The sequence below is a fragment of the Taudactylus pleione genome, unplaced genomic scaffold (genome assembly GCF_031769625.1).
Source record: "Taudactylus pleione unplaced genomic scaffold, aTauple2 ptg000393l, whole genome shotgun sequence".
Taxonomy (NCBI): domain Eukaryota; kingdom Metazoa; phylum Chordata; class Amphibia; order Anura; family Myobatrachidae; genus Taudactylus; species Taudactylus pleione.
This window is the reverse complement of record NW_028284794.1, coordinates 12,312,821-12,601,178: the sequence shown is the minus strand read 5'-3', so window position 1 is coordinate 12,601,178 and position 288,358 is coordinate 12,312,821. Positions and strand designations below refer to the sequence as shown.

At 42.2% G+C, this 288,358-nt stretch overlaps 3 protein-coding genes across 3 annotated transcripts; all 3 read left to right on the top strand.

Moving 5' to 3' along the window:
• The first annotated feature begins 62,777 nt into the window (after window positions 1-62,777).
• LOC148507485 (uncharacterized) lies at window positions 62,778-95,046 on the top strand. Its single transcript, XM_088446120.1, is given in 9 exon segments — window positions 62,778-62,838; window positions 68,521-68,578; window positions 74,942-75,049; window positions 81,959-82,358; window positions 84,731-85,190; window positions 86,316-86,879; window positions 86,993-88,339; window positions 88,808-89,320; window positions 94,814-95,046. Coding segments are annotated over 9 exon segments (3,744 nt in total).
• Window positions 95,047-95,152: 106 nt separating this feature from the next.
• LOC148507484 (uncharacterized) lies at window positions 95,153-190,005 on the top strand. The gene is given in 29 exon segments (XM_088446119.1): window positions 95,153-95,521; window positions 95,599-95,934; window positions 96,144-96,640; window positions 96,756-96,972; window positions 97,359-97,639; window positions 97,796-98,638; window positions 99,862-100,033; window positions 100,072-100,625; window positions 100,709-100,847; window positions 100,965-102,001; window positions 102,161-102,506; window positions 123,553-126,695; window positions 128,250-128,986; window positions 129,077-131,782; window positions 132,689-133,705; window positions 134,108-135,461; window positions 136,521-138,037; window positions 138,698-139,514; window positions 139,680-139,911; window positions 141,178-141,466; window positions 145,025-145,129; window positions 148,137-148,255; window positions 152,158-152,219; window positions 154,019-154,158; window positions 154,589-154,645; window positions 158,042-158,210; window positions 160,514-160,681; window positions 162,486-162,738; window positions 189,931-190,005. Coding segments are annotated over 29 exon segments (17,721 nt in total). The 3' UTR covers window positions 189,976-190,005.
• Window positions 190,006-256,220: 66,215 nt separating this feature from the next.
• On the top strand, window positions 256,221-281,878 carry LOC148507483 (uncharacterized). The gene is made up of 26 exons (XM_088446118.1): window positions 256,221-256,278; window positions 266,720-267,072; window positions 267,126-267,138; window positions 267,545-267,652; window positions 267,710-267,996; window positions 268,480-268,642; window positions 268,706-268,840; window positions 269,228-269,316; window positions 269,857-270,127; window positions 271,301-271,461; window positions 272,203-272,277; window positions 272,730-272,808; window positions 272,852-273,031; window positions 273,113-273,157; window positions 273,254-273,342; window positions 274,000-274,114; window positions 274,205-274,345; window positions 274,376-274,728; window positions 274,987-275,269; window positions 277,274-277,513; window positions 278,132-278,305; window positions 278,462-278,640; window positions 279,122-279,131; window positions 279,254-279,480; window positions 280,204-280,398; window positions 281,855-281,878. Exons 1-26 carry the CDS (start codon window positions 256,221-256,223, stop codon window positions 281,876-281,878), a joined length of 4,047 nt encoding a protein of 1,348 aa, XP_088302244.1.
• The last annotated feature ends 6,480 nt before the right edge of the window (window positions 281,879-288,358 follow it).

The following is a 288,358-nucleotide window of genomic DNA, read 5'->3' as shown; positions in this document are numbered from 1 at the left end:
TGTCTAGATAAACACCAAATGTTAGACAGTCCATAGGTCGACACGAACAAAAGGTTGACACACTAAAGGTCGACATGTAAGAAAGTCAGCATGTGCAAATGGTCGACATGGTCAAAAGGTCGACACAAAAATGGTCGCCACATGATTTTTGTTTTTGTTTTTTAGGGTTAGGGTTAGGCACTTACCAGAGGGTTAGGGTTAGGCACTTACCGGAGGGTTAGGCACTAGAAGGGACGGTTAGGGTCAGGCACCTACCCCGATGGTCAGGGTTAGGCACCAGGAGGGAGGGTTAGGCACCAAGGGGAGGAATAGGCACAAGAAGCTAGGAAAAAAGCATGTGTCGACCATTTTTTGTGTCAACATTTTGACCATGTTGACCATTTGTACCTGTTGACCTTCTTACATGTTGATATTTAGGGGTAAATTTACTAAAGTGAGAGTTTTTAGAAGTGAGATTTAGAAGAAATGTTGCCCATAGCAAGCAATCATATTCTAGCTATTATCTTCTAGAAGGTGATTGTTAAAAGTTAAGTAGAATCTGATTGGTTGCTATGGGCAACATCTCTTTTAAAACTCACTTCTAAAAACTCTCACTTTAGTAAATTTACCCCTTAGTGTGTCAACCTTTTGTCCCTGTCGACCTTTTGTCCCTGTTGACCTATTGTCTATCTAACATCTGGTGTCTACCTAGACATTGTCTATCTCTTATTAATGTCTATCTCTTATACCACACCCACTATTAGCACATTCATACGGCTATGATTGATCTCATGCTGGACACTGATGTCGTCAGACTCACTAGCAGGAACACTGGTCATACAGGAAAACAAATTACTCAGCTGGGGCCACCAAGGAGAACCTTATCTCCCTCATGCAGTACTTTTAAATTAGAGCTTTTACCGACTCCTCTGCTAGTAGGGACAGGCTTCCCGGGAAGGATAGCTATTGAGAGCACGTATCACTTGAGGATTTCCCAAATGCTAAGTGTTCATGTGGCCTCTGCTGGTGGGTACTGCAGCATTAGATTGGTTGTGGGCTGGTAGCATAATAGGTAAGAAGCATTATGACCAGTGGCTTGAGAAGATCCATTGTAGTGTGCCAAGGATGTTAACACTTTAAAGCAGAATGGTCTATTTTCTAATAGTAATAGTGACTGCTTAAACATATTTTTTTTAATGGAATTAAACATGCAAAGGGCAATCAATGGTAAGGACACATGGGCATTTACATATTAAAATATCTTAAGTTTTTTTTTAACCTGTGGAAAAACGGATCCCAAGCAGGTTTGCCTATCATTATCGGGGGGCTCATCCCCAATATTCGCCACATTTATGTCGTTATATAGTGATAAAGGCATTTCTTGCACAATATGAAACATTAATATTGGCATTACAATATGATTGTTGGGTGCAATGTTGATGTTGGGCACAATCAAGCAATTTTTTTCTTCTGTGCATATGTCTACAGGACACTGGAGATGCATCCAGAGTCCGTGCACGGAATCGGTATGTAATGCTGACAGCGGAAGACCGACAGATCCAAATTCTGACTGGGGCTGGTAAGTACCCTAACCCTCCCCTCTCCCCCCCCAACCCTATCCCTCCCTTAGTGTTGCCTAACCCTAACCTCCCCCCTTAATGCCTAACCCTAACCTCCCCCCCATTGGTGCCTAAACCCCCCTTCCCACACCCTAAACCTAACCCTCCAGAGGGGGTGCCTAACCCTAACCTCTCCCTAGTGGTGACCCCTCCCCCACCCCCGCAGCTAGAACCTAAGACACCCGGCTTACCTTCGATCAGTATCCAGGGTGTCGGGATTTCGACGCCTATCTTTAGTCCCATTTTAGGCTTTTGGTGTCAGAATTTTGGCAGCTGGTATGCTGACTACATCTCCCATGCACACAGAGACAAAGTTGCCTGCCCCCCAGACCACTAGTGTCACAAGGGGGGTGAGGGGGGTGTGGGCCAACTCCTGGGTGTCACCAGCCGAGGGATGACCCCAAAGTGCTGGCTCCCCCTCAGTGACAAGAGCCTGGTGCTACATTACATGCAGCACTTGGCTCCTAGCACAGTGAGGGGGAGCCAGCACTTTACACAGGCTGGTCCCCGGGGGCAGTCTGTATTTCTGGCACCCCCAGTGAGAGAAAAAACAAGGGTTTGGGCTGCCCCACCTGCAAGGCCACGCCCCCTTATTTGCCGGCGCGCAGTACAAGGTTCCCGCTGTTCCCCGCACCGGGTGAAAAGAGAGGTAGGGACGCCACTGCACCAGACTTCCATGTTAACTAGTTAATAGGAGTCTGGGGGGTGGGAAGATACACCAGGGAGGCCGCTGATTGCTTTGTCCCTATGGATGCAGTTGTTGTACACAGGGCCGTAGCCAGGGGCTGGGAACTTTCAGCCTGGGGGGCAAACAAGGGCAAGTGGCCCAGCTTTTCTACCAGCAAATGCAATTTTAAAATGGGCGTGACAATAATGTTGGGGGTGTGGTTTGTGTAATGTGGCGCTGCAGAGCAGAAAATGTTGTATTTTTTTTGCAGGGGTCCTATCCTATATGTGATAGCTATTTATGGGATGGGGTGAAATATATTGCAGCTGTCCCGTGTGTTTGTTACTTATGTATCATGCACATTGACATTTATGTAGGGGGCAAATGTACTAAATATTTAGGTGAAATGCACATATGCAAGTACAACCTACATAAATATCAATGTGCATGATTTATAAGTAACAAAAACATGACACCTACACTATATATCATTCCATCGCCTAAATAATTACATATAGTATAGGAGGACCCCTGCAATATATCATAGTGAAGTGTCCTATGTGTCTGTTACTAATATAAAATATACCTATAACATTCTACTTCTCATTTATCTAGCACCTTCTAGAAGATAATACCTGGAATCTGATTGGTTGCTAAGGGCAACATCACTTCTTAATAGAAATCCCATCTTAGTAAATTTACCCCCAAGCCTTATGAAATAACTGTTTTATTGGGTCCAATTGTTTTTGGTCTCATACATGTAATTTTGCATTGCAAGTTATATTAAAAATTTCTGTGCATTGCTTAAATAAATTATATATATATATATAAAACCTTTGCAGCTACAGTTAGTGTTTCTGTGTTATCTGGATCCTCTCTGGTAGTATTGGGTCTGCACTGCAGCTCGGGCCACGCAACCGCCACTGTTCATACTAACCATGCACTGCTATTGCCCCCTAGTTCTATTCATGAAAAATGAGAGTGGCTGTAAACTACTTTAGGGTTCTATTTATTAACATTATTTTTACTAAATAAAGTGAAAAAGGGTGTTTTCACACCCTATTTACATTATTTAAGTTTCACCTAAATTTACTAGGGCAATTGGAGTAGAATTCGTAAAAATTCTACTCCAAGCGCATTTCCCATAATTGTAATGGGAAATGTGATCTGCCTGAGATTTACTAAAAATAAATAGTGAAAAAACATCGGGGGAACCCAGGAGATAATGACGCCACCTGGAGGTGGCGTTATCCAGGTTTCCCCCCCGGTTACCAGACTCCTGCTCCGCTCTAACAGGCAGAGCCAGGAGCTGGCCCCAGTGATCAGCTGTGTGGTCTAAACAGACCACAAGCTGATTACTGCTCCTGCAATGTGACCCTGGCCAGCTGCTGCTGGGTGGGAGACCAGCTGCCCGCTGCTCCGAAGGGAGGACATCATCGGAGCAGCGATGACCTGACCAGATGTAATTAAAAGTGAGAGAGGGTTGCGAGAGGGAGGGGTGGCCACAAGGGGGTGTCGCTGGGGTCACGCTGGGGGGGAGGGGTAGCGGCGGCTGGTCAGGGCATGCGCGGGACCTTGTCACTGTATTTTTTATGAAACATACAGTGATAAGGCTGCTGAGGGGATACGCAGGGACAGAGCTTTGTTTCAAGCTCTGTCCCTGCAAGGGATTTTTAATAAATCCCTGTAATATTACCTGAATTCGCCATGCGAATTCAGTCGAAAATATCACACTACAATCTGCATTCTAAATGCAGATTGTAGTAAATACAGCCCTTAGACATGTTACATTTGTTGACGCTTTATTATTCGATTCTTTCCACCATGTACTGTAATCAGACCTTCCTCCTATAGGCATTATTATATAGCCACATTTACTTTCTGTAAAATATGGGCTTTGTTGGTTAGAGCAGTTTACACATTTTAAACTGAACAATGTCCACAGCACAAGTTGGAAAAAAAGATGCGCGCTGTAAAAATTCCCAGACGGGAGCGATGATTAACACAAGACAAAACTTCATTTACTGTTTCTAGGATAGGAAGTATTTGTGATTTGTATTAGATCATCAGGTCTACCTGAGAGTTACCTCTACAAGTGTCCTGGAGGAACAAGGAGAAAGGAATATATACAGGAGACCGTCAGTTGGGATGCCAGCGGTCAAAAGACCGACAGCGGCATTCCGATGCTCAGAATTCTGACAGGGGCTCTGTAAGGATCCTAACCCTCCACCCATCACCTAATAACCCTAAGCCTCCCTTCCTACATCCTGACCCTAACCCCCTCCCACAGCCTAACCCTAACCCTCCCTTTAATGCCTAATCCTAACCCTCCCCCCATGGTGCCTAAACTTAACCCTCCCACTTACTGCCTAACCATAACCCCCCCTGATGGTGCTTAAACCTAACACCCCCTCTGCTCACAGCTTTACCCTCCCCCCCCACAGCTTAAACCTCACCCCCCCAACCTAACCTTCCCTCCAATGGCGTAAACCTAAACCGCCCTGCTATACTTATGTTTGGGATGCCGGCTGTCAGGATTCCAGCATCAGCACCCCTTCCCTTCCCTTTTAGAACCCAATTTAAGGTTCTCACGCTCACTTACAAAGCCCTCACCCAATTTTCTCCCATATACATCTCTGATCTCATCTCCCTTCACTCTCCTCTCCGCTCTCTTCGTTCAACTAATGCACGCCGCCTCTCATGCCAGCTGATTACTTCCTCCCACTCCCGCCTCCAAGATTTTGCCCGCACTGCTCCCCACCTCTGGAACCCTCTCCCACTCCCCATCAGACTCTCCACCTCTTTGCAATCCTTCAAACGGGCTCTTAAGACCCACTACTTCATCAAAACCTTCCAGCTATCATTCTAACTCCCTGCTACATTCTCCTTCCTCCCCATCTACCCATCTGTGTCACCCCTGTATGTCTTCCCCCACCTTTTAGAATGTAAGCTCTTACGAGTAGGGCGATCTACCCTTTTGTGCATTCTCCCTACTTTAGTTTCATCTACTTCTTACTCACCACTAGGGCACCTAACACTTGGCAGCTTATGCTCTGTTGCTTATCTGGGTGTTATGGTCGCTAATGTAGCAATATATATTATCCATGTCCTGGTCCCGTAGTGTATTGTTCTCTAAGTCGCTTGTCTACAACTTGTTTATGTACTGTGTAAGGCGCTACGGAACATTTGTGGCACCATATAAATAAATAAATAATAATAATAATAAGCGATGTTGGGATTCCAGCGCTGGTATTCTGTTTAGCTGATGTTAGTTCCTGCATTACAACTTCTGGCCTGCAGATGGCGATGCACAACCTTCTCATGACCTAGACCAGAACAATTCCTCCACATCTGTTCTGCAAGTGTGTCAGCTTATAATGTACAGATACTAAGAAGAACTTGTACAACCATAAAACTGAGATAACATCCCTTCCGCATAATGAAGGTATATGTAGGATTTGTTTATCACAGAATGTGAGGCAGCTATTGCTGTACATTCTTATATGCACTTTCTTTTGCTGGTACAGTATGCTGTGCTTTAATCAAAGTAAGACGACAATCAGCAAAGCTATTGATGTATCAGGTAATAATACCACTGGTTGTGTATCATCGCACACACTTTACTACTATTACTTACTACTAAGGTATTTATTTAGCATTTATACTATTTTACACACTGTGAGGATAGGGGGTTCTCCAATCACCCAGACACCGAGCAGATGAAACTGAAGTAATCAGAGAAAAAGCCATTACACGAGCCCAGGGACAGTTTGTGAATGCAGCCTGCGAATGAGGGCTCAGCCACTAAATTTCCCATAGAATTGTATGGGCTGAGCATTCATTGGTTGACAGAGGCGAGCCTTCGCCTCTCTCAGCCAATGAACCGTTCCCACCATTGACTTCAATGATGGGAACTGCTAGGTAACTTTTATCAACCTAGCGGTTCTCACTATTGAAGTCAATGGTGTAAACCGTTCATTGGCAGAGGCTTGTATCTCTCAACCAATGAACGCTCAGCCAAAGCATTTATATGTTAATTGCTGCAGCTGAGCAATCATTCATGAGGTACCGCCCTTAGAGAGGACCGGAATAAGGGGTAGAAGAGTATTACATTTTTTTTACAGGTTACGTAGATGGTACTGAACAAGAAGACTTGATTAACTACAGGGATTATAGGTGAGTATGCCTGAGTGTGAATGTGAATGTGCATGTATGCATTTTAATACTTCTTTTGCAGGTGAACTGGAGGTACCAATGGGCACTTAATGCCCCGCATGCTGGTACTTGCTGGTACTTGTGGTTCTTCAAGTACCATTATGTGGCGGAGGCTTGCTGGGACCTCTAGTTTTTCAGTAATAGACAATATTTGTCATTTTATTTTTTGTACACAATCAACCTGGTACCCACCACCCAGGGGTGATGAATATAGCCACAGGGTAACAGCCCAGTCCTGGGGTGCCCTGGAGTAGGAGAACCCCCTTTATTGGGCTGACTAATGGTCATGTGTCAATACTTTGGCTGGGGGACCCGGTGAAAGGGTCCCCCGGCTGTGGCATTACACCCTTGCTAGCAAGTTTCCGCTGCTGGTTCCAGAGAATATGGGGGACCCCTACTTATTTTGTCCTCTGTATTTCTCAACAAGGACCATCTTAATAGAGCCTGGTTCTGGTTCTTAAAATACAGGAGAACCCTACACATTTTTTTGCCCTGTATTTTAAGAACCAGGACCGGCTCAACAGAGCCCGGCGCTGGTTATGCTTTTGGAGGGGAACCCCGCGTCGTTTTTTAAAAATTTTTACATTTTCCTATTTTTTTTTTTACACATTGAAGCCTTTCACGGATCTCACTGATCTGTGATGGGTTCTGTATAACTTGGACCTTGTAATGAAAGTCGCATTACAAGGTCCGACTTTTCATAGGAGTAAACTCCCACACACTCACACAATGTAATAGCCTCAAACTCACACATTTGCAGGATATTACATTTGCCAAGTTGTGGGACAAACTCAGAACTCCCAATGTGCGAGAAGGTCCAAGATTGTCTCAAACAGAGAACTCGGACCTTATTATATCTCGTGCTTTGTATGATTTTCACTGGGACAAAATATAGTTTATAATTATATGTGTATACCTTTGTTTTGGTTCTCTATTTGTGCTTTATTTTCATGCTTCTTTCTACTTAAGGTAGAATGTCAGGGTAAAATCTATGCAAAGTTATCTTATAGGCCCTCATTCAGAGCCGCTCGTAAGCGGCTGCTTGTTCGTTATGAGCGATGTTTGCTCATCTGCGCATGCGTACGGATTTTAATACGCATGCGCGAACCAGTCAGCGAAGCCGAAAATCATTTGTTCGCAAAATAGAGAATGCCTGCTACTTTGAGTGACAGGATGAGGCGTATGTGGGTGGTAACAGGGGAAGGTGCTTGAAAACGGGGAGTGTAATTCAGAACGCAGGCGTGCCTAAAGGTCAAAACGGGCGTTTTAAGGGAGTGCATAATTAATCCAGCAGCGTCATTGACCACGTCACTTGGTTTTTTTAACTCAGAACTGCTCGCAAAAGAGCGGTTGAAAAAAACCAACCACAAGAATAGCGAGCAGTTCATACACTGTTCGATGTACTCGATTAATCTAATAAATAGCGGACATGACGTATGGTGTGAGCGGCCAGGGGGCGTATTTTTCAAAATTACGTTCGCATGTTTTGCTCGCTCGTTCAGACTTAGAGGCGTGAACAGACCGCAAAGTGCGAACGGTTCATTTGAATAGCCACCCCTTTTTAGAAAACGAACGACCGCAAATAGCGAGCGGCTCTGAATGAGGTCCATAGTTCCTATCTAAACATTTCAATTTAGGCAAATAGCGGTTTTCTTAATGCAGGGGGCAGAAACAAGCACACGGCAACAGCTTAAAGACAGGAACTAGATATATGAATAACTGTAAGAAAGGACCCATTAAGTAATCTGCATCCTGTATTTGGCTGGAAGTTAAATTTAGAAACCTAGATTTTATGAGCACATACCACTGCTTCTGAGCTCAATGTTTACAGCCATGAAATTCAATCAATACCCCCACACACGCACACACAGACAACACACACACATACATTCTACTTATCACTGATCATGTTATGCAATGCATTACACAGTAAAACATATCTTATATTTTCAATGACGTTGAAACCGACCTGAAAAGAAGGTTCTTTTACCTTATCTCAAGGGCTGTTAAAAGAAATCTGAAAAGCTCAGTAACAACACATTGTATAACGTCACTAATTAAGCAATAGATCTACAGTATATGATAAAAAATAAATCAACACGTTTGCCAACATAGACAAGGCTTATCTAATAACAAAAAAATGACAAAAGAGGTACAGTGACCAATACCAACAAATAAACACTGGTGCACATGTTGAATGGGGTGTAAGCCTGTTTGACTAGTGTAATAAATAACTGGACTGTGCACATCCCCGAAATAAGATGTATGTCCACGTTTGTATTCAGATTTAGTATGTACACCTCATGCTTGGAGAGCCTATTCTAGGAGAGGGAAGGAGAGTGGAGATGCAGACCTAGCATAGTAACTTTGTGCGATTGCAAACTGAACCCGACTTTGACAGATATGCGCATACTCTTGTCAGTAGCCATTACACTTGGTGTTGCCTGAGAGTTGGTGCAAAAACATAACATAGCATATGTGCCACACAGTACTGAGTTCTTGGGTTCAATTCCCACTATGGCCCCAACTGTGTGGAGTTTGTATATTCTCCCTGTGCTTGCGTGGGTTTCCTCCGGGTATTCCAGTTTCCTCCCACACTACAAAAATATACTGGTAGGTTAATTGGCCCCCAATAAAAATTTAACCCTAGTGTGTCTGTGTGTGTGGATGTGGTAGGGAATATAGAGTGTATGCTCCACTAGGGCAGGGACTGATGTGAATGGCCAGATGTTCCCTGTAAAGCGCTGTGGAATATGTGCGCACTATATAAATACCAGGTAATAAATAAGTAATATGTGAAAAGTGAGCATGTTAAAATGACACTGGGGATTTCCCAGCTCCACTGATGCGTTTTACCACCTCTTGTTTCACTCCCCTAAAAGCACCCTTTGAACAATAGCATATAGCTGCAGCACCAATTCACTACTGCTCTTCTATGCAACACAATACATGGGACCTAGGGCCTGATTCAGACCCGTTCGCTAGGCTGCATTCGCACGTAGTCAGCCGATGTTTGCAATCTGCGCATGCATATAAGACAGAGTGCACGTGCGTGAACCAGTCTATGTGATGGCAAAATGATCACCGCTTGTACACAGATGCCTCTCTAGGGGGTGGTTGATGGAAACAGGGGTGTGGTGGTGCAAACGCAGCCATGTCAGAATGTCTTAATGCCATTTCAGAGGCGTGCATAATTAAGACACAGCATCATAGTACACGTCACATGGCTGAATTACACTCTGAAGCACTCGCAGTGCTTGCTGTAGGGTATGGTCAGCCACAAGCTCTGCGTATGGGTCCGATGGTACTCGATGTTACCGATTGTTGCATACACTTCCTAGAGATGACGTCTATCACTAAGGGAAAGTGGGCATCTTAAGACAGGCTGGTGAGTGGCTAAATACACACCGCGATCGCATGCCAAGACATAGTGGGCATGCTAATGCCTTGCCGTGCGATCGCAGGATTTGCATACTTTGGCAGCTGACGGCTGCATGCGAACGCATCTAGAGAGCGGGTCTGAATCGGGCCCCTACCTACTATCCTGATCGATGCAAAGCTTTCTATCAAAACCATCCCTCAAATAGTGGACAATTGGGAGGTATGCAGTTGTTTAGAGGCAGAGCCGTAACTAGACTTTTTGGTGCCCTGTGCCAGAAAGAGCATTGGCGCCCCCGTCATTGTTTTTCCTGTAGGGGAGTTGGGTTCTATTGTCCACTTAGCAAGAAATGATCTGTTAAAAACTGAAGTTACAACCGTGGAAAATTTTAGGAAGATTGAGACTGCTCTTAAGCATTAAAATAAACAGATGTGATGGATGAAGAAGTACCATTGTCAGAAACACCAATGTGTGACTGAGAAATGGTGTGAAGAAGAGGAATTGTGATTTATAGAATACAGAATTTTCATTGGATGCTTGCAAGGACGTTGCAGGTTGAGAACCAACCTGCAACCAACCAACCAGTCTGGAGGGCACTGCTCCTGAGAGTTCACAGTCTATCTTGGACTGAAATCAGAACACTGATTTACAACTGGACATAAGTCTCTTTATGCCGCTTAAGTCATAACAAAATAACAGTTCATACGTAGAAGCTAAAATACTGGAGCGAATCGGAGAAGCACTAACAAAAGTCTAAAGACGCGTATCCACTAGACGATATGCTCCATGAATGATATCGTCTAGTGTTTGGCCTGCAGTTCCGGGCTCAATGCCGTTAACAACATTGAGGATCCACACTGAATGATATCATTAACTATCAGGGCCGTAGCTAGGGTAGTGCGGCCGGTGCCATCGCACAGGGCACCACAGGTCAGGGGGCACTGTTTGGGCCTGTCAAATTTCTGTTTATTATCATTCTTGCTTGTAGCTTCCTCTTATTTCATCCCCAGCATCTCCTGGCCTCTCCTATCTCTTCCTTGGCACTTCCCCATGAAGCCATGGCCCTTTTTTGGGTGCATTATGTTCCTTTGAAAAATGAGGGGGGCGCCAATGCTCTTTCTGCCACAGGGTACCAAAAAGTCTAGTTACGGCTCTGTTAACTATATCGTTCAGTGTCTGCACCCTCCATCATCCTTGTACTTGCAGGACCTGACGATATCGTCAGGTTGCCCTGCAAGTACAGGCGATGAAAGATATCGCCAAACACCAGTGGGAGCACGCATTGCTGATGATTGATGGCATAAACACTGAACGATATTGCGGACGATGAACGATAACGTTATCGTTCAAATCGTCCACTCTATCGTTTAGTGGATACGCGCCTTAAGAAGTATTGTGAACGAATGTAGCTTGACAAATAAAACCCCATAATTGATTGCAGTAATGACAAGATATAATTTGGCTATTGTGACTATACTGGAGTGATGGTGATATGTAACCTGTGACTGGACAAAGCTTTACCTGAATATATTTAATTTAGGAAGGATAGTGCAGGGAAGAATGGGAGGAGAACCAGCAATTTATGAAGACAAATTACAGTTCAGGTCACCCTAGTATCTGAGGTAAAGGTTATTCTTTGTACTGGGGTCATCGATACACAAAGAGGACATTTACAGAGAACCAGTGGAAGATGTCACAGAATTAGATTATAGCGAGGACGGGAGTATTTCATCTGCCAGTTCCACCAGAAATAGAGACATCCTGAGCTCCTAAGGAACCATCTCTCAAGCAGATGGCGAATGAGACCACTCACATAGAAGCAGTATTATGCTTAAAGATAGTAACATATTGGGGTCTATGTACTAAGCAGTGATAGGAGACAGAGTGAAAAGTGATAAGGTGCCAGCCAATCAGCTCCCAACTGTCATTTTTCAAACACAGCCTGTGAGATTACAGTTGGGAGCTGATTGGCTGGCACCTTATCACTTTTCACTCTGTCTCCTAACACTGCTTAGTAACTAGACCCCACAGTAGTATAGTATCTAAGTGAGGGTGGTCACCGAGGATAAATAAAAAAAAATCTATGGGGGTCATTCAGACCTGGTCGCAATCACCGATGTGCTCGCAACCGGGTCGATGGGTGGCCCTGCGAATGCGCAGCGGCTGCACTGTGCATGCGCAAGCCCTGGAGCGACAGAGAAACTCTCTTGCTCCGGAGCTCGCTACAAAAGGGGCGGCTGTCGATGTTGATCGACAGCTCGCCCCTTTTTGTAGGCGGGCCGGGGCGGTGGTTTCCAAAACGGAGGCATTTCTTATGGAACGCCTACCGTTTTGTGGGCAGCCGCACTGACATCATCAGTGATGTCAATGGGGAGCTTCCTGCTCGATCAGAGCAGAAAGCTCCCTGGGGCTTGCGAGTGACCAGACCCAACCTTAGGGTCTGGTCGTGGAGCCCCGATGGTCTCGATGGTGATGACCATCGTGACCATCACCCTGGTCGCTAGGTAAGCTGTGGGTGGTAACCCACAGCTTAGCTTGCGACCAGGAGACTGCACCAAAAAACTAGAAGCGGCCGCCCTCATTCAGAGAGAGCGATCGCTTCTTGCGATCGCCTCTGAATGAGGTCCTATATTCTTATCTTTATGTTTGCTAACAGAATTAGTAATACTATGAGTTCTAGTTGTGGAATGCTCCTGTTCAATAACGTGATCCATGACAACAGCAGTTAAGTCATGTCCTCAACTGTACCAGCAAAACCAAGATCCAAATGTAAATTCTCCTGTATTTGTTGTGTACACACAGGCTCTTAGGTTAGATATGCACCTAGCAGATATATCTGCAGATCACTCGATATCTGTAGATGATGGTCGTTCATATACACTGAACAACCATCATCTACCAGGTAGCTGCAGATCCTGCTGGCCGGGGGGCGGGGGCATATCCCCCGCCCTCCCCGTGGCTGCCGCTACATGTGTACGGACGGTCGGCAGACCGCCCATACACACTTGCTGATGGACAGATACCGTAGGTCTGCAGATATATCTGTCAATTGGCTGTGCAGCACAGAAATTGCGATATGTCTGTGAACTAAATCATTCACAGACATATCGCTGGTACACACAGGCCGACCGGCACCAGGTATATTGGCCGATAAATTGATCAGCAATATATCTGTCAGTGTGTACCCAGCTTTAGAGAACTCCTTTCTCTGGATCCTCTCCAGCCAAAGACACGACAATGGCCATCACAAGGTGGTAATGTCATATGTATTGGCTGTGGGGTTCTAGTCTCTGACATCACAGAAAAGTGACCTTTTACATATTTTTCACAGGTGGATGGAGAATTCCAAATCAACTCAAGTTACGGCTATTGCGTTGTACCAGGCTTCTGACAAAATAAACACTTTGACAGGGTATGAGGTCTTTAGGGATAACAAAGGTGAAGACTGTAAGTCAGTGGTTCTCATCCTTGGTTCTCAGGACCCCAAACAGGTCACATTTTCCAGGTCACCCAGCAAGTGCATAGGTGTATTCATTACTCACAGACACATTTTAAAAGAGCCACAGGCTGAGCTAATGATTTCACTTGTGATTCTGTGAGGAGACCTGGAAAACATGCACTGTTTGGGGTCGCGAGGATCAAGTTTGAGAACATGTGCTGTAAGTTATTGAATTAAATAAGGGTATTCATTGTGTGGGAGCCAGAGACATAAGTTCATGCCAGGTACCTGGAGGCAAAATAGATGGTGGTGCCCCCTATCCCCCAGTGACTCTGGCTTGCTCCAGTCCCCCAGTGTCTCTCTAGCTTCAGTCAGCACCCTTCTGTCTCTCCAGCCAGCCCCAGTGTCTCTCCAGTCAGCACCCCCAGTGTTTTTCCAGCCGGCTCCCAACTGGCTCTCCAGTCAGCACCCCATTGACTCTCCAGCCAGCCCACCTCTGTCTTTCCACCCTGTCCCCCTCTGTCTCACCAGATAGCCCCCACTGCCTCTGCAGTCAGTCCCAACTGTCTCTCCTGCCAGCACCCTCAATGTCTCCCCAGCCAGCACCCCATTGTCTGTCCAGCCGGCCCCGCTCTGTTTCTCCAGTCAACCCCCACTGTTTCGCCTGCCAGCCTTGCAATGTTTTTTTTCATTTACTGCCCCCGCATTCCTCCAGCTCCACTTATCTTCTCCTGGATATTCTGGCTGAGCCTGCCTGCACCTCTACATGCCACCTTTCTCTGACTGCCACGTCGCATATGTTGTTTTAAAAAAAAAACTTAACTGCACCAGCCGGCGCCAGAGGTGCCTGAAGACAAAACAGCGGCTACCCAGACCCCACAAATAGATCCATTTATAATTGTCATCTGCAAGGCTGGCAGCGGTTATATGTGGATTTATCTGTGTGCCTCTGGTGTGCCCCTTACAGCAGGCACCCAGAGGTCAGTGACTCTACTGCCTCTTGGAGTTCTGCCTCTGTTGGGAGATATTATTGCATGATAAAGTTACAAGAGCATTCTACCCTCTTCTATGATGGGGAACTAGCCTACCGGAATCTGTGGCTAATGTTTCATTGACCAAGCAGTCAAGACAAACCTAACAAGAATATAATTTTGTTTAAAAATGGGATTTGTCATATGAAACATGTCTGCATCCACAAATAGGATTAATGACATTCTGCTATACAGCTTAACCTATGCTCGTGTAATCTTAGCATGGTTTCCTGTCACTTGAGTGCTCATATATGTAAATCATTGTGCATTTGTTCTGCAGCCTATCTTATCAGTTTATAGGGTCAACTAGTTGTGGATCTCCAGGTAATTTCTATATTGTTAAGAATAACACCAGTGACCTTTGTACATATGACTGTGTTTCTCGCCTTCATGCATCTCTGCTCGCCCTGTGTCTCTTACATCAAGATCTAATGCTCCTGACTCTTTCATAAATGTACCCTGCTACTGACGGCAAGGCAGAAACATATTTCCAAGTAAAAGTGATATCGATGGTCCTGGGCGATGAGGATTATTATGTGGTCTTTGGCAGTCTTGCTGGTGATGTCCTGTCCAGCTTCTGGTAAGACCTCTTCGTGTTATAATAGCCAAGTCCAAGAGAATTCACAAAACTTACTGTACTGTACTTGTAATTACGCTGACACAGGGGATTCACAAAGGGAGTGACAGGTAGTCAGCTTTTGGGGGTGGTAATGGGGGATGGTTAGAAAAACACAGGTGTGTCTGATCATTTAAAAACATTAGGTCTGATAAAGCAAGGATCGCAACTGCTAAAGTGTACGCAGATGGCCGGTTTATCACTGCACATGCGTAAGCATCACAGTGCACGTGTGCGAAGCGATCGGGTCTGCGATCGCAGTGACTATGTAGACCCATCGCTGAATGATTGGATTTGACAGGAAGTACCATTTGAGGGTGGTGACGGGGGGGTGGTTGGAGACACTGGCGTGCCAGTGTGTTTGAACTAGAGATGTGCAGGTTCGGATTTACTTGGTTCTTTTTTCACCAAAATTGTCACAAGTTCGAATTAGTTCGGATTTATTTTATTGGCTATCCAAAACACGTGATAGCCGATAGCCAATAAAATGCAGTTTTTAAGGTCCGAACATATCCAAGTAAATCCGAATTCGGCACATCTCTAGTTTGAAGTTAACTAGGGAGTTGCACCGACCCCCGTGTTTTGGTTTTGGATCTGTATCTCCTTCAAGGTTTTGGATCTGGATTTGGTTTTGCAAACCACCCTCAAGTGTTTTGGTTTTGGATCTGGATTTTTTAAATAAAAAATAGATAAAAAGTTTTAAAAACAGCTAAAATCATGTAATTTATGCAATCCAAAACCCGGATTTCGGATTTAATATCCATATTTCGAACCGCAAAAAGATCACACCCGCGACCAGGATTTACCCAGATCTCCTCAGGAGATTAGAACTGCGACTAGGATTTACCCAGATTCACGAAATTCGGGTGGATTCGGATTTCTAGAGAACCGAACTGCACATCTCTAGTTTGCACGCTGTTGCAGGGAGGGGGGTACATCATTTAGGCACTGCGCTGGAATACGCAGCCCGAGCTCTCACTGCGTGCAAGAAAGTCAGCAAGTTACTTGTAGGGTCAGACCTACCGTAAATGTGCGAGTGGCTCCGATGTACTTCGATGTTTTGGCTGGATTGCAAGGCATTACGGATGCGCGAGAGGGGAAGTGGACGTCTAAATTTTGGCAATGAGAGAGCTTTGTGATTGCAATTATCAGCATACTTTCGCAGCAGAACTGCTCGCACGATTGCTACCGCGATAGCAATAGCGATCCTTGCTGCACACTGTTTTCTCGGCATGCATAAGTAAGCTACTGCGTCCTTGTTCTGCAACAGCTTAGACTTACGGGGAAGGCTAATGGCCACCAGATCTGCGTTCAATGATTCTGATTTTGTGTGTGAGCGGCGGATGTGAGATGCTTTCAGTGGGCGTCTTTAGGCACTGGACGGCTAGTGGCTCATTAAAATATTTTCACAATTGCGAATCCGCAGCGATGGCTTTTGGGTCCGCATCTGAATCATGCCCTATGTTTGTGCAATATTATATTATAGCTAAAATTTACAAACCAACCTTCAACAAATGGAAAAAAAAACAATCGGACCAGTAACGCCTTCTCTCTGAGTTTAGGGCCTGATTCAGAGCCGGACGCTATTTGCGCTCGCTCGTCCAGAAAAAGGGGCTGGCTATTTAAATGAACCGTTCGCTCTTTGCGGTCTGTTCACGCCTCTATGTCTGAACGAGCGAACAAAACATGCGAACGTACTTTTGAAAAAAACGCCCCCTGGCCGCTCGCATCATACGTCATGTCCGCTATTTATTAGATTAATCGAGTACATCGGACGGCGTATGAACTGCTCGCTATTCTTGTGGTTGGTTTTTCCTACCACAATCATACGAGCAGTTCTGACTATAAAACAACCAAGTGACGTGGTCAATGACGCTGCTTTAGTAATTATGCACACCCATAAAACACCCGTTTTGACCTTTAGGCACGCCTGTGTTCGGATCTCCACTCCCCGTTTTCAAGCACCTTCCCCTGTTACCACCCACAAATGCCTCATCCTGTCACTCAAATTAGCAGGCATTCGCTATTTTGCGAGCACACGATTTTCGGCTGCACTGACTGGTTCGTGCATGCGTATTAAAATACGTACGCATGCGCAGTTGTGCGAACATCGGTCGGAACGAACGAGCGGCCGCTTACAAGCGGCTCTGAATCAGGCCCTTAATCCATTCAGCATATGAGATATGTTAATGCTTGTACTGATTGTTTTACATATAATAAAGAAGTTCTGCAGCTTAGCCGTCAAACGCACGAGATACAGTGATGCAACAGCTTGATTCCTGCCGTCAGCTTGTTTTTGTCTTTGGACAAGGCACATTGTGCTTGTCTAGGGCACTAAAGATAGATACTAAGCTCTAGTAGACAGGAATATTGCACTGCTATATAATAATTATATAAGATAACACTACATAGGTTATATTCTTTTAAAAAAATGTTTATTTGATCTTCCTTTTGATCTTCGTCTTGGAAACTGCACTAGAAAGATCACATGTAGGGTCTGATTCTTTGGGCCGTATTCAATTAGAGGCAAAAAGCCATAATTGGCAAAAAAGGTTCGCGTATTGCCGCTTTTCGCCTGGTCGAAACTGATCTTCAAATTCAATTCCAGCTGGATTTCGCCTAAGCGGAAACTCAATGCAATGTAATAGGTGAAAAAGTTTCGCCAATGATAAGCAGGTAAAAAGAAGTACAAAATCTTTATTTTGGGGTGCAAACAGTGGCGTAACTATGGAGGGTGCAGGGGGTGCGGTTGCTATGGGGCCCGGCGGCTTAAGGGGCCCGCTGGCCCAGCGATCGCACCCCCTGCACTTTCCATATGCCGGGCGCCCGCTGAGATTGTGTTACCAGCGGACGCCCGACTCCTACTCAAACCCCCGGCGGCAGCCGGAGGACAGAGCGCACTCCGTCTTCCGGGTCCCGCAATGCACTATGGGAGTGACGTCATGATGTCACTCTCATAGTGCCGAGGAGCGGACGCCGGGGACGGAGCTCAGGAATGAGCTCCGTCTTCCGGGTCCCGCAGTGCACTATGGGAGTGACGTCCTGTCACTCTCATAGTGCCGAGGAGCGGGCGACGGGGCGGTCGGCGGCTTCACAGGAGTGGGGATAAGGTAAGTTTTTTTTTGTTTGTTTTGTGTGTGCGCACGCGCCCGCGCGCGTGGGGGGAAGTTACTGGGATCTCACTACTGGGGGCATTACAGGGGGCAGCTACTGGGGGCTCACTATTGGTGGAAGCTACAGGGGGTCACTACTGGGGGCAGCTACAGGGCTCACTACTGGGGCAGCTACTGGGGTCTCACTACTGGGGGCAGCTACAGGGGGTCACTACTGGGGGTCGCTACTGGGGGCTCACTACAGGGGGCTCGCTACTGGGGGCTCACTACAGGGGGCTCACTACTGGGGGAAGCTACAGGGGGTCACTACTGGGGGCAACTACAGGGCTTCACTACAGGGGGCTCACTACTGGGGCAGCTACTGGGGTCTCACTACTGGGAGCAGCTACAGGGGGTCACTACTGGGGGCAGCTACAGGGGGTCGCTACTGGGGTCTCACTACAGGGGGCTCGCTACTGGGGGCTCACTACAGGGGGCTCACTACTGGGGGAAGCTACAGGGGGTCACTACTGGGGGCTCATTACTGGGGGCAGCTACAGGGGGTCACTACAGGGGGCTCACTACTGGGGCAGTTACTGGGGTCTCACTACTGGGGGCAGCTACAGGGGGTCACTACTGGGAGCAGCTACAGGAGGTCATTACTGGGGGCAGCTACAGGGGGCTCACTACTGGGGGCAGCTACACAGGGCTCACTACTGGGGGCAGCTACAAGGGGCTCACTATTGGGGGCATTACAGGGGGCTCACTACTGGGGGCAATTACAAGGGGCTCACTACTGGGGGCATTACAGGGGGCTCACTACTGGGGGCATTACAGGGGGCTCATTACTGGGGGCAACTACAGGGGGCTCACTACTGGGGGCACTGCGTAAGGGGCACCATTACAGTGGGCATTGCATATGGGGCACCATTACAGTGGGCATTTAATGTTTTAGGGGAACTACTGTGGTTATTGTGTAAGACCTAAGTTAGGGGGGGCCCTTAAAAATGTTGCTATGGGGCCCAAAAAGTTCTAGTTATGCCCCTGGGTGCAAACATGGGGAAATGACCCAGAACCTTTGGGACGGTCCCCCAAAGGCCAAATCTGGCAAAAAAAAATAATAAAAAAACCCCTAAAAACACCTCAAAAAACTACTTTCATTTTTGGGGCGAAAAAGTAAAAAGCGGGGGGACTAGCATAAAAACTAGCGAAATAACCTTCTTGGGGGCCTGCTAGGATGAGTAAGGTGTTTTTGGGACTGCAGGTGCTTGCTACAGGTGCATTTTTGACATTTTTTAAAAATTCACTTTAGAGACATAAAAATATGCTAGCACCCATTTTCAAGTACCCTAAATTTGACTGGACTATTTATTTTCACCCAAAAATACTGCTTTATGCCATTCTTCACCACTTGTGCAAAGACGCTAATAAGAAGCTATTTAAACTACTTAAGTATCCCAAACACTTTTATTAGGGCTATTAGTACACATCTACATTACTATGTTAGTGCATCTTTTTTGGGGGTACAGACTGATTTCCCCACTTCCGACAGCACTTTCCGCCTGTTCCGCATTCGCCGTTTTCCGTTTTCGCATGTTCAGGATTGAATAGGGAGAAAATCGGGGATGCTCACGAAAAGTTCTCGCCTCTGAAACAGGCGAAGGAGGTGGAAAGTCAGACAGGCGAAACTTGCCCGACTTTTTCGCCTCTTATTGAACACGGACCTATGTCGGACTTCCATGTTTGCATCATTTGCCAGCCGGACATCTGTGACTTTATGCAAAGACCACTACAAGTCCTTCCCAGGTGTACATCCAGGCGTATGAAGGTGCTAGCACTGGGACACCCACTTTGTGCATCTTTGGATGCTGAATTATCGCTTGGTGCATCTGTAGACGCCACCATCGGTCCCACCATCGAAACAATGGTAGGTGCAGATTTTCTGTCTGAATTTGGCATCCAATGTGAGCAATTAAGCGTCTGTGTAAGCGACCACTTCAGCTACACACCTGTGACACTCCCACATCACACGCCCATAAGACGGACCATCCTCCCTGTCACCACCCAGTCACCTCCCAGAAACAGCCGGCGGCTTGGCAAATCCCAGCATCTGCGTACAAAGCTGCAGCATCGTTCACAGATCCTTTGATAATCAGACATAAGAGCAGCCCTACTGTCGCGCAGAATGGCCGCCTCTACTGAGACGCCAGAGACACATTCGCTGCGTACGGGATCACATCAGACACTGTGACAAAAACAGTAGCGACATACCTGCGTTCTCTGCCACCATTCCCCATTGCCTCCCCCAAAATGCTCCCTGCCTGTCAATGACACTGCGAGTAAATAGTCGCTGTGAGCAACTACGGTAATGTACCTTGATGCATGTGCAGATTACCGATAATTGCTGAGCTGCGTATACATTGGAACAGCGCACGTCACTGAATCAGGCCCTCTGCACGGACACAGGGCCCGATTAAGTGATCTACACTAACCCAATGGTTAGTGCACATTTCCGATGTTTCCTGGTCTGCAGAACGGGTTCTACTATTCCCCCAAAGCCTCTGCCTGATTGACAGGCAGAAACACTCAGGAGGCGGTGTGGGGGCAATCCTGTTCTCTGGGAGTCTTGAGGCCTGTGTCTGATGGATGCAGACTACCTGACCTCACAAGCAGCCAGGAGCTTACCCAGCTAGCCGATGCCGGGGAACAGACGCCTCCTGCAGAATTAGCATCTTAGATGGACGGACTTACACAGCCGCTTGGGTGCAGCTCTGCAATTCCGTCCACCTCTGAATTAGGCCGACAAACAGGATGCAAACGCGATGCGACTTAGACGCAATAAATCACTCGACTGCATACGACATCAACATATCGTGTGAAGCAAAATCAGGCCCCTGTACTATAATGTGTTAGATAGGCCGATTGCTAACAATGTTTAATAGCTATTGTCTTGTTATCATTCATGTTCATTATTTATTATATAATATTAATCACACTTCGATTTTTCTGACATGCAATATGTACAAACAGAAAAAAATAGACATGGCTTGTGAATACAGGTTTCTTAATATTTGTGGTCATGTTTATTATGGTTGTGCGAATACAAGTCATTTACAGTAGCATCGATGAATAAAAGAATGTAGGTTTTTTTTCTGGAACTTGGGGTTGCTAATTAACTGGTAAAGTTAATTATTTTAAATAGATTAGAAATTATTTTTTGGGGGGAGAATCTTCTTAAAGACAAGTGTTCAGTGCATGTAATCCTGTTAGATCACAGCCATATAATCAGAATCAGAATTATCTTTATTGGCCAGTATAGAGCTGTATACTGTACCTGGAATTTAGCTCCGGTTTGCTGTACGCCACGAGCTCACATAGAATGTCAATTTACAATACGGTCATAAAACATAAAACAATACATAAGCAACAGACAATAAAAGAAGAATTCTCTATTTAAAATGCTACCACATAAAAATTGTGCAAACCCTACCTTTAGTTATTCAACAAGGAAATAGCTATTTTAGTGTCTAGAAGTTTTTACAGGCAAAGCCCTATGACGCCTGCCTGACGGAAGCAGTTTAAACAAGGAACAACCCGTATGAGACTGGTCCCTCACAATATTTATTGCCTACTTCCTCACCCTAGTCAATTACAATTCCGGAACTGAAGGGAGATCTACCCCAATAATTCTTTTCGGCAGTTCTTACAACCCTTTTTTGCCTTGGCCTATCTTTTACAGTTGCTGAACCGAACCAAACTATAACAGAGAAACATAGCACCCGACTCGATTATAGCAGAGTAAAGAAAGATTCAGCAGCTCTCGGGGGGAGATTGAACTTTTTAAACTGCCGAAGAAAAAATTATCTTTGCTGAGATTTTTTTTGACAACAACATTAACATTAGGCCCCCACTTAAGGTCGCATGAAATTGAAGTCCCCAGAAACTTAAAAGAGTCCACAATAGATACAACATTGCCCTCTAAAAATGGTGTATTGAGTGTAGGGGCTTTTGTTGTTATGGGGCAAAGAGGGTAAGGGTGCCCGCCACCCAGCTGGCATCGACATCAGTGCCGCATGGCATGGTAACAAAAGGTAACAGTGTATTGAATACAGTAAGGGACAACAAACTATACTCCACAATACTAGTGTATTAATTACAGTTTATTGAATATATATACTCGGTTGTGGAGTATATATCATGCAGCAGATTCCACGTGGAGAGCACAAAGGGAAGCAGAGAGCAAATTAGTATTGTGGTTAAGTAGTAGACAACGTGAACTAGGGCACTGTGGAATTATGTGACCCAACGGTATATTGTGGCATAAACTGAACTGGGAGGCACTGTACGGCATAATGTATACTGGGAGGCACTGTGTGGCAAACGTGACCGAGTGGCACCACAGTGTCATAATCTCAACTAGGGGCATTGTGTAGCAAAATGTGAACTGGTGGCACTACCATGAGGCATAATGTGAACAGGGGCACTTTGTGGCATAATTTGAAGTAGAGCATCTTTATTAGGCATACCATGCACTAGGGCACTACTATGGGCCATAAAATGAACTAGAGTACTACTGCGGGGCATAATATTAACTACTATGGGGCATACATTGAACAACTGCTGCATCTATGAGCAGTCTTCAAATTGCTGCTACAGTATGGGGCACAGTTAGGCCCCTGATTTGCAGGTATGTCTCAGGGGTAAATATACTAACCGTCAGCTTTGGTTCTAAACCAAAACTGATGGTTATCAACGGACATCGACAGCATTTAGCTGTCTAAAAAATTACTATTTATCGTCCGTCGGGTTTAAGCTTCAAGTGAACCCCGAAGTTCATGTCAGTGATTTATTACAGCTCTAGTCTGTCTCTTTTGAACTTTCAGTTCAAAACCGAAAGGCAAATAGAAGATAAAAAAAAAAAAACAATGGTAAACGCACCCAAAAACAAGCACGCACAGATCACTGTGATCTGTGCAGGCTTCGTTAGGTGTAAAAACTAGAGATGTGTGAGCTCGGTTTCAGAACACCCAACCGAACTTCTTGGATCCGAGTTAATCAGAGCGGTGGCTTGGGTGTTCCCGCCTTGCTTGGATTCCAAATCGAGGCAAAACGTCATCATCCCTGTGTCAAATTCTCACGGGTTTTGGATTCTATATTAGTCCCTCCCTCTGTGATTCAGGCGCCATTTCACACTGAATCCTGGCAGTGCTGAGCTGTGCTGTGTGTTAATGTGTTCAGTGTCTGCTATGCTGTGTCCATCCTCTCCACCTCCAGTGGCTGCTGCTGTGCTGTGTCCATCCACTCCCTGTGTCCAGTGGCTGCTGCTGTGTCCATTCTCTCCCTTACTAGTCTAACTGCCATCAGTGGTGGTGCACTGTGACTCCGCAGGCCGTACCCCGCTGCAATCATATAAGCAGTATGACTCCGCAGTTGTAATTTGCAGGAAAAGTTAAAAAAAAATTATAAAAAGTTTTTCTTCAGCCTCCTCTTATTTGTTAGTATACGTACGATAGGCTGACTTGGGGTTAGCTGCTCTGCAGTGCAACTATAACATTTCTTGGGTTCTGTTTCAACCCTTGTGAGGGATCCTTGGCTACTGACAATGTAATCTTTTATGGCCTTAAATTTAAAAATATTCTAGAAAGGTGTGTTACCCAATTATGGGGGGTTAGCTGCAAGTTAGCTGCTCTGTAGTGCAACTATTAGGTTTCTTGGCTTCTCTTTCTTGTGAGGAATCCTTGGCTATCAACAATGTAATCTTTTATGGACTTAAATTTGGCTAAGAACGTGTGAGTAATCTTCTGATAAGCTGATGTGCCTATTTTGGAGGTGACAGAAATATACTTAAAACTGGAAGGTGAGGTTTGAGAAGATACAGAAGGTGAGTGCCCTTAATGGTCACTCACTTTTCCAGTGAGAATTGTAGTAGGACTAGTAGCAGGACCAGAACTAATTATAGTGTCCTCTCTTTGCCATATGTAGGTGTTGTACTACTACTGTAGATAAGAAATGTATCCCAATCATTATTCTTATCACTGTGTCATTTCCTACTGACTGATAAAGTAATAAGGAAAAATATCTTCAATTTCAACAATGGCATTTTGCTCAACACACAGGTATTGCTTAATGTGCAAAGGTTTTCAACTTGGTGTTAATAATCATGAATCAGTAATATTCAATTCTGATTCATCAAGTAATCTTAAACCTAAATGGCTTTTTTTTCACTCATTACTTAGATTATCATAAATTTTATTTTTGATAATGTTAATTTAGTGATATTATATCATTGTTACAATTAAACTCTCCAGGCTTTTGAACAAGTCTAAGGGCAGAATGTACTAAGAATTGCATCTGCGATGCCGTATGTTTTGCCAATTATTGGACACATACTGGTGATAATATCACTGGTTTGTACCTAGGAAATCGTGAGGGACAACTCTCCCGGTAAGAGCTGTCCTTTGCGATAGAGGGTCTTTCGGGTTTATGACCCAGAAATCCCTCTGGCGTCACTCTGTGCATGCGCAGAAGGACATTCGCGCCACGTGTGGTGCTGGGAGGGATCCCTCAGGTGGAGTTGTGAAGAGAAGACCGTGCAGTAGGCTTCTATTGGGTAACACCATCTAAAGATTCCAAGCTCCGGAATGTGTCGCATTCTAGAGCTTGGTACATAAGGAAATGCGTCCAAAACTCAGAAAACATAGTCAAATACACCAAGTTCTGTAACTAGCAAAGTCACCAGTGTCTGGAAGTACAATTATTTATCTTCATTGGTACCAATGCGACTGTACTAATTTTAATATTACACGACATTCCTCTGGTAGAGGAAATACAAACTTCTGACCTTCAACTCAAATATAGACCTATATTTCCCACTGAGTTATGTTTTTTATGGTAACTGACTCATTATATGACTGTTTGTACATTATTATAATAGTGTTATTTATATGTTACAGTTGCTTGCCGTTGCTTTGCAGGGCATTCCAGGTGCTGAAATATAACCCACACAATATGATGGCGGTGGGAGGGAGCGGTATGTACACATAACAGTGAGTCCAAAGCTCACAATATGCAGACAGCATGGGATGCTGATGTTTTGCCGTGATTTCACAATATCATCCGGAGATTATGAGTCAAGTGCGATTGCTGCCACAGTGCAGACAGCTCATCTCTATGCTTTAGTAATACAGTATTTGAACTTACAGTACGTATTGCCAATTCTAATTTCACCATATTTGCATAGAAACAGTTGAAGGTTGAATTCTATGGACTTTTAAAGCTCACCTATAAATGTAATTACATATGCAAATGCTTAACGATTCTTATCTACGAGTTGTTGATCAAGCTCTTTAATGTATCTCTGTATAGGTGTCACCATACAAGCCTACCCTCCTGGAAGTCACGGGAGGCTCACGATATTTCGGGTAGCCCCCCACATCCCCGGAAGAGTAGGCACCTCTCACTCATTCTGCCCACTTCCTAGTGAAGTGGGCAGAATGGAAAGATTACTACCAGGGATCGGCGGGTCAGTGCATTGGGGGTGGGGCCTAATGATGGGATTCTATGAGAATTGCATCATTTAGTCCCGCCCCAATTTAAAATTCTGCCGTTTGTGAGGAATTCCCATGAGGGGGTGGGGCTTAATTATGGGACCCGGCTGGCCCCGCCCCCAACTCCGCCTACCTGCTTCTCCTCCCAGGCTTCTTCCTGGGGGTGTGTGTGTACAGAGGACCTTCTTGGGGAGTTGGTGTGAGGAAGCCGCAGTCACACTAGGTGCGCATAAATCACTGACTTTCAAATGGAATTTCTTAAGTGTAACAAACAATTAATATTATTAAAACTTATTTATAGGTCCTACATATTGTGCAGTACTGTCATGTCCCACTATATATATATATGTTTCATATGCTGTTAGTTTCTGTCATGTTATTATTGCCAGGCTTTACATCTTGTTCATTTTGTCCTTCCTGGTTTTCTGTAGCTAGGGTCTGATGTCATCAGCCCTCACTTCTTCCTGTCTGTAGCTCAGTGTATGTCTGCCATTTTAGCTTGCAGCTCCACTTGTTGAGTTCTGGCAAATTATCATCTTTTCACCTACTATGTTATGCATAATTACAAGAATATCAGCTTCAAATAAACCCTCATCTGGATTCTTCATATGTGCTTTACTAGTTGAGTTGATATTGTCTGACAAAGGCCCTCATTCAGAGCCGCTCGCTAGCGGCCGTACGCTCGTTCCGAGCGATGTTCGCACATCTGCGCATGCGTACGGTTTTTAGTACGCATGCGCGAACCAGTCAGTGCGGCCAAAAATCATTTGTACGCTATATAGCGAGGGCCTGCTATTTTGAGTGACAAAATGAGGCGCATGTGGGTGGTAACAGGGGAAGGTGCTTGAAAACGGGGGAGTGGAATTCGAACGCAGGCGTACTTAAAGGTCAAAACGGGCGTTTTAAGGGAGTGCATAATTAATACAGCAGCATCATTGACCATGTCACTTGGTTTTTTTTAACTCAGAACTGCTTGCAAAATAGCGGTTGAAAAAACCAACCACAAGAATAGCGAGCAGTTCATACGCTGTACGATGTACTCGATTAATCTAATAAATAGCGGACATGACGTATGGTGCGAGCGGCCAGGGGGCGTTTTTATCAAATAAACGAGCGTATGTTTTGCTCGCTCGTTCAGACTTAGAGGTGTGAACAGACTGCAATTTGCGAACGGATCATTTGAATAGCCACCCCTTGTTTTTGAACGAACGACCGCAAATAGCGAACGGCTCTGAATCAGGCCCAAAGTCTATTGGTGTAAGTACTGGTTCAATACAAATGAACACAGAGGAATTATCTCAGGGGCCTTACACTTACTGCCTGGTTTTTGAGTCAGAACAGTGAAAAGATGGTTGATAAATACAGCTATATACACCAGTAAGCCAGTGGCAGCTTCTGCAGATACAAAGACATTTAACAAGCTTGCATACAGCGTAAGAAGAAATCATCAGTGTGTGCAGCTACACACTACAGCATAGATTCTACTAGCAAGCTACAAACTCAGTCCAGTATTATTCAGATCCATTCTACCTGTGTGATACCATGGCTGAAGGGAACATGGTGCAGCATGTTCAAGATGAACAATATCTACAATCAGAACAAGGAGAAGTTATGGATCTCAATTTGCAGTCTAAACGCCTTGCTAAGCCTTCGTGGAAGGTTAAAGAGAATCTTGAAGGCAGGAAACATGAACTTTCATCTGATATCCTAAACTTATGGCAAAAGTTGCTAAATTATATGTCTACCCTCTATCAACCTGTTTCTGACGTGTCACCACTAGAGGGAGCCCTAGGACAGCTTTGTTCAGTATATGAGCTTTACACAGTTAAAAGCCAGGAATATGTAAGCATCCTAAAAAAACTTAATACTCAGGATTCATTAGAAGAATTGCAAAACTTTAATCATCTTCATTTGGATCGAGACAGTTTATTACGTGAAGTTAAATCCAGGACAGCGGCAAGAATCGCACAATTATTGCAAACATCATCACATATTTCTGTGTCCGCCAGGCATTCGAAATGATCATCTAAGTAAAATTATTCCATGCTCAGCAAGCAACTTATAAAGGCATGTGCAGATGCAGAGACTACCAAAATAAAAGCCGACTTTGCACAAAACAAGGCAGAATTGGAAGCCAGAGCAGCGTGCGAAAAGGCAGAAATGGAAGCCAGAGCACCAGAAATGGAAGCCAGAGCAGCAGAAATAGAAGCTTTAGAGAAACAATGTGAGCACACCACAGCAATGGTATGGTTAAAGGTTTTGGAACAAGCTGCCAGTGGAAGTGAAAGGGACAGCATCAGTGTAAGTTAAGTGGATGCAGAGGATTCTCTTAAGCGCATAAGAGACTACGTCCTAAGCCAAAACAGTGAACCCCTGGTTGCGGCAGACTTTCCTAACAGTGCGGAACAAAGAGACTCAGATCCATATGCAACATGTCACATCCATGGTCAGTACAATGCACAACCACTTCGTCATCCTGACCCATTTTCACACACCACAGTGCACTAAGTCCCAACACCTCAACAAGCCCAATATACAAATGCCTGGTCACAAACCAATATGCCAGTAAGTCACCAGGTCCCTGGCAACCACACAGTTCCACATGCAGCGAGACCTATGGACTTTAAACCAGCTCTTAGGCTGAATGCCTATGCAGCCCCATACCTCCCTATGTTTCTTACCAAGAACATCACAAATAATATGAACAGCACTACTCAGCCAGCAATTCCTTGCCCAAAGTCAGAGAAAACAGATATGTCAGACTTTGCAAGATACATGGTTCGCCGTGAACTTACAAAGACTGGCCTCACTAGGTTTGACGACCAGCCTGAGAACTACAGAGGTAGGAAATGTGCTTTCAGAACCACAAGTGATCTTAGCATTACTCCTGCTGAAGAACTAAATCTGCTGATCACGTGGCTCGGCCCACAGTCTACAGAAAGTGTCTCAGATCTGTTCACATTAATAATCCTGCGGCAGGCCTTACTGCTGCTTGGGAAAGATTAGAACAAAGCTTTGGAAGTTCTGAAGCCATAGAGAATGCTCTGTTCAAACGGTTGCAAGATTTTCCAAAAGTATCTGGCAAGGGCAATGAGAAATTCCAAGAGCTCAGTGACAAACTCTTTGAGCTCCAGCTGGCCAAAATGGATATTCACTTACCTGGCCTCAGTTACCTGGACACTGGGCCAGATTCAGAGCCGGACGCTATTTGCGGACGCTCGTTCAGAAAAAGGAGCTGGATATATAAATTAAGCGCTCGCTCATTGCGGTCTGTTGACGCCTCTATGTCTGAATGAGCGAACGAAACATGCGCTCACTATTTTGGAAAAAACGCCCCCTGGCCGCTCGCATCATACGTCATCTCTGCTATTTATTTGATTAATCGAGTACATCGAAAGGCATATGAACAGCTCACAGTGCTTGTGGTAGCATTTTCCTACTGCAATCATGCGAGCAGTTCAGGCTAAAAGACAACCAAGTGACATGGTCGATGACGCTGCTTTGTTAATTATGCACACCCTTTAAACGCCCGTTTTGACCGTTTGGCACGCCTGCGTTCGGATCTCAACTCCCCGTTTTCAAGCACCTTCCCCTGTTACCACCCACAAACGCCTCATCCTGTCACTCAAAATAGCAGGCATTCGCTATTTTGCGAGCACACGATTTCTGACCAGTGGCGGAACTCCCGGAGACAATGGAGTCATTTGCCGCCAGGCGTCAGCCCTGAAGGGGCACCTAGCTCCATTGTCCCCGGGAGCTGCATGGAAAAGGAGCACCACTGATCGGCGCTCCACCGCCATTGGCGTAACTACGGAGGGTGCAAGGAGTGCGGTCGCACCCCTGCACCCTCCATTTGCCGGGCGCCCGCTGAGTGTGTTACCAGCGGGCGCCCGGCTCCTATCCTCCTGGCGGTAGCCGGAGGACGGAGCTCCCTCCGTCTTCTGGGTCCTGCAGTGTACTATGGGAGTGACGTCATAACGTCACTCCCATAGTGCCGAGGAGTGGATGCAGGGGACGGAGCTCAGGAGTGAGCTCCGTCTTCCGGGTCCCGCAGTGCATTATGGGAGTGACATAATGATGTCACTCCCATAGTGCCGAGGAGCAGACACCAGGGATGGACGGCAGCAGCACTGGAGCGGGGATAAAGGTAAGTTTTTGTTTGTCTTTTTTGTGTGTGTGCGCTCGGTGGGGGCCATCACTACTGGGGGCAACTACAGGGGCCTACTACTGGGGGCTACTACAGGGGCTCACTACTGGGGGCAACTACAGGGGCCTGCTACTGGGGGCAACTACAGGGGCCTACTACTGGGGGCAACTACAGGGGCCTACAACTGTGGGCAACTACAGGGGCCTACTACTGGGGGCAACTACAGGGGCCCGCTACTGGGGGCAACTACAGGGGCCTGCTACTGGGGGTAACTACAGGGGACTCACTACTGGGGGCAACTACAGGGTGCTCACTACTGGGCCAACTACAGGGGCCTCACTGCTGGGGGCAACTACAGGGGCCTCACTACTGGGGGCAACTACAGGGTGCTCACTACTGGGGGCAACTACAGGGGCCTCACTACTGGGGGCAACTACAGGGGGCTCACTACTGGGGGCAACTGCAAGGGGCCTCACTACTGGAGGCAACTACCGGGGGCTCACTACTGGGGGCAACTACAAGGGGCCTCACTACTGGGGGCAACTACCGGGGGCTCACTACTGGATGTACTGCATAGGGGGACCATTACTGGGGAGCACTACATAGGCGGACCACTACTGGGGGCATTATATAAAAGGAACTGCATAAGGGGGGCAGCTGAGGCTGGCATAGGTGCTGGGGGTGGTACATTTTAGTTTGGGGGGGCACCAACATTTATCTTGCCTCCGGGCACCTGGGATGAAGTTACGCCACTGTTTCCGACCGCACTGACTGGTTCGCGCATGCGTACTACAACCCATACACATGCGCAGATGTGCGAACATCGCTTGGAGCGAATGAGCGTCCGCTTAGGAGCGGCTCTGAATCAGGCCCACAGCTCATGGGGTAAACCCAATAGTTTCCAAGCTACCATACAGTATTCAATAAAAGTGGACCACACTCGGTTCAAGATACAAATGGGGAAATCTAGTCTCCTTTCCTCCCTTTTCCTATTTCTGTGAGTTTGTCAGGAACATTGCAGAATCCAAGAATGACCCAAGCTTCACCTACAGTGAGTCAAGTCATCCTGGTTCACCTACTCCCAAGTATGGCAGCCCATGCTCTAACTACAAGAACCACAGAGGTCCAGTGTCAGTAAAAAAGACTGAAATCCTTCACACTCCAACATCAGCTCCTGACAAGAGCAGCCAAGATGAAAGGATTGAAAACCCCAATCGCCTGTGTCCCATTCATAAGAAGCCTCATCTCCTCAAGAAATGCAAGAAATGCAAGTTCCCTGCATCTCCAGGAATGCAGGGAACTTCCATGGAAATTTGGGGTATGTTCGAGAAGTTGTGCCTCTACTGAACATTTTGCTAAGGACTGTAAAACCACTATTAAGTGCATAGAGTGCGGCTGTGAGGACCACGTGCAGGCACTTCACCCATCTCAATCCAATCCTACACTGTCTGCACATGGTGGGGAGAATACAGATCAAACAGCAAGTTCTACCATTGTATCTTCTTCATGCACTAAAGTCTATGGGGAAGATCTTTGTGACAAGTCTTTTGCAAAGATATGTCTAGTCAATGTATACCCCATGGGACAGCCAGAAAAGATTCTAAGGGTGAACACCATCTTGGATGACCAGAGCAACCGATCACTCACAAGACCAGAACTTTTTGATCTGTTAAACTTAAAGGGAGATGCTTACCCTTACACCTTGGGTAGCTGTAGTGGAATTACAGAGGTCTCTGGAAGAAGAGCCAGTGGCCTGGTTGTAGCTTCTCTCAAGGACAATCTTGAGATACCCTTACCCACACTTGTTGAGTGTAACCAGATACCATCCAACAAAGAGGAGATTCCTACACCAGAGGTTGCTCTTCTTCACACTCACCTAAGGCCTATATCCAATGAAATACCAGCCCTTGACAAAAATGCAGAGATCTTACTTCTGCTCAGTAGAGACATCCTCAGGGTACATAAAGTAAGCCAGCAGATCAATGGGCCAAATGATGCTCCATTTGCCCAATGTCTCGATCTAGGCTGGGTCATCATAGGCAATGTCTGTATAGACAAGATGAAGAAGCCTACCAGGATATTCTCATTTAAGACAAACATCTTGCCTAATGGTCGCAGCACTCATTTTCAGCCATGCCCACATCATTACTGGGTGAAAGAAAGGCTGGACAGCAGTAAATTGCAGCATGATGTCAAGATAACATGAACATAGTCCTGTCTTGGGATGACAGTCTTGGATCGGCAGTGTTTAATTCAATGAGTGAGGACAGCAAGTTAGCATCTGCAAGAGAAGATAAAGAATTTCTCAAGGTAATGGACAAATATTTCACGCAGGACGATACCAACAGTTGGGTAGCAACTTTACCCTTTCGCTCTCCAAGAGTGAAACTACCAAACAATCTACAGCAAGCAGTTGCTAGATTTTCCTCTTTAAAATGAACCCTAAAGAAGAAACCAGAGATGGAGAAACATTTTGTGGATTTCATGCAAAACATATTTGACAGAGATTATGCAGAACCTGCACCACCAGTAAAGGAAGAAGAAGAATGCTGGTACCTTCCACCTTTTGGAGTGTATCACCGGTGGAAACCTAACCAAATTAGACTAGTTTTTGATTCCAGTGCTCAGTATGAAGGTGTCTCCCTCAACAACCTGCTCCTTACTGGGCCAAACCTAAACAACAGCCTCATAGGAGTGCTAATTCATTTTAGACATGAACCTGTTGCAGTAGTAGCTGACATCCAGCAAATGTTCCATTGCTTCATAGTAATGGAAGACAATCGGAACTACCTGAGGTTCTTATGGCACAAGGACAACAATGAAGTCATAGATTATCGGATGTAGGTGCATGTATTTGGCAACAGCCCCTCTCCTACGGTAGCAATCTATGGACTCAGGAGAACAGCCCAGGACGGTGAGAAGGACTATGGATCTGACGCTCGTCATTTTGTTGAAAAAAACTTCTACATTGATGATGGACTAAAATCCTTACCCACAAGCAAAGAGGCAATTGATCTTCTCACCAGAACACAAGAAATGCTTTCTGTAACAAACCTCAGGCTCCACAAGATTATCTCCAACAGCCAAAGGGTTATGGTAGCATTTCCCTCTGATGATCATGCCACCAACTTGAAGGATCTTAATCTTGGTTCTGATGTTCCTCCCATACATCGCAGCCTAGGGTTACTCTGGGACATCAAACAGGACATATTTACATTCCAAGTATCAGCCTATGACAAACCTTTCACCAAACGAGGAGTTCTGTCATAAACAGTATTTATAATCCTCTTGAGTTTGTAGCACCAGTCACCATCCATGGCAAGATATTGCTGGACCATAGGTCATCTCCCACCCATGAAGTTTTAGTTACCTTTCTTACAGAAGTATCTGCTATAGTCAATGCAAGACCACTTGTCCCGGTATCCTCAGACCCTGATTCTCCAACCATTCTTACTCAAGACACTGTTCTTACCCAGAAGATTGGAGCTGCTTCAATTTCTCCTGAAATCTTAGACCACAGTGACATTTACAGGTGTCTGTGGAAACAGGTTCAACACCTGTCAAATGTGTTCTGGCACCACTCGGTAGCTAGGGTCTGATGTCATCAGCCCTCACTTCTTCCTGTCTGTAGCTCAGTGTATGTCTGCCATTTTAGCTTGCAGCTGCACTTGTTGAGTTCTGGCAAATTATCATCTTTTCACCTACTATGTTATGCATAACTACAAGAATATCAGCTTGAAATAAACCCTCATCTGAATTCTTCATATGTGCCTTACTAGTTGAGTTAACACCGTCTGTCAAAGTCTCTTGGTATAAGTACTGGTTCAATACAGATAAACACAAATGAATTATCTCAGGGGCCTTACACTTACAGCCTGGTCATTGAGTCAGAAGAAGTACTTTACAGAGAATATGTAATCATCCATATACAGTAAGTGAAGCTTACAATTTATTAGCCAGTGCTTAAAGTGGTCCTAGATAAGTGGTGGAACTCCTATCCCCCCCCTGTGCTTTTTCAATAAAGGGACAGCGTGCACCAAAAAGGGGTGTGGTCTCAAAAGAAAGCGGCGTGGTCACACAATAGTATTCAAATTACTCCACACGGTAGCATAATCTTATCCACATTACACCATACATAATGCCCATGATTCACATTACACCACATAGTAGTGTCCCTTATTAATGTTATGACACACAGCAGTGCCCCTTTTACACAATGCCCACAAGAGTGCCCCTAATACACAATGCACACAGTAGTAGTGCCCCTAATACACATAATGCCCACAGTAGTAGTGCTTCTTATATAATGCCTACAGCAGTAGTGCCCCTTATGCAATACCCACTGTAGTGGTATCCCTTATGCAATGCCCCCAGTAGTGGTGCCCCTTATGCAATGCCCCCAGTAGTGACAGTGCCCATCATGCAGTTCCCCCAGTAGTAGTGCCCCTCTTGCAGTGCCCACAGTGGTAGTGTCCCTTATATAGAGCCCACAGTAGTGGTACCCCTTATGCAGTGCCCCCAGTAGTGGTGCCCCTTATTCTGTGTCCCCAGGAGTGGTGCCCCTTATTCAGTGCCCACAGTGGTAGTGCCCCATACAGTATGCAGTGTCTCCAGTAGTAGTGCCCCTTATGCAGTGCCCACAGTGGTAATCCCCCAGTAGTAGTACCCCTTATGCAATGCCCCCTATGCAATGCCCCCACTAGTAGTTCCCCCAGTAGTAATGCCCCTGTAGTAATGCTCTCAATAGTAATGCCCCCTGTAGTAGTGTCACCAATAGTGATGCCTCCTGTAGTAGTGCACCCAATAGTAATGACACCAATAGTAATGCCTCCTGTAGTAGTGCCGCTGACACAAAACCCCCCACAATACTTACCTTAAGCCCTGCTCCTGCATCTGCAGGCCATCCAACTATGGGAGAGATGTCATGACGTTTCCCCATAGTGCACACTGCGGGAGCTGGAAGCCGGAGCTCTGGAGTGAACTCCAACCTCGGTTGTTGCTAGATACAAGTTGGAGAGTGGACTTCTGACATCACAACCACGTGACCACTGCAGCATGGTCGAACCATTACCAGTGTTACTATCCATATGGCCATAGAGGGGGAATATAAACCTGTGGCGAGTGAAGCTAGCCACCGTGCCCAAAGCATAGCAAGTAAAGCAAGCCCGTGAGCGGACACTGTTGGTCCCCATTCTGAACCTTGCTCCTCCCCATTTTGCCACAGGTCATGTGGCTGTGATGTCAGAGGTCCTTTACAGCACCTTGTTCTAGACCTGTCAGGTTGTGGCCTGGGATCGGCCATTACTCACCTCAGCACCGGATACCTCTGACCTCCCTTGCAGTCAGATGCCAGGTGCGGCAGCGAGTGACATGCTGAGGATTATTCCTGGGGTCTGCTAGGACATCCATGTGTTGCTCTGTGATTTGCTTCATGCGTTTACCATCATGGATGCAGCCATGACAGTCTACATCACCTGATTAGCCCTTTACCCAATGGTAGCATTGGTTGGTGTCAGCTGACACCATCCTCCAATGGATCGCTACCTTAAGGTATTTAGCCGGGCTCCAGGCAACAGGAAGTTGCCTGGAGCCCGGCTAAATACCTTAAGGTAGCGATCCATTGAACAACTTTGCTACTTCCAGTGATTACTTGCTATAGCAGTGTTGCAGGTTCCTCGTTCCTTCCTACTAGTGATATATTCCTAGTGTTATTCATCAGCATCAACATCAGTGTACTGACTCCTAGTGCCATTCTCCTGTACCAGTCCTGCATCTGGATCATCAGCGTGTGTACTCAGTACAGCATCCGTATACCGATTCCTTGTGCCATTCTCCTGTACCAGTCCTGCATCTGGATCACCAGCGTGTGTACTCAGTACAGCATCCAAGTGCTGACTCTTAGTGCCACTTGTCTATACCTGTCCTGCCCCTGAATCACCAGTGTGTGTACCAGGGGTGTCTTAAGAGAGGAGGGGGCCCCCTCCTCTCTCCCCGGTGGCCGGCAGCCAACTGACATGGCTGGCCAGCCAGCGGAGCATTAGTAGACTCTGGGCACTAGAGTGTGCCCGGAGTCTACTGCGCATGTGCAGAAAACCGGAAAAATCAGCGACAGCCATGTTCCAGCATTCTGTGCATGCGCAGTAGACTGTGGGCACTAGAGTGTGCCCTGAGTCTACTGTGCATGCACAGAACACCGGAAAAATGGCCGCAGTGGCCATTTTTCAGTGTTCTGAGCAGCTCTGACACCTGATGCAGGACCAAGGACAGGTGAGTTTAAAATAATATGGGTGCAGGGTGTGCGGTGCGGGGCCCCCCTGGACCAGGGGGCCCATGTGCCCCGCACACACTGCACCCATTATAGATACACCCTAGTGTGTACTCAGTACAACATCCGTGTGCCATTCACCTGTTCCATTCCTGTGTCTGGATCACCAGCGTGTGTACTCAGTACAACATCCGTGTACTGACTCCTAGTACCATTCTCCTGTACCTATCCCGTGTCTGGATCACCAGCATGTGTCCTTAGTATGGCATCTGTATACTGATTCCTGGAGCTATTCTCATATTCTCTTCCTGCGCTATCCCTGTGTTTGTGTTCTTCCATTCCTACTTGTGCCAGATACCTGGACAAAGGGCCAAGGCCTGCTTGCTGGGTGCAGCTTAAACCCAAATCGTGATGGGAGGGGTCACTGGTGAACACCTCCCAGTGGGTTAGACTACGCGCCTTTGGTCAGGTCTAGACAACATCCGGTACTAGTAGATGAGGAAGTCATATATCCAGGCCTCTTGTCTCTGGTTCTTTCCTCAACCTAAGACCCCGATGTCTAAACACCCTTTGGAAGATCTTCAGAGCCCAAACGTTACACTAACCCTCCTGCCTCTGGCTGCCACTGGCACTGTGGGGCGCACGCTGATAACAAAAATGTCAGCGGGTATCAGGCAAATGGAGCCTCTCTGCGGCGCCGGGATGAGGTGGGCCAGAGGGGGTGAACTGGTTCCGTCTCCAAATAGAAGTGACAGAATGCAGTTCCACCTCGTTCCAGCTCACTTTAACCCCTGCAAGTAACCTAAAGTATGTATCTTGAGTTTGGGAGGTAACTGGAGCACCGGAGGAAACGTATGCAAACCTGGGGAGTACGTACAAAGTCCTCACATACAAGGGCCCTGGTTGGAAATTACCCCATGACCCTAGCACTGTCATACTGCAATGCTGACCACAGTGCCTCCATGTGCCATGCTTAGTGTTATACACTTTTTTTTATTTGCTGGAATTGTTGATCTGGAGCTGATAAAATCATAATTGCCTAAGCTACTGGAATGACTTGGAGGATCCCGAAAATCGTTAGGCACTCCCGGACATCCAGAAAAGTGTGAAGTCTCCTGGCCACATATTTGCATACCCTTGGATCTCCCCCATTGCGCCCACACACACACACACCCACAGCGGGGAAGGAGAGTGCAATTTGTGCTGAATTGTACCATCATGGCCATGCCCCCTACTTCACAATGCCGGTAATCTCGGTATTGTGTAGTGGGAGGCAAAGCCATGATGACACCCCCCAGCTACACCCCCAGTATAGCATCATTTCCCACTTATTCCGCAACCCCCCCTCTCTGCTGACCTGGCTGCCCCCTCCTGTGATGTTTTGTAAACCTGCCTCCAACTTGGTGGTGCGATTGCCATGGTCACCTACCTCTGGAACTGCCTCTGACCTGCTCCTTCTGTCTCCATTACTCTGATACGTAAGCTGTCTCTCAGACCAAACCAGGACCTCCGTTTAATAAATAAAAAATTAGTAAGCTGGGCAGTAATAAACTGACTGTGTCAGATGGGCCTCCAAGGACTCACCTGTTGCATAACCGGTGATCAGGCCCTGGTTGCACCCCTGAAGTCCTCGTGCCCTAGGCTGCAGGCTAATCATCCTATGGGTTGATCAGGAGCAGGTAAAAACACTCATAGACCCTGCAATATCAAAGCCAACAAATGCATTTAAAATTTATATAATTCTGTTTCTATTGCCCTGTATTTCAATAAAAAAAAAAGTACATGTTAAGAGATACTTGTTAAATGATCATTCCACTATGCTGATGGGTGGTCTGGGGTGCCACTTGTGCATTAGTAATGGAGGGCGCCCACCACCTGTAGGCAGTCAAATGGGCAGAGTTGCTGGGCTGGAGCATCCTCGCTCGCATTAGGCCTTTCCTCTCCCAGAATGCTACCAAACTGATTATTCATTCATTAATCATTTCTCAGCTTGACTACTGCAACCTTCTCCTTACTGGCCTCCCACATTGTCATCTTGCCCCCCTCCAGTCTGTTCTCAATGCTGCAGCTAGACTTATCTTCCTCTCCTGCCGTTCCACTTCTGCTGCTCCCCTGTGCCCAAACCTTCACTGGCTCCCATTCCCCTAAAGAATCCTCTTCAAACTCCTCACCTTCACATACAAGGCCCTCTCTAACTCTACTGCTCCCTACATCTCCAACCTCATCTCCTTACACACTCCCTCCTGTTCACTCCGGTCTGCCAATGACTGTTACCTCTCCTCCATCCTGGTTACTTCATCTCATGCTCGTGTCCAAGATTTTGCCCGTGCAGCCCCCCTCCACTGGAATGAGCTTCCTCGCTCAGTCAGGCTCTCCCCGCCCTTGCAGAGCTGCAAATGTGCACTGAAAACCCACATGTTGACCAAAGCATACCCTTCCACCACATAACCATGTTACCAGGTCGCTGTCCCTCCTGCCTCAGCCATCTCTACCTTGCTTACTTCCTGCACTCAGGTCCCCCTCTACACACTCATGCCTCATGTCATCTGTCTGTCTCCCCTCTCCCCTAGATTGAAAGCTCCTAGAAGCAGGGTCCTCCTCCCCACTGTCTCACAGCTTTCTTCTCTAGCACTTCTATGACAGCTTTCACCTTCAGAGCTGTACTGTGTATGGAGAATTGTGTTACTAATTGTTATTTGTGTTCTGTTTATATTTTGGTTACTGTATTGTAATGTAATGTTCTGTGTACCCTTTACTGTATGTACGGTGCTGCTGACCACTTGTGGCGCCCTATAAATAAAATGTAATAATAATAATAATAATCCTCACTAATGACCTGCTTCTGCCCATGCACAGAAGCTACAAAGAGGCCAAACGCTGCGTGACACCCAGTTTATAAGTCAGCTCAGGGGGTGAAAGGCAGGGACTGTTGTAGCCCAGCTGGCTACTGAGGAGAGCACAGGGCCCGGCCCAGTGGGAACTGTCTCGTGCTTCTGGTGGTCCAATCCACCTCTGATTCCCCTACACATGTACAGTAGTACAAAAACATACAAGGTTATTCCCATTACTTCATAGAGGCGAAAGTCATTTATGAAATAATTTAACTTAACAGACTTTTCTCTGTAGTTGCCTGCCCAATATCACAGTGATTAAGCTGATAATAATAATAATGCAAATCCTCCAATCAGAATCCAGAGATTACTGTATACGTAGTTCCACACAGGAGATAAATCCCATACGTCAGTAATACGTACATAAACAGCCATAGATTATGTTTTTCAAGTGATAAAGTAATTATTGGCTGGTCATTATTCCTTAAGAAACATAACAGTTCTTAATACATTCTCTTAAATAGCAGTCACACCCTAGTACAAAGGATTATCAGTCATTACATTGGTTATATAGGTTGTTTCCAGAAAGACGCCTGCATCACCAATTATACATTAAACGAACATATAAATTTAAGCATAACTTTCTTGATATCTTAAAGACATGCAGCGGGAGTGATGTTTCTTCACGTTGTATCATGGAATAGAATGTATCTGTATTTATATTGATGTAACCTTGGTTTAGGGTTAAAGAAAAATAATTTAACTGTATACTTTGGACATATACATTTCATAGCATTTTGAAATTTAAGTCTGTAGTTGCTTAAATAAATAAGGTATATGTGTGTGGAGATGTTAAAGTACATTAAATTCCTACTGTACATGTTTATGTATATACAGTATTTAAGTAACTTGCATTATATGAGAAAGTGCCAGAACTGGCAGGCAGGAGCTGCAGTCAGGTAGCCCATGTTTAACAAGGGGCGGAAGGAAGTTCCCTGTGAAGTGGGCTCCCTCCCCTTCCATTCAGATCTCTCCGCCCATTCCCTGTGCTCCTGCTTGAGCTAAAGGCCTGATTCAGCTACGGACGGAATTGCAAAGCTGCTCGCTAGCAACTTAGCTATTCCGTCTGTGCTGTTATGGTAATGCAACAGGAGGCATCAAGCCCCCTGCTGCATTACATTGTCCAGCGCAGTATCGGATATTCTGTGGACCATTGGCCGGCTGTAGCAATGTTGCAGGTTCCTTGTTGCTTCCTACTAGTGATATATTCTTAGTGTTATTCATCAGCATGTGTACTCAGTACAACATCAGTGTACTGACTCCTAGTGCCATTCTCCTGTACCAGTCCTGCATCTGGATCACCAGCGTGTGTACTCAGTACAGCATCCGTATAATGATACCTTGTGCCATTCTCCTGTACCAGTACTGCATGTGGATCACCAGCGTGTGTACTCAGTACAGCATCCGTATACTGATACCTTGTGCCATTCTCCTGTGCCAGTCCTGCATCTGGATCATCAGCATGTGTACTCAGTACAGCATCCGTATACTGATACCTTGTGCCATTCTCCTGTGCCAGTCCTGCATCTGGATCACCAGCGTGTGTACTCGGTACAGCATCCGTATACTGATACCTTGTGCCATTCTCCTGTGCCAGTCCTGCATCTGGATCACCAGCGTGTGTACTCAGTACAGCATCCGTATACTGATACCTTGTGTCATTCTCCTGTGCCAGTCCTGCATCTGGATCATCAGCGTGTGTACTCAGTACAGCGTCCGTATACTGATACCTTGTGCCATTCTCCTGTGCCAGTCCTGCATCTGGATCACCAGCGTGTGTACTCAGTACAGCATCCGTATACTGATACCTTTTACCATTCTCCTGTACCAGTCCTGCATGTGGATCATCAGCGTGTGTACTCAGTACAGCATCCGTATACTGATACCTTATGCCATTCTCCTGTACCAGTCCTACATCTGGATCACCAGTGTGTGTACTCAGTACAGCATCCGAGTACTGACTCTTAGTGCCACTCGTCTATACTGTATGTACCAGGGGTGTCTTAAGAGAGGAGGGCCCCCCTCCTCTCTCCCCAGTGGCCGGCAGCCGACTGACCCAGCTGGCCAGCGACCGGAGCATTAGTAGACTCTGGGCACTAGAGTGTGACCGGAGTCTACTGCTCATGCACAGAACGCCGGCAAAATGGCAGTGGCGGCCATTTTCCGGTGTTCTGAGCAGCGCTGACACCCGATGTGGGACCACGGACAGGGGAGTTTAAAATAATATGGGTGCAGGGTGTGCGGTGTGGGGCCCTCCTGGCCCTGCACACACTGCACCCATTATAGATACGCCCCAGGGGTGTACTCAGTACAACATCCGTGTATTGACTCCTAGTGCCATTCTCCTGTTCCATTCCTGTGTCCAGCTTGGTGGTGCGATTGTGGTGGTCACCTACCTCTGGATCTGCTTCTAACCTGCTCCTTCTGTCTCCACTACTCTGATACGTAAGCTATCTCTCAGACCAAACCAGGACCTCAGTTTAATAAGTTAAAAATGAGTAAGCTGGGCAGTAGTAAATTGACTGTGTCAGATGGGCCTCCAAGGACTCACCTGTTGCATAACCAGTGATCAGTCCCTGGTTGCGCCCCTAAAGTCCCCGTGCCCTAGGCTGCAGGCTAATCATCCTATGGGTTGATCAGGAGCAGGTAAAAACACTCATAGACCCTGCAATATCAAAGCCAACAAATGCATTTCATTTATATAATTCTGTTCCTATTGCCCTGTATTTCAATAAAAAAAATATGAAATGTGATTTTAATTTTACATCCTAGAACTGAGAAATTGCAAACTCAAACATTAGGTAAAGATACTTTCCATATACAAAATCACACAAGTGATATCAACGTTAATTCCGTGGGTGACCACAGGATAGGACTATTTAAAGGGCAGCAAAACCTAAGAGCTGATCCAGCATGGAACGTCATGGTGTAACATTGACCAAAGCGTTATGTAACACCTACAAACATTTACAGGACACCAGTACATGTTAAGAGATACTTGTTAAATGATCATTCCACTATGCTGATGGGTAGTCTGGGGTGCCACTTGTATATTTGTAATGGAGGGCGTCCGCCACCTGTAGGCAGTCGAATGGGCAGAGATGCTGGGCTGGAGCATCCCTGATAATGACCCGCTCCTGCCCATGCAGAGAAACTTCATAGAGACCAAACGCTGCGTGGCACCCAGTTTATAAATCAGCCCAGAGGGCGAAAGACCAGGACTGTTGTAGCCTAGCCGGCTACTGAGGAGAGCACAGGCCCAGCCCAGTGGGAACTGTCTCATGCTTCCGGTGGTCCAAACCACCTCTGATTCCCCTACACATTTACAGTAGTACAAAAACATACAAGGTTATTTCCATAACTTCATAGAGGCGAAAGTCATTTAGGAAATAATTTTACTTAACAGACTTTTCTCTGTAGTTGCCTGCCCAATATCACAGTGATTAAGCTGATAATAATAATGCAAATCCTCCAATCAGAATCCAGAGATTACTGTATACGTAGTTCCACACAAGAGATAAATCCCATACGTCAGTAATACGTACATAAACAGCCATAGATTATGTTTTACAAGTGATAAAGTAATTATTGGCTGGTCATTATTCCTTAAGACACATAACAGTTCTAGATACATTCTCTTAAATAGCAGTCACACCCTAGTACAAAAGATTATCAGTCATTACATTGTTTATATAGGTTGTTTCCAGAAGGACGCCTGCATCACCAATTATACATTAAAAGAACATATTCAATTGAGCATAATTTGCTTGATATCTTGAAGACACGCAGTGGGAGTGATGTTTCTTCACGTTGAATCATGGAATAGAAAGTATCTGTATTTATATTGATGTAACCCTGGTTTATGATTAAACAAAAATCATTTAAATGTATACTTTTGACATATACATTTCATAGCATTCTGAGGTAATTTAAATATGTAATTGCTTAAATAAATAAGGTATATGTGTGTGGAGATGTTAAAGTACATTAAATTCCTACTGTAAATGTTTATGTATATGTTTAAGTAGTGTGCATTATATGAGAAAGTGCCAGAACTGGCAGACAGGAGCTGCTGTCAGGTAGCCCATGTTTAACATGAGGCGGAGTGATACATGTAGGAGTGAATCGGTCAGGCTTGCCGACATTTAGCTCCCTCCTTCCGGGAGGGAGCTGTCGGACTTACAGGGCTGGGGGCATGACGCGGCCAAAGGGGGCGGAGCCCGGTACCTGACGCAGTGTTGGGGGTGGAGCAAGAGCGTGACAGCGCGATCGCGTCATGGTTACTCCGCCCCCTCTTCACAATGCGTGAATCACGTCACCGGCCCCCCTGCTGCTGGGGCTTTTACTTAAAAGCGCGCGGGGGGTGTGGACACATCGCCAGGGCTGGGAGGATTGCCTGCCTTCCTGGGAGGTCGGGAGCGGTACCTGATTTTCGGGAGGCTCCCAACCAAATTGGGAGGGTAGGCAAGTATGGAATTGGTTCCTATCAGGAAAAGAGGGTCTGGTTAGAGGGAGGTGATATAACAGCTGTCAGCAGCAGCTGACAGTTAGTCTGGAGTTCCTCTCCTAGGGTGCCCACTTCCCTGTTGCCTGGGCAGTGGAGCTGTAGTAGACTGTCTCAGCACAGGGGGGTGCAGCAAGAGAGGAGGCATCGGTGACAGCTGTCAGCAGTGGAGGCTTGCCGCTAATAGCAGAAGGATCATCGCGGCATAGGTCCTGGCGATGTAGCATCGTGGCCAGCTAAAGAGGTTGCTGTCCTGGGTGGTAGAGATGCAGAGAGGAAACAGCGGTGGCCAGAGGCTGTGAGTGTGAGCATCCCGGTGGCTCTGCGATGCTGAGTGGCTGTCAGCTGAGGAGGTGGACACTTGTGGGTCACAGTGGGGGGGGGGGGCAGGTGGCTTGATGGTCTTTGCCTGTGTACAGCCAGCGCGCACTGTATGTGTAAGGAGGAGAGCCTAGTAGGACAGTAGTAAACTGTCAAATGGAGGTCGGCTCTATTCATCCATTCAACAACGGGTAACCATTCCGCTGGCTGCCTCTGTGTAAACCATCACCTGACAGTGGCTGTGGGTAGAGATGATACACTGCACAAACATGCAGTAGTTAAACTCTGAACAGACTAGTTCTTTCACAAGGTAAAGCATAGGAAATAAGGGGATTCACCGGACACTATATGTAATAAATTAAAGCCAGAGATAAATAGTTTAATGGATTTTTTCTCAAAGCCTTTGGCCTAATATAAGAGATAAGGAAAGAGTTGGGGGAGGATAAATAATTTTGGGTTCATCTGTCCCACAGGCATAGGACATATATCCAATCTATGGAATATAGCTGTAAAACAAGGTATTAATAATCTGAGCGCTTCACGTGTAAGAAGGAAATGCTTCAACAGGTTATAAAGATGTATACCCACAATACACCCAAGTTATAACAGAAAAATACACAGATAAACCTTGCGCAGAACCTTCAATAGGGGTAATTATTAAATGGTTTGTTATAATTAAACCACCATAGAAAATCACTTTATAAAAATTTCCCAAAACAAATGTTCTTGTAGCAATATGTTCAATATTAAACAATTTTCATGCTTCTAAATCCTCTTCTTAAGTGTGAATCGGTCTGCCCAAAAAGTCACAAATGTCACTCGCTGATTTCTTCATATACACTGTGGTATCTCTTTGTTCCTCATTAAAAAAATGGGAGACAAAAGAGGGCCACAATAGTGTAATACAATTTTTATTTGACAGTGTGTTTAAAATATATTGAGGCTGCTTACCAGATTATAGGGTGTATAATAACACCATCAAGCGTGTGTAGATAACAACAACAGGGTACCTCCTGGGTTCAAGAATCCACCCTCATCGCTTTCCAGTCTGGGATAGCTGGTCCTCAAGATAGTCACCAACGCGTTTCAGCTTACTGAAGAGCCTGTGTCAAGGTGTGTTTGGGCTACACCACAGATCTTCCTTATATCCCTCCCCATGTGTTATGATTGGTTAATACCCGTTTCTTACAGTCAATAAGGATATAATTTCATTAACAAGAAATACATCATAAAGGACATTTTATGTGTCCCCCCTTGACTATTTGGATGTCAATAACTGACGCACAATGTGTATAATCCGTTAAAATCCGTATGCGTTCCACCACGATTTCCGCGTGGAACGCTTACAGTTCCGGGGTCCCCCACCGGGGCTCTGCCTGTTGTGCGTTCCACCGATGCTTATGGGTGGAACGCATCAACTTCCGGCTTCCGCCGGAGGGATTGCTGTAATGTTCATCTGCCGGAAGTAGGTGGTGTCCACAGCGGTCCATCTCTTTGCCGCGTGGAACGCAGACACTTCCACTACCTCCCTGCTAAGTACAGCTATGTAGTCATAGCAATGAGGTATCCATTAGTCCAATTTCAGAACTATCACATACCATGCAACTTCAATTGATTGATGGATTTAGTATGGCCCATACCATCCAATAATCGGGGACACATAATTACAGTTATATTATAAAGTGCATAAGTGTATATAAATATATATATAAAAATACATAAATATATAATCTGGTACGCAGCCTCAATATATTTTAAACACACTGTCAAATAAAAATTGTATTACACTATTGTGGCCCTCTTTTGTCTCCCATTTTTTTTATTGAGGAACAAAGAGATACCACAGTGTATATGAAGAAATCAGCGAGTGACATTTGTGACTTTTTGGGCAGACCGATACACTCTTAAGAAGAGGATTTAGAAGCTTGAAAATTGTTTAATATTGAACATATTGCTACAAGAACATTTGTTTTGGGAAATTTTTATAAAGTGATTTTCTATGGTGGTTTAATTATAACAAACCATTTAATAATTACCCCTATTGAAGGTTCTGCGCAAGGTTTATCTGTGTATTTTTCTGTTATAACTTGGGTGTATTGTGGGTATACATCTTTATAACCTGTTGAAGCATTTCCTTCTTACACGTGAAGCGCTCAGATTATAAATACCTTGTTTTACATATTTTATTATTACCCTTATAATCTGTGCTGCATTATGTTGGGGTACCGTGACCAAAGAAGACTTCTTTTGAATTCAGTGTTTCAAGCTGGGGATATACATAGTAATTTAGAAAACTCATTATCAGAGGAGAATCTTGAATATAATATGAAAAAATTAGAATTCATTCTATACAAAGAAAGTAAATTATGGTGGGAAACTGCTACATTAGAAAAATATGTAGCAGAAGGAATGATACCTAAGGGTCTTATAATCAAAAAAACCCCAGCAGGGACTAATGAAAGTAGGGAATTTTACTTAAAATGGGACAAAATACTAGAAGACTGTTACTTTGCTCTTATTAACCTCATTTTGCAAGAAAGAAAGAAAAATCTAACAGAAATAGAGGAACAACTCACTAAACTTACAACACTGGTACAACCTCATAGAGAGAAGGAGGAATACCAGATATTAGAAAGGAACATGAAAGAAAGAATAGTGAAAAAAGAAAAATAAATTATTTTAAGAAAACAGAAAAGTTCCTAAGGGACAGAAACAATGAGGAGGATATTGAAAATTTTGAACATAATATTTCAATATCAGATAGTCTGTCGATTCATGAGGGCAGCATCAGTACTCCTTGCGATTGTACAGATGAAGAAAGATTTCCATTCAGAAGAAACAATCCAACTCCTTCTAGGTTTGGTTGGAAACATAAAGACAAAAAGAGGAGGGAAAGATTAACTCCATATAAATTTAAAAGAAATGACCCCAACAAATATCCTAACACAACCAGAAATAAAAGACCTTTGGAATCATGTAATCATGAAAGGTATCATAGAACACCCTTCACCAATGATCAATATATCATAAAAGATGAATGGTATTCAAATCAATATCGTCCAGACAAAGGAAGGTCAACCAACAGGTTTAAAATTCTCAAGGACAAGAATTTTTTAGACAGGAGTTGGAGGAGGAACAAAAAACCATAATCAGAGGTATAAAAAAGAAACATAAGAGGGGCTCTAGAGGGAAAGGGACTAACAAACACAGAAATAAAGAAACTCTAGAAAATAGAGAAATCCATATGGAAAACATCAACCAGGTAGAAACAAAAATCTACCATCTTAGCACACATACCCTTACCCAAGATGAAAACTCGGCCCTACAGAAGGGATTAAAATTTGCCCCAGCCTCAAAATTAAATAAGTTTGAGAGCTATATAGATCTTCAGAAATTCGTAAGAAAAATCTCCCTGAAAAAATACTTTATTAATCAACAAGGTATTGAAAGTAGCAGGAGAGAAATTTTCAAACCCAAATCAAACTTCAATCCCACGTTTAACCGTGGATGTTTCATTGAAAGCTTCCAAAAAGCCATCTGTGAGGATTTGGACAATATCAAACCAGCTTGGAATAATATAAAAAACAATTTAAATAAAAAAGAAAGAGAAGCTATAGAAAGTTTGGAAAAGAAGAGGCGATCACAATCAAACCGGCAGAAAAAGGGGGTAGTATTGTTCTAATGGACACAAACAAATATGAAAGAGAGATCCTCCGCCAACTACAAGACAACCACTTATAAACCACTTAAAACAAATCCCAGTGATCGCATTGAGAAAGAATTGGTGAGATTGGTAGATAGATATAAAGAGAACAATACTATCACGGATAATGAAGCTAAATACATTATCACTGATAATCCCTCTTTCCCAGTCTTCTACATACTCCCTAAAATTCACAAAAGCTTAACTGACCCTCCAGGAAGACCAATTGTAGCTGGTACAGAATCCTTGACGTCCAATCTATCACACTATACAGATTTCCATCTGCAACCTGAAGTTTCAAAATTAAAATCCTGTATTAAAGATACCACAGACATCCTCAATAAAATTAATAATCTGGAGTGGCAAGAGGACTACATCTTAGTAACGGCAGATGTGAGTAGTCTTTATACTATTATTGAACATACAAAAGGCATAGAAGCCACTAAGGCCCTCATTCAGACCACTCGCAAGCGGCTGTCCGCTCGCAAGTGGGTCGATGGTCTGCACTGCGCATGCGTACGATGGAGGGAGCTCCGTCGTGCGCATGCAGGAGACGCGCCGAGCGAAGGACTTTCCTTCGCTCGGAGTGTCTCATCAAAGGGGGCGTGCTGTCGATGTTGACTGACAGCACGCCCCCTTTGGTGGGCATGCCGGGGGCATGCCTGCCAGACGGAGGCATTCCCAAGGGAACGCCTACCGTCTGAAGCCGGCCCCACTGACATCACTAGTGATGTCAGTGGGAGTGATTTTGGCTCTGATCGAGCCAAAATCACTCCTTGCCTTGCGGTTGAAAAACTCAACCGCAGGCTTTTTCTCGCAGTTTCGATGGTCGCGATGGTCATGACCATTGTGACCATCATCCTGCACGCTCGTATATGCTGTGGGTGGTGACCCACAGCTATACGAGCGTCCAGGAGGACGCTCCATATTAATGGAGGTGGGCCCTGATTCAGAGCGAGCGCTCTGGTCAGAGCGTCCAGCTCTGAATCAGGGACAAAGTTCTTTTTAAGCAAAAGCGATATGAGTGAGAACAAAATCAATTTTATTCTAGAGAGTATTTATTTTATTTTAACAAACAATTTCTTTTGGCATAATGGGACTTTTTATGAACAGAAGAGGGGGACCGCTATGGGAACTCGTTTTGCCCCCTCTTCTGCCAATCTTTTTATGGGATTATGGGAAGAAGAAAACATATGGACTAATAATGCATTCATAGAAAATCTAATATTATGGTATAGATTCATAGATGACATTATATTTATCTGGAAAGGAAATGAAGAAAAACTAACAACCTTTTGCGATAAATTGAATCTGAATGTTTTTAATATTTGTCTTTAATTCAATCATAGTAAAACAGATATTATATTTTTAGACCTCAATATTTATATTAAGGATAATCACATACATACGAAGAACCATACGAAACCCACTGATAGTAATTCATATATAAACATAAAAATTAACCACCATCCAGTTTGGCTCAAAAACATACCGAAAGGACAAATTAGAAGAATAAGGCGAAACTGTACAGAAAAAGACGTTTTCTTGGAACAAGCAAGAGTTATGCAAAAGAAATTTTATGCCAAAGGTTACTCCAACAAAGAGTTAGAGAACCCGATCAGAGAAATGGAACAAATCAACAGAGAATCCAAATTGGTAAAGAGTGCGATCCCACTAAAAAGAACAAATAGGATTAAATCAAAATGATTTTACTGTTGTGGTATGTGCCAGATGTGTAAGCACCATCTAACACAAACTAACAACTTAGAACAATACTGTTCAAAAAATACTGGGATCATACTTGATATTTCTCAATTTATCACATGCAACAGTACCAATTGCATATACCTCATTGAGTGTAAGTGCGGTCTTCAATACATAGGCCGCACCACTCGTTCCCTGAAAGAAAGATGGTCTGAGCATGTGAGAAACATTAAAAAAGGGTTTGACAAACACTCAGTTTCCAGTCATTTCAAAGAATACCACAATAGCTCTATTTCCGGTATTAACAAGATAATGGGTATAAAAATAGTTGAAAAGCATTGGAGGAAAAAGAAAATAGATAATAGTTTAGCAAAAACAGAAATGAAAATGATCTATGAGATGGGAACGCTCCACCCTAAAGGATTAAATATGGATTATGAGCTGAAGTGGTTTTTATAGTGGTTTTAAAAGGTGATTTTTAAAGATGCATTTTTAATTGTTTCCTTTTATATGTATATTAATCCCTTTTATTGTTCCCATTTTTAATTTTTTCAGATTGGCATGAATTTTTATATATTTATGTATTTTTATATATATATTTATATACACTTATGCACTTTATAATATAACTGTAATTATGTGTCCCCGATTATTGGATGGTATGGGCCACACTAAATCCATCAATCAATTGAAGTTGCATGGTATGTGATGGTTCTGAAATTGGACTAATGGATACCGCGTTGCTATGACTACATAGCTGTACTTAGCAGGGAGGTAGTGGAAGTGTCTGCATTCCACGCGGCAAAGAGATGGAACGCTGTGGACACCACCTACTTCCGGCAGACGAACATTACAGCAATCCCTCCGGCGGAAGCCAGAAGTTGATGCGTTCCACCCATAAGCATCGGTGGAACGCACAACAGGCAGAGCCCCGGAAGGGGAACCCGGAACTGTAGGCATTCCACGCGGAAATCGTGGTGGAACGCATATGGATTTTAACGAATTATACACATTGTGCGGCAGTTATTGACATCCAAATAGTCAAGGGGGGACACATAAAACGTCCTTTATGATGTATTTCTTGTTAATGAAGTTATATCCCTATTGACTGTAAGAAACGGGTATTAACCAATCATAACACATGGGGAGGGATATAAGGAAGATCTGTGGTCTAGCCCAAACACACCTTGACAAAGGCTCTTCAGTACGGTGAAACGTGTTGGTGACTATCTTGAGGACCAGCTATCCCAGACTGGAAAGCGATGAGGGTGGATTCTTGAACCCAGGAGGTACCCTGTTGTTGTTATCTACACACGCTTGATGGTGTTATTATACACCCTATAATCTGGTAAGCAGCCTCAATATATTTTAAACACACTGTCAAATAAAAATTGTATTACACTATTGTGGCCCTCTTTTGTCTCCCATTTTTTTAATGAGGAACAAAGAGATACCACAGTGTATATGAAGAAATCAGCGAGTGACATTTGTGACTTTTTGGGCAGACCGATTCACACTTAAGAAGAGGATTTAGAAGCATGAAAATTATTTAATATTGAACATATTGCTACAAGAACATTTGTTTTGGGAAATTTTTATAAAGTGATTTCCTATGGTGGTTTAATTATAACAAACCATTTAATAATTACCCCTATTGAAGGTTCTGCGCAAGGTTTATCTGTGTATTTTTATGGAATATAGCTGCAGGACTGTGGGCCCAATTCAGACCCGGACGCTAAGCCGCGAATGCACGCTATGGGTGATTGTCGCCCATCTGTGCATGCGTATGCATCACATTGCATGTGTGCAAACCAGTCACTGCATTCGGGAATCGTGCGCTCGTAGCACAAAGACCGAGCGCTACTTTGAGTGACAGATAGCGCCGTTTGTGGGTGGTAACAGGGGAAGGTGCTTGTGAATGGGGGACTGGTCCTGTGAATGCAGGCGTGTCTGGGCATCAAAACATTTTAATGGTGTGCATAATTAGCATGGAAGCTTCACTGTACACGTCACTTGGATGTATTTCAGCCTGCAGTGATCGCAGTGCTTGTGGTGGGGTAGGGTCTACCTCAAGCGCTGCGTGCAGCTCCGATTGTTCACGATGGTTCTGATTAATCATTCACTTCCTGGAGATGATGTGTGTTCACTCTGCCATCGCTCTCTAAGACATAGCGGGCGTCCTTACATCGGACAGTGCGATCGCTGCATTTGCATACCCGGCCCCTGTTGGCAGCGAGAGAGCGCAGCTTAACGTTCGGGTCTGAATTGACCCCTGCTACAATATAGACCAGTATTACCTGGATTTCAGTCAAAACCTCAAACAGGAAGGGATTCAGCATAAGCTAAACGTAGATGCTAAAGCACTGGCTTCATTTCCTATAGAGACCTGTATGTAGAGGTTATTGTGAAGAATATACATGAATGTATATGTACAGATTTACTGGCAACACTAATGAGGGAGCAGGAGAGACAGCAATAGGAGAGCAATAGAGGAAATACTATGTTATGGTGCATACACACGGGACGATCAACAACGATAACTATATCGTTGTACGATCTCCCTGGTGCACCAGATGATCGATATCGATCATCCAGCATACCACCAACTCACCAACGATTATAACGACCCTATATTAACCTGGTTGATATTGACCAGTTTGGCCTGCATGCACAGTGGATGGATGATATTGATATCGTCCATACGTGTTCCCGTGCATTGCAGGTTGTTGGGCACCGGAAAATGCACAATCTGAACGATAATGGTATGGTCAATATCGTTATCGTTCATATCGTCCACATGTGTACGCACCTAACAGTGATTTTTCCAGGATTATTTTACGTGTTCCAGGGATTCATACTTTCATCACCAAGATTCAGTAGTAGGATAGTTCAGGAGAATTGGACTCATTGCAGGACATTTTCTTACTATTACAGACTATTGAAAACAAGTTTCTACCTCTATTACCCTTTATGTTTTTTAAATTCTTCTGGATGCAATGGCATAATGAATGTAATCTGTTATATGTACTGCTATCTTAAAGTTATGAACTGAGAAGTAGTGACATAATATTGTTATAATACATTGTACAATTGATTTCTAACTAAAGAAATAAGCAGCACATAAAACTGTATGTGTGAGTTGTACTTATCTTTAGGAGGCTGGAAGACATTGCTATCGGGATCTGTGGAAACAAACATAACCGATGGTTAGTTTATGTTGTACAATGTTCTTTGAATAAATATACAGTGTGCATAGAAAGTTTCTTTACACAGCAACCAACTGTTCACAATTTACACGGGATACAGTTAATATGGTTTTCCCAAGTAGGCCCTGACTGTCAACCAATACTTGGGTGGAGGCACCGATTTAGATTAACGTCGGGTTAAGGGTGGGTAAAAAAAAAAGTTACAAATAAAAAATCTGATATCTACAGTATAACAAGATACAGTAGACTGGGCTCTTTATGTAAACCAATAGTGAACCTAATACTTAAGTATTACAATTGAGTCCTTTCGGTGACACTTTCAAAAAATAGTGGCAGGTTTATCTCTTTAAAGGGCCCATTTGTCATTCTATATTTGCGGCTATGTCCCCGAAAACAATGAAAATATTCAGTATGCCTCAGATGTAATAAGGAGGGACGTATTATCTGCTGCGATCCCTCCATTCCTGCAGCCGCATCTCTCCCATAGGGGGATGCGATGCTGCCAGATTTACCAATAACCAGAAGGCGATGCATTCCCGACATTGGCCCCCGCAGCTGTTAGCCGCTGTAGCCTATGGGCTACACACCGCATAATTAGCCGGCGAAGGGCTTCCTCCGGAACCCTTCCCAGGCAATTGCCGCAGCAAATGTGCAGTCAGCGGGACTGCGCATGCGCGGCAGCCCCGGCAACTATCCGGCACATCGCAGGGACAGGCTCCTTTCGGAGCTATGATCGCATCTTGCAATGTGGTCATGGGTGGTACAGGTTGAGTATCCCATATCCAAATATTCCGAAATACGGAATATTCCGAAATACGGAATATTTTTAGCATGACTGAGATAGTGAAAACTTTGATTTTTGATGGTTCAATGTACACAAACTTTGTTTAAGGCACAAAATTATTAAAAATAAAGTATAAAATGACCTATAGGCTGTGTGTATAAGGTGTATATGACACATAAATAAATTTAATGTATGTACACAAACTTTGTTTGAGCCACAAAATGATTGAAAATATTGTATAAAATTACCTGCAGGCTGTGTGTATAAGGTGTATATAAATCATAAATGCATTATGTGCTTAGATTTGGGCCCTATACCTTAGACATTTTAATATAATATGCAATTATTCCAAAATACGGAATATTCCGATATCCAAAATACCCCTGGTCCCGAGCATTTTGGATATGGGAGACTCAACCTGTACTGGCATGCCCAGATCGCATTGCAAGTGCGATAATTAACAAATGGGGCCCAAGGGTCCAATTCATTAAGCTGAATGGGCCGGTTATACATGAGAAATTAATTGAACGCTTCCAGAGCTTGATTGTGGGAACTGCCATCATCTACAGTTAGCCCCGCAGCCTCACTGCTCCTTTTTGGAAGGGGGTTCCATGAGAAGTCGGCTCCCTCCACTTCCATTCAGATCTCTCTGCCCGTTCCCTGTGCTCCTACTTGAGCTAAGGGCCTGATTCAACTACGGACGGAATTGCAAAGCTGCTCGCAAGCAACTTTGCAATTCCATCTGTGCTGTTAAGGTAATGCAGCAGGAGGTATCACACCCCCTGCTGCATTACACAGTCCAACGCAGCATCGGATAATCTGCGGACCATTAGCCGGCTAAGGTGACCTATGAGGTCATGCAGCTGGCTACTGCAGCTGCGAGGAAGAGGCTAGGAAATCTCCGTCAGCCGATGGAGATCCTGGCCTCTTCCCTCCTCCCCAACGGCGGTGACATGCTTCCGTTTTGGGTAACGGAGGTCATCACCACCCCCTCCCCACCCACAAACATCAGCAGACTGTCAATCACTGACAGTCTGCTGACAGTTTGTGTACGGGATCGAAGACCTGTTCTGCACATGTGCAGAACGTGTCATGCCCCTGCGCGGATTCCTAAGTTCACACATGTGCAGTTACACTGTCTGTTAGTGTAAACGTTCACTATTAATTAGTAGAGATGCGCGCCGGACCATTTTTTTTTTTGGTTTTGGTTCTAATTTGTCATCTGGTTTTGCCAAAATATTGTGACCTTGTTTGGTTTGGATTTTTTCCAAAAATTGACAAAAAGAGCTAAAATCACATAAGTTTAGCTTTTTTTTGTTCCTTGTCATTAACCTCAATAACATTAATTTCCACTCATTTCCAGTCAATTTTGGCCACCTTACAGCTCACAGCATTGTTTTCATCCAGTTTAGACCAAAAGGTTGCATCGAGTAAGTTGTCTGACTAAGGGCCTGATTCAGACCCACTCGCGAGCGGCTGTCCGCTCGCAAGTGGGTCGAAGTTATGGACTGAGCATGCGCACGACGGAGGGAGCTCCGTCGTGCGCATGCGCCAGACAGGACGAGCGAAGGAAAGTCCTTCGCTCGTTGTGTCCGATCAAAGGGGGCGTGCTGTCAATGTTGATTGACAGCACGCCCCCTTTGGTGGGCGTGCCTCCCTGACGGGGGCGTTCCCACGGGATTGCCTCCCGTCAAAAGCCGGCCCACTTACATCACTAGTGATGTCAGTGGGAGTGATTTTGGCTCTGATAGAGCCAAAATCACTCCGGAGCTTGCGGTTGAAAACCTCAACCGCAGGCTCCGGCTCGCAAATTTGATGGTCGCGATGGTCTCGACCATCGCGACCATCACAATGCACGCTCGTATAGCCTGTGGGTGGTGACCCACAGCTATACGAGCGTCCAGGAGGACGCTCCATGAAAATGGAGCCCGGCCCTCATTCAGAGCGTGCGCTCTGCTCAGAGCGTATGGCTCTGAATGAGGGCCTAAGATACCTGGGGATCATGTTCACTTCTCTCTCATCCCTTGTTTGATATATTTAGACATGGGAAAGCAGAAGTTGTGTAATATACCCTTTTCCCTGGGCTTTCCTTAATTCTGTGACCCACTAACTTAGTTTGAAATTCTTGCTCTGAATATCAAGCGGGTACAATTACCATCAATCACACATTGCTTATTAGGCTCAGGACATATGGATAGCCCTATAGATACATACAGGAAAATATAAGTTTTTTCTTAGTAACAGGAATCCTGGTATTCTTTACACATTACTTTTGTGTGTGTGTGTATGTACTACATTCTGTATAAGCTCATATAGGTCATTTACATTTATACTAAAGGGTGCAATAATCATTCAGGTTATCTTATGTCTACCTATGATGTGCCATTTAGCCTGATGTACAGTATATCCAAACTGGTATACCCTTTGTTTGATATGACCAGTACAGTCACTTATTGATTTACCTATTTTACGACTCCTGTTACGCATTATGTGCAAAATGTTATTGAAAAGCAACTGCTTAAAAAGTGAAATTTCGGGTTTGATATTGTTTAGATAAATAAGGGTGTGATGCTCTTGGCTTATCCCCCTTTTTTTAGTTCTAACGTTATTAATTATGTGCCTAAATGATTAGCAACAATATATGACTGCTTTGACATTGATGTGTTTGAGTTAATATCTAATTTAAGAAATTAATCTCTGCATTTTACTAATCACACATCAAAATAAGGTGGGTATCTACTCTATTTCCCTACTAATAACCAACACAATGGTAAATGACTGAGTATAATAGGGAATCTGTTAGAGTGACACATTTTCGCCACAACAATTATTATAGAACCATCTCTATGTGATACATCCATAAATACAATAAGTAAATTAATTACAGTGATGTAAACAATTATTGTCATTTTTTGATCCTAGGTAACAAGGAGTGAATCTTTAATACTCTTTTTTTTAAAGGTTAATAAAGATTAAATCTTATATTTTCATTACTATACTCTATTTGACGGTTCATTATATACTTCTAAGAGTGCCCCAGAAAATACTTTTTTGTTCTTCCGCTTCTTTGCAATAATGATATGATTGCATCTTTCACAAATTTTGTCTTGTAACACAGCCAACAAAGTGTCTTACAAAATTATGGGGTCTAGTTACTAAGCAGTTTTAGGAGACAGAGTAAAAAGTGATAAGTTTGTGATAAGGTACCAGCCAATCAGCTCCCAACTGTCATTTTTCAAACACAGCCTGTGAGATGACAGTTGGGAGCTGATTGGCTGGCACCTTATCACTTTTCACTCTGTCGCCTTTCATTGCTTAGTACTTAGTAACTAGACCCCTATATTAGTTAAGACCAAGACGTTGGTTTGTCTGATTATTCATCTCTATTTCGCATAATTATTCTGTTTTACTAGTGCGGACTCCAGAAAACTTTTTTCTTATAAGATTAAATTTGCAAATATTGAATCCCTAATCAGTTAATAATGGTAATACGTAGTTAATATTTATGGTACATATATGGTTATTTATATAAAAAAAGAGATTTAATCACCTCATTAATTATATGCGACTGAGGTTACTACGTCATTAACAGTGAGTTTATTTTATGCTAATTGTCAATATATATTCACATGTTGTGGCCCATTCTTTATCACATTTGTATATACATATCAAGATAATGAAATCATTATGATCAGGTAGGATCATTGCTTGTATATAGTTATGATCTTAATCTTTATGGTACGTGTATCCTTCTTATGGGGCATACACATGGTCAGATTTGCCAGATGAACGATTTGAACGATTTTAGCAACGATTTTATGAACTACGAACGATTTTTGACAGTATTAAAATGAATGAAAATCGACCAAATCTGACTGCAAACACATCAGATATCACATATCGTTACTTGACAAACTGGAATGCGCATCGTTCATCGTTATAGGCACACGTGTCAGATTTTCTTTCAGATATGAACGATTGAACGATTTTTAAAATCACCATTACTTTGTGTTCATTTATGTTGTTCTCCCTGGATCAGCGTTACAATACTAAGGGCTTCCCCCGAGTATTAATATTATAACTGCATTAGTTAAGTTCTAAAGTGCTATATGAGTCTGTTTTCCTATATTAAGGTATTTCACAGGATGCAGTCCGGAAGCAGACGGTCGAAATGCCGACCGCCAGCTTCCCGATTGTCAAATCCCGGCAGGGTACTAAAGACAGGTGTTGAAATCCCGACGCCTGTCATTAGACCTACGCCAGGAGCCCAATGCCCGGCATACTGAACTAAGGTAAACCAAGCGGCGGGCGTGGACAGGGAGGGTAAGGTGTCAGGGATCCCGGGGGGAATTAGACACCCCCCCAGGAGGGTTAGGTTTAGGCTAGGGGAAGGGGGGGTTAGAGTTAGGCACCCCCACGGAGACTTAGGTTTAGGATGCAGGGACGGGGGGGTTAGGGTTAGGCACTAGGGGGGAGGTTAGGGGTAGGCACCCCTAAGGGTGGGTTAGGGTGGGGCACGGTTAGTAGTACTTACCAAAAACCCCTGTTGGGATCTTCACACCTGCCGGGCTTCTCGCATGTGGCCGGCGGTAATACTACATACCAATTCCGTATTTCACAGGGATGTAGTTTGGAAGCTGACGCTCTAAATCCCGACCGCCGGCTTCCAGACGTTCTAATCCCAGCGTGGTATTAATGACAGGCATCTAAATCTAGACGCCTGTTTTTAACCAGATGCTGGAAGACCGACACCAGGCATCCCGATCAAAGTAATGCTGGGCGCCGGGCCCGGACAGCTGCGGGGGGTCGAGGGTCAGGTTTAGGGCTCCCAGGGGGACTTAGGGTTAGGCAGCCCCCCAGGAGGTTAGAGTTAGGCTAGCCGAAGGCACCCCCCGGGGGACTTAGGTTTAGGCGGCGGGGAAGGGGGGGTTAAGTTTAGGCACTTAGAGGGGGGGTTAGGGTTAGGCACTTAGAGGGGGGATTAGGGTTAGGCACTTGGGAGGGAGGTTAGGGTTAGTCACCCATAAGGGAGGGATAGGGTTAGGGGGGGAATTCAGTTAGCAATACTTACCTTAGGGACAATCAGGATTTTCACCCTTGCCGGGCTGCCGCTGTCGGGATTTGAACCCCCGGACATGCATCCAGCGGTAATACCTACTATACCCATTTCACATAGTCCTGCTCAAGATTAATAAGGCTGTTTCCAATGTGGTTTTTACAACTCAGCTCTTATTCATAGCATTGCATAGATACAATGTTATGAAGTGAGGAGATTCAATAACATTAGAGTTTCTTTCACAATTACACATCCTGTTACAGGACAACTTAGCACAGTGTGATCATATTCAACATATTAGGTTCATATTACAGCATTTTAGAATTTAAAAACACACGATGCACAGAGCGGGCGTGCCGAGGCGCATTTTGCTGTTAGCTTTATCAAGGCACCCTTGCAAACAATTATACTTTGTGTCATTGGGCAGCACCCCCTAACCAACAAATAATTTGGGGTTCTTTATCTAATATAGATGTGTACAGATGTCCCTATCCTTTTGTGTTCTTATCATTATCCATTTTTCAATTTGCAGATCACTGTGTGGCTTATATATGCACGTGAACAAAGCACACTAGGGTAAAGCGCACCAAACAGTACAAACAATACAATGATTTTTTATTTTTTATTTTGCAGCTCTATTCAAACTGTGTTTTAGTCACTGGTCTTATATATGCATGTGAATATCTTTACTGATGGACACAGGACAGTCTATATACAGCAGAGTACAGCACAGCATACAGCAGTGTGCACCCCCTATACACATTGTCAATGTGTATAGGGTTTGCACGCTGCTGTATGCTGTGCAGTACTCTGCTGTATAGGCTGTGCTTTGCCCACACTCACAAGTGGCTGTGTTGCTTAGTCAATGTGATATTGACTAATCAGCACAACCACTTGTGAGTGTGGATAAAGCACAGCCTATACAGCAGAGTACTGCACAGCATACAGCAGCGTGCACCCTCCTATGCACATTGACTAAGCAGCACAGCCACTTGTGAGTGTGGACAAAGCACAGCCTATAAAGCAGAGTACAGCACAGCATACAGCAGCGTGCACTCCTTATACACATTAACTATGCAGCACAGCCACTTGTTAGTCTGGACACAGTACAGCCTTTACAGCAGAGTAAAGCACAGCACACAGCAGCGTGCCTGACAAGGAAATGGTGCCGAGTTCCATCTGATATAGAATTCAAAATCCATGAAAATCCAACAATGTGAGGACAACATTTAGCCTCGAAGTGGAATCCGAGTCAGACAGGGAGACCTGAGCAGCCGCTTGGATTTACTCAGATTCCTGATGTTCTGGCGGATTCGGATTTCATGGAATCCGAACCGTTCATCTCTATTTATTAGTGGCAATTAAGGATTGCAGGAAAGCTGCTTTTCGGAGCAGCTGTCCCAGGAACAGTGCAACAATAAATTACTTTGGTTCAGTAGTATTGCTATGAGTTTATAATGTCATTTATGTGTGGCCAATGCACTTCATAATAAATATACTCCTTTCAACCAATTAGCCTCTAATTGGCTGAAAGAAGTATATTACAACTCAAAATTGACATTTAGTAATGCAAATCTTCATTATACCCTTTACTGAAATCGGAATATTCATTCAGTTCATCTAGATATAAAAACAGTGTTATTATTAATACCAACCAAATGACCAAATGATATCAAAGAAGAGAAAAAGAAAGCATCTAAGAGAGTGCACTCTGAACCAACAAATATTAAAACTTCTACTTTTATTATTATCTGTTTAAAATAATACGGTAACAAAATATTGGTGAAATATTAAAATATAGAAGTGTAAAGATCAAGAAACAGTGTATTCAAATTATTATTTTAATAATAATATAGCAATTGATAAAAAAAAAAACTCAGATCCAAAAGCAAAACCAAAACAAGGGGGTTAGCGCACGTCTCTGTTTCTAATTTGGGGCGTATTTGCCAAGTGGCAAAGGGTGAACTGTATGGTGAAGCCCACACATAAATGTAATGATGTATGCAAATGACTTAACTATTCTTATCTCCTATTGTTGATCAAGCTCTTTAACATTTCTCGTTATAGGAATGACCTGTTTAAATGGTGGCACTTATGACGGTATAAAGTGTGTGTGTACAGAGGGCTTCACGGGGGCCTGGTGTGAGGAAGCTGCCATCAGACCAGGTGGGTATAAATAACTGACTTTACCTTAGATTATATCATTGTCCTGTTATAAATTATTTATACGTGGGTGGGAGATAACTGGAGCCACGGAGGAAGCCTATGCAGGCATGGGGAAAATGCAAGCAGCCAACCTTTAGATATATTCTCTTAGGTATACATTAAATATGGTAAACAAGAAATAAGAAAACCAGCGCCGTATGTGAATTAAAGGTAATTACCAAATGGACACTAAGGTCGTAATAATATTCAAATTTAATATAATAACCCTAAAAACACATAAAAAATAAGCATGCATATAATCTAGTAAAATATGAAAATAAATATATTAAAAAGCCACATATTTATGTGTATAGATCACATCTATTAAATCATTAGTGGATCCTCCTTCCGCAAGAGCACAGTCAAATAGGCTTATTAGCTAACGATACCTGTCATATAAGATACAGTATCAGCGATAGTAATGCTTATCCCAGAGGTGACCTGACTATTTTAAGGGTCACTAAAGTTAGAAAGAAACCTATAAGCATACTTGCCATTACCGACTTTGTACAAGTGCTCTCCGGGAGCAGCCCAGAGACTTGCTGCAGCAGGCTGGTATGGGGACGGGGCCGGACTGTTGTCATAATTAGAAGTTTCCAATTAGCTTAATTGGTCAGTATTCACTCACCGTCCGAAGTGGGGTCTTCTCCCTCCAGCATCGGTCTTCTGTAGCAGCGGTGTGTGTAAGTATGTATTTGAAAGTATGGGTCAGTGTGTCTCAGTATGTGTGAAAGTGTGTAAGTATGTGCGAGTGCGTGTGTAGTATGTGTGTATAGTATGTGTGAGTGTCTGTGTAGTGTGTGTGTATAGTATGTGTGAGTGTGTGTGTAGTATATGTAGTATGTGTGAGTATGTGTAGTATGTATGTGTAGTATGTGTGAGTGTGTGTAGTATGTGTGAGTGTGTGTGCAGTGCCCCCTGTAGTAGTTCCCCTTATGCAGTGTCCCCAGTAGTGGTCCCCCTATGCAGTGCCCCTTATATAGTGCCCCCAGTAGTAGACCCCCCTATGCAGTTCCCCTTATATAGTCCTCCAGTAGTGCCGCCCACATGCAGTGCCCTTTACATAGTGCCCCCTGTAATGCCCCCTATGCAGTGCCAGTGCCCCCAGTAATGGAAACCCTATGCAGTGCCAGTGCCACAAGTAATGGCCCCCCTATGAAGTTCCAGTGCCCCCTTACATATACAAAAAAAACAACACTTACCTGAATCCCCACTCCTGCCACAACCGCTGCTATCCGCTACTCCGGCTGGCAGTCTGTGGGAGAGATGTCATGAATTTAGACGTCATGACATCTCTCCCATCACCCACTGCGGGAGCCGGAAGGCAGAGCTCATGAGTGAGCTCCAGCTAGGCTCCCTCCGTGGGTGCAGCAGCCAATGAGAGTCTATGTGACTCTCATTGGCTGCCAAAACAAACACACTGCCCCCGCGGCGGTGTGTTTGTAATAACAACAAACACATCACCGCCGGCACCTAGCTGAATTGTGTTTGTTTTGTGTGTAGTGTAGACCGCACTACTGCGGTCCGTGCTACACTTACTTTGTGTGGTGGCCCAATATGTGTGGGGGTCCCAGGACAACCGTCCCGGACACCCCACCCATAATCCAGCCCTACCAACGCAGCATTGGATATTCTGTGGATCATTGGCCGGCTAAGGTGACCCATGGGTTCACACAGCCATCTGCCGCAGCTGTGAGGAAATGGCCAGGAAATCTCAGTCAGCAGATGGAGATCCTGGCTTCTTTCTTCCTCCCCAACGGCCGCGACACGCCTCCGTTTCAGGTAATGGAGTCCATCGCCGACCCCTCCCCACCCACAAACATCAGCAGACTGCACATGCGATCATTGGGAATCTGTGAATGAATCCCTAAATTCACACATGTGCACTTACACTGTCTGTCAGTGTAAACTTTCACTACCAATTAGTAGAGATGTGCGCCAGACCATTTTTGTTTGTTTTGTTTCTTCATGCCTGACAAGGAAATGGCGCCGAGTTCCATCTGATACAGAATACAAAACCCATGAGAATCCAACACCGCAAGGACAACATTTTGCCTCGAGGTGGAATCCGAGTCAGACGGGAAGACCCGAGCCACTGCTTGGATGACTCAGATTCCTGATGTTCGGTTGGGTTCAGATTCCAAGGAATCTGAACCGCTCATCTCTACTAACTAGCGGCAATTAGGGATCGCAGGAAAGCTGCTATTCGGATCAGCTGTCCCAGGAACAGTGCAACAATAAATATATTTCTTTCAAGTAATTAGCCCCTAACTGGTTGAAAGAAGTATTTTACAACTCAAAATTTACATTAAGTAATGTAAATCTTCATTATACCCTTTACTGAAAATGGAATATTCATTCAGTGCATCTAGATATAAAACAGTATTATTATTAATACCAACCAAATATGTCCTACTCTGAGACTCCCACAAGGACATCAAAAGGGTATATAGTTGTGATCCTGGCAGGTGAGTATGAGGGTTAGTGTTAGGCTTAGGGGTTAGGTACTAGGGGGAGGGTTAGGCTTAGGTTGTGGGAGGGGAGGGTTAGCATTAAGCTGTGGGGAGGGAAGGTTAGGCTGTGGGAGGCAAGGGTTAGTGTTAAGCTGCAGGGAGGGAGGGTTAGGCTGTGGGAAAAGAGGGTTAGGGATTCTGGCTGTCGGGATGCCGCTGTCCATTTTCCGACCGCTGGGCATCTGAACCACCAGGACCCAGTACCCAATCCATCAACAGAATAAACCTGGAGGTATAATTCCACTCCCACATCTGAAGTACCCATTTTTATTAAAAGGCCACATATATCAGGGGTGTAGATAAGTTTTGTGTAAATATTTAATATTACTAGAATTGTATGCACTACCGGGCTGTATGCTACAAGATGCCTGACATATTACAGATCTCAGAGCATTATACATCATTACTTTAGAAATTATGTTGACCTCCGACCTTAGAGAATATACTTTTCATATGAGTCCATTTAAATGACGGAAGGCTAAGTATACAACACATTTAGTTAATCTTACATATGATAAGACAGAAATTCTTATCTGATATAGGTGGGAACACAATTTCTTACGTGTCCACCAAAGAGTGGCAAATGCAGGGCCAATCAAGGTGACTCTTGATGCCGTGTGATATCTCAAACAGCAAAACGCGTGTAGCATTTACTGTGCTATTCCTATTTCTGATGGCTTTCTCTACTCTGACATTTAGGGGCCAATGTATTAACATTAGGGATGTGCGACAACCCTTGTGTTTTGGTTTTGGATCTATATCTCCTTCAAGGTTTTGGATCTGGATTTGGTTTTGCAAACCACCCTCAAGTGTTTTGGCTTGGTTTTGGATCTGGATTTTTTCAATAAAAAATAGATAAAAAGTTTTAAAAACAGGTAAAATCATGTAAATTATGCAATCCAAAACCCGAAATTTGGATTTAAAAATCTGAATTTCGAACCACAAAAAGATCAGAACCGTGACCCGGATTTACCCGGATCTCCTCAGGAGATTAGAACCGAGACTCGGATTTCCCTGAATTCACAAAATTCGTGTGGATTTGGATTTCTGGAGAACAGAACCACACCTCCATAATTAACGTGCCCTTTTTCTCAGTGCTAAGAAAAGCTCTGCAGGATGTTGAAGTGTATTAAAAGGAGAGGTGTTACGGTTACTCACCTCTCCGGTGTTCTCTGGCCTGCCTGTACATGGAATAGCCCCATGGTGGTCACATTGTATGTGCACAAGAATTTGATGAGCTGTCCATTGTGAATTAAATCTTGCAGTTTATGTGTGAGGATCATTCAGAAGCTGGTCTAGTAAGTAGCCATGGTAGTTCTAGTGGGCAAGCAATGGAAAGCTCTGCTTTTTGTCATTTAATAATTGTCTATAAAGCTTTGCCACCATTCACCATCCCATCCGTGCTGGCTATGATAGTGTGTCATTAACAGAAGCCCATTCTCTGATCTCTATGTACTGCCTTTCAATATATTTTGGAAAGCCGTAATAAACCCTTTCTTTGGCTAAAACACAGCTAAAAGGGGTTATTATATTACCACTTCATACATTTTCCTGCTAGTTGCCATTTAGGGATAGAGGTCATTATGTGTGGCTATTAGAGATGTGCGCCGACCCCCGTGTTTTGATTTTGGATTTGGAACTACCCTGGTTTTGGATCTGGATTGGTTTTGCCAAAACCTCACCTCCTTGTTTTGTTTTCGTATTTTGGTTTTGGATCTGGATTTTTTCTTAAAAAAATCATAAAAACAGCTAAAATCACATAAAATGGGCCTGGTTTTGTTCCTACAGTATAATTAATCTCAATAACATTTATTTCCAGAAATCTCCAATCAATTTTGACCACCTCACAATATTATTTACTTAATCTAGTTAAGGCCAAAAGGTTGCATCCAGCTAGCTGGCTGACTAAGCTAAGTGACATAGTAAGCGGCACTAACATGTGGCAGTTCATTTTCTAATTTCCAACATGAATACAGTGTGGGTTGGATACACCAATAGTGCACTTATTGTGACAGCAGTGTTGGAAGAGTGGGGTTGCTGATGGTGTCCTCAGTACATGGAATGGCAGTGCTGCAGTACTGGCAGTGTCTTCAGTGACGGGTACCGGTGATGTTGGCAGTGCGGGGGTGCCAGCGGTGTCTTTAGTACAGGTTTGCTGGCTGTGTCGGCAGTGTGGGGGTGCCAGCGGTGTCTTAGTGCAGGTTTGCTGGCTGTGTCGGCAGTGCGGGGGTGCCAGCGGTGTCTTCAGTGCAGGTTTGCTGACTGTGTCGGCAGTGCAGGGGTGTGCTCAAAGCAGGGTGTTGGCAGAGTGGGGGTATCAGCGATGTCCTCAGTGCAGGTTTGCTGACTGTGTTGGCAGTGCAGGGGTGCTGGTGGCATCCTCACTGTAGGAGTGTTGGCAGTGTCAGCAGTGTGGGGGTCACTGACGGTGTCCTCAGTACGTTGGGCAGCAGTGCAGGAGTGTCGGCAGTGGGGGATGCTGCCAGTGGGGGTGCCGGTGGTGTCAGGCAGCGGGTGGGATGGCAGGCGCCATCTTTTTTCCCTCCCTTGTAGTGTTTTCAATGGGCTTAACGCTGATTGGCTTAGAGCCGTGACAGACGGCTCTCTCAGCCAATCAGTGTTAAGCCTGCTGAAAACAAAACCTCGTGACTCAACAGAGGGGTCACAAGGTTTTGCCTTGGGTCAGGGATCTGGGGTAGGCAGGTTCGGATCGTCCCGGATCCCCGAAATTTGTGTGGGTCTGGATCTCGGGGAACCAGACCCTCTCATCTCTAGTGGCTACAGAGAGACAGTACAGTGAGATCAATGCCAATTTTCACTCATATCTTACACACTAGAGAAACCCCACTGAAAGGATGCTATTTCTGCAGCAACAAAAAACACCTGCATCTTTGTTTTCTCTACAAGCATCAGTCATCAGTCATCTAGACAAACTTATTTGATTAGTAGGTGTTGAATATATTCCTCATTTATAAATGTACGCACTACAACATACTTACCTCAATATATATATATATATATATATATATATCCAACAAAAAACAAAAGAGTGCGCTTATAAATTGATAATTATTAAAATTTCATTAGATTAAAATTAGTGGAGATTTCATACATATAGTCCTTAGAATTACAAATGGATATGGGTCAATCCTGGACCAATGTCTAGAAAGACACAGACTTAGTTCTCAATTGTTATTCAGTAGATATAGTCCTCATAAATAAAACATGAAAGATTGGTCTCAAACCGATAGTGTGGAACAGATTTCAAATACTCTGGCATTTTTTAAGGAATGCCACCCAGTGGTTAGTTGTAGATATGGACTTAACATGGACTATTCTTCTGATGACGTTGATCAATATCAGAAAGAAAAAATCACCCAAGAAGGCCCAACGGCCACTATTAATATCATAAAAAATGTTTTATCAATAAAAATTGTTGTATAAAACATAATATACATTAAAATGAACAATTCTAGAATGGGTGGTCAATAATACTGTCCCACCTTATGTATGATATTGGTATTCCCCTGGATGGGTAGAAGTGACCAAAATGACCCATGATGCGTTTCATTCTTATATGGACTTCATCAGGGGTATATCTTAATAAACAACAAGAAAAAATGGGTACAGAATACTGATGGTGCGAGATCATAAATTTCTACATTTCATTTTAGTGTAATGTTAATACATACCAGGATAATTTTCCCAATGTGAAACTCACAGTAACAAGACCGGGACACTCCCAAATGGTTAATCTTCAATGGTCAGACTTCTGGACAGAACTAATCTCCAGACACCAAATAGCCTATATGGACCATACCAATCAAGTAGAATCAAAGAACCTAATATATTAGAGGACTCTAATACAATTTATATTAAATTAAGTAATTCTCTCCAAACAGAATGTGTGACTAATTCTAGCAGCTTCTTAATAAGGTATCACAAAAACAACTGGTACTTAATTCTACCCAGATTAATATTAGAATATCATATGAATAACATAGATATAATTTTATTGCATATATTAAACAACAGACATTATTCCCAACATATAAAATGAGGATAATTACATCCAAAAAACATAATTGTAAACTAAATGAAGAATTTAGCAGTTTACTTACAGAAATTGCTCTGAATAGATCCTGCTGACAGCACCTCTCCATGTGTATGTGAGAGCGTGCTGTACTTACCTGCCTTTTATTCATCCTAGGGAGTGACATCACTTTCTCTAATTTAGGTTCAGAGTGAAAGGTCTAAACAAAGTGAATGGTTATAACAACCTACAAATGATGACTCCCTACAGTTTAATAGTGTTATCACAATGTAGTGTGGACTATTTTATGTCTCTAAATAACCCAAAATAAACTGCAAATGTCAGATGAAATAACTGACTTCCGGGTTCCAGCTAATAGTCTATGTGTTCCATTCTGTTTGGGCGTTCCAACAGTGACCAATTGAACTATCACATCATATCCCTCCTGAGGAATCACATGACTTGGCGGAAAATGCGTTCCACCTAGAACCAATCACGGAGGTGTTGTGTTACACCACATAGCAATTGGCCCACGTGAAATCACACAAATCAGATGCACCTCCCCCTTATAACGCGACAGACATCTTTAGCTCTAAACAGTAACAGGACTTCGATGCGGTGGCCATCTTGTGGGCGACTGTTAACACTATTCTCACCGCTACTAATTTTCATAGGCAGTGGCCATTTTGTAGAAGATTTGTCTTCACTTAATGGATTTATCATTTAAAAAGGGGAACAGTGGCCATTTAAATAAAGATTTTGAATGAACATTAAATGAATTCTAAATCCAATCAATGGATTAAACTGTAGATTGTATTCCTTAAATGAACATAAACAAAATACTAATAATGAGCTTTTGACTGAATATTTTAAATGATTTTTAAATTGTTATTAACTACTCTTATTAATTAAATACAGTGTACATCTCAAAATTTAAATTGTGCACCTAAAATTATCTAATTGATTAATTCTAATAGTTGTCTTTTAATCAGGATTATTTTAATACCAAATAGCACCTAAAGATAGTTCTATTTTATAGAACAATTGATCCCAAAATCGATTAATTATTGAATACATAGTGCTATTATTATCTAATTGACATAATATTAAAGTGATACTTAAAAGATATGTGTATTTAAAATGTGGTCTATATAATAAAGAAAATATAATAGATACATAATTTAATGTGAATTGGTGTGTGAAAAAAATGATAGTCAAACCCTTATTGCCACTTCTGCATTTGGTTTACAATCTTACATATGGTCATACTCACTAAACTTAGCATCATTGAACATGTTCAAAAATACAAACAGCCTTACAAAAAAGACACTATGTCAATATTTTTGTTCAAACCATTGGGAAAAATGGTATTGAGGGTAAAAATCCAATCAGACTCCCTTCTTGATAACTGTAATTCTATATCGCTCCCTCTTTCATTCTCCCTAATATGCTCTAATGCTGTGAAAGTATGACTTTTTGTTTCTGACTGGTGAAAGTTTTGAAAATGTCTTGGTGATTTTATTTTTTATGTTCCTTAAATGGTCCTAAATACGGATTTTGAGACATCTTTTAGTCTTACCTATATATGTTTTATTGCATCACAGGTGATTCTATAGATTACAAACTCAGTATTACAGGTAATTATATCTCTGATCTTATAAGGTATACCCTCTTTAGTTGGCCATACAAATGCTCTTTTCTCCATAAATTTACAACAGATACATTTCCTTCATGGGAAACAACCCATTTTTTTATTAAAATTTTTTTTACCCCTGGTATGTTGGTTCACCTTCTTTGATTTTTATTAGTTTACTAGGGGCTAGGATGCTTTTCATATTGTTTGACCATTTGTAAACAAGTCTTAGTTTAGATGGAAGACTAGGGCCCAATATAGAAGGGCCCTTCTATAAAATGTACCAATGCTGATCCAAAACCTTATTAAGCAGTTTGTTTTCTCTATTATACTGTGTGACAAAAGGGCTGTTCTTAAATATTTTCTCATTAGTAGGGGCCAATTTTTCTTTAAGAAGGTCCTCTCTGTTAAGCCATGAAGATTTATTTACTGCCTCCATTATTTTTCCTCTTGATAGCCTCTCTCCAGAAATCTATCTTTAAGCATCTCTGATTGTAGTTGGAATTGATCATCGTTACTACAATTCTTTCTTATTCTCAAAATTTGTGAATAAGGTACATTGTTAAGCCAAACATTGAAATGGCAGCTTGTAGCTGGAAAAAACTGTTTGCGTCTACTTCTTTAAAATTAGTTTTAGTTGTGATTTCCTTATCATTTTAACTACTGAGGACAATATAAAGATAGTCAATCACATTTTCATGTTGTTTAAATGTGAATTTTAAATTGTATTCATTTAGATTGATGTATGACATAAAGTTATTGACCAAATTAAAATGAGATCATCAATATACCTCCTGAACAAGATGATGTTATTCTTATCAAAAAATGAATCGAAAACATACTGCTGCTCCCACTTTCCCATCAGAATATTAGCATAAGATGGGGCAATTTTCGTGCCCATTGCTGTACCAAGTTTTTGTAGGAAAAATTCTCCCTCAAATTCAAAAAAGTTATGTTCTAAAATAAACTTTAGTCCATTCAGAATGAAGTTCCTTTCATTTATTGTTATTTCAGGTGAATTCAATAATAATTCCTCAACCGCCTTCATACCTTTCTGGTATGGTATGGATGAATATAAAGCCTGTACATCAACTGTTACCCACCTATAAGCAGGAGACCATTTTGTGTCTTTAATTAGTCTCAATAAACTGGTTGAATCCTTCAAATAAGACTTCAATTTTTTCCCTATTCTTGTGTACTTTTGGGATATCATAAAACATGGGAATCCTTGGATTTTTTATGAATAAGAAATCAAATTCCTCTTTACAGATTGAACCTTCTTTATATGCCTTAGTGAGCAGATTTAGTAGCTCATCTTGGTATCGATTCATGGGATTGTTAGGGAGTCTTTCATAGGTGCTAGTGTCATTGAGGATATTATATGCCTCCTTCAAATAAGCTGATCTATCTAGCACAACCACTGCCCCTCTTTTATCTGCCAATTTTATAACCAGACTATTATCTATCTTAAGTTGTTTCAAGGTCTGTTTTTCTTCAGAACTCAGATTACTATTATATTTATTATTGCCAATTTTTAGATTCCTAAAATCCTCCCTCACACAATTATAAAAAAACATCAATATGGCTCCCCCTTGATTCTACAGGGTAAAACTTTGAAGGTAAAGATAAAAGTGGTTTTGGTTTATAATCTAGTTTTGTGACAGGATTCTTAAGAAAATGTCTTTGGACAGTCAACTGCTGAGTATTTGATAACAGATTGAAGTTCTTTTAAAACTTACCTTCCTATAATACAGCGCAGGTTAAAGGCTTTCTTTGTTGGATATATATATATATATATATATATATATGGAATTTATTCTACACTATCTGTAACCTCTTGGAACAATTTGATACTCTACATATGTGGTATAAGAGGGATGTCCCCAGAAATATAATACAAAGGCATGTTTGAGCTAATAGAGAAACAAAGGAGTTATTATCCTCCCATTTCCAAGACTTGTGATACTTGATAAACAGTAATTATATTCAACCCTAGGATATATAAATAATAAAAGAGGTACACCACAGATTTTTATTAGAGAGATTTTTAGTAGAGATGTGCGGTTCAGTTTTCCAGAAATCCGAATCCACCCGAATCTCATAAATCCATGCAGTCATGGTTCTAATTTTCTTGTGGTTCAAAAATTCAGATTTTAAATCTGAATTTCTGGTTTTGGATTGTAAACATTACATGTGATTTTATCTTTTTTAAAAACTTTTTATCAATTACAAAAAAAACCTCAGATCCGAAAGCAAAACCAAAACACAGGGGTTAGCGGCAGCGCACATCTCTAATTTTTATTGCTGTTTCTAATTTGGGGTATATTTACCAAGTAGAAAAGGGTGCACTGTATGGTGAAGCCCACCCAGAAATGTAATGATATATGCAAATGACTTAACTATTCTTATCTGTTAGTTGTTGATCAAGCTCTTTAACATTTCTCGCTATAGGAATGACCTGTTTAAATGGCGGCACTTATGACGGTATAAAGTGTGTGTGTACAGAGGACTTCACGGGGGCCTGGTGTGAGGAAGCTGCCATCAGACCAGGTGGGTATAAATAACTGACTTTACCTTAGATTATATCATTGTCCTGTTATAAATTATTTATACGTGTGTGGGAGATAACTGGGGCCACAGAGGAAGCCTATGCAGGCATGGGGCCTGCATAGGCCCCATGCCAATGCAGAATATATCTAAAGCAGCCAAGCTTTAGATATATTCTCTTGGGTATACCTTAAATATGGGCCTACTGGTGGAAAAAGAGTTAATCCCTCCTCCCATCTAGTAGAACTGAATGGGAATCACACAAGTCGTGCACATGACTTCATGGATGGAGAGTAATCTTTTCTGCTGATGCTAAAACCGGTGCTACTGGTGAGATAAGATGAGAGAGATTCTTAAGTAAACTTTGGGCATTGAATGGTCATTGATGATAGTCAATAGTTACACTGAGGCAGCCATACAATCGGCTGAGTTGTTGTAGTGATGGCAGGGATACCTGTCCCCTGGGTCCAACTGGGCCCTAGGCGAGCGCCTAGGATGCCTAGCGGGAAATCCGGCCCTGCTAGCATGTCTTACCTTTGGCACTTGTGGAACTACAAGTGCCAGCAGGTGGCCGGCACCCATACCTCCACTGTAAAATAAATAGTTAAGTAAAGACATGACACACACACCGTATTTAGTACAAGTTTAATACACACATACCTCAATCACACATATATTACCTGTACTAGCCCGTCGGTCCACTTGTCCCAAGTAGAAAACTGTGTGCATGGCCCTGCAAAAAAGATCATATACTCACCTACATCCTGGCGCTGCTCTCCGTAGCATCCAGGGTCTTGTTAAAGCAAAAAAAAGACTTACCCGAACCATGCCGAACATGTGTAAGTATATGCTGTTACATATACTTACACCTCGTGAAATGACAGATGAGCAAAATCATCTGTTATTTCTCAAGGGCCGCTAGCCAATCAGCGGCCGCTTTAAATGTAGCGGCTGCTCATTGGCTGGTTCTACGTGGTTTATTGCTGTTTTCTAATTTGGGGCATATTTGCCAAGTAGAAAAGGGTGAACTGTATGGCGAAGCCCTCCCAGAAATGTAATGATATATGCAAATGACTTAACTATTCTTATCTCCTATTGTTGATCAAGCTCTTTAACATTTCTCGTTATAGGAATGACCTGTTTAAATGGCGGCACTTATGACGGTGTAAAGTGTGTGTGTACAGATGACTTCACGGGGGCCTGGTGTGAGGAACCTGTCATCAGACCAGGTGGACATACATAACTGACTTTCCCTTGGAATATATCATTGTCCTGTTATAAATTATTTATACATGTGTGGGAGATTACTGGAGCCACTGAGGAAGCCTATGCAGGCATGGGGAAATTACAAGCAGCCAAGCTTTAGATTTATTCTTTTGGGTATACTTTAATATGGGCCTACTGGTGGAAAAAGAGTTAATCCCTCCTCCAATCTAGTAGAACCGCATTGGAATCACACAAGTCATGCACTTGGCTCCATGCATGGAGAATAATCTTCTCTGCTGATGATAAAACCGGTGCTACTGGTGAGATAAGATGAGAGAGATTCTTAAGTAAACTTTGGGCATTGAATGGTCATTGATGATAGTCAATAGTTACACTGAGGCAGCCATACAATCGGCGAGTCATTGTAGCGGATTCGATATGTAATGCTGGCTGTCGGGATGCCTCCTGTCAAATTACAGACGGCGGCATCCCGATAGTTGTTATCCCGACAGGGGACAGGTAAGTATACTTACCCCCCCTCTCTCCCTACCTGTCCTTCTTTGTAGCTTAACCCTAAACCTCCCCACCCTGCACCCTAACCCTCTCCATTAGTGCCTAAATCTAAGTGCCTAAACCTAACCCTCCCCACTTAGCGCCTAACCCTAACCCCCTCCCCCAAGTGGTGCCTAACCCTAACCCTCGCCCTCCTAGGGGTGCCTAACCCTAACCTCCCCCCTCCAAAACCTAATGCTAACCCGCTATGCTACCTAAACCTAACTCTCCCTCTCCCTCCCGCGTGGCTATCACTAAGGGCACCCTGGACTTACTTTACCTCGTCCGGCTGGCGTCCTTCTGCATATTTCGATGACTATCTTAAGCCCCTTGTCGGGCTTCTCCCATTTAGTCTCATAACTACATCCCGTTGTAGCAATCTCAGGGGAACTGCAAATATAGCTTTCTTGGGGTAAATTGCTGGTTCCTACATTTCCTAATTAAGCTCTATTTTTTATTAATGTAAATACAAAGTAATACACAATCAGTTGACTCTGTTGACTGGTAAAAACATATCCACTGCAATATCAAAGCCAACATTTATATTTTATTGACATTGTTATGTTCCTATTACCCCATGTTTATATCAAAGAAAAACAAAAGTATCAAAATGTCTGGAATTATATAACCTGCTGTAGCACTGACTACTAGCGGAATTATTAGCTAACGATACCTGTCATAAAAGATATATTGGTCTATTTACTAAGCAGTGTTAGGAGACAGAGAGAAAAGTGATAAGGTGCCAGACAATCAGCTCCCAACTGCCATCTCACAGGCTGTGTTTGAAAAAATGACAGTTGGGAGCTGATTGGCTGGCACCTTATCACTTTCTTATCACTTTTCACTCTGTCTCCTAACACTGCTTAGTAAATAGACCACACAGTATCAGTGATAGTAATGCTTATCCCAGAGGTGACCTGACCATTTTAAGGGCCACTAAAGTAAGAACAAAACCTATAAGTTGATCGGATATGCAATGACAAATTGTAACATTAACAATGTTCTGAGAGAACATGCTAAAGGTACACTAGGGGGGTATTCAATTAGGTGCGGGAATAGTATAAATCCTGCAACTGCAGGGTTTTTCACGCAGGTGCAGGATTTTTGCTTTTCAGTTAGATGCAGGGTTTTTCATTTTTTGAGCAGCGGGAGGTTTTTTTCTCACAGCCCCAGAGCGCGACCAATTTTTTTCCTAAAATCCATATTTTTAGGAAAGATGGTCGGAATTGCTCTGGGGCCCCTGTGGTACCTGCTCTAATGACTAATTAAGCAATTTGAAGTTTGCAATGAGCTTAATTAGTTAATTAGTAATCACTCATCTTTCAAAACAGTGTCTTCTCCCTCCAGCGTCAGTCTTCTGCAGCAGTGGTGTCTGTAAGTATGTGTGTGAAAGTATATGGGTCAGAGTGTGTAGAATGTGTGAGTGTGTGTAATTATGTGTGAGTGTGTGCAGTGTCGGACTGGAGCATGAAGGGCCTACCAGGGGAATGCAGTGATAGGGGCCAATGCTTTGGGGTGTGGTCAGTTACCACGGGGGATGATGCCAGCCCCCATAGAAGCTTTGACAGACATTAGAGACCATGCAACTGACCCTCTAATAGCGTAACCATGTATAATTGGGTGCATAGTCTGGAATCTGACATTAGAGCAAGTGGAGGGGCCCTCAGTCACTGGGGCCCACTGGGGATTTCCCCTGTACCCCTGTGGGCCAGTCCAACCCTGAGTGTGTGTAAGTATGAGTGTGTGACCTCCGCGTGTATGTAACAACAGGGAGAACTACTTCTCCCAGCAGCCCCCTGGCTTCCCAGCAGCAAAGATGGAGGAGAGATAATTGGGAGCTGTGAAGGTCTGTGATATTTTTTGCTTTGAAACGGCCAAGCCCAATTGATTACCCCCCTAGTTATCTGATTATTACTCTAGGTATCCCCATACGTTTATATAGGTGAGAGTCATTTATAAAATATTGTCACTAAACAGACTTATATCTGTATATGTGTGCCTGAGATCACAGATATTATTGTGGTATTAAGGGACAGCAAGTTCTAAGACTTGTTTGCATTTGATAAAATTACTGTTTTCATTTTCAGGGTCAAAACTGCTCAGAATCAGCAGCTTGCAAAAGTGCCACTTAGTAAATCTAGCCCTCGTGATTATACTGTACAGAGTGCAACCCAGGAGTTAAATTCCATACGTCAGTAAAATACACATAAACAGCCATAGATTGTGTTTTACAAGTTGTAAAGTTATTATTGGATACTCAACATTTCTAAGGACACATGACAGCTCTAAATACAAGCTCACAAATCACAGTCACACCCTAGTACTAAATATTGTTAGTCATTGGGATGCTGATATTGGGCCTGATTCAGCACGGATGGCTATTGCGCTCGCTGATGCTTAATCTCATGCAGTTCAGCTCTGAAAATATGATAATGTCAGCCACCGCTCAGCCAGCATAGAGACGCCCACTACCGCTTTCTCACATCCGTAATACCTCGCAGTCCTGCGTACACATTGGTGACATCGAGTAACATCGTCCCGTCACTCACTCTGCGATGGGTATCTACGTGCGTGCGTGATGGGAGTGCGATACGCACTGTCAGCTGATCTGCGTCCGCTGTTACACTTGCAATCCATGCTAAATCAGTCCCATAGTCCAAGAGGGCAGTGTGTATCACAAACCATACAGATGGAGTGAAGTTTATTGCGATTGCCGTCATTTTATGCAATAAAATGTTTTTTGTAATTCATTTAAAAATCCTACAGTATCCACCGATAAATGAATGAGTTGTCTGTTACATAGTAGTGAAGCCTGGACTCTTTAGTTAAACTACTGGTGAATCATTCACTGTGATTGCTTTATTTACACAAGAGGATATAAATGTAGCGTTAAGCTGGTTTTATGACAATGAAATAAAAAGCAAGATAAATGTTATTGTGTAGCCTGCATCACACTGTTCCCGATTAAATACAAATGATAGAATGGCTCAAAAATCCTACACAGGACCAGATTAATGCTTGATGGGGACGTGTGGGGAAATTAACTCTTACCCTGGGCAAAATTTACTAAGCGGCGGTTTGACGGCGGTTTCTATTCTGTTCTAAATCCCGGCGGTTTGGAGGCGGGTTCTATTCTGTTCTAAACCCTGGGGGTTTGGTGGCGGTTTTGCAGCAGTTTCTAAATGACAGACCTGTTCTATTCTATTCTAAAATGTGTGTTGACTGAGGTTTGATGGCGGTCTTGCTATCTGCAGATTTACTAAGGCCAAAACCGCTGCAAAACCGCTGCAAAACTGCCATCAAAACACATTTTAGAATAGAATAGAGCAGGGTTGTCATTTAGAAACTGCTGCAAAACTGCCACCTTGTATCCATGTGAATAAAAAGTTGACAAGACAAATATACTAAGCAGAATCGCTTGCTCTCAGAACTTTATTTTCTAACTTCCTTTCCTGAGGTTGGATAAAGGGTATGACTTCGCTCAGGCTGGCAGTGTGAAAATTCACTTAGTTTGTTACACTTTCAAATGTCTTTACTAGCTTGCATAAAATTAAAATGTTTATCCAGTGTCCTGCAATAAGGTACCATGTCCCCTCTTCCCATGACTAGATGTGTAGCTACTATTCCTCCAACTACACAAAATGTGGAATTGAACCTCATTACTACTTCTTGCTTCAGTCGACGGTCTGGAAGCTAATTTTTTAAATTGCCCATTGCCGAATGCAGAAGTGGGCCCAAAATATTCTGGCCCAGAGACAGAATAAAAAATTGACAGCTGCTCAATCAATCTGGCAGTAATTTTCAGGTGCATGAAAGGGAGGGGTCATACCAAATAGAAAAAAAGGGGGGGTTAACCCCCTATTGTTCCTCGGCACACTGAATTATACCTGCAACAATATATGAAGACTATATGGCAATAGAAATTCAGAGATATTAGTTGCATGCATTTCCAAATACATGGGAAGCTGCTAGGCCACGTCACAGCTTTTCTGTCACTAGCAGTCCCTAACACTAAGTGGTTCACATCCGGGGCGCAGGGCACCCAAAAAACATTCAGCCCAGGACACCCCCAGGGCATCACATGAAAAATGGAAAACGGGTAACCGTCTGGGTAAGTGCCTAACCATAACCATCCCTTCTAGTGCCTAACCCTAACCCTCCCTCCTGGTGCCTAACCCTAACCCTCCCTCCTGGTGCCTAACCCTAACCATCTGGGTAAGTGCCTAACCATAACCATCCCTTCTAGTGCCTAACCCTAACCCATCAGTAAGTGCCTAATCCTAACCGTCCCTCTTGGTGCCTAACCCTAACCCTCTGGGAAAGTGCCTAACCATGGGGGTAAGTGCCTAACCCTAACTCTCAAGTAAGGGCCTAACCCTAACACTAAACCTAACCCTGACAAAAAATATATATATATATGGCGACCATTTTTGTGTTGACCATTTTCATGTCGAACTTTTGACCCTGTCGACCTTTTGTACCTGTTGCCCGTCTTACATGCCAAACTTTAGTGTGTCTAACTTTTGTCCCTGTCTAATTATTGTCTGTCTAACATCTGGTGTCTATCTAGACATTGTCTATCTAATTACTGTCTATCTATAGTCCAGAACCCGTTTCTATGCAGTTGAATCAGCAACTTGACCCCTTCTCACCTAATTGGATCGAGCTTAAAGTCATTATTTGTTTCAATTCACAAAATTAAATAAAAGTATATTGAAAATTAAACAATGTCACATAAAGGAAAAAACAGCCACATCTCCTAGAGGAAGTGTGAATAAACTGAAAGCTAATTTTTATTCTACAGGTCAAACTACTAAACATACTACAAGCAAATTAACTTCAACAGCCAAAAAAGTCACCGATGAGGTCACGGCAAATATTACTTCGGATAAGACAACTTTGGGTACGTCTGAAATTACAACTCACCTGCTTGATGCCTCCACTTCAATAATAACACCCAAACAGACTACACCAACAACAACACTAGAAGTAAACACAAGAGACGATATTACAGACACTACAATAGACAATAACGCAGGCACTGGCTACTAAACCAATCCTATTACAAACAACTCCAGTAAAGCTTATACAACGGAATCCATCATCTCTGACCCGATAAGTATTTATACTACAGAATATAATGAATCTGATACTACTATTGACTATAGTACTAAATATATCACACTGGACATTACTAGTCAATATAACACAGACTTCAAAATTTCTCAAAGTACTACTGATTATATTGCTGTCTCTAATATATCTTACACTGCTACTGAGTATACCACTGACTCCATTATATCTGACACTACTACTGATTATATGTCATGACCAGGGTTTCTTGGCATGGTGGTCGATGGGTATTACCTGTGAGGTCACTGTGGTGGGGGGCGTCTGGGTGTGGTGCTGTTGTGTGGAGAGGGGCATTGGCTGTGCATGGCTCTGCGCGGGTATGCTGTCATGTTGGGCTGGTGAGGCCTGGCAGTGCTTCCGTTCCATTTGGCATGGGCGCCGCCATCTTGCTTCCGGCCATGTGATTTGCTCGCCCAATCCTGGCTTGTCACATGCTCTCTCTGGCCAGTCACGGCACAGCACTTGGTGCTTAGGGAGGTTCAGAGCCTCACTTCATTGCCAGTGCAACGTGTTTCTCAGCATAGCTGAGAGAGAGTTCCCTGTGCTCACCACCTGTTGCCTGTGAAACGCTACCTGCCTGCCTGCTTGTCTGCTCCATAACCTGCTGGACTACCCTGCATCCTCCATTACCTTCCCCTTGCCTGAGTACCTGAGTCCTGCTGTTCACCCTGCACCTTGCCTCCACTGACACTCTGCTGGATATTTCTTCCTCAGTCAGCATTCTTCATTAATCAGTCACCACCTGGACAGTTCCCCTTGTCTGCCACTACCTGGACATTTTATACTAACCAGTAACTACCTGGACATTTTCCGTTGCCTGTCACTAACAGGACTTTTTCCTATTTGCCTCACTACTGCTATACCCGGACTTTCTGTTTTACCACATTCATGTCTGTTAAGCCACTCATTAAAAACTCCACATTTACTTTTAAACCTGCTTCAGTGTCTGCTCCTATTACCACCCCAGGTCCGCAACAAAATCAGAACATCACATTATACTACTGACTCCATTATATCTGAAACCACTACTAATTAAATTAGGCTAGGGTATGAGTCCGCACTAGTTAAATATATACTTGAAATGATAACACAAGAAGATACAAATGAAATACAGAAAACCAACATTCTGGTCTATCCTAACTGTAAAATTCATTGGATGACTCCTGGTTGGTGGTGCACCCACAAAATTTGTGTAAAACACATGAAGCAAAAGATATTAAGAAAAGAACAAATTAGCCTTGCGCGGGGCACTCACAATCAGTGATTTGTAAATGATATGGTGAAGATTATGCTAAAACTTAACATGTATTAGGACCTAAACTAAAGCTTTCTCATGAGAGTGATTCCAATAAGGAACAAATAACATACAATAAAATAAACACTCATAGAGAGTGTATGAAGGAGTTGACAAAATAAACAATGAAACATACAATATAAATGAAGATGGTGAATCAGCCTTATATGTAAGGTCAGAAGGGAGTCGCAGATCAAGATTCAATCATCCTATCATAGGACAAATGTATGATGCGACCGTTCATGAATAATATAAACTTCACTGGTGTATTGATTCAATAGGTGCAATATATAACACTTTATAATTCCTATTTTTCATCATTATTTATTAATTAGCACCTTCAATATGTTCATGATATTTATTATTATAAGTGATTTATGTCACAGGTGGAATTGAGACGCTGATCTGAGACCGATTTGGGGAAGGTTGATTTATGTACCTTTTTCTGACATTTTATGATCCAGGAATTTGTCCAATGAATAATAACAAATGTATGATTTAACTCATGATTCTTATTCTGTCAGATGTATCTAATTAGACTGTATACAAATGATTATATACATACTTATTTAGGTTCCCCTATCAAGATGTTTTAGAATCATTCTCAACTATATTCAAACTCTATTTGAGGTGTATCCTCTTAGTTCCTCTATGAATTTTCATTTGAGGACTGGGGTCCTGAGGTCTGCTGTATATTTTCGCCTCTTGTCTTATTAGACAATATTTCTTCTACTTAGACAATATTCATTTAAATGTTTATATTATTCATGAACGGTCGCATCATACATTAATCCTATGATAGGATGATTGAATCTTGATCTGCGACTCCCTTCTGACATTACATATAAGGCTGATTCACCGTCTTCATTTATATTGTATGTTTCATTGTTTATTTTGTCAACTCCTTCATAGACTCTCTATGAGTGTTTATTTTATTGTATGTTATTTGTTCCTTATTGGAATCACTCTCATGAGAAAGCTTTATTTTAGGTCCTAATAAATGTTAAGTTTTAGCACAATCTTCACCATATCATTTACAAATCACTGATATTATTTTCGAAGAGTGCCCCGCGCAAGGCTAATTTGCTCTTTTCTTGATATATTTCCTTGTTCCTTACAAGAATATATCTCTATCTTTTGCACCACTACTAATCATACTACTGACTCCATCATATCTGACATTAATACTGATTATACTACTGACTCCATTATATCTGACACTACTACTGATTATACTACTGACTCCATCATATCTGTCACTACTACTGATTATACTACTGACTCCATCATATCTGACATTAATACTGATTATACTACTGACTCCATCATATCTGACATTAATACTGATTATACTACTGACTCCATCATATCTGACATTAATACTGATTATACTACTGACTCCATCATATCTGACATTAATACTGATTATACTACTGACTCCATCATATCTGACATTAATACTGATTATACTACTGACTCCATCATATCTGACATTAATACTGATTATACTACTGACTCCATCATATCTGTCACTACTACTGATTATACTACTGACTCCATCATATCTGACATTAATACTGATTATACTACTGACTCCATCATATCTGACATTAATACTGATTATACTACTGACTCCATTATATCTGACACTACTACTGATTATACAACTGACTACATCATATCTGACATTACTACTGATTAGACTACTGACTCCATTATAGCTGACACTACTACTGATTATACTACTGACTCCATTATATCTGACACTACTACTGATTATACTACTGACTCCATTATCTGATATTACTACTGATTATACTACTGACTCCATTATATCTGACACTACTACTGATTATACTACTGACTCCATTATATCTGATATTACTACTGATTATACTACTGACTCCATTATATCTGACACTACAGCTGATTATACTACTGACTCCATTATATCTGACACTACTACTGATTATACTACTGACTCCATTATATCTGACACTAATACTGATTATACCTCTGACTCCATTATATCTGACACTACTACTGATTATAGTACAGACTCCATTATATATGTCACTACTACTGATTATAGTACTAACTCCATTATATCTGTCACTACTACTGATTATACCACTGACTCCATAATATCTGACATTACTACTGATTGTACTACTGACACCATTATATCTGACACTACTACTGATTATAGTACTGACTCCATTGTATCTGACACTACTACTGATTATAGTACTGACTCCATTATATCTAATATTACTACTGATTATACTACTGACTCCATTATATCTGACACTACTACTGATTATACTACTGACTCCATTATATCTAATATTACTACTGATTATACTACTGACTCCATTATATCTGACACTACTACTGATTATAGTACTGACTCCATTATATCTGACACTACTGCTGATTATACTACTGACTCCATTACATCTGTCACTACTACTGATTATAGTACGGACTCCATTATATCTGTCACTACTACTGATTATAGTACTAACTCCATTCTATCTGTCACTACTACTGATTATACCACTGACTCCATAATAGCTGACATTACTACTGATTATAGTACTGACTCCATTATATCTGACTCTACTACTGATTATACTACTGACTCCATTATATCTGACACTACTACTGATTATAGTTCTGACTCCATTATATCTGACACTACTACTGATTATACTTCTGACTCCATTATATCTGACACAACTACTGATTATACTACTGACTCCATTATATCTTACACTACTACTGATTGTAGTACTGACTCCATTATATCTGACACTACTACTGATTATACTACTGACTCCATTATATCTGACACTGCTACTGATTATACTACTGACTCCATTATATCTGATATTACTACTGATTATACTACTGACTCCATTATATCTAATATTACTAGTGATTATACTACTGACTCCATAATATCTGACATTACTACTGATTATACTACTGACTCCATTATATCTGACACTACTACTGATTATACTACTGACTCCATTATATCTGACACTACTACTGATTATACTACTGACTCCATTATCTGATATTACTACTGATTATACTACTGACTCCATTATATCTGACACTACTACTGATTATACTACTGACTCCATTATATCTGACACTACTACTGATTATACTACTGACTCCATTATCTGATATTACTACTGATTATACTACTGACTCCATTATATCTGACACTACTACTGATTATACTACTGACTCCATTATATCTGATATTACTACTGATTATACTACTGACTCCATTATATCTGACACTACAGCTGATTATACTACTGACTCCATTATATCTGACACTACTACTGATTATACTACTGACTCCATTATATCTGACACTAATACTGATTATACCTCTGACTCCATTATATCTGACACTACTACTGATTATAGTACAGACTCCATTATATATGTCACTACTACTGATTATAGTACTAACTCCATTATATCTGTCATTACTACTGATTATAGTACTGACTCCATTATATCTAATATTACTACTGATTATACTACTGACTCCATTATATCTGACACTACTACTGATTATACTACTGACTCCATTATATCTAATATTACTACTGATTATACTACTGACTCCATTATATCTGACACTACTACTGATTATAGTACTGACTCCATTATATCTGACACTACTGCTGATTATACTACTGACTCCATTACATCTGTCACTACTACTGATTATAGTACGGACTCCATTATATCTGTCACTACTACTGATTATAGTACTAACTCCATTCTATCTGTCACTACTACTGATTATACCACTGACTCCATAATATCTGACATGACTACTGATTATAGTACTGACTCCATTATATCTGACACTACTACTGATTATACTACTGACTCCATTATATCTGACACTACTACTGATTATAGTACTGACTCCATTATATCTGACACTACTACTGATTATACTTCTGACTCCATTATATCTGACACAACTACTGATTATACTACTGACTCCATTATATCTTACACTACTACTGATTGTAGTACTGACTCCATTATATCTGACACTACTACTGATTATACTACTGACTCCATTATATCTGACACTTCTACTGACTATAGTACTGACTCCATTATATCTGAAACTACTACTGATTATAGTACTGAATCCATTATATCTGACACTACTACTGATAATAGAACTGACTCCATTATATCTGACACTACTATTGATTATAGTACTGACTCCATTATATCTGACTCTACTACTGATTATACTACTGACTCCATTATATCTGACACTACCACTGATTATTCTACTGACTCCATTTTATCTGACACTACTACTGATTATACTACTTACTCCATTATATCTGACACTACTACTGATTAAAGTACTGACTCCATTATATCTGACACTACTACTGATTATACTACTGACTCCATTATATCTGACACTACTACTGATTATAGTACTGACTCCATTATATCTGACACTACTACTGATTATAGTTCTGACTCCATTATATCTGACACTACTACTAATTATACTACTAACTCCATTATATCTGACACTACTACTGATTATAGTATTGACTCCATTATATCTGACACTACTACTGAGTATACTGCTGACTCCATAATATCTGTCACTACTACTGATTATAGTACTGGCTCCATTATAACTGACACTACTACTGATTATACTACTGACTCCATTATATCTGACACTACTACTGATTATACTACTGACTCCATCATATCTGACACTACTACTGATTATATTACTGACTCCATTACATCTGTCACTACTACTGATTATAGTACTGACTCCATTATATCTGTCACTATTACTAATTATACTACTGACTCCATTATATCTGTCACTACTACAGATTATACTACTGACTCCATCATATCTGACACTACTACTGATTATATTACTGACTCCATTACATCTGTCACTACTACTGATTATAGTACTGACTCCATTATATCTGTCACTATTACTAATTATACTACTGACTCCATTATATCTGTCACTACTACAGATTATACTACTAACTCCATTATATCTGACACTACTACTGATTATAGTACTGACTCCATTATATCTAACATTACTACTCATTATACTACTGACTCAATTATATTTGTCATTACTACTGATTATACTACTGATTCCGTTATATCTGACACTACTACTGATTATAGTACTGACTCCATTATATCTGTCACTACTACTAAGTATACTACTGACTCCATTACATCTGATATTACTACTGATTATACTACTGACTGCATTATATCTGACACTACTACTGATTATAGTACTGACTCCATTATATCTGACATTACTACTGATTATACTATTGACTCAATTATATCTGTCACTACTACTGATTATACTACTGACTCCATGATGTCTGACTCTACTACTGATTATACTACTGACTCCATTACATCTGATATTACTACTGATTATAGTACTGACTGCATTACATCTGACACTACTACTGAGTATACTACTGACTCCATTATATCTGTCACTACTACTGATTATACTCCTGACTGCATTACATCTGACTCTACTCCTGATTATACTACTTACTCCATTATACCTGACACTACTACTGATTATACTACTGACTCCAATATACCTGACACTACTACTGATTATAGTACGGACTCCATTATATCTGACACAACTACTGATTATACTACTGACTCCATTATATCTTACACTACTACTGATTATAGTACTGATTCCATTATATCTGACACTACTACTGATTATACTACTGACTCCATTATATCTGACACTACTACTGATCATACTACTGACTCCATTATATCTGACACTACTACTGATTATAGTACTGGCTCCATTATATCTGACACTACTACTGATTATAGTGCTGACTCCATTATATCTGACACTACTACTGATTATAGTTCTGACTCCATTATATCTGACACTACTACTGATTATAGTACTGACTCCATTATATCTGACACTACTACTGATTATAGTACTGACTCCATTATATCTGACACTACTACTGATTATAGTGCTGACTCCATTATATCTGACACTACTACTGATTATAGTTCTGACTCCATTATATCTGACACTACTACTGATTATAGTACTGACTCCATTATATCTGACACTACTACTGATTATAGTGCTGACTCCATTATATCTGACACTACTACTGATTATAGTTCTGACTCCATTATATCTGACACTACTACTGATTATAGTACTGACTCCATTATATCTGACACTACTACTGATTATAGTACTGACTCCATTATATCTGACACTACTACTGATTATACTACTAACTCCATTATATCTGACACTACTACGGATTTTAGTATTGACTCCATTATATCTGACACTACTACTGAGTATACTGCTGACTCCATAATATCTGTCACTACTACTGATTATAGTACTGGCTCCATTATAACTGACACTACTACTGATTATACTACTGACTCCATTATATCTGACACTACTACTGATTATACTACTGACTCCATCATATCTGTCACTACTACTGATTATACTGCTGACTCCATCATATCTGACATTAATACTGATTATACTACTGACTCCATCATATCTGACATTAATACTGATTATACTACTGACTCCATCATATCTGACATAAATACTGATTATGCTACTGACTCCATCATATCTGACATTAATACTGATTATACTACTGACTCCATCATATCTGACATTAATACTGATTATACTACTGACTCCATCATATCTGACATTAATACTGATTATACTACTGACTCCATAATATCTGTCACTACTACTGATTATACTACTGACTCCATCATATCTGACATTAATACTGATTATACTACTGACTCCATCATATCTGTCACTACTATTGATTATACTACTGACTCCATTATATCTGACACTACTACTGATTATACAACTGACTACATCATATCTGACATTACTACAGAATAGACTACTGACTCCATTATATCTGACACTACTACTGATTATACTACTGACTCCATTATATCTGACACTACTACTGATTATACTACTGACTCCAATATACGTGACACTACTACTGATTATACTACTGACTCCATTATATCTGACACTAGTACTGATTATACTACTGACTCCATTATATCTGACACTACTACTGATTATACTAATGACTCCATTATATCTGACTCTACTACTGATTATACTACTGACTCCATTATATCTGACACTACTACTGATTATACTACTGACTCCATTATATCTGACAATACTACTGATTATACTACGGACTCCATTATATCTGACACTGCTACTGATTATACTACTGACTCCATTATATCTGATATTACTACTGATTATACTACTGACTCCATTATATCTAATATTACTAGTGATTATACTACTGACTCCATAATATCTGACATTACTTCTGATTATACTACTGACTCCATTATATCTGACACTACTACTGATTATACTACTGACTCCATTATATCTGACACTACTACTGAATATACTACTGACTCCATTATCTGATATTACTACTGATTATACTACTGACTCCATTATATCTGACACTACTACTGATTATACTACTGACTCCATTATATCTGACACTACTACTGATTATACTACTGACTCCATTATCTGATATTACTAATGATTATACTACTGACTCCATTATATCTGACACTACTACTGATTATACTACTGACTCCATTATATCTGATATTACTATTGATTATACTACTGACTCCATTATATCTGACACTACTGCTGATTATACTACTGACTCCATTATATCTGACACTACTACTGATTATACTACTGACTCCATTATATCTGACACTACTACTGATTATACCTCTGACTCCATTATATCTGACACTACTACTGATTATAGTACGGACTCCATTATATATGTCACTACTACTGATTATAGTACTAACTCCATTATATCTGTCACTACTACTGATTATACCACTGACTCCATAATATCTGACATTACTACTGATTGTACTTCTGACTCCATTATATCTGACACTACTACTGATTATAGTACTGACTCCATTGTATCTGACACTACTACTGATTATAGTACTGACTCCATTATATCTAATATTACTACTGATTATACTACTGACTCCATTATATCTGACACTACTACTGATTATACTACTGACTCCATTATATCTAATATTACTACTGATTATACTACTGACTCCATTATATCTGACACTACTACTGATTATAGTACTGACTCCATTATATCTGACACTACTGCTGATTATACTACTGACTCCATTACATCTGTCACTACTACTGATTATAGTACGGACTCCATTATATCTGTCACTACTACTGATTATAGTACTAACTCCTTTCTATCTGTCACTACTACTGATTATACCACTGACTCCATAATATCTGACATTACTACTGATTATACTACTGACTCCATTATATCTGACACTACTACTGATTATAGTACTGACTCCATTATATCTGACACTACTACTGATTATACTTCTGACTCCATTATATCTGACACAACTACTGATTATACTACTGACTCCATTATATCTTTCACTACTACTGATTGTAGTACTGACTCCATTATATCTGACACCACTACTGATTATACTACTGACTCCATTATATCTGACACTTCTACGGATTATAGTACTGACTCCATTATATCTGAAACTACTACTGATTATAGGACTGACTCCATTATATCTGACACTACTACTGATTATAGTACTGACTCCATTATATCTGACACTACTACTGATTATAGTACTGACTCCATTATATCTGACACTACTACTGATTATAGTACTGACTCCATTATATCTGACACTACTACTGATTATACTACTGACTCCATTATATCTGACACTACCACTGATTATTCTACTGACTCCATTATATCTGACACTACTACTGATTATACTACTGACTCCATTATATCTGACACTACTACTGATTAAAGTTCTGACTCCATTATATCTGACTGTACTACTGATTATACTACTGACTCCATTATATCTGACACTACTACTGATTATAGTACTGACTCCATTATATCTGACACTACTACTGATTATAGTTCTGACTCCATTATATCTGACACTACTACTGATTATACTACTAACTCCATTATATCTGACACTACTACTGATTATAGTATTGACTCCATTATATCTGACACTACTACTGAGTATACTGCTGACTCCATAATATCTGTCACTACTACTGATTATAGTACTGGCTCCATTATAACTGACACTACTACTGATTATACTACTGACTCCATTATATCTGACACTACTACTGATTATACTACAGACTCCATCATATCTGACACTACTATTGATTATATTACTGACTCCATTACATCTGTCACTACTACTGATTATAGTACTGACTCCATTATATCTGTCACTATTACTAATTATACTACTGACTCCATTATATCTGTCACTACTACAGATTATACTACTGACTCCATTATTTCTGACACTACTACTGATTATACTACTAACTCCATTATATCTGACACTACTACTGATTATAGTACTGACTCCATTATATCTAACATTACTACTCATTATACTACTGACTCAATTATATTTGTCATTACTACTGATTATACTACTGATTCCGTTATATCTGACACTACTACTGATTATAGTACTGACTCCATTATATCTGTCACTATTACTAAGTATACTACTGACTCCATTACATCTGATTTTACTACTGATTATACTACTGACTGCATTATATCTGACACTACTACTGTTTATAGTACTGACTCCATTTTATCTGACATTACTACTGATTATACTACTGACTCAATTATATCTGTCTCTACTACTGATTATACTTCTGACTCCATGATGTCTGACTCTACTACTGATTATACTACTGACTCCATTACATCTGATATTACTACTGATTATAGTACTGACTGCATTATATCTGACACTACTACTGATTATACTACTGACTCCATTATATCTGTCACTACTACTGATTATACTCCTGACTGCATTACATCTGACTCTACTCCTGATTATACTACTTACTCCATTATACCTGACACTACTACTGATTATACTACTGACTCCAATATACCTGACACTACTACTGATTATAGTACGGACTCCATTATATCTGTCACTACTACTGATTATACCACTGACTCCATAATATCTGACATTACTACTGATTATAGTACTGACTCCATTATATCTGACACTACTACTGATTATACTACTGACTCCATTATATCAGACACTACTACTGATTATAGTACTGACTCCAATATATCTGACACTCCTACTGATTATACTTCTGACTCCATTATATCTGACACAACTACTGATTATACTACTGTCTCCATTATATCTTACACTACTACTGATTATAGTACTGACTCCATTATATCTGACACTACTACTGATTATACTACTGACTCCATTATATCTGACACTTCTACTGATTATACTACTAACTCCATTATGTCTGACACTACTACTGATTATAGTACTGGCTCCATTATATCTGACACTACTACTGATTATAGTGCTGACTCCATTATATCTGACACTACTACTGATTATAGTACTGGCTCAATTATAACTGACACTACTGCTGATTATACTACTGACTCCATTATATCTGACACTACTACTGATTATACTACTGACTCCATCATATCTGACACTACTACTGATTATATTACTGACTCCATTACATCTGTCACTACTACTGATTATAGTACTGACTCCATTATATCTGACACTACTACTGATTATAGTACTGACTCCATTATATCTGACACTACTACTGATTATACTACTAACTCCATTATATCTGACACTACTACTGATTATAGTATTGACTCCATTATATCTGACACTACTACTGAGTATACTGCTGACTCCATAATATCTGTCACTACTACTGATTATAGTACTGGCTCCATTATAACTGACACTACTACTGATTATACTACTGACTCCATTATATCTGACACTACTACTGATTATACTACTGACTCCATCATATCTGACACTACTACTGATTATATTACTGACTCCATTACATCTGTCACTACTACTGATAATAGTACTGACTCCATTATATCTGTCACTATTACTGATTATACTACTGACTCCATTATATCTGTCACTACTACAGATTATACTACTGACTCCATTATATCTGACACTACTACTGATTATTCTACTAACTCCATTATATCTGACACTACTACTGATTATAGTACTGACTCCATTATATCTAACATTACTACTCATTATACTACTGACTCAATTATATCTGTCACTACTACTGATTATACTACTGATTCTGTTATATCTGACACTACTACTGATTATAGTACTGACTCCATTATATCTGTCACTACTACTGAGTATACTACTGACTCCATTACATCTGATATTACTACTGATTATACTACTGACTGCATTATATCTGACACTACTACTGATTATAGTACTGACTCCATTATATCTGACATTACTACTGATTATACTACTGACTCAATTATATCTGTCACTAATACTGATTATACTACTGACTCCATTATGTCTGACTCTACTACTGATTATACTTCTGACTCCATTACATCTGATATTACTACTGATTATAGTACTGACTGCATTATATCTGACACTACTACTGATTATACTACTGACTACATTATATCTGTCACTACTACTGATTATACTCCTGACTGCATTACATCTGACTCTACTCCTGATTATACTACTTACTCCATTATACCTGACACTACTACTGATTATACTACTGACTCCAATAGACCTGACACTACTACTGATTATACTACTGACTGCATTATATCTGACACTACTACTGATTTTACTACTGACTCCATTATATCTGTCATTACTACTGATGATACTCCTGACTCCGTTATATCTGACACTACTACTGAATTTTCTACTGACTCCATTATACCTGACACTACTAATTATTATACTACTGACTCTATTATATCTGATACTACTACTGACTATACTACTGACTCCATTATATCTGATACTACTAATGATTATACTTCTGACTCCGTTATATCTGATACTACTAATGATTATACTTCTGACTCAATTATATCTGATACTATTACTGAGTTTGCTACTAACTCCAATATACCAGACAATAAAACCGAATATCCTACTGCCTCCATTATATCTGACACTACTAATGTGTATACTTCTGACTCCAATATAGCTGACACTACTACTGATTATACTACTGATTCCAATATAGCTGACACTACTACTGAGTATACTACTGACTCCATTGTATCTGATACTACTACTAAGCATACTACTGACTCCAACATATCTGATACTGCTACTGTGTATACCACTGACTCCTTTATATATGATGAATTCTCAATTAGAAATAAAAATTTCATGAAGTGCTAGTGCAAAATATCTTTAGTGCAAAAATGTGTTAGTAATTGTAGTCCATAGATAGATATATAGATAAATACATAGATAAATTTATATAAAAATATGTATATGCAAATACCCCGCCAGGTGGTGTATACAATAGTTGTATTCAGTTGAGTTGCTTGCGTCCTTAGCTGTTTGGGGAAGAAATTAATCTATGCTGTTTCACTTCCTGTTATCCTGCAGCAGCATTAGCTTTCTGATGGGGGTGGGCACTTCATGGCATTAGGCTCCGCGCTCTACCCGAATATCTGTGAATTGTTGTATTATGACATTGAGGGGGTGGGGCTTTCATTATCAGTCACGGACACCGTCGGGTCCACCATGACAGGGATATGCCAGGATGGCCTTCTTTGTGTGGCAGGAGGGCTAAGCTTGGTGTACTTTTAATTGAAATAAACCAAGCACCCATGTTCATCCATGGTCCTGCTCCATCAATTTACTAACCCTCCAGTAGAATAACAATGTATTGAGTGCAAAGTCTGGAACCTGACTCCAGGAATTGGGGCCCACCAGGGATTTCCCCTGTACACCTGTGGGCCAGTCCAACACTGGACATGTATAAACAATGGAGAATCAAACAAGGGTTAGCAGGGCTGTCGCTCAGAGCGCCATAGTCTGTAGGGCACTCACCACCAGGTCCGGATCAAGACAAATTTTGTCAGTGCGTTCGCACAAGGGCGCCAGAACCACAACTTGGCTGGCTCTGGAACCCCCCCTCCCTTCACCCACCCACTGGAGTTATTGGTATATGTTCAATGGGAGGGAGCGGGGGAGGGAAATGGCGACAGTGCAGCACAGGACCGCACTGGGTGATGAAAAATCTAGCGCCGGCCATCTGTATAATGTAAGAGGTTCTAGTTTATGATGTATGTTGCCACCTTGCCTGATTAAATGTCTGTTATTACTGCTATATACTACTTCTATCATTGCCTATAGTTTATTGTTGACTTCTGATGTATTTTTTTGTACTGATCGGTTTATGACTTTATGTTGTTTTCTCTGATATTGCAGTGTTGTTTCTTTGTTTGCTCATACACCTAGGTACTGTTTTCCAGCTGTGTCTTAGTGTATGCCAATCTTTCAATAAAATATTTTTAAAAAAATAAAAGATATTCATCATCACCAAATATTAGTTCAACCATACTGAAATCTAGTGTGACGGATTCTTTCTGTAACTGGCAGCTATGGTATACTGTACTGTATCTCAAACAATCTATAATTCATTTTGCAGAACTCCAGTGCCTCAACATTTATAGGAAGAGTACAGTACACACTGGAGGATGGGCAGTCAATAGCTAGTTTGGGCCTCCAAATTTAGTTTTTCCCCTCCCAGGATTCAAAGGGAGTGTCTGAGATGCTCTTTTTTATGTATTTGCATTAATGCAATCCTCCAGCATTCTAATGATTAGAAACGTGTTGGGGATCCTAACTGTCACTGCATAAGCTGTATTTGAAAAATGACAGTTAGGAGCTGATTGTTTGGTACTTTATCTCGGTCCACTTTATTTCCATCCAAGGCTTAGTAAATAGACCCCTTAGTTTTTTTTCAGGACCGTAGCAGCAGAAAGGGACGTGGCATTTGTGAATTGATCTGACAAGTTTCTCACAAGGAACTGTTTGAATCTCTTAAGATCAGGGTCTTTTGGGAAGGAAGAGACATAGGAGTTGAACCAGCTGTAGGATCAAGCAAGGTAGCCAAAATGTAGTCATCATCTGTTAAAATATTGCAAACCTTGTATCCATGTGAATAAAAGGTTGATCTACAAGACAAACATACTAAGCAGAATCGCTTGCTCTCAGAACTTTATTTTCTAACTTCCTTTCCCGAGGTTGGATAAAGGGTATGACTTCGCTCAGGCTGGCAGTGTGAGAATTCACTTAGTTTGTTACACTTTCAAATGGCTTTACTAGCTTGCATACAATAAAATTGTATATCCAGTGTTCTGCAATAAGGTACCATGTCCCCTCTTCCCATGACTAGATGTGTAGCTACTGTTCCTCCAACCAGGAGTATGAAAGGGAGGGGTCATACTAAGTAGAAAAAAGGGGGGGGTTAACCCCTATCGTTCCTCAGCACACTGAATTATACCTGCAACAATATATGAAGACTATATGGCAATAGAAATTCAGAGATATTAGTTGCATGCATTTGCAAATACATGGGAAGCTGCTAGGCCACATCACGGCTTCTCTGTCACTAGCAGTCCCTAACACCAAGGGGTTCACATCCGGGACGCAGGGCACCCCAAAAAACATCCAGCCCAGGTTCCCCCCAGGGCATACACGAAAATTGGAAAACGGGTAACCATCTGGGTAAGTGCCTAACCATAACCATCCCTTCTAGTACCTAACCCTAACCCTACCTCCTGGTGCCTAACCCTAACCCTCCCTCCTGGTGCCAAACCCTAAATGTCTGGGTAAGTGCCTAACCATAAACATCCCTTACAGTGCCTAACCCTCCGGTAAGTGCCTAATCCTAACCGGCCCTCCTGGTGCCTAACCCTAACGTAAGTGCCTAACCTAAACCTAACCCTGACAAAAAAAAAAAATATATATATGGCGACCATTTTTGTGTTGACCATTTTTATGTCGAACTTTTGACCCTGTCGACCTTTTGCACCTGTCGACCTTCTTACATGCCGAACTTTAGTGTGTCTGACTTTTGTCCCTGTCTAACTACTGACTGTCAAACAGCTGTTGTCTATCAAGACATTGTCTATCTAAATACTGTTTATCTATAGTCCGGAACCCATTTCTATGCAGTTGAATCAGCAAATTGGCCCCTTCGCACCTAACTGGATCAAGCTTAAAGTAAATATTTGTTTCAATTCACAAAATTAAATAAAAGTATACTGAAAATAAAACAATGTCACATAAAGGAAAATAACAGCCACATCTCCTAGAGGAAGTGTGAATAAACTGAAAACTAATTTTTATTCTACAGGTCAAACTACTAAACATACTACAAGCAAATTAACTTCAACAGCCAAAAAAGTCACCGATGAGGTCACGGCAAATATTACTTCGGAAAAGAAAACTTTGGGTACGTCTGAAATTACAACTCACCTGTTTGATGCCTCCACTTCAATCATAACACCCAAACAGACTACACCAACAACAACAACACTAGAAGTAAACACAAGAGACGACATTACCGATACTATAACAGACAATTAGGCAGGCACTGGCTACAAAACCAATCCTAATACAAACAACTCCAGTAAAGCTTATACAACAGAATCCATAATCTCTGATCCAATAAGTGTTTATACCACAGAATATAATGAATCTGACACTACTATTGACTATAGAAATAAATATATCACACTGGACAATATTAGTCATTATAACACAGACTTCAAAATGTCTTAAAGTACTGATTATATTGCTGTCTAATATATCTTACATTACTACTGATTATACTACTGACTCCATTAAATCTGACACTACTACTGATTATACTACTGACTCCATCATATCTGACATTACTACTGATTATACTACTGACTCCATTATATCTGATACTACTACTGATTATACCACTGACTCCAATATATCTGTCACTTCTACTGATTATACTACTGACTCCATTTTATCTGACAGTACTATTGATTATACTACTGACTCCAATATATCTGACACTACTACTGATAATACTACTGAATCCATTATATCTGACACTACTACTCATTATACAAATAACCCTAAAATACCTGACAATACTAGTAGTACACTACTGACTCTAATATACCTTACACTACTAGGGAGTATAATACTGACCCCAATATACCTGACAGTACTACGGAGTATACCAATGACTCCATTATATATGATACTACTACTGAGTTTACTACTGACTCCAATATACCAGACAATACAACAGAATATACCACTGACTCCAATATAGCTGACACTACAACTGAATATACTACTGACTCCATCATATATGACACTACTACTGATTATACTACTGACTCCATTGTGTCTGATACTACTAGTGATTATACTACTGACTCCATTATATCTGATACTACTACTGATTATACCACTGACTCCAATATATCTGTCACTTCTACTGATTATACTACTGACTCCATTTTATCTGACAGTACTATTGATTATACTACTGACTCCAATATATCTGACACTAGTACTGATAATACTACTGAATCCATTATATCTGACACTACTACTCATTATACAAATAACCCTAAAATACCTGACAATACTAGTAGTACACTACTGACTCTAATATACCTTACACTACTAGGGAGTATAATACTGACCCCAATATACCTGACAGTACTACGGAGTATACCAATGACTCCATTATATATGATACTACTACTGAGTTTACTACTGACTCCAATATACCAGACAATACAACAGAATATACCACTGACTCCAATATAGCTGACACTACAACTGAATATACTACTGACTCCATCATATATGACACTACTACTGATTATACTACTGACTCCATTGTGTCTGATACTACTAGTGATTATACTACTGACTCCATCATATTTGACATTACTACTGAGTATACTACTGACTCCATTGTATCTTATGATACTACTGAGTATACTACTGACTACAATATACCTGACACTATTACTGATTATACTACTGACTCCCTTATATCTGACACTACTAATGATTATACTACTGACTCCATTATATATAATACTACTACGGAGTATAGTACTGAACCCAATATACCTGACAATACTCCTGAGTATACTTCAGACTCCATTAAATCTGATAATATTACTGAGTTTACTACTGACTACAATATACCTGATACTACTAAAGAATATATTACTAACTCCATTATACCTGTCAGTAATAATGATTATACTACTAAATCCATTATATGACACTACAACTGAATATACTACTGACTCCATTATATCTCACACTACTACTGATTATACTACTGACTCCATTATATCTGACACTACTAATGATTATACTACTGACTTCATTATATTTGACACTACTATTGAGTATACTACTGATTCCATTATATCTGACACTACTATTGAGTATACTACTGAATCCATAATATCTGACACTACTACTGAGTATACAACTGACTCATTATATCTGATACTACTATGGAAAATGCAATTAACTCCATTATATCAGATACTACTAAAGTGTATATTACTGAAAATTACATCTATCAGTACTAATGTTTATACTTCTGAATCCATTATATCTGACACTACTACTGAGAATAATACAGAATCCAATATATCTGACATTACTACTACAGATACTTCTAACTCCATCATATCTGAAATAACTACTAATTATACTACTGAATCCTTTACATCGTACACTAAGGCTGAGTATACTACTGAATCCATTATATCTGTCAGTACCAATGATTATACTGCTGACTCCAATCTACCTGACAATACTAATGAGTATACTACTGATTCCGTTTTATCTGATATTCTACTGATTATATTACTGAATCCATTAAATCTGACACTACTACTGATTATACTACTGACTCCAATACACCAGACAATACTACTGAGTATACTACTGACTCCAATATAACTGACACTACAAATGAGTATACTACTGACTCCAATATACTAGACACTACTACGGAGTATAATACTGACTCCATTATATCTAATTCTACTAAAGAATTTACTACTGACTCCTATGTATCTGTCACTGCTACTGATTATACCACTGACTCTATTATATCTGTCACCACTACTACTGAGTATACTACTGACTCCAATATAACTTACACCACCAAGGAGTATACTACTGGCTTCATTATATCTGTCAGTATTAATGAGTATACTACTGAATCCATTATATCTGACACAATTACTGAGTATACTACTGACTCCATTATATCTTTCAGTACTAATGAGAATACTACTGAATTCATTTTATCTAACACTACTAGTGTGTTTAGTACTGTCTCTAATATATCTGACACTAATACGGAGTATACTACTGACTCCATTATATCAGATATTTTTAAAGAATATACTACAAACTCCATTATATCTGAAACTACTACTGGGTATGCTACTGACTCCAACATATCTGACAATACTGCTGATTATATTACTGAGTCCATTATATCTGACACTACTACTGAGTATACTACTGACTCCTTTATATCTGACAGTATTACTCATTATACTACTGAATCCAAAACACCTGACATTACTTCTGAGTATACTACTGACTCCAATATACCTTACACTACTACGGAGTATACTGCTGACTCCATTATCTCTGATTCTACTACTGAGTTTACTACTGACTCCAATATACAAGACAATACAACTAAAGATACCACTGACTCCAATATAGCTGACACTACTACTACTAATTATACTACTGACTCCTTTATATCTGACACTACTACTGATTATACTACTGACTCCTATATACCTGCCAATAATACTGATTATACTACTGACTCCTATATACCTGACAATAATACTGAATATACTACTGAATCCAATATATCTGATTCGACTAAAGAATTTACTACTGACTCCTTTATATCCGTCACTACTAATGAGTATACTATTGAATCCAATTTATCTGACTCTACTACTGAGTATACTACTGGCTCCATTATATCTAACACAACTACCAATTATGCTACTGACTTTATTCTATCTGTCTCTACTACTGAGAATACAACTGACTACTATATAAATGACACCAGTATGGAGTATACTACTGACTTCATTATATCTGTCAATACTAATGAGTATACAACTGAATCCATTATATCTGACACAATTACTGAGTATACTACTGACTCCATCATATATGTCAATACTAATGAGAATACTACTGAAAACATTTTATCTAACACTACTACAGAGTATTCTACTGACTCCATTATATCTGACACTACTACTTATTATACTACTAACTCAAAATACCTGACATTACTACTGAGTATACTACTGACTCCAATAGCTTACACTACTAGGTAGTATACTAATCAGCCCAATATACCTAACAATACTTAGGAGTATACTACTGACTCCATTATATCTGATACTACTAATGAGTATACTATTGAATCCAATTTATCTGACTCTACTACTGAGTATACTACTGACTCAATTATATCTAACACAACTACTGATTATACTACTGACTCCATTATATCTGTCACTACTACTTATGATAATATTAATGACTCCAAGATGAATGACACCACTATGGAGTGTACTACTGGGTTCATTATAATTGTCAAAACTAATGAGTATACAACTGAATCCATTATATCTGATACAATTACTGAGTATACTGACTCCATCATATTTGTCAATACCAATGAAAATACTATTGAACCCATTTTATCTAACACTACTACTGAGTTTATTACTGACTCTAATATATCTGACACTACTACTGAGTATACTACTGACTATAATATACCTGACACTACTACAGAGTACACTACTGACACCAATATAAATGACACCAGTATGGAAAATACTACTGGCTTCATTATATCTGTCAATACTTATGGGAATACTCCTGAATCCATTAAATCTGTCATTAACAATTATTATACTGCTGACTCCAATGTACCTGACAATATTAATGAGTATACTACTGATTCCATCATATCTGATACTTCTACTGATTATACTACTGAATCCATTATATCTGACAATACTACTGATTATTCTACTGACTCCTATACACCAGACAATACTACTGACTCCAATGTAACTGACACTACAACGGAGTATACTACTGATTCCAATATACTAGACACTACTACGGAGTATACTACTGACTCCTTTATTTCTGTCACTACTGAGTATACCTCTGACTCCTTTATATTTGCTACTACTACTGATTATACTACTGACTCTATTGTTCTGTCACCACTACTACTGAGTATACTACTGGCTCCAATATAACTGACACCACCACGGAGTATACTACTGGCTTCATTATATCTGTCAGTACTAATGACTATACTACTGAATCCATTATATCTAACACTACAACGGAGTATACTACTGACTCCATTATATCTAACACTACTACGGAGTATACTTCTAACTCCATTATATCTGATACTATTACTGAGTTTACTACTGACTCCAATATACCAGACAATAAAACGGAATATACTGTATTACTGACTCCATTATATCTGACACTACAAAAGAGTATACTACTAAGTCCATTGTATCTGATACTACTATAAAGTATACTACTGACTCCAATATAGCTGACAATACTACTGATTATACTACTGGCTCCATTGTATCTGATACTACTACTGAGTATACTACTGACTCCATTATATTAGATACTACTAAAGTATATATTACTGACTCCATTACAACTATCAGTACTAATGATTATACTTCTGAATCCATTATATCTGACACAACTACTGAGTATATTACAGAATCCATTATATCTAACATTACTACTAAGTATACAACTGAATACATTATCTCTGACACTACTACTGATTATACCACTGACTCCATCATATCTAAAACTACTACTGATTATACTACTGATTATACTACTGACTCCATCATATCTGACAATACTACGGAGTATACTACTGACACCATCATATCTGACTCTACTACTGAGAATACTACTGACTCCATCATATCTGAGACTACTACTGAGTATACTACTGACTCCATATCTGACACTACTACTGAGTATACTACTGACTCCATCATATCTGACACTACTACTGAGTATAATTCTGACTCCATCATATGTGACATTACTACTGATTATACTACTGACATCATTATATATGACATTACTACTAATTATTCTATGACTCCATCAAATCTGACATTGCTACTGAGTATTCTGCTGACTCCATCATATCTGACTCTACTACTGAGTATACTACTGACTCCATCATATCTGACACTACTACTGAGTTTACTACTGACTTCATCATATGTGACATTACTACTGATTATACTACTGACATCATTATATATGACATTACTACTAATTATACTACTGAGTCCATCATATATGACATTGCTACTGAGTATTCTGCTGACTCCATCATATCTGACACTGCTACTAATTCTACTATTGACTCCATCACATCTTGCATTACTACTGATTATGCTACTGACTCCATTCTGTCTGATACTACTACTGAGTATACTACTGTGTCCATTCTATCTGATACTACTACTGAGTATACTACTGACTCCATCGTATCTGACACTAATACTGATTATACTACTGACTCCATCAATTCTGACATTCCTACTGAGTATTCTACTGACTCCATCATATCTGACATTATTACTAATTATACTATTGATTTCATCACATCTGACATTACTACTGATTATGCTACTGACTCCATTCTGTCTGATACTACTACTGAGTATACTACTGAGTCCATTATATCTGATACTACTACTGAGAATACTACTGACTCCATAATATCTGACCCTACTACTGAGTATACTACTGACTCCATCATATCTGACACTACTACGGAGTATACTACTGAACCCAATGTACCTGACAATACTACTGAGTATACTTCTGACTCCATTATATCTGATACTATTACTGAGTTTACTACTGACTCCATTATATCTGACACTACTATTTAGTGTACTACTGAATCCATTGTATCTGATACTACTACAAAGTATACTACTGACTCCAACATAGCTGACAATACTACTGATTATACTACTGACTCCATTGTATCTGATACTACTACTGAGTATACTACTGACTCCATTATATCAGATACTACTAAAGTATATATTACTGACTCCATTACATCTATCAGTACTAATGATTATACTTCTGAATCCATTATATCTGACACTACTACTGAGTATATTACAGAATCCAATATTTCTAATATTAATACTAAGTATACAACTGAATATATTATATCTGACACTACTACTTATTGTACTACTGATTCCATTGTATCTGATACTACTACTGATTATACCACTGACTCTATCATATCTAACACTACTACTGATTACACTACTGATTATACTACTGACTCCATCATATCTGACAATACTACTGAGTATACTCCTGACTCCTTCATATCTGACACTACTACTGAGTATACTACTGACTCTATATCTGACACTACTACTGAGTATACTTCTGACTCCATCATATCTGACACTACTACTGAGTATACTTCTGACTCCATCATATGTGACATTACTAATGATTATACTGCTGACAACATTATATATGACATTACTACTAATTATACTATTGACTCCATCACATCTGGCATTGCTACTGATTATGCTACTGACTCCATTCTGTCTGATACTACTACTGAGTATACTACTGACTCCATCATAGCTGATACTACTACTGATTATACTTCTGACTCCATCGTATCTGACACTATTACTGATTATACTACTGACTTCATCATATCTGACATTCCTACTGAGTATACTACTGAGTCCATTATATCTGATACTACTACTGAGTATACTACTGACTCCATCGTATGTGACACTAATACTGATTATACTACTGACTCCATCGTATCTGACACTATTACCGATTATATTACTGACTCCATCATATCTGACACTACTACTAATTATACTATTGACTCCATCACATCTGACATTACTACTGATTATGCTACTCACTCCATTTTGTCTGATACTACTACTGAGTATACTACTGACTCCATAATATTCTGACACTACTACTGAGTACACTACTGACTCCATCATATCTGACACGCCTACTTTGTATACTACTGACTCCATCATACGCATGGATGAATTTCCAACATTGGCCCTCCCTGCTAACGCCATCTGAAGATGGATTTAGCCGCTGTAGCCTATGGGCTACACACTGCTTAATTAGCCGGCGGAGGGCTTACTCCTCAACCCTTCCCCGGCAATGGCCACCGCAAATGTGCTGTCAGCTCATTGCATGTGCCGGATAATACATCCTGGCGCTATGATTGCATCTTGCAATGTGGTCATGGGCGGTACTGGCATGCCAAGATTGCATTGCAAGTGCGATCATTAACAAATGGGGCCCAAGGGTCCTATTCATTAAGCTGAATGGGCCGGTTATACATGAGAAAAAAACTGAACATTTCCAGAGCTTGATGGGAACTGCAGTCATCTTCAGTTAGCACCCGCAGCCTCACTCCTTCTTTTTGGAAGGGGGTTCCATGTGAAGTGGGCTCCCTCCCGTTCCATTCAGATCTCTCCGCCCGTTCCCTGTGCTCCTGCTTGAGCAAAGGGCCTGATTCAGCTATGGACGGAATTGCAAAGCTGCTTGCAAGCAGGTTGATGTTTGGCCACTGCACATGCGCATGCCGGAGCCGGCTCCGATGTGCGCATGCGCGAGACCCGGCTAGCGACAGGCATTCCGTCTCTACGGGTCTCACACCAAAGGGTGATTGGTAGCTTGCCCTGTTTGGGAGGCATGGAGGGGGGTGGCTGCCCAAACGGAGGCATTCCAGAAGGAAAGTCTGCCGTTTTCGGGGCGGCCCCACTGACATCACCAGTAATGTCAGTGGGACAGCTTCCAGCTCTATTAGAGCCGGAAGCTCTCTGGGGCTTGCGGCTACGAGACCCTACCACAAGGGTCTCGTTGCAAGCCCGATGGTCGTGATGGTCTTGACATTCGTGACCATCAACCTGGCCGCTCGCAATAGCTGCGGGTGGTCACCCACAGCTATGCGAGCAGCCAGGAGGCCGCACAAAAAAAACAAAAAACGCCTGGATTCAGAGCGAGCGCCCTTTCAGAGCATCCAGCTCTGAATTAGGACCAAAGTGCACTAAACAGTACAAACAATACAATTATGTCACAGCTCTATTCAAACTGCGTGGAGTCACAGGTCTTGTATATGAACATGAATATCTTTACTGGGACACAGGACAACCTATATACAGCAGAGTACAGCAGGGCATACAGCAGCATACTCCCCCCTATACACATCGGCTAAGCATCACAGCCAGCTGTGAGGACACAGCATAGCCTGTAAAGCAGAGTACAGCACAGCATACAGCAGCGTGCACCCCCTATACACATTCACTAAGCAGCACAGCCACTTGTGAGTCCTGACACAGTACAGCCTTTACAGCAGAGTAAAGCACAGCACACAGCAGCGTGCCTGACAAGGAAATGGCGCCGAGTTCCATCTGATATAGTATCCGAAATCCACAAAAATCTAACACCACGAGGACAACGTTTTGTCTCGAAGTGGAATCCGAGTCAAACGGGAAAACCCGCTTGGATTGACTCAGATTCCTGATGTTCGGGCAGATTCGGATTCCAAGGAATCCGCCGCTCATCTCTACTAATTAGCGGCAATTAGGGTCACAGGAAAGCTGCTTTTCGGAGCAGCTGTCCCAGGAACAGTGCAATAATAAATTACTTTGGTACAGTAGTGTTGCTGTGAGTTTAAAACGTAATTTATGTGTGGCCACTAATTGGCTGAAAGAAATATATTACAACTCAAAATTTACATTAAGTATGTAAATCTTCATTATACCCTATACTGAAATTGGAATATTCATTCAGTGCATCTAGATATAAAATATATATATTATTAATTACCAACCAAATGTGTCCTACTCTGAGACTCCCACAAGGACAGTAAAATGGGATGTAGTTGGGATCCCGACGGGTGAGAATAAGGGTTAGTGTTAGGCTTAGGGGTAAGTTACTAGTGGGAGTTTTAGGGTTAGTCTGCGGGAGGTGAGGGTTAGGGTTAGGCTGTGGGGTTGGAGGGTTAGGCTGTGGGAAAAGTGGGTTAGGGATTCTGGCTGTCAGGATGCTGCTGTCCATTTTCTGACCGCCGGGCATTCGAACCACCAGGATCCTGTACCCAACCCATCAAAAGAATAAATGTGGATGTATAATTCCACTCCCACATCTGAAGTACCAATTTTTATTAAAAAGCCACATAGATCAGGGGTGTAGATAAGTTTTGAGTATATCTGAACACTACATGATACCTGACATATTACAGATCTCAGAGCATTATAGCTCATTACTTTAGAAATTATGTTGCTCTCCAACCCTAGAGAATATACTTTTCATATGAGTCCATTTAAATGACGGAAGACTAAGTGTACAACACATTTATTTAATCTTACATATGATTAGACAGAAATTCTTATCTGATATAGGTGGGAACACTCCATATAAACTATATGTACAGATAGCATACAAACTCTTATCTGTACATAAAATTAAATTATTAATTCATGTTATGAAGAACAAATCAATTTCTTAGGTGTCCACCAAAGACTGGCAAATGCAGGGCCAATCAAGGTGACTCTCTGACATTTAGGGGTCAATGTATTAACGTGCCCCTTTTCTCAGTGCTAAGAAAATCTCTGCAGCATGTTGAAGTGTATTAAAAAGAGAGGTGTTACGGTTACTCACCTCTCCGGTGTTCTCTGGCCTGCCTGTACATGGAATAACCCCATGGCGGTCACATTGCATGTGCACAATAATTTGATAAACTGCAAGATTTCATTCACAACGGACAGCTCATGTGTGAGGATCATCCAGCAGCTGGGCTGGTAAGTGGCCATGGTTGTTCTAGTGGGCAAGCAATGGAAAGCTCTGCTTTTTGTCATTTAATAATTGCCTTTAAAGATTCGCCACCGTTCACCATCCCATCTGTGCTGGCTATGATCATGTGTCATTAACAGAAGCCCATTCTCTGATCTCTAAGTACAGGTCGAGCCTCCCATATCCAAATATTCCGAGATACGGAATATTCCGAAATACGGAATATTTTCAGCATGACTGAGATAATGAAACCTTTGATTTTTGATGGTTTAATGTACATAAACTTTGTCTAAGGCACAAAATATTAAACATATTGTATAAAATAACCTTCAGGCTGTGTGTATAAGGTGTATATGAAAAATAAATATATTTCTTGTATGCACACAAACTTTTTTTGATGCACAAAATTATAAAAAATATTGTATAAAATTACCAGCAGGCTGTGTGTATAAGGTGTATATAACACATAAATGCATTCTGTGTTTAGATTTGGGTCCTATTCCCAAGACATTTAATTATAATATGCAAATATTCCAAATACGGAATATTCCGATATCCAAAATACCCCTTGTCCCAAGCATTTTGGATATGGGAGACTCAACCTGTACTGCCTTTCAATATATTTTGGAAAGCCGTAATAAACCATTTCTTTGGCTAAAACACAGCTAAAAGGGGTTATTATATTACCACTTCATACATTTTCCTGCTAGTTGCCATTTAGGGATAGAGGTCATTATGTGTGGCAGAAAGACAGTACAGTGCAATCAATTCCAATTTTCACTCATATCTTACACACTAGAGACCACCCACAGAGAGGACGCTATTTCTGCAGTAAAAAAATACACACCTGCAGCTTCTACTCTTTTCTCTGCAAGCCTCATACGCTGCTCTCGTACAATTTATGTCAGTAGTAGGTGTTGAATATGTTCCTCATTTATACGCACTACAACATACTTACCTCAATATATAAGGGGTTCCTTTTACTCTATTTGTAACCTCTCGGAACAATTTGATCCTCTACATATGTGGTTTAAGAGGGATGCCCCCAGAAATATAATACAAAGAAGGGTAGTCAATTAGATACGAAAAGTCGGAAAATTTTCGCCTGTCCGACTATTCGCCTCATTCGCCTGTTTCAGAGGCAAAATCATTCCATGCGCGTCCCCGTTTTTCGCCTAATTCAATTGCAAAACAGGCGAAAACGGAATTAGGTGAATGCGGAACAGGTGGAAAGTACCGTCAGAAGTGGGGAAATCAGTCTGTACCCCCACAAAAGATGCACTAACATAGGGAATCAATGTAAATGTGCACTAATAGCCCTAATAAAAGTGTTTGGGGTACTAAGGTTGTTTAAATGTCTTCTTATTAGCGTCTTTGCACAAGTGGCGAAGAATAGCATTAAGCAGTATTTTTTGGTGAAAATAAGTAGTCCAGTCAAATTTGGTGTACATGATAATGGGTGCTAGCATATATTTATGTCTCGAAAAGTCGGAACATTTTCGCCTGTCCGACTTTTCTCCTCATTCGTCTGTTTCAGAGGCTAAATAATTCAATGCACGTCCCTGCTTTTCACCTAATTCAATTGCAAAACAGACGAAAACGGAATAAAAAATAGTAGGTGGGGACTGGAAAGGCGCTGTCGAAAGTGGCTGGTTCAAAAAGAGTTTGTCAGGCTCCAGATAAATGCAAACGCAAGAAATAGAAGAGAATGAACAGCGCTAATAACAATATTATTGAAACAAGTATAAACAATAAGTAAATTGTGATGAGTACCACACAATCAGTTGATATATTGGTCAAATTAATGTACATAAACAATCAGAAAATACTATATACTTAAAATTAGATTGAATAAACAAATTAGTATATTGATGGCTCTCCTAGTCAAGGTCTGATACGGCTTGGTTCAAAAAGGTAAATATTTAATAATAAAAAATCATGACATTAATTAATACATAAAATTATTAAAACATGAAAAAATTAATTGCTGAAAAAACAATAATAATCGGATCCTGTAATGGATAAATTTAACTCAGTCTGAAAAGTCACAATAATATAATAAAATTACATATTTCAATAGCAGCATTTGAATAAGAATGTGGAGTAAGTTTCTAGGCGCAATCCGCATGATTATCAAGCAATAATAGAATATATTACCAGCCTTCTGAGGTAGTCCGTTTGGTGAACTGATCTCCCGTGCTACAAACAAATCACACTGGTGATGTCCGGAACCTCCTGTGCAAATCTCCAATTCGATGAGGAATTCCTGGGGTGCTAAATGCGTTTCGTTGTGGAAAACCCCCCACAACTTCATCAGTAGCTGTATATACGGTAAATCCAAAATGGGGTTTAAATACCCTGATATTGATTGTAGAGTGAGAGCAGCTGCAATCATTGCAGTCATTTAGAACCAAGCCGTATAGACAATTGAATAAAGCTAAAGTATAAATAATCTTGGAGAGCCTCAATAGACATAACACACTTAATAAATTAATAATTCATAAATTAGAATATAAATATATAAATATAAATATTTTTAAGTCTCTAATGTGAACTTTTAAAAAACTTGAAAAATCCACCTGCTACATGCACCTGCAACCCCAAAAACACCTGACCCATCCTTACAGCCCCCCAATAAGCCTATTTCTCTAGTTATTATGCTTGTCCCCCCACTTCTTACATTTTTACCCCAAAAATGACGTGTTTTTTTGGGGTGTTCTTAGTTTTGTTTTTTGCAGATTTGTCTTTTGGGGGGCTGTCCCAAGCTTTCCCCATGTTTGCACCACAAAATAAAGATTTTGCATTTCTTTTCACCAGCTATTGATTGCAGAATCTTTCTTGGAGAATTCAGTACATCGAGTTTCTGCTTAGGCGAAATCGTCCTGGGATTGAATTTGGCGAAAATTTTTTAGGCAAAATGTTCTAAAAAAAACAGGCGAAAAAGGCCTTTCGCCTTTGAGTGAATATGGCCCAGAGTGTGCTGATAATATTTTTGGTAACAAGACACCATAGAAAAACAAAAGAGTTATTATCCTTCCCATTTCCAAGAGATTTAATTGATACTTGATAAACAGTAATTATATTGAACCCTAGGATATATAAATAATAAACGGGGTGACACCACAGATTTTTATTCGAGGTGTACGGTTCAGTTCTCCAGAAATCCGAATCCACCTGAATCTCATAAATCCGGGGGTCCTGGTTCTAATCTTCCTGCGGTTCAAAAATTCAGATTTTAAACCTGAATTTCGGGTTTTCGATTGCAAACATCACATGATTTTAGCTGTTTTTAAAAACTTTTATCAATTTAAAAAAAAAAACTGAGATCCAAAAGCAAAACCAAAACACGGGGGTTAGCGCACATCTCTAATTTTTATTGCTGTTTCTAATTTGGGGTGTATTTGCCAAGTAGCAAAGGGTGAACTGTATGGCAAAGCCCACCCATAAATGTAATGATATATGCAAATGACTTAACTATTCTTATCTCCTACTGTTGATCAATCTCTTTAACATTTCTCATTATAGGAATGACCTGTTTAAATGGCGGCACTTATGACGGTACAAAGTGTGTGTGTACAGATGACTTCATGGGGGCCTGGTGTGAGGAACCTGTCAGACCAAGTGGGTATACATAGCTGACTTTACCTTAGATTATACCATTGTCCTGTTAGAAATTATTTATACATGTCTGGGAGATAACTGGAGTCATGATGGAAGCCTATGCAGGCATGGGGAAAATACAAGCAGCCAAGCTTTAAGGTTTGTACACATGGTACAATTAAAATGGATGATATGAACGATATAGATTAAATAAAGACCTGCGATGCGCGGGCAAGTATGAATGATATCGATATATCATCCACCGCCTGTGCATGCAGGCCAACCTAGTCGATATCGACCAGGTTGCTATAGGGACCCGCGATCATTGATCATTGATTGCGGATCGCTATAGTCGTTAGTGAGTTGGTGGTGTGCTGGATGATCGATATTGATCGTCCAGCACACCCGGGAGATCGTACAATGATATCGTTATCGTTGTCGATTGTCTTGTGTGTACGCACCATTAGATATATTCTCTTGGGTTTACCTTAAATATGGGCCTACTGGTGGGAAAAAAGTTAATCTCTCCTCCCATCTAGTAGAACCACATGGGAACCACACAAGTCGTGCACTTGACTTCATGGATGGAGAATAATGTTCTCTGCTGATGATAAAACCGTTGCTACTGGAGACATAAGATGAGAGACATTCTAATGTAAACTTTGGGTATTGAATGGTCATTGATGATAGTCAATATTTACACTGAGGCAGCCATACAATCAGCTGAGTCGTAACCTGTCCCCTACGTCTACAGTCGCTATGACTGTTAATGCAAATTAAGCTTTCTTGGGGGAAATTACTGGTTCCTCAATTTCCTAATTAAATACTTAATTGCTTGTATGCTCTATTTTTTAATTAATATAAATTCAATGTAATACACACTCCGTTGACTGGTAAAAACATCCAATGCAATATTATTGCCAACATTTATATTTAATTGACCTTGTTATGTTCCTATTACCCCATGTTTATTTCAAAGAAAAAAAAAGTATTAAAATGTCTGGAATTATATAACCTGCTGTAGCACTGACTACTAGCGGAATTATTAGCTAACAATACCTGTCATATAAGATATAGGGGTCTATTTACTAAGCAGTGTTAGGAGACAGAGTGAAAAGTGATAAGAAAGTGATAAGGTGCCAGCCAATCAGCTCCCAACTGTCATCTAACAGGCTCTGTATTAAAAATTACATTTGGGAGCTGATTGGCTGGCACCTTATCACTTCCTTATCACTTTTCACTCTGTCTCCTAACACTGCTTTAGTAAATAGACCCCACAGTATCAGTGATAGTAATGCTTATCCCAGAGGTGACCTGACTATTTTAAGGGCCACTAAATTTAGAACGAAACCTATAAGTTGATGGGATATGCGATGACAAGGTGTAACATTAACAATGTTCTGAGAGTACATGCTGAAGGGACACTAGAGGGGTATTCAATTAGGTGCCGGAATAGCAAAAATCCTGCAACTGTGAGGTTTTACATGCAGTTGTAGGATTTTTGCTTTTCATTTAGATGCAGGGTTTTTCATTTTTTGAGCGACAGGAGTTTTTTTTTCTCACAGCCCCAGAGCGTGACCAATTTTTCCTAAAAGCCGTATTTTTAGGAAAGATGGTTGGAATTGCTCTGGGGCCCCTGCGGCACCCGCCCTAGTGACTAATTAAGCAATTGGAAGTTTGCACTAAGCATAATTAGTTAATTAGTAATCACTCACCTTTTGAAACAGTGTCTTCTCCCTCCAGCGTCAGACTTCTGCAGCAGTGGTGTCTGTAAATATGTGTGTGAAAGTATGGGTCAGTGTGTGAAAGTATGGGTCAGTGTGTGTATTATGTGTGAGTGTGTTTGTTATGTGTGAGTGTGTAGAATGTGTGAGTGTGTGTGTTATGTGTGAGTGTGTGCAGTGTCGGACTGGAGCATGAAGGGCCCACCAGGGGAATGCAGTGGTAGGGGCCAAGCTTTGGGGTGTGGTCAGTTACCACAGGGGATGATGCCAGCCCCCACGGAAGCTTGGGCAGACATTAGAGACCATGCAACTGACCCTCTAATAGCGTAACAATGTATAATTGGGTGCATAGTCTGGAATCTGACATTAGAGCAAGTGGTGGGGCCCTCAGCCACTGGGGTCCATGGGGGATTTCCCCTGAACGCCTGTGTGCCAGTCCAACCCTGAGTGTGTGTAAGTATGATTGTGTGACCTCCTGGTGTATGTATAAGCAGGGAGAACTACATCTCCCAGCAGCCCCCTCCCCTCCCATCAGCAAAGAGGGAGGAGAGATAATTGGGAGCCATAGAGACCATCTTGCCCTGCAGGGTTTTCTAAGCAGCAAACCCAGCATGGATCTATTTTTGTTTGATACCGAGGGTAATGGGAGCAAAATTGGGCGCAAGGTCTGCGATGTGTTTTGCTTTGAAAACCCCAAGCCCAATTGATTACCCCCCTAGTTATCTGATTATTACTCTAGGTATCCCCATACGTTTATAGAGGTGAGAGTTATTTATAAAATCATGTCACTAAACAGACATATCTGTATATGTGTGCCTGAGATCACAGATATTATTGTAGTATTAAGGGACAGCAAGTTCTAAGACTTGTTTGCATTTGATAAAATTACTGTTTTCATTTTCAGGGTCAAAACTGCTCAGAATCAGCAGCTTGCAAAAGCGCCACTTAGTAAATCTATCCCTCGGTGATTATACTGTACAGAGTGCAACCCAGGAGTTAAATTCCATACGTCAGTAAAATACACATAAACAGCCATAGATTGTGTTTTACAAGTTGTAAAGTAATTATTGGATAATCAACATTTCTAAAGACACATGACAGCTCAAAATACTAGCTCACAAATCACAGTCACACCCTAGTACTAAAGACTGTTAGTCACTGGGATGCTGCTATTGGGCCTGATTCGGCACGGATGGCTATTGCGCTCGCGACTGCGTAATCGCATGCAGTTCAGCTGTGAAAATATGATGTCTTCCACCGCTCAGCTCAGCCAGCATAGAAACGCCCACTGCCGCTTTCTTACATCTGTAATACCTCTCAGCCCTGCGTACACATCAGTAACATCGCACCCTCATGCAGAATTACAGCAGCTCTGACCTGTCTCAGAAATTCAAATAGAAAATATGGTGGTTGCTCACATCAGCTTAATGATATTGCTCAGGTGCTTGTAAAGGGCGGGGTTTATACTGAACCACAGAAAAAAGAAGATTCCCTCCAGCACACTGCAGCAATATTAGCAAAAATACTTGAATCCTACATGATAATAGAAATTCAGAGGTATTGGTTGCATACATTTGCAAATATATGATTAAGCACCAGGCCAGTGTCAAGGCTCCTCTATACTGGCGTCCCTGACATTGAGGGCTTCACGTCCAAGGCGCAGAGCAGCCCAAAAGAACCCAGCCAAGGGCCACTCCCAGGGCATCACACGAAAAATGGAAGAAAGGTGATAGTGAAGTGTAAAGTATAGATGTGTCAAGATTTTTCAGGGCATCACCACTTAATTCACATAGATATTTTTTCATCACCTTTCCATTAGTTTAATTATTATTTATATAATTTTCATTTTTTCTTATTATATTAACACTTTTTGATTATCTTGACGCATCTATACTGTACACTTCACTATCACCTTTCTTCGATTTTTCGTGTGATGTCCTGGGAGTGGTCCTGGCTGGGTTATTTTGGGCTGCTCTGCGCCTCGGACGTGTTAGGGATGCCGGTATAGAGGAGCCTTGACGCTGGCCCGGCGCTTAATCATATATTTGCAAATGTATGCAACCAATACCACTGAATTTCTATTATCATGTAGGATTCAAGTATTTTTGCTAATATAACTGCCGGTGCTGCAGGGAATCTTCTTTTTTCTGTCTCAGAAATTGCAAGTCTTGTCGCACGCAGTGAGTACACAAGCAGCGTATGCCGTCGCAGTGGCTAATTTATGCACGCCCATGCAATATCGTTCAAACAGACAGGCACGCCTGCGTTTCTCTGACCACTCCTCCGTCACTACCCCCGAACGCTGATGTCCCATCACTCACTCTGCGATGGGTATCTATATGCGTGCGTGATTGCAGCGCGATAGCAATGCTGCCACTGTGCTCTGCGGTGCATACGCATGCGCAGTACGCGCTGTCAGCTGATCTGCATACGCTGTTACACTTGCAATCCATATAGATGGAGTGAAGTTTATTGTGATTGCCGTCATTTTATGCAATAAAATGTTTTTGTAATTAATCTTAAAATCCTACAGTATCCACCGATAAATGTTCAGAGTTGTCTGTTACATAATAGTGATGCCTGGACTCTTTAGTTAAACTAATGGTGAATCATTCACTGTGACTGCTTTATTTACACAAGAGGATATAAATGTAGCGTTAAGCTGGTTTTATTACAATGAAATAAAAAGCAAGATAAATGTTATTGTGTAGCCTGCATCACACTGTTCCCGATTACATACAAATGATAGAATGGCTCAAAGATCCTACACAGGACCGGATTAATACTTGTTGGGGCCCTGTGGGGAAACTAAGTTGAGGGGGCCCCAAAAGTAAAAATGCCCAACGTTTCCGTGTGGTTTAAGCAACAACAGACTTCTTCGTATGGAATCCAAGTGGATCTATATTCTAGAGACCAATTATCCGAAAGGTCTTAATGACAAAATGACATCTTCTGCTTTCTTGTGACCTACATGGACTTGAATCATTAGTGATATAATCTTCTTATAGTTTGTACATTTCTTAAGTGTTGTAGATTGAAGTCACCCATATCTGAGGAGTTAAGTCCCACAAAACTGTTATAATATAATTTGTATCTATGGGTCCCTCTAGAGTGACACAAGTGTGATATACGTGTGTGATTCAATTATATATCGTCACTGTTATTAATTAGTGTATACGGTATTTATGTTTTAATCACATTTATATTTTTATTGTCATTTCTCTAACCCTTGTGGTAGGGTCTCATTGCAGCAAGCCCTGGAGTGCTTTCGGCTCTATCAGAGCCGAGAGCACTCCCACTGACATCACTTGTGGTGTCAATGGGGCTGGCCCCAGACGGTAAGCGTTCCCATGGGAACACCTCCGTCTGGGCAGCCACGCCCCCGGCACACCCACCAAAGTGGGCGAGCTGTCACTCACTATCGACAGCACGCCCCCTTTGCAGCGAGACCCTGAGCGACGGCTTGGCCGTCGCTATCTGGGTCTCGCGTATGCGCACTGGGCCAACATCGACCCGCTTGCGAGCACTCAGCACTCGCGAGCGGTCTGAATCAGGCCCTCAGTATGCTGTTACATTTTACACCCTGATGACAAAGCCATTCCGGCTTTGAAACGTTGGTTTATTAAATATGCACCTTACCTTTTTAAATGAGTCCGGATGAGTGCCGCCTCCTTCTGTTCTTGGAAGGAGAGGAGAGGAGAGAGGAGAGAGAGAGAGAGAGAAATTACACTGGGAGAGAGGGAGGAGGGGACAGAGAGAGAGGGAGGAGGGGACAGAGAGCGTGCACACAGTACCTGTTACAGCTGCATCAGCTTTCTGATGGGGGCGAGAACTTCACGGCATTAGGCTCCGCGCCATACCCATACACCCGTGAATCGTGGGCTTTCATAATCAGTCATGGACCCCGTCGGGTCCAGCATCAGTGAGTGTGGCGATGTGCTGTGTGAGTGATGCTGGCGGAAGCCGGCCAGGTAGAGTCCAGAGTGGCCAGTTTCCGGCCAATATTTGTGACAGTGTGCGAGCCCCAGGTCGACCGCCCCTTCCGCCCCGCCTATAATCCCTGGTCCTATATTACACCTCAATACTGTAGCGCAGTGATGTGAGGTGAGGTCAATGGCCGGGGAGGCACACATGTATAAAAAACAGTTTTACGATAAAAACTCTGGAGCATGACAAGGAGTATGTTTGTGGAGGGAGTATGACAGGGGAGGCTCTGTCTCCCCTACCTACCTTGACTGCACGTCTGCAGGGGCGCCGAGAGGAGGGGGAGCGGGTAATAATTACCCGGGCCCGACACCAATCCCCTCCCTTCTTACATCATGTGCTGGGATGCACTGGGAGACTGCTCGTGGCTGCTAAGAAGTAGCCACAGCAGTCTCCTATGTCTGTGGGGGGAGCAATCAAGCTGATCGTGCCCCCCACTGGTTATGCATCAGGCTGAGGGGGCTCACTGCCAGCACAAAGGGTCGCTTTGCGGCGCTGCATTACTTTTTATTTTACCTAACGAGGGCGTGGCGACGCCTCCCACTATTAGGCCACACCTCTTTTGCCCAGGCCTGGCACGGCTCGTACTTTACAAACAAAAACATAATAATAAAACAAGACTGGGTAATAATAGATAGCCAGAAAGGTTAGAGGGCTCTGTAAAATACGCCTAAATATATAACATGCAAACCTAATAAGCGTAATTTGCTAAATAATGTTTTGGGACATCACTTGTTTGTTTTTGCATGATTATGTCTATTTTTATGAAGAAGCACTTGGCTTTGCTGGCCAATGACGATGGTGGCATCTTGGCATCTGCAGTGGTGTTTAATTTTGCACACAATGGCCCTGATACAGAGCCGGAAGCTCTGACAGAGCGCTCGCACTGAATCAGGGCCGGGCTATTTTCTTTTTTGAATGGCCTCCTGGCTGCTTGCATAGCTGTGGGTGACCACCCACAGCTATAGCGAGCGGCCAGGAAGATGGTCGCGATGGTAAAGACCGTCGTGAAAATCGGGTTTGCGACGAGACCCTTGTGGTAGAGTCTCGTTGCCACAAGCCCCAGAGAGATTTTGGCTCGAACAGAGCCGAAATCTCTCCCACTGACATCACTCATGATGTAAGTGGGGCCACCCCCAAAAGGAGGCGTTTTATACGGGAATGCCTCCGCTTGGGCAGCCATTCCCCTGGCCCGCCCACCAAAGTGGGCGAGCTGTCACTCAACATCGACAGCTCGTCCCCTTTGTTGCGAGACCCGGAGTGACGGAGAGCACGTCGCTATCCGGGACTCCTGCATGCGCACGACGGAGCCAGCTTGCGACCGGGTCTGAATCAGGCCCAATGTTCGTACATTGGGAACTGGGAAAACCTGGGGATGTGTACTGGAAGCAGTACTGTATCGCAGCAGCACTAGACTGATGCGATACAGCCAGGGCAGAGGTCGCCAGAGTGGAGAGGTATCCTAGCACCTCTCTGGTGACTCTCTTTTTGATTAGAGATGATCAGTTTGGTTTTGCTGAAAATAGAACACACCCGAAGTTTGGGGTTCCAAATCAAACAGAGTCCCGACTCCAATCACTTTTGGGGTTCTGAGTAGAATTGAGTCCAGGCTCGGGTCTTCCCTTAAGTCCGGATCTTGGATCTAAAAACCGGATCTCGGGTTTTGGATGGCATGTAAACAGGTCCAAATTATTATTATGATTTTAGCTGCTTTTACCAATGTTAAAGATAACCAAAAGTGAACCAAAACAATTGAGGATGGTTTTGCCAAAACCAAAACCCAAATGCGGGGGTCTGCATACATCTTTATTTCTAACACATCTCAGCGCTAAGACATCCAGCATCTGTTTTGTACCACGTTAGCATGCTCAAGATCTCGCAACGCCACAAGAGTTCACACCCTTTTCACATTATTTTAGTTTCACATAAATGTATTAAAGGGCAATTGGAGTAGAATTCATGAAATTCTAGTCCAAACCCTAATTATCACATATTTTTAGTAAACAGATCACATTTCCCGTAATTGTAATGGGAAATGTGATCTGGCCAAAGTTACTAAAAATAAATTATGAATAAATAACTAGGAAAGCCCTGTGATAATAACACCACCTGGAGGTGGCGTTATCCAGGGTTTCCCCTGGTTCCCCATAGGCAAATGCAGGGTGGGTTCCCTCTGCCTGGAAACCCCCCTCCCCAGCCCACATCATGACCACAATAGAAATAGTAATATAATTATAATATATAATATAGATTGTTATTAGTGCTGCATGTTCTTCTCAGTATCACAAATGAAATAATTAGCACGACCTGTGGCTCTTTTAACATGTATCAGCCAGTAACAAATAACCTGTGCACCAACTAGAAGATCTGGAAAACATGCACTGTTAGGGATGCACTGCTATAGAGCCCAGTATGTACATACAGTATATGTCCAGGGCAGTGCTATGTTCTTCTGCTGCTCCTTCAGGCTACCGGACTTGCTCCAATAGTCTGGAATGGTGTGATCACTGGTCCTTTATATGCTGGAATTATTGGTTAAGTACTAATTCTGCCCTCTTCATTGACAGGCCACACTCGTTCTAAAATTAAGCATTTGGAAACCCCCCTCTGGAAATCCTGCACTTGCCACTGGTTCCCTGACTCCAGCTCTGCTCTACCAGGCAGAACAGAGCCAGGAGCCGGGCCCCAGGATCAGCTGTGTAGTCTAAACAGACCACAAGCCGATCACTGCAAAAAAATAAATAGTAAAAAAAAAAAAAAAAAAACCTTACCTACATCCCTGGGTGATCTGTGCTCCGGAGATGTCCTCCAGGGCGCCCGTCAGCTGGTCTCCTGCACACTGTGACCTTGGTCAGCTGCTGCATAGAACAGCTAACCGGGGTCACAGTGAGGAATGGGACACCAGCTGACCAGAGTCCCAGAGGACATCACCGGAGGTAAGCATAAGTGAGGGGGAGTCACGGGGTGGAGGGGGGGTTTCGGTAGCTGGCGGCAGACACATGCACAGACACAGTCTCCATTTATTTTTTTCTAAAAATACAGGGAGAAGTGTGCTATGGGGATTCACAGGGACAGAGCTTTATCGCAAGCTCTGTCCCTGAAAGGTATTTTCGATACATCCCTGTGATATTTCCTACGACAGCATCTTAAATGAGGATTGTAGTAAATAGAGCCTTATGGCTTAGTACATCTCCCTGCAGATGTTACCCCAGCCGCATGGTTAATGCAAAACAAAAATAAGTCATTGCATAGCGATACCTTAAGAGAAATGTGGGAGCATGAAAATGAATTAACAGGTTGATCTAAAAGAAGAATTTGAAAATTTTACCCTTTTAATCGTGTTCTCCAGATGGATCCCCGGAACCTCTAATTCTTTTCACTTACACGTTCCCTGCTGCCACAACTATTTTTCCACAGTGACCACTATTATAGACAAGATTAGAGATGTGCGCCAAGCCACGTGCTTTGGTTTTGCATTTGTTTTGAAAACCATCTTTGTGTTTTGGTGATGGTTTTGGATTTGCCAAGACAAAAAAAAAAATCCTCGTGTTTTTTGGTTTTGGATCTGGAAATCATTAAATATAGGAAAAAAAAAAAAGGTAAAATCATGTAATTTGTTGCTTTTTTTGTCCCTACATTAGTAATAATATCATTAACGGTCCTTTTACTGACAATGTTTTCCCCAATATTGTGCAAAGGCTGCAGCGAGCTGGTTGTCTAAAATGAACGATAGAGCAGTGGCACAAACACATGGCAGCATAACACAAGATACAACAACCATTGGTTGTACGCTCGCAAGCGGGTCGATGGTGCCTAAGTGCGCATGCGCACGACGGAGGGAGCTCTGTCGTGCACATGCGCGAGACCCAGTGAGCGACGGGGAATCCGTCGCTCGGGGTCTTGCACCAAAGGGGGCGTGCTGTCGATGGTGAGTGACAGCACGCCCCCTTTGATGGGCGTGCCGGGGGCATGGCTGCCAGACGGAGGCGTTCCCATGGGAACGCCTAGTCTGAGTCCGGCCCCACTGACATTACTAGTGATGTCAGTGGGAGTGATTTTGGCTCTGATAGAGCCAAAATCACTCCAGGGCTTGCAGCAGCGAGACCCTACCGCAGGGTCTCGTCGCAAGCCCGATGGTCGGGATGGTCTTGACCATCGCGACCATCATCATGGATGCTCGCTATAGCTGTGGGTGGTAACCCACAGCTATGCGAGCGTCCATGAGGCCGCTCCAAGTTGAGGTAGGAGGGCCCTGATTCAGAGCGAGCGCTGTGTTCAGAGCGTCCGGCTCTGAATCAGGCCCAGTGTCTGCAGCTACGGTGGAAGTTTCATAAACTGATTAATTGTCTTGAAATCCCAGAAGCATTTTGAGAAAGACGGTTGATTCAAGAGGACGACTGATTCCTTTTGATTTTGATCGATTGTTAGATTCTCATTAATTTGTAAAATTAGTTGCAAAAGACTATTAATTAAGTGATTCATTTTGATTAGAAATATAGGAGAGTGGTTCATGGCCTAAGAGGTATGTGAGGATGTCAAGACAGTGGGAGGGTACAACTACCTGGAGAGATAAAATATGTGGGCGATGTACAATTGAATAGCCAGCAGTCACATCTAGTAATGGGGATCTTTTGATTTATTGATTTGATATTTATTATTTGATTTCACTAGATAGATTAGAGTGGTCTAGATTTTATCACATTTGATTAAAAGTAGAATGGTGACAGTAATAGAAGCCAGGTCTCAGTCTTCTTTCTCACCTATACTAGGTGTGGCAAAGAGCTAACTGACATTTACAGTGTCGGATTAAAGCATGAAGGGCCTACAAGGAAATACAGTAATAGGGGCCCAAACTTAAGGGGTGTTGCCAGTCACCAGAGGGGGTGGGGTCAGGCACCACAGAGGGACTTGGATAACCATTAGAAAATACTGCAAAGATTGGGCCCTCTTTATAAATGAGTGGACAAGGATATGCCAGGACTGCCTACTTTGTGTGGCAGGAGGGTTAAGCTTGGTGTACTTTTAATTGAAATGAACCAAGCACCCATGTTCATCCATGGTCCTGCTCCATCAATTTACTGACCCTCTAGTAGAATAACATTTTATTGAGTGCAAACAAAGTCTGGAACCTGACTCCTGGAGGAAGAGGTGGGTCCCTCAGGAATTGGGGCCTTTCCCCTTTATACCTGTGGGCCAGTCCAACACTGGACATGTATAATCAGTGGCGGATCAAGGCACGGGCTAGCAGGGCCATCGCCCGGAGTGCCATAGCCTGTAAGGTGCAGCCCTGCACCCTGCCTGAACATTATTTTAGAGGTGCTCACCACCAGGTCTGGATCAAGATAAATTTTGTCAGTGTGTTCACAAAAGGGTGCCAGAACCATAACTTGTCTGGCTCTAGAAACCCCCACCTTTCATCCACCCATTGGAGTTATTGGATTGGGTAGGGAGTGGGGGAAGGAAGGGGCAACAGTGCAGCACAGGACCGCGCTGGGCGCTGAGAAACCTAACCCTGTGTATAATGTAAGAGGTTTTAATTTCATGATGTATGCTGTCACCTCGCCTGATTAAATGTCTGTTATTATTGCTGTATGCTACTTCTATCATTGCCTATAGTTTATTGTTGACTTCTGATGTATTTTTTTGTACTGATCAGTTTATGACTTTATGTTATTCTTTTTATATTGCAATGTTTTTCTTTGTTTGCTCAGACACCTTGGTAATGGTTTTAAACTGTGTCTTAGTGTATGCCAATCTTTCAATAAAATATGTTTCAAAAAATAAAAGATCTTCATCATCACCGAATATTAGTTCAACCATACTGAAATCTAGTGTGACAGATTCTTTCTGTAACTGGCATCTATGGTATACTGTACTGTACCTCAAACAATCTGTAATTCATTTTGCAGAACTCCAGTGCCTCAACATTTGTAGGTAGAGTACACACTGGAGGATGGGCAGTTGAGGTACTCAATAGCTAGTTTGGGGCTCCAAATTTAGTTTTTCCGCTCCCAGGATGCAAAGGGACTGTCTGAGTTGCTAATTTGTGTATTAGCATGAATACAATCCTCCAGCATTCTAATGATGAAACATGTTGGGGCTCCTAACTGTCACTTTACAAGCTGTGTTTGAAAATTGACAGTTAGGAGCTGGTTGGTTGGTACTTAGGGTCTCATTCAGACCCGCTCGCGAGTGCAGGACGCTCGCAAGCAGGTCGATGCTGCCCAAGTGTGCATGTGCACGATGGAGGGCGCTCCGTCGTGCGCATGCACGAGACCCGGCGAGGGACGAGGAAGCTGTCGCTCGGGGTCTCGCACCAAAGGGGGAGTGCTGTCGATTGTGAATGACAGCACGCCCCCTTTGGTGGGCGTGCCGGGGGCATGGCTGCCAGATGGAGGCGTTCCCATGGGAACGCCTACCGTCTTGGTCCGGCCCCACTGACATCACTAGTGATGTCAGTGGGAGTGATTTGGGCTCTGATAGAGCCAAAATCACTCCAGGGCTTGCGGCAGCGAGACCCTACCGCAGGGTCTCATCGCAAGCCCGATGGTCATGATGGTCTTGACCATCGCGACCATCATCATAGACGCTCACATAAGCTGTGGGTGGCCGCTCCAATGTTAGGTAGGAGAGCCCTGATTCAGAGCGAGCGCTCTGGTCAGAGCGTCCGGCTCTGAATCAGGCCCTGAATCTTTGTCCACTTTATCTCCATCCAAGGCTTAGTAAATAGACCCATTCACTTTTTTTCAGGACCGGAGCAGCAGGAGGGGACGTGGCATTTGTGAATTGATCTGACAAGTTTCTCACAAGGAACTGTTTGAATCTCTTAAGATCAGGGTCATTTGGGAAGGAAGAGAGATAGTACTTGAAACTGCTGTAGGATCAAGCAAGGTAGCCAAAATGTAGTCATTATCTGTTAAAATATTGCCAACCTTGTATCCATGTGCAAAAAATGTCTATCTATAAGACAAACATACTAAGAAGAATCACTTGCTCTCAGAACTTCCTTTTCTAACTTCCTTTCCCGAGGTTGGATAAAGGGTATGACTATGCTCAGACTGGCAGTGTCAGAATTCGCATAGCTTTTTTGTACACTTTCAAATGGCTTTAGCAGCTTGCATAAAATAACTTGTATATCCAGTGTGCTGCAATAAGGTACCATGTCCCCTCTTCCCATGACTAGATGTGTAGCTACTGTTCCTCCAAGTATACAAAATGTGGAATTCAACCTCATTACTACTTCTTGCTTCAGTTGACGGTATGGAAGCTGATTTTTTAAGTTGGCCATTGCCGAATGCAGAAGTGGGCCCAAAATATTCTGGCCCAGAGACAGCATCTCTTGCACAGACCTTATATTTTTTGGATGAAATTCTGAACCAGCAAGTTTATTGCGTGTGCAAAGCATGATAGGTGTTTAACTTCACCCAGTCATAATGCATGCACAATGTTTGCTCGATTATCAGAAATTAGGAATTTTGAGCAGAGATTTAGGGGGTGTGCCATTTTTTATGACATTCCTAAATTGACACCGGAATGTGTCTTGGTGAAACGATGCATAGAGTAGTTTGTCTGTGAATAAGCAGATGATGATTGCTAGCTCTGCTACACTAACAGGAAGATGATGACGATGATGATGCTACTGCCGGTGCTCCATACAACAATACATCTACCCGATGGGCTGTCACGGTCATGTAGACATTTCATTGACTGATGCCACTTGTCCACATTTCCGTAGTTAAATAGCTAATTGGTCAAAGTAGATAATTGGTACAATGGCGGCACCCATTTTCCCGGTTACTCGCGCAAGTGCAGAAAAGTCCCCCAGGAATAAGGCCCGGGTGCCATTTTCCCAGTGGCTTGCGCATACGCAGTAGATTCTGGCATTAAGCCGGAATCTACTGCACTGCCAGAGAGGAGGGGGCCCAAATGGAGGCTGCACACGGGGCCCCCTACTCTCTTAAAACACCACTGTATCCCTATCTCTTCCCCTACTACTTAAAATAAAAGTATTTTTTTTAAAAAAGCCTTGGTAACAACAGACTGAAGGCTCAATCAGATTAGGTATGAATTACTCTCATTGCGAGTAAATGCGGCTGTAAACCGCCCTTATGGTACCTTCAGACTTGCGAGATTGGGCCACAAGGTGAGGGGTGAGGGGGAATTGGATCGAGCTTAAAGTCAATATTTGTTTCAATTCACAAAATTAAATAAAAGTATATTGAAAATAAAACAATGTCACACATATTGGAAAAGAACAGCCACAGCTCCTAGAGGAAGTATGAATAAACTGAAAGCTAATTTTTATTCTACAGGTCAAACTACTAAACATACTACAAGCAAATTAACTTCAACAGCCAAAAAAGTCACCGATGAGGTCACGGCAAATATTACTTCGGAAAAGAAAACTTTGGCTACGTCTGAAATTACAACTCACCTATTTGATGCCTCCACTTCAATAATAACACCCAAACAGACTACACCAACAACAAAACTAGAAGTAAACACAAGAGACGACATTACAGACACTACGGTAGACATTAACGCAGGCACTGGCTACGAAACCAATCCAAATACAAACAACTCCAGTAAAGCTTATACAACGGAATCCATCATCTCTGACCCAATAAGTATTTATACTACAGAATATAATGAATCTGACACTACTATTGACTATAGTACTAAATATATCACACTGGACATTACTAGTCAATATAACACAGACTTCAGAATTTCTCAAAGTACTACTGATTTTATTGCTGTCTCTAATATATATTATACTACTACAGAATATACTACTGACTCCATTATATCTGACACTACTACTGATTATACTACTGACTCTATTATATCTGACACTACTACTGATTATACTACTGACTCCATTATATCTGACACTACTACTGATTATACTACTGACTCCATCATATCTGACACTACTACTGATTATAATACTGAATCCATTATATCTGATACTACTGCTGATTATACTACTGACTCAATCATATCTGACACTACTACTGATTATAGTACTGACTCCATTATATCTTACACTACTACTGAGTATACCACTGACTCCATTATATCTGACACTATTACTGAGTATACCACTGACTCCATTATATCTGACACTACTACTGATTATACTACTGACTCCATCATATCTGACACTACTACTGATTATACTACTGACTCCATTATATCTGATACTACTGCTGATTATACTACTGACTCCATTATATCTGACACTACTACTGATTATACTACTGACTCCATCATATCTGACACTACTACTGATTATACTACTGACTCCATTATATCTGATACTACTGCTGATTATACTACTGACTCCATTATATCTGAAACTACTACTGATTATACTACTGACTCCATTATATCTGACACTACTACTGATTATACTACTGACTCCATTATATCTGACACTACTACTGATTATACTACTGACTCCATCATATCTGACACTAGTACTGATTATACTACTGACTCCATTATATCTGATACTACTACTGATTATACTACTGACTCCATCATATCTGACACTACTACTGATTATACTACTGACTCCATTATATCTGACACTACTACTGATTATAGTACTGACTCCATTATATCTTACACTACTACTGAGTATACCACTGACTCCATTATATCTGACACTATTACTGATTATACTACTGACTCCATTATATCAGACACTACTACTGATTATAGTACTGACTCCATTATATCTTACACTACTACTGAGTATACCACTGACTCCATTATATCTGACACTACTACTGATTATACTACTGACTCCAATATATCTGACATTAATACTGATTATACTACTGACTCCATTATATCTGACACTACTACTGAATATACTAATGACTCCATTATATCTGACACTACTACTGATTCTACTACTGACTCCATAGTATCTGATATTACTACTGATTATACTACAGACTCCATTGTTTCTGATACTACTACTGATTATACTACTGACTCCATTGTATCTGATACTACTAATGATTATACAACTGACTCCACTATATCTGACACTACTATTGAGTATACTACTGACTTCATTATATCTAACACTACTACGGAGTATACTACTGACCCCAATATACCTGACACTACTATGGAGTATACTACTGACACCATTATATCTGTGAGTACTAATGAATATACTACTGACGCCATTATATCTGACACTACTACTGATTATACTACTGACTCCATTATATCTGACACTACTACTGAGTATTCTACTGACTCCATTGTATCTGATACTACAACTGAGAATAGTACTGAATCCATTGTATCTGATAATACTACTGAGTATAATACTGAATCCAATAAACCTGACACTACTACTGATTATACTACTGACTCCATTGTTTCTGATACTACTATTGAGTATTCTACTGACTCCATTGTATCTGACACTACCAATGATTATACTACTGACTCCACTATATCTGACACTACTATTGAGTATACTAATGACTTTATTACATCTAACACTGCTATGGAGTATACTACTGACTCCATTATATCTGATACTACTACTGAGCTTACTACTGACCCCAATATACCAGACATTACAACCAAATATACTACTGACTCAATTATATCTGATATTACCAAAGAATTTACTACTGACTCCATTATATCTGTCAGTACTAATGAATATACTACTGAAGCCATTATATCTGCCACTACTACTGAGTATTCTACTGACTCCATTGTATCTGATAATACTACTGAGTATATCCCTGACTCCAATATATCTGACACTACTACTGAGTATTCTTCTGACTCCATTGTATCAGAAACCACTACTGATTATACTACTAACTCCATTGTATCTAATACTACTACTGAGTATACCACTGAATCCAATATAGCTGACACTACTACTGATTATACTACTGACTCCATTATATCTGACACTACTAATGATTATACTACTGACTCCACTATATCTGACACTACTATTGAGTATACTACTTACTTCATTATATCTAACACTTCTACGGAGTGTACTACTGACCCCAATATACCTGACTCTACAACGGAGTATACTACTGACTCCATTATATCTGATACTACTACTGAATCTAATATACCAGACTTTACAACTGAATATAATACTGACTCCATTGTTTCTGATACTACTACTGAGTACAAAACTGACTCCATTGTATCTGACAATACTACAGAGTATATTACTGACTCCATTGTATCTGATACTACTAATGATTATAATACTGACTCCACTATATCTGACACTACTATTGAGTACACTACTGACTTCATTTTATCTAACACTACTACGGAGTATACTACTGACCACAATATACCAGACATTACAACCAAATATACTACTGACTCAATTATATCTGATACTACCAAAGAATTTACTACTGACTCCATATCTGTCAGTACTAATGAATATGCTACTGATGCCATTATATCTGACACTACTACTGAGTATTCTACTGACTCCATTGTATCTGATAATACTACTGAGTATATCCCTGACTCCAATATATCTGACACTACTACTGATTATACTACTAACTCCATTGTATCTAATACTACTACTGAGTATACCACTGAATCCAATATAGCTGACACTACTACTGATTATACTACTGACTCCATAATATCTGACACTACTAATGATTATACTACTGACTCCACTATATCTGATACTACTTCTGATTATACCGCTGACTCCATTATATCTGTCACTACTGCTGAGTTTACTATTGACTCCATTGTATCTGATACTACCAATGATTATAACACTGACTCCACTATATCTGACACTACTATTGGGAATACTACTGAATTCATTATATCTAACACTATTACGGAGTGTACTACTGGCCCCAATATACCTGACACTACTACGGAGTATACTACTGATTCCATTATATCTGATACTACTACTGACTTCAATATACCAGACATTACAACCGAAAATACGACTGACTCCATTGTTTCTGATACTACTACTGATTATACTACTGACTCCATTGTATCTGACACTACTACTGATTATACTACTGACTCCATCATATCTGACACTACTACTGATTATAATACTGAATCCATTATATCTGATACTACTGCTGATTATACTACTGACTCAATCATATCTGACACTACTACTGATTATAGTACTGACTCCATTATATCTTACACTACTACTGAGTATACCACTGACTCCATTATATCTGACACTATTACTGAGTATACCACTGACTCCATTATATCTGACACTACTACTGATTATACTACTGACTCCATCATATCTGACACTACTACTGATTATACTACTGACTCCATTATATCTGATACTACTGCTGATTATACTACTGACTCCATTATATCTGACACTACTACTGATTATACTACTGACTCCATCATATCTGACACTACTACTGATTATACTACTGACTCCATTATATCTGATACTACTGCTGATTATACTACTGACTCCATTATATCTGAAACTACTACTGATTATACTACTGACTCCATTATATCTGACACTACTACTGATTATACTACTGACTCCATTATATCTGACACTACTACTGATTATACTACTGACTCCATCATATCTGACACTAGTACTGATTATACTACTGACTCCATTATATCTGATACTACTACTGATTATACTACTGACTCCATCATATCTGACACTACTACTGATTATACTACTGACTCCATTATATCTGACACTACTACTGATTATAGTACTGACTCCATTATATCTTACACTACTACTGAGTATACCACTGACTCCATTATATCTGACACTATTACTGATTATACTACTGACTCCATTATATCAGACACTACTACTGATTATAGTACTGACTCCATTATATCTTACACTACTACTGAGTATACCACTGACTCCATTATATCTGACACTACTACTGATTATACTACTGACTCCAATATATCTGACATTAATACTGATTATACTACTGACTCCATTATATCTGACACTACTACTGAATATACTAATGACTCCATTATATCTGACACTACTACTGATTCTACTACTGACTCCATAGTATCTGATATTACTACTGATTATACTACAGACTCCATTGTTTCTGATACTACTACTGATTATACTACTGACTCCATTGTATCTGATACTACTAATGATTATACAACTGACTCCACTATATCTGACACTACTATTGAGTATACTACTGACTTCATTATATCTAACACTACTACGGAGTATACTACTGACCCCAATATACCTGACACTACTATGGAGTATACTACTGACACCATTATATCTGTGAGTACTAATGAATATACTACTGACGCCATTATATCTGACACTACTACTGATTATACTACTGACTCCATTATATCTGACACTACTACTGAGTATTCTACTGACTCCATTGTATCTGATACTACAACTGAGAATAGTACTGAATCCATTGTATCTGATAATACTACTGAGTATAATACTGAATCCAATAAACCTGACACTACTACTGATTATACTACTGACTCCATTGTTTCTGATACTACTATTGAGTATTCTACTGACTCCATTGTATCTGACACTACCAATGATTATACTACTGACTCCACTATATCTGACACTACTATTGAGTATACTAATGACTTTATTACATCTAACACTGCTATGGAGTATACTACTGACTCCATTATATCTGATACTACTACTGAGCTTACTACTGACCCCAATATACCAGACATTACAACCAAATATACTACTGACTCAATTATATCTGATATTACCAAAGAATTTACTACTGACTCCATTATATCTGTCAGTACTAATGAATATACTACTGAAGCCATTATATCTGCCACTACTACTGAGTATTCTACTGACTCCATTGTATCTGATAATACTACTGAGTATATCCCTGACTCCAATATATCTGACACTACTACTGAGTATTCTTCTGACTCCATTGTATCAGAAACCACTACTGATTATACTACTAACTCCATTGTATCTAATACTACTACTGAGTATACCACTGAATCCAATATAGCTGACACTACTACTGATTATACTACTGACTCCATTATATCTGACACTACTAATGATTATACTACTGACTCCACTATATCTGACACTACTATTGAGTATACTACTTACTTCATTATATCTAACACTTCTACGGAGTGTACTACTGACCCCAATATACCTGACTCTACAACGGAGTATACTACTGACTCCATTATATCTGATACTACTACTGAATCTAATATACCAGACTTTACAACTGAATATAATACTGACTCCATTGTTTCTGATACTACTACTGAGTACAAAACTGACTCCATTGTATCTGACAATACTACAGAGTATATTACTGACTCCATTGTATCTGATACTACTAATGATTATAATACTGACTCCACTATATCTGACACTACTATTGAGTACACTACTGACTTCATTATATCTAACACTACTACGGAGTATACTACTGACCACAATATACCAGACATTACAACCAAATATACTACTGACTCAATTATATCTGATACTACCAAAGAATTTACTACTGACTCCATATCTGTCAGTACTAATGAATATGCTACTGATGCCATTATATCTGACACTACTACTGAGTATTCTACTGACTCCATTGTATCTGATAATACTACTGAGTATATCCCTGACTCCAATATATCTGACACTACTACTGATTATACTACTAACTCCATTGTATCTAATACTACTACTGAGTATACCACTGAATCCAATATAGCTGACACTACTACTGATTATACTACTGACTCCATAATATCTGACACTACTAATGATTATACTACTGACTCCACTATATCTGATACTACTTCTGATTATACCGCTGACTCCATTATATCTGTCACTACTGCTGAGTTTACTATTGACTCCATTGTATCTGATACTACCAATGATTATAACACTGACTCCACTATATCTGACACTACTATTGGGAATACTACTGAATTCATTATATCTAACACTATTACGGAGTGTACTACTGGCCCCAATATACCTGACACTACTACGGAGTATACTACTGATTCCATTATATCTGATACTACTACTGACTTCAATATACCAGACATTACAACCGAAAATACGACTGACTCCATTGTTTCTGATACTACTACTGATTATACTACTGACTCCATTGTATCTGACACTACTACTGAGTATACTACTGAATCCATTGTATCTGATACTGCTAATGATTATAATACTGACTCCACTATATCTGACACTACTATTGAGTATACTACTAACTTCATTATATCTAACTCTACTTCGGAGTATAATACTGACCTCAATATACCTGATACTACTACGGAGTATACTACTGACTCCATTATATCTGATACTACTACTGAGTTTACTACTGAATCCATTGTATCTGATACTACTAATGATTATAATACTGACTCCACTATATCTGACACTACTATTGAGTATACTACTAACTTCATTATATCTAACTCTACTTCGGAGTATAATACTGACCTCAATATACCTGATTCTACTACGGAGTATACTACTGACTCCATTATATCTGATACTACTACTGAGTTTACTACTGACTCCAATATACCAGACATTACAGCCATATATACTACTCACTCAATTATATCTGATACTACCAAAGAATTTACTACTGACTCCAGTATATCTGTCAGTACTAATGAATATTCTACTGACGCCCTTATATCTGACACTACTACTAAGTATTCTTCTGACTCCATTGTATCTGATAATACTACAAATTATATCAATGACTCCAAACTATCTGACACTACTACTGAGTATTTTACTGACTCCATTGTATCAGACACCATTAATGATTATACTACTAACTCAATTGTATCTGATACTACTACTGAGAATACCACTAAATCCAATATAGCTGACACTACTACTGATTATACTACTGACTCCATTATATCTGACAATACTAATGATTATACTACTGACTCCAATACATCTGACACTACTATTGAGTATACTAATGACTTCATTACATCTAATACTGCTATGGAGTATATTACTGACCCTAATATACCTGACACTACTACGGAGTATACTACTGACTCCATTATATCTGATATTACCAAAGAATTTACTACTGACTCCATTATATCTGTCAGTACTAATGAATACACTACTGAAGCCATTATATCTGAAACTACTACTGAGTATTCTACTGACTCCATTGTATCTGATAATACTTCTGAGTATATCCCTGAATCCAATAAAGCTGACACTACTACTGAGTATTCTACTGACTCCATTATATCAGACACCACTACTGATTATACTACTAACTCCATTGTATCTAATACTACTACTGAGTATGCCACTGAATCCAATATAGCTGACACTACTACTGATTATACTACTGACTCCATTATATCTGACACTACTAATGAATATACTACTGACTCCACTATATCTGACACTACTATTGAGTATACTACTGACTTCATTATATCTAACACTTCTACAGAGTGTACTACTGACCCCAATATACCTGACACTACTACAGAGTATACTACTGATTCCATTATATCTGATACTACTACTGACTCCAATATACCAGACATTACAACCGAATATACTACTGACTCCATTGTATCTGACACTACTACTGAGTATACTACTGAATCCATTGTATCTGATACTACTAATGATTATAATACTGACTCCACTATATCTGACACTACTATTGAGTATACTACTAACTTCATTATATCTAACACTACTTCGGAGTATAATACTGACCTCAATATACCTGACACTACTACGGAGTATACTATTGACTCCATTATATCTGATACTACTACTGAGTTTACTACTGACTCCAAAATACCAGACATTACAACCATATATACTACTCACTCAATTATATCTGATACTACCAAAGAATTTACTTTTGACTCCAGTATATCTGTCAGTACTAATGAATATACAACTGACGCCATTATATCTGACACTACTACTAAGTATTCTACTGACTCCATTGTATCTGATAATACTACAAATTATATCACTGACTCCAAAATATCTGACACTACTACTGAGTATTCTACTGATTCCATTGTATCAGACAACACTAATGATTATACTACTAACTCAATTGTATCTGATACTACTACTGAGAATACCACTAAATCCAATATAGCTGACACTACTACAGATTATACTACTGACTCCATTATATCTGACAATACTAATGATTATACTACTGACTCCAATATATCTGACACTACTATTGAGTATACTAATGACTTCATTACATCTAACACTGCTATGGAGTATACTACTGACCCCAATATACCTGACACTACTACGGAGTATACTACTGACTCCATTATATCTGATACTACTACTGAGTTTACTACTGACTCCAATATACCAGACATTACAACCAAATATAATACTGACTCAATTATATCTGATACTACCAAAGATTTTACTACTGACTCCATTATATCTGTCAGTACTAATGAATACACTACTGACGCCATTATCTCTGACACTACTAGTGAGTATTCTACTGACTCCATTGTATCTGATAATACTACTGAGTATATCCCTGAATCCAATATATCTGACACTACTACTGTGTATTCTACTGACTCCATTATATCAGACACCACTACTGATTATACTACTAACTCCATTGTATCTAATACTACTACTGAGTATACCACTGAATCCAATATAGCTGACACTACTACTGATTATACTACTGACTCCATTATATCTGACACTACTAATGATTATACTACTGACTCCACTATATCTGACACTACTATTGAGTATACTACTGACTTCATTATATCTAACACTACTACAGAGTGTAATACTGACCCCAGTATACCTGACACTACTGCGCAGTATACTACTGATTCCATTATATCTGATACTACTACTGACTCCAATATACCAGATATTACAACCGAATATACTACTGACTCCATTGTATCTGACACTACTACTGAGTATACTACTGAATCCATTGTATCTGATACTACTAATGATTATAATTCTGACTCCACTATATCTGACACTCCTACGGAGTATACTACTGACTCCATTATATCTGATACTACTACTGAGTTTACTACTGACTCCAATATACCAGACATTACAACCATATATACTACTCACTCAATTATATCTGATACTACCAAAGAATTTACTACTGACTCCAGTATATCTGTCAGTACTAATGAATATACTACTGACGCCATTAAATCTGACACTAATGCTGAGTATTCTACTGACCCCATTGTATCTGATAATACTACAAATTATATCACTGACTCCAAAATATCTGACACTACTACTGAGTATTCTACTGAATCCATTGTATCAGACACCACATATGATTATACTACTAACTCTATTGTATCTGATACTACTACTGAGAATACCACTAAATCCAATATACCTGACACTACTACGGAGTACACTACTGATTCCATTATATCTGATACTACTACTGACTCCAATATACCAGACATTACAACCGAATATACTACTGTCTCCATTGTATTTGACACTACTACTGAGTATACTGCTGACTTAATTGTATCTGATACTACTAATGATTATAATACTGACTCCACTATATCTGACACTACTATTGAGTACACTACTGACGTCATTATATCTAACACTACTACGGAGTATACTACTGACCTCAGTATACCAGACACTACTACGGAGTATACAACTGACCTCAAAATACCTGACATTACAATGGAGTATACTTCTGACTCCATTATATCTGATTCTACTACTGAGTTTACTACTGACTCCAATATACCAGACATTACAACCAAATATATTACTCACTCAATTATATCTGGTACTACCAAAGAATTTACTACTGACTCCAGGATATCTGTCAGTACTAATGAATATACTACTGACGCCATTATATCTGACACTACTACTGAGTATTCTACTGATTCCATTGTATCTGATAATACTTCTGAGTATATCCCTGAATCCAATAAAGCTGACACTACTACTGAGTATTCTACTGACTCCATTATATCAGACACCACTACTGATTATACTACTAACTCCATTGTATCTAATACTACTACTGAGTATGCCACTGAATCCAATATAGCTGACACTACTACTGATTATACTACTGACTCCATTATATCTGACACTACTAATGAATATACTACTGACTCCACTATATCTGACACTACTATTGAGTATACTACTGACTTCATTATATCTAACACTTCTACAGAGTGTACTACTGACCCCAATATACCTGACACTACTACAGAGTATACTACTGATTCCATTATATCTGATACTACTACTGACTCCAATATACCAGACATTACAACCGAATATACTACTGACTCCATTGTATCTGACACTACTACTGAGTATACTACTGAATCCATTGTATCTGATACTACTAATGATTATAATACTGACTCCACTATATCTGACACTACTATTGAGTATACTACTAACTTCATTATATCTAACACTACTTCGGAGTATAATACTGACCTCAATATACCTGACACTACTACGGAGTATACTATTGACTCCATTATATCTGATACTACTACTGAGTTTACTACTGACTCCAAAATACCAGACATTACAACCATATATACTACTCACTCAATTATATCTGATACTACCAAAGAATTTACTTCTGACTCCAGTATATCTGTCAGTACTAATGAATATACAACTGACGCCATTATATCTGACACTACTACTAAGTATTCTACTGACTCCATTGTATCTGATAATACTACAAATTATATCACTGACTCCAAAATATCTGACACTACTACTGAGTATTCTACTGACTCCATTGTATCAGACAACACTAATGATTATACTACTAACTCAATTGTATCTGATACTACTACTGAGAATACCACTAAATCCAATATAGCTGACACTACTACAGATTATACTACTGACTCCATTATATCTGACAATACTAATGATTATACTACTGACTCCAATATATCTGACACTACTATTGAGTATACTAATGACTTCATTACATCTAACACTGCTATGGAGTATACTACTGACCCCAATATACCTGACACTACTACGGAGTATACTACTGACTCCATTATATCTGATACTACTACTGAGTTTACTACTGACTCCAATATACCAGACATTACAACCAAATATACTACTGACTCAATTATATCTGATACTACCAAAGATTTTACTACTGACTCCATTATATCTGTCAGTACTAATGAATACACTACTGACGCCATTATCTCTGACACTACTAGTGAGTATTCTACTGACTCCATTGTATCTGATAATACTACTGAGTATATCCCTGAATCCAATATATCTGACACTACTACTGAGTATTCTACTGACTCCATTATATCAGACACCACTACTGATTATACTACTAACTCCATTGTATCTAATACTACTACTGAGTATACCACTGAATCCAATATAGCTGACACTACTACTGATTATACTACTGACTCCATTATATCTGACACTACTAATGATTATACTACTGACTCCACTATATCTGACACTACTATTGAGTATACTACTGACTTCATTATATCTAACACTACTACAGAGTGTAATACTGACCCCAGTATACCTGACACTACTGCGCAGTATACTACTGATTCCATTATATCTGATACTACTACTGACTCCAATATACCAGACATTACAACCGAATATACTACTGACTCCATTGTATCTGACACTACTACTGAGTATACTACTGAATCCATTGTATCTGATACTACTAATGATTATAATTCTGACTCCACTATATCTGACACTCCTACGGAGTATACTACTGACTCCATTATATCTGATACTACTACTGAGTTTACTACTGACTCCAATATACCAGACATTACAACCATATATACTACTCACTCAATTATATCTGATACTACCAAAGAATTTACTACTGACTCCAGTATATCTGTCAGTACTAATGAATATACTACTGACGCCATTAAATCTGACACTACTGCTGAGTATTCTACTGACCCCATTGTATCTGATAATACTACAAATTATATCACTGACTCCAAAATATCTGACACTACTACTGAGTATTCTACTGAATCCATTGTATCAGACACCACATATGATTATACTACTAACTCTATTGTATCTGATACTACTACTGAGAATACCACTAAATCCAATATACCTGACACTACTACGGAGTACACTACTGATTCCATTATATCTGATACTACTACTGACTCCAATATACCAGACATTACAACCGAATATACTACTGTCTCCATTGTATTTGACACTACTACTGAGTATACTGCTGACTTAATTGTATCTGATACTACTAATGATTATAATACTGACTCCACTATATCTGACACTACTATTGAGTACACTACTGACGTCATTATATCTAACACTACTACGGAGTATACTACTGACCTCAGTATACCTGACACTACTACGGAGTATACAACTGACCTCAAAATACCTGACATTACAATGGAGTATACTTCTGACTCCATTATATCTGATTCTACTACTGAGTTTACTACTGACTCCAATATACCAGACATTACAACCAAATATATTACTCACTCAATTATATCTGGTACTACCAAAGAATTTACTACTGACTCCAGGATATCTGTCAGTACTAATGAATATACTACTGACGCCATTATATCTGACACTACTACTGAGTATTCTACTGATTCCATTGTATCTGATAATACTACTGAGTATGTCACTGACTCCAATATATCTGACATTACTACTGAGTATTCTTCAGACTCCATTGTATCAGACACCACTACTGATTATACTACTAACTCCATTGTATCTGATACTAATACTAAGTATATCACTGATTCAAATTTAGCTGACACTACTACTGATTATACTACTGACTCCATTATATCTGACACCACTAAATATTATACTACTGACTCCTCCATATCTGACACTACTACTGAATATACTAATGACTCCATAGTTTCTGACACTACTACTGATTATACTACTAATTCCATCATATCTGACACTGCTACTGATTATACTACTGACTCCATTTTATCTGATACTAATACTGAGTATAGCAGTGAATCTAATAAACCTGACACTACTACTGATTATACTACTGACACCATTGTATCTGATACTACGACTAATTATACCACTGACTCTATTATATCTGACACTACTACTTATTATACTACTGACTCCATTGTATATGATACTACTACTGAATATATTACTGACTCCAATATAGCTAATAAAACTTCTAATTATACTACTGATTCCATCATATCTGACACTACTACTGAGTATATCACTGACTCCATCATATCTGACAATACTACTGTGTATAGAACTGACTCCATCATATCTGACACTTCTACTGATTATTCTACTGAGTCCATTGTGTCTGACACCACTACTGATTATACTACTGACTCCACTGTATCTGATACTACTACTGAGTATAGTACTGAATCCATTGTATCTGATATTACTACTGAGTATACCACGGAATCCAATATACCTGACACTACTACTAATTATACAACCGACTCCATTATATCTGACACTACTACTGATTATACTACTGACTCCATTATATCTGACACTACTACTGAGAATAATACTGACTCCATTGTATCTGATACTACTACTGAGTATACCACTAACTACAATATAGATGAAACTACATCTAATTATACTACTGACTTCATTATATCTGACATTACTATCGAGTATACATCTAACTCCATTATATCTGACACTACTACTGAGTATACTACTGACTCCTTTGTGTCCGATGCTACTACTCAGTATACTACTGATTACATCATATCTGACACTGCTACTGAGTATACTAATGACTCAATTGTATCTGATACTACTAATAATTATACCACTGACTCCACTATATCTGACACTACTATTGAGTATACTACTTTCATTAAATATAACACTACTACAGAGTATTACACTGACTCCAATATACCTGACATTACTACGGAGTATACTGGTGACTCCATTCTATTTGATACTACTACTGAGTTTACTACTGACTCCAATGTACCAGAAATTACAACCGAATATACTACTGACTCCATTATATCTGATACTACCAAAGAATATACTCCTGACTCATTTATATCTGTCAGTACTAATGAATATACTAAGAATGACGCCATTATGTCTGACACAACTACTGATTATACTACTGACTCAATGATATCTGACATTACTACTGAGTATACTACTGACTCCATTGTATATGATACTACTACTGAGTATACTACTGACTCCAATATACCTGACACTACAACTGATTATACTACTGACTCCATCATATCTGACACTGCTACTGAGTACACCACTTACTCCATGATATCTGACACTACTATGGAGTATTCTACTGACTCCATTATATCTGATACTACCAAAAAATATACTACTGACTCCATTATATCTATCAGTACTAATGAATATACTACTGACACAATTATAAAAGCCACTTCTATTGTTTTTACTACTGACTCCATTATATCTGACACTAAAACTAAGTATTCTACTGACTCCATTGTATCTGATACTACTACTGAGTATAGTACTGAATCCATTGTATCTGATACTACTACTGATTATACCACTGAATCCAATATACCTGACACTACTACTTATTATACTACTGACTCCATTATATTTGACACTACTACTGATTATACCGCTGACTCCATTATATCTGTCACTACTGCTGAGTGTACCACTGACTCCATTGTATCTGATACTACTATTGGGTATTCCACTGAATCCAATATAGCTGACACTACTACCAATTATACTACTGAGTCAATCATATCTGATATTAGTACGGAGTATACTACTGACTCCATTATATCAGACACTACTACTGAGTATACTACTGACTCCATTGTATCTGATACTACCAATGATTATAATATTGACTCCACTATATCTGACACTACTATTGAGTATACTACTGACTGTATTATATCTAACACTACTACGGAGTATACTACTGACCTCAGTATACCTGACACTACTACGGAGTATACTACTGACTCCATTATATCTGATACTTCTACTGAGTTTACTACTGACTCCACTATACAAGACATTACAACCAACTATACTACTCACTCAATTATATCTGATACTACCAAAGAATTTACTACTGACTCCAGTATATCTGTCAGTACTAATGAATATACTACTGATGCCATTATATCTCACAGTACTACTGAATATTCTACTGATTCCATTGTATCTGATAATACTACTGAGTATACTAATGACTCCATTGTATCTGATACTACTACTGATTATACTTCTGACTCCATTGTATCTGATACTACTACTGATTATACTACTGACTCCATTGTGTCTGACACTACTACTGAGCATACTAATGACTCCATTTTATCTGATACTACTACTGAGTATTCTACTGACTCCATTGTTTCTGACACTAGTACTGATTATACTACTGACTCCATTGTATCTGACACTACTTCTGAGTATACTAATGACTCCATTGTATCTGATACTACTAATGATTATACTACTGACTCTACTACATCTGACACTGCTATGGAGTATACTACTGATACTACTGACCCCAATATACCTGACACTACTACAGAGCATACAACTGACTCCATAATATCTGTGATTACTAATGAATATACTACTGAATCCATTATATTTGATGCTGCTACTGATTATTCTACTGACTCTATTGTACCTGACACTACTTCTAAGTATACTAATGACTCCATTGTATCTGATACTACTAATGATTATACTACTGACTCCACTAGATCTGACACTGCTATGGAGTATACTACTGACCCCAATATACCTGACACTACTACAGAGCATACTACTGACTCCATTATATCTGTGATTACTACTGAGTATGCTACTGACTCCATTGTATCTGATACTACTGCTGAGTATAAAACTGACTCCAATATAGCTGACACTACTACTTATAATACTTCTGACTCCATTGTATCTGACACCACTACTGATTATACTACTGACTCCATTGTATCTGATAGTACTACTGAGTATAGTACTGAATCTATTGTATCTGATACTACTACAGAGTATACTACTGAATCCAATATACCTGACACTACTACTGATTATACTACTGACTCCATTATATCTGACACTACTACTGAGTATACTACTGACTCCATTGTATCTGATGCTACTATTGATTATACAACTGACTACATCATATCTGATACTACTACTGAGTACACTACTGACTCCATCATATCTGACACTACTACTGATTATACTACTGACTCCATCATATCTGACACTACTACTGATTATACTACTGACTCCATTATATCTGACACTACTACTGATTATACTACTGACTCCATTATATCTGACATTACTACTGATTATACTACAGACTCCATTGTATCTGACACTACTACTGGTTATACTACTGACTCCATTATATCTGACACTACTACTGAGTATACTACTGACTCCATTGTATCTGATACTACTACTGATTATACAACTGACTACATCATATCTTATACTACTACTGAGTATACTACTGACTCCATCATATCTGACACTACTACTGATTATACTACTGACTCCATTATATCTGACATTACTACTGATTATACTACTGACTCCATTGTATCTGACACTACTACTGAGTATTCTACTGACTCCATTATATCTGACACTACTACTGATTATGCTACTGACTCCATTATATCTGACACTACTAGTGATTATACTACTGACTCCACTATATCTGATACTACTACTGATTATGCTACTGACTCCATTATATCTGACACTACTACTGCTTATACTACTGACTCCATTGTATCTGAAACTACTACTGAGTATAGCACTGACTCCATTGTATCTGAAACTACTACTGATTATACTACTGACTCCATTATATCTGACACTACTACTGATTATACTACTTACTCCATTATATCTGACACTACTACGATTTATACTAACTTCATTATATCTGACACTACTACTGAGTATACTACTGACTTCATTGAATCTGAAACTACTACTGAGTATACCACTGACTCCATTATATCTGACACTACTACTGATTATGCTACTGACTACATTGTATCTGATACTACTACTGCTTATACTACTGACTCCATTGTATCTGATACTACTACTGAGTATACTACTGACTCCATTATATCTGTTACTACTACTGAGTATACTACTGACTCCATTGTATCTGATACTACTACTGAGTATACTACTGTCTCCATTATATCTAACACTAGTCCTGAATATACTTTTGACTCTATCATATCTGACACTACTGCTGGTTATATTACTACCTCAGTTACATATAATACTACTACTGAATATACTACAGTGGAAATAACCATGGCTGGACTTTCTACTCCTTCCCCAACTATCTTTACTGGGTCTACAACTCAATCTACTAAATTCATATCATTGAACACAAAGGATTCTTCACTGAATACAAGCATTCTATCCCTGGGTACCCACACCTGGCCTCCTGCTACTAGTGTTGGTCAGTCTATTTATATTTTTTTATACTGAAATGGAATACAGATATGTAAGTAATTATTTTGTCATTTCATATATAGCTCCGGAAATTCATGGTACAATTTTATCAACAACCAATTAGAAAGGTTCTGCAAAGTTATATCATTATATACAGTTGAGTAAAGTAAAAGCATCTCGTAGTATTTTCCAATGTTCACTGTACATCACACATGTTGTATCACCCAAAATGTCCAGGAGGAAGCTGGGAAGAAATGGGGTCAAGGAGGAAGGTGGTGGGTCTAGATGAAGATACAGTATGTGGATGTGTACTTTGTTCTCGATGGTTGGGGAGAAGATAAATTGGGTAGGAAAGCAATGCTAAGCTAGGAGGAAGGGATGGCATTATGGATGGGTTCAATGTTGGTAATAAAGTTGATGGTAAAGTCATTGGCAGAAAGGAGGGAATAAAGGGGAGGAACAGAGGCAGAGGAGGAGGAGTCGGTTGGAGGTTAGAGATTTAAACCTGCCTTAAAGTAAGGCTGAACTATAAAAAGGAAAGCCTGAGTTTGATATCAGGTAGTAAGTGACTTTCTCCATTACCAGTCAGCTGTGTGGGAGTGTGAATGTAGTTATTGGGTATAGAGAGCCAGGGTTGGGATGATGACTATAGGAGTCTAATGGCCATATCCAATTAGCCGCGAAAAGCTGCGTTTTGGTGAAAAAAGTTTGCACGTGCAAACTTTTTGCACAAAAATGTGTATTGTGCAGTCTTATTGCTGAAGTTGTCGGATGTGAGAAAACTCCATAGGCAAAAAACAGCAAACTGCTTTCACCACCATCAGAGCAGGTGAAAAAATTTGCAAAATCCCTATTTTTGATAAACAATGTGGGGACCTGTTTTAGAACCCCTTGGACAGCCTCTCCCCTAATGGCAAATTAGGCAGAAATAATTATTTTTCTAATTAGCTTAATTTGGGCAATAACGATGTCATTAAGGACACAAAAATATACTTGCACCCATTTTCCTGTACCCCTAATTTAACTGCTGCATTTATTTTGCCCCCCCAAAACAAAGTTTTTTATAATTTTTCCATTGTTATACAAATATGCATATAACAGCCATTTAGCACAATTTAAGAACCCCAAATACGTTTATTAGGGCCATTAATACACTTCTAAATTGATTTCCTATGTCACTTAGCCTTTTTATGGAGTACAGGCAGATGTCCCCAAACCTTGGTGTACTTTTCGCTGGTTTCTCCACTACCAGTCTCCATGTGAATGCATTTTTGCGTCTTTTGTAATAGGACAGTGCGAAAACCGGGAGCGCACAAACAAAAGCTGAGGAGATCGCAACAAAGCAGGTCAATTGTGCGAAAACATCTCCGGCGTTAAGTTTGCGCCTTTTCACGGCTAATTGGATATGGCCCTAAGAGTGGCAGCTGGAGGAGTGAGTCAAAAACAGAGGTGAGAGTGAAATCTTATTTAGGGCTAAATTATTATTAATATTATTACCAGTTATTTATATAGCGCACACATATTCTGCAGCGCTTTACAGAGAATATTTGGTCATTCACATCAGTCCCTGCCCCAGTGGAGCTTACACTCTATATTCCCTACCACATACACACTAGGGTTAACTTTGTTGGGAGCCAAATAACCTACCAGTATATATTTAGATTGTGGGAGAAAACTGGAGCACACAGAGGAAACCAACGCAAGCACAGTTAGGGCTGTAGTGGGAATCGAACCCACGACCTCAGTGCTGTGAGGCAGTAAACTAACCATTACACCACCTGTGCTGCCCAGAATAGGGTGTATATGGGAGAGAGGAGTGTATACAGCCAAGGAAAAGAAAAGGGTGGGGTGGAAGGCATCAAGGTAGCACTTGGTGAGAGTCAACTTGGGAGCATGAGGAGGTAATAGAGGAAGGGAAAGGTTGAAGAAAAATATGGTGGTCGGAAAAAGAAAGGGGGAAGTTAGTGAAGTTAAATAGTTCAAAGCAGTGGGTTAAAATTATGTCCAGAGATCACTGGAGTAGGAGAAGGTACATTGGGTGGGGCCATAGGAGGAAGAGAGAAAGAGCAGATTAGAAGCTGCAGCAACTGTGGGATTGTTCAGTAGGATATTGACGTAACCCAGGAGGGAAAGGTGGAGGGTTAGAGGTGAGGTAGAGGGGGAACCAGGTGGCAAACTCATTTAAAACGTGGGATGAGGGATCATGGGGTTAGTTAGATGGCCACAAAAGTGAATAGAGTACAAGATGTAGAAGTAAGGAGTGCACTCCTGCGCTATCTCCATAATTGCTCCTCTAAAGAAACATCTGTCCTTACCAAGATGGCTGCCTGTTAAATCTTCTACGCATGGGTGACACCATCTTGTCACTGTGTGTAAGCGCCACAGTGGGACATGGACTTGTCCTACTTAGCTCCTGAGAGACCCTGTGATATACCTCAGAGATACCTGCTACAAAGCGTACTGCTACTTATATACGTGCACCGCTACCCTGTACAATTATTGGCTGGAGACTCGTTTGTTCCACTCAAGCACTACTCCATCCAGATACCACGTGTTCTGTATGTAAACAGTGAGTACAGCTGTACAGACACACTGCTGCACAATAAACCATATTACTGGTTAAATCTTTAGCTGTATGTTGCATCTGGGATTCCACTAGTGTGTATTATTTACTCTGCTTACCATCATCCAAACGGGGTTCCAGTCAATAGATCTACAGTACAGTAAAATTTCTAGATAGACATCACATTGTAGACAATCAATAGGTAGACAGGGACAAAAGGTCAACATGGATGAAGATAGACAGGTACAAAAGGTCAACAGGCTCAAAAGGTTGACACTGAAATGGTTGACTTAAAAATGGTCAACACATTTTTTGTTTGTTTTTTTAGGGTTAGGCACGGACTGGAGGGTAGGGGTTAGGCTCTAGGAGGGATGGTTAGAGTTAGACACTTACCCCGATGGTTAGGGTTAAGCACTAGGAGAGAGAAATTTCTGATCGTAACAGCTAGTTTGCGCACGCGCATTGCGAATTTTACGCATACGCAGTTTAGCGAACATCGGCTGTGTACGTGCGGCCGCAACGACCGACTCTGAATGGGGTCCAAAGTACCAGCCAACCAGCTCCTAAATGTCATTTTTCAAACACAGCCTGCAACATGGTTGTTGAGAGCTGATTGGCTGGTACTTTATCTCTGTTCATTTTATCTCCATCTAAAGCTAGGTAAATTGACCCCATAGGGAGAGAATATGTACAAATAACGTGGCAAAAACAATAATAGTAACTCTTTGTAGCAATGTCTATAACTTGAGAAATATTATCATTTTTTATATTAAAAAATATATAAATTTACTTAAAAATTTCAGATTTCAGTTTCTACTGTCTATCAGGTTATCTCATTGTTCACCCTTATTGCGATGATTTCTTGGTGCTTCTCAAGGGATTGTGATGTAGGACCTTTGTCATTTCTCAACTCCCTACCTGTATATACGTCATAATACAGTATATAAACCCTATGGAAATGTGCATTAATGACTTATTTCTGCCTTCTGCCTCTCCCTTTAGGGAATGTCTGTGAGAATGGCGGCTTTTTCAATGGCAGATATTGCATTTGCCAAGAGCTCTTCTTTGGGAGCAAATGTGAATTTATTATAAATGAAATAAGACCAGGTGTGTATAGAAGTGTTGGCTTTGAATTTTCTGATATGTACAGTTAGTAGAGTACATTTATGACCTGCCCCATGCACCTCCCTTCTGTGATCTCCCGGCAGTGAGGCCTAAATACTAGGCATGTATAGATTATCGTCTTTTCCAGATGTGAGCCCCACTACAATAACCTGCACTCATCGTGGATCAAAATCACCCAAAGCCTAACACCAGACGCATATGAAACACACATACAGCAAGACTGCATTGCAGTGGGTTCCACAAAAGGTCGACAATAAAAAAAGGTCAACACCATAATGTTGACATGGAAAAAGGTACACAGTACAAAAGGTCGACAGGTACAAAAGGTCAACAGGTTCAAAAGGTCAACATGGAAATGGTCAACACAGAAATGGTCAACTTTTTTTGTTTTTAGGTTTAGGGTTAGGCACTTACTGGAGGGTTAGGATTATTTACTAGGAGGAATGGTTAGGGTTAGGCACTTACTGGAGGGTTAGGATTAGGTACTAGGAGGGATGGTAGGGTTAGGCACTTACTGGAGGGTTAGGATTAGGTACTAGGAGGGATGGTAGGGTTAGGCACTTACTGGAGGGTTAGGATTAGGTACTAGGAGGGATGGTAGGGTTAGGCACTTACTGGAGGGTTAGGATTAGGTACTAGGAGGCAGGGGCTGGCTGGCAACTTTTAGCCTGGGGGGCAAATGCATGCAGGCGGCCCTGGCAGAGGAGTAGCGTGTGTGTCCGAAGAATATGCGTGCTACGGCGCCCCCCCCAGTGTTCCAGGGAGGAGGCGGGTCCATATGGGATTAATGTAAGGTAAAAATAAAGATTAGGGCAGCCCCCTGTCATAGTGCCCATATGCAGTGCCCCCATGTGCCACAGGAGAGGACACCCTTATGCAGGCCTCCAGTAGTGCCCCCAGTAGTAGTCCCCCCCTTGAAGTGCCCCCAGTAGTAGTAGTCCTCCCCCTTTGTAGTGCCCCAGTAGTAGTAGTCCCTCCATTTAGAGTGCCCCCAGTAGTAGTAGTCCCCCCCTTTGTAGTGCCCCCTTTAGTAGTAGTCCCCACCTTGTAGTGCCCCCAGTAGTAGTAGTCCCCCCCTGTTGTGCCCCCAGTAGTAGACCCCCCTTGTAGTGTCCCCAGTAGAAGCAGTCCCCAGTAGTAGTAGTCCCCCACCCCCCTTGTAGTGCCCCCAGTAGTAGTAGTAGTCCCCTTATAGTGTCCCCAGTAGTAGTCCCCAGTAGTAGTAGTCCCCTCCCCCTTGTAGTGCCCCCAGCAGTAGTCCCCACTTGTAGGTCCCCCAGTAGTAGTAGTCCCCCCCCTTGTAGTGCCCCCAATAGTTGTAGTCCCCCACCCCCCTTGTAATGCACCCAGTAGTAGTAGTCCCTCCTTTGTAGTGCCCCCAGTAGTGCCAGACACCCCCCCAGTAGACACATGTAATATAAAAAACAAAATAAAAAAAAACCACTTACCTGAATCCCCGCTCCCGCCGCCGCCATCTGCTCCTCCGTCTGTCCTCCAAGGCCGGGCCGCTCTGCATTATGGGAGAGACATCATATGACATCATGACGTCTCTCCCACACAGCTGTCGCAGCCGGCAGCTGTGTGTTTGTCAGTCATAGTGACACAGACTGCACCGGCTCGCGGCCCGCATGACACTGCGGCCAGGGGGGCACATGGCACCCTGCCCCCCGGCCCAGCCCTCCACTGCTAGGAGGGATGGTAGGGTTAGGCACTTACTGGAGGGTTAGGATTAGGTACTAGGAGGGATGGTTAGGGTTAGGCACTTACCTAGATGGTTAGTCACTAGAAGGGATGGTTAGGGTTAGGCACTTACTTGTGAGGGTTAGGATTAGGTACTAGGAGGGATGGTTAGGGTTAGGCACTTACCTAGATGGTTAGTCACTAGGAGGGATGGTTAGGCACTTACTGGAGGGGTTAGGATTAGGTATTAGGAGGGATGGTAGGGTTAGGCACTTACCTAGATGGTTAGTCACCAGGAGGGATGGTTAGGCACTTACTGGAGGGTTAGGATTAGGTACTAGGAGGGATGGTAGGGTTAGGCACTTACTGGAGGGTTAGGATTAGGTACTAGGATGGATGGTTAGGGTTAGGCACTTACCTAGATGGTTGGTCACTAGGAGGGACTGTTAGGGTTAGGCACCAAGGGGAGGTTTAGAGTGAAGATTATGGTTAGACCATTTTTGTGTCAACCATTTCATGTTGACCAAATGAGTGTCGACCTTTTGTATCTCACCTGATTGCTGTAGCTCCTACTACATTATATGGGTTGGGTATGGGAGGCTGACAGTCAGGATGCTGGCTGTCAAAACCCCGATAGCAGCATCCCGATGCTTAGAAGCCTGACAGGGGCTCTGTAAGTATACTAACCCTCTCCCTTCACCCCCTAACCTTCTACTCCCCGCACCCGTACCTCCCGTTAGTGCAGAAACCTAACTCTTCCCCCTTAGTGCCGAAACCTAACCCTCCCCCCTTTGTGCCTAACCGTAATCCCCACGGTGGTGCCTAAGCTTAACTTCGCCTGTCCGCAGCCTAACCCTGACCTCCCCCCACCCCCTGCAGCTCAACTGATGTCGGGATTCCGGCACCGGTGTTCTTGCCGCAGGTTGGGATTCCGGCACCGGGATTTTGACCGTCTGCATCCCGCCCAGCGGCCAATTAACCACATCCCCATTATACAGCATGCATGTTACTATTTAAAATGACCATTTTTTTAAGATAACAGAAGTCACTATTTATTTAGTAGAAATCATTGCAAACTTTTCGGATACAGGCGCCTTACTGCCTGGAGCCATTAAAACTCTCGCCTTTACAGTACTTTTATTATTGTTATTTGCAAAACTATTCTGCTCTTATCTATTTTATGTGTAACGGTACCACCCAATAATTACATGACCATTCTGATAATCCTATATCATCTATTGCTGATTCATGCCAGTGAGTGAAGCTGCATTTGTGTCTGTAATAGGCATTTTATAATGTTCTGTTACAGTTAAAGTCGTCATCACTGTAGACATCACAGTTTATATTGTGAATGAAGAGTTTACGGATGAACTGAAGAACGGAACTACCGCTACATATAAAAACTTTACAGATAGGTTTACAGGACAGGTGGGTCCGGCCAGTACAAAATATGTTTCTGTATAATTTTGATGTCACTGTTAAGAGAGAACTAGAATTCAGACTACAATTATGATTCTCATTTAAATACAGGGCTGTGGGGGGGGGGGGGGGGGGTCAGAGGTTACTTTTCATACTTCACTTCCAGGAGATATGGAGGGCAGTATATAAGGAGAAGATGAGCATAACTCAATTGCAAGTGGCATAATCATGCATGATTATGCCAATTACATCATTATGCTTCTGCCCTGTTTGTTTACTGAGGTAGTAGGGACTTCACAGCTCAATTTACATAATAGCAGCTATCTCTGCCAAACCTTGAAGAAGGCCCTGCAACAGAAATCTTGAGGGCCCAATACACTCATGTATTTGCCCCACTCATTCCTCCCTGGTAGGTACAGAGTTGAAATAAGGAATAATAACAATGCACATATGAATTCAATTCCTCACTGTGCATTGCAATTTATAAGAGTCCTCTTAATTTCAAGGACGCAAAATTATTAAGTGGTATGCCGCACTGCACCCCAGTTCTCATTGTATGAACACATTGTGCCCCCAGTTCACATTGTATGACACATTGTGCCCCCAGTTCACATTGTATGACACATTGCACCCCCAGTTCACATTGCATGACACATTGTGCCCCAGTTCACATTGTAGCCCACACTATGCCACCTGCTCACATTGTATGACACATTGTGCCCCCAGTTCACATTGTATGACACACTGCACCCCCAGTTCACATTGTATGACACATTGTGCCCCCAGTTCACATTGTATGACACATTGTCCCCCAGTTCTCATTGTATGACACATTGTGCCCACAGTTCACATTGTAGCCATACTATGCCACCAGCTCACATTGTATGACACATTGTGCCCCTAGTTCACATTGTAGCCCACACTATGCCCCCAGCTCACATTGTATGACACATTGTGCCCCCAGTTCACATTGTATGACACATTGTGCCCCCAGTTCACATTGTAGCCCACACTATGCCCCCAGCTCACATTGTATGACACATTGTGCCCCAAGTTCACATTGTATGACACACTGCACCCCCATTTCACATTGTATGACACATTGCACCCCCAGTTCATATTGCATGACACATTGTGCCCCAGTTCACATTGTAGCCCACACTATGCCACCAGCTCACATTGTATGACACATTGCACCCCAGTTCACATTGTATGACACACTGCACCCCCAGTTCACATTGTATGACACATTGTGCCCCCAGTTCACATTGTATGACACATTGTGCCCCCAGTTCTCATTATATGACACATTGTGCCCACAGTTCACATTGTAGCCATACTATGCCACCAGCTCACATTGTATGACACATTGTGCCCCCAGTTCACATTGTAGCCCACACTATGCCCCCAGCTCACATTGTATGACACATTGTGCCCCCAGTTCACATTGTATGACACATTGTGCCCCCCGTTCACATTGTAGCCCATACTATGCCCCCAGCTCACATTGTATGACACATTGTGCTCCCAGTTCACATTGTAGCACACACTATGCCCCCAGTTCACAATGTAGCCTACACTATGCCCCCAGTTCACATTGTAGCCTACACTATGCCCCAGTTCACACTGTAGCCCACACTATGCCCCGTTTTCATTTTATGACACATTGTGCCCAAGTTCACATTGTAACCCACACTATGCCCTCAGTTCTCATTGTAGCCCTCCACACTGTGCCCCCAGTTAACATTGTATGTCACATTAGGCCCCCAGTTCACATTGTAGCCCACACTGTGCCCCCAGTTCACATTGTAGCCCACACTATGCCCCCAGTTCACATTGTAGCCCACACTATGCCCCCAGTTCACATTGTAGCCCACACTATGCCCCCAGTTCACATTGTAGCCCAGACTATGTCCTCAGTTCACATTGTAGCCTACAGTATGCCCCCAGTTCACAATATATGACACATTGTGCCCCTAGTTCACATTAACTCCCATTAAACCCCCTAATTCTCATTGTAAGTCAGAGTAGCCCCACACTGTTTCCCCCCTCTGCTTCCCTCTTCTCTCCTCTCATTTCCTGCAGGATAATCTCACGTACCTGCTTTCCATGTTCCCTCTTCTCATTGACTGCTGCTACTTCTTTTTCTTTTTTTACTCTTCTCTTTTCTGAGTCTGCACCATAAGGGATCAATGACTTGCTGCTCCTGATGGCTCCTCTACATTCTCAGCAATGTGATGTTATTATGTCAAGTTCACCCCTCAGAAGCAGGAAGCTGAGCAGAGCAGAAGCCTCATGTATCATGTCTGGGAGCTGAAAACAGGAGAGTGTGGGTGGTTAGACCCTGCCCCCATTAGTTGTGAATGTGCCCCCCCCCTAAATCTGCCACTAGCCAGGCACCTCTAAACTTTGGGCCTGGTACATGTGTTCCGCTTGTACCCCCCAGGAATCAATCTGACATTGTGAGTGGTTAAGTGATTTTTTAAAATTTTTGTGCCAAGACCATAAATTAGTGGGGCATTAGATGGAGAAATATATAACAGTGCTGGCAGAATATATCCCATCAATCCCATCATATCCATATACACATATGGTGAGTTTTATTTACTGCCACTAGGTGGTGCTGCCCCAGCCATATGAGATAATGACATAAAATCCATTCTCAGCAGCAATTACCGTTCTTAGGGAGATGGGTCAAGCCTTGGAGAGATCAACCAATCAGCTTCTAACTGTCATTTATCTAACACAGTATTTAAAATGGCAGTTAGAAGCTGATTGGTTGCCTTGGGCAACACTCCCACTTTATTTCTCTTCAAGGTATTGTACATCTCCCCGCTCATGTTTATTAGGAGGTGTGATGACCACTGTATCTCAGTGAGGTAAGACCACCTCTCACTTCTACAAAACTGACCCATGACCCTGTCCCCTAATCACTAAGGAGGGACAGATAAGCACCAACCAATCAGCTTCTGTCATTTTTCAAACACAGCCTGTAACATGACAGCTACAAGCTAATTGGCTGGTTCTTTATCTCTGTCCAAAGCCTGATACAGTACATCTCCTCCTACATCAGTACATACACGGAGCTGTGACAAAACAAAAATGATAATGAATGAAAGGGTGGGATAACTGTAACAGTAAATTACGTTTTGAAGTGACCATTTTATTATTGCCGACATGCATCCAGTTATCTGAGATCCTGCAAATGGTCCTGGTCAGGGGATGTTTCTAGTTCCTGGCATATCCGCAGGCTGCATACCAGCATAACTGGCACATGTTTTACTTATCAGATGGGACTTTGGGCCTGATTCAGAGCCGCTCACACGATGTGTATGCAAATTGTGTAAGCAGTGCTCCCGCACAACAATGCATTTACACGCCCAGTATTTCTTAGAGAGAGATCACTTAGTGTATGCAGACAACCACCAGCCTGTTTTAAGACGCCCACTTGTGCATGCAATGTCCAGGAAGTGTATGCAGCCATCGGTACATCGGATGCTATCGCAGCGCTTGAGGTTGGCCATACCCTGCCACAAGCACTGCGAGCACCTCAGTATAAAAACAAACCAGGTGACGTGTACTATGATGCTGTATTATAATTATGCACACCTCTAAAATGCCATTGAGATGCTCAGGCACGTCTGCATTTGCACCTCCACTCCCCCGTTTTTAATGGCCAGCCCCTGTTACCACCTATAAACGGCTTCCCCTGTCACTGACTCTGCTGGGCTGTCTGTGCGCAGCGAGCGAATGCATTGTGAACTTTCGCTAAGGTATGCGCACATTGCATACCATCGGCAGCAGCGAGAGTATGCATCTTAGCGAGCGGGTCTGAATCAGGGCCTTTGATCATTGTTATAAGAGGTGACATTTTTTTTTCTTTTCTTATGTTTATTTTTTTTCCTGGGCAGATGAATCATTTCTATAAAATGAGAGTTCCCTACTTCATGGAAGTAAGAATCGCCTCAGTAAGGTGAGAAACAGCTACGTCTATGGTGTTCCAAAGCACAGACACACCTGCGTTCACACCACCACACCCCCGTTACCATCAACCACCCCATCACCACCAACAAATGGCTCGTCCTGTCACTCATGCTTGCCGTGCATCTGTGTACAGGGTCACATGGACTGGTCTGCGTTCGCGCACTGCGTCTTATACACATACGCAGATTGCAAACATCGGCATGCTACGTGCGAACGCAGCCTAGCGAACGGGTTTGAATCAGGCCCTTAGTTCAATGTAAGGATTCCTCAAATGAATGTTCTGCCATGACTTTAATCAAGGTACAAATCAAAGTTTTATATGGGCGATTAATAGAAAGGCAAAGCTTACGATCTCTATGGAACTAGCTAGCTATTACACTTTGTAAACAATATACAACTTTTTTGTGTCCCAAGACCTAACTATCCCTGCATTTAACCAAGAAACAAATTGTCCCTGATTGAAGCAAAAATTAAAATGCCCTCCACTGTTTTTGTCTTCTTCTGGATCTACAGAGTAGGGTTGGCCATGGAGCGCAGCCTCTAGATGCATCCAGCTGAACAAAACCATATAAATACGACTGAATTTATCTTGTCTTTCCTTAGTACATTCACAGAGAAAATGCATCCACCTCTAGATGAATCACCAGTTACTTTAAAATTGTTAGATTCCTTGACCGTTGGATGTTGCTGTTTATGAGACTGGAGTGAGTAGAATCCACTCATACTGCTTTTATACCTAAATTCCGAGTCTGACCCGGAGGTTGGAACAGAGGGTCTCATTCAGAGCCGCTCGTAAGCGGCCACTCGTTCGTTCCGAACGATGTTCGCACAACTGCGCATGTGTACGGATTGTAATACGCATGCGCGAACCAGTCAGTACGGCTGAAAATCGTGTGCTCGCTAAATAGCGAATGACGCTAATTTGAGTGACAGGATGAGGCGTATGTGTGTGATAACAGGGGAAGGTGCTTGAAAACGGGGAGTGGAGATCAGAACGCAGGCGTGCCTAAAGGTCAAAATGGGCGTTTTAAGGGTGTGCATAATTAATACAGCAGCGTCATTGCCCACGTCACTTGTTTTTTTTTTAGTCAGAACTGCTTGCAACATTGCGGTAGGAAAAACCAGCCACAAGAATAGCGAGCAGTTCAGACGCCGTTCGATGTCCTCGATTAATCTAATAAATAGCGGACATGACGTATGATGCGAGCGGCCAGGGGGCGTTTTTCCAAAATTTCGACCGCAAGTTTTGTTCGCTCGTTCAGACATAGAGGCGTGAACAGACCGCAAAGAGCGAACGGTTCATTTGAATAGCCAGCCCCTTTTTCTGAACGAGCGAGCGCAAATAGCGTCCGGCTCTGAATCAGACCCAGGGTTCCAAACCAGATCAGACCCGGAATTTAGCGGCACTGACCCAGGAAATACCCAAGTCGGCACCGTTCACACCGGAGCCAGGTCTGCAGTGACCCGACTCTTCCAGGCTTGGAACTGGACGCTTGGAGATGACGTCATATCGAAGCGCCACTGAAGCCAGCCAATCGGCTCCAGGTCATCGTGACCGGGATCGCGCCGTTTACACTGCAGGGTTTCACAGGTCATTCCCGTGTTAAACCCTGCAAGTTACCTGGGTTGGATTGCCGGTCACTTCACCAGGGAATCCAACCCTGTCCCCTTTTACACCAAGGGGCTTCCCGGGTTAACCCTGCAATAACCCGGGTTTTAGCTCTGTTGTAAAAGGGGTATTACAGAGTCTTCATTCCAATATATTATTAATTCCTCCCTCCCTCTTAGTAAAGGCAGTATCCGGGTGGATCATGGAGTACGTCTGAGTGTTGACGCTAACAGGGTCCTGGAACAACTCGCAGAGGCAGTGAAAGCGCTTTATGAACTTTTTGGACAAGCCAATTGCACTTCAGACGTGTTAAGCGAAGGTGAGTAGAGGATCATCCAGGTTAAAAAAAGAGCGTTGCATGCAACCAGAATTTTATTATATTTTAAATTCACAGATTGCAAAATAAAAAAAGGTTAATTGATAGATAATAACAAACAGCACATGAAATCCATTATAAAAGACAAGAAAATCCTGAGAAGATAACCTATTACAGAGTAACACTCAGTTAGTTCCTGAACTCTTTTGCAGCAAATCATAAAACAAATTGAGTATACCCCATAGGGAAATCCACAGCAGTTATTTGTGCATAAAGCTACATTACAGCAATAACAATTGGTGGCTGATTACTAATATTTCTTGTGATATAGCGTAATAGGCCCACGTAATAAATCCAATATTATCACATACTACTAATGGTTTGGGGGGAAAAAAAACATTCAATATGAAAATTGTAAATCTTTGATTTTCAGGTATCTTGTGCTTTAATTCAAGCAGAACGATGATCAGCAATGAAGTCGTTATATCAGGTAACTAAATGTTTATCAGTTTAGTAGAACCGGAGCAACTGATTGCTTATCTTGTATGACAGTCGTTCTCAAACTCGGTCCTCAGGACCCCACACAGTTCATGTTTTGCAGGTCACCCAGCAGGTGCACAGGTGTTGTCATTACTCACTGACACATTTTAAAAGATCCACAGGTGAAGCTAATTATTTCAATTGCGATTCTGTCATGAGACCTGGAAAACATGCACTGTTTGGGGTCCTGAGGACCGAGTTTGAGAACCTGTGTTGTATGACATAGGCATATTCCTCCGAATAATAGCATATAAAATGGTCAAATACTGTATGTATGTAATGAAAAAAAAAAGGATGGCAGGAAAGAATGCACAGTAGTTAATAGAATAAAATAAAATATTGTCAATTTTTGGGAATAACTGGGTGTTTTCTAGTTGCAACATATACCCCTTTTACACCAGAACTAAAACCCGGGTTATTGCAGGGTTAACCTGGAAGCTCCTTGGTGTAAAAGGGGACAGGGTTGGATTGTCGGGGTGGAGTGACCCGGCAATTCAATCCACGTAACCTGCAGGGTTTAGCACGGGAATAACCCGTGAAACCCTGCAGTGTAAATGGCACGATCCGGGTCACGATGACCTGGATCGTGCTGCTTGCCTGTCGATTGGCTGGCTTCAGTGGCGCTTGGAGATGACGTCATCTCCAAGCATCCACTTTAACACCGGAAGAGCCAGGTCTCTGCAGACTCGGCTCCGATGTAAACGGCGCCCACTCAGGAATATCCTGGGTCGGCCCCGGGGAAATTCCGGGTCTGATCTGGATTGGAACCCTGGTCCTGATTCAGAGACACTCGCTATTTGCGAGCGCTCGCTCTGAATCAGGGCGGATTTAAAAAAAAAAAATCAGCCTCCAGGCCGCTCACATCGCTGTGGGTTACCACCCACAGCTTGTGCGGGCGGCCTGGCGATGGTCACGATTATCGCGACCATTGGGATTGCGACGAGACACTTGTGGTAGGATCTCGTCCACCACAAGCCCCAGTGAACTTCCTGCTCTAACAGTAGGGCTGCCCACAAACAGCGGGCATTCCTTCGGGAACGCCTCCATTTGTGCAACCACCCCCCCAACCCGCCTACAAAACGGGGCGAGCTGTCGATCAACATCGACAGCCGCCCCGTCTTGTAGAGAGCCCTGGAGCGAGTGATTTCTCACTCGCTCCGGGGCTCGCACACGCCACGCATGCGTACTTCCCGACCATCGACCCGCTAGCGAGCGCTGAGCGCCCACGAGCGGGTCTGAATCAGGCCCACTGTTCCAACCTCCGGGTCAGACTCGGATTTTCGGTATTAAAGCAGTAATATTTAGTAGCAGGATTTCTATCCGTCAGTAAATTTAGTGACAATAAAAAGAAAGAAGCACATTTCAATGTTTTGTCAGTCATTTTTTATTATTTCATAAAATTGGCAGCAACATTTTCTTTTTAAGAAATAGAATTAAATATGTCTGCAGGAGTTGGGCAGCAGTTGGTTATGGGTCAGATTTATCCCTTGAACACGATCAGTACTGTAGCTGTGTGACTATCTTGGAGCCTGGTATACATAACTCATAATGTCATGGAGGGATGCAAACCACTCTCAGGCCCTCATTCAGAGGCGGTCGCAAGAAGCGATCGCTCTCTCTGAACGAGGGCGGCCGCTTCGTTAGTGGCCTCCTGGTCATTACCACCCACAGCTTAACGACCGACCAGGTTGATGGTCGCGATGGTGATCACCATCGCGACCATCGGGGCTTGTGATCAGACCCTAAGGTTGGGTCTCGGCAACCGCAAGCCCCAGGGAGCTTTCTGCTCTGATGGAGCAGGAAGCTCCCCACTGACATCACTGATGATGTCAGTGCGGCCGCCCACAAAACGGTAGGTGTTTAAGGAACACCTCCGTTTTGGAAACCACCCCCCCGGTCCGTCTACAAAACGGGGCGAGCTGTCGATCAACATCGACAGTCGCCCCTTTTGTAGCGAGCTCCGGAGCCAGAGAGTTTCTCTCTCACTCCGGGGCTTGTGCACATGCAGTGCGGCCGCTGCGCGTACGAAGGGCTACCCATCGACCCGGTTGCGAGCACATCAGTGAGAACGTCATTCTTTAGTCATTTTAGAGGTTACTGCAATTTCATTAGGATGCGGTTTATGGCAAGTAGTGCACTACTACACTCTTCCTTCATGATTCTTAAACCGGCCATACACAGTGCGATTAGAAACCTCACGATGTGTTGATGTACGATTGCCCTTGCGATCCTTCCTTTGAAAGTCTCCATACGATGTGGTCAAATAGTGTACGATTGATCGCTACGATCATGCATTCATCATAATACATCCTACACAATAGATCGCAATCTTACGTTTTTTCTGTAAGATGTACGATCCAACTATACGATGGCGGGGATGCGCAACGGCATCGCAAGCATACCAAAACAACACACGATGTGCACGATTGATCGTTATGATCGATCTAAATAGTGTACATCGTGCAAAAAATCGCACAGGTTATGGGCCGCTTTAATTTATACATGTATTTTATCATTCGTACTGTATAATTTAGGTTTTCATCTTATATTACACGCTGAACTTGTGCTGGTCCTGATTCCACAGCAGGACCAGTTCCAGCTGATACAGAAACTATGAAAGTGTCCATCTGAAAGACAATGAGGTTATTTCTCCAGTATCTAAACTTTGTAATTACATCCAGGATATTTGTGTATTTGTCACTATAGGATATTGGGTAAGCAGTGGGGTTTTGCTGAGAAAAACATACGAGCTACAGTATAAGACGATGATTCATGACTTTTGGCAGAGATTTATGTAATGCCGATATTCACCACATATCGAGCAATTGCTAGCCATTGCAAATGCGTGAAATCTGTACTGTATATGCGCAGTGATTACTTTGCGATGACGCTCACACAGAGGTTAATTCGCAAAGTAAGTGACAGGTTGTCAGCGCTTTGGGGAGGTAACAGTGTCTAGACAAACGCAGGCCTGTCGGGACCGTTTAATGTCCGTTTCATGGGCGTGCATAAATAAGCCTTCGCAGTGTGAGAGCTCTCAGTGCATCAGGAGAGCCGCAGTGTTCGAGACAGGTCAGCTTCACTCTAAAGCTGCATTGCTGCCTGGCTGCGTCGATGTTACCGATGTTTACGCTGTTGCACGTCATCGGATAGCAGTTGCGATTGCAACAGCGTAAATATCGTAAACAGGCCCTTTATGTGCAAAATGTTGTTACTTCTATTTGCACAAAAGTAGAAGAAAAATTTTGTACTGCTTCCAATATTTAAGTATTTAACCGTCTTGATGTGCGGTTCGGCCTCCATAAATGTATTTATTCAGGGATGTCTATCACTCTCTCCCCTACAGATTTCTGTTCTGAACTGGAGATAATCCCTGCAGAATTTCAGCAATATTTTTATGGTATTCGTTCCTTGAATGGCTTCTTGTGTGTGACCAACTGCAGCAGATATAACAAGGATTTCATAAACTGCAACAACGGACGGTGTATGGTCACAAACAGAGGACCCAGCTGCTAGTAGGTCCAATCTTCATTACTTCCTTCCAAATTTACTTGCACTCTACCAGAGGTCACCCATACCTTCTGTTCCTCCTATTTTGTTCCTTAAACCTCCATATAATTATTGTGTGCTAAACTCGCTAAAAATGCTCTATAGCAAATCATTTATGTTATGAGTTATGTTCCTTGTTGTTCCTCTGTTTGGCTGTTTAACAGGTTATCTAGTTCTACAAGTTATGCTGTAACAGTTTTGCATGTTTGTGCCCCAAAAATGTCCTTCTGGCTTCATTTACCAAAAACTTGAAACTACAGATCAGTAATCTAAGCAAGTAAATAAAAATAAACAAAGACATGACATTTCATATATACACTCTGGACGATGTACCCGGAGTATGTATTCATGGTGTTTGATTACTAAGCTGTGATACGTTACGACCCCTGGATCATTCTAAGCACACCGGACACATAATCTCTGGAGTCATGAGTTCAGTTCCTGGCCAGGTCCCTATCTCTGTGCAGTGCCAGCACACCATATATTCTGGTTTACACACACGGGCATGTAGGGCGCCAGCTTGCAGAGGGCGCAAATGGGAGCAAGACAAATGTTCCTTGCACACAGCTATCTGGCCGGGATGCAATCAGGAAACCGGCTGTCTTAATGCCGACAACCGGCTTCCCGACTGCTTTATCCCGGTGAGGGTTAAATGACAGGCATCTATAACTAGACGCCTGTCATTTTCCCGACGCCGGGAGACAGGCGCCCGGCATCCCGATCGAAGGGATGCTGGGCGCCGAGAGCGGACAGCCGCGGGGGGGGGGAGGGTTAGGTTTAGGCACCCGGGGGGGACTTAGGGTTAGGCACCCCCCGGTTAGGTTAGTATTTACTTACCTACGGACAATCTGGATTTCTAGTGCTGTCGGGCTTCCGCTGCCGGGATCTCTGCTTTAGTCGGCCTGCCGCAGACGGGATTTGAACTGACGGCCAGAGGGACGGCGGTATTTCATACCGATTCCATCTGGCCAGCTCCCAGTGTGCAGGACTCAAAAGAAGAATCCCGGGGCCAAGGCTATTCCAACTTTGCCAAATGCTTCCTGCACGCAGGTACGCAGCCTCCCCCTTCCCTCAGCAACAGCAAGGTGGGAGGGCGGCATACACTCAGTGTGTGTTCACCAGCTGTGATAGAGTCCGCCTTCCCTGTCTGTGTGGAGTTTGTATCTTCTCTCCATGTTTGCGTGTGTTTCCTACGGGTACTCTAGGCTCCTGCCACAATCTAAAAAACTCATGCGTAGGTCAATTGGCAGGTGACTGCTGTGAATGATTAATATTCTCTGTTCATTGCTGCACAATAATAATAATAATAATAATAATAATAATAATAATAATAATAATAATATGTCATGTTGTGCATAAAAGTCAATACATAATCCATTATGGATGAATTTGCAAATTAAACTAGAGATCTTCCCATATATGACCCCTCCCGTCTCTTATTAGATAATAAGCATCTGGTAGTTTTATGGATTTAGCTATTGTAGATCTTATTTTTAGAATCTGAATGAACCCACTGTGCCCTTAGGGCCTGATTCAGAGCCGGACGCTATTTGCGCTCGCTCGTTCAGAAAAAGGGGCCGGCTATTTAAATTGAGCGCTCGCTCTTTGCGGTCTGTTGACACCTCTATGTCTGAACGAGCGTCCGAAACATGCGCTCGCTATTTTGTAAAGACGCCCCTTGGCCGCTCACATCATACGTCATCTCCGCTATTTATTAGATTAATCGAGTACATCGAACGGCGTCTGAACTGCTCGCTATTCTTGTGGTAGCATTTTCCTACCGCAATCATGCGAGCAGTTCTGGCTATAAGACACCCAACTGACGTGGTCGGTGACGCTGCTTTGTTAATTATGCACACCCTTAAAACGCCCGTTTTGACCGTTTGGCACGCCTGCGTTCTGATCTCCACTCCCCGTTTTCAAGCACCTTCCCCTGTTACCACCCACAAAAGCCTCATCCTGTCACTCAAATTAGCAGGCATTCGCTATTTTGCGAGCACACAATTTCTGACCGCACTGACTGGTTGGTGCATGCGCATTACAACCCATACGCATGCGCAGATGTGCGAACATCGCTCAGAGCGAACGAGCGGCCACTTACGAGCGGCTCTGAATCAGGCCCTTAGAACCAACAGAAATCTTTCCAAGCCCTTTTTATATAACGTCACATATTTAATCACGGCTCTTCTGTCCTGTCCTTCACCTTATTCCTCTGTGTTGACCTCTTCATCTATATACTTACACCTGATTTCCCTCTTCCTTCCCGTAGTTGCGGATCATCAAGCCAGTTCTGGTACACGGGGGCAAAATGCCAGGTGGCTATCAGCAAGCCTGGTATCTACGGAGGAGTGGCTGCCAGCTGTGCCGTGCTTCTCATTATCATCTGTACGCTTGCTCTCCTCCTTTGCCGTCAGCAGCGTGCCCTTGACAAACGAAAGTAAGTACAAATGTTCAACTGTGTTTAATGTGGATGTAAAGTTTAAAGGTGCGCACACACACAACGATTTTTTGAACGATTTAACTATAACGACGTTGTTATCGTTAAATCGTTCATCTTTTTGAGGTGAACGATGAACGATAATCGTTCATGCGCCTTCACGTTTGTAGCTCATCGCCCAATCTGACTGTCCAACAAACGATTTTCATTCAGAAAATCATTCATGTTGTGCAGAATGAACGATAAACGATGAACAATTTCCATTCACTGTATGCATGATTAAAAAAATCGTTCATCATTTTTGAAAATCGGTCATTATTTTAGTAACCAACGATTTTTAGTGAACGATTTTCGTTCACTTTTTCAAGGGAAAATCTGAACGAAAATCGTTCACTAAAATCTTTGGTTACTAACATCGTTGTGTGTGTATGCAGCTAAAGGGCTCATGTACTATAGGGCAAAAAAGTGCAGGCCTACAGCATGCAAATATATATTTTTGCACAGATTGCCTAGTTTTATGGTAGTCTCATGGTGGCTTTATAAGATCTTACATAAAAACAAGATTTTATTTTGTCACTAGTGGGATAATATTATGGGACAAGATTATTTGAATTCATTCATACAATGGAAAAGCCATATATTAGTGCGGGGACAGAATTTAACAAGCTCCGAAAAATACAATATTTTCGTTACCTTGACCGTGGGAGCATTCGCCATCTTCAGATGGCGTTTACTCTCGCTTGCGTCTTGCAACCCGCTCCTTCCCTATGGGAAGGAGTCCCGGGTTGAAAAGAGGAATCCGAAAGACGCAGTGAAGCACTTCGGGGAGACAGGTGATTTTCAGATCAGCTGTCACCGCGCCGGAGCAATGATGAATTGCTCCGGTGCTCGCGTCGAGTTAGTATGTTAAATATCGGGGTCCCCCTGATAATTAAAATAATGAATAGACCTCTTAGTCTTTCTGACTTAAATTACCAAAAGTGGGTTTATGGGTTAGTCATCTCAAAGACAATGATTATCTCCCTTTTTTTGTTGTTGTTCCTAACAAAACAGTTTTTTTAGGTTTTACAGTTTTAGGTGGTTTTAGGGATGGCAGTCGGGATGTTGACGGTCGAAATGCCAACCATCGGCATCCCGACTGTCTAATCCCAGCAGGGGTCTACTGACAGGTGCTGAAATCCTGACACCTGTCATTTTAGCTACATCGGGAGCCCGACACCCGGCATACCGATCAAAGGTAAGCCGGGCGCCGGGAGCAGACAGACGCAGGGGGAGGGTTAGGTTAGGGGCTCCCGGGGGGGACTTAGGGTTAGGCACCCTACCCGGGAGACTTAGGTTTAGGCTGCGGGGAAGGGGGGGTTAGGGTTGGGCACTTACAGGGGTGGGGGTTAGGGATAGGAACTTGGGGAGGAGGTTAGGGTTAGGCACCCCTAAATGGGGGTTAAGCTTAGCGGGGGGTTAGGTTAGTGAATACTTTAAAAACTTACCTGTCGGGATCTTCACTGCCGGTCTTCCAGCGTCCGGCGGTATTTCATACCGATCCCGGTTTTAGGGTATTCTGTAGTAATATCAGTGGGTACTTAGCACTTTGTTATGGCTGTATACATTTTATTTGAGTAGAGGTGACGAGTGGAGGTTTGCATACAATTTAGAGATGTGTCCTCATACACCAATTATTTTTGCGGTAAATGATGCTATACACATGGTACTGCTTAGAGACTGCAATATGGGGCCTGATTCAGGTTGGATCGCAAGTGCGAAAACTATGAAAGCTTAAGCTAATACACTACTCTGTTTTCCACAGGTTAATAGATTCTGAGACAAGCTGGCATATGGATGACCGGGATTTTAGTGATCCTAATCCTGCTTATATCACAGAGAGTGAGACCCCTTCACCAATGACTGCCCCAGCCGATCACATCCCAGTGATACCTTCTGAGAGTCCTGTTGCCTTTAGAACTTCCCTATCCCCTGGGTCAGTGATGGGGTCTCTGAGCGATTGTTCGGGCAGTGACAGTTTCCGTCTGACATTGGAGAATGTGATTGCACATGAAAAGGTGAGTTGTAGAGTGGAAATGTTTGCATTGCACATAGCAAATGCCAAAAAATAACTTACAGTACGTTATCCACAGAAACAGAGAGCGGGTTGCTGCACGGTGAGAAATGGGGTCAAACCCCAAGCCCCGAAATGCGATGCACTGCGGGGCTTGGTTCCAGTGGGTAACGCCATTTTTCTGATGGCATTATCCATAGAAGCCTTTGGGCTTCTTTCTGCAGAGTGTGGTGAGAGGGATCCGATCAGATCCTTCCTAGCACCCAACCGCAGCGCGCATAAAATCCCGGATGCCATCATAGACCTCGAAATTCCTCCATCGCGAAGGACTGCTCTTACCGAGAGAGCGGTCGTTTGTGGTGATTGCCATGCAAGCCGGCGTTACCATCAGCAACCCACCCCGGCTTCCCATGGGAGAAATTTTGAATTGGCAGTGATAGTCTTTTTTAACCGAGGTCTTATAAGACTGCCTTATAGACGACATTAGTGGTTTTTCCTCATGGCGTCAACATGAAAAGATTTAGTTTTGTCGTGACACGCAAAAGGGCCACGTAACGCTGTCCATGAGAAAATCAGTCTCCACTTAGGTCAACTACAGCCACGTTACGTGTCTGTCCCTGTGCTTTATTTATTGTCTTGCCGAAGCAGAGTCATACCGGGAATTGGACTCGTTTGAAATGAAAGAATAATTTTTCACATAAATGAAATAGTAACGGCAATAAAAGAGAAAAACTGACATTTTGTATCAGTAAACAGGGCGGACAGGGCAGCGTAAGCCAAGAAATCGCTCGGGCGTCCGTTCTTTCATTGGCTTGCTTCACTAAATTCATCACTGCTCAGCTCCCTGTTGTCATCCATTAATGTGTCATTCACCTAAACCTTCCACCACACATGCTCTATAGAATAGTGACAACTGCATCAAAGTACGTCCAGTGGTTCTCGAGATTACCCGAACACACAGACAGACGCCTACCAGGGACTTTATTTGATACTATTTATAGATACATATTGAAATCCATGTGTTGTTATTTATTATTACTCTCCGACCCTTCAGTCAGGGATTGTTGGGATGCCTTTCTCCACTGAATCATATTAATGGATCTAACAAGGAAATATAAAAAGTATTCTATGTTTCTGCCTTGTTAGTCCTCATTTATGTCTACTCATTAGCTGTCCTCAGCATTTGAGAGCTGAAAGTAAGTGGAACAACTGAGGGTCTGATTCAGAGCCGGACGCTCTGACCAGAGCGCTCGCTCTGAATCAGGGCCGGGCTTCCTAAAGTTGGAGCGGCCTCTTGGATGCTCGTATAGCTGTGGGTTACCACCCACAGCTTATGCAAGCGTCCATGATGATGGTCGCGATGGTCAAGAAGACCCTGCGGCAGGGTCTCGGTGACTGCAAGCCCTGGAGTGATTTTGGCTCTATCAGAGCCAAAATCACTCCCACTGACATCACTAGTGATGTCAGTGGGGCCGGACCCAGACGGTAGGCGTTCCCACGGGAACGCCTCCGTCTGGCAGCCACGCCCCTGGCACGCCCACCAAAGGGGGCGTGCTGTCACTCACCATCGACAGCACGCCTCCTTTGGTGCGAGACCCCGAGCGACGGCTTCCCCGTCGCTCGCCGGGTCTCGCGCATGCGCACTTGGGCACCATCGACCCGCTTGCGAGCATACAGCGCTAACGAGCGGGTCTGAATGAGACCCTGATACCCTTAGTACAGGGGGTAAATTTACTAAGAATTGAGTTTGGTGGAGATGCCAATCTCAGGAGAGTTTCGGCATGATTTTCAACTCGCTAATTGACTAAAGGCAAAGTCGGGTGAGTTAAAGAGAGATTCCTCTCTTCTCACTCGTACAACTCGGGTGAGATAGCAAACTCGAATCTTATCACCATCTGGCAAACTCGGAAGTACTTTTCACCTAAAAGTTGCAGCTTGCAAATTTACCAAGAATCGAGATGCCTGCAAACCAGGGGCTGGCTGGCAACTTTCAGCCTAGGGGGCAAACAAGAGCAAGTGGCCCAGTTTTTCTACCAGTGAACGGAATTTTAAAAATGGGCGTGGCAATAATGTTGGAGGTGTGGTTTGCATAATGTGGGTATGGTTTAAATAGCAAATGAAATAGGGAAAATTGCTATGACAAAGAGCTATAAACAAATATATCAAGTACCAGCCCCATATGACCAATGCTGGGTGCACACTGACAGATATATCGCCTGTTCTATTGAACGGGCAATATATTTGTAGAGCATGATCGGTGAGTGTGTAAAAATTATATGTCTATTAACTGTGTCATTCACAGACATATCGCATCAGCCCTGCAGCACAGCTGATGCCGATATATCTGAATGTTTTGACGCCAATACTGGCCCAAAGCATTCAGTCTGCTCTATATCCTTCAGGTAAAATCATGTGCTGTCCTGACTCTGGTGTCTCGCAGTCACAGGGGGAAGCTGTACAGTATGTCTGGGTGTCCCTCTCCTTGTGTGGACTGGGCTGCTGGAGACATGTTGTGGGAGCCCTGGGTACCACACTCTATTGTGTGTGCCTCCCAGGGGCTGGGTTGAGCAGCTGCGCCCGGTCCTTTGTGCCACCTCCCTTTTTACGTTGTGTGTGTCTGCTGTGGAAAAGGCGGGGTGCACATCTATCACAAAACGGGCAGGTTGCATTTCACCATTAACAAAATGGACAGTGGAAACTCACACACACACACACATACATACATATACATATATATATATATATATATATATAGTGTTCGCTCTAGCTCCGGCGTGAAGCAGGGCGCCGGAGCTAGAGAGGACACTTTCGTGACCGAGAAGGGGGCATGGTCATCGAAAAGGGGGCGTGTCTATAAGACTCGTCCCCTTTTCGTCACTCTTGGGGGCGTGCCCGGCACTTACACACACGCCGGGCAGCCCCCAAGCCCTGCAGACAGGGAGAATAGATGCCAGGCGCATGCGCCCGGCGTCTATTCTCCGGCGGTGACCGGGTCACCGCCCATTTCTTCACCCGCGGGACACTGCGACCCGCGGGTGAAGACAGTTCCCGCAGGCTGTTAGGGCAGGGCGCTTTTTGCCTTCCAGAAAGAGGGCAGGGCGCTGCGCCCCGCTAATACAGCCTAGTGGGAACGCTATATATATATATATATTAGGGGTGAGCGGGTTCGGATTTCTGAAATCCGAACCCCCCCGAGCCCCCCCGATCCGAGTCCGATCCGAGTCAGGCTCGACTTTTCCCGCCTGACTCGGATCTGACATCGAGGCAAAACGTCATCATCCCGCCTTCCGAGTCTCGCGGGTTTTGGATCCTATATAAGGTACCCGCGTCGGCGCCATTTTCTCACTCGGCTGTGGACAGTGAAGAGGGAGGGTGGGAGTTAGTGCTGTGTAGTGTAGTGTAGTGTAGTGCTGCTGTTGTCCACTACTTCAAAGTCCATAGGGGCTGGCTGTGTTGTGCTGTGCTGCTGTTGTTAATAGGGGCTGTGTCCACTACTTCAAAGTCCATAGGGGCTGGCTGGACTGTGTTGTGCAGTCAGTTCTCCATAGGGGCTGTGTCCACTCCAAAGTCCTGTGCAGTGTCCCAGTCCTAAAGGGGTGCTGTAGTGTTGTCCAGGGGGTGCTCTGTCCATCAGGGGTGCTCCCCCCAAGTGCTAAAAAAATAATATATTTTCTGTGTTTGTGAATTGTGTGCGCAGTAGCCGCACGTGCATCAACAAAGTAGTGCCAAGCGTGCGCCTGTGTCATAAGTAAAGGGCCGGCTGGCTTGACCGTTAAGGGTGCTGTAACCCCCGAAAGTACACTCCAGTCCAAACCAAAAAAAAAATTATTTTCTGTGTTTGTGAATTGTGTGCGCAGTAGCCGCACGTGCATCAACAAAGTAGTGCCAAGCGTGCGCCTGTGTCATAAGTAAAGGGCCGGCTGGCTTGACCGTTAAGGGTGCTGTAACCCCCGAAAGTACACTCCAGTCCAAACCAAAAAAAAAATTATTTTCTGTGTTTGTGAATTGTGTGCGCAGTAGCCGCACGTGCATCAACAAAGTAGTGCCAAGCGTGCGCCTGTGTCATAAGTAAAGGGCCGGCTGGCTTGACCGTTAAGGGTGCTGTAACCCCCGAAAGTACACTCCAGTCCAAACCTAAAAAAAAATTATTTTCTGTGTTTGTGAATTGTGTGCGCAGTAGCCGCACGTGCATCAACAAAGTAGTGCCAAGCGTGCGCCTGTGTCATAAGTAAAGGGCCGGCTGGCTTGACCGTTAAAGGGTGCTGTAACCCCCGAAAGTACACTCCAGTCCAAACCAAAAAAAAATTATTTTCTGTGTTTGTGAATTGTGTGCGCAGTAGCCGCACGTGCATCAACAAAGTAGTGCCAAGCGTGCGCCTGTGTCATAAGTAAAGGGCCGGCTGGCTTGACCGTTAAGGGTGCTGTAACCCCCGAAAGTACACTCCAGTCCAAACCAAAAAAAAAATTATTTTCTGTGTTTGTGAATTGTGTGCGCAGTAGCCGCACGTGCATCAACAAAGTAGTGCCAAGCGTGCGCCTGTGTCATAAGTAAAGGGCCGGCTGGCTTGACCGTTAAGGGTGCTGTAACCCCCGAAAGTACACTCCAGTCCAAACCTAAAAAAAAATTATTTTCTGTGTTTGTGAATTGTGTGCGCAGTAGCCGCACGTGCATCAACAAAGTAGTGCCAAGCGTGCGCCTGTGTCATAAGTAAACGGCCGGCTGGCTTGACCGTTAAAGGGTGCTGTAACCCCCGAAAGTACACTCCAGTCCAAACCAAAAAAAAATTATTTTCTGTGTTTGTGAATTGTGTGCGCAGTAGCCGCACGTGCATCAACAAAGTAGTGCCAAGCGTGCGCCTGTGTCATAAGTAAAGGGCCGGCTGGCTTGACCGTTAAGGGTGCTGTAACCCCCGAAAGTACACTCCTGTCCAAACCTAAAAAAAAATTATTTTCTGTGTTTGTGAATTGTGTGCGCAGTAGCCGCACGTGCATCAACAAAGTAGTGCCAAGAGTGCCCCTGTGTCATAAGTAAAGGGCCGGCTGGCTTGACCGTTAAAGGGTGCTGTAACCCCCGAAAGTACACTCCAGTCCAAACCAAAAAAAAATTATTTTCTGTGTTTGTGAATTGTGTGCGCAGTAGCCGCACGTGCATCAACAAAGTAGTGCCAAGCGTGCGCCTGTGTCATAAGTAAAGGGCCGGCTGGCTTGACCGTTAAAGGGTGCTGTAACCCCTGAAAGTACACTCCAGTCCAAACCAAAAAAAAATTATTTTCTGTGTTTGTGAATTGTGTGCGCAGTAGCCGCACGTGCATCAACAAAGTAGTGTCAAGCGTGCGCCTGTGTCATAAGTAAAGGGCCGGCTGGCTTGACCGTTAAGGGTGCTGTAACCCCCGAAAGTACACTCCAGTCCAAACCAAAAAAAAAATTATTTTCTGTGTTTGTGAATTGTGTGCGCAGTAGCCGCACGTGCATCAACAAAGTAGTGCCAAGCGTGCGCCTGTGTCATAAGTAAAGGGCCGGCTGGCTTGACCGTTAAGGGTGCTGTAACCCCCGAAAGTACACTCCAGTCCAAACCAAAAAAAAAATTATTTTCTGTGTTTGTGAATTGTGTGCGCAGTAGCCGCACGTGCATCAACAAAGTAGTGCCAAGCGTGCGCCTGTGTCATAAGTAAAGGGCCGGCTGGCTTGACCGTTAAGGGTGCTGTAACCCCCGAAAGTACACTCCAGTCCAAACCTAAAAAAAAATTATTTTCTGTGTTTGTGAATTGTGTGCGCAGTAGCCGCACGTGCATCAACAAAGTAGTGCCAAGAGTGCCCCTGTGTCATAAGTAAAGGGCCGGCTGGCTTGACCGTTAAAGGGTGCTGTAACCCCCGAAAGTACACTCCAGTCCAAACCAAAAAAAAATTATTTTCTGTGTTTGTGAATTGTGTGCGCAGTAGCCGCACGTGCATCAACAAAGTAGTGCCAAGCGTGCGCCTGTGTCATAAGTAAAGGGCCGGCTGGCTTGACCGTTAAAGGGTGCTGTAACCCCTGAAAGTACACTCCAGTCCAAACCAAAAAAAAATTATTTTCTGTGTTTGTGAATTGTGTGCGCAGTAGCCGCACGTGCATCAACAAAGTAGTGTCAAGCGTGCGCCTGTGTCATAAGTAAAGGGCCGGCTGGCTTGACCGTTAAGGGTGCTGTAACCCCCGAAAGTACACTCCAGTCCAAACCAAAAAAAAAATTATTTTCTGTGTTTGTGAATTGTGTGCGCAGTAGCCGCACGTGCATCAACAAAGTAGTGCCAAGCGTGCGCCTGTGTCATAAGTAAAGGGCCGGCTGGCTTGACCGTTAAGGGTGCTGTAACCCCCGAAAGTACACTCCAGTCCAAACCAAAAAAAAAATTATTTTCTGTGTTTGTGAATTGTGTGCGCAGTAGCCGCACGTGCATCAACAAAGTAGTGCCAAGCGTGCGCCTGTGTCATAAGTAAAGGGCCGGCTGGCTTGACCGTTAAGGGTGCTGTAACCCCCGAAAGTACACTCCAGTCCAAACCTAAAAAAAAATTATTTTCTGTGTTTGTGAATTGTGTGCGCAGTAGCCGCACGTGCATCAACAAAGTAGTGCCAAGCGTGCGCCTGTGTCATAAGTAAAGGGCCGGCTGGCTTGACCGTTAAAGGGTGCTGTAACCCCCGAAAGTACACTCCAGTCCAAACCAAAAAAAAATTATTTTCTGTGTTTGTGAATTGTGTGCGCAGTAGCCGCACGTGCATCAACAAAGTAGTGCCAAGCGTGCGCCTGTGTCATAAGTAAAGGGCCGGCTGGCTTGACCGTTAAGGGTGCTGTAACCCCCGAAAGTACACTCCAGTCCAAACCAAAAAAAATTTATTTTCTGTGTTTGTGAATTGTGTGCGCAGTAGCCGCACGTGCATCAACAAAGTAGTGCCAAGCGTGCGCCTGTGTCATAAGTAAAGGGCCGGCTGGCTTGACCGTTAAAGGGTGCTGTAACCCCCAAAGTACACTCCAGTCCAAACCAAAAAAAAATTATTTTCTGTGTTTGTGAATTGTGTGCGCAGTAGCCGCACGTGCATCAACAAAGTAGTGCCAAGAGTGCGCCTGTGTCATAAGTAAAGGGCCGGCTGGCTTGACCGTTAAAGGGTGCTGTAACCCACAAAGTACACTCCAGTCCGAACCAAAAAAAAATTTATTTTCTGTGTTTAGCCGCACGTATATATCAAATCGATATAACATAAATGGAGGACCAAACTTTCTCCGATAAAAATAAAATAGAGAAAGATCAAGAACCACTTCCTCCTAGTGCTGAAGCTGCTGCCACTAGTCATGACATAGACGATAACATGCCATCAACGTCGTCTGCCAAGGCCGATGCCCAATGTCATAGTAGAGGGCACATACAATCCCAAATGGCAAAGTTCAGGAAAATGACCTTGAAAAAGACATTTAAATCAGCTGAAGAGAAACGTAAACTTGCCAATATGCCATTTACGACACGGAGTGGCAAGGAACGGCTAAGGTCGATCCCTAGTATGTTCATGACTAGTGGTTCAGCTTCACATGACGATGGAAGCACTCCTCCCACTAAAAAAATCAAAAGAGTTAAGCTGGCAAAAGCACAGCGAAGAACTGTGCTTTCTAAGAAGATATCACAAATCCCCAAAGAGAGTCCAAGTGTGGTGGTGGTTGCGATGCCTGACCTTCCCAGCACTGGACGGGAAGAGGTGGCTCTTTCCACCATTTGCACGCCCCCTGCAAGTGCTGAAAGGAGCACCCACAGTCCACTTGCTGATATGCAAATTGAAGATGTCACTGTTGAAGTACAACAGGATGAGGATACTGGTGTAGCTGGCGCTGAGGAGGAAGTTGGCGAGGAGGATTCTGATGGTGATGTGGTTTGTTTAAATCAGGCTCCGGGGGAGACAGTTGTTGTCCGTGGGATGAAAAAGCCCATCACGGTCATGCCTGGGCAGAAGACCAAACATTCCACCTCTTTGGTCTGGCAATATTTCTATCCAAATCCGGACAACAACTGTCTTGCCATATGTACCATATGTAAAGGTGAAATAAGTAGGGGTAGGGACGTCAACCACCTAGGAACATCCTCCCTTATACGGCACCTGCAGCGCGTTCATAAAAAGTTACTGTCAAGTTCAGAAACTTTGGCTCAGACCGTAAGCAGTCCAGGGACACCTAAATCCCGTTGTCCTGTTGTATCCAAGCGCCTGCAAACCACACCGTCAACTCCCTCCTCGTCAATTTCCTCCTTAGTCAGGATCGGAAGTAGTCCTGCAGGCCATATCACTGGCATGACTGACTCTCCTATCCGGGATTCCTCCGGAGGATCCTGCATTGCTACGCCTACTGCTGCCGCTGCTGCTGTTGCTGCTGCTGCTGGGAGTCGTTCATCATCCCAGAGAGGAAGTAGGAACACCACTACTTTTACTAAACAATTGACCCTCCAACAGTCCTTAGCGAGGAGGATGAAGTACGACAGCAGTCATCCTGAAGCAAAACGTATAACTGAGGCCTTGACTGCTATGTTGGTGTTAGACGTGCGTCCGGTATCCGCCATTAGTGCAGTGGGATTTAGACAATTGATGGAGGTAGTGTGTCCCCGGTTCCAAATCCCGTCTAGATTCCACTTCACTAGGCAGGCGATACCGAGACTGTACAGAAACGTCAGAAAAAGTGTCCTCAGTGTCCTGAAAAATGCCGTTGTACACAATGTCCACTTAACCACGGACATGTGGACAAGTGGAACAGGGCAGACTAAGGACTATATGACTGTGACAGCCCACTGGGTAGATGTATCACCTTACGCAGCAACAGCAGCAGCGTCACCAGTAGCAGCATCTCAGAAACGCCAGCTCGTTACAAGGCAGGCTACGCTGTGTATCACCGGTTTCAGTAAGAGGCACACCGCCGACAACCTCTTAGAGAAACTGAGGGAAATCATCGCCCAGTGGCTTACCCCACTTAGACTCTCCTGGGGATTTGTGATATCTGACAACGCCACCAATATTGTGCGGGCATTACATCTGGGCAAATTCCAGCACGTCCCATGTTTTGCTCACACAATAAACTTGGTGGTGCAGAATTTTCTGAAAAGCGACAGGGGCGTGCAGGAGACGCTTTGGGTGGCCCGAAAAATTTCTGGCCACTTTCGCCATTCAGCGACTGCGTGCCGAAGACTGGAGCGCCAGCAAACACTCTTGAACCTGCCCCGCCATCACCTGAAGCAAGAGGTTGTGACGCGGTGGAACTCAACCCTCTATATGCTTCAGAGGATGGAGGAGCAGCAAAAGGCCATACAAGCCTATACATCCACCTATGACATAGGCAAAGGAGGGGGTATGCACCTGACTCAAGCGCAGTGGAGAATGATTTCCGTGTTGTGCAAGGTTCTTCAGCCCTTCGAACTTGCCACACGTGAAGTCAGTTCAGACACTGCCAGCTTGAGTCAGGTCATTCCCCTCATCAGGCTTTTGCAGAAGCAGCTGGAGAAAGTGAAGGAGGAGCTAAGACGGAGCGATTCCGCTCGGCATGTGGGACTTGTGGATGAAGCCCTTCATTCGCTTTGCCAGGATTCCAGGGTGGTCAATCTGTTGAAATCAGACCACTACATTTTGGCCACCGTGCTCGATCCTAGGTTTAAAGCCTATGTGGTGTCTCTCTTTCCGGCCGACACAAGCCTGCAGAGGTGCAAAGACCTGCTGGTGAACACACTGTCAGCTGAAGCGGAACGTGACACGTCAACGGCTCCTTCTTCATTTTCTCCCGCAACTGGGGCTGCCAGGAAAAAACTTAGGTATCCTAAGCAACCCGCTGGCGGTGATGCAGGGCAGGCAGGACCAAGTTTGGACATCTGGTCCGGACTGAAGGACCTGGCAACAATTTCTGACATGTCTACTGTCACTGCATATGATACTGTCACCATTGACAGAATGGTGGAGGATTACATCGGTGACAGCATCCAAGTAGGCATGTCAGACAGTCCATACCTGTACTGGCAGGAAAAAGAGGCAATTTGGAGGCCCCTGTACAAACTGGCTCTATTTTACCTGAGTTGCCCCCCCTCCAGTGTGTACTCCGAAAGAGTGTTTAGTGCAGCCGGGAACCTTGTCAGCGAAAGGCGTAGGAGGTTGCTTCCACAGAATGTGGAGAAGATGATGTTCATCAAAATGAATTATCAGCTCTTCCAGGGAGACCAGCCTCCAGAAGGTACAGAGGGACCTGTGGTGGTGGATTCAAGTGGGGACGAGTTAATACTTTGTGAGGATGAGGATGTACACACTGAAGAGGGTGAGGAATCGGTGGATGAGGAGGATGAGGATGACATCTTGCCTCCGTAGAGCCAGTTTGTGCAGGGACACATTAATTGCCAGCTTGTTTTGTGGGGGCCCAAACGAACCAATCATTTCAGCCACAGTTGTGTGGCAGACCCTGGCGCTGAAATGATTGATTTGTTAAAGTGTGCATGTCCTGTTTATACAACATAAGGGTGGGTGGGAGGGCCCAAGGACAATTCCATCTTGCACCTCTTTTTTTCTTTGCATTATGTACAGTTTGGGGCCTAGTTTTTCTAACTGCCATCCTGCCTGCCACTGCAGTGTCACTCCTAGATGGGTCACGTGTTTGTGCCGCCCACTCGTGTCGCTTAGCATAGTCATCCAGCTACCTCGGTGCAACCTTTTGGACATAAAAACACTATTGTGAGGTGTGAGGTGTTCAGAATAGACTGGAAATGAGTGGAAATTAAGGTTATTGAGGTTAATAATAGCATAGGAGCAGAAAAACCTACAAATTCTGTGATTTTAGCTGTTTTTATGCTTTTTTTCAAAAAAATACAGATCCAAAACACAAAACCCAGAACCCAAAACACGGAAGGGTGGTTTTGGCAAAACCAATCCAGATCCAAAACACGAAGAAAGATCCAGATCCAAAACCAAAACACAAAACACGAAAAGTGGCCGGTGCACACCCCTAATATATATATATATATAACTTTTGGCAGCACTCCCAATCTGTGTGCAGTTAAGGTGGTCCGGTGCCCTCCTAGGTATGCACAAAGCAGAGGATCCACAATGTAGAGAATGGCAGGCGGCACTCAGATAATAAATTCCAGGACACGGCTGGATACAAAGATTCAACGTTTCGAGACATTATTGTCTCGTCATCAGGATAAGAAACATACAAAAGAACTAACCTTATATACCTCCACCATCACCACGTGCAACGTCAGCAGCCGGGAGTCGCGAGAGACGCATCTTAATGATGTCACTCGCAGAAACCCACAGCCATGGAAGCAGTAAGCACCCGCTGTAAACAGCGTCCATCGTGTGCGCACACACATAAAAACATATACAGGCAGACAACAAGGCACATGCAACATGGTCTATAATATAATATAATGCATCCCCATATACCAGGTAATACAGCAAAGGCAACAAAAAATATATACATAATACATTACATACACTAAGGACTCGTTAGATACTACAACAGGGATAGAGATAGTTTAAACAGTGGTCATCTCACCACACATGCATGAAGTACTCACATGGACAATGAAGTCCCATACTTTCATTCAGTCCCATGGTGATCCACAGCTTAACAACTTGCCGGCTCGATCACCCCGGCGTACAGATCAAGTGGAAACATAAATTCCTTGTGGGATCAGACGTTTACAGAAGAGGAGTACTTTTGATCCGATGTCTCAGAATGCATCTATAAAAACGTTTTCTCTCTTGTTGGGTAACAGGGTGGAGGCAGCGTTGAATAGCAATGCTGAGACACCTGGTGGGTCTTATAAAAATTATAATCATTAGAATAAAACTGAACGTGATGCATTAAGAGATTTGTCCAGATATACTGATATTATAATACGCCCCGCGACTCCCGGCTGCTGACGTTGCACGTGGTGATGGTGGAGGTATATAAGGTTAGTTCTTTTGTATATTTCTTATCCTGATGACGAGACAATAAAGTCTCGAAACGTTGAATCTTTGTATCCAGCCGTGTCCTGTAATTTATTATCTGAGTTCTCGTTCTTTTTTTTTTTTCTCTCTCTCTCTCATACAGACAGACACAAACAGACAGACACAGACAGACACATACAGACAGACAGACACATACAGACAGACAGACACATACAGACAGACACATACAGACAGACAGACACATAGAGACACATACAGACAGACACATACAGACAGACACATACAGACAGACACATACAGACAGACAGACACATACAGACAGACACAGACAGACAAACACATACAGACAGACACAGACAGACAGACACATACAGACAGACACATACAGACACATACAGACACATACAGACAGACACATACATACACATACAGACAGACAGACACATACAGACACAGACAGACAGACAGACACATACAGACACATACAGACAGACAGACAGACAGACACATACAGACAGACAGACACAGACAGACAGACACATACAGACAGACACAGACAGACAGACACAGACAGACAGACACAGACAGACACAGACAGACAGACACATACAGACACATACAGACAGACACAGACAGACAGACACATACAGGCAGACACAGACAGACAGACACATACAGACAGACACATACAGACAGACAGACAGACACATACAGACACATACAGACAGACAGACAGACACATACAGACACATACAGACAGACACATACAGACAGACAGACACATACAGACAGACACATACAGACAGACAGACACATACAGACACATACATACAGACACATACATACAGACAGACACATACAGACAGACACAGACAGACACATACAGACAGACACATACAGACAGACAGACACATACAGAAAGATAAAAACACGCATACAGACACACGCATACAGACACACATACAGACAGACACACATACAGACAGCCAGACACACACACATACAGACACACACGCATACAGACACACACATAGAAAGACGCACACAGAAAGACACACGCATACTGACAGACACACATACAGACACACGCATACAGACAGACACACTTACAGACAAACCCACACACGCATACAGTCAGACAGACACACACAGACAGACACAGACACACGCATACAGACAGACACAGAAAGACGCACACAGACAGACACACATACAAACAGACAGACAGACACATGCATACAGACGGACACAGAAAGACGCACACAGAAAGACACACGCATACAGACACACGCATACAGACAGACACACATACACATACAGACACAGAAAGACGCACACTGACAGACACACGCATACAGACAGACAGACAGACACACATACAGACAGACAGACACGCATACAGACACACGCATACAGACAGACACACAGACAGACAGCCAGACACACACACATGCATACAGATACACACGCATACAGACACACACAGAAAGACACAGACACACATATACAGACACGCATAAAGACACATGCATACTGAGAGACACATACAGACACACGCATACAGACAGACACACGCATACAGACAGACACACATACAGACACACGCATACAGACAGACACACGCATACAGACAGACACGGATGACGCACACAGACAGACACATGCATACAAACACACATACAGACAGACACACACGCATACAGACACACACGCATACAGCCAGACACAGAAAGACGCATACAGACAGACACACATACAGACACACATACATACATACATACATGCACACACACTCGGTCAGCACACACATATTTGAAATAACATAACAATGCCCCCTATAAAGTTTATGCCACTGTGACATATTATATATATATATATATATATATATACATATAAACCTTCTGGCAAGGATTACTCCCAGCACAATGACAAAGGAAGGCGGCACTCCAATGAATATACCAAATCAATCTGTATTAGTAATGCGTCAACATAATTATATCCGTAAGTCAACGTTTCAAGGCGGTTAGCCTTTTCATCAGGACGTGTTTTCCTATTGTAATTTGTGTATGTTTCTGCCTGTAAATAGCATACCTCCCAACAATGCTCTGGTCCTGGACTTCCCTGGTAAGAGGCGGGGCTGTAGCACAGTTCAAAAGTCAAATAGGGGAGTCACACCAACTGTCATTTCACACGCTGCCAATCATCACTGGCTGGGACTCACTGGCAGTTGTTGTGACTCCCCTATTTGAATTTTGAACTGTGCTACAGCCCCACCCCTGGAGCCTCCACCAATCATACATTACCAGGGAAGTCCAGGACCAGAGCATTCTGTCCCTCCTGGAGAGGGTCATGTTGGCAGGTATGAAATAGTTTAAATAGGGTATATTTAAAAAAACAAAAACAAACATGCCCCCCCCCAAAAGCCTAACCTGCCCCGGACTTGCTAATGTGATGTACTGATACACCACTAGCACCGGGTTCAGGTGTGTTCAATTATGCTTCAGTGGCCAATTTCTCCGTAACTAAGATAGGACACACCGTGACAAAGAGGCAAGTTTAACAATGTTCTCATTTTGCAGATACAGTGACCAGACCGGAAGGAAGATACAATGCAGTTTTATTATTTTTACAAATAAATGAATAACAGCGATTTAAAATGTACAGAATACAATCTTGCAAAATTTAACACCAAGCTGATTAATAAACACCTCCCTGTCCTCTACCAGTGACCTCAGCTGGCAAAGCAGTAGGAATGACCACAAACAAGAGAGAATAATTTCCCTATGGCTATTTGGAATACATGTGCTTATGTGGTGTCCGAAAATCTGGGACTGAACATAAACCACGCCCAATCTATGTAACCTTGGTAGTGCTCCGGCTGTAACAGTAAACAGTCTTCAAGCAAATAATGCACATGCAGGTTGGATAAGTACTTGTATTGCTCCAGCTGTAATGGCTAACAGTCTATGCAGAGTAACTAGCTCCAAGCACAATAATGCACATGCAGGTTAGGTAAGTACTTGTATTGCTCCAGCTGTAACAAATAACAGTCTATGCAGAGTAAATAGCTCCAAGCACAATAATGCACCAAGCTGATCAATCAACACCTCCCTGTCCTCTACCGGTGACCTCAGTTGGCAAAGCAGTAGGGATGACCACAAACAAGAGAGAATAATTTCCCTATGGCTATTTTGGAATACATGTGCTTATGTGGTGTCCGATAATCTGGGACTGAACATACACCATGCCCAATCTATGTACCCTTGGTAGTGCTCCGTCTGTAACAGTAAACAGTTTTCAAGCAAATAATGCACATGCAGGTTGGATAATTACTTGTAGTCCTCCGGCTGTAACGACAAACAGTCTATGCAGAGTAAATAGCTCCAAGCAAGATAATGCACATGCAGGTTAGGTAGGTACTTTCAGTCCTCCGGCTGTAACAGCTGACAGTCTATGCAGATTAAATAGCTCCAAGCACTATAATGCACGTGCAAGTTAGGGAAATACTTGTATTGCTCCAGCTGTAATGGTTAACAGTCTATGCAGAGTAAATAGCTCCAAGCAAGATAATGCACATGCAGGTTAGGTAGGTACTTTCAGTCCTCCGGCTGTAACAGCTGACAGTCTATGCAGATTAAATAGCTCCAAGCACTATAATGCACGTGCAAGTTAGGGAACTACTTGTATTGCTCCAGCTGTAACAGCAGACAGTCTATGCAGAGTAAATAGCTGCAAGCAAGATAATGCACATGCAGGTTGAGTAAGTACTTGTATTGCTCCAGCTGTAATGGCTAACAGTCTATGCAGAGTAAATAGACCCAAGCACAATCGTGCACATGCAGGTTAGGGAAATACTTATATTGCTCCAGCTGTAATGATTAACAGTCTATGCAGAGTAAATAGCTTCAAGCAAAATAATGCATATGCAGGTTAGGCAAGTACTTGTAGTACCCCGGCTGTAACAGCTGACAGTCTATGCAGAGTAAATAGCTCCAAGCAAGATAATGCACATGCAGGTTGAGTAAGTACTTGTATTGTTCCAGCTGTAATGGCTAACAGTCTATGCAGAGTAAACAGCTCCAAGCACAATAATGCACATGCAGGTTAGGGAAATACTTGTATTGCTCCAGCTGTAATGGCTAACAGTCTATGCAGAGTAAATAGCTCCAAGCACAATAATGTACATGCAGGTTAGGTAAGTACTTGTAGTCCTCCGGCTGTAACAGCTGACAGTCTATGCAGAGTAAATAGCTCCAAGCAAGATAATGCATATGCAGGTTGAGTAAGTACTTGTATTTCTCCAGCTGTAATGGCTAACAGTCTATGCAGAGTAAATAGCTCCAACCAAAATAATGCACATGCAGGTTAGATAAGTACATGTAGTACTCCAGCTGTAACAGCTGACAGTCTATGCAGAGTAAATAGCTCCAAGCAAAATAATGCACATGCAGGTTAGGTAAGTACTTGTAGTACTCTGGCTGTAACAGCTGACAGTCTATGCAGAATAAATAGCTCCAAGCAAGATAATGCACATGCAGGTTGAGTAAGTACTTGTATTTCTCCAGCTGTAATGGCTAACAGTCTATGCAGAGTAAATAGATCCAAGCACAATAATGCACATGCAGGTTAGGTAAGTACATGTAGTACTCCAGCTGTAACAGCTGACAGTCTATGCAGAGTAAATAGCTCCAAGCAAAATAATGCACATGCAGGTTAGGTAAGTACTTGTAGTCCTCCAGCTGTAACAGCTGACAGTCTATGCAGAGTAAATAGCTCCAAGCAAGATAATGCATATGCAGGTTGAGTAAGTACTTGTATTTCTCCAGCTGTAATGGCTAACAGTCTATGCAGAGTAAATAGCTCCAACCAAAATAATGCACATGCAGGTTAGATAAGTACATGTAGTACTCCAGCTGTAACAGCTGACAGTCTATGCAGAGTAAATAGCTCCAAGCAAAATAATGCACATGCAGGTTAGGTAAGTACTTGTAGTCCTCCAGCTGTAACAGCTGACAGTCTATGCAGAGTAAATAGCTCCAAGCAAGATAATGCACATGCAGGTTGAGTAAGTACTTGTATTGCTCCAGCTGTAATGGCTAACAGTCTATGCAGAGTAAATAGATCCAAGCACAATAATCCACATGCAGGTTAGGTAAGTACTTGTAGTCCTCCGGCTGTAACGGCTGACAGTCTATGCAGAATAAATAGCTCCAAGCAAGATAATGCACATGCAGGTTGAGTAAGTACTTGTATTGCTCCAGCTGTAATGGCTAACAGTCTATGCAGAGTAAATAGATCCAAGCACAATAATGCACATGCAGGTTAGGTAAGTACTTGTAGTCCTCCGGCTATAACGGCTAACAGTCTATGCAGAGTAAATAGCTCCAAGCACAATAATGCACATGCAGGTTAGGGAAATACTTGTATTGCTCCAGCTATAATGGCTAACAGTCTATGCAGAGTAAATAGCTCCAAGCACAATAATGCACATGCAGGTTAGGTAAGTATTTGTAGTCCTCCAGCTGTAACAGCTGAAAGTCTATAAACAAACAGTTCACTGAACAAGAAAGTATTGCCAACTGAGGGCACACAGGGTTAAGAGTTTATCAGCTACCAGTAAGCAATACTAAACAGGAAATGGAATAGTTAAGCAAGTACAGATTTAGCATCATATAAGCGAATGCATTTGAATAATACAGTGAGCAATAAACATAATTACAGAAAGATTTAACAGACAAAGGACCACAGCAGGTCACTACCAATCAATTAATTAACACCAATGGCCAACCGCAAACAGAGAAAAATACATTTCAATGGCATGACATTTAGTTTCAGGATAAACATAGGAAATATTGCACATCAACCACAGTGGTATCGGACATGAGCTATTAAATCACGTCTCCTCCCAGACATGAACTGGAGGTTCACCGGAGAGAAATATTACACCCCAAAGCAGCCGAGGATCTGGAACAGCTAAAGGGGTTACATATCCTTCTTAATTACTTAACACAGCTGGAAAATGCAACCTAATGGTTAGTCTCAGACTCCAAGCCAACCCCTGTATCCACACTAATAGGGCTAATCTAAATGGTGGTGTGGGTTCCCCGATAACTCTGGAGCCAGAAAGGGGAAGATGACCCAGGAAGAGAGGTCCTGACTTGTGGTAGAGGAGAATAGGTGACAGGCAGAGGAGATAGGGCTAGGAGGGGTATAGAGAGGGGTGCACGGTTCTCACCACCAGCTATGGCTGTTCAGCCCCCTTGCAACTTCCAGCGGAGCTATGGGATGCTAAGCACCGCACTAGAGCCTCCCTCACAATATCCGGCAGGCACCTCACGATGATGACAGGCTGGGATGACAAGTGGTATTCACAATGGAGCTCCGTTCGGCAGGCACACGCAGCAGTTGAAGGATCCTGAAGCGCTCCATGTCCTTTTCCTCAGCTGGGGCTTCATCCACGATGATGGAGCGATGAGACCTCCTTCCCAGGCAGCTCCTCTTCCCTCCCAGCATGCGCTGACTTCCACACGTGGGTTCTCCGTTAACAGGCACTTAGGAAGGCAGTCCCACCTTCAGGGGGTTTCTTCCAAGGTCCTCTATGCAGGTCCCAAGGTAGGCTTCCTCCGCAGACTCACATCCAGCATCAGAGCACTTCTCCAGGCAGGTGCCGTCCCGGGTCCATTCGCCGGGACCTTCCGCTCCCAGCAGCACTTTGTGGGAGATGTCCCCTCAGTGTTAGCGGGCACCTGGGCTGCGGACAGCGGGCTTTCCCTCCCGACTTTGTGGAGCACAGAGGTGGCAACGCTGGGGACTGTACACGGCAGGTGAGGGAAGGCTTAACTGATGGAAGTAGGAGGCAGACTTTGGACAGGCAGCCTTCCGGGTTAATGTGAAGTCTGGTAATTGTAATTCATGGCAATGCAAGGGTGAACACAGCGGTGGCCGGGAAAAGTTCCCACTTGTAATCCAGGGCAAACAAATGTGCGATATTTGTAATCCCGGGCAAACAAAAGGGTTATAGCACCTTTATTTTTACAGGTCTAAGTGCACTCCACAGAATCTCCTTACAGACAGCACCAGGTGCAATATTTGTAATCCAGGGTAAAGGAGAGGGGTTACTGCACCCCTATTTGTACAGATCCAGGGACACTCCACAGAAACGCCTCACAGACAATCCTTTTTCAGAAATTCCTCCAAGACTCAGCGCTGACCAAGGGGCAATTTCTACCTCCCTGTTTGCACATGCTCAGTATGGTCCGAGGGAGCTGGGTCAGCAAAAGTTCACTATATTAGCCTATGAGACCAATGGTGCTGTATAAACTATATATAAATTTATTAAAAAAAACTGACAGGGGCTTGCAGGGTAACTATATCCCCTATTTAGTTAAAGGGGTAACCCCATAACTATGGGGGAACCACACTAGCCTGTCCTGGTACCTAAAATGATGGGGAACAAAATGAGTACATTTTTTTAGGTAATTTAGGTACCAGCACCAGGCTGCAGGGCCAGTCCTGGTTTTAATTATAGGGGGAAAAAATTGCGTAGGGGTCCCGCTATAATTAAAACCAGCACTGGACCCTTTCTAGCGGGTGGGACTGATGGCACAGCCAGGTGAGCCCTTTCACTGGGCCCCCCAGCTGCAGCACCGGTCCTGACCACTAGTCAGCCCAGGCCAGGGATCCCTGGGGAGTTGGGGACCCCCCCAATAAAGGATTCCTCCTCTCCAGGGCACCCATGGCCTAGGCTGATAGCCTGGAGCTATCCCCGCCACCATTGTCTTTACAGTGGAACTACAGGTACCAGCAAGCCTTCCCTGCAAGCTGGTACTTGGAGAACCACAAGTACCATCATGCAGGGCATTAAGAGCCTGCTGGTACCTGTAGTTCACCTGTAAAGAAATGTATAAAAACACACAACCAACACACTATGAAAGTACAGTTTTATTACATACATAAACACACACACATACTCACCTACATTACCAGGAGTGGTCACCTTGTCCAAAGTAGGTATCCAAGGCCTTCATAAAACAACTAAAAACCCGAACCACGCAACTGATACCAAGTATGGTCGGTATCTCTCGAATGAAATGCTCAGATGCGGCTTCTGCCTTTTCTAGAGTCGTATCTGAGCGTTCATTGGCTGAAAGAGGTGAGCCCCCGCCTCTCTCAGCCAATGAACGGCTCCTCCATTGAAGTCAATGGAGAGCCGCATGGTTACTAAAGTTTATTCTGCAATGCAAATTGTGATAAAAAAAACTAAACTCGACTAATCTCGATTCTTAGTAAGTTTACCCCCCAGTACTATAACTTTAGCTGCAGCAGAAGAGGAGTTAAGCCTGACTAGACTATATACCAGTTGCCTGACCTAGTATGTATGTATATACTCGTATAAAACTCTATTGCATACAGTACTTGCCAACTCTCCCTGATTTTAGTCAAAAGAGGAAAAAGGAGGGTGGTTTGGGGAAAAAGTTAAATGCACAGGATCTATTATGACTTAATTACTTTATGATTGGAAAATACCAACAGTATGAGTAAAATTATAGGATAGGAATCTCTAAATTAATTACGATGTTGGTGGTGCTCTCTGGAATAAATATATTGCTATATTATGTTTTGTTTTGCAAAGGCAAAGCAGGAAAGAAAATTCCGTTTGTGGGGCACTCTTATAATGTTGATTATTGACTTAATAATATAATGATAAGTTTATAAAATATAACTTTTAATAAGAATATACCATATAAAATATACATATGCAAATAATGACAATTGCCGTGAATAACAATAATGAGTATAATGTCTCATACAAATAAAATATCTATTAGGCGAAAATATTAAAAAACACCAATATGTGACTATTAAGTATGAAAGGTATTCATACTTAATAGTCACATATTGCTGTTTTTCAATAATCAACATTATAAACGGAATTTTCTTTCCTATTTTCCCTGTGCAAAATGTAATATAACTCTCCCTGATTGTCAGGGAGACTCCCTGAAATAGTAGTAATCTCCCTGACGAGTCTGGCAATCTCCCTGATTGCACCTTACCCCCATTATGGAGCTGTTATGTATAAAAAAAGAGATATACTGTATGCATTCAAATGGGATCATTAGTATAATTTCCCTGCATTGGGTATATTAGGAACAAAGGCCCTCATCCAGAGCCGCTCATTAGCGGAAGTACGCTCGTTTCGAGCGATGTTCGCACATCTGCGCATGCGTACGGTTTTTAGTACGCATGCGCGAACCAGTCAGTGCGGCCGAAAATCGTTTGTACGCTATATAGCGAGTGCCTGCTATTTTGAGTGACAGAATGAGGCATATGTGGGTGGTAACAGGGGAAGGTGCTTGAAAACGGGGGAGTGGAATTCGAATGCAGGCGTGCTTAAAGGTCAAAACGGTCGTTTTAAGGGAGTGCATAATTAATCCAGCAGCGTCATTGACCACGTCACTTGGTTTTTTTAAACTCAGAACTGCTCGCAAAATAGCGGTTGAAAAAACCAACCACAAGAATAGCGAGCAGTTCATACGCTGTACGATGTACTCGATTAATCTAATAAATAGCGGACATGACGTATAGTGCGAGCGGCCAGGGGGCGTTTTTATCAAATAAACGAGCGTATGTTTTGCTCGCTCGTTCAGACTTAGAGGTGTGAACAGACTGCAATGTGCGAACGGATCATTTGAATAGCCACCCCTTGTTTTTGAACGAACGACCGCAAATAGCGAACGGCTCTGAATGAGGGCCAAAGATCCCTGTGGCTACATGCATTTTCTGAAAAGTATCAGTGTGTTTTCATCACCAAATAGGTATTAGAAACTGCTTTGGAGCTCCTTTACATTTGTATGTAAATCAATTTTATGACACGCCCCTCAGATGTAGCAGTACACGCCCACTTTGCCACCACGCTCATAGGTGCTGCTTTCACAATCTCCCTGAAATGCTTTTTCACAAGTAGGCAAGTATGCTCTATTGTTGTGAATTTATTTCAAGTTTGCATTAAAAAGTTAATTGTTCACCCTCCAACTACACATAGACATTAACAAAGAGAGCCTCTAACAAGCCCGGGATTGCAACATTCAAGTGTTTTCTACAGCCATGCAGTTAAATTGCAAAGGACAGCTCTTCCAATAAGATCTGTCCTTTGCGATACTCTCGGATAGACAAGAAGGACTCCAGTGCAGCAAAGGTGGGGAGGGGGAGGGAGATGGGAGGGATCCGATCAGAGGATAGGACCCGTTTAGTCAGTAACCACTAAACTTTCTCAATGTTACTTCTTCATTTCTTGCAAAATAAACTATAACCTGCAGTCTGCCGCTGATCTACTAGAAGACAATAGAAATAGAAATTCCCCAGGACCATTGATGGACTATTTATGTGCACCAACACAAGGGTCCCTGGTTAAAGGGTGTACACTCTCTAAAAAGTAAAAGTTGATTTTTTTTATTTTTATTATTGTGACATTTTAAATAGGAGTCTAATTGTATTATTTTATTGATAAGTGTATAACAGTGGTCTCCAACCGGTAGCTCGTGAGCTACCGGTAGCTCGCGGTCTTAATTTTGGTAGCTAACCTAGCTGTAGTACTGCCAAGTCAACTAGGAGGTATTAACCTCAGACGTGTGCTCCCCTGTGGCATTGACACCATGGGTGGAGCCACAGGGTGATTGCTGCAGCCTATATAGCAACCAGAAAGAACACAATATACTGTATGTAATAAACTACTACAAATCCTGGCGCTGTTACTATATATAAATTTTTTTTAGATATATACCTGCTGCAGATACTTAATAGGGTCCAGTTTTAAACCCAAAGATCAATATGATCTCAAAAAACAATTATAAATTAGCAGAAATTACTGCACTGTGGGCCTGATTCAGAGCCACTCGTAAGCGGCCGCTCGCTCGCACTGAGCGATGTTCGCACAACTGCGCATTCATACGGATTGTAATACACATGCGCGAACCAGTCAGTGCGGCCGAAAAACGTTTGTTCACTATATAGCGAATGTCTGCTATTTTGAGTGACAGAATGAGGCGTATGTGGGTGGTAACAGGGGAAGGGGCTTGAAAACGGGGAGTGGAATTCAGAACGCAGGCATGCTTAAAGGTCAAAACGGGCGTTTCATGGGTGTGCATAATTAAAACAGCAGCGTCATTGACCACGTCACTTGTTTTTTTTTAGTCAGAACTGCTCGCAAAATAGCGGTTGAAAAAACCAACCACAAGAATAGCGAGCAGTTCATACGCTGTTCGATGTACTCGATTAATCTAATAAATAGCGGACATGACGTATGGTGCGAGTGGCAAGGGGGAGTATTTTTCAAAATTACGACCGCAAGTTTTGCTCGCTCGTTCAGACTTAGAGGCGTGAACAGACCGCAAAGTGCGAACGGTTCATTTGAATAGCCACCCCTTTTTTTTAAACGAACGACCGCAAATAGCGAGCGGCTCTGAATCAGGCCCTGTGTGTTCTTTTTTCAGTGCCTTACCTTGACCGGTATACTGGACCTGCTTCATGGAATTTGAATTAGTTTATTAACTGCTATAAGATACTAAATAAGTTATACAAATTACTTTGTTGCAGATTTTTTTAACCAAATTATCAGCTATTTCAAGTGATACATTGTCTTGGATATTTTGCTAGAATCCTTCTTGCACATCCCTCATAAGATCTTGCTATATACCAGTATTAAATCCATGAGATAATTGCTGCTATATATGTTATTTGTGAAATGAATACTAGCTTGCAGGTTCATTAAATGGTTTAGCAACTATTAATGATACTGTTGTGTAGGTATTGTGGGTTAATCTTTTGAAACAATTTTTGGGGGAATAAAGATTTTATTTATTATTTTATGACTGCCATAAATGTGTATTGTTTTATATGCATTCAAATAAACCTATTTTGAGTATGTTAAACAAGCCTCCCTGTCTGTTAATAGAGGGTCTGATTCAGAGCCGGACGCTATTTGCGCTCGTTCGTTCAAAAAAAAGGGGTGGCTATTCAAATGAACCGTTCGCTCTTTGCGGTCTGTTCACGCCTCTATGTCTGAACGAGCGAACAAAACTTGCGGTCGTAAATTTGAAAAAAACGTCCCCTGGCCGCTCGCTCCATACGTCATGTCCGCTATTTATTTGATTAATCGAGTACATCGAACAGTGTATGAACTGCTCGCTATTCTTGTGGTTGTTTTTTCTTACCGCAATCTTGCGAGCAGTTCTGACTATAAATCAACCAAGTGACGTGGTCAATGACGCTGCTGTATTAATTATGCACACCCTTAAAACGCCCGTTTTGACCTTTAAGCACGCCTGCGTTCTGATCTCCACTCCCCGTTTTCAAGCACCTTCCCCTGTTACCACCCACATACGCCTCCTCTTGTCACTCAAAGTAGCAGGCATTCGCTATTTAGCGAACAAACGATTTTCGGCCGCACTGGTTCGCGCATGCGTATTACAATCCGTACGCATGCGCAGATGAGCGAACATCGCTCATAACGAACGAGCGGCCGCTTACGAGCGGCTCTGAATGAGGGCCAGAGACCACAACTTTTACCATATGCACTTTGGTACCAACACAGTAATTTCTGCTATACAGCAACTAACTGACGTGCATCCCCTTGATAACACCAGCAGCGTCTACGCCACGGCAGAGCGAGTGACTCCCGCCCAGCCCTGCCTATAACTTTTACTCCTCTACTGCACGTACCTCCTTGGAGCCGGTAATTAACAGTGAAATGTGCCTGTGTGTAAAATTGTATTTACAAACTACAACAATATCACTGTAATAATTAAATGCATTGTTATTTTCTATTAAACATTTTTTTTTTCATTATGGCCTTCAAATGTTGGGCTATTAGCCAGATTTTTTTTTTCTACAATTTTAGTAGCTCTTCAGGAGGTTTCATTTTTCTAAAGTAGCTCACACCTCACTTAAGGTTGGAGACCACTGGTGTATAATCTGATGCAAAATAAACTTTACCCTGGATGACTCAGTGTTTCTATCTACATGAGCTGTGTATACTAACGCAAATTGCCTTCATATTTATATATGTTTGTATAGTGTGAGGATATATAAATATTATTGTAAAAAGGGATCTTTGAACCAAAACTATTGTGATAAGTGATTTATGTGTACTGGATGACCTTGTTCCCTTGAGAAATAAAATTTCCATGAATAAAGACCAGTGGAGGAGTTGCCCATAGCAGCCAATCTGCTCTTACCTATCATTTTATAGAATGCACTTGATAAATGCTTCCTCAATGCTGATTGGTTGCTATGGGCAACTTCTCGACTGGTCCACTTCTCCACTTTTTTCTATACTTTTTACTGCTTTTTAACGGGATATCACAATAAAATCAGCTACATCTTTCTGCATAGAGATACAGAAGTGTGAAAAATCTTTGAGCCCTCAGCTCCTTCCTTGTGGTCAGAGTTCTTGGTTACAGCTTGTCACCCATGTTTATGATACCTTCTGATACAGTATGTAATTACAGATAGGTGTCCCTTTCAATGATTAAATATTTTATTTAACCTAATACTGAGATTATGGGTGACGTGTGGCCATTTGGAATATTAATGGACAGCCCAATGTTGCTCTTGAAGTGTACCAGCTGATGGCATTAAAACGTCAGCATTTAGTCTGTATCATATGTAGTCGCAACCGACCTTGAGCAATTACTTATTTGATATTTCCATTTTGAATTACAGCAAGAAAAAGGATCCATTTGATTTTTAAGAGGGATCTCAATGGATGTCTGTATTTCATTGAATTCTATTGACTCTGTATTGTGTTTGCACGTAATCACATTTTATTTAGTAAATGCAACTTTAGACACTGTGTCTTGTGTATATGACGTGTCATTACATTGTATAGGGTACAAATATGTGAGTATATCTCTATGCGGTGTAAGCATACTGTACACACTGTTACGCCTACTGAAGTACAGATGGATGGATGTAAATACGTTTTTCCTTGTATTCATTGTTTTCTATGTAAATTCTGCAAATATAACTGTAAAAGCATACCCTCCACCACATGCCCATGCCACCATGCAGTGTACTTCACCCTCTAGCTTCACCAACCTCTACCGCTCCTGCCTCAGACACCAGGGCCGGTACAAGGTTTCCGGGCGCCCTAGGCAACATTTCACCAACCGCCCCTGCAGACATTTGACAGGCCCAAACAGCGCCCCCTGCCCTGCGGTGCCCTGTGCGATGGCACCGGCCGCATTACCCTAGCTACGCCCCTGCTCCCTCCAATACATACAGCTCCCCAGTTAAATAATATGCCGTGCACAGCAGTGTCCAATATTCATACTATACTATATAGAATATTACACACAGCAGAGCGCCAAAATCACAATGTACATCATAACACCGCCGCAAATTCATAATATGCCACTCAGCTGTGCCACAAATTCATTATATGTTACTCTGCCATGAATTATGCCGTTCATATTTTTTCTATGTGGACCCAGCGGCGCCCCCCAGTGGCTGACGCCTGAGCCGTAACTAGACTTTTTGGTGCCCTGTGCCAGAAAGGGCATTGGCGCCCCCCTCATTTTTCAAAGGGACATAATGCACCCATAAAAAGGGGCCATGGCCTCGTGGAGAAGGGCCAGGGAAGAGATAGGAGAGGCCAGGAGATGCTGGGGATGAAATAAGAGGAAGCTACAAGCAAGAATGATAATAAACAGACATTTGACAGGCCCAAACAGCACCCCCTGCCCTGTGGTGCCCTGTGTGATGGCACCGGCCGCACTACCCTAGCTATGGCCCTGGCCGACGCCCTTAGGCGGCTGCCTAAGGTTGCCTAATGGTAGCACCGGCCCTGTGAGAAACCCTTTTACTGGCTCACTGTTCATGTTATCCGTCTGTCACCTCTTCTCTCCTAGGAGCAGGGTACTCCTGTTCTCACAGCCTACTTCCCTTGCACACCAGTGAAACTCTACACTTCCTCATCGACTCTAAACCTTTTAGTTGCACCCACATAATTGGGTACAGGTATCCCCATACACTGCATATTCCGCTTACATCTCTTCCTGCCATAGTTGTACTGTGTATTGTCAATTGTAGTGCTCATTACTATTTGTATACTGTAGTGGGTATGATACATTGTGCTGTCGCTGTAGGATTGTTTGCCCTATGGACGGCACTGCGGTCCACTTGCGGTGCCCTCTAAATAAGATGTGATAATATTGATAATGAGCTCCAATATGTAATAATAGAGTCACTTTTCGGTTTCGCAGATGATCACACCAAGACCCAAACTCAACAGCCATCCTCTGCAGTGAGTGTGACGCCCGCTGAAATCACTATCTAAGAGACAAAATAATCTCTTGGAGCATAAAGTACGCCATCTACCTCTAATCAGCTGGATGATACTGAAATGTAACGGCTATAAAATCCAGTGTCCTTTGATGCATTTACTCCCATAATGAAACTGTCTCTGGACTCCCTTAGGTGGTAACTTACTCATTAGTACTGTTATCTTGTACTGGTATTTGGGTATACGCCATAGACACGTGGCTCAAGTTACACGTATGACACATTTCTAGCTAATAATTGACATAGATTGCATCCTTTATTGCAGCATTTGAATCGTGTGGCTGATATTGATCCAGCAATTAGATAGGTCAACGTCACACCATTCCCATTCAGGGACAATTGCTACAGCCTGTGACATGTCTCTACAGTATGTGGAATGAGAGAGAGAGAGAGAGAGAGAGAGAGACAGATGGATCAATCTGGCAACACTTGGGCTATAGGCGGACATGCCGTTTGTGCCACACTAACCTCGCCCACTCTGTACCATGCAATACTATGCAAAAAGTAGATTGTCATAGGTAATTGTGAACAGCGCCCCCTGGCTTAAACGTGGTGAACCAGTAAGTGAGCCACAGTCTGTAAATCAAAGTCAACGCCATACGTACAGTACAGTATATGAAACGTTGGCTCTCTAGATATTATGGTAAAAACTATCCACAAAAACAACACATCTTCCTTAATCTACAGAGGTGGCAGTTCTACAAGTGTTGGACTCTCATGAGAACATAATTATTAGCAGCCAGTTTACTGTAAAACTTATATAAAATGTAAGGTAAATGATATCTTGATATATCTATATGTATTTAACAAATACTATTTATATATATATATGTATTATTTAAAATGTTGGTTATTTTCTCCAACTTTTAAAAGATGTAACAATTATTTATAATAAATGATATGCTGTACATATGTGTGTGTGTTTTATATATATATATATATTTATAAAATAATGTATTAAAATGACAGAAATCCCACTTTCAAGATTGATCACACTAAATCACATGATCATTCATTATTTCCCGACGACCGCACACCTCCATCATAACCGTACACCTGAACTACTTCCAACTGTCACTCCACAAGTGTAAACAATAGCATCACTTAATTAGACATTTCTCTGGGAAAAGCAGCACATCACCACCTCACTGACATCAGCACATCACCACCTCACTGACCGCAGCACATCACTGCCTCACTGACCGCAGCACATCACCACCTCACTGACAGCAGCACATCACTGCCTCACTGACAGCAGCACATCATTGCCTCACTGACAGAAATACACATCACTGCCTCACTGACAGAAATACACATCACTGCCTCACTGACAGAAATACACATCACTGCCTCACTGACAGAAATACACATCACTGCCTCACTGACTGCAGCACATCACTGCCTCACTGACTGCAGCACATCACTGCCTCACTGACTGCAGCACATCCCTGCCTCACTGACTGCAGCACATCACCGCCTCACTGACCGCAGCACATCACCACCTCACTGACCGCAGCACATCACTGCCTCACTGACCGCAGCACATCACCACCTCACTGACAGCAGCATATCACTGCCTCACTGACAGCAGCACATCATTGCCTCACTGACAGAAATACACATCACTGCCTCACTGACAGAAATACACATCACTGCCTCACTGACAGAAATACACATCACTGCCTCACTGACTGCAGCACATCACTGCCTCACTGACTGCAGCACATCACTGCCTCACTGACTGCAGCACATCACTGCCTCACTGACTGCAGCACATCACCGCCTCACTGACCGCAGCACATCACTGCCTCACTGACAGAAATACACATCATTGCCTCACTAACAAGACACATTTCTGACAGAAATACACATCACTGCCTCACTGACAGAAATACACTTCACTGCCTCACTAACAAGACACATTTCTGACAGAAATACACATCACTGCCTCACTGACAGAAATACACATCACTGCCTCACTGACAGAAATACACATCACTGCCTCACTGACTGCAGCACATCACCGCCTCACTGACTGCAGCACATCATTGCCTCACTGACAGCAGCACATCACCGCCTCACTGACAGCAGCACATCACTGCCTCACTGACCGCAGCACATCACTGCCTCACTGACTGCAGCACATCACTGCCTCACTGACTGCAGCACATCACTGCCTCACTGACAGCAGCACATCACTGTCTCACTGACCGCAGCACATCACTGCCTCACTGACAGAAATACACATCATTGCCTCACTAACAAGACACATTTCTGACAGAAAATGGTTTTATTCATCTACACTGTTATCCAGGTAACTGCCTACTGGTACCATGAAGCGCCTAATGCATAAGAAGATGGTCAGACACCTTCTTTGCACCAGGGGGCAGCAAAGTCCAAAAAAAAAAAGCAACTAACTTTGCACCTGGGCAAAACCATGCTGCAATGGAAGTGGGGTAGATTTAAAATCTGAACAGAGATTTAGATCAGCAAGGCACTAGGGGATGCACTATCGCTTCCTCTGAGAGTCGGCTGCCCCTCCCATTAGAGTTTAGATCATGATTTCAGGGGGCAGGGCCAGCAGAGGATGCATTGCTGTCCTGCTACGGCATTGACTGCCGTTCCCGACATTTCCTCTGTTCCTTCACAGGGGAGGAAAAGGGAAATGTTTCCTCTCCAGGGGGGGAACGCAGACATTGAGGCCATACACTGTGAAATATCTCTCAATGTACAGCCACGATACCTGATGGGTTTTAGCTCGTCAGATAAAATGTTGGTCTGACAGACATTATGGGGCCTATTTACTAAGCAGTGTTAGGAGAAGTGAAAAGTGAAGAGTAAAAAGTGATAAGGTGCCAGCCAATCAGCTCCCAACTGTCATCTCACAGGCTGTGCTTGAAAAATGACAGTTGGGAGCTGATTGGCTGGCACCTTATCACTTTTCACTTCTCCTAACACTGCTTAGTAAATAGACCCCTATATCTCACAGTGTATGGCCAGCATTATTTGCATTTATTTGCTTTGCTCCCAACTAGCCCCATTGACTTCAAAGTCCTAAAAGGTGTGACTAAATAAAAAAAGCTCTGTGTTTCTATTTGTAAAAGATGATGATAATGGTACAATGTTTCATGATCCTATGAACTAATACCACAGGCTAGCTGGCCCAACAATTTTTGAAGGATACATTTCTTTTCTTCACAAAAGTTGTCACCCTTTATAAAGTTATTGAAAATCAATTCAATAAATTTTTTTTTTTTTTTTGGCTTTCCAAATAAAATGCACTTCTAATCAGGTGTAGACAGACTAATGACGGTGAACAGTGCAGAAATATATATCTATTTTATTATTTTCCACAAGTAAGTACAGTATAGTACAGATAAGAAGCCAATAAATTTCCTGGTTATTAGTACTCTTACATATCTAATGGCTCTTATAACAGATGGAAGCAAGTTTTTTATTGGTGTCCATCACTACTTTGTAAACATTACACCAATTGAGATAGGAAACTATTTATTGCCTGGTCATTTGAAAAGCTATATACAGTATGTAATAGCGCTAATTAGAAGATTCTCGCCTTGCAAGTAAAAAATCTATTGGCACCTGTCATCTGATATAGAAATACCAGTACTGTTTGAATATACTGATTTTCTAGGTATATTGTCATTAATTAATATCTTTATAATACAGAGTGACTTAAGGTCTGGCTATATAACTATATATTAACTCCTAGATACATAAGATGCTGCTTAGGGTCTGTTTGTTTTAGAATTTTATGACTTGCATTTGGTGTGGGTGAGGTTACAGGGGGTTGGGGTGCAATCAGTTACTAGTTACTACACATTTATGCTTCACTATATATTTAGTAGGGTACAGGCTGCAGGCCTGTTACAAGGCTGCATAGGTTTTTATTTCAAAGTGGTATTACATGCACAGCATAATTTATAGAGTTAGACAGGAGTTAAACAGGAGGAACATAGGAGGTCAACAGTTAAAAAGAACTCTACAACTTTGAAACAATTGAAAAGTATCTTCTGAGCTTCTGGATACCCTGCAACTCAGCCACCAGCTTTCATCATAACCTGGATATACCTATTGCCAGCACCCTGCTTCAGCATTGCAAGCAACTACCAGTTAGTTTGCTGCACTTTAGTTTCTGTATGTATGTTTTTTGACACTGTTTAAATCATTCCTGTACCACTGACAATTTATCTCTTTACCACTGTAGCATCTACCATTGTTTAACACCTATACATCTTTAAGAATACTTTAAATTTAAAGTCCTGCAACTTTAGCAGCTCCAAATTTATTTTGTTTATTAGATACTATTGTAGTTGTGCCTTTACATCTACCAGCACTGTTCTTCCTTTTATCTGATTTTTAGACATTTTAACTGTACTGTTGCTGTATCTCACTCTCATCACTACTACTGTCGTTTCTCTCCCAATTCCATCATCTACACTATGTCTCTCTTTTCTTTTGCTCTCCCCCTTAATCAGCAGTTACCTAATTCTCTCCTCTACCACCAGTTCCCATCTCTTTCCTCCCTCCATAGTCTCCTCCACCTTCTCCTCCTGCTCCTTCCTTTCCTGTCTCCCTTCATCCCATCTAGTACGCTCCACCGTATCTCCCACAACTCCATTATTATTTACTCCTACTATTTCACCATGGTCCTGCTATACCACCACTAAGCCCTGCACCCTCCCTTTTCTCCAAGTTACCTCTCCTCTTATCCACCCACACCACACTAAACCTACACCTTGCCCACCACCTGCTGTCACTCTTCCTCATTCAGAAGCCCACCACATACCCACAGTCTCCTTATCCCCCTGCTCTAAATCAATCTCAACCCCACACCACAGCAATCCTAACAATTTTCCTTCTTCTCGCTCCTCCTAAATCTGTCCCTCTCATCCGTGTGTCCTCTGGAAACCCAGTTCTGTCTATAATCAACTGGTCCCCATCCATGACAGCTACATCTCCAACTCCTTGAATCTCCAAGCCATCACCAAATCCTGGATTTACCCATCTGACACAACTATTCCTGCAGCTATCTCCTTTGTGGGCCTCACATTCTCTCACACTCCCTGGCCTGGAGGCTGCCATGGTGTTGGGGTACTTCTATCATCTGGTCAAACCCACCAACTCTTACCTTCTAAACTCTCCATTTCATTCTTTCCATTCAATGCTCAAAACATTTGCCTCTTCCAACTTCTTCGAGTAGCTACCTTTTTTCGTTCCCCTGGCCTTAGCTCAAAATTCCTTGATAACTTTGCTTCCTGGCTCCTAATCTTCAAATGGGCTCTCAAGACTCATGTCTTCCTCAAAGCTTTCCAGTGCTCATCCTAACCCACTAGAGTACTCCATGTTCCTCCCTCACAATCCAGCCCATCTGTGTCACCCCTATTTGTCTGCCCCTCCCCTTTAGAATGTAAGTTCTCACGAGCAGGACCCTCTTCCCTTACGTGCTTCTCCTTCCCTTACTTATATTTGAAATTACAACAGCACCTAACACTTGGTTGCTGACACCCTGCTGCTTATTTAAGTGTTATGCAGCAATGTTTATAAATCATATTTGTCCTGCATTGTTTGTACTGTTAATATCTGTTTTTCTTGTGTGCTTATTTGTTTATGTACTTTGTAAGGCGCTGTGGAACCCTTGTGGATTTACCTTGTAAATATAGGATAATAATAATAATAATAATAATAATAATAATAATAATAATAATAATAATAATAATAATAATAATATAAATAATAAATAAGCAATGAGATTTAGCTTAGTTCATCGTGCTGTAAAACAATACACCTGTTGGTTTTACTCACCCTTGTGCTGAGCCCATTTTATTTTTATTTTTTTTACTTTTTCACTGGTCACACTATATTTCAACACCAGTATCACTTATTTGTGTATCCATGACCCACACAAATTATACCTTATTTTTTAATTTTTTTTATTTTACAGACAATGCCATTAGTTTTTTAGCTCCTTCTAACACAACAAATAAAACTTAACAAAAATTTCCAAAAAGTGCTTTCTGTTTTTTTTTTTTTTTCAATTTCAAAAAATTTAACTAAAAACAAATGTGTTTTTTTTTTATTACACCCCGCAAAGAAATACTTTGTGGTACCTGCATCAGTACTCACCTTTCCATAACAACAAAAAAAAAGCAGGATTTTATACAGATTTTTTCATAATAAGATCTGCGCTTGATGATTATACATTTGAGTGCACTTTATTAGTCATTGTAATTAAGTCAGAGAATAATTGCTAAAGGGGGCATTGCATTTAAAAGAGGGGGCTACCCTCACCAGAAAAATAATGATGTCCACATGCAACAGTGCTTTCATGGCAGCCTCATCCCCGGACATGGTAACTCCCCACTGGTACTCAGTATTTCTAGAGAGCAGGTCAATTGTTTTATTTGTTCAAATAGCCCCATTGCTGTGGATGATGACTCTCATTGTTTGCAGCGAAGTGGTTAAACAACTAAAACAGTTACCATTACCGAATGTAACAAAGAGGGGGGAGCTGTGTACACAGATGCTCCATCCCTCACATTGGAGACCAAACATAGAGATGGAAACTATGCACCTGCCATAGAGTTGGTGTAAGTTTTGACGGCACTACCGCCGATGTCGTCTACAGAAGCACCAGGCAGTGTTACACCATTTAAAGATGCTTAAAGTGGGCATCTCAGTCCTTCAGACGCACATCTGTACACCAGGGAAAGGGCTAATACTAGCATTAGCATGTAATTGTTGTAATTCCTAATGTCGACATGGTTGTAAATAATGTCCGGTATCCGGTTGTCTGATCGACCTCAGTTAGATCGGCAATACATACATCGACCACCGTACATTGACTCCATCGAGGTCGACGGGTACTATAGGTCGACAAACTATAGATCGACCGCACCTCTATATCAACAAACACGAGATCGACACGGACATTAGATCGACACTACATAGCATACCGACAATATGAAGATCGACAACACACATGATTCACTACGGAATGCAATAGCGATTACGCACGCAGTTCAACTGCGATAGTATGCTAATTCATTGCAATTGCTATTCCTCCGCAGCACTACATAAGGACACCCACTTTGCCTTACATACATCCGTAATGTTTAGCAAGGCTGCGAAAACATCGGTACAATAGAGCACCAATGCAGCCTCACGCACAGTTGCACAAGCTCTAACCTTACTCAGAAATTGCTAACTTCCACGCACGCTAATAGGCCTCAGGCTGCGTATGGCATCTCAGTCTATAATTTATGCATGCCCGTGCAACGGCACTCAAACGCACTGGCGCGCCGCATTCAGCCGACCCCTCATCCCTGTTACCACCCACAAAAGGCACTTCCTGTCAATCACTCAGCGACGGGTTTGCGTAGTCACTGCAATCACAGTCCCGATTGCAATAGCTAGTTCGCGCACGTCGATGCATACGCATGCGTGGTGTGCAGCAATCAGCCAATTGCGTGCGTATTAGCAACTGCGTTCCTTGTTGAATCAGGCCCTGTACCAATTGTTGTGTAAACTTGATACTTGGTCAGATTGTTATTAGAGAATAAATTATTGCATGGTTTTAAAATTACATTTGTAAAACACCTTTTTTGCCTGTGTTTATCGCCCAACTTCCTGGGACTGCTAAAAAGAACCGAGAGACAGATCAGACCGATAAGAACATCTCTGCATTACACCATATCTGGGGCCATTCTGAAAGGGGGTTTGTTACATTGCATCAGCCCATTAACTAGAAGACAATATACTGTCCCAACCTTCATCATCACTGCCATAATTCCCACACCCCACAGTCTAACAGTCATAAAGATAACCTACAAAGTTATCAGGCAGAAACAATAACCTGAGCTTTCTTATTGGAGTTATAATCTAATAAAACACTTGTGCAAATAGATTCACATGATCAAACGTAGCATCAAACTCAGCGGTGCCAAAGGTTTGATTAATTACACTGTAGTTTTAGAAGCATATTGATCCCATCTGAAAGGTCAAATGATCACCTGCATAAGTTCTATATACAAGAGGCAAATTAACCTATGCAAGAAAACCTACTGTGACCGGACGGTTCCAGCCCGGACTCCCAATCACAGGTTGGGGTTTCGATCCCCACTTGACCTTGGGGTATCAGGGATTCCCGCTTACCATCAGTGACCTCCTGTCACTGACTCCTCCCACTGCGCTGTGTGTAATGATGCTGTCACCACCGAGCTCCTCCTATCAGCACTCGGAACCGCTTTCGAATATCCAGGCTCCTACCTCGGCACCTGGCACAGCTTCTACTGCATATACGTTTGACTAGCCCCTGATTGGTGTCGGCTGATTCCTCCTGATCCCTCGCAATGGACCAGGTCTGCACGGTAGCTGGCAGAGGGCTTGAACTTGGAGACGCGGAGTTCCACCCTGAACAGCCGGAGAACAGAATAGCGTTTGGCGCAATTCTGTTGGTCGCAGGATTGAGATGCAACTGTAGTCAGGCAAGATGTTTATTACTCAAAATCTTGAAAAAACCTTCCTTCAAGTTGAAGGGGAATAATCAACAAACAGGAATCTTATCAAACAGCAGTTCTTCTCCACAAGGATAAACAGGGTTGTACAATTTTACCAGGCACGAAGCCTTCTTTTATGCCACTCCAATACACATTACCACAGGGGGTAAGTCCGCCCTGGGTTCCTGTAAGCCAATCAGGCTATCTCAAAAACCATACATTTCACAGAAATTAAATACATTTCCTCGATACCACCCAAAAACATTGGGCTTTCCTAAGCACAAACTGAGTTAGCATATACTGGGCCTGATTCAGAGCCGGACGCTCTGAACGAGCGCCCATTCTGAATCAGAACGCGAGCGGCCTCTTGGACGCTCGCATAGCTGTGGGTCATGACCATCGCGACCATTTGGCTTGCGACGAGACCCTGCGGTAGGGTCTCGTTGCCGCAAGCCCAGGAGTGCTTTTGGCTCTATCAGAGCCAAAAGCACACTGATGTCATTAAGAACTATCTTCAGCATAAAGATGGTCAAGGAGTCCTGGAAGTGATGATATGGCCTCCACAGAGCCCTGATCTCAACATCATCAACCCTGTCTGGGATTACATGAAGAGACAGAAGGATGTGAGCAAGCTACATCCCCAGAAGATCTGTGCTTAGTTCTCCAAGATGTTTGAAACAACCTTCCTGCCGAGTTCCCTCAGAAACTGAGTGCAAGTGTGCCTAGAAGAATTGATACTGTTTTAAGGCAAAGGGTGGTCACACCAAATATTGATTTGATTTAGATTTATCTACTGTTCATTCACTTTTCATGTTGCTAATTGATAATAGTTTAATTTTAACACTTCAGTTTTTGAAAGCATTCTTACTTTGCAGCATTTTTTCCACATCTGCCTAAAACTTTTGCACAGTACTGTATATTAATGAAAATCAGTTTATTTTGACTGTTCAAACAATAAATGCCATTGCATACAGATGTGTACTTGTTCATCTAGCCTCAATACACCACGCAGCGCCATGGGCCTGGCGTGAATGAGCTGGCAGTACCCGTGCAACTCCACTAGCGCCGAGCGTCTTTTTTTTTTTGCCTGAAAATGCGCTTTTTGCAATGCAATGCCACTATGAGGATGCACCAGGAGCCTGCGCTGATTAATTTAATATGTGACATTTGTATATCTGAAAACAGAACTTGGTGTGGAAAAGAGCAGCAGCCGTTGCATTGTAGCACTTTGCATGCTGACCTAGAGAGTCGCACACATATAAACAAGTGTCATATAATCAAATGAATCTGCACAGTCTTCTGGTGAATATGTTAATGTCTAATTATGTGATTTATATGACTACAGTACTCTGTTGATGCACGTGTGGCTACTGCGCACATGATTCACAAACACAGGAAAAAAAATTTTTTTTTGGAGTGCACTTTGGGGGTTACAGCACCCTTTAACGGACAAGCCAGCCGGCCCTTGATTTATGAAACAGGCACATGCTTGGCGCTACTTTGTTGATGCACGTGCAGCTACAGCGCACACAATTTACAAACACAGAAAAAAAAATTTTTTTATTTGTTTGGAGTGCAATTTGGGGGTTACACCACCCTTTAACAGACGAGCCAGCTGGCCCTTTACTTATGACACAGGCGCACGCTTGGCGCTACGTTGTTGATGCACGTGCGGCTACTGCGCACACAATTCACAAACACACAAATTTTTTTTTTGGCGTGCACTTTAGGGGAGCACCTCTGATGGACAGATCACCCCCTGGACAACACTACAAAACCCCTTTAGGACTACAGCCTTTATGGGATACTGCACAACACAGTCCAGCCAGCCCCTATAGACTATGGAGTGGACAACTGACTGCACAACACAGCCCAGCCAGCCCCTATGACAGCAGCACAACACAGCCCAGCCAGCCCCTATGGACAACAGCAGCACAACACAGCCCAGCCTGCCCCTATGGATAACAGCAGCACAACACAGCCCAGTCAGCCCCTATGGACTGAGTGGACACAGGGCCTGATTCAGAGCCACTCGTAAGAGGCCGCTCATTCGCTCCGAGCGATGTTCGCACATCTGCGGATGCGTATGGGTTGTAATGCGCATGCGCCAACCAGTCAGTGCGGTTGGAAATCGTGTGCTCGCAAAATAGCGAATGCCTGCTAATTTGAGTGACAGAATGAGGCGTTTGTGGGTGCTAACAGGGGAAGGTGCTTGAAAACGGGGAGTGGAGATCCGAACGCAGGCGTGCCAAACGGTCAAAACGGGCGTTTTAAGGGTGTGCATAATTAACAAAGCAGCATCATTGACCACGTCACTTGGTTGTCTTTAGTCTGAACTGCTCCCATGATTGCGGTAGGAAAATGCTACCACAAGAATAGCGAGCAGTTCATACGCCGTTCGATGTACTCGATTAATCTAATAAATAGCGGAGATGACGTATGATGCGAGCGGCCAGGGGGCGTTTTTTTCAAAATAGCGAGCGAATGTTTCGTTCGCTCGTTCAGACATAGAGGCGTCAACAGACCGCAAAGAGCGAGCGCTTAATTTAAATATCAGGCCCCTTTTTCAGAACGACCTTCTGCAAATAGCGTCTGGCCCTGAATCAGGCCCACAGCCCCTATGGACAACAGCAGCACAACACAGCCCAGCCAGCCCTAGCTCCCACACTCCCTCTTCACTGTCCACAGCTGGAGTGAGAAATGGCGCCGACGCGGGGACCTTTTATAGAATCCAAAACCTGCGAGATCCGGAAGGCGGGATGATGACGTTTTAGCTCGATTTCAGTTCCGAGTCAAGCGGGAAAACTCGAGCCGGTCTCGGTTCCTGGCTTGGATCAGGGGGCTTGGGGGGGTTTGGATTTCAGTAATCTGAACCCGCTCATCCCATGTCTATTTACTAAGCAGTGTTAGGAGACAGAGGGCCTGATTCAGACCCGCTCGCGAGCACTGAGCACTTGCAAGCGGGTCGATGTTGGCCCAGTGCGCATGCGCGAGACCCGGATAGCGATGGGCAAACCGTCGGTCCGGGTCTCGTACAAAAGGGGGCGTGCTGTTGATGCCCCCATCTGGGGCCGGCCCCACTGAAATGTAAGTGGGTGGACTTCTTGCTCTGTAAGAGCAAGAAGTCCACTGGGACTTGCGGCAACGAGACCCTACCACAAGGGTCTCGTCGCAAATCAGATGGTCACGATGGTCTTGACCATCGCGACCATCATCCTGGTCGCTCGCACTAGCTGTGGGTGGTCACCCACAGCTATGCGAGCGGCCAGGAGGGCGCTTTAAAAATACAATAGGCGGGCACTGATTCAGAGCAAGCGCTCTGAAAGATCGTCCGGCTCTGAATCAGGCCCAGAGTGAAAAGTGAAAAGAAAGTGATAAGGTGCCAGCCAATCAGCACCCAACTGTCATCTCACAGGCTGTGTTTGAAAAATGACAGTTGGGAGCTGATTGGCTGGCACCTTATCTTTTTCTTATCACTTTTCACTCTGTCACCTAACACTGCTTAGTAAATAGACCCCTAAGCTTCGGACTCTGGGCCTAATTCAGAAAGGAACGCAGTTGCTAATACACACGCAATCGGCCGATTATTGCATACTGCGCATATGTATGCATCGCAGTGCACGTGTGCAAACTAGCCACTGCAATCGGGATTGTGATCGCAGTGACTATGCAGACCCATCGCAGAGTAACTGACAGGAAGTGTCGTTTGTGGGTGGTGATGGGGGGGGGTGGTCGGGGAAAATGTAGGCGTGCCAGTGCGTTTGAACGCTGTTGTAGGGGCGTGCATAAATTATCCGCTGCGATGCCTTACCCAGCCTGAAGCCTGATAGCGTGCATGGTTGTTAGCAATTTGTGAGCAAGGTCTGACCTTGTGTAAGTGTGCGTGAGGCAGCGATGGTACTCGATTGTACTGATGGTTTCGCAGTCTTGCTAAACATTACGGATGTGTGTAAGGTAAAGTGGGCGTCCTTATGTTGTGCTGCGGTGGCATTGTGGTCACAGCACTACATAAGGACAGTTGAACTGCGTACGTAACCACTATTGCATCCGCAGTTGTGTTCCGTAATGAATCAGGCCTCTGTCACCTGTTTATCTCTTTTTTCATGATGCACTGTGTGACATAATGAGAACTGGGGACACTACAATGTCACTTAATGGGAACTGCATACCTCCCAACATGTGAGCACACTAATGAGGGCACGCGTGCTCAAAAAAGGGGATGTGGCGTCTGCAAAGGGGGTGGATCCTATGGGAAATGGGGCGGAGCCTCGCGGCTTCCCCCGTTTCCGTCACTTTGGTGGCGTGCCCTGCACTCTCCGAGATGCTGGGCAGCCCCCAGGCAGTCCGTACACATGAGAACAGATGCCGTGCGCATGTGCACGGCATCTGGTTCTCCTCCTGCTCACCCCAACTTCCCCCCCATTGTGGGACACTGCGGCCCACGGGTGGGACAGCGGGACAGTCCCAGAAAAACGGGACTGTCCCGCTGGAAGCGGGACAGTTGGGAAGTATGGAACTGGGGACACTACAATGTGGCATAATGGGAACTGGGCACACTGTGTGTCATAATGTGAATTACGGCAGCATTATGGGGTATAAAATGACACACAGAGGTATCTTTCTAGATACATTGGGGGTGGGGCCCCTACAAAATGTTGCTATGGGGCCCATAAAGTTCTAGTTATGCCCCTTCTTTTCATCATTAGACACAACCTCTTATGCTAACTTGTATGTTGGCAACACGAGTCACTTCAGAGTCTTTGGGGTAAATTTACTAAAGTGAGAGTTTTTAGAAGAGAGTTTTAAAAGTGATGTTGCCCATAGCAACTAATCAGATTCTAGCTTTTACTTTCTAGAAGGTGCTAGTTAAATGTTAAGTAGAATCCGATTCATTGAGTGCTTCATAATTATCTTTCCTATATTTGCATCAAACTGTGCAAAATTGCGTAGAGGATGTGTAGCTTCATCATTAATATCGAATAAGCGTGCAGTAGTCATTATAACACTACATCACAACCCTGTAAGCCCTGTGACTGTCCTCTCTGCTGTAAGACAAGTACTGTATGTGTGTCTTCTTGTTATGGGGTGAGAGATTTACCCAGCAAGGTGTCTCAATGAGGACCTCTGCAACATGCAGAGAGAAGATAGAGAACCATAGCAAATCGATGTCTTGGTTCTAATTTATCATTAAAAATTAATTTTAAAAAATCAGCTATTTTGGACCTGGTTACATGAAATCCAAAACCCGAGTTCGATTGAATCCGGATTTGACTGCAGAACCAAACCGGGAATCGGTTAGACAAGGAACCCCAACCTCGGGTGTGTTCGTATTTCAGGAAAAACTAACTGCACATCTCAATAGTAAACCATTCGCTTTTTCACTATAATGACCATGTGTAATGTGAGATAGGGTATCTAGTGGGGATTAAAAAAATGTATTTCACTTTTGACATCCATATAGTTCAAACCAACAGAGACAAAGAAAGCTGATCAGTAACTTCTCTAAATGTCAAGACAATCAATGTCGTAAAACTAAAGGTTAAAAGGAGATAAAAGATAAGATTACAGCAGAGAAGACCATAACTAATATGTGAAATAAAAAACAGGTTAATAAAACAAATGTTGGGGCTGGTTCTGAGTCACATCCAAAATGGCCGCAGATCAGGATGGGCCCTGCAGTCAGATGCAGAACTATATGCTAATATGTAAATGTGTCTGTAAATATCTGATTCAAGAATATACAATAAATGCACTGCCCATATTTTTTCCATCCACAGTCTTTTGCCCTGGAATAAACCAGGGAGCAGATTCAATTAGCCGCAGGGTTCTCCCTGCAACTAATTGCTGTCCAAAATCCCAGTGGTGCAGGGAAAAGTTTTTCAATAAAATAGCCTTTTTCCTGCGCTGTAAAATCGGGACTCACGCATGTAAACACATTGATTCCGCGTAAACTGCGGACTCAATGTTGTTTTAACATGGATTTTACTTCACACCTCCATGAGCTGCGAGGCAAAGTCCGACTGCAGGGACTCACATGCGGGGAATCCCCGGCAATTGAATTGGTCCAGCACGGCAAATAGCGCTATTTGAATCTACCCCCAGGATGTAAGACAGTATAGGGCAACACCTTGGGGACTCCCACGTCTGGGTCCCCAACCATCAGGGGCGTATTTATAATGGTTGCAAGGTGTACGGTGCACACAGGCCCCTAGGACCAGGGGTGCCCCGCACCGCACACCCTGCTCCGTATTATACTGACCTCTCCACAGTCCCACGTCGGCTCCAATGTATGCGCCTGTAAAAATGGCTGGAAAATGGCTGCCGTAGTTTGTGCATGCACAGTACAGGGAAGATGGCTGCTGCGGCCATTTTCCCAGTGACCTGCGCATGCGCTATAGACTCTGGGCATATTCTAGTGTCCAGAGTCTATAAGTGCGGTACCGGCTGCACACCGCTCAGTCCGCAGCTGGCCACCAGACAGAGAGGAGGGGGCCCATGACAGAGACTACACTTGGGCCCCCTCCTCTCTAGAAATGCCCCTCCTCTCTAGAAATGCCAGCAATCCATGCCCATCGTAAGTGTGCCATTCAACCAAGTTGCCATGGACATTGTGGGACCTCTTAAGAAACCGAGCCACACAGAGAAGACATATATATTGACCGTAGTCTACTACGTAACTAGATATTTCGTGGCAGTGGCACTGGCAGCCATCCATCCATCCATCCATCCATCCAAGCATATAGCCCAGGCTCTCATTGATATATTTAGCAGCATAGGATTTCCCCAATAAGTGGTTACCGATCAGGTGACACAATTTCAAGGGGACTTGCTGTGGAGAGTGTGGTACAAATGTGGGGTCCACTCCTCCTGCACCACCCCCTACAATCCCCAGATGAATGGGCCCTGTGAGACATTTGCAAGACAGAAATTGAATGGAATCCCGGCAATAATCCTTCCCCACAAAAGTAATATTCAAAGAAATACTTAATGAAATAGCACTTCCCTTCTTATGATTATCTTCTCTTCCTTGTTACAAATGAAAGTATATAACGTGTAGTTATGTTCCATATGTGAAAAATATAAGAGCATAAAGCAGCAACATAGTGCAGATAAAATTAAATTTTAATATGGCAAATACATAAAACAAATACTCCAAACTGGTTAAAATTCAAAACCATTCAAAGAGTGAAATGGGGACTTTTACCAGAACAAGGTGGTATTCGGGCATATAGTTGGTACAATATAAGGGGTGCAGGCTCCTGAAACCTCCACTCACTGCCTCTATCACCAATGTCTGGATGGGTTTCCACAGTCACTCCTCCAAGATACACTCCGCCTGTCACCGACCAACGGGTATCGAGCCAAGCTCTTCCTCAGGACATGTGACAGAATGGCTAGCTCCCCTCTTAAATAGGAAACTCTAAATTCCTTCCGGGTCAAAGTTCATCAATACTGAAACTTCATATAAATAATCCAAAAGAGAAAGTATTGCACATAGTCCTCTAACCTATACATAAATCCAAAAAATAATCCCTCGTTTCTATACGTGGAGCAAAATTACCAAAACCATTAAAATCCTTAAAACGTTCTTCGTGCGGCATTAACTTCCTGCCTGTGAGCCGCATGGACTAGTGGTGTCATTTCCAGCCGAGATGCCTTGCGTTTACTTCTTATGTGTGAACCGCATCCTTTCTACATCGGCGGCATTACTTGGATCACATCGTCCCACATCTATGACGTCACAAAAGACCCGTCGCCGGGAACAAGCGTGCACATCCAAGTCTTCTTCTTTTCCCCATATATGGACTTCCTTTAAATGGAACTCACGGATATCCTGTATTTTCATTATGAAACGCAAATATGAGCCCAGACATAATGAGTATTTCTCTATGAATAAAATATATATATATATATATATATATATATATATTAAAATGGTGATCTTAATAACATGATCTAAAAAGGATGCAAAGAAAAATCAATAAAATAACCAATGGTTAATACATGATAAAACGTATATATATATATATATATATATATATATCATGCATAAAATAGGGGGGGGAGGGGAAAATCTGAAAGAACCACAAGAGATATGTCTGAAAGGAGGATAGAAAGAGCCGCGTATAGATCTAAATCTTAAAATTTATACATAATGAGCGCACATATAACATAGAATTAGGGGGAACTAAAGAAGGCCACAAAGAGAAGGGGATCTAAAACTTATCTATACGCAATAGGTTAAACTAAACTCAAATATGTTCCTGAAAAAAAGAAAAAATGTTCAAATCATAAAAACCACTTCATTTCAAAATCTAAATTTAATCCTGTAGGATGCAGTGTTTTTAATTTGTGTATGCACCGCATTTCTACCCTAGCGAGCATAGCCTCTTCATTTTGATCATTCCAATTCCTTTAATATTTTCTATTGCCATAAAGTTTTTTATATATTTTGTAGAGCAATTATGTTTTTTCTTAATGTGATCTGACAAAGAGTGTGTAGTTAATCCTTTCCGGATGTTCCGCAAATGTTCACTTAGTCTGGTTTTTAAAGATCTACTTGTGCGGCCAATGTAAATAAGGTTACAGCTGCATTCGACTAAATATACCACATTACTTGTGTGGCAAGTGGTGAAGTGGTGGATCAGTTTTAGATCCCCTTCTCTTTGTGGCCTTCTTTAGTTCCCCCTAATTCTATGTTATATGTGTGCTCATTATGTATAAATTTTAAGATTTAGATCTACATGCAGCTCTTTGTAGACTCCTTTTAGACATATCACTTGTGGTTCTTTCAGTTTTTCCCCTCCCCCCTCTATTTTATATATGATATATATATATATATATATATATATATATATCCAAAGTAGTCCCGCACTCTCATACATCACACAACAATGTAGGAGTGCTTCCAAGAGCCAAGAGGCTCCTTAAATAGTCCGTTATATCCACTGTAGGAAGGATGCACTCTCCATTAAAATCATCAAATAGAATTTATTCATTGATCAAATCGATTAATGTGTGAAAGAACCAATTCTTGGTCGGTCGACGTTTCGGTCCCAATCTGAACCTTTCTCAAGACCATTCATCATAGTATACAAAATTCAACAGCAATTACTGAATATGGTAATATCATCTGTAAAAATAAGAAAAACATAATGACCTGTCTAACAGGCTCCCATAATGTATCAAAGAAAAAAGGCATATTATAAAAGCCACCACCATCACCCTTTAAAATGACATCCAAAACCACCCGGGCATGACAGGCACCACGTGGTATGCTCAAAAAAATAATAATAATATATTCAAAAAAATATTAATACGAAAATCACCTGAGCAGGGAGAACCCATTACAAGTCCAACAGGAGGGGGGGGGGGGAAGGCGCTAGGGCAAATAATTCAATCGGAGATACAGTCAACTTGAGTCCTATAGGTCTAGCTTGAAAGCTAGGACAAAAAACGAGCCAGCCCACAGCCTCCTGGAGATAAAAAGAATAATAAACACTCATTGTATGCTACAATGGGTGTATACTGCTCTCAGTAATAAATATCAAAAATGCTTACCAACCAGTGCCAAACATGGGTGAGGGATAGATGGTGGAGCCACTCGCAATCAAAATAGCATAACGGCGCTAAGTGCAGCCGCTGGTAGGGGTCAGCCACTGCTCTGAACACTCACCTATTCAAGCACGGTTTAAAAAGCTGCCGAGCAGCCGGCCGCGTGACCGGAGATGGTGTACTTCCGTGCCATGTGATCGCCAGGCTGATGGCCGCGTGACCGGAAGTCAAGTACTTCCGCGTGTTGGCTTGACACATAAGCCGCGCTGAGTAACCAGGGGAAAAAGCAGATGAAGGCTGTACAAGAGACAACAGGATAATTAAATATGGGAGCCTGTGAGAACCAAACCAATCTGTTATAGCAGAGTCAGTTTATACAAAAAAGCTGTATATGGACTGCAATACAATCAGGATATGAATCTTTAAATATCAAACGTTGAACAGTAATAGAGATCAAGCATATAAACGGACAAACACATACCTAAACAAACATGTACCCACATCAACATAGACATGCATAGATGACCTCTAGGAAAACATACACCCTCAAGAATAGATATATGTGCGACTATACAATCCTCGGCACATACATATATCTGAGTCATAGACTAAAGAAAAATGCCTAATGGGTTATGTTCATTAAGACCCCTTGGGGTAACCGTATCTAATTCATGGATCCAGTAACTTTCTTGTTTTTTCAATGTCAAAAGCCTATCAATACCCAATCTAGGGGGAATCCAATCAATCAAGCCCACCTAAGAGATGCAAGTTGGTGGGCTTGTTCTAAAAAGTGCCAGGCAACAGGATTATCACTCCTGCCTGTCTGAATAGCTGCTCTGATTGATGCTCTATGATTTGCCATCCTGTCTTGAAATCTTCTGGCAGTAAGGCCGACATAATAGAGGCCACAAGGGCAGATGAGTATATATATATAAGATAGGGATGTGCAGGCTCGGATAGGTTCGAGTTTGCACGAGGAGTTCGGATTTTTCCCTCCAAAAAAACGGAACTCAGAACGAGGCAAAACGTCATCTTACATGGACGAACATCATCATTCCTGGTCTTTTGTCCAGGAATGATGATGTTCGTCCATGTAAGATGACGTTTTGCCTCGTTCTGAGTTCCGTTTTTTTGGAGGGAAAAATCCGAACTTCACGTGCAAACTCGAACCTATCCGAGCCTGCACATCCCTAATATAAGATGGTCGAGATCACAGTGTAACCTATATTTAATCTTGATCTTACGACCCGAATGTGGGTGTGGGAAGGTAGGTCCAATTATCATAGAGGTACAGGTAATACAGTTGCTGCAGGAGTAACAACCTGGTCTTTTTTACAATAAATCAGATACGTCACCAGGTTTCCCGGTGAGGAGGGTGGGTCTCATCAACATCTGTTTTAAATTTAACCCTCTCCTATATGCCATCATAGGTGGTGACATATTCTGAAATGGTAATGACTTATCACTCCTAAGTACAGGCCAATGCTTTTTAAGGGATTTCTGTGTTATCCTGGCTTTCGCATCAAAAGTGGAGGTATAGATTAGACGTGAATTGTTCGGTTTGCTGACCGTTCAATCATCATATATATATATATATAATATATATATATATATATATATATACATTTATATTAGGGGTGTACACCGGCCACTTTTCGTGTTTTGTGTTTTGGTTTTGGATCTGGATCTTTCTTCGTGTTTTGGATCTGGATTGGTTTTGCCAAAACCACCCTTTGGTGTTTTGGGTTCTGGGTTTTGTGTTTTGGATCTGTATTTTTTTTTTAAAAAGCATAAAAACAGCTAAAATCACAGAATGTGTTGATTTTTCTGCTCCTATGCTATTATTAACCTCAAAAACCTTAATTTCCACTTATTTCCAGTCTATTCTGAACACCTCACACCTCACAATAGTGTTTTTATGTCCAAAAGGTTGCACCGAGGTAGATGGATGACTATGCTAAGCGACCCGAGTGGGCGGCACAAACACGTGGCCCATCTAGGAGTGACACTGCAGTGGCAGACAGGATGGCAGTTTGAAAAACTAGGCCCCAAACAGTACATAATGCAAAGAAAAAAAAGAGATGCAAGATGGAATTGTCCTTGGGCCCTCCCACCCACTCTTATGTTGTATAAACAGGACATGCACACTTTAACAAACCAATCATTTCAGCGCCAGGGTCTGCCACACGACTGTGGCTGAAATGATTGGCTCGTTTGGGCCCCCACAAAACAAGCTGACAATTAATCTGGCCCTGCACAAACTGGCTCTACGGAGGCAAGATGTCATCCTCATCCTCCTCATTCACCGATTCCTCACAATCTTCAGTGTTGTGTACATCCTCATCCTCACAGAGTATTAATTCATCCCCACTGGAATCCACCACCACAGGTCCCTCTGTACGTTCTGGAGGCTGGTCTCCCTGGAAGAGTTGATAATTAATTTTTATGAACATCATCTTCTCCACATTTTGTGGAAGCAACCTCCTACACCTTTTGCTGACAAGGTTCCCGGCTGCACTAAACACTCTTTCGGAGTGCACACTGGAGGAGGGGCAACTCAGGCAAAATAGAGCCAGTTTGTACAGGGGCCTCCAAATTGCCTCTTTTTCCTGCCAGTACATGTACGGACTGTCTGACATGCCTACTTGGATGCTGTCATCGATGTAATCCTTTAACAGACAGACGCACGCTTGTCGCTGCTGCTTTGAGGACAGTATCATATGCATTGAGAGTAGACTTGTCAGAAATTGTTGGCACGTCCTTCAGTCCGGACCAGATGTCCAAACCGGCCCTTGACTTATGACACATGCGCACGCTTGGCACTGCTACTGTGTTGATGCATGTGTGGCTACATCGCACACAAGTCACAAACACATAAGAAAATAGTTTTTTATTTTTTGGAGCACTTTGAGGGTTACATCACCCTTTAACAGACAGACGCACGCTTGTCGCTGCTGCTTTGAGGACGCAGGTGCGGCTACAGCCCACAAAATTCACAAAGACAGAAAAAAAAATAAGAATTTTTTTATTGTTTGTGGAGCGCACTTTGGGCCTGATTCAGACCCACTCGTGAGCGGCTGTCCGCTCGCAAGTGGGTCGATGGTCTGCACTGAGCATGCGCACGACAGAGGGAGCTCCGTCGTGCGCATGTGCCAGAAGCGACGAGCGAAGGACTTTCCTTCGCTCATTGTGTCTGATCAAAGGGGGCGCGCTGTCGATGTTGATTGACAGCACGCCCCCTTTGGTGGATGTGCTGGGGGCGTGCCTCCCTGACGGGGGTGTTCCCAAGGGAACGCCTACCGTCAGAAGCCGGCCCACTGACATCACTAGTGATGTCAGTGGGAGTGATTTTGGCTCTTATAGAGCCAAAATCAAACCGGGCCTTGCGGTTGAAAACCTCAACCGCAGGCTCCGGCTCGCAGTTTCAATGGTCGCGATGGTCACGACCATCGCGGCCATCAAACTGCACGCTCGTATAGGCTGTGGGTGGTGACCCACAGCTATACGAGCGTCCAGGAGGACGCTCCATAATTAATGAGGGCGGCCCTCATTCAGAGCGTGCGCTCTGCTCAGAGCGTACTGCTCTGAATGAGGGCCTTTGAGGGTTACACCACCCTTTAACAGACAGACGCATGCTTGTCGCTGCTGCTTTGAGGATGCAGGTGCGGCTACTGTGTATACATTTCACACACAAACACAGAAAAAAAGAACATTATTTTATTTTGGTTGGAGCGCACTTTGGGGGTTACACCACCCTTTAACAGACAGACGCACGCTTGTTGCTGCTGCTTTGAGGATGCAGGTGCGGCTACAGCCCACACAATTCACAAAGACAGAAAAAAAAAGAAGAATTTTTTTATTGTTTGTGGAGCGCACTTTGAGGGTTACTCCACCCATTAACAGACAGACGCACGCTTGTCGCTGCTGCTTTGAGGATGCAGGTGCGGCTACAGCCCACACATTTCACAAATGCAGAAAAAAAAAGAATTATTGTTTGTGGAGCACACTTTGAGGGTTACACCACCCTTTAACAGACAGACGCACGCTTGTCGCTGCTGCTTTGAGTATGCAGGTGGAATCTAGACGGGATTTGGAACCGGGGACACACTACCTCCATCAATTGTCTAAATCCAACTGCACTAATGGCGGATACCGGACGCACGTCTAACACCAACATAGCAGTCAAGGCCTCAGTTATACGTTTTGCTTCAGGATGACTGCTGGCGTACTTCATCCTCCTCGCTAGAGACTGTTGGAGTGTCAATTGTTTAGTAAAAGTAGTGGTGTTCCTACTTCCTCTCTGGGATGATGAACAACTCCCAGCAGCAGCAACAGCACTAGGAGGAAGTGGTTCTTGATCTTTCCCTATTTTATTTTCATCGGAGAAAGTTTGGTCCTCCATTTATGTTATATTGATATATACGTGCGGCAAAGGCGCACACAAACACAGAAAACATTTTTTTATTTTTGTTGGAGAGGAGTGCACTTTGTGGGTTACACCACCCTTTAAGAAATGAGCCAGCCAGCCCTTTACTTATGGGACACAGGCGCACACTTGGCGCTGCTCCTTTGTTGGTGCACGTGCAGCTACAGCCCACACAATTCACAAACACAGAAAATATATTTTTATTTTGTTTGGAGTGCCCTTTGGGGGTTACAGCACCCTTTAGCGGTCAATCCAGCTGGCCCTTTATTTATGGGACACAGGCGCACGCTTGGCACTACTTTGTTGATGCACGTGCGGCTACTGCGCACACAATTCACAAACACAAAAAAATATATTTTTTTATTTTGTTTGGAGGGCACTTTGGGGGTTACAGCACCCTTTAGCGGTCAATCCAGCTGGCCCTTTATTTATGGGACACAGGCGCACGCTTGGCACTACTTTGTTGATGCACGTGCGGCTACTGCGCACACAATTCACAAACACAAAAAAATATATTTTTTTATTTTGTTTGGAGTGCCCTTTGGGGGTTACAGCACCCTTTAGCGGTCAATCCAGCCGGCCCTTTATTTATGGGACACAGGCACACGCTTGGCACTGCTTTGTTGATGCACGTGAGGCTACAGCGCACTCAATTCACAAACACAAACAAATATATTTTTTTATTTTGTTTGGAGTGCCCTTTGGGGGTTACAGCACCCTTTAGCGGTCAATCCAGTCAGCCCTTTATTTATGGGACACAGGCGCACGCTTGGCACTACTTTGTTGATGCACGTGCGGCTACTGCGCACACAATTCACAAACACAAAAAAATATATTTTTTTATTTTGTTTGGACTGCCTTTTGGGGGTTACAGCACACTTTAATGGACAAGCCAGCCGGCCTTTTACTTATGGGACACAGGCGCAAGCTTGGCGCTGCTCCTTTGTTGATGCACGTGCAGCCACAGTGCACACAATTCACAAACACAGAAAAAATATATTTTTTTTTGCACTTGGGGGGAGCACCCCTGACGGACAGAGCACCCCCTGGACAACACTACAGCACCCCTTTAGGACTGGGACACTGCACAGGACTTTGGAGTGGACACAGCCCCTATGGACAACTGACTGCACAACACAGTCCAGCCAGCCCCTATGGACTTTGAAGTAGTGGACACAGCCCCTATGGACAACAGCAGCACAGCGCAGCACAGCACAGCACAAAACTACACTGCACTACACTACACTACACTACACAGCCCAGCCAGCCCTAACTCCCAACCTCCCTCTTCACTGTCCACAGCCGAGTGAGAAAATGGCACCGACGCGGGTATCTTATATAGGATCCAAAACCCGCGAGACCCGGAAGGTGGGATGATGATGTTTTGCCTCGATTTCAGATCCGAGTCAGGCTGGAAAAGTCGAGCCTTACTCGGATCGGCCTCGGATCGGGGGGGCTCGCGGGGTTCGGATTTCAGAAATCCGAACCCGGTCACGTGCGTTCCATTTAAACGAAGTCCATATATGGGGAAAAGAAGAAGACTTGGATGTGCACGCTTGTTCCCGGCGACGGGTCTTTTGTGACGTCATAGATGTGGGACGATGTGATCCAAGTAATGCTGCCGATGTAGAAAGGATGCGGTTCACACATAGGAAGTAAATGCAAGGTGGCTCAGCAGGAAATGACGCCACTAATCCATGCGGCTCACAGGCAGGAAGTTAATGCCGCACACAGAACGTTTTAAGGATTTTAATGGTTTTGGTAATTTTGCTCCAAGTATAGAAACGAGGGATTATATTTTGGATTTATGTATAGGTTAGAGGACTATGTGCAATACTTTTTCTATTTGTATTATTTATATGAAGTTTCAGTATTGATGAACTTTGACTCGGAAGGAATTTAGAGCTTCCTATTTAAGAGGGGAGCTAGCCATTCTGTCACATGCCCTGAGGAAGATCTTGGCTCGATACCCGTTGGTCGGTGACAGGCGGAGTGTATCTTGGAGGAGTGACTGTGGAAACCCATCAAGACATTGGTGATAGAGGCAGTGAGTGGAGGTTTCCGGAGCCTGCACCCCTTATATTGTACCAACTATATGCCCGAATACCACCTTATTCTGGTAAAAGTCCCCATTTCACTCTTTGAATGGTTTTGAATTTTAACCAGTTTGGAGCATTTGTTTTATGTATTTGCCATATTAAAATTTTATTTTATCTGCACTATGTTGCTGCTTTATGCTCTTATATTTTTCATATATGGAACATAACTACACATTAATCATAAGAAGGGAAGTGCTATTTCATTAAGTATTTCTTTGAATATTACTTTTGTGGGGAAGGATTATTGCCGGGATTCCATTCAATTTCTGTCTTGCATATTCTGTGATTGGGTTAAAAGGTGTTAACCCTGTTTGGAAACAGGCAGCTTTGAATCCTATTGTTGGCGTCAAGAATTGCTGTGATATTTTTTACTTCTCTGTGAGACATTTAATGGGAGCCTTAAGCAGATGCTGTGGACATATGCTGAGGAGACTGGAACTGGGAGCAGTTGTTGCAGCAGCTATTATTCACATACTGCATAGTACCGCAGGATTTATGTTATCTGGGAAGGGTGCTTCCAGAGGTTATGACCCTTACACATGGTGAAATGCTTGGTATCCATAAAAACACACCATCCCCATATCTTCATATGCATTATGAACACTGTGACAAAAGAAACATGATACCTGGTGACATACATGCAGCTACACAGTTGATTAGCGAAACAACTGGTTTCCAAATATTAGTAGCACTAGATCCCACCAGGATCACTCGGGGTACTTTAAATCTTAGATACATCCAAGATCTTGCTGAATTAATAGATAATTTCACCGAGATATATGATGACACGTTCAGGTATACCGGCATGGAGCTACAAGCTTGTAAGAAAGAACATGTGCAACATAGGCTAGTGTTAAATTATTAACAGCTGTTACTGGTGGGTACTGTGTAACCTTGGCCACCCAGTTTGGTGTCAAGTGTTGCACGTACATCACAGATAACACTAGTGACCCCAAAGAGGTTATAGACCAGAAGATGGATGAAATTCTGCAGCTGAAATGGGAATTTCGAAAGAACCATAATGCTTCACTGGCTGAAGTAGAGGAAAAGATAGAAGAGTGGTTCTCTTGGTTGAACCCTGTGAAATGGTTCTCCGGTCTAGGAGAGTGGATCCAGGAACTGGTTGCTATTGTGGGTAAGCTCTTGATCCTCATACTTATTGTCATCTTAGTAATTGGCTTATGTGTCAGGTGTGTTCCTAATGTATTGAAGTGCGGAAAATGTACAAGGACAAACAGAGAAACAGAGATTATGATGGTGGTAAGCAATGGTAATATGGATACCAAGGTCAAAGAAAAACTGTATTACAACCCTGAATTAGAATGTACCATCAGATGATGTAAAAAATGATTGTGTGGTCATGCATAGATGTATTATTAATGTTATTTTTAAACATGCTAGATAATGTAATCTCAATTCCCCCCAAACTTCCTTTATAGGTTCGATGAGATCCCACATCCCACCAATGATCCCTATAGATCCGCAGATGGTGTATAAGGGTTGTTTTACCCTCTTTTGAAATGCGTTATTAATGGTTCAGTGACTTACTCGTGTCACACCGTTTGTAACCTTGAATAATACATTATTATGCTTGACTACAAAAGGTTAAGGACAGAGTGTGATAGCTTGTTGATTGCTATCAAAGGGTTGTCTGTCAAAGCTGGATGATTGGCTGAGATCAGATCTTTGAAAATATCTGAAGATGCCATGTTTGCATTGTCTGCACGACACCATCTGGCGTAGTCAGTATAATATAATTGTGTATGGTGCTATTTAGCGTTGTGTACATCTGCCGTGTTACTGCACACTGTTAAAGTCTTTACATAATAAATGCGCACAAATACACATAAGTATTTAAAGACTTTATATATATTTAAAAATGCAAGGTTTGGTCAGTGCTGGGAGACAAGTCCTGTGGACATGTCTGTGACTAGTAATTGAAAAACACACACATACTGTGAGGTGCAGAGGAGTGTGTTGAATGAAACTTTGTCTTTAAGTTTGACTATCATTGTATGCCTAAAGGAACTAGCATTTACTGTACTGTACATTCCAAATAGGCTGGAGAGGCCTTTGATTACATTGTGATTCCATTAAGTATCTGCTTGCCATCTCTGATCAGAACAACTCCATTGTCTGTCATTTTGGAACTAAGGCCCTCATTCAGAGCCGCTCGTAAGCACCAGCTCGTTCGCTCCGAGCGATGTTTGCCAAACTGCGCATGCATACGGATCGTTATACGCATGCGCGAACCAGTCAGTGCGGCCGAAATTCATGTGCTCGCAAAATAGCCAATGCCTGATAATTTGAGTGACAGGATGAGGCGTATGTGGGTGGTAACAGGGGAAGGTGCTTGAAAACTGGGAGTGGAAATCAGAACGCAGGCGTGCTTAAAGGTCAAAACGGGCGTTTTATGGGTGTGCATATTTAAAACCACGTCACTGGGTTATTTTTAGCCAGAACTGCTCGCAAAGTTGTGGTAGCAAAAACCAACCACAAGAATAGCGAGCAGTTCATACCCTGTTCGATGTACTCGATTAATCTAATAAATAGCGGACATGACGTAGGATGCGAGCGGCCAGGGGGCGTAGTTTCCCAAAAAACGACCGCAAGTTTTGTTCGCTCGTTCAGACCTAGAGGCGTGAACAGACCGCAAACAGCGAACGGTTCATTTGAATAGCCACCCCTTGTTTCTGGACGAGCGAGCGCACATAGCGACCGGCTCTGAATCAGGCCCTAAGTTCAGACAGAAGTAATATCAATAATACCAGTTACTGAGTAAAGCTAGATAAATATATATTAAAATTTGTATATATATAAATCCATGACACTGATGCACATTTGCACACACACATATATATATATATATACACTTAAACGATCGCATGTGTATCCACAATGCATGCACAGTTGCTATTGTTAATATAAACACACACAGCGCATGTTTGCACAGCTCCTGCACACAGCACACCTTTTACGCTGCATGTAGACGCACAACGCATACTTACATATAATCATAAAAGGTTCCTTCACATTAAACGTAATATTAGAGGTTTTAGTAGCATATAATAATGTTGTGAAATGTATGTATATGATATTTAAGGTATACAACATGGTAGACATGGCATGTTTGGTACTATATTGACACACCGTTTATTTCCAGATATCCGAATCTATCAGCGAGGGAGTCGCATCCTGCATTCGATGGTTATGGATTATAGGAAATTATTGGTTAGAATGTATACTCTGTAATGTAGTGCCTTTAGCTAGTTTAAACCAATTAAAGAAATACAATGTAATCTCAAGAGACTGTGGAAAATTGGGACATACCCCTAGTGAACTGTCCTATGAACTACAGAGTTCTACAAAGACCAAGAGCAAGAACCAATGGAGTTATGTTTGTCTGTCTACATTGTTGTTATCATAATCTGTTAGGGTATATAACCTGTGTCCCGGTCCCAGTCAGTCGCTATTCTTCTTGGATGACCACAGGCTTCTGGAGTGACGACTGTTTACTGGGACCGGTGCGCATGCGTATGTATCAAGCTGCACCATTTGTATTTAATTGTCTTTGCGCTAATTGCGATAGATCATAGCGTGTAACTTACTTTTTGTTGCAATAAGGACTTTTTGTGCTTTGGAAACACAGTTGGGCTGGAAAGCAATTATTTATTGTGCAACAGGTAACGCTAAATAGCGCCTTGCGATTATTTAGGGGTAACGACAATACGGTATTCATATTATGGAAAGGTAACCCTCTCAAAGGGCACACCTACCACCCGGACATTTATTGACTTATCCCATTGGAATCATTTATACACACTCAGTTGCAGCACCACAGGTGCCCTAGAGGAGACGTAGTTAATCCAGACTGCGGATAGAGGCACCCTAAAGGAGCCTTCTATACATCCTAGCAACTAATCCCTCATTGGGGATCCATATAGACTGATAACTACACCGGAGCATTGTGCCTACCAGTTGAATAAAACATTTTAATATATAACCACATCTCTATTAGTATTTTTAACCAAATAATATTGTCACATATCCTCTTTACTATATTCCATAGACACAGGTGAGCGCTCAGTACAAAAATCTCTTTCTATTTGAACCCCTTGGAGACAGGACATCTCCAGTACTAAGCTGCTCCCAAAGCCTTAAAATATTGTTTTCCTGTTGAGCGCTGTTCACAGATTCTAGTTTAACATAGTGCTGAGAAAAGGACAATGTTAGTACAATGGAATAAAAGATGATGTAGATTGTAACATCAATGACAACAATACAATTGAAATAAGACGAAAATAATTTTGCACAACGTAAAAATAATGTAAACTTATCTATCTATCTATCTATCTATCTATCTATCTATCTATCTATCTATCTATCTATCTATCTATCTTTCTATTCAGGGATGGCTCTTGGGTTGTTCGGACAACCAGCCCCTTCTTGTCCAGAGGCCGACACCCACAGGCTCGGGTGTTTAATGAAATGCACTCAGGCCCTGATTCAGACCCGCTCTCTGCCGGAGGCAGCTCGCAGGTCTGAAGGGCGTTTTTTTATTTTTAAAGTCCGGCCTTCTGGGCGCTCGTTAAGCTGTGGGTAACCACCCACAGATTTTGCGAGTGGCCAGGTGATGGTCGCGATGTTCGCGACCTTCACAAAGATCGGACTTGTGACGAGACTCTTGTGGTAGGGTCTCATCTGCCGCAAGCCCCAGTGAGCTTCCGGATCTAATAGAGCCGGAAGCTCACCACTGACATCACTCGTGATGTCAGTGGGGCTGCCCCCAAATGCCAGGCATTCCTCTGGGAATGCCTACGTTTGGCCAGCCACCACCTCGGTCCCTCCTACCAAACGGGGCGAGCTGTCAATCAACATCGAAAGCTGCCCCTTTTGGATGCGAGTGCCGGAGTGAGTGATTTCTCGCTCGCTCCAGGGCTCAGCGGGTCTGAATCAGGCCCTCTGTCCTACATCTCATATCTATCTATCTATCTATCTATCTATCTATCTATCTATCTATCTATCTATCTATCTATCTATCTATCTCATGTCTATTTGTCATTTTATTCAGCCTTGTGTGCCACTGTCAGTGCTTATCCTGTGTGTTCTGCTTTTTGTATGCATTTATTATTTGCTCTCTTCAGTATGACCCATAATATAGATGATTCACAGAAGTGAAGCCTCTTATCTCATGGAGCATAAACCAGGAAGTTCATCTCACCTCCTTCCCAAACACTCAGCTGATAAGGAGATAATTAGTGCTCTCTTGTTTACAGTTGCATAACTACTGTGCGGTACACGTTACACCAAGCATCCCCAGTTCATACTTGCCAACATCTGAGAGGGGGCAGCCAGGTCAGCACAGTGCGGGGTCGGTTTGGTGGGCTCTACACAGCACAGGTGGGTGGTTCTGGGGCCTAGATTTCCAGCATTGTAGAGCAGGAGCGTGGTTATGATGACATGATTCAGCGCGAACCGCGTCAACTGCTGTCCGGACCACCCATTTCACTCAGTAAGCTGACCGGCTTCGGGAGACTTCTGGGTGACCCGGAGCGCCAAACGATTATCTTGAGCCTCCCATCTGTTGCAGGAGAGTAGCCACGTATTCCCCAGTTGCATTACTGGAGATAATGTGGTGGAGATGAGATTGAAGCTCATTGTGACAGAAAATTAAATAATAAATATTTATTCAGTGGCCAAAGTATTGGATATACCTGGGTAAATTAGGGGCACCAAGCATACCAAAAGCAAGGACAATTACTAACATCTAAGCATGGTCATGTATAAAAGGGTATGAAGTCAGGAAGCTGACCACCAGCTTCCCGACTGTGCAATCCCGACAGGGGACTACTGATAGGCGTCGAAATCCCGGCACCTATCATTATCCCTACGCCGAGAGCCTGATGCCCAGCATACCGAAAGAAGGTAAGCTGGGCAGCGTGCGTGGACAGCTGCGGGGGGGGAGGGTTAGGGTAGGTGGTCCAGGGGGGGACTTAGGGTTAGGCACCCCCCTGGGAGGGATAGGTTTAAGCTGCGGGGACGGGGGGGTTATGTTTAGGCACTTACAGGGGGGGGTTAGGCACTAGGGGGGGAGGTTAGGATTAGGCACCCCTAAGTGAGGGTTAGGGTTGGGGGAGATGGTTAGGTATAATTAGTTTAATTACCCATCGATATCTTCACTTTTACCTGTCTTCTGGAGTTGGGATTTGAACCACCGGACATCGGTCCGGCAGTCATTCATACCAATCCCCATAAAAGTGCTTGGTGTGGTACGAAAAAATTGGTATTCAGAATGTAAACACTAATTTAATGCCCGCAGTGCCACAAAGTCAACTGTCGGCAATGCATTTTCCCATTTACTTCTTAACTAACCCTAACTGCATCCTAACCCTACAAGACAGTTCGTGCAATCCTATTGTCGCTACACAGATTCTGCTCCCAATACACGTATTCCACGGAAAGCCACATCCGGCAAAGATCTTTCCGGCTCCAAACTTGCATCTGCGCACATACTGAACGCTAAAACTCTCCATCCAGAATAAGTCAGCTTGTATGTAAAATACTGTCATTTTAATTAGAGGTACAAGTAGAAAAATTTTCTTAGTGGTACTAAAATGCTTGGTCATGGTCACACGTCACAAGAGGTGTTGTCAGCATGACACGCCACCCATTCCTCGTCACTCTGGGAGCATTCCTCTCCATGAACCTTAACTATTTACAGGGCCTTAGAGAGCCCTGTCGGGCCCAGGTACAGAGGGGACGTGGCCTAATGGTGGGAGGCATGGCCATACCCCCTTGAGAAAAAAACAAAAACAAACACACTTTTTCAGCACCGCGAAGCAGCACTGCGCGCTGGTGAGGGGGGCGCTGTGAGCACCTCAACCCGGCGCAAAGCCAGGGGGGCGCGATCAGTGTGATCGCTCCCCCCCCCACAGGCATAGGAGACTGGTGTGGCTGCTGCTCAGCAGCCACGAGCAGTCTCCCACTGCAGCTCAGCACATGCTGTGTGCTGGGCTGCTGTGATGGAGAGAGAAGGGAGGGGTGACAGCGCTGCACCCGGGCCCCCGCCGGACTCCTCAGGAAGCCCGGGCCCAGGTAAATAGTATCCGCTCCCCCCCTCTCGGTGCCCCTTACTATATATGGTGGTTTCCAGTGCTTAAAGAGGTCCTAGAGATGTGGTGGAACTCCACCACCGTCCTTGGTGCTTTTTCAATAAAAGGGCGTGGTCTCAAAATAAAGGGGCGTGGTCACACTATAGTATCCCCAGTTCAAATTACACCACACAGTAGCACAATCTTATACACATTACACCGCACATAGGGCCTGATTCAGATCCGCTCGCTAGATGCGATCGCTCGCGGGCAAAAAGGGGCCGGATATTTAAATGATTTGCTTGCACTGTGTCGCGTAAGGATGCCCACTATGTTTTAGCGAGCTACGGCAAAGTGCGTTTGCATGTGTCTAAAGATGGCCCCCTTGCCTCTCGCAACAGACGTCATCTCCGGGAAATGTATAATTAATCGGGACCATCAAGATCAATCGGAGCTGCCGCAGCCCTTGGGGTTGCCTTAGCCTGCCACAAGCACTGCGATCAGTGCTGACTGAAATACATGAAGGTGACGTGTACCATGACGCTACTTTGTTAATTATGCACTCCCTTTAAATGGTGTTTGGGCTGCTTGACATGCCTGCGTTCGCACATCCACTCCCCCTTTCACATGCACCTTCCCATTACCACTGACAAACGGCACTATCTGTCACTCAAAGCTGCGACCTGATAGTGGCTAAACAAGCTAGCAAAAGCATATCGCAACGAATGGCTTGTGCACGTGCACTGCGAATTATACGCATGCGCAAATAGGGGAAAATCGCTCAAAGCGAGAGATCGCGCCTTAACGAGCGGGTCTGAATCAGGTCCATAGTACCCCTTATTCATGTTATGACACACAGTAGTGCCTTATACACAATTCCCACAGTAGTAGTGCACCTAATACGCATAATTCCCACAGTAGTAGTGCCCCTTATACAATGCCCACAGCAGTAGTGCCTCTTAAAAAAAAATGCACACAGCAGTAGTGCCACTTATGCAATGCCACCTGTAGTGGTGCCACTTATGCAGTGCCTCCTATACAATGCCCCCATTAGTAGTGCCCCCATTAGTAATTCCCTCTGTAGTAGTGCCCCCAGTAGTAGTGACCCCAGTAGTAATGTCACCCGGTAGCAGTGCTCCCAGTAGTAATGCCCCATGTAGTAGTGCCCCCAAGTGGTAGTGCCCCCAGTAGTAGTGCCCCAGTAGTAATGCCTCCTATAGCAGTGCCTCAAGTGGTAATGCTCCCAGTAAAAGTGCCCTTTACACACAAAAAATACAATAAAAAATACAAACACAATACTCCTGTGACTGTTGCCTTCTGGTCCGACCATTCCTCGGAACTATGGGAGAGACGTCTCCCATAGTGAACTCCAGCCTCCGGCTTCCGCTGCGGGGAAGGAGCCAGGCACCCACTGGTAACAAACTCTCAGTGGGCATCCAGCAAATGGAGCCTCCCTGCGGATCCGGGCTAAGTTCTGACTGGCTGGGTAAGGTGGGACAGAGGAGGGGGAACTGGTTCCACCTCCAAATGGACCTGACAGAATGCAGTTCTGCCCTATTCCAGCCCATATTAATCCCTGGTGGTTTCTCTGCAACAGGGAACCTCTGAAGAAACTGATCCCCCTTGGGCAGACGGTGTCTTCAGCCGGTATTCACTATTCATGTAGTAGAGATTACATGGTCCAGAAGATGTCTGTTTGTGTAGGAAATAGGAATATAACCAATGTCATCAGCATACAACAGAAGTGCAACCAGATTTGTGCTCCATTTGTCACTTCCTGCCCCCTGTATCCCCTCCAACCTCCTGCCCCTTGTGTCTCTCATGCCTCTTGTCTTTCCAGCCTCCTGTCCCCTGTCTTTCCAGCTTCCAGTCCCCCTGCACCATCACTTTAGCTTCCTATCTTTTCAGCCTCCTGACCACTGTGTCTCCCAGCCTCAACCTCCTCCCCATTATTCCTCTGCCTACCCCTCTGTGTCCTTCAGTCTCCCCCTCTGTGTTAATCAGCCTCCCTCTCTGTGTCTTTCAGCCTTCCCCTCTCTGTCAATCAGCCTCCCTTATTGTGTCAATCAGCCTCCTCCTGTGTCAATCAGCCTCCCCCTGTGTCAATCAGCCTCTCCCTTTGTCAATCAGCCTCCCCCTCCGTGTCAATCAGCCTCACTCTGTGTCTCTCTGCCTCCCCCTCTGTCTCCCCAGCCAGCCCGTGTCTTCATCTCCAGCCCCCCCAACCCAGACCCGTGTGTCCCCAGACCAACACAGCTCACATGTCACTTACCTCTTCCTGTTACTTGCTGGCGCTGCGCTGCTCCATCTTTGCAAGTGGCTCATAATCGGCTCCTCTCTTCAGTGTCCAGTCCAGCGGTGCGACTGTAGACAAAAAAAACATTATTGTACAGGCGGCTGCTGCTGCGCTGCTCTCTCAGTGCAGTTTGTTCCTTTTCTGGCCAGATGTACTAAGCTCTGAAAGTGATAAACTGGTGAGTGATAAACCACCAGCCTATCAGCTCCCAACTGTCATTTTTCAAACACAACCTGTAACATGACAGTTGGGAGCTGAGTGGCTGGTCATTTATCACTCTCCAGTTTATCACTTTTCAGAGCTTAGTACATCTCCCCATGCATGTCATACATGAAAACGGAACAAACTGTGTCCCGTTGGTGGCAAGATGGTAGGGGATACAGATTTGTTAATGGTACGCCATACCTCAATGAACCGCCACACTTTCACCTCTGATCTTAATTATCTTTGTAACTTTGCAGTGATGGTAATAACAAAAAACTTAGACTTCATGAATCTGTCAATGAATTGAAAGTATAAGTCTTAGCTACACTAACTTTTGTGGTTTTATCTAAGACCTCTCTTACTGTACTTTCTCTCTGGTTTATTCCTCAAGGTTCGCTCTCTCACTTATCACATAAAACCAGCAACATCAGTAAATCTCACTGACTTTACGTCAATTGCACGGAGCCCGATTGTAAAATGAATTGTCCCTTTGGTCCTGACTCATCCAGTTATGTATTTTTTTTTCTTATCAGTATTGTGATATGTGCAGAGTTGAATGATGCAGTCACCCTTCCCCCCCCTAGGTGTGCCTCCTATGTACACAGAGGATTCCTTGTCCGACATTCTAAACCTGAAGAAGTGAAGCGCTAGACACAGAACTGTATGAGGGGTGATCAGTGGTTTGGGGGTGTTATTATACGATATTTTGCGGACTACGATTATGAAGTCTCACTTTGCAACTATGGAGCAGTCTAAGGCAAAGAGAATGGCTATTTGTTCTTATTAATTTGCCAGGAATGTGTCTGGTCTCGCTTTCAGGGGCGCTAAGAGCCGCGCCGGGCCCAGGGGAAGGGGGCGTGGCCTAAGGGACCTAATCCCCTTAGTATAGAAAAAAGTAATGATTCTTGCAGCACCATTTGGGATGGGGGGGTGCTGTAAGCCCCTTAGTCCAGCACAAAGCAGGGGGGGGCGCGATTATTGCGATCGTTCCCTTCCACAGGCATAGGAGACTGCTGCGGCTGCTTTCTCCCACTTCCACAAGCATTCTCCCACAGCAGCCCAGCACACAGCAGTGTGTGCTGGGCTGCTGTGAGGTAAGATAAGGGGAGGGTTGCTGGACAGGGGCCCCTCCAGCAAGCCCGAATAATTAGTACCCGCCGCCCCCTTTCAGCACCCCTGCTCATTTTTGTGAATTACTATTTTAGGGGTCTATTTACTAAACCTTGTATGGAGATAAAGTCAACAGAGATAAGGTACCAACCAGCCAGCTCCTAAGTGTCATTTTTCAAGCTCAGCCTGTAACATGACAGTTAGGAGCTGATTGGCTGGTACTTTATCTATGTTCACTTTATCTCCATCCAAGGCTTAGTAAATAGACCCCAAAGTTTACTAAAGCACGGTTTCATTTTTTTAAGACACATACAGTAGTACTGTGCAAAGGGTGTTTAAAAAAAGAACGTTATTAACTAGTTTTTAAAAAAAAAATGCCCCCCCCCCACACTGCTTCATTAACATAACCATGAGATTATCAGGCTCAGATCGCTGGCGATTTCCAAGTACTCATTGGGCCAGGTTCAGATCCGCACGCAATGCCGATATTTGTTTGAGTGATCTGCGCGATTGGTAGCCATGGCGCATGCATCCATGAAAGCTGTACTGCACATGCTCAGCAATTGTTTTGCGATCACGTACAGAGGAATCACTCACACAGTGAGTGACAGGCAGTCAGCATTTGGGGGAAGTAATAGGGGGTGTTCAGTAAAACATAGGCGTGTCTGACAATTTAGACACAGTTTCTGGGCGTGCATAAATTAGCGGCTGCGTCCTTGCTGGCAGCAGGAGAGTCCTCTGTGTGTCTTGAGATGCGCTGCGTCTGCAGCAGCTTAGACTTACTCAGAAGACTGATGGCTGCCTAAACTGCGTTCCATGTTTTCGGTTTTGCTCTTGAGCGGCAGATGTGAAATGCTCAGCGGGTGTCTCCGTTCAGAGAAAGCTCCCACCATTGAGAGTGAAACAGGCTTGCCTACCCTCCCGATTTGGCCGGGAGCCTCCCGATTTTCGGGTGCCGCTCCCGGCCCCCCGGAAAGGCAGGCAAGCCTCCCGGAAGTCTCCGACCCTCCCCACCTCCCCCCTGAAAAAACAGAAATACCCGCAGCGGGGGGCCCGGTGACGCGATTCGCGCAGAATCGCGTCATCGTAGTCCCGCCCCCTGCCTCACAATGACAAAAATCACGGCATTGTGAAGAGGGGGCGGAGTCACGATGGCGCGATTGTGTGCCCCCCCTTGCTACTCCCCCAGTGTGACACAAAATGTCCGTCCCATCTCCGGCTCCGCCCCCAATGGCCGGCCCCGCCCCCCCGCTATTAGCCGACAATCAGCTCCCTCCGGGAGGCTGGAGCTGATTGTCGGCAAGTATGGAGTGAAAAATGGTGCAAGGTCATTGTGAAATTGGGAGATTAACCCTGCATCAGGCGCAGCTGGCCTGATAGGTGCCACAAAGCTGTTCTCGCTCACTTCTCTGCTGCAAGGGGGTGCAGGGGCCTGCCCTTCCTAGTACCTTCCTATCTCTAGGTGATGTTTGAAAGCCCCCTAGTCAGGTTTCCCACCTCCTGCGTGGAGTGCAGTTGTGACCTTCCTGGACTCTCAGGCTCATTGCGCCCGAACTCATCCGACTTTTGAATGTACGTATTTCTTTTTATTTTCTCACAATTTTGTGTATTTTGCTCATTTTTATGAATGAAAATTACAAAGGTTGTGGGTATTTTGTGGAAATAAGTAGGTTTGTCCAGGGTGGCTCTTATGCACACTGCGTCTCTTCAAATGTAGAATTTTTTATTTTACTTGCTGTAAGGTTAATAAATGTGGTTTTGTGAATCAGATTTCCACATATTCTCTCTTTGTACATCCTAATGAAAGTCACTGATCACTTTAAGAGCATTAGAATTGAGCTAATTAGGTGCTAATGACGATTTTATAACAGGCGCCTGTCAGGCGCACTGCGCCTGAAACTGGGAGTCCCAGAGGTGCGCCTGATGAAGGTTTAAAAACAATATCTTCCATATCTGTAGATACATTCGAGAGAATACAGGTGTTTTTTCTGGGGGATAGTCTCCAAATAATAATTGATAAATAGGCCCCTAAGTATCAATTGCTTGATATCAATGTGCAACACTCGTGTGTATATAGATAGATAGATATATAGATAGATAGATATCCCCCTGGATGCAGTAGTCCACACAGAAAGAAACACACTGTACTCACGGCTGGTTTCAGCGTTTCCATGCCTCTAAAATTGGCATTTTCATCAGGACATCATGAAAATGCCAATTGTACAGGCATTGAAATGTTGAAACCAGCCGTGACTACAGTGTGTTTCTTTCTGCGTGGAAAATGATCGGTCATAATCAATATACATGCTGCCGTGGACATGAGAGACTCAATGTTTGAATGTTACACATTGAATTAATCTAGAGATACCAATGAATACTAATTAACAATCATAAATGGAACAATATATTGACAATACTTTGTGGACAAAAATAATGGCCCAAACTATGTCCTAACTGCTGTTAATAAAGGACAAAGAAATTAAAATCCACAAAGACCTCCTGGTAGACCTATCATCTCAGCCAGGGGGTCTCTGTGTGAAACCATAGCTATTTTTGTCGATACATATTTGCAGCCATGTGTCCAAGACACATTTACTTATTTAAAAGATTCTACCATGTTATTAAGACGTCTGTTGGCCATGACTTCTATATCTGCTGACACCATCATGGTCACCCTTGACGTAGCGAGTTTGTATATGTGCATCCCGCACGCTGCTGGGATTAAAGCTATTGAACACCTGGTGGTTAACAACCCCAAGTATGTGAGTCCTGACATCAACTTCTTTATTTATTGGCTTGAATTCACACTAAGTCACAATTATTTTTTATTTAATGGGGCTTATTAAAAACAAAAGACGGGGTGTGCCATGGGCTCTGCGGCAGCCCCTTCTCTTGCAAATTCCTATATGTGGGAAGTCGAGAAATTTCATTTTTTTGAGGATCCAGTTTTAACAAAATGCAACATATTATATTATTGATACATCAATGATCTATTGATATTTTGGAAAGGTGATGTACAGTTGTTGCTGGACCTTGTGGAAAAACAGAATAGTTATTCTAGTCCTATTAAATTAACAGCCCAATATAGCAATAATGAGATCAATTTTCTTGATATTAACATTAAATTAATAGATTCACAAATGCATACTTCTCTTTTTGTTAAACCCACAGACAGAAACACACTGCTACTCTATAATAGTTTCCACCCAAGGTCTACAGTAACAGGTTTGCCTTTCTCTCAGTTTTTGAAGGTATGTAGAACCACTAGTGACAATGTGGAAACCATCAAGCAGTTAGATATTGTCGAAGCTGGATGGTTGGCTGAGACCTAAATTGTAAAATTTAAATCTGCACGATGCCATTTTATATGGCCCCTGACGACGCCATCTTGCGTCGTCAGCATGAAACCATTATGTGCGATGCTAATATGCTGTTATTAGCATTGTGTGACAACATTGTTATCGCATATTGTTTAAAGTCCCACCATACCCCATACGTACATTTATTACTACTTATAATATGTAAAACCCCGCAAAGCACGTACCATGGTGTACTCCACAAACACATAGATGCACAACGCATACTAGTGTCTTTTCTTAATACCCCCACATTGACACAATGCATACTTACACAAAAAGGTTTCCTAGCATTAAGGTTAAAATTAAAGGTTTTATATGTTGTCAAATCTATTGTGCAATGCAAGTATTTTGATATCTAGGGTTTAGTTCATGATGAGCAGACCGTGTTTGGTGCTATTCTAAACCACTGTTTATTTGCAGATTTCCGGTTCCATCGGCAAGGAGATCGCAACATGCATCTGCGAATTATGGATCATAGAGAGATAGGCATTGAAATGTACTCTGTAATGTAATGTTTATACAGGTATGTTATGTTTAAGAAGTATGGTGCATACGCTACTGCATACTGCGACATATGGGTCAAAATGACCAAGAAATGTAGAACACCTTTTCCCAAGATTGGTAGCTTTGATTCGGAGGTTCTGAACAATCTCAGAGACAGTATATGTTTAGTGAAGTCTCTGAAGAAAAGGGTAAAATTTTAATGATTGGTTGAAGTTATGGCAGCACAAGGGGGATATGTGGCTTAGAGGTGTGCACGCCATGCAAACTAGCGTTGTGTGTAGTACGCAAGGGAGTGCGCACACAAATACCATTGCGTTCACACTGCAAAGTAGTGCACACACAAGAAGGTAGCATTGCAGAAGGTAATGTTAGTAGCACATGCGTACCACCACCACCCTATGCGGATGGGGGTGAAGGTACAGTCGATCTCAAAAATCATAAAAATGTAACAAGTAACTTGTACCCTCTTCTAAGTAACTATAAGGAACATGTTTTTGATGCAGATGATGAACCTGTTGTGATATCCACTCTTTCCCATATTGCACAAATGTTAAATGTAGCACCACAGCAAGCACAGGTAGTTGCCCCACTAGTACCAGAAATGGAGGTAGTCCCACCAGTGCAGGAAGTATTAACACCCACTGTAACAGTAGCAGAGATTACTAATACCATACGTAGTAGCAATAGGATGAACCCTCAAACAGGTAGTAAGGTCAAAGGTAGCAAAGTGACAGGCATCCATCCCATCAGGACAATAACTGTTCCCAATGGGAATCCAGAAGCACATGGTGTAGTGGCCACAAGGGATGTAGCGATGCATTGTCCATGGACAAGAGCAGAACTACGTTCCATAATGACAGATTTCCCCGACCCTAGGAAAGAACTAGCAAAGCGCCAGAGATTTGTAAAAGATTTAGGTAATGCTCATGAGCCAACCAATAAAGATTGGTGAGTGGTATTACGGGCATGTCTTCCACACAATACCAATGTGAAAAGTTTATCACTGCCTGTGTATTGGATGGAGATAGTCCCATAACTGATACAGGTAATCAGGATAATATAACCCATATTGTCATCCAATTGGCTATATTTTTCCCATTGTTAACTGGTATAAAATCTTCACGATTAAGCAGAAAGAGAGTGAGTCTGCAGCAGATTATTTTACCAGAGCGCTGCAGACTATTACCCAATACACAGACATAGAAGATATAAAAGACAACACCCATCACAGGGAAATGACAATCACAGTGCTTTTGGATGGTCTTAAAGACACTCTAAAGGCCAGGGTTCAGACCTTACTTCCTGGTTGGAGGGGAGTTACGGTAGACACACTCAGGGAATCTGCAATTGAACATGATAAAAACATCCTTAGGAAGAGAGAAATGCAGAGCGAGAAACTAATGGCTGTTAGTATTCAAGCTCTGGAAGGAATGCAAATAACACCGCAGCACTCTTATCACACTCAGCCACAATACACTAATCCCACACAACCTCCAAACCCTTATCCCTATACACAACCACAATCTTTCCTCATTCTTCAACCCACACAACAACACCCTCTCAAAACACGTCAAGCACGAAGGTGTTTTAGATGTAACAAGGAGGGCCACATAAGTAAGTTCTGTAAGGCCAGAAAGTGGGAAACGCCAAACCAGGGAACACTGAGATACCAACAGCAGTCAGGACAATTCCAGCCATCACCTGTTCACGTCACAGCAGTAAATGCTTTGCTGGAAGAAGTTAGTCAGCTCTAGAGGCCAGGTCACACCTGTAGTCTACAGCCAGTCAGGTTAACTGGGGATATTATAGAAGAACCTGAAATGATAGTTGATGTAGCTGGTACTAAACATTATTTTCTTGTAGATACAGGGGTGACCAGATCAGTGATAAAATCTCCAACTAATTTACAGGTGATCAGCAAAACAGTACCAGCAAAGGGTGTAACAGGTAAAGTGCAACATTATCCTTTACTATCGGTCCATTGCATACCAGGCACTCCTTTCTCCTGGCAGCAGCGGCACCTACTAACGTACTGGGAAGGGATTTGTTATGTAAAATGGGATGTGTCATTTATTGTACCCCTGATGGTATATTCTTAGATATCCCAGAGAGAGTTGCGCACGAGGTGAGGGATATATTGGACACTCCCCAAAGGTTAATGTTTCACTCTACTGTTTCAGATAAGAATCCATCTCAGGTAGAGCAGATGATAACTCAAATACTAAGTTCACTTTGGACCAAAGATGGACAGAACACTGGATTGATGGCAAATGTAGCTCCCATAATGGTAAATCTAAAAAGTGGTAGGCAAGCTCCAAAAATTCCCCAGTACCCATTAAAACAGGAGGTAGAGATAGGGGTTTATCCCATAACCGAGCAGTTAATACAGCAGGGAATTTTAGTCCATACAGCGAGTGCAGTCAACAGTCCATTCTTTCCTGTGAAGAAGAGTGGTGGGAGGTGTTATAGGCTGGTACAGTACCTTAGAGGGGTTAATAAGGTAGTAGACAGCCAATTCCCCATAGTGCCGAATCCAGCTGTCATTCTAATGCAGATCCCACCAAATGCAACCCATTTTACTGTCATTGACCTCTGTTCTGCCTTTTTCTCTGTCCCTCTTCATCCTTACTGTCAGTACCTATTTGCATTTACATACAGGGGGGTACAATATACATGGACACCATTTCCTCAGGGCTTCATAGACAGTCCCAGCATCTTCTCCCAGGCTTTACACGACTGTTTACAATATTTTCTAAAGGCCAATGGATCTGTTCTAATACAATATGTGGATGATTTGTTGTTATGTTCTGATTCGTTTATGTCATGTTTAAATGATACTAAACTTTTATTGCTTCATCTCTCGCAAACATGACACAAGGTTGCTAAGGACAAACTACAGCCATGCCAGACCTTAAATACTTAGGACACTGTCTATCCCAGGGATTACGACATCTGACTACTGACAGAATCCAGGCCATACAGACCATGACACTGCTGCAGAACCAACAGCAAATCCATACCTTCTTGGGAATGTGTGGCTTCTGCAGAATGTGGATCCCAGGTTTTTCTATTTTGGCTTTACCATTACACGACATAGGCACTCATTCAGACCCGGTCGCAAGTGCTGAGCGCTCGCAACTGGGTCGATGTTAAGGCCCTGCGCACACACAGTGGCCGCACTGCGCGTGCACAAGCCCTGGAGCAAGAGAGAAATTCTCTTGCTCCGGAGCTCACTACAAAAGCTCACCCCATTTTGTAGGCGAGGCGGGGGGGTGGCTACACAAATGGAGGCATTCCTGACAGAACGCCTGCAGTTTTGTGGGCGGCCGCACTGACATCAGCAGGATCAGAGCAGGAAGCTCCCTGGGGCTTGTGGTTGCTGAGTCCCAACCTTAGGGTCTCATTGCAAGCCCCAATGGTCATGATGGTCTTAGCTAGCGACCAGGATGCCGCACTTGAAAAGTGAAGCGACCGCCCTCATTCAGAGAGAGCGTTCGCTTCTTGCAACCGCTTCTGAATTAGGGACTTAGTCTCTTCCTCAAAGCCCGATCATGTCATACACACAGAGGAAACAGAGCAGGCTTTCCTTAATCTTAAGGATAGCCTGACAAGAGCACCTGCATTGGGAATACCTGATTATGAAAAACCTTTTGATTTGTATTGTACGGAAACTGACAGTTGCGCAGCAGGTGTCCTCACACAAAAACATGGTGATGCCAGTAGGCCCATAGCATACTATAGTGCACAAATGGACACTGTGGCAAGATCACTCCCATGTTTAAGAAGTGTAGTAGCAACTGCTCTTTTGGTCAGTAAGAGTGAGGATGTAGTATTAGGCCATGATATGATTGTTTATACAGCCCATGCTCTATCTGCTTTGCTGAATTCTGCCCAAACCAGACATGTTTCCTCAGCTAGGTTCAGAAAATGGGAACTAGCTCTAATAGCACCAGCAAACATCACCATTAAGCGGTGCAGTACATTAAACCCAGCAACGTATTTACCATATGTGCCTCATGAAGCACAAAGGGTGGAGAGAGGTGAGTAGCTGGCAGAAGGTGAGTTTTGCAGGTATACTGATGCACATGATTGTATGCAATATTTAAATCAGACCTTTAATGCAAGACCTGACATATGGGATACACCTTTAGAAAATGTAGATGTGACATTTTACACGGATGGGAGTTGTCATAGACAAACTGACACTGGAGAGTTATGTACAGGTTATGCTGTTGTAAATGACGAAGACATAATAGAAGCCAAACCCCTTGGTCCACCTCACTCAGCCCAAGTGGCAGAGCTGGTGGCACTAAGGAGAGCATGTGAATTAGCAAAAGGCAAATCTGCTAATATCTACACTGACTAGGTACACCTTTGGGGTAGTACATGATTTTGATGCTCTATGGCGTCTAAGAAATTTTATGACAGCAGCAGGCATACCAGTCGCACACTCAAAACATATAAAAGGACTATTGACAGCTATCCAAATGCCTAAAGCAGTAGCTGTCATTAATTGTAAAGCCCATACATGTGAAGATGATCTGGTGTCACTGGGCAATAACAGGGCAGACAAAGCTGCCAAATGGACAGCCGGTTTAAGAGTAAACATGCCAATTAATCAAATGATGATGGTTTTCCAAACGATTGATATGCAGAAATTAACTGAGATGCAAAATTTGTGTCCCATTCACGAAAAGGCAGTCTGGAGATCTAAGGGATGTGGGCAAGAGTCCTCTGGACTCTGGAGAGATGGACAAGGTAAGCCGGTGGCACCCAAGGCATACTACCCGAGCGTGGCTGAGGCAGTGCACGGTCTGACTCACCTGGGAAAGCAGGGTATGTGCAAGTTGGTCAGGGCGTATTGGTGTGCACCATGTTTTTCTTCCCAAGCTGAAAAGAGGGCAATGTCTTGTTTGACATGCTTGGAAAAACAATACCAACCGAGCCATCCCACGTTCATCCGACAGACAGACCTTTTCAGTTAATACAAATTGATTTAATCCAACTACCACCCTGCAGGAATCTCAAGTATGTATTAGTTTGTACAGATGTATTTTCTAACTGGGTAGAGGCTGCCACTAATAGTGCTGCATTCACTGCTAAAAATATTGTTCAGGAGTTTGTATGCAGATACGGTATCCCTAGAATTATTGAAAGTGATAGGGGTACTCATTTCACAGGTGATGTCTTCCAGAACATGTGTAAGTTGATGGGTATTAATAGTAGACTTCACATCCCTTACCGACCGCAAGCCAGCAGTAAGGTGGAGAGGATGACCGGTACTATTAAAAATATATTAAGTAAGATCATTGCAGAAACTGCACTGGGGTGGCCAGAAGCCTTACCAGTAGTCCTTCATAGCATCAGGACAACTCCCAGACTCCCTATTAATCTGTCCCCCTTTAAAGTACTGTTTGGTAGACAACCTCATTTGATTATAAGTCCACAGGAAGAAATGAAAAGTAACAATGAGGTAACAAAAAGTAACAATGAGGTATCTTATAACAATGAGTAAACAGTTGAAGCAGCAACAGCAGAAACTGAAATTGTTGTCACATGATATGCCAGAAACAAACTGTCATGATGTTGAACTTGGAGAATTTGTTATGATCACAAATTTCTTGCATTCAGGTTTTTTGACAGATCGGTGGGAAGGTCCGTATCAAATGTTGCTGATGAGTACAACTTCCTTGAAGGTGGCAGAGAGAGATACCTGGGTCCATTCCATTCACTGTAAGAAGGTCATCCAACTGGTGGAGAGACAAGGCGGAGTCGAGGCAGATAACGTAGACCTGTCAATTGTGAGGGTGTTCCTGTAGGGTTAAAACGTGCAGTGAGACACCTGAGCTAACAAAATTTGTAGATCATTGATCCAGCAATGAAGTGGTATGCTGTGGTTACGTTTGTGTCTTCTTCCAGAGTTTTCATCATCCTAGTTTGTTTCGGGATTTCTGGTTTCTGTGATGGAGGACAGATGATGGAGAGGAGAGCTGATGGTGATATTTATGGAGTTGAGTTGAGAGAAGGAGTGCTAAACCAATTAGGGGAGTATCTGACCAAATCCAGTACAGTAATTGTTAAGAGATCTGTTATTTTCGAAACTCGGAGACAGTGTGAAGGTCTATCATCTGAGGATTATTGTATGTGTGAGTTTTGTGGGTCCCTAGTCGATGCATCTAACAGTGCCAACCTAAGTGTAACCGATATTGGGGTGGGTATCCTTTAGAGGATTATCACACCATGGTGGGCAAAATTTTGAACCAAACCAACTGTTGGGTATGCTCTCACATGCCTCAAGGACAACATAATGTAGGGTTAGTGCCATTCCCATTGAATGTCTCTGAGGTTTTAGAATTACAAAGAGGGGATGCACTGGATGGAAAATTACTCAAGTCCAAACCACCTCATTTTAAACTCCACCAGTACCAAGTAGATAGATCACTTTTATGTTTGAACATCACTAACTTCAATAAACCAGAAAGTTGGGAGGTGACTGGGAATAACCAGACAATGACCTTCTCACTAAGAGCTGATAATTAACTTATAAATTTTGAACTTTTACGCGCAATTAGAACAGGGAGAACACACTTCTGGTATAAATATACACTAAGTCCCACCAAAGAAATGGTTGGTAAGGTACCAGAAGGGTACTGTGCCAAGGTAATACAACCAGAAACTTGTATGAGTCAAATGGGAGAACCTGAAATAGGATCACTGGCTAGGGAAATGTGTTTAACGATAATTATGTTTACTGTCCCTTATGTACTCCCTGATGATGTGTATTTTATATGTGGAAGGAAAGTGTATAAGTGGCTCTCTCCGAGTTCAGAAGGTTTAAGCTATCTAGGAAGAGTAGTTCCAGAGGTTATGACCCTTACACATGGTGAAATGCTCGGTATTCATAAAAACACATTATCACCATATCTTCACACACAGTGTGAACACCATGACAAGAGAAACATGATACCTGGGGATGTACATAAAGCCATACAATTGATTAGTGAAACAACTGGCTTTCAAGTTTTGGTAGCATTAGATCCCACCAGGATCGCTCGGGGTACTCTACATTTCAGATATATTCAAGATCTTGCTAAATGAATAGATAATATCACCGAGATGTATGATGACACATTTAGGTATACAGGTAGGGAGTTACAAGCTTATAAGAAAGAACTTGTGCAACATAGGCTAGTGTTAAATTATTTAACAGCTGTCACTGGAGGGTACTGTGTAATTTTGGCCACCCAATTTGGTGTAAAGTGTTGCACATACATCACAAACAATACTAATGACCCCAGGGAGGTGATAAGACAGGTAGATGGATGAAATTCTGCAGCTGAAATGGGAATTTTGGAAGAACCATAATGCTTCAGTGGCTGAAGTAGAGGAGAAGGTAGGAGAATGGGTTTCATGGTTGAACCCAGTGAAATGGTTCTCTGGTCTAATAGAGTGGGTCCAGGAAATGGTTGCTCGTATAGGTAAACTCCTGATCCTCATACTGGTTGTCATCTTAGTAATTGGCTTATGTGTCAGGTGTGTTCCTGCTGTGTTGAAATGTGGATAATGTAATGCTAAAGTTAACCATGAGAATGAAATCATGAGGATGGTAAGCAATGATATTATGAATACCAAGGTAAATGTAGAACTGCATTACAACCCTGAACTAGAATGTACCATCAGATGATGTATAGATTTAGCCATGCAAGAAATGTATTAGAAATGTTATTTTAAACATCTTAAATAATGTAAGTCCCTATCCCCTTCAAGACTTCCTTTACAGGTTAGGTGCATCCCCACATCTTTCCCATGATCTCCCAAGATCTGTGGTGTGCGTATAAGGGTAGTTTTATTTTCTTCCTAAAACACAAATCCCTCACTTCACCCCCGGGTCGTCCTATTATTTCAGGTGTTAATTCTCTCACTTTTAATCTTTCTTTTTATCTGGATTCTCATTTACAACCACGTGTTCACTCCCTCAGGTCACACCTTAGAGACACTATGCATTTTCTCAATTTAATACAAAATATTGTTTGGAAATCATCATTTGCATTTCTTACTTCTTACTGCATTGTACACCAACATTCCACATTCCAATGGGGTGGAAGCTATAACTATTAGATTAGATAAGGACAGTGACCTGGAGGAGGACCACAAGAAATTTCTTTTACACTGCATGACTTTCATTCTTCAACACAACTATTTTCTTTTTCTTGACACTTATTATTTACAGGTGATGGGAACGGCTATGGGGACCAGGTTTGCGCCCAGTTATGCCAACCTATACATAGGGACTTTGAGGAAACCCATGTGTGGGGAAGCAGGTGGGCCGCGAACCTGGTCTTCTATGGCCGTTATATTGATGATCTTTTTATTATTTGGGATGGGGATCTTTCTTCTGCCACTTCCTTTGTTTCTTCCCTCAACACTAATTCTCACAATTTGGAATTTACTTTTAACTTCAATTCTACTAAGATTGACTTTTTGGATGTAAACCTTCAAGTTTACGATAATCAGATTATTACATAAAATGTAGCAAAATTAGTGAAAAAACTAATGCTTACCTATATTACAGGAGTGCTCATTTTGGTCCCTGGAAATGCAATATACCTAAGGGATAACTTATGTGCCTTAGACGTAATTGCTCTACGTTTGATCTCTTTTCTGTACATGCTAGAGAAATGCTAGACTCTTTTAAACAGAGGGGATATCCTGAGAAATTACTGGATGAGACATATATAGAAGTTCTTCAGATGGATCGATCTGATCTTCTTTGTCCCAAAGAAAATCATAATCATAGTATAGAACACAACACTAATAGGGAGCTAGCATTTATATGTAAATTTAACAATAGTTCACATGAAGTTAGGAATATTATATTTCAAAATGATAGAATATTGAGACAAGATAACATATTAAGGGAGGTTTTACCATTTAAACCAATAGTTACTTTTAGACAAAATAAGTCTCTGAAAACGATATTAGCCCCTAGCCATCTTAAGACTGATGGAGGAAATAATAGAAATCTTACAAACTCTGGGTGGTTACCTTGTAGACCTCCAGGATTCTATAAATGTGGTAAACCTAAATGTACTATGTGTACTCACATAGTTAGACGTACCACAGAAATAGATATACCTGGACAAGAAAACAAATATCTAATAAATAAGTTCATTAATTGTGATTCTAAATATGTCATATATCTGTTGACTTGTAATTACGGGTTATTTTATGTGGGTCGTATCACCACCAGAACACTTAGAACCCGATTTATGGAACATCAGAGAAACATTATGAATAAAAATGTTCTCCATAGTGTTCCACGCCATTTTAATATCAAACATAACAGTGACCCAACATGTCTCCGCATCATGGTACTTGAGATTATCCCGCCCACATCTAGAGGGGGCAATAGGTTTAACATGTTGTGCAGTAGAGAGGTCTTCTGGATGTTGAAATTCAATTCGTTACATCCAGAGGGTCTCAATGAATCCATAGAACTGAATTCAGTCATATGTTAAATCATTTTTTTTTTGCCATCATTTAGACATATTAGGGCATTTTGTTTTAATTGTCATTACCTTTGTTTATATAGGTTCAATTAACATAATGGTTGCCATCCTCTATTCATTTTGTGGAATCATTTTGATTAAGATATATTACTATTGACCCAACCTCATTATTTTCCATTCCTACATCCTTCTTTTCTGTATATAGATTTTTATTGGTTGTCAATCACTACAATAGTGGTTATTTACACCAATCATGTATTGGTATACTTTATATTATGTGAGTGGGATATTATATATAGTCTTTATTTATAGTACATCAAGTTATATTATTGATAGTAGTTATTTATATTAATACCATTCATCATGCTTAATACAATGTGAATATGACCCATTATATATTCGCAATTTTGTATTTGTTGATGTAGCATAAGAACTTATGAGTTTGTTTTACTTATGTTTTTCTTCTTACGAACGGGACATTATACATAACTTTAAACTGAGATTATTTAGATAACACTATGATTATTGGCTGCCAATACAACAATGGCTAACCATGCTAAGATGATGTCAGTATAACTTATAACACATGACTGGGACCCGGTACACACCCCTAAATTGATTGGTGCAGAACAGGAACACGTGATCCATTCAGTCATATGATCGGACTACAAGCATGTTGATATTACACGATCGTGATCATCGACACATCCCTATTTTAAACGGTACTGATATGAACACGTGACCTGGGGAGTGACGTGACCGGACCTAATATCATCAGCGTATTTTTACAATGATCGCACAAGTTTAATATTCAGGTGCTGGTATGTACACGTGACCTAGATGGTGATGCAACTGGTCTCAATATTATTGGTACAAATTTACCACGTGATCACACTGGTTTTAACATGCAGGTGCGATTAAGGATATAAACAAGTAAGATATCTATATGTAAGTTGTTTGGCTTCTTTTTTCTTAAGATTGAATTGATTGAATAATATATCTTCTATTTATGAGTAAATAAGATTGCCAAGTATTAGATTCATTGTTTTGATGGACGGTTATTTTGATTTTTATTTTCTATGTATCGTGTGTTTAATTGCTGCATGTGCATCCAATTTTTAATTAATGAGTGGATATTTAAACTCCACCAGCAACTCACAGACTCATTCACCTATAGTCCTGAGGAAGCTGGTAGTCAACACACCAGCAAAGGTTGAGAGGGCTATCTCTGTACACCCCATTCACTGGATGACTTTTGGACTCCATCATCAATCTCTCCTGGCAAGGATTGCGGCACTAAGAGACCTGTATGTTACAACGGGCACTGATGATGCTAACCGGAATTTTTGATCACATATTATGGACTGGTAATATCCCACGCTGCTCATTATTATCCTTTGAACAGTAAGGAGGGAGTCCTTATCCCAGTACTCAATACATGAGAATTTCTAACAGTTGCGTTCTTTGCATTTCCATTGGTGACTTCGATTGTGATTTCATTGTGAACATTCACAGCTGCACTGATTGATTTTTATTTGTGAATACATTGGATTGATTGCAGCATTTGTGTAATATTTTTTATGATATACTATTCATGTTTTATTAAATGACATTTATTTAAGTTTAACCGTCCATCTCAGCACATTTTTGATCACCATCTTTCATTGCCTAAGTGTTAAGTTTCAGCGCTGGTCTTCATATTATTAGAATCCTTTCTTGTTTTATTGGGAATGACTATCCTTATACCAGCTGCTTGATTGACAGCGCGTTAGTATCTAATCATTTATTTTTCCAGGGTAGTTTTATGTCTGCCCCAAAGACACATTATTGATGGTTTAAGAACCACCTTGTGCCATCCCATAATATAACATTAAATAATATGTCATAGTGGAAGACTAAAAAATAAATTTAAGACCAGAGTGTGATAGCGTGTGGTTTGCTATCAAAGGGTGGACTGTCAAAGCCGGATAGTTGGCTGAGACCTAAATTGTAAAATTAAAATCTGCACAACGCCATTTTATGTTGCCCCTGACCATGCTATCTTGCGTCGTCAGCATCAAACCATTATGTGCGATGCTAATATGCTATTATTAGCATCGTGCGACTACATTGCTACCGCATATTGTTTAAAGTCCCACCATACCCCATACGTACATTTATTACTACATATAATATGTAAAACCCCGCAAAGCACGTACCATGGTGTACTCCACAAACACGTAGACGCACAAGACATACTAGCGTCTTTTCTTAATATCTCCACACTGACACATTGCATACTTACACAAAAAAGTTCCCTAGCATTAACGTTAATATTAAAGGTTTTATATGTTATCAAATCTATTGTGAAATGCAGGAATTTGGATATCTAGGGTTTAGTACATGATAAGCAGACCGTGTTTGGTGCTATTCTAAACCACTGTTTATTTGCAGATTTCCAGTTCCATCGGCAAGGAGATCCCAACATGCGTCTGCGAATTATGGATCATAGAGAGATAGGCATTGAAATGTACTTTGTAATATAATGTTTATTAGCCACTTTAGACTTGTTCTTTGGCGGGAAAATGCACAGACAGAGCTGTTGGAGGGCTGAACTATTACAATACAACCTGACCTATGAACTGTATTGTAACAGAAGAACCAGGAGGAAGAACCAATGGGATTATGCCAACTTGTTCTATTGTATTGCCTATCTCTGTTAGTCATCTTTTCTTACTGTTGGAGGAGGTTTCACAGTTGATGCCGGGAAATCTGGATCCAGAGCGCATGCGTATGTATCGACTGTACCTTGTATATTGTATAACCTTTGTGCTTATTGTAATATAGATCAAGGCGTGTAACTATCTGCTATTTATGTGAATAATAACTTTTGTGCTTTGGAACCACACTCAAAGTCTGGAAAGTGATTATTTCATATGCGTATGCAACGCTAAATAGCGACTTTATGGTATAGAGGTTAAATAGGAATTCACAATATTATGATGGATACATTTTTGCAATGTGGTTATCCCATGAAATTATTAAAACTGGCTAGGAAAAACGCCCTGAGTAAGAGCCGTGATGATTTATTGTTACCTAAAGAAGAAAAAAAACAACTCACACAAGTAGTCCATGGATCAGTCAGTATAATCATAAAAGCAGACAACTGTCGACTCAAGTTAAAAGCTGTGGCTCATGGTTGCTACAAACCCTGATATTGCATTATTACATGATACTAGAGTTATGCCGAGCTACACACATAGCCGCAATATTAGGGATTTTTTATGAAAACTGATATTTCAATGTTTAAAACTGATGCTCCTAGAGAGCACTTTTTGAGCAGAAAAAATGGCTGCTTTCGTTGTTTGGGGTGTACCACATGTAGCTATATGTTAATTGGCAACCATGTGTGTCACCCATACTCAGGCAAAAAGTTTAGCATCAATTGGCCACTGACATATAGTTCACTATTTGTCATATATGTTCTGTCTTGCCGATGCGGTTTGTACTGAGTGGGCAAGACGGAACGTTGGTTTAAGGAGAGAATGGCACAACACCGGGCAGCTATTAGAGCAGCCCTCTCCTCAGGCAGCAGCGACCAACCGGTTGCCCAGCATTTTCCCCATTTTAAACATAGCATTACCACTATCAGATAAAGGGCCATTGATCATGTCCCTGTATCTTTGAGGGGAGGTAACAGGTCAAGAAAACTATTACAGTTGGAGACATCATGGATTTTTTCGTGTGGACACCTTAGTCCCTTGTGGTCTTTGGGTCTCCAGTGTCATTTGTAAGCTACTTGATCTGAGTATTCCCATCTGTGAGTGACAAATCTGTGGTATCTGTGGTTTATTAATAGTTATCTTCTATGTATGGTGGTGTTTACGAAATATTTTTGCATATTTTTTTTCATGCAAATGTACTATAGTACTTTTATATGCATATGGTCATTTAAGTGTATTTTTCTGTAGCTTGTTGTTGTTTTCTGTATTTTAGGTAGTCATATTTATTTGGATAATGTAAACTAATTTCTTTTAAAGTATAGGAACATATTGTAACAAAAATTAACAATAATTTTGTTATTATTATTATAGTGATTTCTTTGTCCTTTGTTAACAGCAGTTAGGACATAGTTTGGGCCATTATTTTTGTCCACAAAGTATTGTCAATATATTGTTCCATATATGATTGTTAATTAGTATTCATTGGTATCTCTAGATTCATCCTATGTGTAACATTCAAACAGTGAGTCTCTCATGTCCACGGCAGCATGTATATTGAGTATGACCAATAATTTTCTAAATATTGTTTTTCAGCTGTCTTATTGGCTATGTAGTTTTTTTAAAAAAAAATGTTTTATATAGGTTATATGACCCATAAAGATACATCCCAACGATCTCTTATATTGACACATTTGAAATTAGCATCATTTTTCATTGCAAGTCTTTCTTTATGACATGTCACATTATCATTTATTAATATTAGTCACACTGTTTATATTTGTAAAACACAGATACACTTTTGTTTTTGATTGCACACATTAACAATGGGTTTTTTTCACATATATTTTTGCACACAGATATATTTTTTCACATTATCAGTTTATTATCACAATTTTAAATCATTAACACACATATTTTTTCACCGTTCATATGCACTATTGATCTAGGGTGTTTTTAATATCTAAAAAACATTTGTTTGGCAGGTAGTTGTCAGTGTTTATGGTGTGTGTTAGTTTAACACACCCATGGCTGGGGAAGCCTTGGCTGGGTGCAGCTTTTTTTCTAAGTGCAGTTTTTTAAGTGCATAACTAGCGTTAGACCTGCGTTATTTTTTATTAGTTAATTCTTCTGCTGATCCTGAATGAATTGACACCGCCTCTCTCCCAATCTACAGGTAACTGAAGTTGACTGTGACTGCAAAGTGTTTCACCTCCTGTGCCTCCTTTATTAATTATAATCATAGGTAACTGAAGTTGACTGTGACTGCAAAGTGTTTCACCTCCTGTGCCTCCTTTATTAATTATAATCATAGTTAATTCTTCTGCTGATCCTGAATGAATTGACACCGCCTCTCTCCCAATCTACAGGTAACTGAAGTTGACTGTGACTGCAAAGTGTTTCACCTCCTGTGCCTCCTTTATTAATTATAATCATAGGTAACTGAAGTTGACTGTGACTGCAAAGTGTTTCACCTCCTGTGCCTCCTTTATTAATTATAATCATAGGTAACTGAAGTTGACTGTGACTGCAAAGTGTTTCACCTCCTGTGCCTCCTTTATTAATTATAATCATAGGTAACTGAAGTTGACTGTGACTGCAAAGTGTTTCACCTCCTGTGCCTCCTTTATTAATTATAATCATAGGTAACTGAAGTTGACTGTGACTGCAAAGTGTTTCACCTCCTGTGCCTCCTTTATTAATTATAATCATAGGTAACTGAAGTTGACTGTGACTGCAAAGTGTTTCACCTCCTGTGCCTCCTTTATTAATTATAATCATAGGTAACTGAAGTTGACTGTGACTGCAAAGTGTTTCACCTCCTGTGCCTCCTTTATTAATTATAATCATAGGTAACTGAAGTTGACTGTGACTGCAAAGTGTTTCACCTCCTGTGCCTCCTTTATTAATTATAATCATAGGTAACTGAAGTTGACTGTGACTGCAAAGTGTTTCACCTCCTGTGCCTCCTTTATTAATTATAATCATAGGTAACTGAAGTTGACTGTGACTGCAAAGTGTTTCACCTCCTGTGCCTCCTTTATTAATTATAATCATAGGTAACTGAAGTTGACTGTGACTGCAAAGTGTTTCACCTCCTGTGCCTCCTTTATTAATTATAATCATAGGTAACTGAAGTTGACTGTGACTGCAAAGTGTTTCACCTCCTGTGCCTCCTTTATTAATTATAATCATAGGTAACTGAAGTTGACTGTGACTGCAAAGTGTTTCACCTCCTGTGCCTCCTTTATTAATTATAATCATAGGTAACTGAAGTTGACTGTGACTGCAAAGTGTTTCACCTCCTGTGCCTCCTTTATTAATTATAATCATAGGTAACTGAAGTTGACTGTGACTGCAAAGTGTTTCACCTCCTGTGCCTCCTTTATTAATTATAATCATAGGTAACTAGCTTATTCTTTACTGAATCCTTATGCTTTTGTTTCTAATGCCTTATGATTTGTAATAGTTACATTGTTTTAAGGATTCTCTCAGTTTATTGACTAAAGTGAATGCTTGATTTATTTGTAGCCTTAGATGTATGGTATGTGGTCATTGTTGACTTAAGCCATTTTTATTGCTAGCTTTCTCTGGCTGGCCAATTGGGGGTTTTCATTAATTAGTGTCCACACTTGCCTGCTTCCCTGTATAAGTGTCAGTAGTTTGGCTGGGGAAGCCTTGGCTGGGTGCAGCTTTTTTTCTAAGTGCAGTTTTTTAAGTGCATAACTAGCGTTAGACCTGCGTTAAACCGAGGAAAAACAGAAGGAGAAAAAAGGTCCATCACGCAACAAACCCCAACAATCTAAAGACTCAGACTACAACTGGACTCCCTGTACAATCACGGCAAGAACACTTCTAATGCTATTCATAATGCTGGCCTACTGATTCTAGCATACAATTCAATGCTTATCGTACTTTTCCCCATGTCAGTTTATATCTATCAACTTTGAAACACTGTCCTTTATCTCAGCTCTCTTGCCTAGCCTCACATCCTCTGTCTGCTTACAATCTGCGTTATTTTTCACATTCTGCACACTTTAGAACCCCACTTTTATTTCTCCCTATAACAATCTTGTTAATCTGCATACATATTGATACACTGTTCTTTGATACGTCACTGTTTTCTTACTTGCATTCCTACAAATCTCTTGCACTCATATCTCATTTAAATTTCCAAATTTCTTTCCTCTTGTTTACTTATAAACACCATGACAAGGTTTTCGTCAACTCCCTCCTTCCCTCTGTCTCTACCTAATCCTCTGTTCTGCCCCCTGCTTCCACCTTTATCCTTTCCCCCTTATCTCTTCCACCTCCTCCTCCCCTTCTCCCCCCTCCTCTGTCTGCCTACTCTTCACTCCTCACCCATTACTCCACTTTCTTCCTGTTCTACCCCCCCTCTGTCCTACTACCCCACCACCAAACCCTCCTCCTACACTCCTCTCCCTGTCACTTCACCCCACTGCCATCCACATCTCCCTCCCTGCCCACCTCCTATTGGTTCCCTTTCCAGCTCAGGTGCCCGCACCATCACTAAACTCTATTCATATCGGTCCCCCAAATTAATCTCACCTCCACGTTACAGCAACCCGGACAATCTCATTCACATCTCCCCCACAAATGCTATCTCTCTATCCTGTGCCCTCTGGAACGCCAGGTCAGTCTGTAATAAACTGGTCCCCACCCATGACCTTTTTATCTCCAACTCTCTGAATCTCCTAGCCATCACTGAAACTTGGATCTCACCCTCTGACACCACTTCTCCTGCTGCTCTATCCTCTGGGGGCTTTGCCTTCTCCCACACCCCCCGGCCTGGGGGTCGCCATGGTGGTGGAGTTGGGGTCCTTCTATCCACCAGTTACTCATACCAGCTAATACCCTCTGAACCATCCCTTACATTCCCCACATTTGAGGTTCATGCTATACGACTCTTCCAACCAGTAAACCTCAGAGTAGCTGTCATTTACCGTCCCCCTGGCTCTCCCTCCAAATTCCTTGACAACTTCGCTTCCTGGCTCCCTCACTTTCTCTCCTCAGATCTTCCCTCCATTATCCTAGGTGATTTTAATATTCCTATTGACATTCCCACAGAATCCTCTGCAGCTAAACTCCTTACCCTCACCTCTTCATTTGGTCTCGCCCAATGGACCTCCTCACCCTCCCATGTGAGTGGGCACTCACTTGACCTGGTCTTTACGCACCGTTGTGATATTTCTGATTACTCCAATTGCCCATTCCCCCTCTCTGACCATCACCTTCTCTCTTTTAACCTATCCCTCTCTCCTTGCCCTCCTCTAACTCCTAAGGCTACCATTACTAAGCGTAATATTGAGGCTATTGACACTGTTGCTTTTTCCTCCCTGCTGGACTCTCTTCTCTCCCCTATCATTTCTCTCTCCTGTCCTGAACAAGCTACTTCCCTGTACAATTCCTCCCTTGCTTCTGCTCTTGATTCTGTTGCTCCAGCAATAACCACTCACCCTCGCAGATCCACACCACAACCCTGGCATTCCAAATGCACCAGATACCTACAAAAGTGTTCAAGAATTGCGGAGCGTCAGTGGAGAAAGTCACGCTCTAAGGCTGACTTCCTCCATTTCAAATTTATTCTCTCCTCCTACAGTGCTTCCCTGTCTCTCTCCAAACAAACATATTTCAAGAACCTCATCTCCTCCCAGTCCTCAAACCCCCGGCGTCTCTTTGCCACTTTCAACTCCCTACTCTGCCCTTCCCCTCCTTGCCTTCCCTCCTCGCTCTCTGCCCTCGACTTTGCCACCTACTTTACATCTAAAATTGACTCCATACGTGAGGACATCATATCCCATCAGACCCTTAGCACTCCTCTCCCTCCTTGCCCTTACCACCCCTCCCCTTCTGTCTCACCAACTCTGACATCCTTCTCCCCTGCTTCTGGAGAGGAAGTCTTGGCCCTCATCCGGTCCTCCCCTCCTTCCACCTCCCCTCTTGACCCTATCCCTTCCCGTCTCCTCTCCCACTTGTCTCCTTCTGCCTGTTCCCATCTGGCTCACCTCCTTAATCTTTCCCTATCATCTGGCACTGTCCCTTCTGCATTCAAACATGCTCTTGTCTCCCCCATTCTTAAAAAACCTACCCTTGATCCTAACATACTTTCAAACTATCGACCCATCTCTCTTCTCCCTTTTGCTTCCAAACTCCTTGAGCGTATTGTCTACAACCGCCTTACCACCTTTCTTTCCTCCCACTCCCTCCTTGACTCATTTCAATCTGGCTTCCGATCTCTCCACTCCACGGAAACTGCCCTCACGAAAGTCAGCAACGACCTCCTTGCTGCCAAATCCAAGGGTCACTACTCTCTGCTCATTCTCCTTGACCTCTCTGCTGCATTTGACACTGTAGACCACCCTCTCCTCCTGCAAATCCTTTACTCTCTCGGTTTACGTGAAACTGCCCTCTCCTGGCTTTCCTCCTACCTCTCTGATCGTTCCTTCGCTGTGTCCTCTCATGACTCCTCTTCCCCTCCACTTCCACTAAAGGTAGGAGTTCCCCAAGGTTCTGTTCTTGGACCTCTCCTTTTCTCCCTATATACATCCTCTTTAGGTGAACTCATTAACTCCTTTGACCTCCAATATCATCTCTATGCAGATGATACTCAAATTTACCTTTCCACCCCTGAGCTCACCCCTGAGCTCCTTACCCGTATCTCCAACTGTCTCTCTGCTGTCTCTTCGTGGATGTCCCAGCGCTTTCTTAAACTTAACATGTCTAAGACTGAGCTGATCATCTTCCCACCCTCTTCCACTACATCACTTTCCACAATTTCGTTATCTATTGATGGCACAACTATCTCCTCTAGCCCCAAAGTGCGCTGTCTTGGAGTTATCCTAGACTCCTCCCTCTCCTTTAAACCGCACATTCAGCACATCTCGCAGTCCTGCCGTTTTCACCTAAAAAATATCTCCAGGATTAGACCCTTCCTCACCCAGGATGCCACTAAAACCCTCATCCACTCACTGGTCATATCCAGATTGGACTACTGTAACCTTCTCCTAGCTGGCCTCCCAGTCTCTCACCTCTCTCCACTACAATCTGTTCTCAATGCTGCTGCTCGGCTCATCTTCCTCTCCAGACGTTCTATATCTGCTTCCCCTCTCCTTCAAGCCCTACACTGGCTCCCCTTCCCCTTCAGATGCCAATTCAAGGTTCTTACATTCACCTACAAAGCCCTCACCAAATCCTCTCCCGCATACATTTCTGACCTTCTCTCCCTTCACACTCCCACCCGCCCACTTCGCTCAACTAATGCATGCCGCCTCTCTTGCCAACTGATTACTTCCTCCCACTCCCGCATCCGAGATTTTGCCCGTGCTGCTCCCTACCTTTGGAATGCTCTCCCTCTCCCTATCAGACTCTCCACCTCTCTACAAATCTTCAAACGGGCTCTCAAGACCCACTACTTCATCAAGGCCTTCCAGCACTCCTCCTAACCCACCTCATGCTCTTTCCTTCCTATCTTCCCCTTCTGTGTCACGCCTGTCTGTCTGCCCCTCCCCTTAGAATGTAAGCTCTCATGAGCAGGGACCTCTTCCCTCATGTGCTTCTCTTTACATTTTCTTCTACTCTCTACTCCCCATTAGGGCACCTAACACGGGACCGCCAACTCCCGGCAGCTTATTGTGAGTGCTTTAATCACTATTTCAGCAATGTATATAAGTTGTGTCCCTGTCCTGCACTGTAATGTACTGTAAGTTACTTGTTTCTTGTTCACTTATTAGTTCTATGTACTATGTAAGGCGCTGCGGAACACTTGTGGCGCCATATAAATAAAGGATAATAATAATAATAATAATAACATGTTTACGTATGTGTTTGTTGTATAGGTTGCCCAGGCAATGTATTAGGATCTTTGTCTGTTCCATCATTCTGTGCGCTGGTCCACGTCATGGACGCGCCGGCCACGTGACATGTGCCTGTCTGTGAGCCGATGCTGGACTTCCAGGACTCAGGCCGTTGCAGGGGATGGAGAAGCAGGCAACACGTCAGGTGGGTGAGTTATATAAGTTCGTTTTCTTTGTCATTATGTATCTTTGTCATCCTGATAAAGGGACATGTGGCCCCAAAACGTCAATGAGACTATGATGTACGAATTAAATCAGCACATTTTTCACAGTTTGCTTGGACCTCGAGTGCCGCCTTTTGCGTCAGTATATTGTGGGGACGCTGTTCCCTGTAAGGAGGGCACCCTGGCAAGTATTTCTACAATTCATCAGTGAGTGCTGGATCACTGCTGTATTATATAGAGGCAGCTGGGGCTGTTTGCAGCTGGGGTTAAAAACACCAAGTGTTAAATGCACAAAGTTTGATTACATAACAGTTAATCAAACATTTATCCTGCATGAATATGGACTAATCATCTATTTATTTCATTTCATCCCTCAGGTATGTGACTGTCTCATCTTGCTTATTGCACCGATATTCTGCATAGAACCTCATGCTTGCAATCGTGTGTGGATTCAAATGTATGTGACTGTCTCATCTTGCTTATTGCACCGATATTCTGCATAGAACCTCATGCTTGCAACTGTGTGTGGATTCAAATGTATGTGACTGTCTCATCTTGCTTATTGCACCGATATTCTGCATAGAACCTCATGCTTGCAATCTTGTGTGGATTCAAATGTATGTGACTGTCTCATCTTGCTTATTGCACCGATATTCTGCATAGAACCTCATGCTTGCAACCGTGTGTGGATTCAAATGTATGTGACTGTCTCATCTTGCTTATTGCACCGATATTCTGCATAGAACCTCATGCTTGCAATCGTGTGTGGATTCAAATGTATGTGACTGTCTCATCTTGCTTATTGCACCGATATTCTGCATAGAACCTCATGCTTGCAATCGTGTGTGGATTCAAATGTATGTGACTGTTTCATCTTGCTTATTGCACCGATATTCTGCATAGAACCTCATGCTTGCAATTGTGTGTGGATTCAAATGTATGTGACTGTTTCATCTTGCTTATTGCACCGATATTCTGCATAGAACCTCCTGCTTGCAATCGTGTGTGGATTCAAATGTATGTGACTGTCTCATCTTGCTTATTGCACCGATATTCTGCATAGAACCTCCTGCTTGCAATCGTGTGTGGATTCAAATGTATGTGACTGTTTCATCTTGCTTATTGCACCGATATTCTGCATAGAACCTCATGCTTGCAATCGTGTGTGGATTCAAATGTATGTGACTGTCTCATCTTGCTTATTGCACCGATATTCTGCATAGAACCTCCTGCTTGCAATCGTGTGTGGATTCAAATGTATGTGACTGTTTCATCTTGCTTATTGCACCGATATTCTGCATAGAACCTCATGCTTGCAATCGTGTGTGGATTCAAATGTATGTGACTGTCTCATCTTGCTTATTGCACCGATGTTCTGCATAGAACCTCCTGCTTGCAATCGTGTGTGGATTCAAATGTATGTGACTGTTTCATCTTGCTTATTGCACCGATATTCTGCATAGAACCTCATGCTTGCAATCGTGTGTGGATTAAAATGTATGTGACTGTATCTCTTGCATAGATTTTTTTCTTTTCTTCCTGTATAGTCTGTATTGGTCAGTGAAGCATAGTTTATGGTATATATCTGGCCATAAATATCTCCTTTGATCAGCAAGCCAATTTAGTCAGTTGTAGCCTGTCTTAATCAAGGGATACCACTCCTTATATTCAGTCTAGGGGCAGCTGGGGCTGTTTGCAGCTGGGGTTAAAAACACCAAGTGTTAAATGCACAAAGTGTGATTACATAACAGTTAATCAAACAGTTGAACAAACATTGACCAACATCTTAGGTAATTTCAGATTAAGTTACCATTACTTTAAAATTTGTCTAAAAAAACAAACCTAAAACTCACCATGTACTACACATTTCTTTTTTTCAACTCCCTCCTTTGTATTTTCTCTAAGGATATAACATCCCTAACTCTCCCTGCATCTCCCCTCTCTGGGCACACTGCCCCCCTATTGAGTCACTCGCCTCCTCTAAAAACTAATGAGCTTTCTTTTCATCAAAAATTGACTATTACAGCCTCATTGTGTCATTATAAAAAATTTTTACACACCTACAACTATATGTACTTCTCCATTCTTCTGCTTTTATTATCTGGTGACATATCACCAAATCCAGGCCCCTCACACATACAGCGGATTTACTATGGAATATATATCCTGCAAACCTCACATGTCTCCCATCACCCTCCAAATCAATAAATGTGCCTTATAGAATTCACACTTGATCACAACTTATTATTTTACATCTGAACATCTCTTTACAATAACTACTTTTACCAATTTCTACATTTACCTGAGACTGCTGGTTTATACGTTAACCAAACTCTCTAAATAGCCCTTCATGAAGTGGCTTCAGCCACCCGTCAGACTTCACGTAAACTGATATAACAGCCATGGCTTTCCACAGACACCTTCAAAAACTGCCTCTAAAAGTAGAATGTCAGTGGCATAAATCTTAATTCAAATGACTTCCACACATACTGTAAAATAGGAATCCACCCATCTGTCATCCTAACCCTCTGTCCCATGCTCACTGTCTACCCCATCCGTGTCACCCCTGTCTGTTTGCCCATCCCTTCTAGAATGTAAGCTCTCACGAGCAGGGCCCTCTTTCCTCTTGTGCTTATCCTTTCTTTACTTATATTATCTGCTCTATACTCAAAAGCACCTAACCCGTGACTTTTGCCATCCTGCTTCTGTTGCAGCAGTGTTTATATACCATGTACTTGTATTGCATTGTCTTAAACTGTATGACACTGTTTTCTTGTTCTGCTCAACTGTCTATGTACTATGTCTATGTACTATGTTTGTGCACTATGTTTACGTACTATGTAAGGCGCTGCAGAACCCTTGTGGCGCCATATAAATAAAGGATAATAATAATAATAATAATAATAATAATAATATATATATATATTGTGACACAGTCTGGATAGGGGTCCATCTCCTGGGGTGGATGGACTTCCTCTTTACACACACCGCAGCCGGAGAAACAGGACACAATTCTGGGGTTCTTGTGCAAGCTGGTCAGAGCCAGTCTTTATTGTACTGGACACATAAATAAAACAAAGCACAAACAAAATCCTAGCCCGTCTGGGCTCTAACTAGACAGTAGGTTCCCTCACTATCAGAACACTATAAAAAAGTTCACGTCCACAGTACTTACAGGTCTGTATCAAAACAATGTCTCAGAGCAAGCTAGCCTGTGGGCATGCTCTCCCAGGTGTGAGACACTCATCTACAACAAAACTCAGCTTATCTGAGCCACTTTCAGGTGCAAGCCCTAATGAGCCTGCTACCAGGCTGAAAGGCCGAACACCTTTAGTGGCCTGTGGATGGAGCCCTCCCTCTCCTCACATCCACACCCCCAGGACCCATTCCGGCTTTTCACTAAAGCCGACATATATATATATATATATATATATATATCATTGTGCAACAACCAGGAACTAAATAGAATAGAGCGACGATAAAGCAGATGGAAGTTAGTGAATTTAGTTTAATAGATTAATAAATGGAAGTTAGTGGAACATCACTGCTCCTCAGTGCCTATGGCTGCACGAACTGTATCTGGGCTGATTACTCAGTTGGACTCTGTCCCCTATAACTGCATATTATGTTCATAATTTACTACTGTAAAAGTTTGTCACTTTACTCCATCAACTTATGTCAATTGTTGCTTATGGCTCTACCCACCCTGTGCTGATATCCCGTCCCCACGTCATATTCTCTACTATAAATGGTTATTCCCCAGTGTGGCCGGCCTCATTTGGAGACCTACATTAGCTCTGGCACAATCCAAATACCTGGAGGCTGTGTAGAAGACACATCCTAAATCCAGTAAGAAGAAATAAAGAATAAAGGAAAGCCTGCACCTGGGAGACCAGAGAGATGGGGATTGTGTGGAGGAGCACAGCCCTCCTGGTGCTTTCCTGCCTGATGACCGGTGAGTGACCATTTCTCTGTGGTAGAATTCTTCCAGCTTTCCATCTCTGCTGCTGCATGTGGCAGGGGCATGATGAGACTTGTAGTTCCACAACAGCTTGAGCGTCACAAGTTTCTACCTTTACTACCCTAGCTCACACAGTCATGGTGTGCATGTTATTATTATTATTTTTATTATTATTATTTTTACTATATATTTATGTTTATATATGTGTGTTATTCTTCCATACATTTTGCCTTACATTGGTTTCTTTTTAGTAAATGTATTTGTACATCAGCTACCAACACATTAAAGGTGTTAATAAAAGTGCAGTTGATGAGATTGGTGTTTTAATGAAATTGACATACTGTAGTGAGACTTTTCTGATTTTATATCTGGTTTGGAAAGTGTGCAACAGAGAATTAACAGAACAGAGTATTTAAGCTGCAATGTCTCTGAGTAACTTATGGGCCAAATTACAGTATGAGAAGTGGTCTTTTCTTTTCTCATAAGATATATGTATTTATTATTGTTGCCTAAGGGGCAGAAGTTGGTGAAGGTGAATACTGACTGATGGTTTTTCATTGAGTTCTGTCTCTGCATTTCTGGATATTAAAGAAATACTATATTAAGACACATTGGGGGAGATGTACTAAGCTCTGTGAAGTGATACATTGAAGAGGGATAATCTACCAACCAATCAGCTTCTAACTGTATTTTTTTAAACATCCTGTAACATGACAGTTAGGAGCTGAGTGGCTGGTAGTTTATCATGCTCAAATGTATCACTTTACAGAGCTTAGTACATCTCTGCCAAAGTTTGAGTTGTACTATTCAAAGAGTAGTGAAAAGTCCTGTTTAGCTGAAAACAGGACTTCTCACTGCTTTTGTCAATTCATAGAGGGGTTACCGTGGAGAAGGCTATGACTTCATTAGCAGCACACAAATCAAATGAACGTTCTTCACACATAACACTGTAAACCCTGAACATCAATTCAATATATATAAAATAGATTAGTCCAATAATCCCAGATTTGCAAATTAATCATCTATTTGAATTAATAGGGATGTGCTACTGCCCGACTTGTTACAGATTACTAACACAAAGGAGAATAAAGAAGTCTACCTGGCAGTGCACTTAGACCAAATTTAATATAAAATATAACTTTTATTAATATACATTAAAAATAAACACATGTAGTTCTCTGAGACAAAAACTCAAAATGAACTATTAAAGTGTCATACTATATAATGAAAGTGCAGAGTGAAATCTATACATGTGAAAAAGAAACTAATCCACTATATTCCACTGATGATAATATATTTCTTATCTGGTGGTCTCCTTGTATATATTATAATAGGTAAGTATCCTAAGGATAATGTCTCTGGATATAATGAATCTGTAGAGGTGGCATTGTATTCAATTGCTTTCAAAATATGTAATTTTCCATAGACTTGAATGATTGTATCTACAGTATTTGTTTTAGAATTTCTTACGAATTATAAGTATCCAATTGTCACAATATATATTGTATCTAATGTTACCAATTGGTGTCAATCATTCACACCACTAACTGAAATATATTCTACCGGCGATTGTGTCTTGTTTTAAATCAAGTTGGGCATATATGTTATTTCTGCATATATATATATATATATATATATATATATATATATATATATATATATATATATATATATATAAGGGCCCAGTCATGCCCTTATATTAAGGCTGCATCTAAAGAAACGGATTTCTCCATAGAGAATTCCGAAGGGGGTTGGGGGCAGGGTGTTTAAGGGGCTACACCTCAAAAGCTATAGGAGGTACGGATCTGAAATTAGGCATGGCCGGGTAGAAGTGTCACTGGGTGCTGCATGCCAAATTTCTGGGCAAAAACATTAAAAAATGAAGACATGGGAGTAATCTAAAGCTCCAACTGTCACTTTTTTCTGACATTTTCAATTAGGAACCCTTTTCTGCTATAGTCTTTGGGTGATTTTTGGGAAGGCAAAACTCAGGGTAGGGGTGGAAATTAGACTTGGGGTTTGTTTTATTAGGTAGCTATTATGCCAGGGTACGTGCTTTTGCGGTTCAGGTAAATTAGAAAGTTACAGTTTTTAAACTATTACCTCAAGAATGAGCCATTATAAAGATAGGACTTATCAACTTGTTGCACAGCCTCAGTAGGAGCCTCCAGCAGGTGTAGTCATAGTGTCTTCACTTTGGTGCAGCAAGATGGCCGTCGTTTGCGGGTGATAGCGGGTGCTGTATAGCGGGCAATGGTAGCAGTGGCGGGGGCATGCGGCGGTGGGGACATCAGCGGCAGCGGGGACATCAGCGGCGGCGGTGTTGGTGGCTTTTGGTAAGTTGCGGGTGTCGTCGTTGGTGCAGGGGGCATCGGCAGAGGGTCCGGCAGCGGTGGAGGGTCCGGCAGCGTTGGCAGCAAGTCTGGATTCGAGAGGATCCAGGTCCCACCAGCCATTCCCATCGAATACGGCAGCGGCGCCCATTTAAAAAATGGTGCCTCAGCGCCATTTTTGAAATTCAAAGATGGCTGCCATGAGCCAATAACAGCTCGCAGCGGCCATCTTTTAATTTAAACAATGGAGCTGTTCTGCCATTTTTGAAATGGGCATTGCTGCCGTGTCCCGATCCAGGCCCGTCGCCAACACCTGAACAGGCACCAGTCCCGCAGCTGCCAGGTGCCGCCAACAAAAACATTGTGAGCTGTGATTGGCTTGCGGTGGCAATGTTTGATTTTCAAAGTTGGCCGCCCCGAGCCAATCACGACTCGTGACATCATTGGAGGCGGTGGCACCTGCAGAGGACCACAGAAGCACTGGGGAGGTGGAAGCCACCCCCCGGTGAAGATGCCAGATGCCCTGGTGGGTGGGCACCCGCCAGACAAAGATGCCAAAGCCCTGGCAGGTTGGTGCCCACCAGACGAAGACGCCATAAGTCCTAGTGGACGGCAGCCATGAAAAAGAGCTGACACAGGCTGCCGCCCACTAGGTGAAGATGTCGAAGCCCTGACGGGTTGGTGCCCACCAGGTGAATACACCAAAGCCCTGGTGTGTTGGCATCTGCCAGGCGAATACGCCGAAGCCCTGGCGCGTTGGCATCTGCCAGGTGAAAACACTGGAAGTCCTACTGGGAGTCAGTCATGAAAAAGAGCTGACACAGACTGCCGCACACAAGGTGAAGACGTCAAAGCCCTGGCAGATTGGTGCCCACTAGGCGAAGACGCCGAAGACCTAGCAGGTTGGTGCCCACCAGGTGAAGAAGCCGAAGCCCTGGTGGGTTGGCACCCGCTGGGCGAAGACGTCATAAGACCTAGTGGGCAGCAGCCATGAAAAAGAGCTGACACAGGCTGTCGCCCCACTAGGTGAAGACATCGAAGCCCTGGCAGGTTGGCACCCTCCAGGTGAAGACGCCAAAGCCCTGGCAGGTTGGAATCTGCCAGTCGGAAATGCCAGAAGTTGTAGTGGTAGGCAGCCATGAAAAAGAGCTGACACAGGCTGCCACTCACAAGGTGAAGATGTCAAAGCCCTGGCGGATTGGTGCTCGCTAGGTGAAGACGCCGAAGCCCTAGCAGCTTGGTGCCCACCAGGTGAAGACGCCGAAGCCCTGGTGGGTTGGCACCCGCCAGGTGAAGATGCCATAAGTCCTAGTGGGAGGCAGCCATGAAAAAGAGCTGACACAGGCTGCCGCCCACTAGGTGAAGATGTCGAAGCCCTGACGGGTTGGTGCCCACCAGGTGAATACACCAAAGCCCTGGTGTGTTGGCATCTGCCAGGCGAAGACGCCAAAGCCCAGGTGGGTTGGTGCCCGCCAGGCAAAGTCACTGAAGCCCAAGTGGGTTGGTGACCACCAGACGAAGAGGCCTAAGACATGGGGTGGTGGTGGCCACGTAAAAGAGCTTAAAGGCTGCTGTCCCCCCGCAGCATCACCCCTGACCACTGGTCAGCCCAGGCCGGAGATCCGTGGGGAGTTTGGGACCCAGACCCTCGCATAAAATATACACTTTACCTAGATTACCTACACAATTTACACAATATCTTGGGACTCATATCCACTCTTGATATATATCTCTGGATATATGTTAATCTATGTTTTTTGTTTCTTTGCATTGTATGTGACCTCATATGTTTGACATTGCTACTACCTTCTTAATTTGCATTGTGGATTGCACACTGGGCCTGATTCAGAGCCAGATGCTCTTTGAGAGCGCTCGCTCTGAATCAGGGCGTCCCTTTTTTTTTGAAGATGGCCTCCTGGCCGCTCGTTAAGCTGGCTCCGGCGTGCACATGCGCAGTGGGGGACCATCAACCCACTTGCGAGCACTGTGTGCTCGCGAACGGGTCTGAATCAGGCCCTCTGTTCTCTGTTTCAGTCCATGGTTCAGACAGAACAGACTTTTTTCTTGCTCCATTGTTAGGACTGTACCCTTTTGTTTATACTCTGTATATGTGCAATTTTAATTCAAGTAAATACTAGTTATCATCTAGGAGTTGGGGTTTTTCCTACACGTTTCCTAGTGGCACATACTGACACATCACCAGTACATTAGAGGTATAGAGCACATTTACCTGTATCTCTTATGTTCAATATTTTGTACAAATAGGACAAACACCCTTCTATAAGTGCAGCCATACCCCGAACACCTAGCCCTAGTCCAGTGCACAATTTACTCCCATTTTTTGAAAAGAGCTTAAGGCTGATACCCCCCAGGTGAAGGTCCCGCTAAACAGGAAGACGCCGTGGAAGCCCTGGATGGGCGACGGTTAGGAAAAAGAGCTTAAAGGCTGCTGCTCCCCAGGTGAAGGTCCCGCTATATAAAATATTTTTAAAAATGGTGTCTGTTTTGTTTTAATATTTCTTTTGCAGGGGTCCTATAGGTACCAGCAGGCCCTTAGTGCCCTGCCTGCTGGTAATTGTGGTTCTCCAAGTGCCAGTATGTGGGGGATACCTGCTGGGACTTGTAGTACTGCTGCAAAAGACAATATTTATATATACAGTACATATGCACAACACAAATCAACCCAGCACCCAACACCCAGGGGTGCTGGGGATAGCCGTGGGATATCAGCCTGGGCCTGGGGTGCCCAGTAGAGAGGGGACCCCTTTATTGGGAGCTGACTAGCAGTCAGGGGTGATGCTGCAGCTGGGGGGCCTGGTGAAAGGGTTCCCTGACTGTGGCATCACCACCCCACTAGAAGGGGTCCGGTGCTGGTTCTGGGAAATACAGGGGGACCCTATGCATTTTTTGCCCCTGTCTTTCCAGAACCAGGACCAGCTCAGAGCCCTGTGCTGGTTGCGCTAAATACAGGGGACCTCTACATCATTTGTCCCCCGTATTTTGGCAACCAGGACAGGTTCTGAAAAGCCTGGTGCTGGTTGTGCTTAATACGGGCAACCCCTACGTTGTTTTTCCACTGTATGTAGCACAACCAGTACTGGGAAGCCCCGTGCTGGTTGTCTTCTAGGGGGTAGGGCTACGCTTTCATTTTTTTACACATTCAATTTTTAACAGATGCGTAGATGGATCTCACTGCTGCATTCGTGCATCTGTGACTTATTGATTTGATTTTCTCAGGTGCATATACACTACCAATGAGCCCTCTGTCACCCACCGATGCCCTCTTTGCACTGCACCACTGCCACTGCTCTACACCACCACTGCTGCCACTACCCCACACGCCTACAGCAGTCTCGCACTCTGCACCTGTGTACTGTCCCCTCTTCCACTTGCATTAGTGTACCATTTTGTTGCCCTTTTCCCCTGCAGGTGACCCGGTTTGCTTATTCAAACCATGATAGTTAATACATTTTAAAAAAGCTATGAAATTACATAGACAAAAAACCTTACGGTTTCACATGTCCCATTAACGCTGCTTAGACATGATCTGAAAATTCACAAAACCTATTGATTTTCTGCCACTCAAACTTCAAAAAGCAATGCAACTACGATCATTAAGGCTGATGCCTTAATGGACGTGTTCCTTGCGCAATACAGATATGATATGCCATCACACCCTGTGGTTAACTGCAGATTCAGCACTCTCACAGAATGAGATTGCTGTCACTCACAAAATGGTAGAGCTGCTAATTCACATAATTGTGTGCTCATTGGACTACACACATGCAGTCTATGCAACTGTGGTCAAAGCAGTTATGTGGCTCCCACATCCCACTTAGTTCCCACAATCTTCCCATTTGATCAGCAAAATAATCTCACTGGCTTCCAACATCCTTCTAACTGCAAACATTTATCTCATTTAGAATACACATTCAGCTCCCTTACTTTTAAAAATATCATACTCTGTCTATGCATGTACACTTTCTTTCTTTGCCTCCATGCTGCTATATATTCCCCAATCCCTACTGCTGTGTGGTCTCCCAACTGTGATAGTCTGTAATCCCTCATCTGCACCAATGTTTTCCCCAGCTACACCACCCTGCATCCGTGCCTTCTCCACAGCCACGTTGCTGTCTTTCTCTCATCTGTGGCACTCTTTCTTCCTCCATCTGCACTACTCTGGTCCCCCAACTGTGCAACTCTGTCTCCCCCCACCACTTGCACCACTCTGTCTTCCTCCCCATTATCAATTCCTACCTATTGATTCCTACCTACCTATACACTCTAAAATAATTGTCACTGTTTAGCGTTGTGTCGCACAAAAAATAAATGCTTTCAGACTTTGATTGTGGTTCCAAAGCACAAAAAGTTATTATTCAACATAAAAACAGATAGTTAATGCTGTGATCTAAATAAAATTAGCGCAAATAAATCATATAGACCCAAGGTACAGTCGTTACATACACACGCCCTCTGGACCCAGATCCCGGCATCAATGTACAAACCTCTGTCAACAGCACAGCAAGAAGACTGGCTTCCGAGTTCAGAGAGCCCACATATATACTCTTACAGAGATAGGCAATATAATAGAACAGTTTGGCATGATTCCATTGGTTCTTCTTCCTGGCTCTTCTGTTACAGTATAGTTCATAGGTCAGTTCGTATGGTCACAGTCCATCCTCCAACAGCCCTTTGTATCCTTTTTCCCGCTGCATAATAAATCTAAGCTGGTAACATTACAGAGTACATTTTAATGTTTAACTCTCTATGGTCCATAGTTTGCAGACACATGTTGCGATCTTCTCACTGATGATACCGTAAATCTGCAAAGTCACAGTGGATCAGTACAACACCAAACACGGTCTGCTTACCATGTACTAAACCTTAGATATCAAATTACATTTATTTCACAACATTACTAATACTGAATAAACCTTGAATATTATACTTTAATGCTAGGGAACCTTTTATGTAAGGGTGCAGTGTGTAAGTATTGGGGTATTGAGAGAAGACGCTAGTTAGCGCTGAGCGACAACTTGTTTGTGGAGTATACCATGGTACGTGTTTTGCAGGGTTGATTTCATTGCTTTTTAAAATTTGAATGGCAGAAAATCAATAGGTTTTGTGAATTTTCAGATCATGTCTAAGCAGCCTTAATGGGTCATGTGAAATCATAAGTTTTTTTTGTCTATGGACTATATATACTGTATATATATATATATATATATATATATATATATATATATACATATATACAGTATGTCATTGTTTATAGTTATCTGGTATGTGACTTGAACTGTGTGAACTAATGATCTCATGTTCAATGTTCACCCCTATATCACTCAGTAAAGGCAAAATTCTCAATATACATAGGTGCACTATCAATGCAGTTCAGTAGTTTAATTGCGGTTTCTGCCGCTCAGACTGATTAGTTACAGTTATCGGTTAAGCTGCTTTTATTGGCAGACTGCAGATAGTAGTTACTTGAGGAGTCACGAATTATCATCCTCATTGCGTAGATATTGAAAGTCATTTTTTATTATCTACGCTAATAGCAGCACCCCTGCTGCATGTATGAATCTCATCACCACACTTTTGTATGGTGAGTACAACTCATAAAGGAACGTAAAGCTCAACTTTCTATTCCTCTCCTGCATACAGATTCGCCATCTGAGGATGGCGTGATCTGTACCGCAAGCCGAACGGAGCAGGGAAGTTGCATACTTCCCAGCTGTCTGCGCAGCACTCGGCGCTGGCCCCGCCCCCTTTTCTACAGCATCCCTTGCAGCAGGTCAGACTTGACCTGCTGCTCTAGGACGCCAGCGCATGCACACTGAGAAACAGACATATCGGACTCCCGATATGTCTGTATTCTCACTGTATCCAGGGATTGCGGAGGGGCCGGATAGCGCAGGAAGACGTCGGACAGGAAAGTGTACTTGAATGGCCACTAAACATCACTATTTATAGCATCTATGTGATGCGATATATAGTGATATTTTTCAGCAGCCACTTCATGTTCTACATGAATAGACTCTGATGTATCAAGCGGTGAGAATCGTGGAGAAGTTGCCCGTAGCAACCAATTTACTCCTACTTATTATTTAATAGACTGTACTTGGTAAATGCTACTTCACAGCTGATTGCTTGCTATGGGCAACTTCTCCACTAGTCCACTTCCCCATGTTATTCAATGCTTGATACATAAACTACTTAGTATCAACAAATTGTATAAATATGTCAAAATAACAAGACATAGGGGTATATATACTAAAGTGCAGGTTTACAAAAATGGAGATGTTGCCCATAGAAACCAATCAGATTTTACTTATCATTTATCTAGTACCTTCTAGAAAATAATAGCTAGGGGTATATTTACTAAGAAGTGAGTTTGGTCAAGTTTTTTAGTTTTTAAACTCACTTGTGAGTTTTTCCCTATCAAACTCGCAAATTTAATAAGAAGTGAGTTTATCTGAAAGTGAGTTTTTCGATGGTGAAGCAAAGTGAGTTTTTTCTTCCAAATTGCGAGTTTAGAGGAGAGTTTAGAGGTGAGTTTAAGGTGAGTTTAAGGAGGGTTTAGGTGAGATTACTCACCCGAGATTGTAATTGTTCTCTCTTCCAAGCAGCCTGCATATATCAGTGAGATATGTGTAAGCTGCTTGTGTGTTAAGACCTGTAAAAAATGGGTTAAATATTTTAAATAAAAAAATTACATAAGGTCCCCCCCTCTAAAGCTTAACCAGCCCCGGACTTGCCAGCCTGTCCTGGTAGCTAAACTTACGGGGAACAAAATGAGTAGGGTCCCACCGTAAATTAGGTACCAGCACCAGGCTGCAGGGCCAGTCCTAGTTTTAATTATTCTGGTAAAATATTCTGCGTAGGGGTACCCCTAAAATTAAAACCAGCACTGGACCCTTTCTAGCGGGGGGTTGATGCCACAGCCAGGGGTGCCCTTTCACCGGACCCCCCAGCCGCAACATGAGCCCTGACCACTAGTCAGCCCAGGCCAGGGTAGTGTTAAAAATTGAATTAACAACATTGTCTTTACAGTAGAACAGCAGTTCCCAGAATGCCTCCCCCGCATGCTGGTACTTGGAGAACCACAAGTACCAGCATGCGGGGCATTAAGGGGCCACTGATACCTGCAGTTCTCCTGCAAAGAATATGTAAAAAAACACAATACACACTGTGAAAATAAAGTCTTATTACTTACATACATACACACACATACTTACCTGCTCCCAGATGTTCACGTCCCCTTCTCAACGTAAAGTATCCAATGGTTGTACCTGTAAAAAAAGAATCAATACTCACCTTTTGTCCCTCGATGTTTTCCGCAGTATTCCAAAGAGGGCCCAGGAGACACTGTAACAAGATGCTACAGCATATTGTTATAGTATCGCTAATGACAGCTTCGGCCTTGAGCTTTCACTAGTGCTGTTGCGCCAGCCAATCAGCGGCAGCTTCCATTAGTGGCTACTCATTGGCTGGGACCCACGTGGGCTTAGTCAATGAGCGGCTCCTCTACGTGGGTCGCAGCCAATGAGCGAGCACTAATGTAAGGTACAACCATTGGATACTTTACATTGAGAAGTGGACGTGAACATCTGGGAGCAGGTAAGTATGTAAGTAATAGGTCTTTGTGTGTCTTTGTGTGTTGTGTGTTGTGTTTTATTACACATTTCTTTACAGGTGAACTACAGGTACCAGTGGCCCGTTAATGCCTCACATTCTGGTTCTTGTGGTTCTCCAAGTACCAGCATGCGGGGGAGGCTTGCTGGGAACTGCAGTTCTACTGTAAAGACAATGTTGTTAATTAAATTTTTAACACTACATCTACACTATCAATTTGCCACCCACCGCCCAGGGGTGGTGGGGATAGCCCCGGGCTATCAGCCTAGGCAAGGGGTGCCCTGGAGAGGGGGTCCCCTTTATTGGAGGGGTCCCCAACTCCCCAGGGATCCCTGGCCTTGGTTGACTAGCGGTCAGGGCTGATGCTGTTGCTGGGGGGCCCAGTGAAAGGGCACCCCTAGCTGTGGCATCAGCCCCTCCACTAGAAAGGGTCCAGTGCTGGTTTTAATTTTAGGGTTACCTCAACGCAAATTTTTTTACCACTATAATTAAAACCAGGACTGGCCCTGCAGCTTGGTGATGGTAACTAATTTATGGGGAACCCTACTCATTTTGTTCCCCATAATTTTAGGTACCAGGAAAGGCTGGCAAATCCGAGGCTGGTTAGTCTATTGGGGGGGGACCTCACATCATTTTTTTTAATAATTAACTCTACTTAAACAAGTAAAAAAAAACAAAAAAACAATGATTTGTGTACTGTATGTTTTCACCCAAATTCGCAGCTCAGGAGGTGGGTGTTTAAAACTTCTATTTCACAGTGAGTTTGCATGAGATTGGAAACTCGAATCTTAGTAAATTTGCGAATTGCAACTTTTTCATCTAAAGTACTTCCTATTTTGGCCAATGGTGAGTTTTTTTGTGTTTGCAAACTCACATGAGTTTTAACAGTGAAAAAAGAAAACTCACTTCAAACTCACTTGAGTTTGTCTTTAGTAAATTTGTGAGATAAAAAAAATTCCTAAACTCACGTGAGTTTGCAAACTCACACAAACTCAGCCCTTAGTAAAATTACCCCCTAGAATCTGATTGGTTGCTATTGGCAACATCTCCACCTCTAAAAGCCTGCACTTTAGAAAATATAGCCACAATAATACTAATCAATTCTGTAATCAATTCATGAATAGTACAAGTTACATTGTCTCTGGGTAGCACAGGACCCTGTCCTCAGGCTGCTGTATCATACACAAAAATTCATGAGTTTAATACAGAATTGATTTATGGAGTAGGGACATGTGTGGACTGGTTTTTGCTTGACCCTATGGATATAATGTATATATATATATATATATACATATATATATATACCAGTTATTTATATAGCACACAAATATTCTGCAGCGCTTTACAGAGAATATGTTAGTCATCCACATCAGTCCCGCCCAAGTTTAGCTTATAATGTATATTCCTTATCACATGTACAAACACTAACACACTAGGGTTAATTTTTATGTCAAGAGCTAATTAACCTACCAGTATATTTTTGAAGTGTGGAAGGAAACCCAAGCAAGCCTGGAAAGAATAGACAGACTCCACACAGATGTATTGACAAATATCTGGGATATATTGACAAATACACAGACAAACAGACATAAAACGCACATGCACACGCAGCCTTTTGCAGGAATTTATTTTATTCCATATATAAGAAATGTTCCTTTATATAGTAATCCACCAAGACACCATCAGATCTGCTGCTTCCCTTTTAAAAGTTTTTCCCAGTTTTCAAATGAAATATTGGCTATCTAAAATATTGGAAATAGAAGGGAGCGCTTCATATAGTGTTTACAAGTTTTAACAAATATAAAAATGAATGTTTGAACTTCTAGACAAAGTACAATTATAACAATGTTTAAAAATATATAGGTCTATGACCTCTCCGTGAAAGTTCCTCAGCACCGGATCTATGACATGTTAGATATGATACATTATATTGCATAATTTGATGAATAAATGGATGATAAATGGATGATAACATCATAACCGAAAGTTTGTCTTAAACGCCCAGAGAAAAAGAACTAAAGGGTAAAATCTGATAAAGATATTGGAGGTTGTTACAAAATAATCATTTATGAGATCTAATACACGTATTTTCTTATGAATCAGTTTCTAGGACAGCTGGAACGACTACATCCAGTTCAACATTGCTAGTTACTGCAGAATCATCTAGTCCAACATTTACATCTACTGCAGAATCATCCAATCCAACATTCACATCTACTGCAGAATCATCCAGTTCAATAATGACATCTGCTGCTGAATCATCCAGTCCAACATTCACATCTACTGCAGAATTATACAGTCCAACTTTGACATCTAATGCAGAATCACCCAGTCCAACATTGACATCTACTGCAGAATCAGCCAGTTCAACATTGCTAGTTACTGCAGAATCACCCAGTCCAACATTGACATCTACTGCAGAATCAGCCAGTTCAACATTGCTAGTTACTGCAGAATCACCCAGTCCAACATTGACATCTACTGCAGAATCAGCCAGCTCAACATTGCTACTTACTGCAGAATCATCCAGTCCAACATTGACATCTACTGTAGAATCAGCCAGCTCAACAACGACATCTACTGCAGAATCATACAGTTCAACATTGACGTCTACTGCAGAATCACCTAGTTCAACATTGCTAGTTACTGCAGAATCATCCAGTCCAATGTTGACATCTACTGCAGAATCATCCAGTCCAACTTTGACATCTACTGCAGAATCATCCAGTCCAACATTGACATCTACTGCAGAATCATCCAGTCCAACATTGCAATTTACTGCAGAATCATCCAGTCCAACATTGCTATCTACAGCAGAATCATCCAGTTCAACATTGACATCTACTGCAGAATCAGCCAGTACAACATTACTAGTTACTGCAGAATCATTTAGTCCAACGTTGACATATACTGCAGTATCAGAGAGTGCAACATTGATAGTGACTACAGAATCATCCAGTCCAACATTTACATCTACTGCAGAATCATCTAGTTCAACAATGACATCTACTGCAGAATCATCCAGTCCAACATTGACATCTACTGCAGAATCATCCAGTTCAACATTGCTAGTGACTACAGAATCATCCAGTGCAACATTTACATCTACTGCAGAATCATCTAGTTCAACAATGACATCTACTGCAGAATCATCCAGTCCAACATTGACATCTACTGCAACATCATCCAGTTCAATAGTCACATCTACTGTAGAATCATCCAGTCCAACATTGACATCTACTGCAGAATCAGCCAGCTCAACATTGCTAGTTACTACAGAATCATCCAGTCCAACATTGACATCTACTGCAGAATCAGCCAGCTCAACATTGCTAGTTACTGCAGAATCATTCAGTTCAACATTGACATCTACTGCAGAATCAGCCATTTCAACATTGCTAGAAACTGCAGAATCATCAAGTCCAACATTGACATCTGCTGCAGAATCATCCAGTTCAACATTGCTAGTTACTACAGGATCATCCTGTCCAACGTTGACATCTACTGCAGTATCAGAGAGTGCAACATTGCTAGTGACTACAGAATCATCAAGTCCAACATTTACATCTACTGCAGAATCATCTAGTTCAACAATGACATCTACTACAGAATCATCTAGTTCAACAATGACATATTCTGTAGAATCATCGAGTCCAGCTTTGACATCTACTGCAACAGCATCCAGTTTAATAGTCAAATCTACTGCAGAATCATCCAGTCCAGCATTGACATCTACTGCAGAATCATCCAGTCCAACTTTAACATCTACTGAAGAATTAGCCAGCTCAACATTGCTAGTTACTGCAGAATCATCTGGTCCAACATTGAGATCTACTGCAGATTCATCCAGTTCAACAATGATATCTACTGTGGAATCATCCAGTCCAACATTGACATCTACTGCAGAATCATCCAGTTCAACTATGACCTCTACTGCAGAATCATCCAGTCCAACATTGACATCTACTGCAGCATCAGCCAGCTCAACATTGCTAGTTACTACAGAATCATCCAGTCCAACATTGATATCTACTGCAGAATCAGCCAGCTCAACATTGACATCTACTGCAGAATCAGCCAGCTCAACATTGCTAGATACTGCAGAATCATCCAGTTCAACATTGACATCTGCTGCAGAATCAGCCAGATCAACATTGCTAGAAACTGCAGAATCATCCAGTCCAACATTGACATCTACTGCAGAATCATCCAGTTCAACATTACTAGTTACTACAGAATTATCCAGTCCAAAGTTGACATCTACTGCAGTATCAGAGAATGCAACATTGCTAGTGACTACAGAATCATCCAGTCCAACATTTACATCTACTACAGAATCATCTAGTTTAACAATGACATCTACTCCAGAATCATCCACTCCAACATTGACATCTACTGCAGAATCATCCAGTTCAACATTGCTAGTGACTACAGAATCATCGAGTGCAACATTTACATCTACTGCAGAATCATCTAGTTCAACAATGACATCTACTGCAGAATCAACCAGTCCAACATTGACATCAACTGCAACAGCATCCAGTTCAATAGTCACATCTACTGCAGAATCATCCAGTTCAACATTGCTATTTACTGCAGAATCATCAAGTCCAACTTTAACATCTACTGAAGAATTAGCCAGCTCAACATTGCTAGTTACTGCAGAATCATCCGGTCCAACATTGAGATCTACTGCAGAATCAAACAGTTCAACAATGATATCTACTGTGGAATCATCCAGTCCAACATTCACATCTACTGCAGAATCATCCAGTTCAACAATAACATCTACTGCAGAATCATCCAGTCCAACATTGACATCTACTGCAGAATCAGCCAGCTCAACATTGCTATTTACTACAGAATCTTCCAGTCCAACATTGACATCTACTGCAGAATCAGCCAGCTCAACATTGCTAGTTACTGCAGAATCATCCAGTCCAACATTGACATCTACTGCAGAATCAGCTAGCTCAACATTGCTAGTTACTGCAGAATCATCCAGTCCAATATTAACATCTACTGCAGAATTAGCCAGCTCAACATTGCGAGTTACTGTAGAATCATCCAGTCTAACATTGAGATCAACTGCAGAATCATCCAGTTCAACAATGACATCTTCTGCGGAATCATCCAGTCCAACATTGACATCTACTGCAGAATCATCCAGGTCAACAATGACATCTACTGCAGATTCATCCAGGCTAACGTTGACATCTACTGCAGAATCAGCCAGCTCAACATTGCTAGTTACTGCAGAATCATCTAGTCCAACATTGATATCTACTGCAGAATCATCCAGTCCAACATTGCTAGAAACTGCAGAATCATCCAGTCCAAATTTGAAATCTACTGCAGAATCAGCCAGTTCAACTTTGCTAGAAACTGCAGAATCATCCAGTAAAACATTGACATCTACTGCAGAATCATCCAGTCCAACGGTGACATCTACTGTAGAATCAGCCAGCTCAACATTGCTAGTTTCTGCAGAATCATCCAGTCCAACATTGACATCTACTGCAGAATCATCCAGGTCAACAATGACATCTAGTGGAGAATCATCCAGTCCACCATTGTCATCTACTGCAGAATCAACCAGTTCAACATTAACATCTACTGCAGAATCATTCAGTTCAACATTGCTAGAAACTGCTGAATCATCCAGTCCAACATTGACATCTACTGCAGAATCATCCAGTTCATCAATGCTAGTTACTACAGAATCATCCAGTCCAACGTTGACATCTACTGCAGATTCAGCCAGTGCATCATTGCTCGTGACTATAGAATCATCCAATCCAACATTTACATCTACTGCAGAATCATCTAGTTCAACAATGACATCTACTGCAGAATCATACATTCCAACATTGACATCTACTGCAGAATCATCCAGTTCAACATTGCTAGTGACTACTGAATCTTCCAGTCCAACATTGAGATCTACTGCAGAATCATCCAGTTCAACAATGACATCTACTGCGGAATCATCCAGTCCAACATTGACATCTACTGCAGAATCATCCAGGTCAACAATGACATCTACTCCAGAATCATCCAGTCCACCATTGACATCTACTGCAGAATCAGGTAGCTCAACATTGCTAGTTACTGCAGAAACATCCAGTTCAACATTGCTCGTTACTGCAGAATCATCCAGTCCAACATTAACATCTACTGCAGAATTAGCCAGCTCAACATTGCTAGTTACTGCAGAATCATCCAGTCCAACATTGAGATCTACTGCAGAATCATCCAGTTCAACAATGACATCTACTGCAGAATCATCCAGACCACCATTGACATCTACTGCAAGATCAGCCAGCTCAACATTGCTAGTTACTACAGAATCTTTCAGTCCAACATTGACATCTACCGCAAAATCAGCCAGTTCAACATTGCTAGAAACTGCAGAATCATCCAGTCCAAAATTCACATCTACTGCAGTTTCAGCCAGTGCAACATTGCTAGTGACTACAGAATCATCCAATCCAACAATTACATCAAATGCAGAGTCATCTAGTTCAGCAACGAGATCTATTGCAGAATCATCCATTCCAACATTGACATCTACTACAGAATCATCCAGTTCAACTTTTCTAGTGACTACAGAATCATCCAGTCCAACATTTACATATACTGCAGGATCATCTAGTTCCACAATGACATCTACTACAGAATCATCAAGTCCAACTTTGAAATCTACAACAGAATCATCCAGTTCAACATTGCTAGTTACTGCAGAATCACCCAGTCCAACTTTGACATTTACTGCAGAATCATCCAGTTCAACATTGCTAGTTACTGCAGAATCATCCAGTCCAACATTAACATCTACTGCAGAATTAGCCAGCTCAACATTGCTAGTTACTGCAGAATCATCCAGTCCAACATTGAGATCTACTGCAGAATCATCCAGTTCAACAATGATATCTACTGTGGAATCATCCAGTCCAACATTGACATCTACTGCAGAATCAGCCAGCTCAACATTGCTAGTTACTACAGAATCATCCAGTCCAACAATGACATCTACTGCAGATAAAGCCAGCTCAACATTGCTAGTTATATCAGAATCATCCAGTCCAACATTGACATCTACTACAAAATCATCCAGTCCAACGTTGACATCTACTGCAGTTTCAGCCAGTGCAACATTGCTAGTGACTACAGAATCATCCAATCCAACATTTACATCTACTGCAGAATCATCGAGTTCAACAATGACATCTATTGCAGAATCATCAATTCCAACATTGACATCTACAACAGAATCATCCAGTTCAACATTTCTAGTGACTACAGAATCATCCAGTCCAACATTTACATATACAGCAGATTCATCTAGTTCAACAATGACATCTACTACAGAATCATCAAGTCCAACTTTGACATCTACTGCAGAATCATCCAGTTCAACATTGCTAGTTACTGCAGAATCATCCAGTCCAACATTAACATCTACTGCAGAATTAGCCAGCTCAACATTGCTAGTTACTGCAGAATCATCCAGTCCAACATTGAGATCTACTGCAGAATCATCCAGTTCAACAATGATATCTACTGTGGAATCATCCAGTCCAAAATTGACATCTACTGCAGAATCACCCAGTCCAACATTGCTAACTACTGCAGAATCATCAACTTTGACATCTACTGCAGAATCAGCCAGTTCAACTTTGCTAGAAACTGTAGAATCATCCAGTAAAACATTGACATCTACTGTAGAATCAGCCAGCTCAACATTGCTAGTTACTACAGATTCATGCAGTCCAACATTGACATCTACTGCAGATAAAGCCAGCTCAACATTGCTAGTTATTTCAGAATCATCCAGTCCAACATTGACATCTACTACAAAATCATCCAGTCCAACGTTGACATCTACTGCAGTTTCAGCCAGTGCAACATTGCTAGTGACTACAGTATCATCCAATCCTACATTTACATCTACTGCAGAATCATCTAGTTCAACAATGACATCTTCTGCAGAATCATCCATTCCAACATTGACATTTACTGCAGAATCATCCAGTTCAACATGGCTAGTGACTACAGAATCATCCAGTCCAACATTGAGATCTACTGCAGAATCATCCAGTTCAGCAATGACATCTACTGTGGAATCATCCAGTCCAACATTCACATCTACTGCAGAATCATCCAGTTCAACAATGACATCTATTGCAGAATCATCCAGTCCAACATTGACATCTACTGCAGAATCAGCCAGCACAACATTGCTAGTTACTACAGAATCTTCCAGTCCAACATTGACATCTACTGCAGAATCAGCCAGCTCAACATGGCTAGTTATTTCAGAATCATCCAGTCCAACATTGACATCTACTGCAGAATCAGCTAGCTCAACATTGCTAGTTACTGCAGAATCATCCAGTCAAATATTAACATCTACTGCAGAATTAGCCAGATCAACATTGCTAGTTACTGTAGAATCATCCAGTCTAACATTGAGATCAACTGCAGAATCATCCAGTTCAACAATGACATCTTCTGTGGAATCATCCAGTCCAACATTGACATCTACTGCAGAATCATCCAGGTCAACAATGACATCTACTGCAGAATCATCCAGGCTAACTTTGACATCTACTGCAGAATCAGCCAGCTCAACATTGCTAGTTACTGCAGAAACATCCAGTTCAACATTAACATCTACAGCAGTTTCAGCCAGTGCAACATTGCTAGAGACTATAGAATCATCCAATCCAACATTTACATCTACTGCAGAATCATCTAGTTCAACAATGACATCTACTGCAGAATCATCCATTCCAACATTGACATCTACTGCAGAATCATCCAGTTCAACATTGCTAGTGACTACAGAATCATCCAGTCCAACATTGAGATCTACTGCAGAATCATCCAGTTCAACAATGACATCTACTGCGGAATCATCCAGTCCAACATTGACATCTACTGCAGAATCATCCAGATCAACAATGACATCTACTGCAGAATCATCCAGTCCACCATTGACATCTACTGCAGAATCAGGTAGCTCAACATTGTTAGTTACTGCAGAAACATCCAGTTCAACATTGCTAGTTACTGCAGAATCATCCAGTCCAACATTAACATCTACTGCAGAATTAGCCAGCTCAACATTGCTAGTTACTGCAGAATCATCCAGTCCAACATTGAGATCTACTGCAGAATCATCCAGTTCAACAATGACATCTACTGCAGAATCATCCAGTCCAACATTGATATCTACTGCAGAATCATCCAGGTCAACAATGACATCTACTGCAGAATCATCCAGTCCACCATTGACATCTACTGCAAAATCAGCCAGCTCAACATTGCTAGTTACTGCAGAATCATCTAGTCCAACATTGATATCTACTGCAAAATCATCCAGTTCAACATTGTTAGAAACTGCAGAATCATCCAGTCCGAAATTGACGTCTACTGCTGGATCATCCAGTTCAACATTGCTAGTGACTACAGAATCATCCAATCCAACATTTACATCTACTGCAGAATCATCTAGTTCAACAATGACATCTATTGCAGAATCATCCTTTCCAACATTGACATCTACTGCAGAATCATCCAGTTCAAAATTTCTAGTGACTACAGAATCATCCAGTCCAACATTTACATATACTGCAGAATCATCTAGTTCAACAATGACATCTACTACAGAATCATCAACTCCAACTTTGACATCTACTGCAGAATCATCCAGTTCAACATTGCTAGTTACTGCAGAATCATCCAGTCCAAATTTGACATCTTCAGCAGAATCTTCCAGTTCAACATTGCTAGTTACTGCAGAATCATCCAGTCCAACTTTGACATTTACTGCAGAATCATCCATTTCAACATTGCTAGTTACTGCAGAATCATCCAGTCCAACATTGACATCTACTGCAAAATTAGCCAGCTCAACATTGCTATTTACTGCAGAATCATCCAGTCCAACATTGAGATCTACTGCAGAATCATCCAGTTCAACAATGATATCTTCTGTGAAATCATCCAATCCAACATTGACATCTACTGCAGAATCATCCAGTTCAACAATGACATCTACTGCAGAATCATCCAGTCCAACATTGACATCTACTGCAGAATCAGCCAGCTCAACATTGCTAGTTACTACAGAATCATCCAGTCCAACATTGACATCTACTGCAGATAAAGCCAGCTCAACATTGCTAGTTAATTCAGAATCATCCAGTCCAACATTGACATCTACTACAAAATCATCTAGTCCAACGTTGACATCTACTGCAGTTTCAGCCAGTGCAACATTGCTAGTGACAACAGAATCATCCAATTCAACATTTACATCTACTGCAGAATCATCTAGTTCAACAATGACATCTACTGCATTATCTTCCATTCCAACATTGACATCTACTGCAGAATCATCCAGTTCAACATTGCTAGTGACTACAGAATCATCCAGTCCAACATTGAGATCTACTGCAGAATCATCCAGTTCAACAATGACATCTACTGTGGAATCATCCAGTCCAACATTGACATCTACTGCAGAATTATCCAGGTCAACAATGACATCTACTGCAGAATCATCCAGTCCACCAATGACATCTACTGCAGAATCAGGTAGCTCAACATTGCTAGTTACTGCAGAAACATCCAGTTCAACATTGCTAGTTACTGCAGAATCATCCAGTCCAATATTAACATCTACTGCAGAGTTAGCCAGCTCAACATTGCTAGTTATTGCAGAATCATCCAGTCCAATATTGAGATCTACTGTAGAATCATTCAGTTCAACAATGTCATTTAATGCAGAATCATCCAGTCCAACATTGACATCTACTGCAGAATCATCCAGGTCAACAATTACATCTATTGCAGAATCATCCAGTCCACCATTGACATCTACAGCAAAATCAGGCAGCTCAACATTGCTAGTTACTACAGAATCATTCAGTCCAACATTGACATCTACTGCAGAATCAGCCAGCTCAACATTGCTAGTTAGTGCAGAATCATCTAGTCCAACATTGACATCTACTGCAAAATCAGCCAGTTTAACATTGCTAGAAACTGCAGAATCATCCAGTCCAAAATTGACATCTACTGGAGAATCATCCAGTTCAATATTGCTAGTTACTACAGAATCATCCAGTCCAACGTTGACATCTACTGCAGTTTCTGCCAGTGCAACATTGCTAGTGACTACAGAATCATCCAATCCAACATTTACATCTACTGCAGAATCATCTAGTTCAAGAATGACATCTACTGCAGAATCATCCATTCCAACATTGACATCTACTGCAGAATCATCCAGTTCAACATTTACATATACTGCAGAATCATCTAGTTCAATAATGACATCTACTACAGAATCATCAAGTCCAACTTTGACATCTACTGCAGAATCATCCAGTTCAACTTTGCTAGTTACTGCAGAATCATCCAGTCCAACTTTGACATCTACTGCAGAATCATCCAGTTCAACATTGCTAGTTACTGCAGAATCATCCAGTCCAACATTAACATCTACTGCAGAATTAGCCAGCTCAACATTGCTAGTTACTGCAGAATCATCCAGTCCAACATTGATATCTACTGCAGAATCATCCAGTTCAACAATGATATCTACTGTGGAATCATCCAGTCCAACATTGACATCTACTGCAGAACCATCCAGTTCAACAATGACAACTACTGCAGAATCATCCAGTCGAGCATTGGCATCTACTGCAGAATCAGCCAGCTCAACATTGCTAGTTACTGCAGAATCATCCAGTTCAACATTGCTAGTTACTGCAGAATCATCCAGTCCAACAATGACATCTATTGCAGAATTAGCCAGCTCTACATTGCTAGTTACTGCTGAATCATCCAGTCCAACATTAAGATCTACTGGAGAATCATCCAGTTCAATAATGACATCTACTGTGGAATCATCCAGTCCAAAATTGACATCTACTGCAGAATCATCCAGTTCAACAATGACATCTACTGCAGAATCAACCAGTCCAACATTGACATCTACTGCAGAATTAGCCAGCTCAACATTGCTAGTTACTACAGAATCATTCAGTCCAATATTGACATCTACTGCAGAATCAGCAAGCTCAACATTGCTAGTTACTGCAGAATCATCCAGTCCAACATTGACATCTACTGCAGAATCAGCTAGCTCAACATTGCTAGTTACTGCAGAATCATCCAGTCCACCATTGACACCTACTGCAGAATCATCCAGTTCAACATTGCTAGTTACTGCAGAATCATCCAGTCCAACATTGAGATCTACTGCAGAATCATCCAGTTCAACAATGATATCTACTGCGGAATCATCCAGTCCAACATTGACATCTGCTGCAGAATCTTCCAGTTCAACAATGACATCAACTGCAGAGTTATCCAGTCCAATATTGACATCTACTACAGTGTCAGCAAGCTCAACATTGCTAGTTACTACAGAATCATCTAGTCCAACATTGAAATCTACTGCAGAATCAACCAGATCAACATTGGTAGAAACTGCAGAATCATCTAGTCCAACATTGACATCTACTGCAGAATCAGCTAGCTCAACATTGCTAGTTACTGCAGAAACATCCAGTTCAACATTGCTAGTTACTGCAGAATCATCGAGTCCAACATTAACATCTACTGCAGAATTAGCCAGCTCAACATTGCTTGTTACTGCAGAATCATCAAGTCGTACATTGAGATCTACAGCAGAATCATCCAGTTCAACAATGATATCTACTGCAGAATCATCCAGTCCACCATTGACATCTGCTGCAGAATCATCCAGTTCAACAATGACATCAACTGCAGAATTATCCAGTCCAATATTAACATCTACTACAGAATCAGCAAGCTCAACATTGCTAGTTACTACAGAATCATCTAGTCCAACTTTGAAATCTACTGCAGAATCAATCAGATCAACATTGGTAGTTACTGCAGAATCATCTAGTCCAACATTGACATCTACTGCAGAATCAGCTAGCTCAACATTGCTAGTTACTGCAGAAACATCCAGTTCAACATTGCTAGTTACTGCAGAATCATCCAGTCCAACACTAACATCTACTGCAGAATTAGCCAGCTCAACATTGCTAGTTACTTCAGAATCATCTAGTCCAACATTGAGATCTACTGCAGAATCATCCAGTTCAACAATGATATCTACTGTGGAATCATCCAGTCCAACATTGACAACTACTGTAGAATCATCCAGTCCCCCATTGACATCTACTGCAGAATCAGCCAGCTCAAAATTGCTAGTTACTACAGAATCACCCAGTCCAACAATGAGATCTACTGCAGAATCATCCAGTTCAACAATGATATCTACTGTGGAATCATCCAGTCCAACATTGACATCTACTGCAGAATCATCCAGTTCAACAATGACATCTACTGCAGAATCATCCAGTAAAACATTGACATCTACTGCAGAATCAGCCAGCTCATCATTGCTAGTTACTACTGAATCATCCAGTCAAACATTGAGATCTTCTGCAGAATCATCCAGTTCAACAATGCTATCTACTTTGGAATCTTCCAGTCCAACATTGACATCTACTGCAGAATCATCCAGTTCAACAATGACATCTACTGCAGAATCATCAAGTCCAACATTGACATTCACTGCAGAATCAGCCAGCTCAACATTGCTAGTTACTGCAGAATCATCAAGTTCAACATTGCTAGTTACTACAGAATCATCTAGTCCAACATTGACATCTATTGCAGAATCAACCAGATCAACATTGCCAGTTACTGAAGAATCATCCAGTCCCATTTTGACATCTACTGCAGAATCAGCTAGCTCAACATTGCTAGTTACTGCAGAATCATCCAGTCCACCATTGACACCTACTGCAGAATCATCCAGTTCAACATTGCTAGTTACTGCAGAATCATCCAGTCCAACATTGAGATCTACTGCAGAATCATCCAGTTCAACAATGATATCTACTGCGGAATCATCCAGTCCAACATTGACATCTGCTGCAGAATCTTCCAGTTCAACAATGACATCAACTGCAGAGTTATCCAGTCCAATATTGACATCTACTACAGTATCAGCAAGCTCAACATTGCTAGTTACTACAGAATCATCTAGTCCAACATTGAAATCTACTGCAGAATCAACCAGATCAACATTGGTAGAAACTGCAGAATCATCTAGTCCAACATTGACATCTACTGCAGAATCAGCTAGCTCAACATTGCTAGTTACTGCAGAAACATGCAGTTCAACATTGCTAGTTACTGCAGAATCATCGAGTCCAACATTAACATCTACTGCAGAATTAGCCAGCTCAACATTGCTAGTTACTGCAGAATCATCCAGTCGTACATTGAGATCTACAGCAGAATCATCCAGTTCAACAATGATATCTACTGCGGAATCATCCAGTCCACCATTGACATCTGCTGCAGAATCATCCAGTTCAACAATGACATCAACTGCAGAATTATCCAGTCCAATATTAACATCTACTACAGAATCAGCAAGCTCAACATTGCTAGTTACTACAGAATCATCTAGTCCAACTTTGAAATCTACTGCAGAATCAATCAGATCAACATTGCCAGTTACTGAAGAATCATCCAGTCCCATTTTGACATCTACTGCAGAATCAGCTAGCTCAACATTGCTAGTTACTGCAGAAACATCCAGTTCAACATTACTAGTTACTGCTGAATCATCCAGTCCAACATTAACATCTACTGCAGAATCAGCCAGCTCAACATTGCTAGTTACTACAGAATCATCCAGTCCTACATTGATATCTACTGCAGAATCATCCATTTCAACAATGACATCGACAGCGGAATCATCCAGTCCAACATTGACATCTACTGCAGAATCATCAAGGTCAACAATGACATCTACTGCAGAATCAACCAGTCCACCATTGACATCTACTGCAGAATCAGCCAGCTCAACATTGCTAGTTACTACAGAATCATTCAGTCCAACATTGACATCTACTGCAGAATCAGCCAGCTCAACATTGACATCTACTGCAGAATCAGCCAGCTCAACATTGCTAGATACTGCAGAATTATCTAGTCCAACATTGACATCTACTGCAAAATCAGCCAGTTCAACAATGACATCTACTGCAGAATCATATAGTCCAACAAAGACATCTACTGCAGAATCTTCCAGTCCAACATTGCTAACTTCTGCAGAATCATCTAGTTCAACATTGACATCTACTGCAGAATCATCTAGTTCAACAATGACATCTACTACAGAATCATCCAGTCAAACTTTGACATCTACTGCAGAATCATCCAGTTCAACATTGCAAGTTACTGCAGAATCATCCAGTCCAACATTAACAGCTACTGTAGAATTAGCCAGCTCAACATTGCTAGATACTACAGAATCATCCAGACCAACATTGAGATCTACTGCAGAATCATCCAGTTCAACAATGATATCTACTGTGGAATCATCCAGTCCAACATTGACATCTACTGCAGAATCAGCGAGCTCAACATTGCAAGATTCTCCAGAATCATCCAGTCCAACATTGACATCTACTGCAGAATCAGCCAGCTCAACATTGCTAGTTACTGCAGAATTCTCCAGTCCTACATTGACATCTACTGCAGAATCATCTAGCTCAACATTGCTAGTTACTGCAGAATCATCCAGTTCAACATTGCTAGTTACTGCAGAATCATCCAGTCCAACATTAACATCTACTGCAGAATTAGCCAGCTCAACATTGCTAGTTACTGCAGAATTATCCCATCCAACATTGAGATCTACTGCAGAGTCATCCAGGTTAACAATGACATCTACTGCAGAATCATCTAGTCTAACATTTACATCTACTGCTGAATCAGCCAGCTCAACATTGCTAGTTACTATAGAATCATCCAGTCCAACATTGACATCTAATGCAGAATCAGCAAGCTCAAACTTGCTAGTTACTGCAGAATCATCTAGTCCAACATTGACTTCTACTGAAAAATCAGTCAGTTCAACAATGACATCTTCTGCAGAATCATCCAGTCCAACGTTGCTAACTACTGCAGAATCATCCAGTTCGACTTTGACATCTACTGCTGAATCATCCAGTTCAACATTGCTAGTTTCTGCAGAATCATCGAGTCCAATGTTGACATCTACTGTAGAATCAGCCAGCTCAACATTGCTAGTTACTGCAGAATCATCCAGTCCAACATTGCTAGTTTCTGCAGAATCATCGAGTCCAATGTTGATATCTACTGTAGAATCAGCCAGCTCAACATTGCTAGTTACTGCAGAATCATCGAGTCCAACATTGAGATCTACTGCAGAATCTTCCAGTTCAACAATAACATATATTGCATTTTCATCCAGTCCAACAATGACATCTACTGCAGAATCAATCAGTCCAAAATTGCTAACTACTGCAAAAGCATTCAGTCCTACTTTGACATCTACTGCAGAAACAGCTAGGTCAACATTGCTAGTTACTGCAGAATCAACCATTTCAACTTTAAAATCGACTGCAGAATCATCCAGTTCAACATTGTTAGTTACTACAGAATCATCCAGTCCATCTTTGACATCTACTGCAGAAACATCCAATCCAACTTTGAATTCTACAGCAGAATCAGCCAGTTCAACATTGATATCTCCTGCAGATTCATCCAGTTCAACAATGAAATCTACTGCAGAATCATCCAGTCCAACAATGACATCTACTGCTGAATCATCCAGTCCAACATTGCTAACTACTGCAGAATCATCCAATCCAACTTTGACATCTACTGCAGAATCAGCCAGCTTAACATTGCTAGTTACTGCAGATTCTTCCAGTCCAACATTGACATCTACTGCAGAATCAACCAGTTCAACATTGCTAGTTACTGCAGAATCATCCAGTCCAACATTGACATCTACTGCAGAATCATCCAGTTCAACATTGACATCTACTACTGAATCATCCAGTCCAACATTGACATCTACTGCAGAATCATCCAGTTCAACAATGACATCTACTGCAGAATCTTCCAGTCCAACAATGACATCTTCTGTTGAATCATCCAGTTCAACATTGCTAGTTACTGCAGAATCATCCAGTCCAACTTTAACATCTACTCCAGAGTCTTCCAGTCCAAAATTGACATCTACTGAAGAATCCGACATTTCAACATTTCTAGCTACTACAGAATCATCCAGTCCAACACTGAAAGCTACTGCAGAATCATCCATTCCAACATTGAGATCTTCTGCAACATCATCCAGTTCAACAATGACATCTACTGCAGAATCATCCAGACCAACTTTGATATCTGCTGCAGAATCATCCAGACTAACATTGACATCTACTGCAGAATCAACTAATCCAACATTGATATTCACTGCAACATCATCCAGTTCAATATTTACATCTACTGCAGAATCATCCAGTCCAATATTGACATCTACTGCAGAATCAGACATTTCAACATTTCTAGCTACTACAGAATCATCCAGTCCAACATTGCAAGCTACTGCAGAATCATCAATTTCAACATTGACATCTACTGCAACATCATCCATTTCAACAATGACATCTACTGCAGAATCATCCAGTCCAACATTGACATCTACTGCAGAATCAGCCAGCTCAACATTGCTAGTTACTGCAGTATCATTCAGACCAACATTGAGATCTACTGCAGAATCAGCCAATTCAACAATGACATCTACTGCTGAGTTATCCAGTCCAACAATGACATCTACTTCAGAGTCATTCAGTCCAACATTGCTAATTACTGCAGAATCATCCAGTCCAACTTTGACATCTACTGTAGAATCAGCCAGTTCAACATTACTACTTACTGTAAAATCATCAAGTCCAATATTGACATCTACTGCAGAATCATTTAGTTCAACATTGCTAGTTACTGCAGAATCATCCAGTTCAACATTGCAAGCTACTGCAGAATCCAGTCCATTATTGAGATCTACTGCAGAATCATCCAGTTCAACAATTACATCTACTGCAGAATCATCCATTTTAACATTGCTAGCTACTGCAGAAACAGCCAGTCCAACATTGCTAGCTACTGCAGAATCATCCAGTCCAACATTGACATCTATTGCAGAATCAGCCAGTTCTACTTTGCTAGCTACTGCAGAATCATTAAGTTCAATATTGAAATCTACTGCAGAATTATCCAGTTCAGCATTACTGGCTACTGCACAATCATCCAGTCCAACATTGCTATCTACTGCAGAGTCACCCAGTTCAACATTGACATCTGCTGCAGAATCAGCCAGTTCAACATTGCTAGTTACTGCAGAATCATCTAGTCCAACATTGACATCTACTGCAGAATCATCCAGTTCAACATTGCTAGTTACTGCAGAATCATCCAGGTCAACATTGACATCTAGTGCAGAGTCAGCCAGTTCAACATTGCTAGTTACTGCAGAGTCATCCAGTCCAACATTAACATCTACTGGAGAATCCTCCAGTCCAAGAATGACATCTGCAGAATCATCTAGTCCAACATTGCCTTCTACTGCAGAATCATCCAGTACCACAGTGCTAGCTACTGCAGAATCATCCAGTTCAACATTTAAATCTACTGCAGAATCATCCAGTTCAGCATTAATGGCTACTGCAGAATTATCCAGTTCAACATTACCAGCTACTGCAGAATCACCAGCGCCAACTACGGTTAAATCATCCAGTCCAATGCAACAGTTAACTTCTGGTCCATTCAGTCCAACTGAAACAATTACTGTTGTATCATCAAGGCCAACTGAACTACTTACTACTAAACTACTGATGTCCAGTGATTCTGTTACTACGTCACCCATATTGACTAAATCCATATCTACAGGTTCGTCCAGAACAACAGAAGTTATCACTGCCAAATTGTCTAGTCCAACACCATTTCTTACTGTTGTATCAACTAGTATTCCAACAATTTCAATAACAACTGAATCACTCAGGTCCACCGAAGAAAACACTACTGGTTCATCCAGACAAACAGAATCCATTACTACTAAGTCATCTAAACCAACAGTCACAGTTATTTCTAAACCAGTGAGTTCAAGCCAAGCTGTAACTGATGAATCATCTAACCCAACTAATCATATTACGAATAACACATTCAGCTCAACAGGAGGCACGACATCGAAAACCATCATCCCGACTGGACAAACAACAATTAGGTCATCAAACACGTTGACCACTGTTTCAACTACTAGGGCTGTAGCTATCACCAGAACAACCACACCTAAATCAACAGGTACATAGTATTTAGATTTATACAGTATTTGACTGAATATGAAAACATACACCAAATTTTCTGCCTTTCTGGCTATGTTATTTTAATCTACAGAAGATTAGCAAAGTTCTAAAATCTTTTCTTATTGATCATCCGCACATATACATTTGTTATGATAATGTTTAGCAAATATACCCCAAAAATAAAAACAAAAAAATAAAAAAACAACCCAAACACCATTGACTTGAGTATGGAAATATAAGACCAATTCCTACTGTGATGACGTAATTTATCATCTGAACTCATTGTCCTAAAACGGGAATAATATTAAACATTAATTATTTTATAGAGAATAGCTGGAGTACCCAGCTTTGCCCGATATTTTCAGAATGTTTGTTTACACATCATCCTCCAACCAACCTTTCCTTAGGCAGGTCTCACAAAAAGCATGACAAACTTCCTCATCAACAGTCCTAAGGTCTTCGAAGGAAGTAGGACCTGTAACGGTGTAAACAAACTTTAGAGATAGAAGCATTCAAAATTTGTAGGATGTACAGTGTAAACATGGCCAAGAGCTTCTGTTGCTCTGATACCAGGATGACCATCTACAGCGACTACCTGTTTTCTGTGCATAAATACTTTTCAAGAAGCATTTCATGTGTAATATTTTGGCAGCTCACAGTACAGCAGGGTCCTTGCAAAGTAATCATTTGGACACAGTTCGAAGAAGAAGTTAATGTTGTTGCGTAATTTGGTATAGTCAGAGAGCTGAGAATGCTGGCAAAGCCTGCTAAAGCTCTCTTTGAGAATAAACATTAAGATCATGACAAAACATGACAACACAAAACACTTGCTCCGAGGCCCTACCCATATGCCGTGAGGCCCCACAATGAGCATCCAGCAAAAATTGTGTTTTTTAATTAATTCAAAATTAACATAAAGGGGTAAATTTACTAAGATTCAAGAGGTCCCAATTTTCAAAGTGATTTATCTTGCTGGAATTCGCCAAAATTCAGGTGATTTAATCCCTTTTTTTTTACCAAATTTATCAACAGACGATTTGAGGCTAAACGAGTTTGCCGATGGTGAAGCAGAACGAGATATCTCTCCTGAGTAACTTGTTTTGCAGGAGATTACTCACCCAAGATTAAAGTGTTTTCTCTCTGCAAATCTCTCCTGAGCTAGCAGCCACAAATATCAGTTTGTTTTCCATTGAAAAAAACTAAAAGAAAACGTATATAAAAAATTACATGAGTTCCCCCCCCAAAACACTAACCAGCCTCAGGCTTGCCAGCCTGTCCAGGATCTTAACATTACAGGGAAAATAATGTGCAGGGATCCCCTGTAATGTAAGAACCAGCACAAGGCAGCAGGGACAGAGCTGGTTTTAAATATACGGAGAAATAAAATGACGTGAGTTCCACCATATATTTAAAACCAACCCTTGACCCTTTCACCGCTCCCCCCAGCTGCAGCATCAGCCCTGACCATTAGTCAGCCAAGGCAAGGAATTCCTGGGGTGTTGGTGACCCCCCCAATAAAGAGGTCACCCTCTCCAGGGCAATCCTGGCCTAGGCTGATAGCCCAGGCTATCCCCGCCCCCCCTGCGTGGTGGGTGGTGGGTTGATAGTGTTTGGTGTAGTGTAAAAAATAGATGTATCATCATTGTCTTTACAGTGGAACTACAGGTCCCAGCAAGCCTCCCCTGCATGTATTTTTTAACCATTTCTTTACAGGTGAAGTACAGGTACCAGTGGGCCCTTAATACCCTGCATGCTGGTACTTGTGGTTCTCCCAGTACCAGCATGCGGTGGAGGCTTGCTGGGACCTGTAGTTCCACTGTAAAGACAATGATGATAAATCTATTTTTTAAACTACACCAACACTATCAACCCACCACCCAGGGGTGGTGGGGATTGCCCCGGACTATCAGCCTAGGCCAGGGGTGCCCTGGAGAGGGTGACCCCTTTATTGGGGGGGTCACCAACTCCCCTGGGATCCCTGTCCTGGGCTGACTAACGGTCAGGGCTGACGCTGCAGCAGTGGGGCCCTTTGAAAGGGCACATCCCTGCCTGTGGCATCAGTCCCCCATTAGAAAGGGTCATACGGTGGAACTCATGTCATTTTTTTTCTCAGTATATTTAAAACCAGCTCTGACCCTGCTGCCTTGTGCTGATTCTTACATTACAGGGGATCCATACTCATTTTTTCCCTGTAATGTTAAGAACCTGGACAGGCTGGCAAGCCCGAGGCTGGTTAGTGTTTTGGGGCGGACCTCATGTCTTTTTTTTTACAAATTATCCCTATTTTTTACAGTTACAGAAAGAAACATACACAAATAACAATGATTTGTGTATGTTTCTGACCATCTCGCAGCTCAGGGGGTTGAGAGTTTGAAAAGTGATTTTGACAGAGAGTTTGCTCCTATCTCACCCTGGCTTGTCATCCCAATTTTCGGTAAATTTGAGAGATGTATATTTTAGGCGAAAAGTACTTCCGATTTGGCCCGATGGTGATTTCATTCAAGATTGCTATCTCACCCGAGTTTTACGAGTGAGATGAGAGAAATCTCTCTCTAACTCATCCAACTTTGCCTTTAGTAAATTTGCAAGCAGGGAAAAAAATCAATAAATCACCCGAGATGGTCATCTCAACCTATCTTGATTCTTAGAAAATTTACCCCTAATTAATTTCTATTTAAAAAATTTTCAGCTGCCTCCATCATGTTTTAATACACTCATATGTAAACTTTCATGATGTTCACTTGTAAACTGTGGATTTGTATAGAAAGACAGAAGGAAAAAAAATAGCTTTTATATAGTATAGTAGAGAAGATAGAAAAGAAAAAATAGTAGATAAGCTATACCCTTTTCTAATTCTGTATCTGACCTGTAGAGGGTGAATGCTATGCAAAAATTGTGTTTTTTAACTAATTAAAAATTAACAGTAATTAATTTCGATTTAGTAGAGTAGACAGAAAAGAAAAAATAGTAGATAAGCTAAATCCTTTTGTAATTCGGTACCTGACCTGTAGAGGGTGAATGCTATGCAAAAATTTTATTTTTTATTCTTTAAAAATTAACAGTAATTAATTTCGATTTCAAAGTTTTTTTTGGCCTCCGCCATGTTTTAATACGCTCGTACGTAAAATTTCATTATCTTCGATTGTAAACTGTGGATTACAAAGAAAGAAGGACAGAAGGACAAATTTTTGCTTTTATATAGTAGAATATGTTACAGTGCAAGCTGGTATTTTGTGGGTATTGTTAATGTTCATGACAGTGTAGTATATTCATTCATCAGAGACCGGATGACAAGAGTATGGTTATATTTCATACCCTGGTGTTTTTGAGGTTGTTTTCATTGAAACTTTGATTGTTTGGAAAGCAGCTTCTTTACTTCAACCATATGTTATAATTTCAAGAACAAAGATAAGATACACACCAAGAGGCTGCATTACAGAGACTCTAAATTATCTGTTAGAAATTAATATGGAAATACTGGAGCCTTTCCCCAGTATTTCTGCCCTTCCAGTGTATAATAGTGGTCAGTAGCACATGGGACTGCCGAAACAGTTAGTGGTGTGCTAAATAGTATATAGAGTGTGCAGCCCATGTACTAGGAGAAAGGGTGAGGGGATAACAAATTTTATTTTGGAAGAGTCATTCAAATAAAGCAATTAAAAAAATAACGTGCTTTATGTACATTCCAAGGAGTTAAACCTTTCCATAGCAACCTGCCTCTTTTGGCATGGCTAGTCTAATGATGAGTCACATAATTTGATAATGGCATATGTTTTCAATAACTGACCATACTAATTAAAGAAAAAATCCTATTGTTTTTGGATACTCAGTTCAGTTGATTTTATTTTGTCTATTGAGCTCATGATAATTTTGCCAGAAGATACATTAGTTATTAATTTAATCAGTGGCATACATTATATTATTATGTATACTTAATTGCAAGCTCGTATTTTCTCTAATATTTCTAGCTAATGTCTGCATGAACGGAGGTTCTCACGATGGGATCAAGTGCGTGTGCCCAATAAACTTCTATGGGCCGCTTTGTGAATTCATCTTGGATGAAATCAGACCAGGTATGTGTGGTTTTACTGCCTTCCCAACTATTTCCGAGGCAAAAGAACTCTGCATGTTTTAATCACCCCAACATGGTAATCTAGAAAACTTACCAGTTTGAGAAATTTTAAAAATGTGAAAGACTGCATAGAATTTCTGGGGTTTCAGTCATGGGAAGCCAACTGATAAGGACAGTGGTTTCCTAGGAGCCCCTTCCCAAACCAAAAATTAGAAATTATATTTCTCCTTTTGGCCAACTTTTGATATATTCAGGTTGTCTTATTTAATCTTCCTCATGGACTGCTAGAATATTGAAACCCTTACCCTAGAAATGCATTGAGTGGGTCGGGGGAGTCAAAAAGTAACCAGACTTTTATATTTGTCACCACAGCTGCAATTGATGTCACGGTTAACATTACAGTGACTGTGAAGAATGTGGAATTTTCAGAAAAGCTAAATGACACCCTATCTGAAGAATATGCAGATTTTGTAAAGCGATTCAAAGAGCAGGTACAGTATGTTGACAAAGTCAACCAATTTTAATAACAGTCAAGATACTATTTGGCACTATTTGGCACTTTATTTATTTTACACCATCACCCTGTGTTGACTCGCATATGTCTTCCATATCATTACAGATGAAACTTGTGTACGGTGGGATTCCAAACTACATGGGTGTGAATATCACCTCTATCAGGTAACTTTTAGTGTTATATATTTTGCCAACCTTGTGTAAAGAAGCAGAACTCAGTTGAAGTTGTTGTGTGGTGTGTTGTAACCGGAAACCCCTTTTCTTTTCTTGTATCATCTCAGAAGAGGAAGTGTCATAGTGGAACACTTGGTTTTATACCATATTTCCGTTGATGAATACGATGACGTTGTAAGCAAAATTACGACAATACTAAATGACACAGAGTGCACCACAATGGTCTTGATAAATGGTGAGAATCACAAACTTTGTACATAGAAAAAGATATGCATAAAGAGGTGAATCTTATTAATAATAATAATAATAATAATAATAATAATAATAGTAATAATAATAATAATAATATTAATTACACATAAAGTCTTCTTTATTACAAAAATTAAGGGGGAGATTTATCAAAGCTTGGAGAGAGATAAGGTGGAGAGAGATAATGTACCAACCAATCAGCTCAACTTTCATTTTGCAAACACAACCTGCAATGTGGAAGTTAGCAGCTGATTGGTTGGTATTTTAGCTTTCTCTATTTTATCTCTCTCAAAGTTTTGATACATCTCTCCCTAAGTTACCTAGTTTACTAATCACAAATTTAAGCATCAAAACACTGATATGGGTATAACTCTGACTGTCACCATTCTGTACTGCAGAATGAGCATTAAGGTAACCCCATGAGTAGGTAACTGCAGGTAAATGCATGCAGCTGGTCTTGGAGGCTTATATAGCATTTTTTATGGAAAGATTGAGTAGCGGTTGTTCTGCGCCCCTTACTCCACCCCTGACCAAAAACAAAAAAAAACAAGTTCCTCAAAGGGGCAGTAAGTAAGTGCATCATAGGAACCTTGTTTTCTTTGTAGTGTAGTAACCTGAATGGGCCTGAAGGTGGCACTAACAAAATCTTTCATGCAAAGTTATAAATTATTAGACTCCGCAATTCAAGTTGGCAAGAAGCTTTGATCAGAGATTAGAATAATTTCTCATACTGCTCCACAACTCATTTGCTTCATTCCTCAAATG

Bases quoted from the DNA above. Each gene is read 5' to 3' on its own strand.
- LOC148507483 (XM_088446118.1), top strand. From the start codon at position 256,221: ATGCCAGATGCCCTGGTGGGTGGGCACCCGCCAGACAAAGATGCCAAA. The intron at 267,997-268,479 runs GTTACTGCAGAA...GAATCATCCAGT, and splicing joins TAGCCAGCTCAACATTGCTA to CCAACATTGACATCTACTGC. The intron at 270,128-271,300 runs GTTCAACATTGC...CATCTACTGCAG, and splicing joins ATTTACTGCAGAATCATCCA to AATCATCTAGTTCAACAATG.